The sequence below is a fragment of the Gymnogyps californianus genome, chromosome 3 (assembly GCF_018139145.2).
Source record: "Gymnogyps californianus isolate 813 chromosome 3, ASM1813914v2, whole genome shotgun sequence".
Classification (NCBI taxonomy): domain Eukaryota; kingdom Metazoa; phylum Chordata; class Aves; order Accipitriformes; family Cathartidae; genus Gymnogyps; species Gymnogyps californianus.
The window spans coordinates 47,621,190-47,868,526 of record NC_059473.1 but is presented as its reverse complement, the minus strand read 5'-3'; the positions used below and the strand labels follow the sequence as shown (position 1 = coordinate 47,868,526).

At 39.4% G+C, this 247,337-nt stretch overlaps 1 protein-coding gene across 1 annotated transcript; it reads right to left on the bottom strand.

Moving 5' to 3' along the window:
• Positions 1 to 45,514: 45,514 nt before the first annotated feature.
• WDR27 (WD repeat domain 27) lies at positions 45,515 to 243,774 on the bottom strand. The gene is made up of 24 exons (XM_050893222.1): positions 243,592 to 243,774; positions 242,549 to 242,690; positions 239,965 to 240,089; positions 239,372 to 239,485; positions 237,290 to 237,341; positions 236,074 to 236,147; positions 235,067 to 235,181; positions 233,615 to 233,747; positions 230,454 to 230,557; positions 229,950 to 230,017; positions 228,870 to 229,003; positions 227,395 to 227,471; positions 225,709 to 225,787; positions 225,103 to 225,174; positions 223,782 to 223,885; positions 220,946 to 221,035; positions 216,405 to 216,526; positions 215,678 to 215,811; positions 208,107 to 208,204; positions 207,680 to 207,801; positions 198,140 to 198,237; positions 185,907 to 186,009; positions 171,372 to 171,470; positions 45,515 to 45,694 (listed from the first exon to the last, which is right to left on the bottom strand). The coding sequence occupies exons 1-24, from the start codon at positions 243,772 to 243,774 to the stop codon at positions 45,515 to 45,517; spliced, it is 2,622 nt and encodes an 873-aa protein (XP_050749179.1).
• Positions 243,775 to 247,337: the final 3,563 nt, after the last annotated feature.

Here is a 247,337-nt window from a genome sequence, read left to right as displayed (position 1 = left end):
CTCCACCAAATAATCCTTGTTTTTGCCTAGGAGTTTATCACTGACATTCTGACTTAGCTTAGCTTGGGGCAAGACTTGAACTCTCCTACATTAGAAGAAATCGCACTAAAGAAGTGGAATATGCTATACATACTAGAAATTTTTTTTGGACTACTTTTCTGATAAAATTGAAGCTACTGTGGCATGATGCCAGACGAAAAATTCCATGAGTTTTGCTGGGTGAAATCCTGATCGACTTTTTTTTTTTTCTTTTCCCACAAAAGCATCACCACTAATTGAAATGGATCTAATTGTACAAATATGATGAGGAGTCCTTCAGGTCTTATCCTGCAGTCCTGGATGTTCACCTGATGCTGATAAACATTCTTTCTGAAATGCTGTCCCACAGGCATGAAGAATTTTTCAGTTTTTTCTTCCTGTGGTGAGGTTTGATTTTCATAATTCGCTATATCGGGTTTCCAAAACTGAAACAGATCACTTCAGATTAGCATGTGACTCAGCCATTCAGTTCTCTGAATGACCTTGTAGTGATAGGGAGAGAGACCCGGGTGGTTCCTCAGACAACATGTTATAAGTATTCCAGCTAAATGCAGATTTTGAATACTGGAATAGATTACACAAGGGACAGTGAATTCATCTATGATGAGGGAGAAAGTTGTTTTTGACAAAGCTTTATGTATGCTTTAGTTTAAGTTCTGGTGCATAAGTAGTCAGAAAAAATGGGCATCATAATCAGATACTTAGTTTTCCCTTCTTTGATTCAGAGGGAGAAGTGTTTTATTTCCAACCTTCCTTAAATAATTTCCAGGTATAAAATGTATCCAGATACAAATGCTGACACATTCTGTCAGAACAAATGGCCGTGGGCTGTACAAGTACCAGCTGGTATACTTTTACAATAATCTTGTCAAAGAGGGAATCTTGCTACCACCCATTTACAAACTTCGTCTTTACTCAACAAAGTGCTTATACACAAAAGCTTGTTCAGTGATGTTGGCAGGAGGACTTTGGGTTTAAAGCTAAGCACATGTTTAAGTGTTTTGCTAAATTGGTTCCTACATGATTTAACTGGTGTCATACAATAACTTACGGAAAGAGCCGTAAGTGGAGCCCTAGGCTTCTAACTCATGGTCGGAAACTTTAATCTGGAAACTGTTTTTTCCCTGTCCTTATAGTACATATGACAAAACAAATATCCATCTACGAACAGTTAAATATGTCCTTAACCATTTTACAGAATTTTTGTATTCTTTCCCCACATGTGAGCTGCTGAACATGTTAGGGCTGCCAAATATTTTCAGCCTCCAAAAAGGAACATTCCCCTACCAAGTGCAATGCAAATGAGCACTGAAAATGCTCAGTAAATCCCACGTCGTTGCTCTGGGTTCCAAAAAACCCCTTTTACTAGATCCAGAACAGATTTATTACCCGAAGATCTGCTTTTATTACAACTTTGTTACATAGTTTCACATTCTATCACAAAAGTATTGATATTTTCACTTATAACAGGGAAAGAATACATCACTACAGCACTGACTTTTAAACAGCTAAGACTATCCTTATTATCCAGGCTGTAATATTATAATTTTTATTTTATTTGCAGTACTGTGCTTTCTGTACGTCAAATGGAATTCGTTCTGTTGTATTTACATATGTTCAAAGACAGCCCAAATCTCAAAGCTTTTAGATGGTTTGGATTCAATCCTTATTTAGAAGTAAAACATACTGAAGTTGATAGTAGTTTTAGCTGAGGAGCAAGTGAATAGAACTAAAAATGATAACTTCAGTGGTCCAGCTGGATTATAAAAGTTGTTCGGGGGACCAGATGCCATTCATTTCAGGAGGAGGTAGAGCCAAACTGCCTTTGAAGGCTCGGGCCTAGCTTCTTTTCACTTATTTAGGTGAAATAAAATACCAAACGCATACTGAGGTCTTAACAAGTTATAGCAAATGTTTGAATGATCTCAGTCTAAAAAGTATTTTTTATTGCAATGAGACCCAGGTTTGTGTTTCACCAGAATCATGCCGGGTCCTTGCCTTACCCACACAACTGCTCCATGAAATGTGGATTATTCCCACTGCTGCATGTCTTGACTGGTGGGGAGGCCCATGCTGAGGGGACTTTGGGTGCAAACACAGGACAGGAGCCCCTCGCCTGGGCAGACATGCAGCCCCATGCCCGAGGGTGCTGCCTCTGCCGTGCTTTCTCCCTCCTCCCTGCAAGGGCCTGGGCATCTGCACCCTCCCTCTTGCCCTCCATTTTTCTATGGGTACGGCAGGGTGGCTGGCCAACAGCAAAGTATGGTCTCATCAGGTACAGTGCGTCCCTGAAACACGGGATTCACAGAATCTGAAGAGATCAAGAGGCACAACTGGGAAGAGAAACCAAATGGAGGAAAGCCCCAACAGGGCAAGCAAAAAACATACTCAAAAGAATTGAAATTGATTGCAAAAAATTTGAAAGGCCACAGAGAACAGTCTGGGGGTTTGATATCTCTCCATATGTTCAAAACTCCCACAGATGGAGTCATGGGTCCCACAGGATGAAGTGAAGGGATGAAAGAAAGCAATTCATGAAACTACTACAGCTGGCTGTGGGTCTCTAACTGGGAGAAAGAGCGTCATTCAGCTGTGGCCTGATAATGATTATGATGATTAAAGCTGAACAAATAATTCCCATATTTTATTTTTTTTTTACTCTAATATGTGTTTTGCCTCTTTTTCCCCTCATAAGAACATCTATGCACAGACCACAGGTTCCCCGAGCACATTAATTACTTGGGTGTGCTCATATAGCCGTTACTTGCATTGTTGATGAATATTTAAAATCCAAATCATCTTGCTTAGCTGTGAATGGTCAGAGGAGTCAGATGGCAGCGTTTCAGCTCCCCAGTCAGCACACCATCACTTCCCGAACAAATGCTTGGGCATACGTATTAGAAGTGGGACCTTTTATAGTACTTGTGCTTAGAAGCATCCATTTTGCTCTGAAATGGCTCTGAAAGCCGTCATCCACATAGAATTAAATAATTTCAAAAACCCCTCTGAAATAGTTCAAAGGTGAAGAAAATCGGTTTTGCTGTTATGTTCCTTGTTCCACTGTGGCTGTCTCTGGTACTCTTGAAAAGTGAATGGGGAAAAATTTCCTCTGATGATAACCGTAGATTACTCAATTTGCTATAGTCATATAATGAAATGCTGGGGAAACTCGAGCAATGGGAAAAATATCTATTACAGCATACACCAGAAACAAAACAATGTATCTCCACACACATTTGTTGCAGACTTGCCAGTTCTTGCAAGTTATTATTTATTTATTTATTTATTTATTTGTAATTAGTTCTATGTTTCACTCTATTCAAGAACTAATTGGCTTCACATCAGTCAAAAGACTATAAGGAAACTGCAATTTGTTCCCCTTCCTACAAAACATACTCTTCCTAATTCTATCCTTGTTCTCTGGCAATAAAAATTATAAGATAATCAACAGTGATGTAATTCAACCTATGCATGGTTTACTGATATTAATATTCTTCCTTGTTTACTTACCTTACAGCAATTAACTGCATTTCTCCCCAGTGATATTATTTTCTTAACATTGCTTCATTTTCCTTTCAATGAATGCTCACAAGGATGTCCTGGAAATAAGGGCACAGGAATAGACTGATATTCGTCAAATGAAGAGGGACATTAATAGTTATCTTGTCTTGCATTTATTTACTTATTTATTTTATGTTTTGAGAATATTCACTTCTAGGAAACCACACAAGAACAAAGCTGGTTCTACTTCAAGAAAAGCTCTGCTGACCAGAAACTGTCTCATTCTTCTCTCAGCTAACCACATAATGCATCTTAAATTTGCATGGTAATTTGCATGGTTCACAACATTAAGGAAAAGAGAAGAAGTAAATTTGATGGTTGTGGCATTTTTGCAATCGGGTGAATGTTTTTGCAGCAGTAGGGATGGGCCCGTGTTCATGTCAGTGGTGGTGGATGCCTACATGTTGGTGAGGTTTGCATGGTGTTCTATTAATGCATTTGTGTAAGCATAAGTGTGTGACTGTTCAAAGATGTGTCCTTCACTACGGTATCCCTGGAAGCTACCTGTGTTGTGCTAGATTAAAGATGCTGAAGTTCAGACCCAGCTTGGGTAAAAATGTGTAGCTTTACTTCTATTTGTTTTAGTTAATCATATAGTACATGTTAATCCTGTCATCAGACACCCCTTGTTCAAAAACAGCAGAATGCCTTTCATTTGTCTTTTCATTTGGATTTAATACGTTTTTCTCAAAACTAGAAAAGCAAACAATTCTTCACTTAATTTGAATTGTGCTTACTGTTATTCCTCATTCTTCTGCCCCCAAATCTTTAATGAAGGTGACATTTAACAGTTGCTAAAAAAATACAGAAAATCTGGATTCAAGCCTCAATCCACTTACAGGTCTAATCCCTTGCATATTTATCAAACTCCATCCAGAAACCATCTAGAAACCAGCTCAATAACAACCTTCAGACAATGTCATGTCCAAGGCAGCTTGCTAGCTACTTATCTGCCAACCTGGATGGCTCTTCATTCAAAAGTCCAGCTTTTGCAGCACTCTGTTTCCTGCAGTTAAACTAATAATTCTCCATTTGCCTCTGGGCTTAATGTTTTGCTAACAACTACAGAATTAGATATTTTGCGTTTTCCTTCTCTACAAGGTCTATTTTAGCATAAAAGGTACCATGAGCTTCCTTTGATAAACCCGTCTTGCTTTTATCCAGTTTTTCTCCCTGTCTTCACTTATTCTTTGTTTCAGTATTTACTCTAAATTCTTTGTGCGTTACTGAGATCTGATTTGCTCTCTCTTCTCCTTTATGAAATATATTTATATTAATTTTCCCCATTTCCTGTGAGACTGTCCCAGGTGAGACAGGTTCACTGAAATTACTTGCTACTGGGTCTGGAACCTCCCGTGCCTGTTCCTTCAGAGTCCTGGTACAGAGATTATTTGGTGATATAATTTTGAGCATGTCTGAGTCTGGGAGTCTGGGCTTTTGTTCCACCTCAGATGGTATCATTCTTTTTCAATACCCTTTATTCCTTTTTCCTTTTCCTTCTCTTTTATTTTCTTCTTTTTTTTCTTTTCTTTTTTTTTCCTTGTATTCAAAATCAATGTATATTTTTGAAATACGAACACCCGAAATGGCTATAGCTTTCCAGTCAAATGAGCGATAAAAATATCTTCCCTGTTCTACTTGGTATTTGCCTATATATGTATGTCCAAGGTTTACATGCTTTTTCATAATCCTAACATAGTGTTGGATGCGTTGTTCAATTAGTTATCGCATCATGACCCTTTACAAATCTTTATTAGAGTCACTACTTCCCATGTTCTCACATTTCATTGAATTGAAATATGTGTTCTTAAGGGAGACCACCTCAAGTTTTTGTGTAATCTGAAAACCTCAGCAGTTTTAGTATATTGTTTCAGGTACATACAACTACTGAACATAGCTGCATCGAGAAGAACCCCTTGTAGGGCCTCTCTGCATCACTAATTCTTCAGCCACCCACAATGAAGATCTTTCACTTACAACTATTGCTACAACTACAACAATTACTATGCTCTATTTACAACTGCTTTGTGTCTATGATGGATCTATGTTGAAAAGATTCTAGGGAAAATAACTGACAAACACTTAATATACATGATAGCAGAAGAGTTTAAATTTTGCTCAGAAAAACATTTCATTATTTTCTTCATCTTGCTGTCAAGAAAAATTAAGTTTCTGTCCTTGAGCTAATGAAAAAATTCTAAAACATACAACATTGCTGAATTTGTGTATTATAATCTGAAAGAAAGTTAGGAAAAAACAAAACCCTTTTTTGTTAAAAATCTTCCTAGTGTTTGGCAAGATCTACTCCTTTCTACCATGTCTGTAATATTTCTTACTTCCCTCATGGAACTATTTATTTCATGGATTAGTCATGCCTGAGGGTGTTTTTATATTTTGAGGTGGAAGATGCCCTGAAAATCTAAATCATTTAAAATATGTACTGTTACGCCTGTTACAGTTATGAAGAGGAGATGTCGATGCCTCTGTGTACACATAGATATTCTTGTCTCTGACTGAAATGGAGCTTGCTGTATAAGTAAGGCTATGGGCTTGAATAAGAAATGCCCATATAGAAAATAAGAAGAGAACGTGTTTTCGTACTAGCTTTCCTACTAAATTTCTTACTAAGTGCTCTCTTCGTACTGAGACAGAAAAAGTCAACCGTATTTTTCTTCCAAAGTAAATAGTGTAACTTTGATAAATACCTTTGTTAAATTATACAAATGCTCTCTTAGATTAGCTGTCGTTCAGCTTCTTCCTTCATTTGGGCCCCAGAATTACTGTGGCGGTTTGATGTACTTAAGGACGGCAGAGGGAGGTACCCAACTACCACCCTGTGCATCCCAGCAGAATTGAAGTCCTTTTTACATAAAGCTGGCTATATATCTTTATTTATTCTTTCAGATGTCCAAAATTATACTAAAATGCCGTTGGCTCCTGCATTCAAAAGCAGCTAGTAATTGGGCCTCTGTTTTTTAATCAACTTGACACACCTTTAGAGTGACTAGTTCCTAGAAAATAAGTCTATGGAGATATAATTCTATAATTCATTAGAAATAGGCTTCTATGTGGGGCTATTTTTCAACTTCTTTGTAGAACTTGGGAGGGAAAGTGATATTCCTGCCACTGAATTTTGGATACTAGGTGAAAAATAAGATGGCTGTTCAGAGCAGCTCCTTTTAAAGGCTTTTAGACTTAGTTTAAAATTTGAGTTTTCCATATGGCTTGCATAGTATTACTGTGATAAGAAGATGTTAATAGATAGTCTATAGCCCTGTTCAGGTTTGATCTTGAAGAAATATTCTTGATCAGCTGTAATGCATTTCTCTTCAGACAGAAGGTAGACAGTAAGGCATATTCCCTGCGTCAACCTCTTTGACTAAGAACTATAGCTGTAACTTTCAATAATTTATACCCATGTGAGTCCCCTTGAGGCCACATTCTTACGTGTAATGATAAGCCTTTTTCAATATAATAAGCAAAGTTTGTGTTTTCAAATTCAGTGAAAGGTTATTAGATATTTAAAAGTCGTTTATTTTTCATACCATCACAGATAGTTAACTAAGTCCTGATTTGTGTCCTTTATTAAATTCCTCAGTGCTCTCTTGTTATGATTTTCTCAGATTCATTTCCAGTATATGTAAATTAGTGCAATATTTGGAGCACGAATAGTTGCGTGTACATTCTGCATGCCAAAATTAGATTGAGGTTCTTTGTTGGAAATCAAGTTTTTAGTAATTAATAAAAACCTAACTGCCTGACCTTTGTTTAGAATTACTATTATTTCAGCCTCTTGGATTGTAAAGTAAAGCTAGACACCACCTATAAAAGAGTGGATTTCACTCTGTAAATGGAAATGGTGGAATCTCTTTAGCCAACCTGGGGTTCCTTGTAGGGATATATGGACTACAGAATAGGATATGTTCAGCCAAATACTGCTTCCAGTCTCTTAAACCACCTTCTGAAGGGAGCTGATGAGTGGCACATAACTAGAGGATGAGGTTATTTGCACCACGTGGCCTAAGTGGCTCTTACAGAGTTGCTTTTTGATGCTGAAGCGTAAGCTTGCCTTTTCACCCTGCTTTCTCCTCAGAGGTGTGCATCAGCCCAGTGTGAACAGGATGTAAATTCGGGTTATGTCTCTCTCTTGTTGTGTGTCACTTAAAAGACTGCTATGAGGTGATCAGCAGATTGACAGCTTTAACACATCACAGAGAAACAGGAACAATTAAGCTTACAGAGGTTGTAGTTCAAACAAGCTTGAAAGACATCTGGCTAATGATGTCAGTGGTGTAGCCATAGGTATACAAGTTGTTGATTGACCATTGCTACTATCTCAGTTAAAAGGGTGTCTATCATCTTTCTTTTAAACATACAATAGTGACTTCTGCTCCTGGTAGGACACAGTCTGACCTTTTAATATAAATCTGCAGTGATTAGTTCTGCCAGGAAAATCAGTAGCTTCCAACTGCCTTAGACATATGGCCTCCAAAAGTCAGATCTATGGAAGAATGGCTGTGGTGCCGCAAAATTATCTCAGATTATTGTTGGAAAAAAAACAATGAAAGCTCTTTTCTGAGGTTTGGCCTGGTTAGAATGCTGATTTTCTTAGAAATTCAGTCCCAGATATAATTAAAAAGTCATCAGACTTCTGCATCATAGAAGTCTGTGTAAGGTTGAATACACAGCCAAAAGGAAATGTGTTTAAGAGCTTTTATAACACAAGGCCAGCCCAAGATCTTATTTGATCTTTACTGGATTGCTTTATAGACAACCTATTTCACAACTGCATTTAGTCATCTGCCTTCATGATAGAAAGCAGATTTGGTGTATGCCTGTGCATTGTAAAAGTGGTAAGCAGGTCATGGCACAGGATCATGGAACAGTGTCGTCTTATGGACATTCCCTATTTAGGTCCATTCTGCAACTTCATGACAACTTACAAAGACGTTAAAGAGCATCCTTTCCCAGGTAAATAAAAAAAAAGTTTGGGGTTTTTTTTTTTCATGTTTCTATGAGGAAAAGGAGAAGGTCCATAAGGAGAATTTTAAAACTAATGGGATTATGCTTGCTAAGGAAAAAAAAAAGTCAAGTAGGAAAGTGAGATTTTGGAAAATTCCAATTGTGATGGGTCGAGAGCTGCCCTATCTATAAAAATATATGTTTTTCTCACTTAACTCAGAAGCTGGTTATACAAGTCTTAGCTAGTCTTAGACTGACTCTTTCTGTGGTCAACACAGAGACACAGGCATTTCCAGAGGATGACTCCTCCCCTCCTAAGGCAAGTCTAAAATGAACAAGATCCAGAGGTGCTTACTAAAGACCAAAATGAACAAAACATGCCTTTAAAGATTACAGTGACAGTAAATGACTGAGATGTCAGATTTCACACATTGTTCTGATAAGCCTGAACAGATTTTCTTTCCTTAAGTGTTACCATCTATCTAACTTTTCCAAGGTCCCTTTGGCCTTTCCTGCTTAAAGTCTCTATGAGTTCATAATTTGTTCTTTGACTAGCAAGTTGTTACCTGGCCTCACAATTCAACGTGTAGCCAAAAAAATGAATGTGGAAAATGCAGATACTGAAAAATAACAGTGAAGACAAAGAAGAACGAGTACTTAAAATCCCAGAGTGAATGAATGAGGACATTGAGCCCATCACACAGAAGCAGGGGAAGGTAGAATGTGCTAAATTCAGGTATAGATCTGGATGTTTAAGTCAATGCTGGACTCATAAAAAACAGATTCTGGAGGGGAGTTAATTTCTCATTGACCTTCCAAGCTCTATAACAGCAAGACAAACTCATGAGACAGTCAGGCTAGTAGGGTAGAAAGAACAAATTATTCCAGCTCTGGTACCACGCCTCATTATTTAGAGGTTCACAAAGTGATATAAGACCCATTGAAAACACCCAGAAGTTCCTTCATGTCAAACGACATTTACCCACAGGTTGGATCATTAGTACAGACTTCGGCCAGACACGGCAGAGACGGTGGGAAAAGCAGTGGCTGAGTAATGACTCAGGCTTTGGACAAGGATGGTCCTACACTTTCCTACAGGTTTCACACATACCTCTTGGGAGCCACGGACTTGGACATTTAAAAGTTCAATTCTGCAGTGAGGGTGCTAAAACTGTCTATCAGTATTCTCTACCAAGCCAGCTTCTCTCTTGGACATCACTTCTTCTTCTCTTGCTATTCTACTCCTCTGTCTTTCTCCTATCTAACCCTCTCCCCTTATCTGTCCCCTATATGTGACAGAAATCACAAGATGTCCTTCCTGCCTTCATCTCTCTTGTCTAGTCCCCAGATCTGCTGTCTTTCTGCTATCTCCTGACCAACACTACTTTCCCACACTCCTGACTCCCTGATCTGCTCTTCAAAGTAACTCTCAAACTGCATTCTTCACATTTCCAAGTCAGGCTACTTCTTCTTTTAATTGAATTTTGAAATATTATTCAAAAAATGAGGACACAAAGCTCCCTCTAAACGACTTTTATGTATGAGTTGGGGATATCAGATGTAAGATGGGCTCATTCCAACCTCAGAAACAATCTTCTCAACTATTTTTTCTGAAAGTTCCTAAAAAATGAGCTCTGAGACAGCCTCAAAACCAGAAAATCTTAGTTTAGAGTATTAGCATGGGAAAAACTGAAAAGCTACTAAAAAGAGAATCAGATAGCCTTAACATAGAGATGTTATCTGCACTGCCTGTAACATTCCTATCACATATATAGCAGTTGTTACTGGATGCCTTGGGATAATCCAAAAGTATCATATTAATTACACTACCAAATATTAAGCAAACAGAAGAGATTTATGTCACTAGGAAATAGAAGTTGACCCTCACTGTGTAGGAATGTTCTTAGGAAGGGAGGATCAAGGAATTCTTCCTAGTCAGACCATGATCTGTTGAGTGATTATTCTAATAAGAACTTTCTAAATGTCTGCCTAGTCCAAAGGATTGAAGTTAAGTACAGTTGAACAAAGAAAAAAAATCCTTTAATTCTGTACTCATTAAAAAATTAGTTTCAACTTACTTTATGAACAGACAGAAATTGAAATGGCATCAGTACAGTTTTCTGAAGCTTAAAGCACGAAAGAAAAACCTTACCAAATATACAGGTCATGTTTCAAGCAGGCAACATGAAGATAAAATGTGATGCTCATTGTATAAACCTCTGGAAGTAGAAAGGAGACTTGCAGGAAAACTTAGATCTTCCAGAGAAGTGGCGTGCATAATAAAAAAACTTCTCACGAAGTGTAGCTGATCCTTTATATTTTTCAGGAAAATTTTGCATGTCTGATGTATTTTCAAGTCAGTTCTATGTATCCAATTTCTGTAACAATGCTCAGCTAAGAGTAAAATCTATTGGGGAAATGCCTGATGCTTCTTGCACCACAAACATGTAAGATTTTTTTGTTACTTCTTTCACCCATGAGACTTGAGGAATCTCAAATGACAACTGCTAAATTGTATCCTAGAGACAGGCATGAAGAGAACTCCTCAACTTAAACGGATGCCCATAAGTAACTCCACATTACAGCTGTGTTTAGAAGGGAGTGTGAAGAGGTTGCTAAACTATACATCAAACTGGGAAGTCCTGCCAGAAAAACATGCATTTCTGGAGTTGATATGGCAGCATGCAGTGTCTCAGCATTATAGCATATGGAACAAATTCTGATGTCCATACTCAGTTTTTAATCATTCTTTACTCAAAAATGTCACAGAATTAAATGAGAACAGTGCCAGAATAAAGACTGAGTTATAGTTGGGATTGACAGTGGTTTACTGTTTCAAAGATGACTATTCCAAGTAATCCAAAATTCACATATAAACCTGACCGTTTGGAAAATTTGTTGGTTTCCTGAGGCTGCAAGGCAGGGTTAGTGTCCCAGGTTCAAGGTTATTTAAGCAATTGATTCCAAAGTGTCCCCCTCCCATACCCGTGGAGCAGCACGCAAAGCCACTTGATCCTTCATTTTATATGTACAACTAAGGCTCAAACCTTGGCTCAACCTTTCCCAAAATGAACCAAGACCTTTTGCATATGTCTCAAGCATATAACAGCCATGGCTTCTTAGGCAAACAGGTAGTGGGAAGGGCTTCACGTAGAAAATTTCTCAAGGCTTAAGTTAGAAGCTCAAAGCCAGCCAGGAAAATGAGCCGAAAGAAGCATTACATGAATGTTGAGGCTTAGTGTCTGTTGAGGAGCAAAGGAGCTCCACACATGTGCTGACTCAGTGCCTGGGAGGCTCAAAGACACATGCTGCTCCCAGTAAAGCTAAGCTAAACGTCATGTTTGGGCCTCTGGAGAACCTGTGGTATTCCTGCCTCCTGCCTAATGGGGATCCTCTGGGAAGTTTCACGTGGGCATGTACAACTGCACAGAAAGTGTGTATATCAGTGTCCCGAGCCATGGGTCATCCAGACTGGGTGATGACTGAAATGTGTTACGCCTACTTTCTGGCCTGCAAGCTGGATTTCTCTTCTAAGGAAATGAGAAAATGAGAATACAGGAGGTCATAGGGAAGAGCCTAGAATTTGCATGGATTTCATCCTGATGCTGTGTTGAGACATGAATTGTAAGTGCATTCAGAGCTGAAAGCTTGGAGCATACAAAGATCTCATAGTGTAGCTATAATCCAATATATGTAACATCAATATTTTTGCATGCAAAAGACTATTTCAAGGTGCTTGAAAATCTATATACAGATCCCAGTTTTATTTTAGGAATACTTTCCAAGGAAATTAATGCTGATGTAGTAGCTACGATTATACTGGCATACTTCCTGACCAACAGAGCTGAGTATAAACAAAGCACAGCAAGTCACTAGGTTGTGTGGACAAGGGATGCCTCATACAGATTCTGTAGAATAAGCTCTTCATAATGCTTCCAGATGCTTCTCAAATGCTTTCTTGGGTCAGAGTGAATATATAGTGGACATCAGTACAAGGAGAGAGCAGGGGGCTCGGGAGCAGGGACAGAGAAGGTGTACAGTGCAAGAGGGTGCTCCAGAGGCAGAAGAGATGAGGACGGGTAGATTAAATGCATTTCCTTGTTTTCAGAAGATGAACTTTGTATTACACTGAGTAGTAGCTTTTGTGTTCTCCTAAGCTCTGTATTAACAAAGTTCAGAGAAGTTTCGTGAAAATGTAGTTAAGACCATGAAAATTTAACACTATCTGCTCCAAGGTTTTTTAGAAGTCTCTTGGAAGAAGTTTGATATTCTGACACTTCAAGAAAGTGTATCATTTGTTTCTGAGTTCTAACCAGTCACACAGTCACTGAAGAACTCCCATGGCTGTTTCAAGTCCATCTAGTTTAAAAATTGCAAACAATGGAAAGTTAAAAGTCTGCAAATAGTGAGAATACAGCAGTCCCCTGGGAGTTATGTAATGCATAGTTTAATTGGGAAAAAAGTGGTATTGATATTTATCATAACTGTATGTTTATATATTGTGGTTAGCCAACTGTGAAAAATATCTCCATCAGCTATTTCCTTTCTCTGTCATGGTTTGTAAAAAGCCTTCTGGAATATTTTAGATGAGAAATATGAAACTACTTTTTTACATATTCCATTAGAACTGTTTCCCCGGTCCAAGAAAGTGGTGGAGAATAAGTTGAATGGGGAGTAGGCTTAGCTAGTCGAACATTGGTTGGCTTGTGTCAGATATCTTGGACAAAATCTTGACAACTTTGCAGAAAAAAAATACATATATGAAAAAATAGACTGGTGGAGGAATTAAAGATGTGAAGACTCTTAAGTTACTCTTAAATTAAAGCAATCAAATAAAAATTACTTTTAAAGACTCTATCAGGGAGTGTAGTGATAGGACGAGAGGTAATGGCTTTAAACTGAAAAAGGGTAGATTTAGATTAGATATTAGGAAGAAGTTCTTCACTGTGAGGGTGGTGAGACACTGGAACAGGTTGCCCAGAGAAGTTGTGGGTGCCCCCTCCTTGGAAGTGTTCAAGGCCAGGTTGGATGGGGCTTTGAGCAACCTGGTCTAGTGAAAGGTGTCCCTGCCCATGGCAGGACGCTTGGAACCAGATGATCTTTAAAGTCCCTTCCAACCCAAACCATTCTATGATTCTGTGATTCTAAGCATTCTCCATAGTATATAGGAGTTCTGCTACCAGTGGTGCAGCCATCTTTGGCTGATGAAGCAGAAAGTGCATAGTGCAAGCAGATTTTTTTCATTGACTAGCTTTTTGGATTTGGCACAAAGAACCGTCTTTACTGACATGCAGTGATTGATACTGTACATGACAGCAATAAAACTGCCTTCATTTTGTCCTCTCTCTGTGCATGAGTGATGACTGTAATGACTCTGTCTTTGTACTTTTGTTCACTCCTTGAATTGCTACTTGCAGTTGCCAAGTTGCTTTGCACCTGATTTGTCAAAAGAAAATCTTCTCTACCACTGAAACCTAGCAAAGGAAATTATCTGAGGTTGGTTCAGTGGTTTCCAGAGGAACAGAGTCCTCATCGGTTGTGTGTTATTTCCTTGTCCTCTTCCCTTACCTGTTATATTTTTCTGATTGCTCCTGATTCCTTTTCCTCTCTCAGTTCTTCATGTCATGGTGGTGGATCTAATTAAATGTTTGGAATGAGAAGGGTGTGCCTGCCATGAAATAAAATAATGCTTTTGGACCTGCACATCTGCAACATAGCATTTATTTTACTTCTTTTTAAACATGTCAGAGTCTGTAAAGTGAATTGTTTGACTTTGAGAGGACTCCCCTGCTGGGAAAATGACGATATGCAGAAATGACACTTGCAGCTTCTCAGCTCTCCCCAGATGAGATCCTTCTCACAGTAACATGAGAGGCAGGGTTTCCAGATGTCACTGTCTCCAAAGGAAATAAGAGCTTCCGCTTTACATGACCTATACAATGTGTTTCACTTCAATGCACACTACTATGCCAGGAGTGCAGTATCACATCAGTACTGTATCCCACAGCCTTAGGGATGACAAAATAGAGGACTATAAAGAAAATCTGTAGTGGGTGAAGTACAGTTCAGTGGTTCAATTCACGTTACGTTGAATCTCAACATTTGAAATCAATTAAGGAGTGACTGATTGTATCTAAACCCTGAATACCCTTTCCAAGAGAAAACAGAATAGTTCATTAAAAAAAACCACCTGTGCTCTCTGAAGCTGGCAAATGAAGAAATGTTCCCTGCTGTAGCAAATGCAAGATATGTAACTGCCATCTCCTAGATGACCTGAAGAGTGTACAGAAAAAGCACAATTTGTGCTCAGGATGAGCTCAGCTAAAACTGTCCACACTAACTTACACGTCAAATGGGGCATTTGCACATTCAAGTGCTATATTTGGTTGTAAAATTACAGTAAATACATGCACGCATTTTTTGTTCAAGTCACTGAATTTGCAAATGGCTAGGACAAGGTGAATCTTCCTGTCTCAAGCCTTCAGTACAACTTCATTTGGCTTTTCTCTAGTGACTGTGTCAAGGCTGTGTTGGTTTACTGCAACTGAGGAATGGACCTGATGTGAATTCCAGAAAATAGTACAGATTTATTTCCTACAAAGCAGTACACAGTTTCAATTAAGGCACCATTGTATCTCCATATTCCACTTAGAATGATCTAAATATTTACTCAGCACATCCCTCTGAGCCCAGTTCGAGAGTTAGCCCACAAGCATGGTCTTCAGAGGGCAGATTTTCTCCATTCCCTGCCCAGATTCAAGGGTAGTTTGGTCACTTAACAAAAGGTTTCCTGGCTTTTGAAAAGGCTGAAGGTTTAGATGTGTCCAAAACTCATTTTGTTCTCCTTTTGGGTGAGACACTGAAATGAGATTGAACCCATGATGTTGACATGCACTTGCATAGTGAATATTGAGACCCCTATGGGTCTTGAACAGGAACCAACAGTTATTGATATATAAACCAGCATGCTGTAGGTGCAGGGCCTAGAGTAACTATAGTAGCCTTCTCTGATACTGGATACAGTTACCTCTGTATTTCCAGCTGTTTACTCTGTCCAAGTTTTGTGCATAGAATAATTTTAAAGGATATACAGAGCTGTGGAAAGTACATTAAGAAAGCAGCAGCTCCTTAAGTACCTCCCCTGCCTATGCACTAGTGAAAAGACCATTGCAATAGTTTCCTCCATTTTCCTTCCTTCATTTGCTCTTGGTTTTTCTATCTGTAGTTACCACATTGCCCTGCATGTGATTTACACCCAAATCCTATCTTTTCCAAACATAACAAAGGAAAACATTATGGGTTGGGGCTGTTATTTGAGGAGGAATTAAAGAAACAAGCTGAGAATTGGAACAGTTTTCAGAAGCTTGCAAAGGGAGAGGAATACGCAGGAGAGAAGGAAGGATCAAAGTAACGAGAAAGCTATATAGGCGAGAAAAGTACAGGGACAAAAGAGGAACTGTTTTCACAAACAGGACAAAATATGTCATTCTTCACTAGCAACAGAAATTTCCCTGTTGCTTTCCTGAAGAAGCTGTTCTGGTTGCTGCAGTCCTGAGATTCAGCTGGTTGTGACCTAGGAGTTTCCTTCCCAGCCATCCAGAAAGGCTGGGACTGGGATTCCTCAGTAGTGATGATGGTGACTGAAAGGGAAGGTGAGTTATAGAAACTTCTCTCTTTATATAACTGTAAGATTTGCAGCACAAAAATCATCAGGCGCTCTGTGCAGATTCAATTCAGCACAAACAGCATGTGATGTTTCCTTAAAGTGATGGTCTACACCAGAAATCCAAAAAGATGGGCAGAAAAGGAAAGGTTGAGGAGCTGGAGAAAGAAAAATGTAGAGAGGAGAGAAAAAGTAAGCCACTAGAGGTGGAAAAAAACATTAATAAAATAAGTGCTATAAAGAGATTTCTTTTGCCGTGCATTACTCAAGAAACATATTTCTCTGGCCTACTGGAAAAGCAATGTCATTTTTGGATGGTGGTAATGTTCTACCTGAGTCAACCTGATATGTACTATAACCCAATATTCTGAGAAATGCCATGTGAGGAAGTGAAGACTTCATTTATGTAGATTTGGAAAGGAAGTCATAAAAAACATTCTTTCCACTCAGATTTTTGTTGAATGGAAAAAGACTCCCTGTCTCTTACTGGCTCAGGCAGATAAGCATTCAGCTGAAATCATGTTATTTCACAGACCTGACTCAACAGAAGCCAATCTCCTCATGGGCCATTTGCCATACTGTCTGACCGTATAATCCAAATAAGCCACAAGCACCAAACAGTGAAAAAGTAGAGAAAGAGGATTGAATGGAAGACAGTGAAATAAGTAACTGTATCCTATTTGAGGAATTATCAGCAGAGAAGAGTTTCTCAGTATGGTGCTAGGGTCATTACTATGCTACAGAAGATACTTTCTACCAGGTGAAGAGCCTAGCCTGGTATTTTAGTAATTACATGGTAGCAGCGCTTTTTATAAATTTCAGTGGAAAGGACAGAGGAAAAACATGGATCCATTTTTTTACTTATATGTAGAAGGGTGGACCTACAGAGGTCCTCTGGTTCTAGGTATGACAGACCAAAGACACAGTCTTTACTGTTGTAATAGGACATGCCTCTAGAACCAAAAGAATCTTTCAAGCAAAAGAAATAGTCATTATATGCCAACTTAAATTTCCCCACAGATGTCTGTAACTTACTAGTTTGGTTTTTTCTCTGCTGTATTAAGAGATCCAGTTCCTGGGGCTTTGGGAAGAGAGGAGAGAGATTCTTATTTCTTCTTTTCCTACTGTTTCTCTTCTTTAACAGTTCATGAGGGAATAGAAAATAGCTACTTCAGTGGGAAGCAGGGGGCAGCAGCTCTTTCTGAGAATGTTTCTGTGTTTTATACGAATCAATAAAGGAAACAACTCAATAGAATAAATAAACACGCTTAAAAGGGATGCAGGACTCTCCCCCACAACTATGCTATATTATACTGAGTGGCAGTTGTGCAGAGGGTAAGTGCATGTCTTTATAAAGGTGTTAGTCTTTTATAAAATATTTTTCTTAAAAAAGTTAGCCTAGCCTGAAAATGAAGCAGAGTGGGAGGGAGAGAGGTTTTATTTATGTATGCATGTATATATAATAAAAGATAAAATAAATACAAATGAATTGAGGCCTACTTGTGGAATTTGTTATAATTTAAAAAAAAATAAAAATAAAGTTCTTATGCTTGAGGGAAAAAAGTAATTAAATGCAGCTTTTCACAGCAATAGCCACACAGATCAAATACCCATATAGATCAGGGCTTCTACACATTGCTAGAATGGTCAAGTCAACAGTACAGTGCCTCTGGCTTCCCTCATGTGTCTACCAAGAAATAGGGGGAACATGAATGGTGTCATAAAGTGAGTAAAGTGAAGAAATAAAAAGCAAGTATTTCCACTTTTGAGAACTAAATTTTGGAGAGACAAAATAAAGATTTCTTGCACAACTGTAATATGTCTTGGGGAAAAAATCCTCTTGAAACCACAGGTTTTTTCCCCTCAGAAACCTTTTACTAAAAATAAAAAAAAAAAAGAACATTCCTAAGTCTGGAAAAAAACATTTATCCTTTCTAAACATAAATCATCATCTCCCCCCACCTCGTTCCTCCGGCACAGAGCACCTGCTTTTGCTTTGTCCGGCTCTGGCTGCATATTAAAGCTACTGAGTTTTCCTAGAGAAGGAATGTGTCTTCTCTGCAAACTGCCCTGCAGTCGCACTGGGTTTGGAAGAGAAACCTAATCTCTGAGGATCTCCAGAGGGCAAACCGATTTCCTAAATCACATAGGTCTAAGTAGTGGAATTGTTTTAAAATCCAAGTTGGTTTTTGTGTTTGGTTTGGTTGGGTTTTTTTACTCTACTGTAAGTTGCACTGAGGAACCTCCTCACCCCCTCACCGTGAGTTTGCAGAAGGGACGCACCACTGGAAGTGGAGCACCAATGGCGGGGCCAGTGGAGTGAGCAGTGCTGTGATAAAATTTCACACTGCCACGTAGCTACCTCTCTTCCCATCTAAGCCAAGCACAGTGACAGGCGAGAAAGGCAAAGGTACAAAACAGAGAAGCATCTCAGAGCAGTGACTGAAAACTGCGCGTTCCTCTCTCAAAGCATTGAAACTTCAGGTGCAGCCTGCATCCACAGCAGTCCTCTCCCAGCCCTGCTTTTAAATAAACTGTAAAATGGAAGCATGCTGCCATCACCAATGGCACGTTTCTGCTACCTATAGGACCAGAGGGGAGCTTGATGCATTTTGTTGTTCCTATAGCTCTATGCTGTCTATAAAATCTGTCTGCATCCAGGCTAAAGGTGCTTTTTTGTGTAACTATTCCAGAATAGCTATGGTGCTTGAACGTCACAGATTTTCTCATCCCCCATACCCTACAGACAAGCCTGAGAGCCCACACCTTTCCAGTCCATCTGTCTTCCAGAGAGGAAGATATGGCAACAAACACAGAGCCCAGGAAGTAGAGTTTGCTCTTTTCTTTCTTGCTGTTTATGAAGATCTGGTCATAAATTTCTCCAGTACTTTTTATTTTGTAGTATTTAATTACAGAAAGGAGAAACACCAGCTGTTTTTCACTCTGTGTATACTGTGTGCCCTTGTGTACACACAATTTTTTTATTCAAAGCCAGAGCAGAGCTCTGGAGCACAGCGCTCTCCATCCTCCTTCAGATTTGTAATGCACCATTTTTTTTTCTCTTCACTTCCTAAGCCACTGTTCTTTAATATGACTGTCATGCTCCACCCCAGAGTTGCACGCTAGCAATACATGGAGTGCAGATGCCCCAATATAATCAATATTTCATGCTCTTGGCTATGAAGTTCGTATTTGAAGTGACATGATAGACTACAGTAACTTTGAGCGATGAATTTCTGTTAGTTTAGTTACACTAGATCTCCATTTTTTTTTTTTTCTTTTTTTTTCTCCCACCTTATATTCCACTTCAGGAAAGCACATAAGCCAATAAATAACAACCTGACTAGATCTATTGTTTTCAACAGGGCTACACGTGTGCATGAAATTTAACATATGCCCAAGCATTTAGCTAAAGCAGCTTTAACAGCAAAATCATAATAGCTGTCAAAACCCTGTGTTTCACTTAGAAGTGTGTATTTTTAACTGTGATTCTTTTACTTGAGGGTTGGCATTTTCTAGGGGAAAGGACAAATATCTATGTAATTTCTAAACACATTTCATGTCTGCCCACCAACAAAAAACTGAGTTTGATTGAGAAAATTCTTTTAAGTAGGTATTTGCTCACCGCCAACCTCTCAAATTGCTGCTGTACAAGGTAGGCAGAGACCTGCCAGCTCAGCACATTCATGCATCCACCTTTGTCCACTGCTTTGTAGTATCAAGATATGTTGTCCCATCAGGTGTGCACCTGCTGAGTCAGATACAGCACCCCAATGCCAACTGATACTGTGATCAAGGAAAGGTCTACAAAAAATGCAGATTGACGAAAAATACTAAAAACATATAGTGACAGATACCTCTGAGCAGGTACAGGAGCACACACCCCTGTAGGCCACTACTGTTTACTTAAAAGAAAAGTTAAAGTTCTAAGAAAAAACCTTGTTCTACGTGTCTTTTTCTTTGTGACACTATTCAACGTGTTGGTGCTCAAGTTTCCTTATATGTATAAAATAAATACAAAAGAGAGGAGAAACTGGCCCAGCTGAAGTTTATAAGAGAACTGCCAAACTGCCATGCATTTTAGTACAGCGAGGAATGCAAGCAATGTTGATAATATGAATGCAAAATAATATCCAAAGTTGATCGTGCCATTCTACTGTTATAAGTTAAAAGGCATAAGCTACATCATGGGTTCTTCACTGCTTTTAAGCAATAGTGTTAAAAAAGAGAATTGCTAAAACCAAAAAGAAGATTAAAGGCATCTGACTGAACTTTTCTGTTGTTTGCTTTCATTAATGCATATGCTTTATCAAGCCTCAGGGTCAAGTGTGTTCATTTATACTATACTGTGTATTACATTTACGCTACCTGAACTTTAGTTGTCATATTCTGCAAGCTAATAGCAATGATGTCATTACACATTTCCCTTGTGCTTTTATGCACAGATTGCAAAGAAAGTTCTGCTATATTCTTCTGTTTCGGTCAGTGACATAATTATCTCATCCCATAGTCTCTTTATATACTTAGTAATTGAAATAGCAGATTAAGATTTCTCATACTGTAAGGTCTTCTGAGTCTTATTTACCATGAGCATTTTCAAGAAGAGAAAGAAAGGGAAAACAAACTCTTGTTTGATCTTTTCCCCAGACGTATTTTTTCCCAACCAGACTCCAAAAGTTTTATGGCTATTGTGTCAGCCCATCACTTTGCTTTGTGGGTAATTAAGTCATTACAATAACACGTTATGTTACTGTACACCAGGGCACAAATGCCTGCCTTCTATCATGAAACTGTAAAAGGCCAGATGTTTCTAAGAGTTCAAGGAGAATCACAGAGCTATCGCTAATCACTGGGTTTGTTTGTGTAGGAGAAAGTGAACCCATGAAGTCAATGTGAAACTTCCTATATAGTTAATCCAACTCCATAAATTAAACTGCAGTTTATCTTTCAAACCTAAAGTGACAGTTTTCTGAAAAAAAAAAAAAAAAAAGAAAAAAAAAGGGCAAAAAAAAAAAAGCTAGGCAGAGATCGGAAGTATCTGTGGCTTTCAAGTCACTCACATCAGATCTGTGTACTGCCAGATCACTGAGACATATATATTCAATGAAAAATAAATCCTGGGCACACAATCAATTGTATTTCAGCCTAAGTACTCAGGACACAGGATATAGATTGCATGCCAGCTTTATGCTTTTAAGCCAACAGTGTGCCAGCTGTGGGAGACAGAAGATATTTGTTTTGGCATAGAACTTGAATGATTTAGACAGGCAACAGTTGGTTCAACGTTAAACTTGGAAGGACAAAGTTAACTGACTGAAAGTTTTTTGATTCATTTGAATCAGAAAAATGAACCCATACCAGGTTATTACTTTGCATCCTGTGGTCTCAGCATGTATTAATTAGAAACCCTAGAGGCAGCTTATCACTCGCCAGAAAGCTCGTGAATTCTAAAGCGAACAAGGAGTGAAACAACTGAGCTTTGGAGCACTGGTTGCTTATCTCCTAGGAGGTAGAACTCAGCAAGGCTTTTTGGAAACTCATAAGAAATGAGCTCTCACTCATTTCCACTGTAGTTTAGGATCAATATTGCAACACAGACTCCAACATTGAACTACCATTTGTGTTCCTATTTAATTAATTTATCTTTTAAATGATACATTATAATGTTGGGCAAAGAACATCAAGGATTTAGTAGCATGAATTCTAAGTATCATAGTGAAATATCACAAAAAGAATTGGTTTCCACATTGTTGTTAACAGATATGTGTGTTTACACTAGGGAAACAATTTACTCTAGATCCTCAAGCACTTTGGATTAAGTTCTGCAGAACTTAGAAAGCAAACTAACAGCTACATGGTGATAAGTAAATATCTTAAATAGACACATTTATCAGGAGAAGAGAAGAAAGGGGAAGGGATGCTCTGAAAGCAGCTGCTTCTCAAAAAGGTGCAAGATAGTTCCCAAGCCAGTCGCTTGGTTCCAAAATAGTCACTTAGAAGCCATTTCTCTTCATACATGTGTATCTGGTTACTAATGCACAGTATTTTCCTATGACTAAAAAATATTTATTACTTCAGTTTATTTTATGCAGTAAATAATTCCATGTGGACCAAAATATTAGATTTCCAAACATACAGTTGAGTCAATCTACTGTAATTAATTCAAGAATACAGGATGTTAAAGTTATGAACTGTCTCATTTTTCCAAAATGTGTTTTTTGTTGATTAGTGAAAGGAAGATATGTTTTGCTTTCACTCAGATAACGTGAAAATGACAGTGACACCTGGATTGCAGTAGCTCCTCTGATTTCAGGTAGAAAAGTGTTTTTCAGTCTATCAGTTGCTGCTCTCCTCAATCACAAAGTAAGTTTTGATGATAAGCAAGAGCTCTTGAATAACAGCTGCTTTTGGGTATGAATGTAGCAGAAACTGGTAGTCACTGCTACCCATGGGAAAAATGTCTTTTCCCTAGCAGCTGGATTGCTGTTTCTGATTTCTGACCAAATCAAAGACTCATGTAATCTAGTAGTAGGTGCCATTGGGGAGCTCAGATTTTGTCTTTTTGTGTGGTAGGACATCCTGGCTTCAAAGACATTAGACTGGAGCAAGAGCTGTGAATTCTGAGCCCAGTTCCTGGTGAGCTCAGAAGCATACCTTCACTTTTTTCCTTTCTCATGTTATACACTGGATGCAACAGTACCATTAGTGGAACCGTAATGCTCAAGCAAGGCAGTGGGTTTTGCTTTGTATGCAGATGATTTCATTGGTGAGGTGTCCCTCTTGTTCCTACTTCACCTATGTTGTCATCTTCCCCTTAATACCTGAAACCTTGTCCAAATGGGTCGCCGATGCTGCAATGCAGTTAGCAATGGCTGGAGTAGGAAGCTAAGGACCAAGCAGCAGTGAGGTCCTGCAGTTCACAGGGGCCAGAAGCCTTGGGCAGCACTTAGGGAGAAAACTGAAAAGCACATGGGGGATGTTACCTCCAGCCTCCTCTGTCCATCAGAATGAGATGTTCCCAGGTTTTCCTGCATGCCCACATCCCTGGCTCTCCAGCTAGCGTCTTAAGAGTAGGAAGACAGAGTACATCAGCAAATCGGTATCAGATTCAGATGAGCCAATGGCACAGGAACTTCCTGAGTATTGACCTTAAATGGCCAGTGGCCTTTTCCTTTCCATGCTTATTTGGTGGCTACTGCGGTGTGGTGCTACTTGGCTGTGCCTTGCGGACGGAGCTTGACCACAGACCACGGCTTAAGGAGCCCTGCCCATAGCATTCAGATATGAAAAACCGCCTGCCTTGCACATCATACCTAAATTTATCTCACTCTTTGCTAATGAAATGCCTCACATACCTAAGGCATTGTAGAAGCAGTAATACTATATATGTTCCTGTTGATAGAAACATTGCTATTTGCTGCTCGAGGAGTCCTTGTTGGGACTTGTCCTGCGCACACCCCTACCAGGGGCTCCGCCAGCGGCAGGTAGGGCAGGCTCACCCACAGCAGGAGCTGCTACAAGGGAAGAGCTGGAAAACGCCCCAGCCAGGGCTGGACCTCCTTCCTTTGGGGGCTGCCACAGCTGAGGCTCCCACCCTCAGCCTTACTGGGTCTTCCTGCAGCCATGTCCGGTCCTGGTTCCCCTTACCAGGCCCATGGCCTGGCCTGGCCTCAGCCCAGCCCCTTCCCCAGGGAGGTGCCCGATGCCTGGGGCTGGGGCTGCCCCGGCGCCCCCGGCTGCTCTGCTCCTGGCTGGGGGGTGGGATGGGCCCTGGCTGCCAGGCCCTGCCCCAACAGACCCCCATGGGGAGCTCCCGTTGCCCCCGGGGAGCCCCGGGGCCCGGCAGGGCCTTGACTGTCCTCTCTCACTCAGCTGCGCTTCTGCTTCGGCTCTGGCTGTTGCCTAGTCCCTTACTGGCAATTTCAGGCCATTTTTTACTGGTATCTGCTATAATTCTGCCAGGCGGTATTAAATAGCACATACTTGCCCCACTGTCCCAAAGGAAACAATAGCATTATATATTCATCTTTATATAGAGATATCTTTAGGGAAAGAAACACAAAAACAAAAATGATCACAAGTGAAATACTTGGCAGTGACAGAGATAACTCTTCACTTATCAGAGAGTACTTTCAAGATGTGATTTACAAAGCAGAGACAGCCAGAAGAAATCAGGACAGGGAATGCCATGTTTCTCAGCAGATAAATGACGAGTGGACCTGGACCGGGCTCAGAAAACGAGAAGTGTTGACTGACTACAAAGCACGCTTCGTTCGCTGTGACTGATTGCACAGTGTCATCATTTGGATTAGGTGAGCAGGAATGCAAGACTGGCCTAAAAGCTTTTTTGTCATGTTGGAAAAAATGCACATAACCATGAATATTAACCACACATCTCTGGAAACTTTTTTCAGCGTCCTCAGATTACTTGAATTGCAGGCTTTTGAGCAACTTGTGGTCCTCCCATGATTCTTCTAAAACATTCCAGGCAATACTTGTGTTTATAATTTATTGTTAGATAAAAAGGCAGCTACAGATTCAGATCAACTGTCTTGAAATCCTGTAACAGTAGGGAAGAAGGACTTAAGAAAGCAGAATCGGTGTCACAAGTCTCATTAAACACCAGCAGTATCCACACTTATTCTGAGTTCCACTGTTGTTCAAGGACTTTGTGGGCCTAAAATGGGACATAAATTCAAAACTGTGATCCCGAAAACCTCTGCTCCAGCTGCTACCCAACCTTGTAGGCAGGCAAACTACAGAAGCTGACTCTAAAACTCCCTAGGTATCTCTGATGTCCCCGAGGAAGAGCGGAAGAGTGTCGGGCTACCTCAGTGCCTGGCTCACTGTGATCAGAACAAAAATAGTAGGTGTTTCTTTGTTTAAAAAGCTTAAGAACCTTAATGGCTCAACTCTGTTAGTTTGCTAAAGCATGCATCAGACATACCTAGAGGCTCCTTAAAATACGCAACAGCAGCTGCTACTTTCTTTTAAAACCAATCTCTTTTATATAATGCCCTGGGTATTTAAACAAAACAAAACACACTATGATGTGGAAGATCTGGTTTTAGTGTCTTCCACTACATCTAAAGATTGAAATCCTACAGCGAGGATCCTAACCACTGACCGAGGACAGTAGGTGTGCAAGAGGTGGAGTGCAGTGGCTGTGAAGGGGAGAGGAATCCTCACATCACCATTCCACCCTTTCCTTCAGAACCTCTTGACCCAACATTCTGAATCTTCATGCCAAAAACAAAGGATACAAAAGGGACATAGTTCTGCACCCCAGTGAATGGGGAACTGATCAATGGAAAAGGACCTGTGGTCTGGTTCTCATTGCAATAACTGTTTATTAGGCATTTGAGATGACAATTATTGGATGACATGAACAAATAAATGGCTCTCAGCACAGAGGAACAAAGCACTTCAGGGTCTAAAAGAAGGCTGTGGACTCCACTGTTGGACAGTGTGACATTTTGTCACTCAACTTCTGGGTGAGAGTCCCTCTTTAAGGCTGGTTAGAGATCTACCTTTTAAGTAAGGGCTGCTGTAATGTTCCAGGCAAAAGAATATAAAAGTTTCTATAAATGTAACAAATACCCAGGACTTCAACCCATCTCCTGGTACAGTAGCATTGGCACAGTAGGAGCTGAGAGGATACCGCACTGACTTGTTCTTGGGATGATACCGAGTAATGAAATGCTGAAGATCTATGAGGGATAAAAGTGAGCCTGTTTCATCTATTTTCATTGCCCAAACTATTACAATTCCACAGAATGAACAACTAGCATTAATGGAGCAATTATAAGTGATAAATGGAACAATAAGGCTGACATCAATGCTCTTACCACAGTTCATATATTCAACTTCATAAGCAATGTTGTGGTACTGTTCTTTTCTGGTGTGAAAAATAATAATAATAAGAAGAATAAACATTTGAAAATAAAATGAAATAGCAGAAAGCAGAGAGAAACAAGCAAGGGAACATTATGTCCTTTCTCACAGAGCATGCCAACATGACAGGTGTAATGTGTCATGCAGCACCTAACAGAGAGTTGTATTTTAGAGTTCAAGAAAAAAGGGGTAATGGTTTCCTTAGAACAAGATTCTTGCAGAGAATATACATGAATAAGAAAATTATAAAACTGAATCCTTAGCATACTTGTTCAACTTGTCTGAAGTTATTGTGCAAACTCTTTCTAATGAAGTTTGTGGCTTGCTGAGTAATTTCCCAACATTGCTTTTTATTGCTGTTGCTGAACTATCCACAAAGGAAAAGTTAAAAACATTGTATTTTCTCTGTGATTGTAACAAATCCTTAACAGATACTGACAAGCACACAAATCTTTCCCTTAAGGAAAGATGAGTGTTATAAGGTCTGTTAATGTAGACTAAGAGAGTGGAATTTATGTCCTGACTTAACTGTCTAAAAGTGAATGCTTAGACTCTGCCTATAAGCAGGAGATAAACAGTGACACCTCCAAAGAATAACTGATCTCACTTATCTTAGACATCAAACTCAGGACAGATTGAATCATCCTCCAGAGATATTTGTCTGTTGCACTGACAGTATGGAGAGACTATACAAGTAGTTTGGGCCAGATGTTTAATTTTTAAATGGCTAAAGTTATATTCAACAATCCCATCCAGAATGTCTATCAATTGTATTTGGCATCAGATTAGGGTCATGCTAGTGTATCTGTCAAAAGAGTATCCACATAATGTTCCAATATATCTAGCACCGAAAAATCTTTACTTTATCAAAACTGAAGTGAAATACTTCTCAAAGTGATTTAAGCACTTCCAATCACACCTCTTTTTTTGCTATCCCTACCATGACTTCCACTATGAACCAAACTCAAAGAACACAAGTCAGGAGAGGTCTCTGTTGATTTCAAAACAATTTCAGTGAAAGGTCACCTCAAGTTTTCAATGCTGTTCTGATTTTTTTTCCCTTGAAACATTTTTCTCTTGACTTCCTCTGCCCTATCTGAGTACGTTCATTTCATATGTTCCATACTCTGTGCTGTCCTCTCTTGTTGAATCATAGTTGAATATTCTACCCCATCTTCAGCTTTTCCGTTCTTCAAGGATCATAAATCACAGTTAAAGTCAGTGCAGTAGCTTCTTACTCAACAGCTCTGATCCCTATGTGTGTCCCAAATTATATTTGCTTACTTTACCAAAAAATACATGTTTTACCACTCTGAGAAAGATTACTTAAAGATGTTATAGGTCTATAAGAGTAGTGAACCAATTTTCCAGTAGTAATCCATGGAGTTGCTATAAAAGGTAGTATGAAAGGAGTTCTTTTAAGATTTTTTTTTCCCCAGAAACTATGGAACAGAAATGAAGAGAAGCCAAAGAGGAATAAAGAGCTGTAAAGTAGCAATTTGAAATGCAATTTTTCTCTCAGGAACAGCAAAGGAAAAAGACCAAACAAGGGTTCTTCAACATTGTTCATACGTTTTGTCTTATTTGGACCTCAGTGCAAGTTTGCATGTCTTTAAGAACCTACAGACCCTCCTTGAGGTCAATAAAGCTACTCATGTTCCTGCATGTAAATACATACTGTGAAGTGGATGCTTTTGTTCTGTGTTTTTATTAATGCCCAGCACAAGTTGCTCTGATGTCTTCAAGGATTGCCATGTGATAAGATAATGAATGTATCATTCACAAATATTTTTTGGTTAGAAGGGAAAGAAATTTTGCTCCACAATAACTGGTTGATAGATTAGATTTGCATATTTGACTTGTGGTGGTTATCATTTTGGGAAACATCACAGACATACGAAGGCTTTTGGTAGTAGCTACATACTTGGAAAGCTAGATGCACAAGCCAGCTAGTGTCACAAAGAAGTGAAGAGGCATTTCGAATGGTACCAGTCACAGATAACCAAATTTGTTTCTTGTAACTTTTCAATTCACTAATCCATGAGAGATGTCAGCTACACTGCTTAATTTTGCTGTCAGCCAAGATAAATATTTTTGGGATGAGCTTCGCAGAACAGAGGAACAGAAAATTGTTTGGAAATATTATGAAACTAGAAAATAAAAGATGATTAAACAAATCTCGGGCCTTTGTAATGTGTTCAAGAATAAGATCCAAAAAAAAAGTATGTAAGCACACAAATTATCATTGATGTTATTAACTCCAAGATAAAGAAACAAAAACCCTCTCTAGCTTCCTGAGGTGCCTAAAGGCCACAGACACCTACGTTTTTTTTCCCAGACCTTCCTTAAGTACCTCAAGTGGTGCTGCTCTCCCACTGTAGGGACTACGGCACACTGGCAAAGTGTCCTACCACCTACCTCCCCAGAGCTACCTCATCCAATACACAATAACAGAACCAAATCCAGAGAAACGCATGGGAGATGGGGGTGTAGCCATGGGCGTTTTGACTATAAAACATGGCTGGAAGAGGAGAGGATGAATATTCTTATGGTTAGGATACTTCTCAAGGTATGGGGAGGCCCGGCCTAAGTTCCCTCCCCAGGGATTCAGATTAACATCTCCTGCTGCTAAAGGGAATGCTCTAACTAGCTAGGCACACAGTCCTTTTGATGTTTGAGAGGACACTTCCCAGAGCTGCTGTCAAAACCTGTGAGCACGAGAGTTACGGGACAAGAAGGAGAGCAATCAGAAGGGAACCCTACCCCAAAGCCTAGCATGGCCAGAGTACCCGGGGTGGAAATGTGTTTGTGAGGTTTGAAAGAGGGGGCAGGGATGACAAACAAAATTCTACCTTCAGCTTGATTGTTGTAAAGACAGATTGTTACTGGCATGTCTGAGGGTTTTTTTTTTCCAGTGCACTTAGTCCAGACGATCATTTTCAAGAACACATATAAGTAAAATTAATGTAATCATAAAGTAACATCACATGATTGCCGGTGAAAAATGGGAGGAAGCTGATAGTGTGTGGATCTACATTTAACGTGTGCAGTGACGCAGAACAAATACTTAGTTGACATGTTACAAATATTGAATGCATTTTGCGTTACTGGTCTAGCTTTGAAGAATTTTTCCTGAATATATTTGGTCTCAGAGTATCAGCTGATATACCATCTATTTTCTTTGGCTCTCTAATGATGCTGTCGATTACATCATGGTGGAACTTGGACTATATTATGCTTATGAAGTTGAATGTTACAGCACTCGGGTGCATTGGCTTAGTATTTGATCTGCCTAAACATACAACTGCTCTTTGGGGGAACGATTATGAGGCATGACTGAAGTGCCAGCAGTAAATAAAAATAATGGTGACTTATCTGGCTCCTTTAGTGATAAGGAACACGGGAAAAGAAAACCATACAGTTGAAATGAGGGCTTACTCATACCTGTATAAAACTATTACTCTGTTTTGATTATTAGTTCTTCGTATTTCTCCTGCTTCCATCCTATAAGATCTGGCACAGTCTGCACTTGCAAATGCAAATCATTTAAATCATAGTCTCACAAACCTTCCATTTCAAGCCTGCAAAGCTGATATTTCTGGGTACCTTCTCAGCATTGAAATTTCTCAGTTCCCATTTGAAACCAAACTTCTAAGGCTTGGAGAACTGCTGATAAATTCCTATGTGGAAAAGAGAATGTGTGTGTTTCAGTATTTCATTCATTTTGTTTTATAATTTCCTTGCTTATTTCTGTCTATTTTTGAAATGATAAAGAGTCTTGATCATAGCCAGTTAACCAGAAACAGAACAAGAAAAATCCTGTGCCAAAGAAAGATATGTAATATTTAATATTGCAATGAAAGATACGATAGATGTAGGAGGCCTTAAGAGAATAACAGGATGATATTAATCACCCTGTTGGCTGAAGAGGTGTCAAGTTTTCTGCAGGTATTATCGCAAAGGAGAATCCCAAGAAGACACTTAAAGGAAAGCAATGATTTGGGTTTTAGGGAGGTCCTCCCAAGGAAAAGCACTAGCATGAAAAAAGGAAGAATTAACATCTTGTTTGAAATAAAACTAACAGGTGATGATGCCAGGGCTCATTAGAAGCAGGAATAGGACTTTCCAGCAATGAAGGAAAAATGACAATGGGAATGAAGGTTGGTCATGAAGGGCCCGAAAAAGGAAGATATGTAGGCTACATTTGATAGAATACGGAAACAGAAGCCAGTAAAGGGATGCAAAGAGAGAGATAACTTACAGTGGTCTAAGAAAACAGGAATTTGCAATAGTTGTCCTGGAGCAGTATTAATAAGGAAAAATTCCATTTGCCTAGGTTGGAAGAAAAGGATAATGTATTAATTTATGTGGGAAATGAAGTTTTAATTTGAGGGGAGGGGAGCTTATAAAAGAGCCATATCTTAGAAAAGATAAGCAGAAACAAACTGCAAGGCTTAGATGTAATCCGGGTACAAGGAACCGATATGCAGTCTGAATAATGATAATGTGCTGGCTGCATACCCCAGTAACCAGCAGCGCCGTGGTGGACTACAGAAGAGGCGGAGGGAGAGGACAGAGTGCACGACTGACTCCTTGGTCTTGCAGCAGTTTTATTCTGTCATTCCATCCATTCTTCTGTTATAAGAACTAGATAGACTTTAGTAGATTAAAATCTGATGTTTGGGAGACAGCAAGAAATGTGTAGCTTTTAGACGAAGTGTTCCAGTTAAATGGCTCCATTTCTGTTTTCTGAAAACTCACAGGTATGTGTTTAACAGAAGTTAGAAAATATATTGTCCTGGAAATACGTTTCTACTAAAACAATAAATGGCAAGAGGATATTTTATAGCCATATTAATCAAAATAAAATATTGCATAATTTTGGTTTATAGTCTGATCATTCCAAACCTATTAATCTCCTGTTGTGTTGTTAAATACAGTTATTATCTGAAGAGAAGTAATTTGAACAAAATGTTCTGACAGATGTCTACTAATCATCTCCAGAAATCTCACAATGTTCCAGAAAGGTGTTTTCCATAACGCTAGTGAAATTGTCATGTGTTCTTCAATGTTCTTATAATTTTGTTTCACAGAATCACCTTCTCTGACGTGGCCTGCAGGAGAATTCTTTTGTGCCTGATCTCACCTGCAGTTCTGTACAGGTGTTTTTGAACCTAGTAAGCACATTGCCAATGTTTGGATCATGAACATAAAATGCTATACTTAAACCTTAAACTTTGTCTTGTGCTACAGGGCATTTCAGAACATGTGTTTAGCCTAATTATAAACCCAAATATCCAAACTCCCCCAAAGTCTTTTGAGATCTATTCCAATATTTTGCCTCACTTTCTAAATCAGTGCAAGGAAAACATTGCACATTTTTGCTTTCCTCTTTCAGTAGTATCTCTTCAATAAGATATTGAGATAAAACATAATAGACTGATTTATTTGTCAGCCTTTGTACTGGTGTGCTCAGGTGAAAATGCATTATTTTCCCCAAAGCTGCTTCAGAGTGCCAGATAGCTACAATCTTGAAGCTGCATCCTAGCCCCAAGTGTTGCCCACGAGGAAGAAATGTTCACCTCCTGAATTAGCCTAAGCCTGAAACAAACTTATGCCAGGACAATCAACATAATATGCGCTACAATGCTCAGACTCACTGCTTTGTATACTACCTGCCACATTTCTCACATTAAAAAAAACCAAAACACCAAAGCCAAAAATGGCACCTCAGGGCAACCCTGTAATCCACGTATTGAATATTCAAGGGCATTCATGTAACTTTTATGTCCAGCCAAACTAAAACTTAAAAAAGCAACAGTTGTTTCTTATACTGAATTGTGAATTTATATGTGAACAAACTATTCTTGGATTACTATTACTTTAGAAGGAATCTGGCAAAAATGTATACAGTTTGTACTCATTAAGTGTGATACTGAATAACAGATTCTAAACCAAAGGATAAAAACTAAGTGATAGAGTTACTTTTAAGTTAAATATGTATTAGGTACCTTTGACTTAAATATGTATTACATACTACAGAATTTTGGGGGTATATATATCCCTAAATATAAAAGTTTAAAATGGATTTACATTTTGAATTAGCCAAGAGATAATTAATCCAAAGACTAACAAATATTTCAGTGCTGGTGCCAGTCATTAGAAAAATGTCATTTTGCCAGGAAGGGCTAAAAATCAAGGATTCCTTACTCTTGGTCTAAAATAATGTAAGAATAACAGCTTTGCTTCAAACCAAGGGTAGTTCAGCCCACAATCCTGTCTCCAACAGTGGTCATCAGCAAGCAAGCAAGAGTAAGAGCAAGGCAAGCATATATGACAGTTCCCCCTAATACTTTCCAGGTCTGCAAAGAGGGTCAGATCATTGATTTCTTTAACCAAATGTAATTAAGCATGTTTAGTAACTTTCAGTGGATGTATCTCTCAAATATGTGTTCTGTGTCTCCCTAAGCTAAGGTAAATGCTTAACATTCACAGCGTAATTTAGCAAAGAGTTCTACAGGTCTGTTATCTGCTCCATGAAGAACTGTCTCCTGTGCATTTTAAAGATGGCTCCTGCACACTTCAACTAAAATCGCTCCTGTTAGAGTGGAAAAGACAGTGAAACTGTTGACCCTCCATGCATCCTCTATAAGCTATTCATGAATTTTAGACTCTAATGGTATCTCACAAAGTTGTCTCTTTTATAAGTTGAAGAGACTAAATTTACCTTGTTGGTCCCCATATGGATGCTATTCCTTACCTTTCATCACAGAATAATTAAAGTTGCAGGGGGCCTTTAGATGTCTTAGGGTCCAACCTCCTGCTCAATGCAGGGCCACCTTCAATGTTAGATCCAGTTGACATTTGAGTATCTATCTATCTCCAACAGTGGAGTTTCCACAGCTTCTCTGTGCAACCTTGTTACCCTTTTTCAACCTTCCCCATTCTAACATATCCACTTTGATGAGGGCACCAGAACCTCACACCATGTTCAGGATGCAAATGAACTGTAAATTTACAGAGTGGCATGACAACGTTCTCTACTTTTTTTCTCTTTTCCACTCCTGAGTACTCACAACATCTGATGTGCTTCTCTGTTTCTACTACTACAGAGTGCTGATTTGATGTTTCCATGGGAATATCTGTCATAAGCCCAAGACCATATTCCTGAGAAGCAAGTTCAGGTCTGTCAGAGCCCATCTATGCCTGATCCAAGGTGCAGGTTCTGACCTGATACCTAACTGGTGGGATTGGTCTAAACAGTGGTGTCTGCCCAAAAATGTGGTGACTTGTCAGATAGTGCTGAAGCATTACCCTGTAGTCAGGAGAGAGATCAGCACCTCAGGAAATGATTTATCCTACATCATTGAGAGATCTTGTCACATGTGCTGAATTGCCCTCTGTGCCTCCCTGTTGATTTCTGGGAGGACCCTCGTCACACAATTTTTCAAAAGAAAGTATCAGGTGAAAAAAATCCCAACAAAAATCCTCAACTAGGAACACCTACTTAGTTGGGGATAAATCGAAGGCAGTGTACAACTACTGAAAAATCCACAGCAATCTCCTCTTCAGAAATTTTATTTCCACCATGTTTAGTGTGAACCCACTGCCAAAGATGTACATGCACTTTGAAAGGATGCTGTGAAAAAAATTGTATAATGATGTGATATGTCTAGCATGAGGTAGGGAAAAATATGGCATAGGAAAATTGTAGAAGCCAGGGTCTTCAAGTATCTGGCCAGTTTGCTATTCTGCATTCTCTGAGAATGAGCTGAGTATTTTCCATTTTTAAAATGTTAAGTCTACAAGTTAATTGAGTAGGTAACTTTCAAGTACTATAAAACAAAATTAATAATTCCACCTTCATGTTCCAACTCCCAGTAGAGATCGGGTTGTTAAGTATCCATGTAAGCTGAAAGTGTCATTCAGCTACTAAAAGTTTCAACCAGCTTGCTTCCACTTACTTCAGAAAAATTTACAGTTACTAATAACAACATGTTACGTAGATTTATGATGTGATAATTTATCTAGATCTCAACTCCTAAATAATTAGCATATATCGTAACCTGTGCACAAAGGAAAATTCGCCATTCAAATATTTTTAGTGTAATTCGACAGACTGAATCATCTATTTTACAACCACAGCTCTCTATAGCTGCAAAATCTGTTCTACAATCATCTTTTCTTCATTATTCAGTTGGTTAAAATGCTGAATCTTATATCATTGGGTGTCCACTCAGTTATATGTGTGTGCCTAGTGGGAAAATAGTGAGTAGTTCTGAATTTGATCTCAGTCTTGCCTCATTAATTATAGCTTGTTCAGGCCTTAACTATCTTTTTGCTCACATTGCACACACAAGCTGAATCTGTCAGACCAAGTCTTTGGACAACAGCATTTTTTATCTGGAATGCTTTTAGAAGCTTCACCAACCAAACAGAGCATATCTTGCAACCCCCACTCTGGGCATTTATTAAAGGATTAACTTAATTCACTATTAATTTTCTGCTATAAAGCTACTTGGTGTTTGCCGTAATGACTGTTTCAACAAACTGCTGTTTTAGCAGAGCAGTGACAGAATTCAAAGGTCCAAGTTTCTGTGTTAACAGTAGGAAAAAAGAGGAATTGACAAATTTTACTGAAAACACCAAGCTGGAGGCTCTGGGAAGGAATGCTGGAAGTGTGTTTACTTTGCTGCATTAATTCTTGACAATTCTGTATGTAGAATTGCTAGCCTTGCTTAGAAATTGGTTATTTCTCATTTGCAAAGCCTTTGGGATGCCATTTTTCAGATGATGCCTTCATTAAATGGCTATAGACTCCATGGTATTTTTTCTGGGTTTGGTTTTGTTTTGGAGATTTTTTGTGAATAGTTACTTAACTTCTTGTGGTACAGCTGATAAACATTGGTGAGTTGGAGTAGTGTCACCCATAGAAAATCAGGAAAATGTCAGAAGAAGGCTATAGTGACTAACCTGAGGCACATCCATTCAAGGCTGTGGTACTCTAGTCACCTTTTTGGGAGGCAGTACTTAGATTTGTGCAAGGAAAAAGAAAATAAAGGCCTTCTCTCTTCCAGGCAAAAAAAAAAAAAGTGGGTGGGGGTAGAGTCTAAAGACTCAAAGCTAGGTGCAGGGCAAGAACTAATAATGCTCTTAAGCAGTTGAGATGTGAAAAAAACCAAACCACTCAGTCTGTATTATGTACGGGCTATGTTTTTGAGAGTGATACCTGGATCCTCTCTCTGAGCCTCAGTGACTAGATTGGCTGGATCTGTGCATGAGTCAGCTAGAGAGCTGTGAATTCTACACAAGTTTCCTACATCACTCCAAAGAAAAACACCTTCCTCTAGAATTGTTTTTTATTTTGACCAGGGTTTCAGTTAATTACTGAACATTATGAAAAACATTCCTTTAGCAAGCTGACAGAATGAAGAGTGCACACGTGCTGCAAATCGGTGGTGTCAGGTTATATGCCCATGAGGCCTAGGAGAAGTCAAACGCACAGAAATGAGCATGAGCTCTCATAACATTAAGATCTGGCATGCTCAGTCTGCTTTTGTTTTTAAAGACAGAGCTCAACTAATAAACCCCATGGGAAGCTGTTTTCTTTACAGCCACTAACTACATATTGGGGACTGAGTTTCATCTTGCAGAGAAGACATCATTGCTTTGAAAAAATAAGAAGGAACACCTAATCCTTAGTGGTCTAGACAACAGTATCTTTATACATATGCTGTGCTTTATTTGCAGCATTCCCTGGTATTCTTCCAAGAAATGTAATTTCATGAAGATTCATCTCAGAAGACTGGCTACTCCCTCCTCCCCATGCATTCCATATGGTGTTTTCTGGGCTGCCTGGGATATGTTACTGCTTAAATACCAAAACAAAACACAAATATAAAACTCTGTGTGGCCTCCACTAGAATTTTTTTGACTGTTGGTTGAAACTGCTGATAGGTACAGCTAATTGACCTAATTGTCTCACAAGATGTGCTTTTACTCTGGTGGAATGACAGTGAAATTGCTGTATAAGTTAATTAATTCAGCTTGCAATTTAGAAGCTTTTCAAAAGAAAGTAGGTAAAATCTGTGCAGATTCAAATACAGTCATAAAAAGAAGGTTGGAAGGGACCTCTGGAGGTCATCTTGTCCAACCCTCCCTGCTCAAGCAGGGACACCTAGACCCAGTTGCCCAGGACCATGTCCGGACGACTTTTGAATATCTCCAGGGATGAAGACTCCACAACCTCTCTGGGCAACCTTTGCTGGCGCTCAGTCACCCTCACAGTGAAAAAGTCTTTCCTGATGTTCTCCTTTTTCTTATTCTCCTTTTTCTTCTTCTTTTTTAAAAGGAGACTTTTAATTACACTTAGCTAACTTGTGTGGGCAAAAAACCCTGGAGAATCAAAGTTTTTCCAATAGGTTGAATATAAAAGTGCTCATGAATTTCTAACAGAACTGTGAACAATAAATGTGACAAGTTAAATATATCCGCTGGGTCTTGGACATATATTACCTCTGACAGGGCAATTAATCATTTTTCCTTTACAGTATTACTGCACTGAAGTAGGATCTATTGCTTCATTTGCATAAATGGTGGAGAAAACCAACAAACAACGTGACTGAAAGCAGTAACAGAGGAGCCCTTCCTGGATCCCCAGGTGAAGTTAAGAAACAGTCTTCGTATTGCATTTTGGTGCATTTGAATTTATGTGAAGTAAGTAAAATATGCTAGCAATTTTTCTAACCTCAATAAATTTATCTCCAAATAGAATGTGAATTTTGTGGCATTGATAGGTGAGCTAGAGATACAGAGTCCTAGAAACACATGGAAGTCAAGGCAGAAGAAAAAGCCACACAGTATACTGTACTCCTTCAAGAAGGTTTTTACTTGAGAAGACATTTCTTTATTAATAAAATGTGTTTGATGTGTGGACCTTGAACAGATGTACACTTTTCAAAACTTAATAAATCATATAGACTGTGGTTTTCCAAAAATGCTGTTCCACCCACTCTCCTGTTCAGAGAAGATTGCAACAAATGACAGACCTTTCCTTTAAGGTTCCCTGATTCATGGTCTGTCAAAACAACGGGTAAAAAAAATCCACGACTGAGGATCTTCCTTTGAGACTGCTCAGGTCTCTCTGGTTTTCCTTGAGAAGACTCAGACATAGTAACGCAGGAAGAAAGAGGTGCACATTCAGCAAGGAGTAGGTTTTATAGGCCAACATCAACTAGAACTGGGCACAGAAATGAATGAAAGGTCATACAGCTAGTAAGGCAATTGACTAAAAATTATCTAGAAGTTTGTTGGAAGCTCTTTTTCTTTATAGAAGCTGAAAGTGTTGAATGTTTTCCTCATCAACTGAAAAGATGATGCCTTTGCTTTAGTGAATGTGCTATTTGTAGACATGAAATTATGAGTGTGTATAGGAACTATGGCATAGGCACGTGGTATAAAAGATCCTCTAGGACTATTCATACACATATTCAGGACCACGCACAATTAGTGTAATTAATTTTAACACAATATTAATAAAAAACTAGTTAACATATGACTATAATGCAGTGCAGTACAGTACATAAGAAACAAATGTTTCACCACAGCTTTCAGCATCTTAGACTGAAAAAGACCGAAAGACTAGAGAAGGATTTACCTGAGGGCCAAAGAGGGCTATGCTATAAGACTTCAAAGCCAATGGCTTCAGTTTATGATGCATGTGTCTGTATCACTTGGTGGGGAAAATACTGCTGCTGCCTGTCCTGAGCAGCACTCCAACTATATGCTACCCTGACTCATTTTTGGGTCTTTGTTCCAGCCTTTCTAGATGTATTAGCAGAAAATGCTATTGGTGCTGGGGATGAACCCCACATTCTGCAGGACCTCTGCTTCACAGTCATTCATGAATGCTAACTGGCAAGCAAGGAAAAAATCAGTGTTAAAGGTCAAGAAAGGCATTTGGGAAAGTATGCTATTATGTGGCGTTCTAAAATGATTTGCGTTAGCTTTCTTATTTTTGCCATGAAGTATTTTTACTAGTACTGCTGCTAACAACAGCAACAAAGCCTTAGTCTTTTAAATCTGCTCTTCCTCCATAGCGTTTTTTTCTTTGTGGAACAGAATCTCCCTCAGCTTTAATGAACCATCCTGATATGCAGAGCAATTATGCCATTTTGGATTGATATCAATGTAATTCACACCAGAATGTGGCACATAACATAAATACTTAACCCATCCCAAACCAAGACCCCTCTAAACAGTCCTGCTGGCCTTGCATATAAATACTAAAAAAAAGTAAGTTTTCAGAGAAAAACTCAGTTCAAAACTCATTTCGAATGTCATTCCTTGCAGAAAATATTACTGGGAGAGAGCAAGGCCACAAGATCTCTGCACAATGCACGGTCCTGAGCTGTCCTAATGTAAGCACGGAGAGCATGCTGGGTCACACTCCCTGCAGTAATCCCAAAAGCAAGTGTCCTTTGAACAGTCAGTCACTCAGCCTTATTATGAAGGACGAGTGTTCACAGGTCTTGCTACCTGAACTTGTTTAAAACAGAAGAGCCTAGTAAAGCAGATAATGAATGAGAGACTAGTGCAGGAGCAGGTAAGAGCTGTTATCACAGGGAATTAGAGAGTCCCTTGGAAGCGATGGGCCAGCAAGAAGAATATTGCTTGAATCCAAAGTTCAACAGAGGACCTGGTTCAAGTACCGAAAGTTCTCAGTATGCAGGACTTGTTGGTAGGATCAGGGTCTCTGTACTATTCCAATTTGGCTGCCTCAACACTGTCTTTAATTTCTTCTCAGAAAGGCAGTTTCCCTCCAAACATTTTTCTCTCCAGCTGTAAGCTGAGGCTGCTGATTTAATTTTTCCAGAGGTGTCATATCTTCTTAGTCACTCATATGAACTGCTATTTCAGCAGACATTTTTGGGGACAAAATGCACCCTGTACTGCTTTTCTGTAGGAAAATATCAAAAGGCATGGAAAAATTAAAATAAAATCATAGAGCTTATAAAAACACAGTCCAAAGAATCATACTGATGGGGGGGACAGGTGGTGAATCCACAGAATTTTTGGGTCTGCTCAGCTACAAAAGCAGAAAACATGAAAAGGAGCTTTATCATGCTGCGCAACATGGATACTTCTTGAAGCTGTGTAAGATGAGAACAAAGGTAGCAGCAGCTTCATGGCCTGACACTTCAGGCAGAAATGCAAGGAAGTTTGGCAGGAAACTGAGGCACTTTCCACTTAATGCCTAACAGAAGCAATCTCTGGCTACTTCCAGAAAGTCTTCAGCTTCTGAGGGACTCTCCTTTCAGGGGCTTCATGAAATGCATCAACAGCTTTCCATGTTGGACTGCATTGCAAGTCCAATTTATTTTTAGCTAGCGCTTATTTTCTTTGCCTTACATTCCTTTTATAAAGAAAGTTATATGGAGGTACAGTCATTGGCGTCCTTTAGAGTGTTAAAGTAAAAGTTACTAAGAAAAGCAGGCTCTATATTTCTAATCACACCACTGCTTTCCATTAAAAGGATGTGTATTAGGGACTACTTGGCATTTTTAAACATCAGACTTCCATAACATCTAAAAGAATTTCATTTTATGGTGACTAACAAAATAAGAGACCAGGATAAAAAACTTCCTTGATTTAATGTTTTCTTTTTATTCTTATTATAAGAATGAAACCTGAAAAAAACTAAATTGCACCACATGCAAATATAATTGTGTGCAGACTTGATCTAGATGTATTAAAGTACAGGCAGGTATAGACAGAACTGTGCACTTTCGTGTCTATAAACATCTGCTTTGCAAACATGTGCAATTGCTAATGTACATATAAGCAAGTGACTGCATATTTCTCTGTGTCCCAGCAAAATGAGTTTCTGCTAATTGAACATGCTGTGCTAGCTTCACAACCTCTATACAACTTTTATTTCCCTCACTTACACACAGTACACATAATTACATATTGTGTCAACACATGCAGATTTTTCAAGTATATATTATGTGTCCACCTGCAATTTCTCAGAAGGAAAATTTTCCTAAAAATGTCTTGATTCTAAAAGCAAAACAGAAGAAAAGCTGGATGCAAAAAAATAAAGTGTTGCTGTTAAATCAGCAAATTTGAGCCAGTAATCTTTTCAAAAATAAGAATAATCCTGTAATACCAAAATGGCATATGCCTAATCTGTTAGGCACTGATGGAGACTGCTGACACAATACTTAAAATATGGTTATGGACATTTTCTTTTTTCTTTCCTGTAGACTACACCATTATGGAGATATTAAGTTTCAAAAATATTTGCTGTCATGAGAATGCCTCTCTCCCACTGTTCTTTTGGCAAACTAGAAGGGGCAGAAAGAAAATAGCTTGCTGGCAGTGTAAGTGCAGTCTTCATTTATAGAAGAATAATTCGGAACATTTGTCACATGTAAAAATCTGTAAGAGGCAACACTTGAAGGCAAATTGATGATGAGCTGAATTATGTTCTCAATTGCACTGATGTAACTCAGGAGAATTTCTGTTTGCTGTAATGAAGTTACTCCCTCTTTACACCGGTATAGTCGATTGCTGAAGTGGGTATTTACGTTGCAAAGTGTAGGTAGAGTGGCAGCCAGCGGTCTCTGCCATCAGCCTGTCATTTCTATTTGGGCTATGGCACATGCAAAGCTGGCCAGTTTTGATTATAAGGCTTCATTTACCTAAGTCATGGCAAAGGATTACAACATGGCTGAACTGCCTGGCATCAGCAAAAAAAAAAAAAAAGAGAAATCATGCAAAAATAGAGAGTAGTTAGTCCCAGTTTTTAGTTTCTAGTGCAAGGCTCTTAGCCTCTGCAATTGGCTCATAAGCAGCCCTCTGTGCTGTCAGAAAATCTGAATAAGTAACTGAGAGCAGCAGATTTTATCAGTTTCTACCATTTTAATAAAGATATGTTATAAAAAAAATCTAATTAAAAAGCCTCCAGAAGATAAATTGATCCAAATCTTAATTTTAACTGGTTATAGTCAGGAAACTGCTGAAATCTAGATAAATAATGACAGAACAGATAATTCCACTGCAGTAAATTGTTCTGATTCAAAAAGAATTTTGCTTGTATTTTATTTATTCAGAAAAGTCTCCATTTGAAAATTTATATCCCTCCTTCTCCCTTCCTTTCACTCCACTCACTGCATGTGGCCAATCTCGTATTCCTCGGAGAATCCAGCAGATTGCAAGAGTGCTAACGCTGTGCCAGTATTTGCGGAGGGGCAAGAAAAATTGTCAGCTAGTGTGACAACAATCTTAGACACAAAAAAAGGAAGACGCTTATAAAACACATCTGAAAAGGCCCTCAGGTGGTCTATTCCCCTGCCTTGAGGCAAGATGAACATTAGCAACAAGGCCACTTAGACAGTTAGTACCAACTTTCATGCACCAGGCTGAATACATCAAAAGCGTGTGCAAAGATCTGGGTTTCTGCTGGCATTTTTCTCAAGTCTAGGGCTAGGAACCCAGGTGAGCAGTTTTAAAAAAGGTGTTTTCTTCCTAATACAATCCATCTTAAAATGCAGGTCATAGGTGTAGAAAGCTGATACCCTGAGTTTCCAGAAGACTTGGTGACAGTACAATCCAAAAAGAGCCGAAGTACAGGAATTGAATCAATAATGCGGTCAGTACTGAGAAGAGGCAGTTCAGGTAAAGGTCACAAAAAAAGGTTAAGGGATAGAAAAAGTGTTTTATTATGAGAGATGAGAAACATTTCATAAATTTGTCTTGCAAAAAGAAACTTGACAGGTGCCTTGTTTGTAGTGGGTATAAAATCTGTATGAGGAGAAAATGCAAAGTACAAGAATATAACATAGGAGAGAAAGCAATGACAGAAAAACAATGTCTGATGACTGAGGTCAGCCAAGTGCAATTGAGAAAGAAGCCGTAGCTCTGGTTTTAGCGACTGGAATAAAGCACCAAGGAATTCTCGACTCTTCATGCTTCCAGCTTCAAACTTTCCATCTCTCTAAAAGCTACTTTCACCAAACAGAAGTTATTAGACTTAGTTCAAGGCCAGCAGAAAGTGATACAATGAAGTTTGATATACCATGATCTTACGCTTAAACCTAATTGCTCAGCTTCCATTAAATTCTGTGGCTCTCAAACATAACATAAGGAATGGATAGCATTTAGATTGAATGCCTCCAAAGGAAACCAGATGCCATAGACAATATTGCTGGTAATCCTTTCTGGTGCTAAAACAACTCCTACTGCACACCCTGCTCTCCTGGGATGTGCTATCCTTAAGACTGGAATTTTATAAAATAGAACTTTGATCTATGTTGTATCTGACATTATTCCAATTATCTTGCCAAATTCCAAGTGTGAGTAAACACAGTCTTCGCCTTTACCCTCACAGCTTCTGCTGGAAAAGATTTCCTCACTTCTTGTCCTATGCAGCGTTCTATGAGGAAATGCATATGTAAAACAGTGCAAAATACAGTAGAAACAATAAGTTTTATATATAGCGTAGATCTATTCTGAGCAGGAGAGATATTGTCCTGACCTTGAACTATTTTTCAAATACAAATATGCCCTCTAAATAGAGAGTCAAATGTTGAATTAAAAACAGTGGAAAGATTTCCATTAACTTCCCTGAGCACAGGATCAAACTTAAATACATGCCAGGTAGCCAATGAAGTGCTGTACATGCTGTGTACCCACAGGCAGATATTTAGATTTTAGCTTTCTATTCAACTATTAACATTATCTGGAGATTTCCTTCACAACTGACTCATACGGATAAAAAGCTGTCTACTGGATTTAAGGGCAGTCATCAATTGCTGTTTATGCACACTGCTTTAACCCTAAGTGGACTTTGTATGGATTACAGAAATATAAATAACACCTGATTAAACAAATTCAAAGAATATGCAGTGTCAATGGATAATGACAAAGTTGCAATCATATACAACCTCAGCTGAGAAGGGGTATGACAGTAAGGATCAGAAACACAGTGACTGCAACATGTCTAGGGTGAGGATCAACTTTGAAACCACTTGGAAATACACTTCTTTTCCACATTACACCAGTGAAATATTCCCCAGGGGGATGGAGGGGAGGAGGAGGGAAGGGAGAAGCTAATACGTCAGCATTTTGGTTCATTCAGTTTCAAACACCCCCACCCCCACCTCCATGCTACAGTCCAAAATCAGAGTGATTGTTGCTACTCTGTACTAGTAAACTACTGAGAGAAATGGGAGACCAGCAGTGTGAAATTCATCGCAACTCCTAGGTCTCACACAGTGGTTTTGATTGTTGATAACCCCCTTTACCAACTTCCAACTCCCTCGTCCTACCCTACCACCACCGTCGTTATGAACACATTAAGGCAGCTGTATGGAAATAGGAAAGGTTAAAGCTGGAGGTGCAGGCAGGTGAGAGTAGCCAGTGACATGTGCCTTTGGCGAAAGCAGTGGAATCGATGTGACTTTTGGTTGCTTAAAAGTTTCAAGCACTGTAATGCTGATTGCATGATAACAAGATGTGCTAACTCGCTACTCACCTACAGCTGTTAATACACTGGAGACATTTTTCTTCACGCTGAAACCACTGAGAGCTATGCTGGGCACGAGGCTCCAGAGCCAGGAACAATTCTCGTCGCTGATGTAGTTACAGCCAGGTGCCACAGACCTGCCCCCAGCAAGATGCTAACTGGGTTTGAATTTTTGGGATTCTTATTCGTTAGTACACATGCAGTCTGCTACCCTGGGCCTCATCCCAGAGAGGAAATGATTGGCATACTCTTGCCAATGGTAGCTGATTTACAAAAACATGAGTGAAGGAGAGAAAGTGTTTTTAAACTGTCTTCATTCATGATGCTTGATCCAGTTGCTACTGTTCAAAGAACTGTAAAAAGCATAATATAAGATGCTCCAGAATTTTCCCAGGCTAGACATTGCAATAAAAGGCAGTTCCATGGGTAATAGAAATCTCAACCAGGGAATTTCAGAGCTGTAGTACACAGGTTCCCTTCCCTTTCTGTTTAGCTGCATAGAATACACTTTTTTTCTCTTGAAACTCAGGGTTAAAGTATGAAAATGTTTATAACCACTGGTAACATTGGTTTACAGAGCTGCTTACATTTTTAAAAAAAGGAAGCAAGTGATTCAGCAAACCCCTTGGGACAGCCTTGAATATTGTCTTCTGAAGATCTCAGAGCTGATTGAACTGATGAGCTATTCTTTTCTGTCTTCAAACACTGCTAGTGAAACTCTCTGCCCAAGGAGGGGGAAAAAGTTTTCACTTATTTTTACAGTAGGGATTTAGAGGTATGCCTGATGTGATGAAACTGCTAATTTTAGACAGAAGTGTCCTAAATCTGGCAAGAGTCATGCAAAATTTCTCTGCATGCAGCAGAGCCCTAACACCTCTCTCCTGACCTCTACAACACCCCTCTGAACCTGTTCCCGAGGCGTTCCTGAGGAGACAGCCAACCATGATGTATTACGTGCGTTTGCAAAGGACCAGATTGATGTGACCACCAAAGGAATGTTTCCTTTGCTGGAAGAACTGTCTTTCACAAGAGATTTTCTGTTCCTTTTCAAGTTGCTTTTCAAGCATTATTATTATCATTAGCATTTAACGAATGTTCTACATGTTCAAATATGCACCATATTTATTACTTTCTGGCTGAGGTTATCTTGAATTCTTTGAATTTCCTGTTACGTTTCATCTGTTCATTATAAAAAGGCAGATGCAGGTTTCTCATGTCTAGTATGCACAGGAAAATCCTGAAGTTATTTCCGCAGAGCAAAGGATTCTTCATTCATGGGATAAAACACAGGTAGAAAAGTGTAACTTTTTGTTCAGTCTGTCTCAAAAAATTGTAAAATTAAGTCACCAGAAACTGTATTATCCTTATATTAAGATATAAGCCATTACAATTACTCTGGAGAGGCTGAGTCATGAGACCTACACTGTTCCATCCCTCCACATAAACATCCAAATATAGGGGCATAAGTCATTAAAAATATTTCAAATGAATATTTAAACAAAAGTTTTCAAGGTTTCTTCATACAAAACAAAGTACCAAAAAAGAACACAAACTCAGTTTTCATCTGTGTGTACATTAAAGATTAGCCCACAGTATACACCACCCTCATCTGGCTCACACAAGAGTCCCGTTATTAGTCAATCCCTTGATTCTGAGTTTACATTAGATGTAGCTAAAACCCAAGGTGGGGCTGCAAATCTGGCCCTAGACATATAGATCTTTCTTCTTCTTGTGTTTTCCCTACTTTGAAAATTAAGCAACTGTATATCTTTTTCCTTTAATTTTAAATATATTTAAATTTGTGCTTAAATGAACAAAAGGGGTTTGTGCAATTAAGGTGTGTTTGAGGGGAGCTTGATATGTCATCAATACCAAAGATCAGGCTCATAAATCATGGCAAAGATGGCATCCTCCAGCCAATTAGTAAGTCGTTGCAGCTGGTTTGATTTAGAGTCATCCAGCGAAAGAGATCCTGGCTCCTTGTAAAAGGGAATGTGAACAAAGTGAAGGAACTGGAATCCACTGACCTCCACGAATACCCATTTCTATGCAACAACAAAAAAAGAAATTATGAGAGTCATTCTTTGAAGCTACCAGCTGAGCATTAAAAATAATTAATTCCTGACTTTATTTTTCTACAAAGAAACTGCAGGTCTCAAAGAGGAAGGGAAATGCACAAGTATGAAAAGGAGGTGTCAGCAGAGCAACCTTTCCAAAATTCCCCATCACTGGAGAAAAGAATTGCAAACTTAAAAGTTTAGCTAGAAAGAAAAAGAATAAAGGAAATTCTGAAGTAAATATCAGGAGCTTGGATTTCCATCCACTTAAAATTATTCATAACATTTTTTTTAATTCTCTGTGCCTACAGTGCAGTCTGTCAGGTTGAGCATATGCCTGTTAGCATTATACTTTCATGCGCTCCCTAAGATTTCTAGATGCCATATAGACAAATAACAGGCACATATCCTTTCACTTTCCTCTGTCGCAGCTTTTTCCCCTACTTAACCAGAGGAGTGACTAGCACCAGGTCATAAATAGAAAGTGATGGAGTACGAATGTTTCGCAGAAAGCTGATTGGAAAAGGATGATTTCCTTCTAACAATATTCATACCTCTGGGTAATTTGGAACAACACTTTTTTTTTTGGCATACCACATTAGACATTTTGGGTTTTATTATATTTTTCACTGAAACTAGAAACAGCTGCTGTCTGATGTCGGCTGGTATATGTGGTAGTAGTGTGGGTGGAGGAAGAGATTTTTTTTCCCTCACAAGAAAGACGCAACTATGGAAAGTATGAGGTTACGGAAAAGTGTTAGCAGGTGATATAAAACATTTCTATGGTTTACATAGGTTAGAGAACATAGATCCAAATTGCCTGTGAATGATTGCAGTTGTCGCATCTTTAAAGTACAAAGGTTTGATAATCACAACAGCGATTAGCAGAGCAAAAGGATCTATTTTCTTTGAAATTATAAGCCCCAGGGGAGGATGCCTGGCAAACATTTTTTTGGGCTACAACAACCAACACTTGCCCCTCTGACATATTCCAAAGCCACCGTGTAGACTAGGAGAATAAAAGCAGCAAGGGCCTAGCTGTCCATCACTCCCTTGTAATTATACCTCTGGCTTTTTAATTTCTCTTCTCAAAGCAGGAATATTTTTGGAAGTGCCACTTAGTTATTTTGAAGTATTTTTGAGCACTGTACCACAACACAAGCTTTCCCTGAGTTAGTTAATCCTATATAATGTTCCTTCAGAAGCTCCCTGAAAATCATAAATGGAAGGAAGTTTACCAATCTAAGCGGAAACAGGCGACGTGCCTTCCAAACACCTACTCGTCAGTTCCTCTGTCCACATACTCAAGCGCACAGCCCCAGCGATTCAGGCTGAGACTTCACAGTACCTGCGCAGTCGTGCAGCTACACCCCGGCCAGCTGCAGGGACACGTGCCACAGCGGTCGGTAAAGCCATGGCACGGAGCGGTGAGCAGGGAGCAACTGCTCACTCTTTCTCCCACTACAAGAAACTCAAAGTAACAGGTCCAGTAAAACCAAAGAAAGGTGGGGTTTTTTTCCACACAATGTGTAATTGTACTGTGGAACTGTTGGTTGTTGTAAAGTTTACATGAGTTCAAAGTTGACCAAATTAATGAAAGAAAAAGCTATCAAGGGTCATCGAATACAAAGACTCCCATCTACAACTGAGGAAGTTTGTAACCCACAAGCTACTGGGGGCTAGAAAAGCATTTAGGGGAAGTATGGCTACATTTATTTTTTATACTCTTCACTGTACATCTGCTTTCAGCTACTGTCAGAGACAGGATACAGGATATTGATGAGCCTTTGCTTGGACCCAGTACATACATCCTTATGGTCTTATGTCATTTAATGTAGACACAGGACCCGGAAAGGTCTTTGTAGACCAACATAGGAATGGGCCACTGGGACAGCTGTCCTAACAAGGTCTAAGACCTTAAATTTTGAAACGTCTCTTAAAGAAGGAAGGATGTTTGGGATGAGAGAGCTGGTGGATACTCTCTCTTTCTTTCTTTGCCTTTGGAGGGATAGGCTGCCTGTGTCATTCTCTCCTTGCCACTTCTCCATGTGCCTTGGCAGGCAGACCTCAGTCTTCTTTTGCAAGTCAGCCTTGCAGGACAGACTAGACTGCAGCCTTTTTATGCTAATTAGAGCCAAATGTTACAAGCATGGAGGCATAGGAAATTTAGAGATCTTCTGTGGAAGTGTCAGCATTGGTTTTCTTGAAGTTTCTTGTCTTTTGCTGAGTCTTTGCCCAAGTGTGCAGGCAGCCTAGGTCTAACTCCCAGTCTCAGAGTACCTGGTTTCAGAGCATTGCAAGTAGGTCAAAACAGGTTCCCTTCAGTATGACTCCTGGATGTTTTACAAGGCGCCACAGACACGGGAGTGCTGCTCTCTGGGTTGAATATGAGGACCTGTTCTTTCTGTGTGTAGGTAAAGAAAGCAAATTACTGTTTCTCTGTCTTGAACAACAGTAGAAGTCTGACTCCTGCTGGGACTGGAGTTGTGCGTTGCAGGCTGTTATACATCCTGTATGATCTCATTAATTCCCCTTAGGGACTTAGCCTTTAGGGACTTCTGCTATGGTCCCTCTCCACAGACATCCACAAAAGCCTTGAAATGGGCTGGCATTATGGCCCCTGGGTGCAGCTGAGTTTAACCAGGATCATGCCAGGCTTGTGACCTCTCTCTAAAAGAGGGGCCCCTGCTTCAGTGCCAGGAGATAATGTAAGGAGACCAGGGACACGCTGCTCTGTGCGAGCCTCCGGGCAGGCATGCACCACCAGGTGGGCTGTGAAATACAGGTTTTAGCCCAGATATTGGCCTTGGGGAAACAGCATGGAGGACTGCAGAAACCCAGCCCCTGGCCAGCCCTCCCTCCTGCATTTTGCCAAGAGTTGTGGAAAGCACAAGGCAGGCCGTTCACTTTGTGTAGAGCTACACAACGTGGCTGTGAGGTCTGTGGGAAGTAAGCAAACAGCATCTCCATGAGCCCTTTAGAAAACCTGGGTGATTGTACAACCTCAGTTCAACAGACATATATCTCACAAATATTTGTATATTTATTCTAGTTAGTTTTCCCTTAAGGAAAAGTAATATCTTCCTTTAATGTGTACCCTAGGATTTCTCATGTCAAGTTCTCCTGAAGTGAACATACAACTGTATGCCAGTGACTAAAGACTAAGTAGAAACTAATTTCAGGGTTTGGCCCATGGTGATTTTAAGAAGTCACACCTGGGCTGGGACTTTGGGTGCCAAGATTTTATCCTGGAGCAAATTTTTACAGCCAAGTTTGAAACCCCTGAAAATGAGAAGAGAGGGAATGTTATAATGGAAAGGCTGGCATAACTTCAACTACTGTGGAGCAGCCCAAGAAGTTGATGAGGCTGAGAGTTAGAAGCAAATCTGCCAACTTTCACTCTGTTCAAATAAGGTAAGTAAGTCATGCTAAAATATTTGACTGCTTTAAAAAAATAAAATAAAGTTGCCTTCACCTCTTCAGAAAGCTACTAGTTATAAAAAAAAAGTAAAAAATAATGCAAATACGCTTTCAATCAAACTCTGCTTTGTTTTCTTTGTGCCACGTGATTTTTCTGCTCTGTAAAATGGGATGTGGGAAAGTACCTTTAAAATGAATTTGACTATTCCTGGCTTGAAATTCAGGCTCTACCTATCCAGAAAAAGGCAGTATAGTCTGGGCCATTCCCCAACAATAGAGTGGCGGCAGGCTAAATATAACCACACTTACCGTCCCAGAACTGGCATCTAACACCAGGGGCTTACAATAACACTGGAGCTGCTGCTGCTCCAGCAACAGCCGAGGCAAGGGGAGGGAAAGCTCTGTTTGTTTTTCAGCTGGGACCTCATTCTTCACTCAGCTGTTTGCTATTAGGGCTGGAGCAGTAGCAGTGAGAAATTCATTGCTGCTTGCTCTCTGAATCCTGACACAGTAACAGCACAGGTCCAACTAGCCAAATCCACAAAGGATCAAGGGAAGGGGAAAAAGAGCAACAAACTTCTGAGTGCTTGCCGTCTTGCTTTTATAGCACCTTTCATCCCCAAGGAACCTATTTACTGAGGGTCAGACTCTGCCCCGTTCCTGCAGAGGTGCGTATTAGTGAGTGCTGGAAGCAGTACAAGGAATTTCCTCTCACCCTGATCCTCCACCCTGCCAGTGCAACCTGTGTGATTGGGAGGTATTCCCATCAGCACGAGGGCTGCAGTGTCCCTCCAGCTGTCACCTGCACTGCACCTCGTGCCAGATCCCCTCCCCTGCCTGGCTGGGAGGAGAGATGAGGCACAAAGTGGAGTGAAATGGCGGGGAAAACAGGAGTGTTCCTGGCGTGGAGTTGCAGCTCTTTGCCCCTTAGAAGGGCACAAAATCAAGCACTAACTCGGTTAAACTCATCCTGATGCTCTGACAGCTATTGGACCCAATTCTGCTCGCACTGACACAGGTGTAAATTGAGGTGAATTACACTGTAAATATTTTTTGATATCTTCTTTTGGAGGAAAAAAAGGAGAATTGGACTCATCTTACCAGCACATCTCTATTTAGGTCAGTGGAGTCACTAACATGCCCCAGTACTCGGGGCGAGGACTCAGCCCCACTGACGTTTAGTGGAGAATACAGACTCCATAAGGGTGACACAGGCTGGGTAAAAAGCAGAGACTCATTTCCAGGACAACTGCTCCAGAGCATTTGCTGCTTGGGAAAACTAAAATTGCTATCATCTAGGACTCTGCTTTTGAGCAGAAGGTAAGTGCTACCAAAGCAAATTGCTGCATTTCAGAGCAGGCTTCCCTGCTGCTGCGGAGAGCAGAGCTTTCAGCTTCTCACAGAGGAGAGCTCTGGAGGAGGAGCCTTGGCTTGGGGTCCCTGGGTACAAAGGGTGATTTCTGCTAGTCCTGCTCTAAAGCACTGCAGCTGAATGACGGCTGCTGGATGCAGACAGCATGGGTGAGAGTTCGTGCATAGAAGCTGGTCACAGCAGTGGAGCTGATTTGCTTTCATTCTTCTGCAGCCTATTTATGTTTGAAAATAAAAATGGTATGTAAGAACACAGGGGCTTTTCTACCAGTATAGCTGCTTCCCCTTCTGGGGACTCCGTGCTGTCTGGTTTGTGAGCTAAGCGATAAGATTCCCAGGACTGGGAATTTTGTTTTGCATTTCATTGCCTCCTCGTCCTGTTGACATAATGATCTCATATGCAAAAACAAATCACCCCCTGACCTCAGCATAACAAATTGAATGCGATACTTGACACACAGGCTCTGAGACTGTCTGCCTGCTTTCGCCTGCTGCCCTAGAGTAAAAGGGTCTGTTTCCTGCTATCTGCAGCCTGCAAACTCCAGTACAGTTGGGACTATTGCCAGCTGTCACCTGTGAGCCTATCCCTCCCAGCCATGCTTTCTGATTTCAGTGAATGGGTCAAGTACGTCCCCATAGGCTGACACACTAGACACGAAGGAATTCTTGAGCACATTCAAAAAAAATCAGGCAGCAAATGATTGCCTTTATACAGAGAAAATCTGTATTACTCACTAAGAAGCAAATCCATCACTAGATCTGTGCCAGTATACATAACCAAGGCTGACTGTAAAGGGCACATGTGCAGTGTAAGCAGTATGAACAGAAACATCTTGATATTCAACACACTTGGAAGAGAACCCCATGTGCTCTGCCCCACCACCTTAGATCAGGTCTTGTGCTTACACCGAAACCCAAACTCCCTGCTAAGTCAAACTGTGCATGCTATGTGTTGCTTTGCATCCTAGCCCAGATCTGGATGGATCTAGCTGGCTTAGCTGGTGAGGAAAATCAGGTGGGGACCAGCTTCAGCTTGAGCCTTTCCTTCACAGGCAGGAGGACCAGTGCCTCTTTCAGTGATACGAAAGAGGCAGCAAAAAAAGAAAGATTCACAGCTGTGGAAGCATCAGTCAGTCACCCCACAGGAGCGGCTCCCCTTTGTTTCTAACCCACGGCACACCGTGTTTACTTCTTCTTTGTAAGTATCTGCTAAGCATGTAGCTGTTCAGGGCTGGCTGTTCTCAGAAGCATACCCAGTACATACAGGATAACTAGTACATCCCACTGCACCAGTTGAAACCATGAGGTTTTGATTTGATTTTTGATGATGTCTGCAGACCATTTGCAGTGGGTACATGAAAAGTAATTAAGAAATGCATGGCTGTTCACAAGCTTACACTACATTGCATTGGCAGACAGGGACTCCACTTATACCAGAAAACTTCAGTAGCACATCTGCTGAAGAACCAAGAGCCACTGCTGTACAGGGCTGCACTCCCAACCTGTAGATGTGCAAGTCTTGAGCTGTGCCTAATCCCTGTAGCTACTTAATTGAACAGACTAGTGTCAGCCTGGATTGTGACACCCTTATTCACTTTAAAGAAAGAAGCAACTTGACCAGTGAGAAAGGGGAACAGAAGAGAGCCCACACCCTGTGTCACACCCTATATATAGCATTACTACAATAATAATGAATAAGAGCCATAGCTAATCAGTTATTCCATCACTATCAGAAGCAGTTACATTTGAATCTCTGTTAACAAGCCCAGTGTGCATCTGCCAGTTATGTGGAGTTCAGATCATCTGACACTCTTTTAATGTTAACACCTGTCCCAAGTCCTGTGTGACTTTTTGGCATGAAACCATGAAAACTCCCAACAATGGATGGTGGTCAGCTGACCCAGGGCTTTCATCTTGCAGAGTTACTCACCTTTATTTTGCCCTGGACACCTGAATTGCTCAGTACTGAATTAGCCTTTCAATAGACTTCTATTCCAACAGTTAAAGTATCCATTTCACCCCTGAGAAATAACTGGAGCTTACTGTGCTAAGGCACATCTGGTATGAACCTCATTAATCTTGAAGCAGTATGGTATATGCCCAGCACAAATCTGGCACTGTGAAAGGAGGAAATAAGAATGTTCCTTCAGAAGCTGTGAACACCTGGCATTCTACATAGGTTGCTATAGAAAGCATAGCCCACCTTAGCAGTACACTTACAGAGAGAGCATCGTAGCAGCCATCTTGACTTATTTTGCAGGGAAAAAAAAGAAAAGATTTCTCCATCTGCTGGCTAACGTGTCTTCACTGGCCCTCAGTTGGTTCTGCATGGTATCTACAAGTCTACTATCTTCCATGAAGGCTCTGCCTGGGTTACACATTACTTATCAGCTGCAAACACTGAAGAAGGATTCATTTCAAATATACAAAGACTTCACAGGACCTCTGAGGACATGTTCATTGAATTTTCTTTCAGCAGCTTCTGTAATTAACACAACCATATGCCAGCATTCTTCATTTGCTCACTCCATGACGAAAATCAGATCTTGTCTTCATCCTTCCACTACTCTATTTGGTGTGGTAAAAAGTAGCTGCCACCTTGCTATAATACGAAAACCAGAGAAAGGAAATGCTTTTGTAAACATTTGGAACTATCACTGTCTTCACTAGAGAGAGAGCAAAATCTGTGCGTTTAAAAACACCACTTGAATCTTTGAATTTCTTCAAAAACATTAATTAATTAATTCCTCTGCAGGTCTTTATGCTGGTAGTCATCACCTCTAGTTTATACCTGAGCAACAGAAAACTAGAGAGTCACATCTGAGCTGGTCACCTCAGCTTTTAGCCTGTTTCCTCCTTTCATTCCCTATTTGACTATGTATGAGTTGAATACAACCCTAAATCATAGTCACAGTGTCTTTCTTCAATGTTTTGGAGGCAGGCAACCATCAGGGTTCAGCTGTGCCATCTAACTGTATCTTACAACCTAAGAGTGCCATTTAAACTTACAGTACTATGTGTGAGTAAAGATAGCACAGTGTGATTCAAAGTTTAGGTTAAGAAACATGCTAAATTCTTGAACTCCAAGCATGTGGTTATATGAAATAGTCCCTTACTCTTTGGTCTTAATGGGATGTGTCAAGGATAAAGGTACTATGAGTAAAGTTGTCAGACAAAAATCCGGTCACATGTAACTAAATTTTAAAGAAGAGATTACCTACTATTCTGATGATGTTATCTATGGTGTTGCTGCACATGCTTATAGGTTCTTAGCACTCAGCTGCTGTTCAGTATTTGGGCAAATACTGCATTGTTAGTTTTGCAATGCAATTTATTCCTCCAGTGACCATATGCATATATGTGAAGCAGCAATATTTTCGATCAGACAGCTGTGCTTTGGGAATCAGGCAGTAGTGTTCTAGCTCAGGTGCCTGAGCTAGGGAGGTTTATCTGTTTGCTGTTTGATTGCTTCTCTTCAAGAACAGGAGCACACAATACAAATACTACTAGTTACGTCAGTTAAAATAAAAGTGCTGCTACACTGGTTTAGCCCTCAAGGGGAAATAAAGCTGCAATCCCTCCAAAATGTGCTATTATTTTGTAGGGACAACATTACATCAAATAATGTTAGAAAATTTGTGACCCATGGGGAAATAAAAAGTAAAGCTGATAAGTTAACCTATATTTTGGATTATGTTAATGAGTTTCAACAACAACAAAAAGAAACAGCTCCAGAGCAGCCCTATGCGCATCACTCTGAGGCTCTCTTTCAACTGTTCCTTGCCTCAGGCACCTACTCTCTGGCCACAATAGACTGGGTCAGCAATGTTTTTGCTCCCACAACAAACCAGCTGGTGTAGCCATAACATGTAGCCATGTCTTAGCATGCTCCAAGCCACGTAAGCTTCCCAGTAACGTGGCACACATTACGTGGGGAAAGTCTTGACTAGTGTAATGTGTTCGTTCACAGCATTACTAAGCCTAAAGGCCACATGAAGTCTCTAGTTCCTGGTGAGAACTTTAGTGAGACTAGAATTGAAGGGAAACGATCTTATTTACCACATGGTAAATCGGGTGTCCTTTCCTTTCTGAGAAAAAGCTGCTGTTAGCTTTACTGTAGCAATAGGCAAAGTTAATTTACTGTCTTCCTTCCTCCAGGGCACTGTCTGCTAGAGAGCACATCTGAGAGGGTCCCTAAGCAGAGCTGCTATGTGAGGAATCCTGACTAGCAGAAAAAAACAGGACACACAAAGTACTTTATTCCAGGGCAACACTCATCTGGTTCCTTTTGCTGGTGAAACCACCTCCTCTGCCTGAAACCAGCCAGGCTTACAGGCCGTGTTGATGCAGGTCACTTCATGTGTTGTTAGGCCACGACGTAAACTCTCCCAGATCACCGTTAAATATGGGTTGCTTTATGTAGTCCTGTGTGTGTTTGTGACTGAAAACGGCAGCAGGTTCACAGCCATGGAGCCAAAATATGACCCTGCCCATGGGAGCAGGAGGTATTATGGAAATGCAGTTTGTGTAGCAGCTTTGCAGCATGCTGACAGATGTGCAAGATGATCAGGTCACCAAGGAGGGAGCTGATGTTCGTTCCTTGGTCTGTGAGAAGGATCAGTAGGAAAAAAAAAAAAAGAGCTCTCTTCACTGTCTCCCCTGTTCCCCCACTTGGATCCTGCGGGGCCTCAAAGGTTTTCTCACCTGTTCAGGACCCAACCAGATGCTGCAAACCCAGCTCCCTCGGTTGTGTGTTTGGAGGGGGAAGTACTTGGTGCTTCCTTTTAGTCCCAGGGGACAGATCTTTCCTATTTGATGGCTCCATTTCAGTCTACACATATATAATCTCTCCATCTCTCACTCTTCCAAGGTGAATTCATGCTCAGCTGCACGATGAAAATCTGGGAGAAGTCCTTGGCCCCCTGGCCATTCACCAGGAAAAGAGAATGGGGAATTATGAAGCGTCTAATAAGGGCTTGTAAGAGCCCATACTGCAGTATTTCCTGTAGCCAGAACGCAGAGATTATTATCAGGATGCTCAGCACCTTTCTTTCCTGGCCCCAAACACTCTCTGATGCTTCAGTTTGTCCTTTTTCAGGATTGTCAGATCCCAAAGTTGGAAAACTTTTGGAAATTTCTCTTTCAAATTTCAGTTAGGGATGATAGAAACCCACTCCCTGCTCCCAGACACATCTCCATCTGTGCAGAGAAAATGTTTAAGCTGCTCAGACTTCACCCAGACCCTTTCGTGGATTAAGCAGGATGCTGCCCCATCACACACAAAGCCTCCCGTGATCTTTCTCCCTGTCAAAGCACCCGCAAACCGCTGCCAAACTGTTCTGCAGTGCCATCTAGTGAGACAGACACATTTTCACAGAGCTTCTCACTGAGCCTGGGCACATCAATCATTCCTACAATGCTTTTTATTTTTTCACTAAAGCTTCTCTCTCCTCAAATAAACCCCTCCCGCGTCTTTTGGTGTTCAGAGTCCAGCCAGACCACCTCTTTCCTCCTAATATGAGGCCAAAGTCTTGACGCCAGAGCAGTTTACCAGCCTACCAAGAGTAACACTGCTGAAAGTGGATGGCAGCTTCGCAGTCTGCAACAGATTAGATGGGTGTAGATGGTATCTCCTGCCCTTCAGGAAAACCTGGAAATGTGGAGTTAGGATATGTGTGAGTGTAGTCTTCCATGCTGGGGATGGTGTGCAGTTGGGAAGGAGACAGACATCGGGTGGACGAGGAGAATGACCAGCTAGGTAAGGGACTTGGGCAGGGAAGTGGGAAGAGGGCAAGGGATCAGCTGGGGAAGGGAAACCTGAGGCTGCAAAGAGGATGGAGCTGAGGAGCAAGAGAACCAGAGGTGTGGCAGAAGAGGACATGGAGACACAGCAAAGCAAGGTGCGAGGACCATGTTATGGGTGCCTGCTCAGGGAGGCAGGATGAAGAGGAAGGAATGAAATTAGCAGAAGAGCCGTATGAAGGAGAGTAAGACTGGAAACAGGAGGGATAGACAATATAGTGAGACAATGGGAGACAAAAGCAGTGGAGACACAGAAATCCACTGTGGCTCACCTGGGAAGTTGTGACAGAAAATGGGAATGGACAGGTCTGAGCAGCAGCACTGAGAAGCTGGGAGCAACTAGGATCAGGCTGGGATGGGTGTTCATGGGGATTTGCTGAGGATGGGACCTGTGGCAAGTGTCAAAGGTAAGGGCCAAATGATGACTATGCACAGTGTCAATATTCTGGTTTTCAGTCTGATTATTTAAAGACTTAAGAAATTGAATGTATACATGCAAAGTGCATGCGTGCACAAACCTTACATTACATTATTAATATATAATATAAATTAATATATAATATAAATCCTATCTTATACTGCAGGATTAAAGCTCCAGCACTGAGCTCTCCAAAACTAATAACTGTTGAATAGGGTTGCCTATACTTCCTTATTCACCACATGCCTTTAAATGAATAGATGTTCTCCCTAGAGAGAAGTCAAGAGGGTGCAGTAAGAGACTTGTCTGTAGGGGACTGTGCCTGCCTTTTTGTAGGCAGGAGATTAGGGGAGAGGATGAGCTCATGGCTAAGGCAGCTGAATGATGCCACAGAGCCAGACTCTATCATCTCTTCCCTTCCCCCAGCGTGCCCAGGGGACACATCTAGTCTTTTAAGCCAGACTTTTCTCAGGTGGTGCTCAATGTGTGCTCTTTGCTTTGGGGGTGCCAGACTGGAGATCTATGAATGTGGTTTGCAGAAAGGCAGAGACATAAAGCCATAAATAACGTCATGAAGAATTCCCACACTGAATCACTGCTCAAGACTATACCATAAAACCAACCTGGCTGGAGGGCACATGTACGCCAAGAAAACCATCAGCTTGCACAATGGCAGTTTCTGGCTTTCTCATGTGTTGCCAGTTTCCACACGCCCAAGCACAACTCTACTTTTTCAGAAGGTAGATGTCCCTGTGGTCTGATCTGCCATGATTTTTCATGTAGTTTTATGGGGCTAGCAGTCAAGGTACTAATAAAGGTAACAGCATGTAAACTGATCTTTTAATAAAACTGCAGTTATTGGGGGGAAAAAATCTTTGTCAGATTTCAGAATAGTCTATGTTGCATTTTCCATTTTGCTTGGACAGAAATGTGAAGTGGTGGCTGCACGGAGGAAGAAGAAAGCAGCCTCTTACAGCCCTTAACTATATCTCCAAACACCTGAAAGAATACCACAATCACTCCCTGTTTTCAGTTCAGTAAGGTTAGGAACTTGGTGCACTTCTAAGTACCAAAAGGGAAAAAAATATGAAAGGGAGAAAAGCCACAATAAACTCATGGGGTATTTTCCATCCTGCAGGGCTGACTTCTCAGTATTTACATTACATAATATACAGCTACTAGAATTACTGTGTCCTATTCCAGAGAAGCTTCCGGAAACCAAATTATTTAGTGGCTAGGCATGAATGCTAACCCCATCATTTGAAACACAAGCTAATAATATAGAAGTTTATTCTGCCCAAGGGTATGTGTATCCATCATACTTGAGACACGTTCTTCTGTATGATAGATTCAGCTTGATGGGCATGTTTACAAAGGCTTTCTTCCTAGGATAATTGGACGATTTTGGTTTGGGGGAATAGAGACATTTGAAAAGTATTCTAGCATAGTGTAAAACACTCCAGAGATCCGGCTACAAAGAGTTGAGGAAATGAGCAAAACTCAGAAAGGAGAAATGAAATCATCAGTCTCAAATGGCCAAGAGGCCTGCTTGGGTAGGCTGTGGTTGTCACTAAAAGAGCCATGGTCGACATAGCTAACCCTTCCTGCCTACACCATACAAGGCTCAAGACCACCGGTCATTTGCAATGCATGAGCTCACCAGGCTTCCCTCTGATTTTGTCAAGAAACCCTTCCCATGGAGCAATAAAGACCTGTCAGTGAGATCCCTAGGGCTTCCAAAGTCTTTACAGCTGACGTGGCATCCAACGGCCTGAAGCGCAGCATGAAACCCATGGAGAGTAGACTTTGCTATTGCAATATAACATTTAACTCCTCAGTTCCAAAACATAATTCACCACCAATATATGAGGTCAAGCGTGACAGCTAGGTTTACACAACAGTGGCGACTCACTGCTTCCTGTGTGTTCCTCTCTCCCTACTGCCCTTAATGACAGTTCAAGTCGGTATCTTTAGCAGTTCCCAAATACCCCACTGATTTGTCCTGTAAAAGGTTTCTTCCCACAATTTAAAACTATGAAAAGATGCATTCATTTACCATATTTGCCCATGCAATGTCTGTATTTTTTTCTCGGAAATATGCTGAGGGCTTCTATTCACAAACTACCAGTAATCTGTTACTCATAACTAGCCAAAAACAGAGACATTACGTGTGCTAGTTTTACCAGAAAGTCAGGGGTCAGGTAGGACTGGGTCACCAGGCTGCTACTTCTTTGCAGCTGCCAGACTGAGCCCTTTTACAAATAAAAGAATAATAATAATTTAAAAAACCCCAGCTGTCTAATATCCATTTTCAGAAGTGGAGAGGAGTCCCAGCTTGCAAGAGCTTCCTTTTATGCTATGTCTGGTTCAGACTGACTCTTCACGACAGCACAGAGAGTGTTGGAGTGCCCTAGCTACATCTCTCGCCTGAGAAGCTCAGCCTGTCTATAAGGGGTTTGGCCCCCAAACCTCAGCACACCTGAGGAATCTAGGTCAACATGTTTCATATCCAAACTTCTTATAAGGAAGTCCCTTTTTTATGTAATCATAAACCTGAGAGAAAGGGAAACAGTGATCAGAGCCAAGTTACAAGCAACAGAAGCATCATTACAGTGGGAGAAGACAGGGAGGAATCAGGGGAAGGCAATGGGCAGCACAGGGGGGACTGTAAGGAGTGGCCACTTGGTTTGGAGGAATAATGCAGGAAGGAAGCTGGAGGGGGTATTAGATCTCTTTCTTTCTGTGCCAAAGTGGCAGGTCTCCTTTCCATGTGAGGCTCTGGAATAATGATGCTTCCCAGATATTAACGTGTTATGGCTTTGGGGCTCTGAAACCAAAAAGCATTTTTTCCTTGGTATCAAACACATCAGTGTCCCTCTGCTTTTTCCTGGATAGTTCAGGGTAAAATTCATGTTTGCAAAATTTAAAATACACAGTCTTTACCCACACATCTGTTTCTACTTAGGAGAAAATGACGGGGGAAGGATACTTTCCTTGCATTTCCTTTAAATCTTACCCCCATTCCTCCTACCCCAAAGCCCATGTTTGCTGATTTCATCCTTGCAAAGAGATTTCCTGTAGCCCTGACTGTCATAGGAGCAGGCAGCTACTACAGAACTACTGGCAAAGTGTGTAACCAGTGTAAGAGTGTTTACCCTGGTTAGGAACAAGTTTAGGGGTTTCACGTTCATGGTGCCAGCACTCCAAAATATCTCTGAGGCAAGGTCATCTAGTAATATGCCCAGGTAATGTCTTTCTTGAGGGCTTTGCCTGTTTACCAGGAAAAAATGTGAGCTGGCCACTGATTTAGCTTCCAAGAGCATCAAAGTTATGTTCAGAGGCCAGCAGGATTGCAAGAGGGTGGCAGTCAAAACCTTTATCCACCACAAACTGCCCACAAACAAAATTAGAAGCCATCAAGTGTCAAAACCTACAGCTGAAGAGCAACTTAATTGTCTACTACCAGGAACAGGCTATGGTCCTCAGGGTTGACTAACCACAAACAGAAACAACGATGTGAGGATTTACAAAAGCGTGAAGCTGTTAAAAAGATGGGGAGCAGTAACCAGTCACATAGCTTAAACTGCATGGTATGGGTCTATAAATACCCAATAAACCTTAACAGGTGCTGTACTCTCATTTGGAGCACCCCAAAATCAGTCATTTAACACCAGGGAGATTTTTAAAGAGTTTCTTCCAAGTGGGCAATAGTGCTAGACTAACAGTTACTAACTCCAGCAGGAGCACAGGTCTAGTTCTCCCAGGCCAAGCATATCCCCCAACTTCACAAGCATGTAGATGCAGATATCCACTCTGAAAGAAGCTATGGGTAAAATTGTCAAAGAGGAAACTGGACCTGATGGACCACCAGTGAAAACACCCTTGGAGCACTGCAGAGACGCATTCCTGATGAGGCTCCAGTGCTGCTACTTCAAGGGCAAGAATCCTCATGGAATCAAAGATTCCCAAAAACATTGTTTGGCACTAAGAAGACAAGTAGCATTTTTGCAAATGCAGAACACCTGTAAAGGCTTGCTTTGCAGGGGAAAGTGTGCTGTACCAGCAGAGAGGGAAAGAGGGGAGGCAAGCCTGCTGCAAAACCTCATCGTGCATCTCGTCATATTCTGAAATGTAGATTTTCAAATAAAACAAAGCAGCTGATCACAGAGTGTGAGTTTAGCAAGTGACTCTCATATCAGTAAAAAGCTTTTTGGTAAGATCACCTGTCACACAAGGACTCAAATGCCTCAAAGTCTGAGAAAGACAAGGTTAGCAGACAAACACGCTATCAGTGCTAGAATTTCATCAGCTATATTGAAAAGAAAACAATTCCAGACAGACAGTAGTTTTATTAAGTTATGAGTTGTCTCTTAGCATCATATTACTATCTTCTGGATGATTTATGTTGTCCTAGGAAAACTCTGGTGTGCAAAATGTTCAATCAAAAGACATGAGTTCAGTCATTTCTCTAAGCCTGGCATAAACAAAGGTGTTTTATGCCAAGTGGACATAACCAGGCAAGCTCTTTGACATTCCTACTGCAACAAGTAATTGTTATTATTGCAGCTTTAGATATGACAATAGCTTTCTTGTCTCCTTACATAAGAAAGAGCCATCATTTGCTTTGTTAGGCCTGGAAGGGAGCGCTTTGTACCTCAGAGAAGAACAACTTAATAGAATTGATTTTAGCACATATGCTTCAGAGTTTGGTCAGCACAACAGTGTGTTCACTTTATTTAATGATGTGAATGAATCCTCAATGCAATAAACTTGTTTTAAAGCAAAACTTTCAACCTGTTGAAGCCTCATATTGGTCTTTGTTGCAGTTATTAATAGCTTTTTTGTTATGGCAAAAGCCAGATGTTACAAGTGACCCCAGCCCGTGTTAGATACACAAATAAACAAGGCAATTGAGAAAAGTGGCAGAGAAGACCTTCACACTCATAAGAAGAGAGAAACAGCAGCCTGGAACAATAGTGTCACTTGTCCAAAATCATTTGACAGGTTTCATATATGTTGTTGTATCACCACAGCAGAGCCCATTAAAGGCCCATTTCAGTGCATGGGGAATGAATCCTTGACTGAACAGCCTCCATTACACACATCCTTGTAACCTTTCTTCAGAGATGCACTAGCAATTGCATTGCCTAGAGCAGCTCTCTGAAATGCAGCAGGTTTGTCTTTAACTTAATTTTGCCTTTAATGTAATTTGTGGTGGATTTTTCACATCCATGAGAAGGAAAGAAATATTAAGAGAGAAGGGACTTTTTTACTCTTTAAAGATATTGGTTGTCTCAAGCTGGACTGCTGGAACAAGGCCGCAGAAGAAGGACTAACAGGCTTGGTGCTGCAGAGGTAATCACAGATCTGCAGTCTATCACACAGCCAGACCTGTTCTTGTACGATTTTTTAGAACATGCTTTCTTGGGGAAGCAACATTTACATGTTTCTTCCATCTAAATTTACATTTTCAGGACAGTTCTAGCTGTGAGCATCCAGAATTTCCTGTAGTAGCTAATCCTACTCTCAGGGAAGTAAGGGCGGATTCACCCTAACATCTTTGGGAGCAGGAAAGCTATATTCCTGTCCAAGAACCTCTATATGTTTTCTGGTGACAGAAAAATTTACCAGAGTTCAGATTTTGTCTGATCTCCAATCAGACATTCAAACGAGTTACAAGGATTAATTAAAATTACCACCACAAAAAAGGTAAAAGTTAAAACAAATGCTTTAGGTTTTAGCCAGCCTTGAACTGCTGTGGATGACTAACCTCCACCTGCCTTCTACAAGGCTATTTCTGCCTTTGGAGCATCTGGTGCTGGCCATGGACTGAAACTGTACATAGGGTCACGTTTGGGATGTAGTTCAACTCAGCGACTTCCATGTTTCATTTAGATATATCAGTAGTTCCTTCAGCTGTGCAGGTATTTGTTAATGAAAGAGGGGAGACTGCCCCCTGAAAGAACTACAGCAATCCCCATTTTCTTAGACCCATTTTTAACACTCCCCAGTTTTGAAAGCAGAGCATCCCAACACTGGTGCTTTGCACCTGGGCTCTCCCTGCTATTAAAAGAAGAAACATCAGGACACCAAGTTATCTGATAACCAGAGGCACTGAGAACTGTTCCCCAGAGAGCACCTTTGCTGCCAGACTCTGCCTATGAGAGTAGCTGGTGCTCTGGTCATCAGAGCCCCAGATGCAAAAGGCATCCACTGACAACAGCAGATCTTCGGCTTTAATGTATCCCATCTTTATGCAATGCAAAGGTTTGACCATCAGCAAAGTAAAAACACTCTAGTCTACCGAAAAGTACCTCTCTCAATTATGAGAAATAGATAATACCTCTTAGGAAGAAAATGTTTCCTTTCAACAGATCTGGGCATAACTGTCCAAGCATGTTGTATTGGGTCTAGCTGAGATGGAGTTAATTTTCCCCACAGCAGCCCTCGTAGTGCTGTGCTCTGTATCGGTAGCTAGAACAGTGTTGATAACACACCAGTGTTTTGGCTACTGCTGAGCAGCGCTCCCACAGCATCAAGGCTGTCTCTCCAACATTGCCCCCCCCACCAGTAGGCTGGGGGTGGGCAAGATCTTGGGAGGGGACATAGCCAGGACAGCTGACCCAAACTGACCAAAGGGATATTCCATACCATATGACGTCTGCTCAGTATAAAAGCTAGGGGGAGGAGGAGGAAGTGGGGGGCATTCGTTTGTTTACGTTTGTCTTCCGGAGCAACCACTACGCGTACTGAAGCCCTGCTTCCCAGGAAGTGGCCAAACATCGCCTGCTGATGGGAAGTAGAGAATAAAATCTTTTGTTTTCCTTTGCTTTCGCGCGCGACCTTTGCTTCTGCTTTATTAAACTGCCCTTATCTCGACCTACGAGCCTTTCATTTTATTTTCTCCCCCTGTCCAGTTGAGGAGGGGGAGTGATAGAGCGGCTTTGGTGGGCACCTGGCATCTGGCCAGGGTCAACCCACTACAGTCCTTTTTGGCGCCCAACGTGGGGCAAGACAACGGCAGTTTTGTATTAAGCGTGCTATAGCTATAGTAGTTATTAAGTGGCAAGCTCCTGTGCGGGTCATGGAGTTTGTTGGCTGCACTGCTTATCTCTTTATTTTGCTGCGCTTGGGAACATGTTAATAGAAATAATGGCTCTGTGCTTTGCCCTGGCATTGATGGCCTTGCTGTGCTGGGGGAGCTATTTTGTGGGAAGGATGAAGGAACTTGGGAACTTGCTGGTACAAACAATGGCTATGTGCTTTGTCCTGGCATTGATGGCCTTGCTGTGCTGCGGGAGCTATCTTGTGGAGAAAATGAGGGAATACATCTCCCTGTCCCTACCCGGGATTGATGTGGATGGTTTTATTATGCAAGCTCCTGAGGTCCTTGCTCACCCTTATGTGAGCTGCTTAATACTATTAATTAATACTATTGGCGTATTATGGGTTTTGTGGAATATGGTCTCGTCCTGGTGTAAGAGAAGAAAAATTTTGGGTGAGGCAATACTGAAAAGTGCCCTGAGGCGGCCGGTCCCTGGGTGGCAGGGTGTTTGGAAGGATTTGGGCAGATTCCTAGGACGGTTATCACCTCCCATAACCTGGGACTTTACACCTGAACAGGTAAGCAACCCTGGCAAACTGACGCACCACTTGATAGAGGGGTGCCTTGCCTATCCCAATGAAAACCAACAGCTTCTAGCACTGTACTGGGGCCTGGCCTGTGCCTATCGAGCCACAGTTCAGTATTCTCAGAGGATTACGGTTGAGGCAGGGACCCAAACTGCATCTGAGAACACCACGGTTGAGATAGGCACCCAAACAACAACAACTACAGTAATTGCCCCAGTAGTGAAAAAGAAACAGTGGACAAGGAGAACAACAGGTCCATACCCTCGATTAGTAAGGGAGGAGGAAGAAGAGGAAAGGTTTGTTCAAGAAGCCGGTCCTTCGACAAAGAAATGGGAGGAAGGAATGAGAGAACTTAGCCAGGAAGCAGAAACTACCCGGTCTCTGACCTCATCAGAGCTTCGAGACATGCGGAAAGATTACAGCCGCCAGCCAGGTGAGCGGATTGCTGCCTGGCTGCTCCGATGCTGGGATAGCGGGGCTGACAGTCAGCAGCTGGAAGGTAAGGAAGCCCAACAGTTGGGATCTCTTGCTAGAAACCGGGGGATTGAGAGAGGAATTGGAAAAGAGGCAGCAATTTGCAGTCTCTGGAGACGACTCCTCTCAAGTGTGAGGGCAAGATATCCATTCAAGGAAGATCTTGTCAGCTCCCCAGGAAAGTGGACTACTGCAGATGAAGGCATCCAATACCTGAGAGAATTAGCAGTGCTAGAAGTAATCTACAGTGATCTAGATGATGATGAGGTCTCCAAAGATCCAGAGGATGTCCTGTGCACACGGGCCATGTGGAGGAAGGTGATTCAAAGTGCTCCAGCATCCTATTCTAACAGCTTGGCAGCGATGTATTGCCCAGATATGGATACACCAACTGTGGAGAAAGTGTCTTCTTGGCTCCAAAACTTTGAAGAAAATCTCTGTACATCCTCATCCCTACAGAACAGCGCCTTGGCTGTTAGGGGCGCCCCAAGAAGTCAGTCCCCTCCTGCCCCGGTCGGAAGGAAAGGGAGCCCCAGGCGCATGCCGCGTGGTGCACTCTGGTTCTTCCTGCGTGACCAGGGGGAAGACATGAGGAAGTGGGATGGTGAACCCACCTTTAAGCTGGAAGCCCGAGTACGTGAACTGAGAGGGAAGACTGCTGTTAAGAAGGGGTCACCCAAGAAGTCTGTCAGCGTAGTTGCTGTAGAGACACAAGAAGGCAATCAGCGATCTCCCAGACATAGAAGAACTGAAATCACCTCCCTTGATTCTGGTGAAGGGACTTCTGGTCTGGCACTGAAAGGGTCAGACAGTGAATACTCTGACCAGGAACAAGAATAGAGGGTCCCTGCCTTCGGCCAGGAGGAGGAAAGGGATAACCGGGTATACTGGACTGTGTGGATCCGATGGCCTGGCACATCAGACCCACAGAAGTATAAGGCTTTGGTAGACACCGGGGCACAGTGTACGCTGGTGCCATCAGGATATAGGGGCACAGAACCCATCTGGATCTCTGGAGTGACAGGGGGATGCCAAGAATTGTCTGTATTGGAGGCTGAGGTGAGCTTAACAGGGGACAAGTGGGAAAAGCACCCCATTGTGACCGGCCCAGAAGCCCCTTGTATCCTTGGCATAGACTATCTCAGGAGAGGGTACTTCAAGGACCCAAAAGGGTACCGATGGGTTTTTGGTGTAGCTACTGTGAACACAGAGAAGATCAAACAGCTATCTACCCTGCCTGGCCTCTCAGAAGATCCCTTCGTTGTGGGATTGCTGCAAGTTGAAGAACAGCAGGTGCCAATTGCGACCAGGACAGTGCACCGGCGACAATATCGCACAAACCGAGACTCCCTAGCTCCCATCCATGAGCTGATTCATCAACTGGAGAGCCAGGGAGTCATCAGCAAGACTCACTCACCTTTCAATAGTCCCATATGGCCAGTGCAAAAGTCTGACGGAGCATGGAGGTTAACAGTAGACTATCGTGGTCTGAACGAAGTGACACCACCACTGAGTGCTGCTGTACCAGACATGTTAGAGCTCCAATATGAACTGCAGTCGAAGGCGGCCAAGTGGTATGCTACAATTGACATTGCCAATGCGTTTTTTTTCAATTCCTTTGGCAGCAGAGTGCAGGCCACAGTTTGCTTTCACGTGGAGAGGTGTTCAATACACCTGGAATCGATTGCCCCAGGGGTGGAAGCACAGCCCTACTATTTGTCATGGACTAATCCAAACTGCACTGGAACAGGGTGATGCCCCTGAACATCTACAATACATTGATGACATCATCGTGTGGGGCAACAAGGCAGAAGAAGTGTTTGAGAAGGGAAAAAGAGTAATTCAGATTCTTCTGAAAGCTGGTTTTGCCATAAAGAAAAGCAAGGTCAAGGGACCTGCACAGGAGATTCAGTTCTTGGGAATAAAATGGCAGGATGGATGCCGTCATGTGCCTATGGACGTGGTCAACAAGATAGCAACTATGTCTCCACCAGCTAACAAGAAGGAAACACAAGCTTTCCTAGGCCTTGTGGGGTTCTGGAGAATGCATATTCCAGGTTATAGTCAGCTTGTGAGCCCTCTCTATCGAGTAACCCGAAAGAAGAACTATTTTGAGTGGGGCCTTGAGCAACAACAAGCCTTTGAGCATATCAAACAGGAAATAGCTCGTGCAGTAGCTCTTGGGCCTGTCCAGACAGGACCAGCTGTGCAAAATGTACTCTACACTGCAGCTGGGGAGCATGGTCTCACCTGGAGCCTCTGGCAGAAAACATCAGGAGAAACCCGAGGTTGACCATTAGGGTTTTGGAGCCGGGGGTATCGAGGATCAGAAGCCCACTACACCCCAACTGAAAAAGAGATACTAGCAGCATATGAGGGGGTTCGAGCCGCTTCAGAAGTTGTTGGTACAGAAGCATATCTCGTCTTGGCACCACGATTGCCTGTGCTACACTGGATGTTCAAAGGAAACATCCCCTCTACACACCACGCAACCAGCGCTACGTGGAGTAAGTGGGTAGCGTTGATCACACAACGAGCTCGACTGGGGAAGCCCAACCACCCAGGAATCCTGGAAGAGATCATGGACTGGCCAGAAGGCAGAGATTTTGGAGCACTGCCTGAAGATGTGGCTCGTGCTCAAGAGGCACCACCATATAATGAGTTATCAGAAGACGAAAGGCATTATGCTTTGTTTACTGATGGATCCTGTCGTGTGGTAGGAAACCATCGGAAATGGAAAGCTGCTGTGTGGAGCCCCACACGACAAGTTGTTGAGGCCACTGAAGGAGAAGGTGAGTCAAGTCAGTTTGCCGAAGTGAAAGCCATCCAGCTAGCCCTAGAGATTGCTGAACGAGAAAAGTGGCCAGTACTCTATCTCTATACTGACTCCTGGATGGTGGCTAATGCCCTATCGGGGTGGCTGCAGCAGTGGAAGAAGACCAATTGGCAGCGCAGGGTAAACCCATCTGGGCTGCTACATTATGGCAGGACATTGCTGCCCGGGTAGAAAACATGGCTCTAAAGGTACGTCATGTAGATGCTCACATGCCCAAAAGCCGTGCCACTGAAGAACATCAAAACAATGAACAGGTAGACAAGGCTGCCAAAATTGAAGTGTCTCAGGTGGACCTGGACTGGGAGCGTAAGGGTGAGCTATTTGTAGCTCGATGGGCCCACGAAACATCAGGACATCTAGGGAGAGATGCAACATACAGATGGGCTCGTGATCGAGGGGTGGACCTGACCATGGAGGCCATCACACAGGTCACTCACGAATGTGAAACATGTGCTGCAATCAAGCGAGCCACACGAGTAAAATCTCCCTGGAACAGAGGGCGGTGGCTGGGTTTTCAATATGGCGAGGCCTGGCAAATTGACTATATTGGACCACTGCCACGAACACGCCAAGGCAAGCGCTACATACTCACCATGGTGGAAGCAACCACTGGCTGGCTAGAAACATACCCTGTAAACCATGCCACTGCCCGAAACACCATCTTAGGCCTCGAAAGGCAAATTTTGTGGCGACATGGTACTCCAGAAAGAATTGAATCAGATAATGGGACTCATTTCCGGAATAACCTCATAAACTCCTGGGCAAAGAAACACGGCATTGAGTGGGTGTATCACATCCCCTATCACCCACAAGCCTCTGGAAAGATTGAGAGATATAATGGACTGTTAAAGACTATGTTGAGAGCATTGGGCAATGGGGCATGGAAGCACTGGGATACAAATTTAGCAGAAGCCACTTGGCTAGTTAACACCAGGGGATCTGCTAACCGTCCTGGTCCTGCCCAAACAAAACCGTTAGATACTGTGGGAGGAGATAAGGTCCCCGTAGTGCACATGGGGAAGTGGCTGGGGAAGGCGGTATGGATTGCTCCTCCCATGGGAAAAGGCAAACCCATTCGTGGGATTGTCTTTGCTCAAGGACCTGGGTGTACTTGGTGGGTAATGCGGAAGGATGGGGAGACCCGGTGTGTGCCTCAAGGGGATTTAACCTTGGGGGAAAAATAATCTGTGATGTGAGTTGTATGTTGTAGGAAGTAATGCAGCAGGAATGACCTGAACTAACGAAGAGTGAGTTTCACAAGGAACAAGACGAGTGCAATGATGACTGAAACCAAGCCAGTGTTGGTGCTCAACAATCAAACATACTGCTTCTCCTGTCCTGAACGCCCATCTTGACAGATGGGACCCAAGTCATAGCCTGTTTGTGAACATCTGGAGGAGTGCAAGAAGCCCATGGAATGGGAGAGTAATATCTCTCTGTTAAAGGACAGAAGATAGTAGTTAATGAGAATGTGTAAATCTGTATGTTGGGTATAAAGATGGTTTAAGTCTGTAGTTTAAGTCGTAAGTGTTGGTAAGAAGGGATTTCAGTAATGGGAATTAAATACGATGGGATGGTTAGAAGATATATGTATATGTATGTGTGTATTAAATTATGTGGGACCTGAGCATGACGCAAATGGTATGGAATAAGGGGTGGAGATTGTATTGGGTCTAGCTGAGATGGAGTTAATTTTCCCCACAGCAGCCCTCGTAGTGCTGTGCTCTGTATCGGTAGCTAGAACAGTGTTGATAACACACCAGTGTTTTGGCTACTGCTGAGCAGCGCTCCCACAGCATCAAGGCTGTCTCTCCAACATTGCCCCCCCCACCAGTAGGCTGGGGGTGGGCAAGATCTTGGGAGGGGACATAGCCAGGACAGCTGACCCAAACTGACCAAAGGGATATTCCATACCATATGACGTCTGCTCAGTATAAAAGCTAGGGGGAGGAGGAGGAAGTGGGGGGCATTCGTTTGTTTACGTTTGTCTTCCGGAGCAACCACTACGCGTACTGAAGCCCTGCTTCCCAGGAAGTGGCCAAACATCGCCTGCTGATGGGAAGTAGAGAATAAAATCTTTTGTTTTCCTTTGCTTTTGCGCGCGACCTTTGCTTCTGCTTTATTAAACTGCCCTTATCTCGACCTACGAGCCTTTCGTTTTATTTTCTCCCCCTGTCCGGTTGAGGAGGGGGAGTGATAGAGCGGCTTTGGTGGGCACCTGGCATCTGGCCAGGGTCAACCCACTACACATGTTTTACCTGGAAGGCACATTTTTCTTTTTTTTTTTTTTTTTTTTTACCATTTCTGTCAGAACAATACATTTAGTTTCTTTGGCCTCTTCTTTTAAGAAAATTCCATGTCTGTGGAAAGCGTCTCAACAAGCTGGAAAGATAGAGTTGGCTTCAGACCAAGGGCACAGTAAGGAGGTCTGCAGTTTGCCTAACAAAAGACTTCTCATTAGAAACAAACCATCTTCACCCTCCAAATGCTGAATCTGTCACATGTCTTGCAAATTCACACTGGTCTTTCTTTTCTCCTTTCAGGAAAAAAAAGCAAAACCAGAATCCCAGACCCAACAACAAAAATATGTCTAAAAGTAGCAGCAATGTGTATAATTGAGAAGATCACCCTCTTCCAAGTGAGGCATGAGCACATGCTGCTGTGACTGCTTTGACAGCTCACCTGCAAGGCTCATCAGTGTTCCTTTTCTTTCCCAGCTGCTGGTGCGTGACCTGGGCCCAGCATCTCTCCCAAGAAGAATAGCTGAGGAGATGTGCAGAAGGGGAGAGGTTGCTCCTTTGTTGACAGGGCAGAGAGGCTTGTCTGACAGCACTGGAGCCCAGCAGACTCAGTGGGCCTGCAGGAAGCTCCCACAAGTAGCCCGTGGTCTTGTATGTCCAGGGAGGTGCAGGAAAGCCTGTGTCCTCCTGCTATGCAGAGGGGCAACCGTCTTCTATTTTACAGATCCTGCTATTGCTATGAAGACAGGGTCTGCTTCTTAAGTGCAGATTTATTCTTGGCTGGTAAAGTTGCATGACATGATTACAATTTCTATACTAGCTATGTATTTAAATATTTTCCTATTACCATGTTAAAACTATCATGCTGGAGGATCTTCTTCACTTTTCTCTGCCCCACAAGTGTGATCACTTGTCACAAGCGATCCTAGGCAAAACTGCAAATGTGTCAGAGGCACTTGTGAGCTAATAAACAGCATGGAGAAGAAAAGCAAAACCAGAACATTTTGCATCCATCCTCATCTTCCTCTAGCAAAGCACAAAGCCGAGCGAATGCAGAGAGACACTTCCAGCAGCAACAAGTCCCTCTATACTTAGTCCTGCACTGTTACACGCCAAAAAACCCCACACTTCAGTGGGTGCTTTGCAAATGTCACTCAGGAAGGGAACATCACAAGACAGCCTGCAGAAGGATATATGAGCTATTTGGTACTTATCTCCTTACAACATACTATACTGTGCAAGTCTGCGTGAGGTTTAGACCCATACAGCTCCTCTGAGTTTCCCCGGTAAGGACCAAGTTTGATGTCACTTGTGCAGAGATGTGGTGCGTAAAGGAGCCACTGCAGGTTGCCTGGTATTAATTTTTCATGAGATCATAATCTGACCCCATACAGCCTTTGTGTGTGTGTGTGTTTATTTCTGTTTGAATCCTTTCAACAGGCGTTTCTAGCTACACCCGCAAGGGATGACTGCAAACATTCTTCTCACATGACTGGTGCATTGTAATTTCTGCAGCTCTCTGGTGCAGTATTTTTTTTTAGGACTGTAGCCCTTCCCCATCCTTTTACGTCCCATTACAAAGGAGAGTAAAGGTTCACTGGCTGGATTTCCAAACGGGCGGACAAATTTATTACCACTAATAATATTTTCAGCTACAAAATTAAATCAGCTGAGCAGCCAAAGCTTCTGACTGAGGTAGGAGGATCCCACATTTGGGACTATTCTCTTGCTCTGTGTAACACATCAGCAGTCCCTGGTCAGAGCTCAGTCTCCTCTGGCCACGAACTTGAGAGGGGGAGCATGCTGATGGCTCAGCAGGCTGGCTCCTTGCAGGTGCTTAGGGCTCCCCTGCCACCTGAGAGCCTAGAAGGACAGGGGGACAAGGAGAGCAAGGCAAGGGGGAAAGAACAGTGTGGGAGAAACAAATCTCAGTTCCCTGGACACCATAAGCAATTGCTCGGGGAGGATGGAGGGGCACTTGGGCCATCTGGAAGGACAACCAGCTGTGTTGGCTCAGGGTGCAAACTGGCTGATACTTGGGGCAGAAATTATTTCCAGGGCGACATGTGTCTGTGGTGTCACAGCATGCTGTTGCCCTGTTTTGTTCGGCATGTCTTTGCTTCCTCTGCAGCATTGAGTACTGGCAACTGCTGACAGATGAGGAAGGTTTCCTGCAACAGCAAAAATGGCTTACGTTCCCATTCCCTGCTCCCTCATCCATCACTCACACCTGTCCCTAGGCTGCAGCTCACCAACCCTCAAGCCTCTCCCCTCCCCATGTCCTCCCCAAACAGTTTCTTTTTGGTTGGGGGCATGTGAGTGGTCACAGCCGGAAGGACATCCCGCAGATAGCTCGAGCAGCACACCTGAAGGGCTGGCGAGCTGTGGCACAAGAGCGGGAATGAACCTCCTGTGATGGGGTAGAGTCAAGGGATCATCTTATGTTGTCTTCATACCAGAGGAAAATTTAACATGTAACAACACCTGAGATAGGAAATTCTGGTCTTCTCTACCACACTGTCAGCACAGGATCCATCCACCAGCTTCAGAAATGTCCTCCTTATGTGCATCTTCCACCAAAAGCCATTTCTGGTAAAGCATGCCTTGCCTTGCCACACCACTGGCTCTGGCAGGATTTTAACCTTATGGAAAATGCTTTCATAAATGTCATTCATTGTTTTTTTTCTCCCCTCTCCGTTTCACTACATTTGATATTACATTTAAATATTTTTAAAATTGTGCTTACTGTATAAGTACATAAGAGTTTTAAACAAAACTTTTGCGATGTTATGCAGCATCTGATTGGCCCATTAGAGGATATGGGGTATTATTAATATCTGCTAATTAAATGTACCCAGTGATGGTTCATCACTTAAGTAAAAATAAGCTTTAAGCCAAAGAACTTTCACTGTGAGATTCAGGATTGTTTTCCTTTCCTTCTTCCCAGAGTGTGAAAGTATTTAAAACCAGCTACAGATCAAGTTTATAATGGGAACATTATAGTTTTATTGTGCTCCTGGAAGGAGAAAGGAGTCAGGCTAAATTCAGAGTATATCAGTAGCAATTTTGGATTACTTCCAACTTGTGCACATCTTGAGAGTCTATCTGTTAGAGATGGGTAAAGTTCATAGCTTAATTGTAGACATTTGCTATTAATATTAATCTGTTTCTGCTTATGACTCAGAGTGCTTTTCTGCCAGAACACACCGAAAAACCCCAAAAGGCAGTGACAATGAGTGCATTCATTACGTTAGCCCAGAAGGCTAGGAAGGGGGGGGAATGGTAAACTCATTTTACAAATTGAAGTTATGGCTATTTATTATGAGTCATTTTATTGTTTGTCTCACCGCATTACCTCGCTGGAATCTCCACTGAGCTTCATGCTGAGAGATAGCTCGTGCCCTCGGGAGCCTTCCCAGCCCAGCCAGGCACCGAGCGCCTCCAGGGGAGACACACAAACCCTCAGAGGGACTGCTCCCGTGGGGCTCAGACAGGGCAGCGGGGTCTAAGCAGGAGCCCCAGCTCAGCCTAGGAGCTCGCAGACAGCGCTCACGTGTCCCACAGGCTGCTTCAAAGGGGTAGGTGGCCCCAGCAGAGGAGCAGGAGCTGCTCCCACCCAGGCTGGTACCCCTCAGAACCAAAAGAAGGGAAAAAGGATGGAGCCTCCTACTCCACCTATAAGCTTCGTCATCCTCCCTAGAGGACCTCTCCCTCATTTACTTGTTAGAGACAATTCTAGATCTGTCTCTGCAGTGAGCATGAAGGAAAAATGAAAATAAAACTGTTGGACATCAGCAAGTAATGTCTCCTTCATTTCTGGCCACACCTCGTTTGAAGGAGCAGGATCTCTCGAGCAAGCTGCAAAAACATTACAGACATCAGGAGAAGCAAAGGAAGCTCATTTCTACCTTTTAGCGGCAGAGTGGATTGCCTGAGACTCCGTTTCCCATTCTTCTGAGGCAGGATTTGTTTTATTCACCCCAAGGGCCAGGGCACAGCGTGGCCACGTGCAGGAAGAGAGCTATCAGATGTCAAGCTCTAACAGGATTTCTACGGTGGGTCTGTTTTCCCCATCCCAAACAGCCATTTCTTCCTGCATGTCCTGAAATAAAAAATCTGCCCCCAGGCCTATACAACAAAAGCTGCCCTCTGTGCCTTCTTTCTTATTTACTTTCCACACTGGCCTTTATAGACTTGGCACCTTGATCCCTCCTTCAAGCCTTCTGCAGTGCCAGGTAGTGCCTCACGGGAATTTCCTCAGCTCAGCCAATTTTCAGAACTGCTAAGATTAAAAATATATATGTAAGAAACTAAAACAAAGAGGTCCAAACAAATGCCAAAATACAGCACAGAATCCTGCAGATATTAACTGAAATATAAGCAAATAAAGCAAATAAATGTGTCCAATTGACCGGAGTGGCTGGTTGGTTACACAACCTTCAAAACAAGGACTGGACTGAGGATTTCAATGTGTTTGTTTCTCTGAGTCATAAGTGTATCAGGCTCCCTGGGAAAGGCCAGCCAAAGGAGATCGCTCTCTGTCTTCCCTTCTGCTTCATTCCATTGACCATAAACAATTCCCGTACATGTTCTTAAATGGTACAAAATAACAGGAATTGGATCTGGTTCACAGGGAGCGCACCAGTGTCCCATAATCCTCATTGCTGCCTCCCTCCTGTCAAGTTCATTATCTCAGCATGGCTGTTCTGCTGTGTTCTGTTTCTATTTATATGACTTTTTTCCCCCTAAATCACTCGTTGCATTATTCCAGATATTTGGTAAATAGAAATGAGAGGCCTCAGACACAGAAATAAACACAAAACAAATTATGGATATTTTATTGTTTCTGCAGATTATTTAAAGAAAAAAAAAAAAAAGAGTCCTCTTCAAGATAGCATGAAATTTGCAAATGCCTCCTGTGCCCATCTTTTAGCTGACTGATTAGGGTCCCCAGAGGGTGCCAGGAAAGGCAAGGCTGGGTACTGGAAGTCTGTCATGCTTGGAGTTAGGCTTTGCACGTGTCAGATCCTTATGGCTGCTGGGAGAGAGAGCACCTAGTTCCCAAACTGTAGCTCATGGATCACCTTGCCTTCACCACAAACTTGCTGAAAAGGATTTGATCACAAAGATCAGCTGAACCTCTCTTTAGTTCCAACTTCTAGGTGTCACTGAGAGAAACTAGAAATACCATTATTTATTAAATGCCTAAATAATATTGATCTTCTATAATAGCTATACTTGTGGGTTTTAATAACAAAGAGACTAAAAACATTCACATTGCAATCTGCCTGCAGTTAAAAATTTAGGCATGAAAGTGTATGCTGGAAACATGTGAGTGTGGGACGTGTATGTGTGCATGTATAGGTGAAAAACTAAAGGCTGACAGACAAGCAGAGAGATAAACAGCTGAGAACATACTTTACACATGTTTTTAACTAGATCTGACACCAGTTCTTAGGCTGTAAATTACTTTATGCTACAAAACGCACACGTACGTAAGTTATTTGCTTAGTGATCAGCCTTTTTATCAAATGGGAAATGTACAATATGAGATTAGAGTGGCTAAAAAGATCTCGTAGCAATTTTTGTGAAAATCTGACTTTCCTGATTAAAAACGTTGCCTATTGAAACTTTTCTCACTGGTCTTAGCCACTGATCAAGCTTGGTCTGAACTCTCTGCCTGATGTGCCTTAAATGTTGGAAGAGGCTAAAAAGAAGCCAATAGAGCTGCTTTCTCCATTTCTGCTCTGAAAAAATAAGCAGCATGTAGTCTCATTACAGTGCTTACACTGTATGAGGCCAACAAAATGCCTCCCTGGTTAGCCCCTCTCCGAAAAGCACAGCCAGCCTCCTTTTGTGCATATGCTACCATCAACAGCAGAATGTGCCTGGTTGTGCCCGTGCCTCCTGCAAGGCTCACAGCGAGGCTCTCCTTTCGTTTCCATCTTCTCACATGCTGGAACTCACACCTGGGCAGCAGGTTTCCTGCAGAAAACGAAATACGTATTTCCCAGACACTGTTGCAAAGCCAACAAGGATAAGACTCAGCTCTCAGTCTGGCCTTGGGAACGCAACTCCATTCGTTCGCAGCCCCAGTGCCTGGTTAAGGTAGGAGGTGACACTCTTGACTATATTCCCCAATCTAAAATAGATGCCACCTCCCACTTTTAGGATCAGTGCTCCTTCATGACATGAAGTTGGAACTGCGAGGGCAATTGCATCCGTTTCACGCCTTCGTTGTGGGCATTGCATGGCTGAGGTGTCTGTGGCTCTTGCAATTCAGTGGAATAATTCCTTAAGCCAGTGTTGAGAGTGGAGGTTGTTCACTGTATTTCTATACAGCAAGTAATGCAGCCTGTCAACAAGTAGCAGCACTGTTCAGTGTCCTAATAATTTCTTTACACTACTCAGTTTGTATCAACTCTCCTTGAGCTGCAGCAGCAGCAGCATCTGCTGCACTTACAACATACTCTTTCACTTCCTACCGTAAATCTTAAAAAAAATCTGCAGGGGCAGAAATCACACCACAAGGACACACACATCCATCTGCCCCATATAAATAATTCCCAAATTCAGATGAAACTCCTGACTGCAGGGATCTTTGCTCCCTGAGTTCAGCTCTATTTCCACTTCCACAGAGCATTTCCTGGTGGAGGAAAGTTATCACCCCAGACCCACTGGATTTATTTTTATTACAGCTTATGCAGAGCCACTGATCTGTCAGGCATCCCTCTTCTGAGGAGAGGAGAGAATAGGGATGGCACATAGTCGTAGTTCTTACAGCAACAGACCCTAAGCAGCAAAATCTGGACTAGAAATAGCTCTTGCTTTCTAGCAAGAGTCTCAGGGACAGACATGCAAGCTGGATGATGGGTTCCATTTTTCTTGCTGTCTCCACAGCAAAAAGAAAAGTAGAAACCTTCATCACATATGTATGCAATGAGAGCAGAGGTCAGCACTGGCACTTGACATGGTTTCAAAACTGCAGAAGCAGTCCCTCAAGGTGCATTTTACTTGGCAGGCAATATTTTTTTTCCTGCATGAAATAAAAACAGATACAAACCTGGGACTTCTAGTTGCTGCAAAGGAGAAACAGTGTACCACATGGTTCATTATTTGGGGTCGATCAAGATCCACCCACCTGGAGTTCTGACTAACGTTCAGATGGGTTTCCCCCCCATACTGACTGGAAAAAAGAAACATCATAAATCTCTCCTAAAATGGTCTTCTCACAAGATTTCCAATCCACTTGTGCAAACTGTAGTAGTTTGGATGGTTGAAATAAAGGTCAGCTGAGCATTAAACTTTGTACCTTCCAAATCGTGGGGTCTTGCCCCACCACACTATCATCCAGCATTGACCATTCTATGATCATATCAAATTACCTACACTACAATGGAGGTATTTGCAGGTGGAGCTGTAAAAATCAGGTTTCAATGGGAAACAATAGGAACTTTTCACTCCAAGCAATATGCAAATAAAAATTGACTGTTTTGCACAAATTTTCTTGAAGGATTTACGACTGGTTTGAATTCTTTTCAACTCTTTATTTCAGAAAATATTTCTCCTATTTATAAAGAAGAAAATTTTTTTAATTCATTTTCCAGTAAACTCTAGTTTCAAGTATGTTATTAGGATGGAATTAGGTAGTACAAAAGAAATCTAGTACTGTGCCCACTTTGGAAATGCAAAAAGATTAAAAAATGTAATGTTTTTTAATATGGGGTATTTGGATGATTAGCAAAAAGGGACCACTATGTCACCGCAGTTGACAGAAGACACTAAACTTCTGTGCAGCTTCTAGGTCTTCAAATACTTTCTTTAGTTCCAGAACAGTCTCAGAATACGGATTAAAAACATTCATCCCAAATTAACTAAGAAGGCAAATACGAACAACATAGTCCTCTTCAGCCTGCCCCAACATGTTCAGCAATATGTAACACAGAAAGAACCCCTTGCAGATCTTAGAGTCTTTGGCACGTTCCCTAGTAGCTGTCTGCACCAGGTGCTCTCACATCGCCCAAAGTAGAAGAGTTTCAAGAGGCAGAAACGTCCAGCTTTGCTAATTTCCTGGAAAACACAAACTTCTATTTGCACTTTTACCAAAGATGAACAAACAAAAGAAATTGCATCCCACATTGAACTGAAAACAATCCATGGCTTCTGCCTGAATCTCTTTAGCCGCATCTGCTTTGCGTCTTGCTAATCTTATGAAGTCTTTTTGATTCTGAGTGTGTGGTGGATGTCCAGGATGCCTTTCATCCCGGAACCTGTGGTTGTATGCTCTGAAGGATCAGCCAACGGCAATAGCAATATTGCCTCACTCTTCAAGGAACAGCACAAACATCCTCCTCTAGGATTCTCCTTGCAGAAGTTGCAGCTGGACATTCCTGGTGCATATGATTTGTCAGGGAGACGGAGGTATCTAGGGAAATAAGCCAAAGTCTGGATATTTCACAAATATTTAAAAAAAAAAAAAACACAATTAAATTTTGAATGCAAAGGGAAAGATAGCTCCTTCCTGACTTCTCCTTAGCCACAGGTCACAGACAACAAGAAGATTCTCTCTTTTGATATTGTATTGGCAGTTTTCATTCTGGTCTGCAAATAGGAGATTCGAGGTTGGGGAAAAGGAGGGTCTGTCCCCCAACCCTACCAGAACGGAAGTTGAAATTCGCCTTTTGTTCATCCAGCTCTTACAAAATCAAAGAAAACAGACGTAGGTAGGGCTCTGTGACCCAACAAGGATTGAGATGTAAACATCCACAGATTCTGAACTGTGAAATATATTCTAGCTTGTTCATGGCCTGGAAAATAAACACATTCAGCAGCTGGTTGTTGGATTAGAGCTGGACAGCTGGAAGCCTACAGTTAAAAACGCGTTATCTAGAACACAGTGGTAAACAGAAGAGTTTGTTATAAATGTCTGAGTAGCCGCAAGGTCAAGAAGGAAATACAGGAACAATGGGAGAGAATAAAAATGTTAACTCAGTTATTTACTCTGCTAAGTCAGATAGGAAAGTTTGAACTAGACATTTGGGTTATTCCTTGCTATAGAGCACATCCAAAGTGAATGAAGGAGTGCTCAGCTTTAGTAGTACAATGTTTAGGAGAAAAGTACTTTCTTAGATGCTGAGAAAAAGTAATACTTTTCTATAGAGAGTTCCTCCTGAGGAATCCTCCAGAATTGGTGGCAATGTCCAGTGCATCTGTCTCCGCTTAGGGTTGGGTTCATCACACCTAGCTTTGGGTCTCAAAAACATAGACATCCAACCTAAGTTAGTTATCTATACATCTTCCACAGACAATGGAGAGTGCTAGACATCTTCCCAGAATAGTTCATTTCACTGGTCTTAGCCATCTATCTCTGTCCAAAAAACTCACAAGATGATTTTGAAAGCCATCAGTATAATCAGGTGCTCAACATCAATTTGAGGGCATGGGAATGTTAAGTATTCCCTAGGCCATGCCTGGACTCCCAGCACACTCCCTTTGAGCAGGCTGGAGGGAAATAGCAGAAGGCTTGCTGCAGAGTGAGCATGAAGTCTAAGAAAACAACTATGATATGCCATCAGGGCTGTATATCTGTTTGCAGTGTTTTTTCTGTAAGCCTAAATAGCATTCCTTGTACAAAGTAATCTCATGGCATTCTACACAAACTGATCATGCTGCCAGTGTTCTCCCCAAAAGGGAGCTAAAAGCACTAACCACCTCTCTCTTCCAGTGCAGTACACATATGAGTGATACCAGACTAGAAGAGGCTGGTGGTAAAGTTAGAGTAATTTCAGAGACCTGCCTTACCAACAACAGCAGATATAACAGGGATAAGGGATTCCTTCTCCCATTAAGGCAGGAAGGAAAAAAAAAAAAAAAAAAGAGGAACTTCTAGTTGCTGAATTTGGGGAGCCTGTTATTTTTATGTAAATTCTGTAAAAAGTTTTTTTGAAATGTAAACACAGGCAATCAAAGCAAGTCAACATATGCCCTGATCTCTAAATATGCTCCAATCAACCAGTAAGGACAGAACACAGGTGCCGGGAGCTAATGAGGTTATGGTCAAAGGCACCAAATGGCCAAGGTGAAAGACTGAGGAATCTTCTAGAGACTGCCCAGTGGATTTTGCTAGTATCTTACAATATCATAAATGGGTGAAATGATTCTGTTTGTTAGTTTGCAAACTAAGAAAATTACTGGGCTGTTGTCAATAAGCAAAGGTTTGAATAATAAATCATTTCACTGAGGACTTCCAACTCATTTTCCTGTGTACTGGGGAGGCAAGGGCTCTCACAGTATTGGATAAAAGCTCTTAATAACGGGTAAATTTTCTTACCAGGAGGTACGCTATACAAATCTTCCCCAAATTTAAAAGGAGATGAAATAGAAAGGAGTTGAACAAAGTGGGAGGAAAAAGAAAGGAGGAGACAAACCAGAAGAAGCATAGATTTTTTTTTTTCCTTTGATTTGCTGATTTGTTTGGCTTTTTCAAATGAATGAAAAGATCATGAAAATGTACTACAAGAAAACTGTACCAGCACATGCACATAAATCTCACGGAAATAAATAAAAGTGAAGGCACATTGTAGTAACTGCAACCTTTTAAAGACTCTCTCTATATTTGAAAAGCTCATTCAGAGTTATTTCAGTAGGTAAACTGCAGAAGCATCCAGTACACTATATTCAGCTTTATTCACTTATGGAAAAATCCTTTGGAATGTAATAAGAGTGAAGCTCAAATGATCCAATAGGAATTACTTTATCCAACATTTGTATCCCTCCTATACAATTCTATAAATTGATTTTTAAATTCTGTAGGAAGACTATCACTCTATTAAAATCTATCATATTTTTTCCATAAGGGCTACGTGCAAAAGTGCTTATAGCAAATATTCCTGTGTTCTCCTACAGCAAAAAATCTCCAGCAAAACCTGTGACCTTCTATATATCCATTCGTTAATACTCAATTGATTGATACTAGAGAAGAGAGAACTTTCCTTTTCTTTGGACTTAATGGTATTTGGAAAGAGACCCCCTGCAATCCATCCAACAGGGCTCAGTGATGTGAGAAAGGAGACCACTAACATATCAGTGCTCTGTAATATTGGAAGGGAGACCCCCTTTTGCACTGAATTAGTGCCTGGAAAATCTGCTCCCCTTATGCTTTTTCCATGTGATTTGCTGGAGCTCACTCTTGCTCCATTGCTGGGAAGGCCAGGACATATCCCCTGGCAGTTTTTAAAACTTTTATAAACTGGAAAGTATTTTGCTGGCTTGAACTTTGCTTGCCTAGAATCTATGAAAGATGCTGCTGTTATTGTTGGGGTGTTAGTTGAGTTAAATCATGTTATTCATTCCCGTTCAATGGGGTGGTTTGATTTATTTTTAAAGCTTTGTTATTTACCTCAGGATGTCAATTAATTAAATTCCCAATTGCTTATTTGTGCTTCGTCCCTTTGGTTCATTCCGGTATGTGCAGGAACTTAGTGGGGGGAAAGGGGAAAAAAATGTATTGTTCCAGCTTGGTTTCCAATTTGTTATTTTAGTCTAGGTGAGAAGGCCAATCTGCAGTGATTCAAATACCTGCAAGGTGAGAGAGAGATGGGTATTCTGGTGCCAAGAAAGCAAGCCCTTTTGCTGAGAAGAGTCTAGTTTGTCTTAATAACAGCTGTGTTTTCAGCATCCTTGAAATCTGAGGAAGCCATGTATGGGGATCCTCAATGTTTCAGGTGAAAAAAAACCCTGTGGGTTTGTGATAAGAATTTGTACATATTAAATGCTAGTACCGTGACACATTATGGTATTTTTTTCTAACGTGATGAGCTGGGCCTCCTTGAACTTTCATGGGCTGAAACATTGACTTGAAATCTTGGAAATGCATGTGTGTGTGTGTGTACACAGAGAGGATGGGGGAAGAGGCATTCTTAAGTATCCTTCCAGTTTACATAAAAATCATGTAAAGATCTGAAAATGGGTATAAAGTTGAGATCTTAAAGTCATTTACCATTCAGTGCACTTAAAAATTTGCCAACAATTCATTCACTTACTTACTTGGCTCCTTGCCTACAAAATTCACTGTGGAAGGATTTAAACAAAAAGAGTTTCATGGAAATGGGAGACCAAGTCAAGACTATATTCCTGTGCTGCTGAGGAAATATGTCTTGAGTAAAGTGAACATAATATTTAGTGTGCCTGGAATGGACATTTAAGCTATAGTTTTAAGCTGGTGATTTGTGTACTTTGAACTTTATACTGGAAATAATACCAACCACTGGTTTGGGTAAGACTAAATCTTGGGATGGCTTTTGTCTCAATGGTTCAGTCTTCTATTAAAGAGAAAGTTATCGCGTCTGAAAACAATCACACTGGAAAACCATTTGGGGAGTACAAGTAAGTCTCCTTAAATCAAACCCAAATTTTCCTGAAAGCCATAAAGTACTAGGAAAACATCAATTTGGATGTTTCTGTTTATCTGCCTATTTATATTGCTATTATAAATGCACCACTTTAGCTGCAGATACACAGAATCTGCAGAACTAATACTAGTTCCTACCATCAGCATTAATAAAGACTTGAAGGTAGAAAAAAGCAAACAAACATGTAACACACACATTTATCTGTACTGGTAATTAACTTGTGAATCAGCTAAGGAAGAGTCACTGGGACCTCACCAGATCATTACACAGAAGAGCAAACCGGTGGGTGTAATCCTAATCCCAGGGCACCCCTGGTCCACGTCAGATTGGAAGTACCAGTCTGCTCGTGAACAACTCCAATCTGCTTGTCAACTACCCCGTGGTCTTCTGCTGCCTCTTCAAAGCATCCAGCAAGTTGTTCCCAAGGCTCCACATTGATGAAGCACTCTCCTGCGATGCTCCATCAGCTGTTGTCCAACACAAGGGCACAATATGTGCTCAGTATCGGTGGTAGCAAAGTACTTTGGGAATGACACATGTAAGAAGAACTTTTGGAAAGGTCATTTTAAACTGTGTCAAAATAGAGTGCTTGAAAGAGCCATGGCTTAGACAAAAAGAGATTTCAACTATATTCTTCGAATATGGCATTTCTAAGAGGCCTGGACCTGAGTTATAGGATTCTGATCTTTGGGCTCACAAAAACATAGAAAAGGTAGAGTGAATCATGGTGAAATATTTTCTGGCCTGGTCTGAAATAGCCCAGATGAGTGCCCATGTAGCTGGAATGGATCTCGACAGTTTTGTTTTTCCTCATCAAAATAAGCATATGTGCTCAGCTCTGTATACAGCACATGGACGGCAAACCCACAGGGCATGGGCAGATGGGCAAGAACATTGGGATGTCTGTGCAAAGAGAAGGGACTCATTGAATTAGCTGAATTTCTGTAGATGTAAACAGACCCTGCTAAGCAACATAAAATAACTAATGAGCCATAGTTCAGTGAGATTCATTGGCAAAATGGCATTACCTTTGGCTTCGTTTTTTGTTATGAAATTATAGTAAGTAAATGAATTTGCGAACTTTAATTTCAGTACCTTTGCTCTGGGCAGAAATTAAGTCTTCCTCTTCTGTATGGGATTTGCTCCCTCCTGATACCACAATGCTCCTTCATTTTTTGTCCAGTCTAAAACCAACATTACCTAACACAGTGCTCCTGCACAACTTTCTCACCAGGTTGAAAGGAGAGCAGAAATTTGGGTGAACGGGGAGAACAGAGTTCAGTATTGCCCCCAAAATGTGTTGTAGAGTGTAGAGTTGTTTATTATCGTTTTTTGACAGACAGTGAGGAATAGAAAGCTAGTCTTGAACTGTTCCTTTCCTCAGGAATGATGCTCTGAATTGCAGGTACAGCATACTGCATTACAATGGTGCATGCATGATTATTGACGGTAAAATGACCCATGTTTCAAAATAAGCCTACTTATTTTTGCATGGGAAACTGCACAATGTGCAGCATTCTCTGACATTGGCGCATGGGCTCTGGCAGACCACCCACACGCTCTCTGTTATATGTCATCCACAGGACCGAAGAAAAGCCCTGCTGAGATCTGAAGTTATTGATCCACTTCTCAGACAGACATCATTTTGTGGAGAATGACTGGAGTCTCAGCCAAAAAACGGGTAAATCATGTCTTCACTAGCATAATTCTGAGTAACAGAACAAATTCCTCAAGGATAAGTTTCATTTTTCACAGAAACAACTAAAACCGGCAGCATGTACCTACTATTTAACAATTTCTTAAAATAACCCTATCATTAGGAGGTGGCAGATACAGACTGGTTCTCAGTGTTTATTCCCAATTCTGACCAAAAATGTCCCTGTGGGTGTGCTGCACAGAGACCAAAACCCATGAAGTGCCTGTAAAATGGTTACAACTGGAGAAAAAGTGCCAGCTAACACTAAGCAAAGCTTTTAAAATAACAGCACTTCATGAAAATATATTGTAAGTGACTTTAAAAACTCTGATCTTTTTCTTTTGTCAAGAAAGCTGTAAAAATGGAATTTACTTTTCAGATACCCAACATAAGAAAAGAATAAAGCAGATGGCATTAGTGTCTCACCTGTGCTAGAAAAAAAGAATAGACACTGTGAGCACAGGTCTGGTATCCCACAGCAACCCAATTAAATCCCAGTATGAGGGCTATTAAAAACTTACCATCCTGCTATGAAGGGCACTGCTCAACAGAGGACCCCAAAGTAGATATGATATCAGCATATACTATACCCATGACATCATGGATTGCAATATCCAGTTTGGAAACTGAATTTCCTCAACACAAGAGGAATATGTTTCTCAGTAACTCCAAAACACACACTTGAAAATTCAAGAGTGCTTTGCACTAAGACAAAACTAACCCAGGCCCAAGGCTTCACAGCAAGTATGTAGCCTCCCAGGCTCTCAGCATGCTCACCTTCAAATCTATGCACTGCCTCCTCTGAAGGGCTTGAAACACTGGCCATGCCAAATATGTATTTTTCCTAACTTCCCCTAAGGTTCTGCATCCCTTTCTTCTGACTTCACCCTTCCACATAACCACAACCTCAGGGGTGAGAACGGACTCCTATTAGCATTGTTTCTTTCAGTATCACCTCCCAAATATAATTAACATGGCTTGCCCAGGTGAAAACCCCAGACCTACAATTTCCCCATGAGTCTAAATGAGCTGTCAGGCACAACTTTGGCATCTGATTCTCTGTTTAAAAGAAACTGCATAACATTGATTCAGCAATTACCCAACACTCAATAAATCCTCTACTGCTTGATTTACCTTTAATAACAACTTGGGTCTAGTCATGACTTATGAGGCAATTGACTGCCAGCTGCAAAATACCCATCCCAAGGGCACCTCCTGGATTTGAAACACTAGCTAGGCCTCTGCTTGATTCAAGCAAACTTTCTGGATGTCTCTGAGCTTCTACTGACTCCCATAACTCTGTTACTTTAAGATATTACCACCTCTATACCTAAATCAGCCTTTTCAGACCCACCAGCCTAGACAGGAATGGTGGACGGGAGCAGGGAAGGACCTCTGGGGTTTTTACTGGTCTTCTGCAGAGTTGCAGAAGATGCCAATGGCCTTGTAACTTCTCTTGAATGACAAAAAGGTTAAAATGGATGGAGGTGGCTCACAACTCCATTGTCTGTCTTATCTACTGTGCTGGATAATTCCCCAAACATGGAGTTCGGTGTTGGTGACAAACGTTACCAGCATCCAGATCCTTGTCTTCTCAAATATAACTGCATGCTGTCAATGAAAACCAACAGCTGGGGAGCCAAGGACATGGGAGCAGACATAAGGCTTCTTGCCTGAAACTTTGCTCCTAATCTACCACTTTTACTATATTTACAGAAGAATGAAGAACAAGTCGGAGATCATTGTTTTAAGGTTTTTCTGGAGTTCACTAACTGCCTCCTAGGAAGGATCTGAGTGGAGCAGTACAGCCAAGCAGCTTCCCCACAGCCACAGGGCTATGTTGGATTTAAAGGCAGTCTGGGAGGTGAGTAATTCAGGTCCCATGGCTCTGTTGTGGAGGAGGTCCTTGTCCCCCACTCCTGTCACTTGACTCACCCCCAATTCTGACAAAGGCACCCCAGCTTGGTGACTTCATGAGATGAAGAACCCACCACTTCCCTTGATAGATTTCCTCATGCATTGTTAAAAATATATGGCCACAGATTCTTGTTATCTTTTCTTGTATGGATTAAATAAAAATTTAGTACTTGCTTTACCCCAGACATGAAGGTATTCAAATAGAGCAATGTTGTGGTTTAACCCCGCTCATTCACTCCTCCCTGGTGGGATGGGGGAGAGAATCAGAAGAGTAAAAGTGAGAAAACTCGTGGGCTGAGATAAAGACAGTTTAATAGGTAAAGCAAAAGCCATGCACACAAGCAAAGCAAAACAAGGAATCCATTCACCACTTCCCATCGGCAGGCAGGTGTTCAGCCATCTCCAGGAAAGCAGGGCTCCATCACGCATAACGGTTACTTGGGAAGAGAAATGCCATCACTCTGAATGTCGCCCCCTTCCTCCTTCTTCCGCCAGCTTTTTATTGCTGAGCATGACATCATATGGTATGGAATATCCCTTTGGTCAGCTGGGGTCAGCTGTCCCAGCTGTGTCCCCTCCCAACTTCTTGTGCACCCCCAGCCTACTCGCTGGTGGGGTGGTGTGAGGAGCAGCAAAGGCCTTGACTCTGAGTAAGCACTGCTCAGCAATAATGAAAATAGCTCTGCATTATCAACACTGTTGTCAGCACAAATCCAAAACAGAGCCCCATCCTAGCTGCTATGAAGAAAATTAACTCTATCCCAGCCAAAACCAGCACAAGCCACCAAGCCCCATCTTCTTTTTGATAATCTAAACAGTTGAAGCAGTTTTAATGCCACAATATGAATCATTTCTCCACCTCTTTAATTGTTTCTGGTGTTCTTTTTTACATTCTCTCATTTTTTCATTTTTCTTGATGACTGGTTGACAGCAGCATTGAATCTTTAATGTCTGACATGTTCAAAGGAAAATCACTCTGCTACTCTTCTAGGTCTCGTCAGCTGTGCTCCAGCTTCCTATTGCAAGTTAATCATCAGTTGTAAGTCCACTGTGACCCCTTTTCCAGCTGCCGTGTTCTCATTTTTGTATGTAACTGCTAGTTTTGCTCCACTGGCAAATTTTACCTATTTTATTTTTCCTCCTCCATGTTATGGATAAATTGAAGATAGCCAGCTCAACAATGGCTCATTGGAGAGCACCCTTTGAAATAATTGATTTAATAATGATTCTCCAGTGACAATTACTTTTTCTTTGTGTTTTGTGAGATTCATCTCACACACAATCCTTAATCCATTTAAAATGTGCTGCTACTGTGCAGTGCGAATTTCAAATACCATGCCATAGTAAGCAAATTGCTTTACAAAGTCTAAATACACTCCATTATGCAGCTCTTTTGCACTAGTCATTAGAAACCTCATCAGAGATTTATATAATTTTTGTTGAACAATAATTTTTCATGCATTATGCTGTCATAATTTATAGCCCCATTTTTTAACCATCATTTGATATCTGTATCAATTTGTCTGTTATTTTATCCAAGACCTAATTCAGATCAAGTATTTTTAATCTGAACACAGTGTAGTACTTTTCTTAAATATTGGCAGAACATTAGCATACTTAAATTTTCTGAAATGTCCTCAGTTTTCAAAGACTTATTTAAAATTAGTATCAGGAGGCCAAAGATATTCTCAGCTTTAGAATTTCTGGACAGAAGTTATCTGTGCCTGATGGCATAAGAATGTAATAAAAATATATTGACTTCTGTCTATTTTCTCCTCTTACAATTACTGCTTATTATATTTTTTCTTTTTAATTGGTGCCGTGAGTTTGCCACTGTACCATGGTTTTAGACCAGAGACATCCTTTTTTTCTGATGGCAGAAGTAAGCCTTGTAGTCATTTCAAACCTCTTTAGGGACTACAAGCATCTCATTTCTAAAACTACCCTCCTGCTCAGCAACACTCAGTTCATCCCATAGGGGAGCTGTGTATAGGACGCAATGACCTCAGAGAGCATGTTTGATTGTTTTCATGATGTTAAGGGTATGTTTGCCTGTTCAAAGTTAAGGGCTTTAGGATGGAAAAGTTTCATTTTTACTTCTTGCGCTGTTAACATTGAAGCTTTTTGTACGAGTATTAGTGCAAGTTGTCATCATTGCCCAGTTGATATTTATGTATTAAATGAGTCATGCACCCACTGCAGCTCTTGAATTTGCCTGGCTGAACAGTTTTTGTTGACGACTTTATAGAAAGGAGGATCAGTTCTTTCTAGCTCTGAAATTCTTAGGTAGTCTAACGTTGATAGGAAGCAAAGGCTCTGAGGATCAGGGCCCCAGTCAACTTATTTTATTTACTTTCTCCTTTATTATTTTTAAATATAACATAAGATTTTAAATAACATTTGTCTGGCTCTTGAGCCTAATCTGCTATTGTTTTATATCGTATGGCTCATCCAAGAGCATCCATTAAATAGAACTTGATTCATAATTCAGAGTTCTAATTCCATAATTTTTATCAGTATTATTTTGTCTACTTGAAAGATGCCGCTCCATACAGGACTCAGCTTGTGAGATCAGCATATGCCTTCAATCACAGAAGGAAAACAATAAAAACCAACCTCCTTGTGAAGGCAAACATGCATTTTCAACTGACTGTCAACATGGGGAGAAACTCAGCAAAGATGCCTCAGAATGGAAAGAAAATTTCCAAAGAGAAGGCAATCATCTCAAATGTGCATTATAGAGAAATCCACTAACCGACAGCAACTGTGGCACTGTAAGGAAACAGCTAGCGGCTCCAAGGGAATACAACAGCATGTATGCTGAGGGTGCTGAGCTTCAAGGTTGTCTGGAAGCCCTTAAAAAAATGTGAGAAGGAAACCAACAGGACAAAATAATGATAATGATGAAAAAGTGATAAATAATGGGGAAAATTTATTCACACTGTAACTGCTATATTTCAGAACATCCTTTGCAAAGCAGAATGGTGAGGGTGGTGATTACCACAGTAAAGGAGATATGTCGTACCAAAGTGGTCCCTGAAGCCCTTTCCCTTGAGTGTCTCCATTTGACCCTGGAATGGTCCCACTCAGCCATGAAGAAAACTGGTGCCATCTTCTTCTAGCCCCAAAACTAGTTGTCCTCAATGCATATGCATGTCTTTACAGCTAACATGGGCTTGACCAATGGCTTGCAAAAGTCAGCCTCTATATTAAGTAACCAGTCTGTGCAGCTCTGCTTAGTTTAATATATTGGCCAAACGTAAGCCTGGCATGCTTTCAAAATGTGGCTTCATAACTTCTATTTAGCACCCTTGTAAGTCATAGGGCCTCACAGGCCCTTCTCCATGCACGGCTGCCCGCTCTACGCTTTGCAAAACACCAACGTTTCTCTGCCTTCCTTGACACTTTTGTCCCTCTTTGGGTCCCCTTGGATTCGTGGTCTCAACTCCCACTCCTGTTCTTGCATCCCTCAAGAAGAATTGGCCTTTTCTCTAAGAAATCGGCACCTGGAGACCGGTGTGGATAACACCATCACCCCCTCCATCACTTCTGGTACGACTGCATGCCTGTGGCCCATTCCTTTCGCTGAGGCTTGCCCTGGCTCTGAGCCTGTGCCAGGAGTGTGGCTCTGGGAAGGACCTGGCAGCCACACAGACCTGAGCAGCTTGACAGGGCAAAGTCACCTTTAGCTTTTGGCTGCAGATGCCATGCTCTGCATGAACAAAGACAGAGTTTCTTTGTTTCAGGAGCTAAGGACTTGGCAGACAAGATAAAACGTCTCAGATAAAGAACTTATGTCAGTCTCCACTTGGCTGTTTCTGAGATTTCTGAATGTTTTGGCAAACTTCAGCCCTCTCCTCAGGACCTGGAAAGCAACTCCTTTACTTTGTAGTACAACCTGCTTTGTTTCCACAGGTTGCCAGTGACCTAATCACGGTGCAGGCTAGTATAAATCTCTGACCTGGCTAGCACGTTACTGCAGCCTGCCAATTAGATGTCTGCACTTCATACATGACTTTATGTCTTAGCAGTTGAACATTTTACACTGAAATAGGGACCTCCAGACTTTACCCAGTGAACTGGAAAGTTCTGGGCAGACTGATCTGCTGCCTCACCTGCAGCCTTGATTTTACTGTCAGAGTCAAAATACAGAGCTGGGTTTCTGTCCATCTGATAGCTTTAAATTCAGACCAGACCCCAGAAGACAGACTGCAAGGCTCCTGTGGGTCAGCATTGCTGATTGCAACTGAGAGCGAAGCAGACCTTTCAGTCCTTTTTAGACAATCAAATGTTTACAGTTACTCAGTTTGATTAACAGCTGCAGCCACGCTCAGCCCAGCTCAGCTTAGAAAAATTACACAACGTGTCCTGTTTACAGCTTTAGCTGAATGGAGGCAGGAAAGATAAAAGATTTGCTTTATAAACTACCAATATGTTGCCTAAATCTGGCTCAGGAAGCAAAATATCAACAGCTGTGGAGCATGGGATTTTTAATTCCTGGACAAACTATCACGGTTATTTTCCCAATGACATGGCCAATTCACAGCCCTGCAGCCGAGATACCACTGAAGCAAGGCAGCTTGTGAATCAGCTGGAGGGAGAATAATGAATCAGAGAATCTCCCCCAGCCTCTGCTACAGATTTGCTGTGTAAATGAAATAGCTCTGTGCCTCCGTTTACACCTCTGTGGAGGAACTAGACTGCCACAGTGAGGGCGAATAAAGGACTTCATTGATTCTCCAGAGCATTTTTAAGGCAGGTAACTGAAGGCATCAGAGCAAGCAGATTCACAGGAACATAATTAGAGAATATGATTTGCAAATTATAATATCATAATCAGAAACTGTTGAGTAGTACAAAAATATTTTTGTAAACTTCAGGATTTTTATTTTGTAACACCCATGTTTCTTCTTGGTCAGTCAGCAACAGACTACCACAGAAGCAGGTCTTCATCTAGTACTTATTTATTCCTGCTAAAATCCATATGTGAATCAGATAGGGAGACTTCTAAGTCAGAACAAGTATTCACTATTTGTCTTGGAGGATATAAAATTCACAGAAATTTAATTTTTCATCCAATCTAAGGACTGAAATAGCTGCAAATGACTCAGTTTATCAGTCACGTGCTATCCACATACTCAAACATATTGTTTATGTACACACACAAGTAATGCAAAAAAAAAAAAAAAGCCTTTACAATGCCTATATTTAGTTAAAGACACTTCAGAATGAATAATTAACAAAGCAAGGACAAGATCTTGTGTACAAACTATTGTGTAAATCCTGCTAACCCAACTTTCATTTGAAAACACACAGCAATGCTTCCACACTGTGCTTCGGGCATTAAATGTGCCTGGGGAGGTGACAATCTGCTGTGGAAAGGAGAAAGGAGAGTCTGGGTTGTGGGCACAGGCAGATGCAGAGCAGTGCTCTGCAGCCAGGACTCTTGTGTAGCCATCCAGGCAGTTACTCCCACCTCGGAGAAGGAAGTTTGACACACTGCTCCCTCCTGGTAGGAGGTTTCAGTAGCTTTGTGCACTTACTAATAGCATGTTTGTCAGACCCTGGCTGCCATTGCTCCCATCCAGGAGAGGTATTCCCTCCTTCCCTACCCCCTGCTTGTCCCCAGGCACCTCAGAGGACCTGCCTGGACCCCTGTACCAATCATGTCACTCCTGCCTCCGAGCATCTCCACTCCGGTGGAAAGCAGCAGAGCCCACGCTCTTCCAGGTCCAGATCTGTAAAGAGCTGCCTAGGCAGAGAAAGCAGGCAAAGAAAACTGTTGGGGACCCCTGCCACCATCCATCCCTAGCTGAGCAAATAAAACGTTTGCTAGATGCCAAGCAGGGCTAACAGGAATTATAAGGAAAAGAGGCACAAGATGAAAGGAAGTTGGCAAGAAAAGAGCAGGGTCCAAGCAAAGGGGAATAAAGAAATTCCTCAAGAAGCAGCCAAAATGGTAAGAGGATGCAGGCTTGAAAAGTCTGTGGCTGACACCAAAGTCTGTGGCTAAACACCAACAGTATTTCTGAGGATTTGTACAAACCAAAGCAAGCTATTCTTGCCCCATCCTTTATTTATTATCTCACAAAGGAATAATGAATCAGAAGAAAAGCATCTAAAACAGAACGAAAAAAAGAAAACATTTTCAAAGTTGCTTCGAGATGTGAAGATCCTGTACTTCAATCCAGCTTCTTAGGTCATGGATGCAACCTGGAGTTCAATGTTACCAATATATTTATGTGTATTTTTGCTAATAAAGATCCTAAACACTGCTGTCAGTAATGCATTAAGCTGAAGGAAAAAAAAATCCCATTAGGGTCCTCATATTTGTGTATGTGTGTCTCTGTTCTTGAAGAGACGTTGCCAGAGAACACAACCGGGGAATCATGAGTCAACAATCTTTTATATTCACATAATGTCCTTTGGGATTGTGTATGTTCTAGCACAAAGCCATATGTTATGTGATCATGGAGGATAAGCATTTAATCGTTACTATTATATATGGCCATGATTTTGTTTTGATGGATCAACTGAGCATTGTTTGCATAGCAAGCACCATAGAGTCTACATTTCAAGCCAAGTGACTAAACAAAGCAGTACCGTTTCCCATATGTTATGTGAACTTCATTATCACCCTTCACATTTGGAACTGGAGGTGACATTCTTTTTTTGCATGCATTGCTTTTTGGCATTTCGTATTTAAATCTTCAAAAAGAATGTCATAGCAAAAAAATTTAGGAGGGTCTCTTCTCATCAGCCTTTGAGGACAGAGTCTCAAGAAACAGGATATTCTCCCAAGTGGACAGAGCAGAGCTCCACTATTCCAGTAAGGAGCAACACAAGAATATCCAGACGGCAACACTGATCCGTTGCGCTTTGTCTGTACTTTGGGGCAAATCGTAGGTGACGTATCAGCTCCGACTGTGCTGTGCAGCATGATGCCTTTGAGTTCAGACACAGTGTACCCAGCCAGCCTGACCACTCAGTGTTAGGCTGATTTTCAGTACCAAAGTTCAAACAAAATCTTTGAATCATTTTGCTGTCTGGAGCTCAGACACAGTGGAGGATGAGAGGGAGGGGAACAGCAGATGGTGGGAGAAATGAGAGCCAGGATGTCCCAGTGTTATCCTAATCCATGCATATACTTTGTTCCCTTCTGGTCTTTTGCAGTGGTTTATACCACAGCAGTCCTGAATCTTGCATCAACTGAGTGTACCTATGCTGAATTTCATGTAGGGGAGTTATGAACATGACTGGTTTTTTCACTGAGACTATCCCAAAGCATGCAAGGTGCCTCGAAGAAACACCTACAAGCCTGGTCCTGCTGTATAGAAGAATCAAAGTGAATGCAGAAGAGCTGGCTGGGCTTGGAGGAAAAGCTGGTGCCTGTTAATACTGTTTGATTCCTCAGTAAGACACACACACACTTCTGGGTCATTCACTTAAATACATTTCTCCTCTGTGAGACACAGAGGTGGGTCTCAGTGACTTCTGTCTTAAGGCAACCTCAGTGAAGTGAAGTGAGGTGGCTGGACAATCCTGAAGCTTCCTGGCACACAGATACATTTCTGCAAGTTCCCTCTGCCCATCAAAAATCTATTCAGTCTGGACAAAAGGAATTTAAAGTAGTTAAAACTTTCCAGGAGAGAAATTTCAAACAATTTAAAATAGAACCTGAGAGTTCTATTATGAACTCTCATATATATAAAACTCTCATTATACCCAGCATGCCGAGTTCAACACATGCAATACGTACAGTACCAGCAAGTACTAGTCTCTAGTTAACATTCTGGTTGCCTTGAGGCCAGTGAGTTCAGCAGACCCAAGAATTTTAACTCTTTTCATCTCTACATTTGTACCAGTATAAAAATTCACATCACGTGAGTATCTCTGTGCTACAAATGTCCCTTCCTTGAAAATGATTGAGAACCCCAAACCTCAGACTTACATGTACTCATCCTATAGATAAGATTGGAAATAGAAAATCTGTGCAGTAAGAAACTTAAAATGCTATCAAGAAGAATATTATTTCATATTTCAGACTGCATTGGAAAGTCATGTCAGTAGAGACCTACTGCTTCTATTTTCCTAATAAAATAATATTGAATTTTTTACCTCTTAATTTGGATTTTCAAAGGTCCTCCAGTGCTAGAAAGAGTCCAAATGAAAGTGGTATAAGGCTGTAGGCTAGAAGGACTTGAAATATGGTTTTTCCTTCCTATTTAAAGACATGGCCAAGGCTATGAATAAATCACTCCTGGATTTGATTGTTAGTTACTAACAAAATTGGCTTTTTATCTGAGAAGCACACACATGCCACAAAAACAATCAAACCCAAAATATTAATATTCAAACCTAACTTACTTCTCATTTCTGGGATAGAAACAAATTCCTCTCAGCCACCCACTGAGTTACCCAGAAGAAGAAATGGCACTGGAATTTCTTTATTGCACTTGCAGGAAACATGAGCTGCTTTTCTGTGTACTGCATGTGTGTCACTACTGCCACAACTCTACTCAGGCGGCAGAAGTTGTCAAACCTGATGTCGTGGTTTAACCCCAGCCAGCAGCTAAGCAGCACACAACTGCTCGCTCACTCCCCCGCAGTGGGATGGGGGAGAGAATCGGAAGGGTAAAAGTGAGAAAACTTGTGGGTTGAGATAAAGAAAGTTTCAGCAGGTAAAGCAAAAGCCATGCACACAAGCAAAGCAAAACAAGGAATCCATTCACCACTTCCCATCGGCAGGCAGGTGTTCAGCCATCTCCAGGAAAGCAGGGCTCCATCACACGTAACGGTGACTTGGGAAGACAAACGCCATCACTGCGAATGTCCTCCCTGTCCTGGTTTTGGCTGGGATAGAGTTAATTTTCTTCTTAGTATCTGGGACAGTGCTGTGGTTTGGATTTAGTGTGAGAATAATGTTGATAACACGCTGATGTTTTAGTTGTTGCTAAGTAGTGCTTATCCTAAGTCAAGGGTTGTTCAGTTTCCCATGCTCTGCCAGCAAGCAGGTGCACAAGAAGCTGGGAGGGAGCATAGCCGGGGCAGCTGACCCGAACTAGCCAAAGGGATATTCCATACCATAGAATGTTACGCCCAGTATATAAACTGGGGGGAGTTGGTCGGGAGGGGTGGATCGCTGCTCAGGCATCGGTCGGAGGGTCATGAGCAATTGCATTGTGCATCACTTGTCTTTTCTTGGTGTTAAACCATGACAACCCCCTTCTTTCTTCTTCCCCCAGCTTTATATGCTGAGCATAACATCATATGGTATGGAATATCCCTTTGCTCAGTTGGGGTCAGCTGTCCTGGCTGTGTCCCCTCCCAACTTCTTGTGCACCCCCAGCCTACTCGCTGGTGGGGTGGTGTGAGAAGCAGCAAAGGCCTTGACTCTGAGTAAGCACTGCTCAGCAGTAACTAAAACATCCCTGTGTTATCAACACTGTTGTCAGCACAAATCCAAAACAGAGCCCCATCCTAGCTACTATGAAGAAAATTAACTCTATCCCAGCCAAAACCAGCACATCCGACTAATATGAGTAATTTTGAATGTAGCCCTTCAACTTAGCTGACAAAACAATTAGGTAGCATTTAGGCCAGGGCAACTAAGTCAAGCTGGAGTCAGAAATGCTTTCATCCTTCCAAAAGGCTGTTTAGTCCTCTTAGCTTAGCATTAAAAGCATTTTCCAGCCTCCCTGTAACTAGTTAATCACGGCAATGCAGTGGTATTTCATGCCTACCTAGCTCATCACAGAATCACAGTATGCTTGAGGTTGGAAGGGACCTCTGGAAATCATCTAGTACAACTCCCCTGCTCAAGCAGGGTCCCCTAAAGCAGGTTGCCCAGGATCTTGACCCATAAGCTCTTGACGGGCTCCTGACTCATCCCAAGGCAGAGCTCCATGCATTCCAAGTGCCCTCTCATCTGTAAAGCAGGACAAATTTCAGACCCCAATGTCTGAATTTTGTTTTTCAGCCCAGAGAAAGAGCCTTTGTTTTTGCACAGGAGAGACTTCTGAGTTGGATCTGGGAGGATGTCCACAGGGCTAGGTCTCCTACCGTATTGCCTGGAAACTATGTCTGGGTAGAATCAGAGCACTTGGGACATCTAGCAGCCATCCCACAGATCTGTCATAGCCTTATCCTGACTAACATTGCAGGCAGAGACCCTGTGCTCGCACAGACCATCAAGACAACGTGTCAGTGCTATGGCTGATGTTTCCCAACACGCTGGCTCTCTGGTGCATGAAGTGTGGCGATGGGCTGAGCAAGCTCTGCAAATCCCCTGTGGTCTGCAATCTCCTGGTAGAAACACAGGAGCCCTTTATGAGCAGATCCTGGAATAACATAAGTGACAGGTCTTGATGGCAAGCAATTGACTTTAAAACTGCAGTTGGACTCAAGGAAAGCCTCTCCCACTTCCTGCTTTGTTCAGCAAAACAAAGTCAATACAATTTGAAGCTGTGGTTCTGCTATTAAATTTAGGCCACTCGAACACAAAGTGATCTACCAGGTCTGGCAGTGGTCCAGGGGGTTGCACTGAGCCAATGTAGTTCTCGTAGTCTGACTGTGCCTGGAGATCCCATGTGGTTGCTGTGCATAAGGACGCAATCTGAATCTACTACTTTCACTGGGATTTTGCCAGTTAGTCTAGTCATAACCTCATCTTCTGATTGAAACCTACATTAAAATGAAAAATGGTTTAACAGACAAAGATTTATGGGACAAAAATGTGAAAAATGCAATCTTTTGTTCTCCTGCAAAATACAACATGGAAGTGAGAATGGGCTGATGAGTGTAGGCTATTCCCAGCCTGGAAATTCAGGATTTCAGGCCATCTAAGAGAACATTAGTGGAAAGGAAGGCAATTAACTTATTAAAATAGCATATGGACCAGCAGGGTTTTTTTCTCTGAAAGGGCAGAGTGGCAGGACTTTTTTCTAGGCTGGATTTGCAGACACGTCCTGTCAGAGCAAATGGGCATTCTAGTTCCTAGCCCCTTGAAATCCTGTACATTTCTGGATTTTGCCGGTACAGGACAGGTAACTAGATCTGATGGAAGTTTTTCCATGGAGGCAGTTTTCCATGGGAAAAGGCTGATACTGTGGCAATTTCAGAAAGAAACTTGGCACATTTCCGGCAGAGGACTGGCTGCCTATTTGTCAATTCAGCCCACCTATGCTTTGGACTCCTGGTTTCTCTGTACACATCCTGGTGGGCTAGCTGTTTGAGGTCTTCACCTCTCTACTTTTGCTCATCCAAGAAGATGCCAGGGATCTGCAGGCCTTTGGTTTTCCAGATGTCAGAGGCTACTCCAAGCTGAGTAAGCAGCTCACCAGTTCCCCAAGCTTTTTTGCCTTACCATGTGGGCCAGCCCAGCAGTCAAGCAGTGGACTCCATGGCGAGCTCCCTGCCCATCCAGCAATTTGGATTCTCAGCCTCCCAGGGTCTGCTGTTCCCTGCACTGCTTGGGAACAAGAGTAGCTGTTCACTGGCTCCTAGAGCTCATCTGGGACTTTGGGGGTCTGCTTCCCAGGTATCTGACTTGTCAACTAACCATCTTCCCATGATCCCTCCTATCTTGAAAAGCAAGACAATGTGGAGGCAGGCAGCCTGTCTGCCTACAAATCAGGCAGGAGTAGCAAGGGGAGCAGAACATTTCATTTTTTGTCTCATGAAGTAGAATTTCCTGGAAATCCCCCCCGTGTTGGGAAATAAACCCCAAAGTCTGCCCTTTGACATTTTGTCCTTGTTCAAAACAAAGCTCTTTTTACAATACAGCAACATTTCCCAGGAAGCGATTCTCATTTTGCCAGCACCACGGAGGGGGCTATTTGTTAATTTCATTTCAGATGGAGCCAGATACACATTCCCTCTGTCTCTGAAGTGTGCACACAAAGGAAGGGCAAGGGAAGCAGAGCTAAATGTGACTGCAACTTTGAATTTCTGCAGAGCTCTATTCCTTAAGGAAAAAATGCCAAGGATGAGTTCTGGAGTCTCAGGCATTTCATTTGAGCCTTTCTTTGCTCAAAATAAAGGCTAGAAGAGTCCTTTTTGCAGTGAATGGCAAATTGCAAAAGCAGAGGAGGACAAGCATCTAGAAGAAAGGTTAAGAGACCAAGGAAAGCTCAGAATGTCTTTTTCTGACATTACTTTTGAATCCAGACTTTTATGTTAGGAAGTTTTTCTAACTGAATATTGGTGAAGGGATTAGGATTGGAAAGGAAGTGGCTGTAGCAACTAATTTCATTTTATTTATCCTTTTTATAGAAACATCTCTTTTCTGTCACACAGAAGGCCAGTTTTATGGGGAAGACTCTTCAGTGGGTTACTTGATGTTAGGGACCCATGAGCCTGGAGTCAGTACCTTTACCAAAAAATCCTTTCTGATTTCGCTATAGCTTTTGCTATTATATATGGCTTTGGTAACACCAATTAGACCAAAACAAATACCTAAAATTAGTCACTTAACCAGGCTCATTTTCTGGATATCATTTCCTCTGCTCCATTTAGAGAAAATACAGGGAGTATATGTTCCTAGTGAACCTTAAAGAAGGCTGGGACTTGAAGATCTTATATCTTTCACATAATTTGGCAACCTACTGGAAAGGAATTTGGGAAAAGCACTACAAGAGGAAACCTCACCCTTCTTACAGGTTTCCCCCTGGGAGAAAGCTATTTCCCTTCCTAATTACATTTTTTATAGGTGTCTTCTTAAGTAATGTATTAACTACATACAATAAATATGAAACGCATAGTGATGTTGCTGGGTGTTAGTTCCAGTTGTCATTTATTAACTTTAAAATGTTTTTCCAGTCTGTCTGCCAAAGGACTATGTAGGATGATGATGGTGTGTGTATACTATGACATATATAAAGGGTGTGCAACTTCATTACCCTTAGTGAATGTCCACACTTTGAAGAAAAATGCCTTAAATCTCCAGTCTCCTCCACCCAAACTATATTTGTTTTTACATCATCCTTATAGTCTTTATTTTAATCATTGTATATTAGATTATTCCGACAGTTCTCAGCATGCAGATCATTTTAGAAGATGCTTAAAAGTGAGATAATAAAGAAGATTATTTGTATTAAGGTACCAACTAGCAATCTGGACAGTGCAAAAGCATAAAGTATTTCTAAAGAAGAAAAATAAAAGCACATTGGTATGTCTCTTGAATTAAACCTGAAATGATATTTTTACAACTATCTTATTACACAACTTTGTTTTCCTAAGCAATTTCAGTATAGCTCACTATCATGAAATCAAAAAACTGCAGTGGATGAAAAACCCTTTGGATGAGTGAACGAAAAAAGCATACTACTTTGTTAGGACAGAAGAAGGTAATTTGCATTTACTGGATCCCACAGCTCCACATCATGCTTCACTTGAATATATTCTCTGTTATGATTTCATGGGTGGGAGCAAAGAGGAAGAATGGGTAAAAGGGAACATACCACCATGTCAGACCACTGATCACAGTGTTTTCAACTAGAGGAGGGGAAAAAAGCTCCTTCCAAGTGTATTTTTCATAGCCCAGGATCACACATGGTGGAAGGCATTTCATTCATTTTTTAAGCTTCTGTTTCCTTTCCTCAAGATGTCTTTTTATCTACAATTGTGGAGAGTGTGTTTTATATTCATTAGGCCAAGCTCGCCCCTGGTGTAACCCTAGCCTAGTGTGTGGAGTTGGGCCAGGAACACTTTCAGCCTCTGGTCTCCTTCTTTCTGGGATCGTTACCACCTGAAACCGACATCCTCCCCTGAGGCATGGCTTTCAGGTCTGCTAGTCAGCGTGCACAGACGTGAGGCAAGGCTTTCTGCCCAGGGATCGGTAGCTGCCTGTGAGTCCTGTCTACAAATTGGTAAAACAAGATACCTCTGGGCATTGTGGGAGAGTAAACTATATACAGGCGTTTCTCGCTTCCAAAATGAGAGCTTAAATGGCAAGTTTAGGGGCAGGTGCTGCCCTGGGAAAGCAAAAAGTGCTTAAACCAGGCATTTTGGCAGATCTCTGAGTCACAGCATGGAAGCAGAACCACAGCTACATTACTACGTGCTGTTACTTTTCACAGCTCATGTTGGAAGTCAGCTCTAGGAGGAGTTTGCCGTTACAGACTCCACAAACAAATGGGAAGTACTCAACCAGTATTCGAGTGAACCCTGAACTTGGGCCTGTATTTAAGCTGTAGCTGCATTTTCTTATTTACTGTCTCACTGTGGCTTAAAATAATGGAATGTGCCACGAAGATTTGGCAGTGCGTAAGCTTACTCCCTGTAGGAGCAGAGTGCAACCCAACTGTCCACATCACAGTCCCCAAGCAGAAAGACGCTGGGTGATGCTTGCAGATGATTAGAAGTCTTCTTTCACGTAGAGACTAAAAAAATCTTGGATTAACAGGGCTTTAAGACTAATAAGGCTCAGAACTTTGAAATCCTGTCTTGTTTTAAAATTAAAACAAGGCACAGCAAAATCAGGTTAACTTTTATCCTTTGCTTTTATTGCTATTAATTGCCACATGAAGAGCCTGAAACAATGGGGAAAATGTTAACTTCAGATAGTCTGCATTTTTCCTCTGGCCTTAAGAAAATTGTATAATTCTTTTCTTCTGTTAATTCAACTGCTCAGAGAAATATTATGCAATACTATCCAAGCTCCCTGTACTTGACACAGCTAATGAGAGAAACAGCAGCCGGGAGCCTCCAGTAGGTCTCCCAGAATGGCCAGTCCTGCAGTGGGACACTGTAGCCTTTACATGAAAGCTGCATAAAAAATCAGAAAATGCTATCTTGAAGAACAGAGTAGTAACCCTTTTTTTTTCCTGTCCCTTTCCAAAAGATGTGAATTCCCTGAGTCTGAATCAACACAGCCAAACTGCAGTATTTGGTGCTACTTTAATACAAGGCCTTTGGAGGGAAGAAAAGTCAGAGATTTAACTCATCTTAATTCTATCAGTGCAAATGAGGAATGGCTCTTTGAAAATGAATGCAGAGATTAGGTGACAAACAAACATGAAGTCATTGTGGCTAACATGCCGAGGGTCAATTGCCTTTCTCATGGCAGGAACCTCCTTGAACCTAACAGGAGAGTCAGGCCAACAAATTGTTTCAAAGCCCATGCTTTCAGATAAAACTAAAACGTGTGCATATAAGTATGTGCATGATTGTTTGTTTTTTACAGCAGGGAACTAATGAATCTACACCAAGTCCTGATAAGTGAAGGAACAAGAAATTTGCACTGTGACATAGTAAAGTAATGATGACACTGACATGTTGTTGACCTCAACAACATCAGTAAAAGCTGAAGTGCCCTGCCTTCACTGGATTGCTAGAATAAGGCAGTAATTTCAGCTAATTATCTCACTGAATGTCTTCTCCCCCCACCCCCATCTAGAGTAAGTGAAATAAAAAGAACAGCTTCCTTGGCAGTGAATATATAACCTAGGAGCCAAGTTAGCAGGCAATTGACTTCCTCCACCCTCCGGAATCATTACTTACCCAATTTACAGACAATAATAAATTAGGAGGGGCTGGAGGCACTTGGGATCGCAGGATCAGAATTCAGTGTGATGTTGGCCACTTGGAAAAATGAACTGAAATTATGCAGAATCCAGCAAACCCAGGAAGCGAACGAGTCAGTAATGCCACATAGCTGTAGACAAACTCAACACCACAGTGGAATGTCAAATTACGAGTGCCATATTTAAGATGCACGAAGCCATGCCTTCAGCCTACACAGCACTGACATAGCATGTAGTCGTGTAAGTTTCTGAGAGCAGTGCAGACTTCCAGAAAGAGGAACATCGGACTGGAGAAAGTACAGAAAACAACAAAAATTAACAGAGGTCTAGAAAACATGACCTATGAAGGCAGATTGAAAAACCTGGCTTTGTTTGGACTAGAAAAGAGCAGTCTGAGGGGAGACATGATAACAATTGCCAAGTACGTAGAAGGTTGCTACAAAGAGAAGGTAATTAATTATCCCCTGTGCCTAATGCATTAAGACAGAGAGTAATGGGTTTAAATTGCACCAAGGGGATTTCCTCCTCCACTTGAGGAGGCTGTGGAATCTCTGTCAGCAGAGGTTTTGAAGAACAGTTTGGACAAACATCTGTCAAGAATTATTTAGAAGTAAATGCTTTGGGCTAGTGGGCTGGTCTTTGGAGGTGACTTCTCAAGGGTTCGTCTTTCTTCTGTGACTGGATGACAGGATCAACCTAATTGCCGCATTATCTTACAATACTTTTCTGCTCAGAACAGATTTTTGTCCAGTAACAAACAAAGCAAAACAAAACCCAGCAAATCACAAACTCTCTCTTGTTTGAATGGAAGGGAAGGCATGAGTTCATTTGTTTACATTAACTAAGACAGTGCAAATGTTCCATTGTGGTTCATTTAACTTTGGCCACAACATAAAATTAATCCGGAAGCTCTTAATCTGGGAATGGAATGTATATCACTTTATGTTAAATCAAATTCATCATAGCTATAATTCTGCTCATTCATGCCACATCATTTATTCTGTGTTTGGTCCAGTACCTTCCTTTTAACAACATTTGGCTTTCATGAAAATATATACAAGAAAGGCCTTCAGCTAAACACTACCCTTTGGATTAAGATATTTTTTCAGGTAAAGATACTGTATTCACATCAAACATAAAGATTTAACATAAAACAGTTAACATAGAACTTGCTTGCCAACAGTAACTTCTGTAGGCCTCCACAGGTGTATCCAGCTTTCACTGTTACGTCACCAAAAATTTGTTATTAATAGTATACTGTTCTCCCTTGAAAGTTATTAAAATGCCTGAGACAGAGCCCACTCCCAGCAGCACCATGTTCACAAAAGTAAGCAGAATTACTCTTGCTTTACTGAAGTGCAGAATTCTGAAGAGCAGAATTTGGCTTAAGTGATCATGGGAATACTGGTGGGTAAAGGTTCAATTTAGACAATAAGATAAAAAGTAGTATCTCCCAGAGCAACATCTTACTGTCCTTAAATAAGATGACTCTTTTAAACCTGCAAGGATTTCAAGGAAGGTACTATTTTAGTCTTCCATTTCTGTTGGTATGTATTTTAGAACTGCCACTCATGCACTGAAGCAAGGCATCCTAAATTATATTAATAGCTATTTCATACCACATCACTTCATTTTTATTTATCAGGCACACCCTAACATTTTTTTTGAAATTGCTTTATACAATTTTTATTGATATTTTGTCTTCCTCCAATAAAATACCAGAAGACAAACAGATCTGTTCATTGTTTAAAAGGGAAAATACGATTCACAAAGCAATTTTGAAAAGACAATTGGGTATGATTAAATGACGGAATAATGGAAAGAAGAAAAGAATAAGTGCCACTGACTACCTCCAGATATTCCAGGAGTATTTAACTGCGTATTTAAATGCAATCATCATGTATAATGGAATGCAATATAGTCTTGAAGAATACATCCAAAGCGCACTTCTTTCATGGCAAATTAAGGAAATGGAAAAGGCCAAGGGAAAGCAGAGTTCGTTCATGGGCCAGCTCTTCCCCTCCTCCTGACAGTGCAACCCAAACTTGTCCATCTCTCCTTTCATTCTACACAGAAAAATGGGTAGTACCTGATATTTTGCAAACCACTTAATCCCAAAGAGTTTTTAACAGGATCAACTTCAGAACAGCGCTGGCTGCCCCCCTGTGCTTTCTGACCATTAGAGCACCAGACCAAAGTGCTGTGTAAATCCATTTTAAGAATTCTGTGACATTTGGTAGAAGACGTTCAGCTGGGAAAGGCCCCACATAACAGTATACAGAAAGTCACAAAAGTACCACTCCTCTCCCCAACATATAGGACATTCAAAGACAGATGCTACATAATGACACAGCAAATATTTAATGAAACTAGACTGTTCTTCTGCCAACTGTTTTCCTCACACATTGCTACATATTCCTTCAAAGCCAGACTTCTAATTTTCATAAGATATTTGGGAGATGTACTATAGTCACTTTTTTCCAAAAGCAGTCTGCAAGCATACTCAAAATTCCTCACAATGACCTATTAAATATTCACACTTACAGTTGTCTCTGTCAATTTTTTATAGCTGAGATATCCTACCCGCCTTAGCTAACGAGGAACTTTTCCTATCTGCTTTTAGGACTGTCTCATTTCAAATAGTCTTGTCTTTATGCCAGAAACTGAAAATATAAACTGTCAGGTTTGCCTGTTTAAAACCAAAGGTATAGTGCTTCTGTGGATACAGCATTATGTTGAAGAGTAATCTTTTATGACTGTAACTCTTCAGTAATTAAGTATAGTCCCCTGTGTCCTTCTATCAAACAGATCTCAAAAGGAAAACTTAGTGATTATGAAAATTTTAAATGTAATATTATAAGATGGTAGCACCATCCACAACTGTTTTTCCCTCCTATTTGCCATTAGAAAACCTGCTCTCAAGCATTTAACTTTGCCAGACTTAAAGTGTGTCAGCTAAAATTTTCCATTCTCAAAACCACAAGCATTCAAGCATTTCTGAGGAACCCAGGGGGAAAAAAATCTTTTTTTTTTTGAACATATGAAAAAATTGTAGTGAATTTCCATTTGAAAAGTTCTAGTGCCTGTGTGGTAGAGCAAATTCTCTCTCACTCCCTGAGGGAAAAAGGGGTTAACAAATCCTTGGGCTACCGAAGAGCTGCACATCTTCAGGTCCTGAACAGATGAAATCCTCTATTCAGCATGGATTGACGATGCTGTGGTCATGGCCAAAATGCCCCAAAGGGCTTTTCTGTCCAGCAAAAGTCCTTGATGAAAGTAACTAGAAAGCACCAGACAGCTAAGTCTAACTTTAAGCAAAGAGAGATAATACATTAGATTTGAAAGAAGAGCTCCTCCTGCAGAGATCAAATTAGCCCAAGATTAAGAGGGGTTTTGGGGATATGCACTGGCTGACTGGGGACTGACAACAGTTAGTCCTAGAAGGTAGGAGACCTAGCAAATGGAAGCCTTTCCCTTTTACTTCAGTCTCATGGGGATTGTGACAACCTCCACGCTTGCAGCAAGGATTCAGAGTTTTTCTGAGTGGGTCCTCTGCCTTGAGCCTTGAGAATGTCATTCTGTTTAAAAAATGTTGCACTTTTAAAAAAAAAATAATAGTAATAATTACAGTTCGCACCTCCTCAGCAGATATTTCAAACTCTCCGAAGAGTCGGTCATTACTAAGCAAGTTGCAACCCAGGGCTCAGGAACACTCTCCTTGCAAATACAGCTATGGGCCATGCTATTTTTCTGTATTTGAATAGCGACTCTTGGTGTGGAGTCCCGAGCATGCAGATGAGAAAGTTAGCTAAATGAAGTCTGAAGAAGATCATCCTGAGGATCCCTGTGGTGGAGATAAAAATTCCAATCTTGCTGATAATTCATGAGTGTAGTGTACCAATGTGCAGCCACAGCATAGAAGGTGATCTCCTGGTTAATGTGATTTTGAACTGAAAAAGTATTCAGGTGGGTTATGCCACATTTGCTTTGATCGTACCAGGCCCAGTTCTGATATTCAGACTCCTGCTGAGTATGATCTACCTGCACTACACTCCTATAGTTATCGATGAGACCATTGTGTTGTGGAGAATATCTGAATATGATACATAGTGACAGTATATGATTTTGCTTAGCAGAAAACAGCTAAAGCCTTTTCAAAAGAACATTTGTTATGGAAATTAAACAACTTATAGAAATACCTTGATTTACTGATTCTAAATATTATATGTATAAATTGGGGATGCCTATTAAATACAACATTCTTTACAGTACTGAAAGTGATCCGGCCATACTGACTGATGTTAAAGTGGTAGTGGGAATTCCATTTTTTCCATTAATTTTTTTTAAAGTAATCTGATTAATAAAGTTTAGTGATTCTGTTCTGGCAAATTTAACTGAAACGGCCTCACAATTTTGCAAGGAAAAGAAAAAATCTGTCGCCTTCCACCAGTCATATACATGCTCTCTACTCTTAGCTAGAGTCAATGAACACTTAGAATGCCTAGTTTTAAAAAGCAGTTGTCTAACAGATCTTTTCTAAGATCAAAACCAGTAAACTAGGAAGAGTACAAGAAATGAACATTTTTTTCCCATAACTTTATTTTCATATTGCTTAAATTTTTTTGAAAATATTTAAACAGTTATTAAAAGACAGAAATAGTTTCTTTACATTTAAAGCTGTTTTAATAGTATCAGACTGTAGCAACAAGGTAATATTTTAAAGAGAAGATCCTTCTCACATATTCCCTAAGAAATTTACAGAATGCAGTATGAAGAGTAAACCAGTAAAATTCTGCCTTTGAACAACATCCATGCTGATTCCAGTAACCCCAAAGGAGTATAACAGAAGGACTGTCACGGCAATTCAGAAAGACATACAATTCTTCTCTCTTTCAGATTAATTTAAATATTTGGTCACAGGCAGACCTAGCTTCAAAAATGGAACAGTTGTTATTTTAACTGCATTTTCAATCTAGAGTAAAGTGGTCCCAGTCTAGCAAAGCACGACAGAATACACCTGACTATAAGCACCCAAGAAGTCCTCTGAAAGCCACTTCCGTGGTGATTTGCTAGAATGCAGTCAGAATGAGTAGTCTCTTTCTTTTCTTGATCTTTTGCCTTTATTTTTGCAATAAAGGTAACATTGTACAATAGAAAAACTTTGAGAACAGCTTGAGGAACTTGCAGAAAACAAAGTCAGAAGAAAACTGTAGTTTAAAAGGGAAAATTATGCTGCTTGCCTATGGCCGGTTACCAGTCTCCTTTCTCTCAGCAAGTCGTTATTCTCAGAGTACCAGGGCCAAAGCTCCACAGGCTGGCAAATATCAGGGTAGAAACAATTGGAGTTTGCCATCCAAGGTGGCTGTGGTAAGCTGCAGTTCAAAAGAAAAGAACATATGGCTTTAATAAAGATCTTTCCAGTGAGTGAAGTTTGCTTTAGGGCAACAAACTGAATGAAGATCATTAAGAAGATATTTAAATTACTTCTACCTTAAGAGGTCCAGGATTCATTTCAAAAAAGGAACAACTTAACCTATAGACTCTTCTCAACCAAGCTAATCTGAAAATTCCATTTTACTTAGATTTTTCTTTTCCAGCTATTTTCAAATTTGTGTCAACATCCGCTAACACATCAACAGTCTGTAAAACCGAAGCATATGTTTAAACCACATAGAAAGTCAAACAGACTTCACTGTGTATGACTCAAGAAGGGAGTGTGGAAGAAATAAGAAAGAGCTGGAATAAATGAAGATGGAAAATACTATGAATTAAATCAGGCATACCGACAAATGCAGTTTTCTGGTTTTTATTGGTGTTAAATGTAGTATAAGAATTTCCTTTGTAAGAACTTATGTTGAAAAAGGCCACAAACCTTTATGAAGAGGCAAGTCTCGAAGACATGCATAAAGAGGCTTCAACTGCATTAGCTTTCTTTTATCAGTCTGTGCTGGTTTTGGCTGCGGTAGAGTTAATTTACTTCATAGTAGCTGGTATGGGGCTCTGTTTTGGATTTGTGCTGACAACAGTGTTGATAACACAGGGATGTTTTAGTTACTGCTGAGCAGTGCTTACTCAGAGTCAAGGCCTTTGCTGCTTCTCACACCACCCCACCAGCGAGGAGGCTGGGGGTGCACAAGAAGCTGGGAGGGGACACAGCCGGGACAGCTGACCCCAACTGACCAAAGGGATATTCTATACCATATGATGTCATGCTCAGCAGTAAAACTAGGGGGAAGGTTGGCAGGGGGGCCACTGCTCGGGGACTGGCTGGGCATCGATTGGTTGGTGGTGATCAATTGTTTTTATTTGCATCACTTGTCTTTCTTGGATTTTATTTCTCTGTTTGTTATTTTCCTTTTCATTACAATTTATTATTATTATGATTATATTTTATTTCAATTATTAAACTGTTCTTATCTCAGCCCATGAGTTTTCTCACTTTTACCCTTCCAATTTTCTTCCTCCCATCCCGCTGGGGGGGGGGGGGGGGAGGCGGTGAGCAAGCGACTGTGTGGTGCTTAGTTGCCAGCTGGGGTTAAACCACAACAGAGTCTCACAAAATCTTAAGTATAAAATAAGAGCAAATACTGTTTTCTGCAATTACTTCTACAAACAAGCACTTGAAAACCTGCTGTAGCTCAGAAAGTGACGATCTACAAATGGCACCTTTTATGCAAGATGTTTACTCCTTGCATATTAGGATTTACCAGTGACAAAAATCTGAAGAGCTGGAACCAAAAATGTATCTCATGCTCTAACCGGTTCATCTGGATAACTTTTCTCATCCTCATTTTTCTTGATCTGTTCTTTGTTTGATGTTTCTCATCTGTTTTCTTCCTTTGGATAAAGTGGCTCTGTGGTCAATAAATTATCTTCTTGGCTTTGTATTCGCTCCTTCAACATCTCCAATGACGAATTCTTTTAATCTCTCACAACTATTATCTCCCAAGACAGTGACTTTTGTTCTCTTATTTTGTTCTTTCTCACTCTCACTTACGTAATCTTAAAGTATAGACTACCCAGAACTGTCCAATCTAATTCCTCCAACTGTATTTTTTACAGCTATCCAAGACTATTACATCTTTCCAAAGACTTCCATTAGCTCCTTATCTACTTATCTCCTCTGTAACTTATTATTGGAAAGATGATATATCTATAAAATATCTAAGTAATGTATCCTTTCTAAGTTTCTGTACCCATTGTGGGAAAAAAGAAAATGTTTTTATTATTATTTCATCTTATCACAAAAGAACTGACCTAACCTGAGAAATCACAGATGGATTCTATTTTAACTGAAGATTCATTATTATGGGAGATAATATAGAAATGTTGTTTAGTTTTCAACTGAAAATAAAATAATTGTAAAGAAACTGAATTTTCACAAGACCCAACTGAAAACATTAGAAGAGCTTAGCTATGGCTTTGTCTGGATAAATCTTGAAAAACTGCAAGGAAATTGCACAACTTGTTCCAGTGTTGCACTGCCCTCCCTGTGCCTTTTTTTTTCCTCATGTCCAACCTGTACCTCAGAAACTGCAATGTGTGGTCAATCCCTCTTGTCATATCCTCTCACAGTACTGAAACACTGCTTGGCTTCCACCTGCTAAATGTAAATGTATTCCTTACATTACTATTACATTCTTCTTCCAGAGTCCTCCTGTTTTTATTATCCATTAAAAATGATCTTTCTGCTCCATCTAACCACCTTCCACACTTTTGACAATATCAAACCATAGAATCACTGAAATGCTGGCTGAACTAAATATGCCCACCTTCTGGTTTTCAGATATCTCCTTGTTGGTCATGTGCTCTAAACCACTGATTGCCTCACAAGTCCTCCTCCTTCCCTCTCCCTTTCTCCTGCTTTTTCAACCTGCTTTCCCTGGCAGTAGATAAAAGAGGCTGCCCTGTGATTGCATCATGCTCCTGAGAAGTGTTACACTCAGTATCTTGCCATGGACAAAAGGAATATACCCTACACACAGAGCCACCAATTTTTTTTTTTTGTCCAACCAATGTTTTAAAAGCCTAATCAAAATAAAATAATTAGATAGTTAAAATGACACTCATAATCCAAAAATTGCCTAATTATTACAGAAAAGTTTCATCAAAAATAGAGTTTTTGATGGGGTGAGTCACTAGCATCCTGAGTTCTTCCCTGGGAGATCCTGAGTTCTTCCCTGGGAGGAGTACAATGTTGATGGTGGGGATTTACTTCCTCCTCAGACTGGGGTTCCCTTGGGTTATTTTTAGACATTACATGGGTCAATGTAGACTAGCTCTACTCTGGTCCCAGTCTGTTAGCACACTGAGTGCATCCCTGGAGTTCATCTTTTGGTTTTACTTGATCAGAGACAAATCCAATTCACGTCCTCAGTGAGTGTACAGCAATGAGAAGCAAAGTTGGATAAGTAGGGACAACTGGGAGATTCACTTCAAAAGAGCATTTCTGATCCAAACTAAATTGCTAATACATACTCACAGGGAGTCCAGTTTAGCCTTCAGATTTTAGAATAAATTTCTATGCCTGATTGCTAAAAAGCATTTTCACTTGTAAAAGTGGCATACTTGTTTCAGCAGTGACTGAAGATAAAAGCAGAGCACCCATAACAACATTTTTACAGTGTGTAACATTTCAGACAATACAGAAATTTTAGTTAATAGTACAATAGTCATACAATAACAGTACAAAGTTAATTGCAAACTGTATCAACATAGATCAAAAGATCTACTAAAAATCTAACCTGTAGGACCCTTGAAATTTCTGAATTATTACACTTAAGAGCTATCAAAATTGATTAATAATGTGCTCAGCTATTTTTAGAATCCATAGAAAGTTGAATAAGATTTTAAAGAAAAAAATGTTTAACTTATGCCAATATTACATTTCCAAAAAGTGCAAGCATGTTACTTCATTCAAACCCCTCAGCTCCCAAACATGCTACTCCAAAATAGTGTTTTAAATTATATTTGAAATCTCTGTAGTAGCTAAGTCAATATACTATTTAAAATTAAAAAAAAAATAATTCTGTCTCACTATTACATATTCAAATTTTGGCATCAGTTCTGTGAATAATTTGAAACCTATGTAAAGGTTTCCTATGGGACAAACACTAGAACATTATGGAATATTAGAGGGCGTGTGAGAGCACGGACTATTTTTCATATCGATGGATATATGAGTAGTGAAGAAAAGACCTTCAAGTAGGGCAGAGAAGAAGGTGTGGGTTTTGTGCATTTTAGAGCTTTTAACAGAAGCTTCAAGGTTTAGAAAGCATCTACGGCATCTGGTGCCAGAACAGGGGGAGAAGTTGTTCTTGAACACAGTCCTCCTCTATTTGATGGGCTGCAGAAGATACAAAAGTTTACTGCAATAAAGTTAAAACAGTGACATGCAGTGTTGGAAGGCTGTCAGTTAACTAACAGAATGAATTTCAAGACATTGCCTACTGAATTTCCTTTTATAATAACACAGTATATTTTTTTTTAGAATTATCTTTGGAGGGTGGGAAATATGCTTCTGCAGTGATGCCACATAAAAAAAGGTGCTGTAAATTAGGGACTTGGAGTTTTTTAAGCCACAAGCACAAACAGTTGGCTTTGTATAGAAATGCATAAAACAAATACTTTGGTTTAATATTTCACACAACATGCTTATGTATATACAGTGTAAGCTTCAAGACATATTGTACTTCAGGAAATAATAAGAATCAAAGCAATTCCAGCTAGTTTCACATTACAGGCACATAATATGATTTTGCTTTCTTTTAGTTAGTATAAATACATAAATATGCATAATATTTAAATAGAGTTAAAAATCTTGAAAAGGTCCAGTAGCTGCACAGCAAAAAGTATCATCTTGCCAAAATCCAGTATCTCAGCAGACCACATGGGAATATAGTTTTTAAGGGTTTACTATTTTTAGCTTGCATTATTCAAACTATTCTTTGAAAATAAGAGGTCACATGTAGAACCAAAACTGCCAGAAGCAGATGATGTGGACCAATATGTCTCTGGAAAGTCATCCCTCCAGCTTCAAAAAGATAAAGAATTCTTCAGGTCAAGCTGTTGTATACAATTTTATAGGAATAGCTGCCTCAAATTGTGTTCTCAAAGTAGCAATCACTGTTCAGGGAAGCATCTATTTATGGTTTGGCCAGTCAGTTAATCTTATTGTTCCCCTCATTTTCTTATGTGGCATATATTGATATGATAGAAAAAAGTGATCAAAGCAGAAATGAAAGTAAAACATACTGAGTTGTTATTTAGTAATACTTGCATATGAGACTGGAATATTGAAATATGAATTATTTACATATAAATAACCTAAATGTTGTTGAAGCACCAATTGCAACTCCAACTTTTGCACAAGAGCCTGTGACTGCTGACTGACCACTATGGAAGTTTACAGCCTTTCTGCATTCCACCATGTACTTGAGAGGTAAAATAAACATACCAAGTTAGATGAATACACACATTTTCTAATTTAACTTACACATTTTACATCTGCTTTTGAATGTCCTAGTGGGACTTTTACATTATAGACTTTAGTTCAAGAACATCTTTCTAACATTGTCTGGACTCCTATTCCACTTGTTACAGAGGCTTGCCATTGCCTGTGCTTCAATACGCCAAAACCTAACTTAACAAGAAATACATGCTTTTCAAAGGAAATGCTAATTCATTACACAGCTATCAAACAGCATATGCAGTTAAGTTCAGGGTTTAAACTAATCTTCCATAGCCTTCTGGTCTATTAAATTAGCATGTTTTGAAACTGGTCATATGGAACTGCTTCCCAACCACCACAGTTATTGTGCTATGCAGTAATAAACAGTAAACAATGGTCAAATAAAAAAAAAAAAAAAAGTACCTATGATTTTTTCCCTCAAGTGATTTTGTATAAATAACTTACATACCAAAATCAATATCTATAAAAGCTATTCAAAACCAGAATCATAGATTTTTCATAGAACCAAGAAGAGCTATGCCAGAGCCCATCACATACTGAATTGTTCTGATTACAAGCTAACCATTTCTGTCCTTCTAAAAGAAAGATTAAAAAACCCGCTCACCAAATTGATCTGCAATTGCAACTTTTCAGTTGACCCTCACAGAAACACTGAGCCTGCAGCTGGATGGTGGGATTCCATCCTGCAGCACAGTGTCCCATTCACCCCACAGACTGGCACAGCTGGTCCTGCGGCACCACGTTTGGAAGCATCGGGCACAGGAGGTGCACCAGCAAGTGGTACTGGTGGCACTGGCAGGAGCCCCTGCAGGAGGAAGTGGCAGGGACTTCCTCATGTAGGGACTGGGGATGGATGAGTATCATCAGTCAGAGCAGCAGAGACAGGTCTAAAGAGCTAATGCTAAAAGAGAAAGCTGTTTTTCATGAATTTTAAACCTAAAAAATACCTGGTTTGTTTATATGTATATATAAATAATGTTCATTTATATGTATTTATAACATATAGTCAAATTGCAGTCACATTGATATAGTAAGTTTTGGAGTTTCTTTGGAGAATCTTTAAGCAAATTTAATTCATTCTCTCAATTTTTTTCACTTAATCTCAGAAAGCAGAGATTAAACTAAAGACTTCAACTTTCTGTACGCTATTCAGAGTGTCACAGACTTCTGTTACCCATGTCTTTTACACTTGGGATAACCAAACACAAGACAACCTCTCAATGTGGCTTCAAGTGTAACCTACACAGAAGTCAGAACAATCAAATATCATTTTAGCAAGTATTTATTTTGAAAATGAACTTTAAATGAGTCACACAGATAAAATATAGATAGAACTCGTATCTCTGTATTGCCACGCAGCAGGATCTTTAGTTTCATGATTTTCAGCAAATTATGAGAATTGGAAAAGAGGCACTGCTCAATGGGTTTGAAGTGTGGTACACAAGAACACCATCTTTTATTCCACATATTACAGTAGATAAACATTACTCACCAATACAATAAATCTAAATTTCAGACCATTGGCAACAAGCCACATTCCAAATCAGTGCTGTAAATCCCATAGGAGCTTGACCACTGGTTTTATTTTTAAAATCATAAATTTTAAATGCTAATAGAAATCTTTACGTGCCAAGACTTTAAAAACTTACCAATTTGAATTAAATCAGAACTAAACTTATATCAGAAATAAAATTGTTGTAACTGTAATGATTTTTAACATCAATTAAGTATATATTTGCATTTATTTTTATATGACATACCTATAAATCCTTATACAATATTATAAAACTCCAGGTTCTTAATCAATACCGGTCATACCTGGACTGATACTCATTTTAGGAAACAACTCAGATGTCTCTTCAATGGATACAGTCCACGTCTATTACTACAGATTTTCGTTTTTATCACCTTTGAATGGATAGATATAATCTCTGAATTTGCAAGTGGCACACTCATAGCTGCAATATAAAACTGTCACAAAGCAAATGATGTGGCTGAAATGAAATTGATAGGAATACTACTAAACACTAGTGTTTATCAATGAAAACACAACCACTAATACTGTAGTACTTATTGTTGCTTTTAAATTTTGCATTGGTTTGACAGCTAGCAACAATCAAGAGCAACAGGAAAAGGAGACATTATGGAACTGACTTTTATTATATTTTTCTTTTTCTGAAAGTGGTGTCTAAAGCAATGTAGCGTTCACCACCTTTATCCTTGATGAGCTACAGTACATGAAGGCTTTACCAACTCTGGTTTTGTGGTTTAACCCAGAAACAGAAGACATGTAAGTAGCACTTTGAAAAGATTTGTTTTCTTGAAAGATGATTGTTTAATTTGACAGCTACACTCTAAGCATTCAGTCAGTTAGATCAAAGCCACAAGTTTTTTTGCAGACACAAGACAGAAGTTTTTATTGTTAAGATAGCTGTCCTAGTGCAGAAATTAGAACTGAGGACAAAATATAAAAAAAAGGTCAGCAGCTTTTAACCATAATTCCTTGAGGTGTAGCATACACACACATAATCATATAGGGGGTAAGTACATGTAGTGTCATTCAAGAGCTGAGGACTTTTCTGTCTTCATAGTACCCATAGCTGATAAGCTCACATTTTTCCTCCCATTATGCTCAGTGCATGGATAGGGTAGATTGAGTACATTGCTCTATTTCTGTTTCCCTCAAACACAGAATCCACATCTCTGATTTCCAGACAAAAATCTGAGAAGACTGCCAGAAAGTGCATCCAAGCATGTCTAAAAAAAATTCCACGTGGCTTAGATCACAACAGTTGACACTTCAGGTGGAATTCATCTCACCTAACTTTTAGTGTCTCTAATATCTATATTTGATATGTCTTGCATATCAGAGATGGCCTGCATATCTAGGGGCACCCAAGTTCAGAGGCCACCATGAATAAGACATTAAAACAGTTGTTAAAAGAGTCACTGATGATGTATATATAGAGATGTTCTAGGTAGGGTTTGCACCTTAAAAAGAAGAAAGTCTTTTCTAGAATTGGTAGGAAGGATAATTGTAAAGAAAGCCAAATTATTCAATAGATTGAATTTATAGCAGGCAAACAACGCCTCACAGTTGGCAAGCTGGAGCTATAGAGAGGCAAAAGAATAAAGACATTTTTCCAGACCACCTATATGTGCGGAACCCCGTCAGAAAACTTATGAATAATGTAACAGATCCACTGTATACAGTATTTTCACTAGTCACTCAAGAAAGTCAACCAGATACATTTAAAGAAAAGGATAACTGAATGCAGCCTAGAGAGGTCATCTAACTCAGCTTCCTACTGAATCTTCATAGCAAAACCTTATTTTTAAAACCTTGTATTTTTATTTGTAATTTTCTCTCCAAATAACATATTCAAGAAACACAGATCTGAAAGAAACAGATCTTAATTTTATGGCCTCACCTGGGCTTCTTGTCATTTAAAGTTCTTTAAATTGTTACAACAAATAGATACTTTGGCAAAGTCAAACCATGTGAGCATATTTATTTGAAATTTCTGTCCAGACTTCTCAGTGTGTTTATTCAAGTGCTTTTATTTGGAGCAGAAGAACAGATATACTAGAGCAAAGATTCACCTAGTTAGATTCTATCTTGGAGTCTTCTCCAAGAGTGCTATAAATGAATACCTAGGAAAGAGTGAGACACTCTTGCAGCTTGAATGTAGGTGCACCTACATTCAATGTTAGGGAACTTAACATGAGGACCTAACCTAGTGTTAGGTTAACAGTTGGACTTGATGGTCTTAAGGGTCTTTTCCAACCTAAATGATTCCATGATTCTATGACTTCCTGAGCCAGATACAATTTCTACATATTTGGTAACATAGTCAAGGGTTGACTCTGGTGGTCTTCCTCACCATGAAACAGTCATTCTTAGCATCTAAAATCTGATCTCTGCATACATCCTGATATGGCAGGGTAATGGACCTTCCTGCCCTCACTGATCTGTCATTACACAGACAGTGTTGCCATCCTGGTCTTGTTATTAGGATATAAGTCAAATACTCTGTTGTTCCTATACAGGCCTGGAATTTCAGCCTGTCCAGGACTCCTTATTACTTGTTGAGGTTTATTAATTTGTGTCTGTTCTAAGCTGTCTTTAACATAAAGCATACCTCCACTGCCAGCAAGGTTAGTCTATGTTCCCCACACATTTTGTAACCTTATACTGGAGTGTCTCACTGATTATCCTTCTTCCAACAAATCTGTGATAAGCCTAACATATCACCCAGGGCTGCATTCACCCAGAGCTGACCATTCCATTTTCCCATCTTATTTCTTAGTATTTATGCAAATGTATCACTAGTTCAGTTTTTGGCAGCCTAACTTCTATTTTCTACCTGACTATTTCTACCCTCTGACATATCTGTGAGAATACAGAATTTCTGCATCTTGATGTTTCATAGAAGTGTCATCCCAAACCCAAATTAAGTTTTAAAACCTTAGTTCCCTTATGACTCAGGTTAAGTTCATCTCTTCTGGACAGATGGTCCTGGAACCTCCTAAGGTACCATATTTTTAAATGTATTATCCATTTCAGCACCTGCATCTCTTTGCTACCAGTTTTTAGTAAGTATTATTTATGTGCTCAAAAAAAGCAAAATTCTCATCTATATTTAACATGACATTTTTATAGGCAAGTAAAACCAGTAATTCCCAATAAGTCTTTCTGATGTGTGAAATTTACTTGACCAAAATATATGTGAAGCAATCTTAAATCTATCTTCTTGCTTCTATACTAACATTCAGAAATCTTTTTAATTTAAATCTGATATCGATGAAGGAAACCTGAAGGAATAAGCTACCCCAAATAACTACAGACTCCTGTAATGGATCTAATTTGTTTGACTCTACCTTCTCAAACATAGATAAGAATCTGTGTAAGTATATAAAAATTCCCAGTCAGCAAGATAATAAAAACCAAATTAAATACCCTCATCTAAAAGACCATAATCCACTTCATATTTTTCTGCCTCTAGAGCTAATGAAGAAACAAATACATGACAGAAGGTAGTTATAAATGCTTATACCACTACTAAAAGATAGGTTAACAACACAGCAATGCAAATGCTCTGAGGATAGATGTGATGCAGAATAGGATTTTATGGAAAGCCCTGCACATTTTCCAGCTTTAACATATAAGCCAATGCTTGTTAAATCCAGCGAGAGAGTTTGCTCTAACTTCAAGGGGCATTGAATCAGATCTTAATGTAAAAAAGCCAATAACTACAACAACACATTAATTTAGAGTTACTCTTTACAACTCAGAGTGATCAAAAAATCTAGTTTCACTGCTTGCTACTATACTATTAATGACAACTTACATAGGCCCCCAAATGCTGTTTTTCTTTTAATAGGCCATATTAAATATTTCCATTCCAGGAAGCATGCCATTTTGGCAGTAGACCCTCATGTGTGCAGAGCACTAGGACAAAGTAGCGGTAAATGTTCCTTACACAACTAAATACATATCAGTACATCAAATCCCAGCTGCTAGAATGCAAATGAAAGGAGACAACTTAAAAAATAACTGAAAATAAAGATAAGTCAGACTTAGTAAAAGGATGGGGTGAGCAGCGGCGACATTGGAGAATGTTTCAATAAACATAACATTCATGTTTTAAGCACTCTCATATATGAAGTGTTGTTTGACAGGAGAACTACTGGGAGAGTGTCTCATACAAAATTTGTATCATGAACCTAAATAAATTATTTATTCCTTTCTTTAGGGTGAGCTTTGCTCACTACAGATGTTGTCTTTCTCCAAACGTTTTATTTTTTAATGAAATCATTATATTGGCTTGGGCTTTACGACATCATACCTGTTTTTATGTCAAAAACTATTATTATTTTTGTTATTGATTTCACAGCAAGCAGAAAGCTGAAGTGTTAAAGAATAGTTACTTTAAAACCCCCCAAACATCTTAGCATTAAAAAGTAAACTTAGGAAAGGACATTAAGTACAATGTTTTTTTCATACAATCTTTTATTTATTAAATTTGGTTCCAGCATAAAGTTCTGTCTCAACAGACACTCCATCCTGGTGGTCTAACACCTTGGGGGAGTGCTTGCAGAATGCATGGAACTTGACACTTTGAAGCAGCTAATTCCATTTCAGGTTACTATTTAACACACACAGTATACTACTTACTTGGAAATGGAGGGGGGGTGGGGGGGTGCTCACTCTGATAATGGGAATGTGTTTGTACTGTGTAAAGAAAAATCATAAATGGCAATACTAAGGAAACAGGTGTGAGATTAGAGGATGAACTACACTTTTCTCTGCCAGAAATTATACACCCAGGACAGGGTCAAGGTATTGAAGCACAGCAACGAAGAAAAGTGCAATTCGTTACTCTGTTTTGTGATTAAAAGGGAAAGTTCTCTGCAGACCACATCTCTTGTACCAAGATGTCGCCATTTAGGCCCAGCCAGCAACAAAGCACCAAGCAGCCACTCGCTCACTCCTCCCCCCTCGGTGGGATGGGGAGGAGAGAATACAACGAAAGACTCCTGAGTCGGGACAAGGACAGGGAGGGATCACTCACCAATTATGGACACAGGCAAAACAGACTTGACTTGGGGAAAAAAAAAAGAAAAGTCAATTTAATTTGTTACCAATCAAATCAGAGTTGGATAATGAGAAATAGAACCATATCTTAAAAACATACCTTCCCCCCACCCCTCCCTTCTTCCTGGGCTCAGCTTTGCTCCCCATTCCTCTACCTCCTCCCAGCCAGTGGTGCAGGGCGCAGGAATGGGGGTTGCAGTCAGTTAATCCCACATTGTCTCTGCCGCTCCTTCCATAGGGGGAGGACTCCTCACACTCTTCCCCTGCTCCAGCATGGGGTCCCTCTCACGGGGGTCAGCCCCCCATGAGTTTCTCCAACTCAAGTCCTTTCCACGCACTGCAGTCCTCTGCAAACTGCTCCAGCGTGGGCTGTCCCACAGAGTCATGGCCTACTTCAGGCCCAGCCACCTGCTCCGGCGTGGGGTCCTCCACGGGCTGCAGGGGAATCTCTGCTCCACCGTGAACCTCCATGGGCTGCAGGGGGACAGCCTGCCATCTCACCACGGGCTGCAGGGGAATCTCTGCTCCGGCGCACCTCCTCCCTCGCCTTCTTCACTGACCTCGGTGTGTGCATGGCTGTTTCTCTCACACCCTACTCCTCTCCTCACTGGAGCCCCTCTTCTTCTTCTTCTTCTTCCTCTCCTTCTCTTTTTTTTACTGTAGCTCTTCTTCTTCCTCTTCTTCTTCTTCCTCCTCCATCTTACTCTCCCCCTTTTTACTCTGCCCCTCAGCAGTCTTTTTTTTTTTTTCCCCCTTTTTAAATACACTGTCACAGAGGCACTACCACCATTGCTGATGGGCTCGGCCTTGGCCAGAGGCGGGTCTGACTTGGAGCCAGGGAAGCTTCTAGTAGCTTCTTCCCATTGCTGATTGGCTCAGCCTCGGCCAGAGGCGGGTCTGACTTGGAGCCGGGGAAGCTTCTAGCAGCTTCTCACAGGAGCCACCCCTGTAGCCCCTCCCCCGCCACACAAACCCCCGCCACACAAACCCAACACACAAGAGAACACCACACTTCACCTCCCTTACCACAGAGGTATTTAAGTTTTACATATTATCATTTTAGAGATGTAGCTTAGTCCCTTGCTTTAGAATCACAGATATCATTGTTAAACAATTTTCAGTATAAAATAAACATTTTTGATTTGTCATTGGTGTGATTAGAAGGCAACAGCAATGGAAGAAGGTAAATACACTATATATAAATTCTTAAAGTAGCCTTCCATCAGAATTATCCGGTCCTTTCAAATGCCCATGTCAGCTTTTTCACTTTTAATTGAAATCATATATTGATGTATCACTCAGTTTATCTACAAGCAAGAAAAAAAAACTTTTCTGGTAAATTTTCTCCAAATTATTTTGATCCAGAAGAAAATAATAGGGAGGAAATCTAGAGTGGATAGGGATTGGTAGAAGAAAAAAAAGAAAACCAACAGTATTTCCAGTTTTGTGAATATAATTTGAAATGGATCTTACATAAAAATAATGAAGAGTCCGAGAAAAAAACAATAGTTTTAGTTACCTGCTGAACATTTGTTCGAAAGGCAATCATGGTAAATGTCTTACTGTGTATGTCAGGTCTCAAATTAAGAAACTACAGACAAGTAGTTCAACAAGGAAGAACTGGAAGGAACAAAACCCAGAAAAGTAGAAGAACTTGTTAAATATTTTCCTGGGTTAAGGGACAGAGAAGAAGAATAAAACACAATAAATATCAGTGAAAGTATTCAAGATAAAAAAAAGAGAAGAAATTTCAAAACAAGAGTGAGCCATTTATGTCTAATCCATGCTCACATCTGAGGTTCAGGCAAACCATTGCTGCTTTCCAATGCATTCAGCCTTATTTAAATTTCTAAACAGGCCTCAATATCTAAGGCAGGGATTTTATCCCTTAGTATAATAAAGGCAAAACTCCAGTTGACTTCCTGGGCACCAGGACTGTAATTAAGATCTTTAATTTACAGTACATATATGTAAGCCACTTCATCAGTTCTTCTGACTTCCTTTGCAAGACTACAGATGTACAGAAAGCCAACAGTAACCTCAGAGGACTTAACTATATAAATATACTTCCACTAGACTAATTAGCAAGTTTCCTATCAAATTAAGAGTTTGAAGTATTTTGACTTGTTTGAAAAACAGAGCTGAGGTAGCTTCAGAAGACAAAGGGGAAACACATTTCAGACAATAAAATCTTATAGCAAGGACATTTCTAACTTCTGCAGACTGCAAGGTTTCAATCCAGCTTGGCCAGCATTCCATACAGTCCCTGCATCCCTGGGGACTCGATGGGATGGCCCATTTTATGGTGTGCCCAGCCCCAAATTACATGATAGTCCACACTGATTCTTATAGTAGAGACAAATGTGCCACCTGGTTTCTGTCCACTTGTCTGACTGTAGCACAGCAACACAGCAATCCTTCCTGGTCTGGGAATCCATACACGGTGCAGCTAATTCATGCACAAGGCACTCACTGACAAACTTAGCCTAGAGCAAGGGCTTCTGGAGGGACACAGAGAAAGCAGCAGAGTACTACCAATGCTTGAGACACAGTTGCTGAAGATAGCATAAGAAGCAAAATTGTTTCCCTCATCGTGTGAGAATTGACAGGAGTGATTTTGTGGTTTTACTCTCGTCAGTGATGCACTTTGTGACATATTATTCTACACACTTTGTTTCTCAAATTGACAAATATGGTTCCTGGCCTCCTTATACACAGAAGTTTGGCCCTCCTCGGCAAAGGCTAGCTTGTGCTTGCATCAAGCCTCTTGGAGTCAAAGAAGAGACACCATTTCTTGAGGCCAGTAAAGCATTTCTTGAAATGCAATGCCCAAAACTGGCTACAGTGCCCCACGTGATGACTTAGTAGCACTTATGTAGATTGGACAAACCATAAAAATTGTTTGATGTCTCACATTAATATGATGCCATCCCTCATTTGATGCACTTAGTACAAAACCTGGCAACTGGAGGCATGACTTCATGTGCCAATTATGCCCGTATTTTAAGAAGAGGTTTTCTAATTTGCCTTAATTAGAAGTATCATGCTAGTCACCTTAAGCTATTTCAATTTTATTTCCACCACAGATAAAATAATTTCTATTTCTATGCCTCATTACCACTACTAATTCTTCTTTGGCTCCCATTTTCTTTCCATTGCATCAACATCAATAAGAAATGAAGAACAGAATTCTTTTAGACTTTTCGGTCACACTACATTATCTTAATCTTGTTGTTATCCTCACAACATAACAGCTCACTTATGCTCTTGCTTCTTTTCATATTTATAGCTAAACATAATTTTATTTTTTGCAATATTGGGATTTTTTTCAAGATCTAGTTTACCTGGACTTTTCATGTTTGTCATTTAAATCCTCTACATGTTGCTAATGTCTTACGGATAAGTATGTGCAGCAGATATTGGTCATTCAGGAAAGATAAGAATCATTAGTTTGCCTTAGGGGGAGGAGGTCATCGGAGATCTTTGCTGGTCAAAAAGGCAATATTAGCTAATAATAATAACAGCTAGCTAAGCTGCTCATAAAGACAGGTTGCACAAACTGAGTAAGCTTTCAAAGGCTCCTCTCTAAACTAAGAAGTCCTATAGAAGGATAATGGGTCTTGTTCTGAACAGATTTCCTTAGGCAATTTTACCTCTGGTTTATCGCTTCATTTTGTGGTTGACTTCTGAACTGCAGGTGTTGCCGTCAGTCATGAAGGACATAGTGAGCAGTTTTGGTTTTCTTCCACTATCAGCCTGCCTCCCCAGACATGAAATGAAGCTCATGGTATAGAGTTTAAAAACATTAGGTTGTTACTCCTGCTTTTTTGGGCATGCTTCTTCATTGATCTCAATTATAGGAGTCTCTAAGATAGTCAAAGCAGAGCATGTGCCCATCACCAGCCAATATAAAGCCAGAAGAGGAAAAGTAAATCTTTAACACCAAAAGCTTTGGCAGTGCCATCTTGCTTTGGCAGTGCCATCTTGCTCAGTATGATATAATGTTCCCAAGAGAACTGCCTTCGAGAAGAAAGCAAAAAGGAGAGAACCGTCTCTCAACAGAGTAACCACTGCGCACACAGTTTACAAACAAAAATGGTAAGAGAAAAAAGAAAGAGAAAAGAGTGCCAAGAAGTGCAGGAAAGAATGATACTAGAAGCTATAGTTCAGAACCATTTTGTACTAAGAAACAAGAGAAAATGTAGTAATCACAATGCACAGGAAGAAAAGAAAAACAAAAAGAAGTAAAACAAGAAAACATTTGTTTCTCTGCAAGTACACAAATGAACTGACAAAAACTCTAAGCGTAAAAACCAATATATAGCAGACATATAAACCATGCCCCTGTCCCAAGGAGTGGGATATATGTGCGCTTTCTTGAAACGACCTAGGTTACAAAGTCTTTGCCTTCAAGTGCTAGTGGAACACCCACCCACTTTCTGAATGTATGTATGTGCTCCCATTGGGAAAAAAGGCAACATACCGTGAATATTTCCTCTTCTACTATAACCTTGCTTTACCCCCCCATTGGTAAAATCATGCCATACGTTAACAATGCATGTTTATATGGGCATATATGCATGAGTTCATATCCTTGCACATATATAAAGTTTATTTTTACTTTCTTCAAACTGCAGAAGCTGGTTATGTGCTGGTTGTGTTTCAGATAAAGAACACCTCAGAGCCTTTCTTACTAAACACACAAAGGTTCAGAAAGCTGCATTTAAACAAGAGTGCTATGTTAGTATCACCATGTCTTTATAAATACACATCAATTAACATAAAAACACACAACACAATGTAAAATACAGCTGGTTTGCCTCAGGATATTATACTGAGGGAATTAAAAATGTCTTGCTTTGCTGGTTTATGTACATAAAAGCAGTAGAATGATTACATCTTGCCATTTTTAGAATAACACAACCTAAACCTATACTATTTGTTCAGAATTTACAGTATCTAAACAGCCTGTGAGCATTTATATCTGAGATTTCCTTTGAGAGTTCATACTCAGAGTCAGTGCTTCTTTTCTTTCTGATAAAAAGCTGAAGAATGTCCGTGTTCCTGGATGAAGCCCTGTTCCCATTGGAATCGAAAGGAAAGTCACCAGCAACAAAAAAAAGCTGGAACTAATCTCTAGAGCTTAGTGGTTTATACCACCTACAAAGATTACCACTTCTGCTTTAGATATTCATATCGACTGCTACATCTGTTTTGTAGTCACAAAAAAAGACTCACAGAGCATTATCTTTGCTTAAAAATCTTGAGGAGTTGAAATGTGGGACAGGAATGCCACAAAAATATTTTCAATTGTAAGAACAATGAGAGTCTTTGGAACAGATTCTCATTTCTGACCAGATTTAAACTGGATAATTCTACTGGTTTCCATATTGTAACTCCAAATTTTCATTGTTTTGACTGACATCATAATCAGTTACGTCTCAGTTGCAAACGATCCTTCTACCACAAAATTTGACCATGCAATTAATTCAAGATGGTCACCTCAGCTCTCCATAAAATGGCATAAGAAAAGGTATGCACCTCAGAACAGAATCCGTAAGAGCAGCATGCTGAGTAGGGAGCTGTTTGCCAAGAAAGCCAATAGAGAAATGATGAAATCAAGGATATACGTTAACTTCCGTCCTTTCCAGGTTTCAGTGCCTTACCATGGACTAGGCAGTGGGAAGCTCACTTCACTCAGGATTCATGGTCTAGAACACTTTCCTGAAAATATTTGTTTAAGGGCTGCATTGCTCTAACTGTTGGCTGACTACTGTGATCCATGAGGGATTTTTTTTCTAGCTTCTGAATGTTTTATTCAATATTCACTTCATATATATATAATTCAAACAGCAAGCTCTTCTAGACAAGGACTACCATGGTTTTGGGTACTAGCAAAGAACTGATACTGCATAAGAGAAACTGATGCTAGGAAGAGAATCTCCAGTGTATTTTATGGCATGTGGCTGCAGTTATGTGCACAGGAGTTGTTTCAGTGTCATCATATTTCCAGATGAACCAAATAATAACCTGCACTAACATTTCCCCACAAAGAGGGTATAGGACATGAAATAAAAATAATATTCTAGATCAAGAAATGTTGATCTGTTTCATATATTATCAAGATCCATTCTGTAATTAAAAGGTTTTCTGTCCCTACACCTCCAATTAGAAGTCTGTTCCAGGTCCCCACTCATTTGATTATTGGGCAGGAAACTAGGAAAGAGTTTTTAAGTTTTTCCATGATTGCTGTTTCTAAGGAATCCTTTTTGAAAGTTTCATGGCTGGACTAAGAATTCTACTAAGAATTCCACATATTCCACATTCCACAATATGTTGCAATTCCGTACAATTCTCCTTTCCTTGTAGTTCCCTAGCTCAAGTTCTGTGCAGCAGACACAAATTTGCACAAATCAGAGGACAGCTGCTAATCTGGTTGCTAATTTTTTTCAGCCACATATCCACATGTATCTCTTACCTGTTCCACTTTAAATGTGGGGCACTGTAATAAAGGGTTTGTCATAATTACAGTACATTGAAGGCAATCTTGAAGCAAGCAGATTGCTGTCAGGTTGCCCAGAGAGATTGTGGAGTCTCCATCCTTGGCGATATTCAAAAGCTGACTGGGCATGGTCCTGAGCAACCTGCTGCAGGTGGCCCTGCTTGAGCAGGAGGGTTGGACTAGATGACATCCAGATGTCTCTTCCAACCTCAACCATTCTGTGATTCTGTGATATCAGAATGGTGAAGCAGGGATCTGAAGATACTGCATGATGAATAACAACGAAGAGTGTAATGAAGCAGAGCACGTTATTGGCCTCAATCATTATTATATGAGAAAGAAGGATGCCAAGGTTAGTCAAACTCTTGGGTACATTAAAACAAAATTCAGTTAAATTCAAAAGAATGAAAATATATAATTAGCAGTATGAAAATGTCTAATAAACCATTTCTTATTGTAGAAAACACTTTTACTATATTCTTACAATAGCAATTTATGAAAGTCTGCAAAATACACTTAGAACTCACATGGCTGGACAAATGATCAGGAATGGTTTCCAGATCATTTTCTTTAACGATGGGTTTGAAACAACTTAAATGTAATCTTAGACATTCTTCAAAAGACTGCCTTAATCTCTGTGGCTGCTAATGTTTGTATGACATCATTGTCATTACAATCCTGTCTCTTCACTCAGTAACGAGAAAAACTGAGGGAAACATGAAAAAGAGTTTTTACTAGCGTCCTACTCAGGTGTATAATTTCAAATTCCACTTCAAAATCTGGACATTAGCTCACAGCAAAACACACTAAAAACCCAAAATTCTTTCATGCAAACCTAGCCACACAAGAGTAGTCAGGCAGTCCCCTTCAAAGTAGTTGTTTTACACCCCTAATTATCCTTGATACACCAGAGGAATGGATTTTTCCTCCTTAAACTGAAGCTTGTATAAAAACTTAACAGGCTTACATTTCTTCTTTTATTACTCCACATTCAAGTGACTGAACATGTTTACTTCGAGTATATTGCTTTTTTCTTTTTTTTCTCAAAACCCTGACATTCTCGTACAACTTCCGCATTTAAAATAGTCACTCCATCGTGAAATAATGCAGCACAAGAGAAAGACAACTATCAAAAGAGTAAACCTTCTGAAAAACTTCTATGACTTCTTGCATTCAACATTTTCAAAACAAAATGCAAGTGTAAAGGGAAATTCTCAATATGATTCATCTTGGGTAGTGTTGTTGCTATCCCCATATGGTATTTACAAAATTTCTCCAACTGGCATAAAGTTCATGTGTTACAAAAGCTGCGAGAAAGAGTAACATTTTTTTAAAAAGTAGGTGTTAACTACTGATCACATAGGCACAAAGCAGCATAATGAAGTCATTTGTGCCTGGCAGATCTAGACCCAATTGAAAGTAACTGCAAGTGGATGTATTTCTTCAGGGTACCTACATACACCGTTCAAATTGTCACCATAGTTTAAAAGATTTTAAGAGATACAAAGACCTCTTATTCATAGAAAATCAATATTTTCTCAGATCAGTTGTCTAAAAGAAAGGGGTATAAAAGCAGACATATCACTAAACATTTAGCAGTTACCACAGTGACAGGAGGCATCCTAAATTTTGTCAGGTTTTAGTTTCCTTCTGGGTTAACAATTTAAATAAAGAAAATAAAGAGTGATTAGTTAGTAATCTTATATGCTCATACCAAAAAATTTGCTGAGATGTAGTAAGTCTATTTAAATACATAATTTATACTAAAAATAACACCAATGTAATTTTTGAAGAACATTAAATTAACGGAAATGCTAAACAACCTCAGTTCTGCACTGCCCCTACAAAATATAGTGTGATCTTTTTATGTAAGTTAAATTTACTAAAGCCTCTTAATATTTACTAATGACTTTTAGGCACACTGAGTAATAGACAAGTATTCCAAAATTTATAAAGTGAAAGTACAGTGATTAAATAAAAAAATTCCAGATGTCTATTCCTCTGGCCTAAAATGGTAGAAAAGAAGGAAAAGTATATTTGCGTCTTCCATAAACATATGTATGCAACAAAGTTTAACCTGAGATTAAAATGTAACTTTATACATGAACTGCAGAATTGTACCTTTCTTATTGAAGTCATGGAAATGTAATTTCATAAAAAATCATTGCACTGGTATTATATTATCACTTTCCCAAAGAAAAAAACAGAAGGCCCATGGAGATTCCACTGTGTCAAAAATACTTCTGGAAGCAACTACTGAATGTAATTCTTAAAATGAACCTTGAAGAAAAGGAGAAGCCAAATGTGTTTTCCATGTATAATGAAGTAGTTGTTGGCAGTCAAAAAACATAAAACATAATGAGACTTCACCACATGAAAAACGTATCTTCCCACTGTACTTACTGACACATTGCAACAGTTTGTACATGAAAGAGTCCAGGTAGCTCATTAACAGCAATGTGAATGTGCCTTTATAGTCTCCACAGACTATATTCTCAGAGCCATGGGCTATTGTCACTTGGAATCTAACACACTAAAAAGCACGGATGAGCCCTAAATCTGAGTGCTTTCCTGCCTTTAAAATGGGCAAGACCATTTGTCAAAGAATGGAAGATGATTTTTTACAGTGCAGGCAGCTACAAGGCAGCTACAGGACTCTACGGCAGGATCAGCCATGTGGCATGAATTTTCCATTCATGATCACTACAGTATGTGTAACCACCTTGAGGAGAGGGAACATTCATTGCACTTTCGCCATTCCACAGATGATTAGAAGACTTTCCTACCACCTGCTGTGAAGGCAGGTAGAGTGAAAAAACTGGTATACCATTCAAGATACCACAAGCAAGAAAGAGGGAGAATTTACATCTGTTATATAGATCAAGATGTCCTTAAAACTATTTTTTTCTTGAACTTATAAATATATTCCTAGTTACATGATATAGAATATGAAAAAATCTTTAGTCCTGTGTTTTGATGAAACTTAATTTTAAAAAGATGATTGCAATCTTGTGCAGATTCACCTTTAAATCTTTTAAATCTACACTGTAAGTCTTAGTGATACTTAAATATAAATGTCTCTTCAATAGTCTCGTATTCCTGAGCAAAATATGAGATGAGGGTATACATGTTTTTTTCTTTGTAACCTTGCACTGTTACTAAGAGTGGGTCATCACATCTGGAATACTCTTCACTTCTTCCCCCACCAAAGAAAGCAGGAATAGAAGGAAAGCATGAACTGATTTTGCTTTTCACTTTACATTTTAACTTTGTTAAATTAGGAAGGTTAATGTTTCTGGTAGCTGAAATAAACCCATCAAAGGTGCAATTTCCAGATTCCTCACCATTGTAATTTGACTATGAAACAGTAGGCTCTACATGTGGAATTACTTATTTCATAATATGAAGATTATTTATAAACAAATTATTTAATGTTGTTTGCTGCCATTTGGGAAATAAGGACTACATTTTAAGTTCCTACACTTTGCTGTTTGTCAGTTCCTCATTAACCTGACACCTTTTGGACAGCATATATAATATAAATATATCACACTGGAAAATTGCAATGAATGTATCTGAAGTCATGCACTTTGAAAAGGGATTATATGTATGGGGAAGAGGGAAGAGGGGCATGATGAGAAGGCATACTACATACTGAGTTTATAAACTGCCCAGAAATAAAATTCTCAGAACAGAAGATTGCTACTCAATTGACACATTCCTCAGACGTGACTTCAGTGCACTCAGTGCTGGAGATCCCAGTACTCAGCACATGAAGAACTGAGTGACTTGCCAGACTATTAGGAACAAACAGCTTTCACTAGCCAGATACTAGATCAACAATCATAAAGAATAATCTGAACCAACTTCCATGGCCAAAGCCCAGGGACTTCAAATACAAGCATTTACAGAAGTATGACTAAGACAAAGACTCATGTATCAAATTTGTTATCTTACAAGAGAAAATAAAATACATTTTGTAGGGCATATTTCATTTCTGAAAGAAAATCTTGCTGGTATACTATACTTGGTGTCGTGGTTTGACCCCAGTCAGCAACTAAGCACCACGCAGCCGCTCACTCCTCACCCTGCCCAGTGGGATGGGGAGGAGGATCAGCGGGGAAAAAAAAAAGTAAAACTTGTGGGTTGAGATAAGGACGGTTTAACAACTAAAATAAAATAAAATATAATACTAACTAATAATAATAAAAATATAATAACAATAAGTGTAATGAAAAGGAATATAGAAAAAAAAAGAGAAACAAAACCCAAGAAAAGACACATGATGCACAATGCAATTGCTTACCACCCGCTGACCGATGCCCGAGCCGCGATCCACCCCTCCTGGCCAACTCTCCCCAGTTTATATACTGGGCATGATGTTCTATGGTATGGAATACCCCTTTGGCTAGTTCGGGTCAGCTGCCCCGGCTGTGCTCCCTCCCAGCTTCTTGCACACCTGCTTGCTGGCAGAGCATGGGAAACTGAAAAATCCTTGGCTTAAGATAAGCGCTACTTAGCAACAACTAAAACATCAGTGTGTTATCAACATTATTCTCACACTAAATCCAAACCACAGCACTGTACCAGCTACTAAGAAGAAAATTACCTCTATCCCAGCCAAAACCAGGGCAGCTGGGAAAATCCATTATTTAACACAGGAAGCTAAAATCTTACCATATATAATCCCTCTAAAGTAAAAGAAGTTATATAAATGATCAGTTTGATTTTCTATATGCATTATTAATTCTTTGTGTTTTCTTTCTTTTCAAACTAAGATGTTACAGACTCACTGAATTATATTTGTCTTTTCTACTTTAATGTAATTTCTATTAATAATGAATTGTTTATCCTGTAGTAATGAGGAAAATACAACATTATGTGAAGATCATGTAAAATATCTTTGTGTAAAAATGCAAAATAAAATTTAAAAAATCATATTTTGATTTATATTATCTATCATTTCATTGGCAAGTATACAGATTCCTACATATGCTTTTGACTATAATCCTATAAAACATGAAAACCCCTAAATATGCACCATGGTAAACATTCTCTATAGCTAGCAAGTGACATGGTGAACACACAATATTAATAATATTTTAATTTTCAGAGCACTGAATATTTACCAATTTCTGTTAACTTTTCAAAATTGTAAATATGCAGAAATATTCTGCAGGAAAAAATGCAATGGCACATTGCAATTTGGAACAAAAAAATTGCTAAAATAATATACACTCACAAAATACTCAGAACACTAACAGAAGACTAACCAGAGTTAGTTTCCTGGAATTTCTTAGCTCACAAAAGAAAAACAGAAGAGAAATTAGATTAATAGCTTTCTTAAAATGTGTTTTTCCTAAGTGCACGATTTGTACAGCCAAATGAGAAGTTTAAATGTAGCATGTCAAGTAACAAGCTCATTCAGTGTACTGTACCTCAAATATACATATAAAAACATTTGCATTAAGTAACTCGGGGGGGACGGTTAGAATGTACACATTAAATTTAAACTCAAGTCTTAAAACAACTGTAAGTCTTATAAGGAGAAGACTGCTATTTATATTATAATAGAAACAAAAACAAGGAACTTCAAGGCATGAAAATTAGGGCATGCCTATACTGTGAAATGGACCATGGTGCTGTTATCCTTGAGTCAACAAAGAATCAAGGCAATATGTCCATATGGTTTAGTACAGCACTATGCAGTCTTGTGCGAGTTCACAGGCACTGTAGCCATGTTAGTTTGGTATCACTTTCCAGTGAGTTAGTAAGGCTGACAAGAGTTATTAGCTCATCTACAGTGCTGGAATAAAACAGTTAAGCTGTCCCAGGCCACTAACTGGCTTGCCAGTACTCCACTGATGAGTTTAAGTCTGGTGTGAATAAAGCAAGGCTGGATTCTTCATGCACACATACATAAATATGTCCTTACTGCTACCAGGACTTTAGTCTTTACTGATAAAGGGAGGCCATTTAACAGTAACTCTAAAGTGGAGTAGTCTACACAGACATTCGCAGTCTGTGTACGCATGTGCAGTCAAGCATCTTAGACTAGAGATATCTGTAAGGTTTACACTCCCCTGTTCCCTGTCCCTCTGCCTGAACATGAGATAAAAGCCATACAGAGTGCCCCACCTTTTTGGTTACAAACCCAACCTCTCCCTTTGAAAAAGGACCTCAAACCAAAGGGAAGGAATGCAGCTGTGACTAGGTGCAACACTTTCCTAAGAATCCCCCCCATTTTTTAAGGAAACTATCTTTTCCTTCAGGTGACTATCCCTGCATACTCATGCTCTGGGTGACCCCAAGCAGTATCATCCCTAGCCTAACTGATTAGACAAACTCAGAGATACTAGAAAGACATATTCACTTTAGCAGTGGCATAATTTGTAATAAAAGCAGGGGTCAATCTTCAGGTGGCAAGTATACACACCACTAGCTTATAAACATTTCCAGAATTTTCTTGGGAGTCCCTTTGGCTTGAGCTGACATCTTGCTGCTGATAATTCTCTCCAGGACCTTAACAGCAGATACGCACAAAGCTGGTACTACTTTAGAGAGAAACTTAGTGAAAGCCTTAAGAATAATCATATCAGGAAAACAAAATAATATGCAGTAGTTCTTTTAAAAAAGCCTGAATCTATGTATTTTTCCAGGGAAGGCAATGGTTATCTAAAGGTCATTTTCATTAAAAGATGAAGATACTAGGCTACAGACATAAAGGTTCACAGCAAGTTGATATCCCTTTCTGTGATATGGTCTCTAGAGGGAGAAAATGTCAATTGCTTAAAGAAGTTAAGGATGTCAGCATATGAAAAAACTAAATATTCTTCCACAAAAGTACTGAGCAGAGACTGATGCCAAGTGCATCTTCACTCAGTTCACAGAATCCCTCATGCTAAAGGGGGAAGAAATGGATCTTCTGGGATTGAAAGGGATCTGATTACATTCAACATTAGAATGCCAGTCCCCTTGACTACATATTTGCAGGTTCCTTTCCGTTCTTAATTATGTGCCAAGTGAACTTGCTTTAACCCTCAGAGTCATACAATATTCCTGTAGTCTGGAGCAGATTTATAAAGTTTGTGTGGAAGCTTCATTCCAAGTCATTAGACAAGTCTGTCACCAAAGTTAAAGACTGCACTCGTAAGTGGAGTAGGTCCTGAAATCTAGAGTTATCGCTACCATGCATGTGAAGTAATTTTCTTGGAAACATGCTGCCTTGCTTTCCTCTGTATTTACAGTTGTTGTGGTTTAACCCCAGCCAGCAGCTAAGCACCACACAGCCACTCGCTCACTCCCCCCCGCGTTGGGATGGGGGAGAGAATCGGAAGAGTAAAAGTGAGAAAACTCGTGGGTTGACATAAAGACAGTTTAATAGGTAAAGCAAAAGCCGCGCACGCAAGCAAAGCAAAACAAGGAATCCATTCACCACTTCCCATCGGCAGGCAGGTGTTCGGCCATCTCCAGGAAAGCAGGGCTCTATCACATGTAACCGTTACTTGGGAAGACAAATGCCATCACTCTGAACATTCCCCCCCTTCCTTCTTCCCCCAGCTTTATATGCTGAGCATGACATCATATGGTATGGAATATCCCTTTGCTCAGTTGGGGTCAGCTGTCCCGGCTGTGTCCCCTCCCAACTTCTTGTGCACCCCCAGCCTACTCGCTGGTGGGGTGGTGTGAGGAGCAGCAAAGGCCTTGACTCTGTGTAAGCACTGCTCAGCAATAATTAAAACATCCCTGTGTTATCAACACTGTTTTCAGCACAAATCCAAAACAGAGCCCCATACCAGCTACTATGAAGAAAATTAACTCTACCCCAGCCAAAACCAGCACAACAGTACTAGAGGAAAACAGTTTGAAAAAGCAGAAACAAAAGGACATGTGTTAAAGCCTCAGATAAAGACAACAGATAGATCCAACAGGGATCCCTAGACTGGTCCTGGAGCAGAAAAGCTGGCATCTTCCTATAGGCGGTCCTATTGGCAGAAGAGCTAGCAATAGAGGGAAACTGGGAAAAGGTCGATTATGGGGCCAAGCCCTGGCTGGCAGCAGAAGCTCCTGGCATCAAGCCAATAGCACAGCCTGAGGGCACTGCGAACACTGGCTGTTTCAGGGGAAGCAGAGCTCTGTGCTTTTTCTTTCCTTTATACTCCCCTGAATGGTTCACATGTAACATACAGAAGCACCGGGTTTTGATCCAAGTTATTATGAGCTTCCTGAGCTCCTTCTGTAGTACACCAGCCACACAGAAGGTGAGAATGCCTTTCTTTACAAAGCCCGGACTGACAAAAATCCTTGAAATCAAGAACCAAATTCTCTACTGAAAACACCCAAATTTTTCTCAGTAACTAAATAAGAATCCAAAAGTAAACATCCATGAGTTCCTGATGAGACAAACAGCAGAGAGAATGTCAGAGTTTTTCCTGATACTTCTGCCTAATTCAGGGTTTGGATACCCAAACACTCGGCTGTATGTGTTCTTCCTTTAAAAACAAAGAGTGGAACTGGGCCCCCAAAATGGAGGCAAAGGTGAATCTCAATCGGTTCATCTAGGAGACAATACAGAGGCCAACAATGGAAGAAAAGTACAAAATTAACACTAAAATGTCAGCACAGGCAACATAAACCAAAAACCAGTAACTAATGTAGAAGATGATGAACATGCAGAATATAAATAAAGCACTATAGCAGAAGAGCTTTACCTCCGCTGGATGGTTAAGAAGAGAGGTGGTATATTCTCTGAGAGTTTCAAACAGTAAACAATGGAAGATTAGGAGCATGTCCTGTGGTACTGCAGAGGCTATAAAAGTCTGGAGTCTTGTTTGCTGCCAAGGTTTGCAGGTCAGGTTTTAATTTTATCCTTACACATCTAATTCTGTCAAGCTAATTAGCAGATACCTAGATGTGCATGAAAACTTATGGAAATCAGTCCCACTGCACCTGTGTGGAATACTTACACAGAAAATAATTACAAGAATCTTTCTTCACACTTTCAAGATTTTAACATTTTCTTGAATAAGTTCTGAAAAGAACTATTCTATATGCACCTTTCCACAAAGAACTGTGTTATTTTGTGTATTTGGGTTCCCCATTTGTTATGTTGTATAACTTCATGACTGTGGCTCTAGGTACTACTCTAGTAGGCTTTGCTACTATTTATTATAATTTCATGACAGCCTCTGGACACAATATTGCTCCAAATGAAACAGATGGCTGTTTCCACTAATGTCAATCAGAACAAGGTCTATAGCTTCGATCCTGTACTTTGAGCACACAAAACATGAAAGCACTCTTGCTTATATTTTGAAATCACTGTAAAATTAAGTACAACTATAATGATTAACCTTTAAACAAAGATCTGTATTTAGAAAGAGATCCTGTCTCCAAATATCAAGATTTTTCACCATACATATTGTATAATGTCCTATTTAGGCCAATCAAACCCCAGGCTCTTGGCCTGAAAAGCGGACTCCACAGCCAAATAAAATAGCACTGTGGATCTGTTATAAACATTTGATGGAAATTTGTCAAATCCAGCGTTTTCAATCTTGTGAGTATATTTTGTATTCTAAAGGACTGAAATTCCTTGTATAATTAATTAAGCTATTTCCCAGTTTTTCTCTAGATTTTAACATATATTAGAAAGTGGCTCTGGTGTAAATTAATAGTATGTTATTTCTTTTTAAATTAGAGTACTTACTAAAACAATTTCCTTCCCAGAACTCTGGGATTTAGAACTATATTTTTCAAGTTATAATTCTGGAAAATTGGATCTACTCACAAAAGTATGTTTGACACTACTACTACTATTAGTCCATCCTTATGCATAGTGATCCAGATAATCCTTTGCATTATACATGTAAACAATAACATGAGAATCCACTGGTCCATAACACAAACTTTCTCCCATATGGCTATCAGAGCAAAATTCAATTTGTGTTTAATTATTACTATTCTTGGTGAAAAGTATTTCATTTCTAATGTCATTGTCTTGCAAATACAAGGCATATCTTTTTTTCACTCACCTCATATTTACTGTTCTTTTTTTTTATTTTTTCATCACGTTTTCTTGTTTTAAGAACTTTTCACCTTATAAATATCAGTTCTACCCTTTCCTGCACTTTAAAGCTTTGCACTAAAATTGTGTGTGAATACACAATTGGTCTTTGTTTCTTTCTTTCCTTCCAGATTCTGTTCTACTGCTGTTTCTTTTCTGTTACATTTGGTGAGTTTACCTGTATGCAATTATTTTACATAATGTTTTAGTACTCTGATGTGCTAAATTGCTAATACTTCTTTTGAAGAATAATTTTAAGTCAAATCACTGGTTAAATATATTCCAATATATTCCAAAGAACAAACCTGTGATCTAGATACATTTTTCTCTGTAGTTTTGCCTGACTGAGGTTTCTCCCTTTGGTCACAGACAGACCAGAAACAGGGAGAAATCTTATTACATATTTACCTAGTAGATGTATTTCCTTCAGGAACAAAAGATTTTGCAAATGGAAACAAATAATCTTTTCTTCTTTTTTTTTTTTAAAGTGCCAGTACAAACTCAAGAACATTAAACTGTCAAGGTCTGAAAGGTATGCACAGTGCTAATGCCTCACCTTTCAAAGGTACCTTTTGAATAAACACAAGCAACCAGATTAATAATATGTTCCATATATAAGTGTAGAGTAGGATGGTACAATTAGCCTTCTGGGTATCTAGTATTTCATATGGGAGAACATAAAGTATAACTATTTTGACATGTAATTATCCAAACATTTATTAATGGCATAAGCTAACACTAGTAAGAATCGTATCCATAAAGCAAATCCTTTCCCTTGGTTCTTATTTCATTTGAAAAAGTCAAAACTTAAAGAAGTTGTAAGACTGATGGATCACTTTGGAACAGCATATCCTAGAGTTGCCATCATTCCTATAAAGTTTAATCCATAAGGAATATTATATTGCCCTACATAGCTAATAAAGAAAGTTTTTTTAAGAAGCTTAAACTGACTTATGTTAAAATTGAGAGGAAAGCATTCTAGAGACTTTTAAAGATGACTCTACTCCATCCTCTTCCCCAAAAGCATAAGTTTCACAGCACTTTGCATAATGATACATAATACCAAAAAAGATTAAACAAAGAACATTTGTAAAGATCTCTGCATATTCCATGAAGGGTTATCTCTTCTACCTTTATGAGGACAGATCTCAAAGACAAGTTCTACTGAAGATAAAATATGGGTTATCAAGAATCGCAATAGAAAAACCCAACAAACTCCTGCCCTAATGACAGATAAAGTTTGTTTAGTATGTATATGGATCCAGGAGCATCAATCTAACCCAGACCTGGCTAATTGTGCTGCTTCAGTTGAGCAGATGAGCAGAACAGCTTTAACTGTAGGAACCGTCAACAAGTGTTTCAATTAAGATTCTGAGAATTTTCTTTCTCTGCTTTTGGTGTGGTTACTACCTTGGCTAAATACTGCTCCTTTTCTAGCATGAAATTTCATGTCTGTAATCCCCATTGCTTCTTTGCTAACCATCTTTATTTCTCCACAGTATTTCCCAACTTTTGTCTTCCTTTTCTTTTCCCCTACTGCAATGCTTGCTTCCTTGTCAGTTGAGAAATTTCTCTTCTGTTCTCCTTCCCTTGCCTCAGAGGCTCAGTCTCACACATTAACTTATTTCCTTTATTCTCTCCATTACTTATTAACATATCAATGTCATCTGGCTCTTCCTCCTTCCAATGTAAACATTCCTTAGTTTCTGTGTCCTTAAAAGGCCTGCTGTTGTCCACACTTGTTTCTCCAGTTACAGATCATCTCTCATTTACTTAATAACAAAGAATGTGCTGTTTGCAGTCAGATTTGGTGGGGTTTTTTTCCAGTCTTCTTCTCTAATGTACCTTTTGCCCTTGAATTTCATTGAAGTGATTCCTGACAATCCTTCTAATGATCTGTTCCTAGCCATAACTGAGAATAAATGTGTCATCCTTATTTCCTTCTGTCTATCAAGCTGCCTTCACTACAGCTGACAATGTTTTTCCTGGAGTCTAGATCTCTCTTGGCTTCCTTGATTCTTCTCTGTCCTGCTTATCTTGCTGCTTCATAAACTGGTCCTTCAGAAGAGCATTCTCATTTCCCAGTCAATTCCCTACAACATCTCACAGAAGTCTCCCCTTACTTTTCTCTTTCCCCTCCCTCTCTTTACATCTTAACTTCAGATGTCAAACTACTATTTCTCTAAGCATGACTCACAGTTAAACCTCTATTCCAGACCTATCTCCACACCTGTCTAATGATTCACCATTATTTCAAGTCCAACAAGATTAGAACAAGGATCCTCATTTCTCTTTCACTGCAATTTTTGCCCAAGCCTTCTCCATCATTGTAGACAGCAACTTGTCACTGGGACAGATAAATTGGAGATTATCTGCAACTTCAATTTCCTTCTACTTCATCACCTCTAGGTTATGTGTTAGTCCTACAAATTCTTTCTGCTAAGATCTCGAGGATATGGTCTTCCACATTTATTTAAACAGCTAAAATATTTATCTAAGTCTAGGTCTCATTGCAACAATGTCCTTTTTCCTCAGCTTGCTAATTGTTTTCATCCTTCCTTTTCTTCACTATTGTCACCCCTTGATTCAAAACAAAAATCAGAAGTCCATCACTTTGACCATGCCACCACCTTCCCTTCTTTTTTTCATTGCATCAGACCTAAGCTAGTTGTTTTCACTACCACATTTGCAAAGTTTGTTTCTGCATCAAGCTTTGAGCATCTTGCTTACGCAGGAGCACAACTCATCTGCATCAGGCGTCTTTGCAATGAATAATTCATTAGCCTGCTCTTCTACTTAAAAGAACAAAACAGCTATTGTAGAATGCTGCAAAGTGTTTATTAGTGCTACACTGATCTATTTTGACATTCACGGATAGAAATTAATCTAATTGATTCAAAACTAAATTAATAGCTAAAATGGGAAAATCAAAAAGATGATGTTTGAATGCCAAAGAAAATTACTCCTGAAAAGATTATAAACATAATTGTAATAATCTTTGAGGTTTACTGTTACGGTAGTATTAAGTAAGAGAAAACATGCATGTAAGGTATACTGTTAGTCTTCCAGAGTATTAATTCTTGCAGGTTATTAATAGAAAATGTCAATGTTGGATAAAGTTCTTTCACAGAATGAGCAAAGACTCCATACAGACTTACAGACAGACAGCTCTGGAGAAATTCTTATATGTTTACTCTGAACAGCATAATGAGGACTCACAGGCAAGTGGAAAAAAATGACTGTGATTTAAAAATGCAAAGAGGCAGACAGCTATTATTCTTTAATATCACAATTCTTTAACTTGAAAAGATTTACTAGTTTCAAAACATTTGATCTATAGCTATACTATTATTCTTTATATAACCTTTCAGTTAAAAAAAAAAAAAAAGAGCATATTACATCAGCTATAATAATATGCCTTACATGTCTCCAAAAATAGCCCAAAATGGGCATTCAACACAAATTGCTAATGTCAAACACAGATTAAGTTTCTTTGGAACTTGGAATATTTAGCTTTGGGGATGCTGAATGCGGGTCTGATGTGAAATTCCAATACTCACAGTTGCCCACACATTGACCATAGAATCCCTCTATAGCACAAAGACAATCTATAACGAGGCAGAGTAAGCAATCTCTGAATTTTCTTTAACCACGTGTTGTGGCAAGAAACTTTCTGAATCAAGCAGACACATAATGGATGCTCATGAAGTCAGTTCTTTAAAAATATATATGTTCTTACCTTGTTGCAAACTCTCTGGCTCATCTGTTGGAGGTTTAGAAAATTCCCTAGTGCTGGTCCCAAAGAAATACGACCTTAATAAATGTCTGGAATTCAGTCAAAATGGGTAATTCTGTCCACTTTTTCCTTGTGGCTCCCTTTGTTTTCTTTCCCTTGCTACTCCTTCTTTACCTACATTTAATTTACTCCCATCGACCTACTTCCTTCCCACTTCTCTCCAGCTCTACTGCTGACTCAGCACCCATGCAGTTTCCAAAGGGCGCGGTTTCCTTGCAGCTCAAATGCTACGCAGAAGCCTAGATTGTGAGTATATTTCTGGCAGTCATCTCACTGCCCTGTCAAAGCTTTTGACAAGCATGCAACTCTTGACATATAAGAATTTCTTGAGACATGGCAACTCATCAGTTTTCCATTATTATAATTTTTCCATAGAAAGTAATTAAAAACAAACCAGCAAAGATGGAGGTAACAGTTCAGTTATGTTGCAAATACTTTTATGATTGATCTTGTTCTGTCACTTGATATAAGGTAAAGAACAAATGTACAGACTGTTGATAACATCAGGCTACCATTCATTATTCATCCTCAGCATCCACGGTCCATTAATATGAAATAGAGACACATGAGCCATTCTGCAGATGCTTCACTTTCTGAAAAATTTGTTAGCATAGTATCTTTTAAAAATCCACTAGTGAACTGGTAAGAGATTTCGTGAACAGTCTTTGAAACACTTGGAATGTTGCACCTCAATATCACAGGCAAGATTAATACTAAGCTGATTTTCAATAGGGACAGTTATGATCAGGAGCTGTATTAGTAACTAAGCCAATATATACTTTCTTTTCAAACTGTATTTGACAGCATTTGCAATGACTTACAAAAGTAAGCCAAAAATGGCATATCATCAATGCTGAATTTCCAAAGCAAAGTAGTGTTCAAGCCATGCTTATGCATTGTCCAGCAGAGCCACCAACAAATCAGAGACTATTTGAAATGACGATGGAGCAGCTCGGATAAGGACGCATGGAAATCAAAAAGTGCTGCCAACAGTTCTGCAAGATTTAATTATCCCAGGCCTGTTCACCTCAGTATGGTATCAGATCATATATGGGATCTAGCTCTGTAGAAATATTTTTTCAGCTGTACTGACAGGAAAAGATTGCTGCCTAAATTAACTTCCCATTTAGAAATGTTCAAATACATGTAAAAGCACAAATAGATCATTAATTTGCTTTCATTTTCTGCAATCCCATGAGAGATTTCTTTGCTGTTACCCATCAGAAAAAAGGTTTATAAGCAATTATAAGCAGGCTGTAATGGCAGCCACAAATGGTTAAAGGTACACAAGTACACGTGGTAAACTACAACTTTCCTAATGTGCTTAAATCTATGAGGCTGATTTCACCATAGATCAGGCCAACACTTTCAGGATCTGGGATGGAACTGGACAATTAATAAGCTATATAACAGCTTTGTTTCCTCTATACTAGTAATATGCCTCCTACAAAGAATGTTAGTTTACAAGACTGCATTCCCACCTCCCCTTCACCATGTTCAGTCAGAGACATGTATTTTTGCTGAACAGAAACATTCAAATGCCATGTAAGAACTCTGAACATCTGTAGTTTGGCAATATTAGTTAGACCTGAAGCTTTCTTCAGAATAAGACGGTAAATTCTAGATTTTCCGTTGATCTCTACGAGCGTGTATACATACAGAACGTCTTACTTATTCATGTACCAAACAACAGCGATGTGAATTCAAACATCAAAAAGGGATAGCTTACTCTTTTATAAACACTAATATACAGAGGAGTGACCATACCATCCAAGAAATCAACTGTGAAATCAATCTGTTGTGAGGCAATAGTTTGTTTCAGAGTCACATTAGGGATTTTGGAAACAAAAGAAACGAAGAGACAATTTTTCTGGATTCTTCATCAGGCAAACTTGCAGTAAATTCAAACATACTGTCAAATTTGCACTTCCAAAATCAATGATCAATGTCGATCTTGGAACAAACTTTCATTTTTGTAGCCTAATTAACTATGGATTTCTAAACAGCAAATGACAAAAGAAAAGAACGCTAATTACAGCTAAAAGAAAGACTTAACTAGTCTGTTTCTATTCTCATATTATCAGAGAAGTAGGGGGATAAGAACAAATGGAGACATGTTACAGATTTCAATAACTAAACGGACTGGCTTATATGCTTGCATAACTAACCATAAAATTACCAATAGCTCATTCCTAACTGACCTTAAGGCCACTTTGTGTGCCAGAATTAGCTAATACCAATGCAGTGTAGTTTATTGTTTCTTTCTTTCTGATCCTTTTTTCCCACAAAATTAAGCAGTATGAAGACTCATGTCAGGTTTGTTGCATATATGCAACGTGATGCAGTAGAAAACTGCAACTGTCTCTTCTCATAAACCAATGAAAGATACTTCATGAAAATACTAGATCCTTGCTATGATTTTAGCATCTATTTCATGCTGCTGAAGTATTCACATTTTTCAAGACAGACAAGAACAAGCATACAAAAAGTGCAAATAATAAGTCTTTTTGCTCACTTCAAAAATATCGAAACTTTTTTCTTGAGAGCTGAGAAGAAAAACATGTGTTAATAATTTGTCCAAAGAGCAAAAAATGTCAGAAATTAATAAACAACTGACATGCTAAAATGAAAACATTCACAAAACTCTAGTATGATTCAACCTTAATAGCTGTTTATAGCAACATGCTTTTTCTGTTTTTTCTTCATTTTGTTTCACTTAACATAATTGTTTTTGCTGTTGCAGGATTGGCATTTTATAAAAAGACACACATAAGACTACATTTAATGCAGAATAAACATATATTACCCAGACTACTGGAAAGGAAAAAAATGGCTACTTTGCTGATTTGTCATGGCTAAATTTCACAGTTTACCATCTCTGACATAAATATGTTAATATAAACCACTAAGAATGGACAAATGCACTGACATATGGGGAATACATGGAAGGCATTGAAACCATTAGCAATAGCACCACTGATATTTTAAACAAAAGGAGCTATACTATTGGAGGTAGTGTCATTCTTAAGAAACTGTCAACAAAAAGAAACTCTGCTCTAATAACAAGGTAATTGAAGTTATTCACTCCCATACTAAGCAAATAGAATTCAAATCAACGTTTCCCTACAGCAGTTTGGCACACAAATGCCCTTCAGCTTCAAGGTCTGGAAAAATTCTGTGGTTTGGCAAGAGAGCAGCACAAGGTTGCAACTGTATACAGTATTACAAAGCAAAACTGTATTCTTTCAGAAGAACGCGACTATACTAATTAATGTAAAGAGTTTATCTATTTTTAAAGATATTACAAGATGTGTAATCATATGTTCTGATCTTTCACTACCTTACCACAATCCAGTAACTATACCTGCCTCTGTAGTTATAAATTTAGAGTTGTAAACTCTGATTTTCTTCACTGAAAAATAAAAAGCCAGTTAACCAAAGTATGCCTTAAAATGAGACTGTGACCTATGAGACCATTTCATATGGAGTTACTATGTATGCAGAATCTTCTTTTTCTATAATGTCTCTCTCCTTCCCAGTGTCACAAGGTTAGCCATGCTTAGCAGAATTAAACGGAGAATACATCTATAAACAGAGAGCACTACTCCCATTCTAGCCACAGTGTCTTCCTGAAACTGTCCCCCCCAGGAAACTCTTGGACCACCCATGATACATGCTATTTAAGAGCTATTTGTTATTGATGGACTCTCCCAGGCTGCCAACATATTATGACCACCCATTGTGGGTTTGCTTGAGGAATGCGACTCAAGCCATTCAACAAAAACTGTAAGAGCCTCCATGGGTTGAGCTAAAGGACTAAAAGCTCAAACACTGAATAAAAGATCTAAAAAATGAATAAATGATAACTAAATAACTGACTTAAGAGTAGGTTCCAATCCCATCTTCAAAAAGGATCTGTAAGCTCTCAGAAGCCTAAATCACTTAAGTGGTTTTATATCCTGCTACTTAGTCTATAAGCCAACATCTGTAGCAGATGCCTTACACTCTTACGTATGAAACCCTGGAAAAGTACAAAAACCTCTGATACATTAATATGGGTTGCATGTCCTTGCAATCTACTTAGATTTCCAGACTCCAATATTACTATTAATAAAGTGCCACTGTTTTCTTGTGAGCATCTTTGTCATGAATATTGCTGTATGACCTGCTCTCTATCTACACTCCAGAATTCCGTTTCCTACAGAATATTGTCCTTACCATCTCTGTATAAATCTCAGTCACTTTGATGTTCTCTTAGTTTTAACTGTAGCAGTATTTATTTTTACTTTTAAATCGTTCCAATTTTTAAAGTCTAGAAATTTGTAACCTAGAAGCATAGTGGAAATGAAAATGAAACAAGAGGATGCACAGTGGATATAGCTTGAATATCGTCCATTAATGACCTGTAACTTAAGTTTAGCTCTTAGGAAGCCCTTCATTCTAGGTCTTGAATATAACTCTGATGGACCCTCTCATTTGTTCTCCTTTTGAACTGTGAGGCCATACTCTGTGCCTATCAGGCACAAAAGGGCAAACATTTAATAAATAATGTCAGAAAAAAAGGTATACATAGCTAAGCTGAAGGCACTTTGCCATCTAATATATAATATTCTACTGAATTAAACTAAGTGATTTTCAATACTGCTTTTTATACTCTACTCATTGGCACCACTTCTTTGGAACCACTGCACATTAAAACTCCGAAAATAACTCAATGGAACAGGAAATGTTTACAGAAGTGGGAGCTTAAAAACTATGACTGTTTTTCACTTCAGCCATAAGCACTATGACAGGCTGGCCAGCTGTAGTGATGTCAGTCAAATGGATTCCAGACCTGATATCATATAGTTTATTTACAAAATTATTTAATGAAATAAATAAAAAACTCTTGCTTCTTTACAATTTCCCATGTAGTGCAATAGGTTAAAGAAAAGCCTCTCTCTTTTCTAGTACAAGTCTTAATTATGTAATTAAACAAATATATTAACATTTATTTTCTTTAACTTGCTCCTGGAGAACCAAAGAACAGCCTCTTTTCCTCCAGACTCCATCATGGTCTCTTTCGTTGGCATTTCCTTTTTGAAGAGGCCAGAAATGCTAGCTTTAGTCCAGGGAATTCTATTAGCTTCCCTTGCATGCAAACAGGAGGTAATATGGCTCATTTCACTGTATAAAACTCCCTCGCATTGGTAATTTTTTATTGATTATATAATAATCATATTTTCATGAAAGGTTAATAGTGATTTGCCTTTTAAAATAACCTATCTGAAAGAAGTATTTCTGCCATTCTAACACATGCTGCAGTTCCTTAATATGCAACCTCATCATTCCATCTGAATGACTTACTTTTAGATAACAATTGGTTTTATTAATTCAGTATTGCTTCCTTTTTTTAAAGGTTTTGTTTTCCTCTGGATGGTCCTCATCCTCTGTGACTGAGAGATTTAGAAAGTGTATATGCACCTGGATGATATAGCCTGGGACTCAAAATATATTTTATTTCTGAATTATTTCTCCCCATATCTATTTACCCACAGAAAGAAAGTTCATTTTGTTGTTGGGTAATCTACCTTTTCCTCAGGAAAATATTTTGCAGATCGTAGCAAATTCAAAAGCCAAACCATAGTTTTAAATGACATATTGCATATTTAAGGATTTTCAAGAGAAAAGGATATTCTGTTTAAAAATAATAAAGGCATATAACTCACACTTAAAGAAAGTGGAATCATATTTATTCCATACAGACCTTTGTATCACTTACAGGAATCTTGAAATAATGCACTTACTTAACTTTCATGAAGGTCCTTATTATTTACAAGATGTTTTAAAACTCTGTGTTTCCGTATCCAAAGTAAAAGTAACAGGAGCTGTTCAAGTCACGGGATAGCAATACTTGCATAACACTTGGTAAGTCAGTGGGAAAACCAGCTAAACCTGCCAGACTAGCAGCTTCCCAATGGAGAGTGTATCATATTCTGCAGTGCAAACAAAACATTTTGAAGTTGAGTCATTCATAGACAGAATTTGTTCCAACATTCAAATATAGAGTAAACGTGAAACTTGGAAAGAAAATGCACTTACAAGTGAAAAACACTTCACTCAATAAGTATCATAATATAACTGCGTACATACGTTATTGATGGGATAATCTCAAAAGTTTCATTTCAGAGCAGATGCCAACATTTCAGGTGCTAGCTGGAATCTATTCAAAACTTTCAGATCAAGTATAGATTACAAGGAAAACAAAATGGTAGTCCATGTTCATACTTCACAACAAAAATACAGTATTCTGCAAGGCAGAGAAGGAATTTTGGAAATGCTTATGAATTCTGTAAATCCTTATGAATTTTGTAACGAATCACAGCTTGGGTGTCCCTCATCAGCTATTTTTTTAACCTTAAGATAAGTCCTAATAGATATTTAACTAAAACAGCCCACTGAAACAGTGATTTTTCCCAAACAGCACCTTTTTGTAATTATTATTACTTGACAAAAGTACAATACAAATGACAGGCATTTATAGGCATCTATTGTTATCATTAATGTATTCCTCTAGACTTTTGGACTGCTTCTTAAGCAAAACCAAAAAAGGTATTTCTTAATTTTGTATCGGACTTCATATTAAAACAGCCCTGAAAATAAAATGGAAGGAATGCAACTTCTAGTTAGAATCACAGGAGAAAATGTTATGTGCTCCAGATACAATAAAATGCTGCCAGACGTAGTGTGATATTTGGTTTACAGTACAATTTCTTGGAAGTTCTCAAGATTCATCTGCTGGTTCTATATCTAGTACTCTTAAGAAATTCTAACACAAATATGTACACTTGAAAGAGTAACCTTTATGTCATACTCTCCATAAATTTGTATGAACTGTAATCTTACTTTATGCCTTTTCTTAGAATGATAGCTCTGTGATTTCTGTTTTCCTTTTTATTATGACATTATTTATTATATTTGGCATTATATATTTATTTTTAAAAATCTTTAGTATAGGAAAGTTAACTAAAATCTGATAATTGGAATCAGATGTTGCTTTTCACTACTGCAGGCTTCTCACCCCCAGTGTTCTGTCCAAATTCAAATTCGGCAATTAAATTCTTATTATTCTGTTCTACAAAGGCTCCTATACTACACTCATCATCACATCTCAAACCTAGAATTTTAATTGTAAAAAACATAATCTCATTCTACAATGGCACATGTTACATTTTAGTGTAAACTATTTTAAACCAGTGAAGACCAGCTGGTGACTTTGCAGGGCTACTGCTGAGAAAGAGCTAGTAAAGGCTAATGGATGCAAGTTGCTTACATATGATCAGTATCTGAACCAGAATCCCTTGCCTATAATAAAACTGTCCATATTATATATAATTTTTCATTGCCTGCAGTATGCCAGACCTTATAGAACTAGGGGAAAAAAATGGTGTGGAAAGGCTGGCTTTCAAAACTTTTGAACTGCAGTAGACATACGGTGACAATTCTCTCTGCGGAGTCCATCACTTATCCTGGGTAATATGCTATCAGCATATGAATAATTTTACTTTTAACATTTTTACTAGTGAAGGACATTTTTATATTGATAGTAGATCTACTAATTTTCACCTTCCCCATGAAGTTTCTGAATGCTAAAATATCTCCAGCAAATTTCAAGGTTCTGAAAGGTCCCTCTTAATTTTTTTCAAATGCTTAAAAGGAGAGAAAAACCAAAACACAAACCAACAAAAAAATCAAAGGTAAGTGAAAACAGAACTGCATGATGGAAGACAGAGGAGAAGGAGCTTCCTTAAATCCTTAGATGATCCACATAGTTTATGCCTGCAAATGCCATTCTTCACAGACTTGTGCTGCAACTCAGGAAACTTCCTATCATGTAATTACAATACAAGGTCTATTCCTAACAAATACTGTTGAATTTATGGTCATGAGTTCTGGGTACATACTGTGAGACCATGGATGATTCTGTCTTGACTCTAAGCAAGAAAAAAATACATCTATTTCTGCTGAATATACACATTTATAATTTGAGATTTAAAACTATGATTACTTTATCTCTTTTTGGATACACTAATAAAAAGCCTTTACCTGAAATTTATCTGAGCATAATAGTGAGAAAAAAGATTCATATTTCACTAGCCAGTTTTTAAAAGTTGTGTTAGTAAAAGATGTGCAACAAAGTAATTATATTTCTCATTTTTTTCAAGAATTCGTATTTTATTAGATTGACAAATTTAAAAGCAAAGAACATAACATATTTTAAGCATATGAATAAAACTGTTCTGTCTAATCAAGGTCGAATTTCTTTAGAAGTAAAAAAGCCAACTGATTTTTTTTTAAGTTTTTCTGGCACTAACAATTCAATGCAGAATTTCACACCTTTCACTGCTTAACAGAAAAGTGCTTCTTTCATTAGTTTTAAATGCATTGTTGATATGTCTAGTTATAACGGATATGGTGCACATAGATGATAAATATATACACCCATTCAGACAAACATGGATACAGAACAATTCCAGATATTCCTTCAGGATTTACCTATCCTTGTCATTTCTCAAAGTCTCTGCATCACAGCAATTGTACTTCACTTGAGTAAGTTAAGTAATTTTCAGAATGGAAGCTTGAGTTTCAGTCTTGTTAAGAATAAGCAAAAAACTTCACTTTGTCCCAAAAATTCTAGATAAAAAACATAGCCCTTTTTTCCTTAATCATTTTTAATGCAAAAATAATTCCTCCATTTCAGCAAGACACAAGATACAGGCTTCAGGAGAGCAAGGTCTATGGAGTCATGTCAACAGAAATATTGGCTCTTTCAGCTTGTAAAATAATTTTTATCTTAAATTAAGTTGTACTAAGTAATTCATCATAAGGAAGAAATAGATTTTAACACATTATTTGGATTCAGAAAAGACCAATAAATATAAAGATTTGATGTGTCTGCATTAGCTCTAAGAATAATGGAATAATCTGAAGATTATGAGGCTATTTAAGAAATCTAAGCAACAGAAACATGCATAAGAAAATATGGAAATCTCTCTCCTTTTAGTTATTAGGTTCATTGGGTGGACACCTAGAAGGCACCTAGCCTAGTAGGCATCTTGGGTTTCAGTGAACGGTTAATGGAATTAAAGATATTTTTTTCAGAATATGACTGAAGCATTTGTGTGAAGTACATTGAAATAGCAGAAATATTTTCTTGCTCTTTTTTCAGTACTTATTGAAGGAATCATGAACTCAGGATCCTCTGTGTATAGTTCTAGGGCTAAGCAAGCAAAAATAAGAAGCTTTCCCAAATATCTTTATATGTAAATATCTAATTAATATAAGGTTTAGTAGATTCTTAAGATTTATTGTATAGAACATCTGGTTGTGGTGATGACAGCCGACTTTAAAAATAATGAAATCTAGTGAATTTTCTCCAAAAATTTTGTATGAAACCCACAGGGAGGTTTTTTTGTGTCAGTGTGATAAAACAGACTAAAATCTTATCAAAGGGGAGTTTCTGAGACATTAAAAACATACTGTACACTCATAACAAGATGAACAAAGACTCCAAGATTTCTGCTTCCAAAAATGAGAACAGAGCAATGATTCAAAATTCCACTCTATGCAGAGATACTTGCACTTGCACTCTATGCACACACAGATTAGTTTCAAATCATACTTTAAGATCGCAAGAACTAGTGGACTTCAGTTGTTTTTTCTCCACGTTTTGCCTTAAAAACTCTCAAATGTCTTAAAATTGTGACAGTATTGCAGAGGTCTGTAGTTCTTGTTGTTACAAGTAGGTCAGCTAGTCCTAACACTAAGGTTGTAAAACAAGGTAGTCCAAATAGTAATGTATAGAGTTCTTTACTCCCTAAATTTTCTAGTATTGCTGTTACTGAGAGCATTTCTCCTGTGACATAAATAATGGGATGACATCTGAATCAACCTGAGTACTCAAAAAAATAAAGGAAAAAAGCCTGAGGTGCAGAATTAACAACATTACTGTACCACAAAGATGACAGTGCTCTTAAGAGGATTAGTTAGATGCTGCCCATATTACCCACTGTTATGACCCAAAATAAGTAAGACAAACTTTGAAATTAAATGGCCCTGTTTCTTACCAGCATCATAACACAGTACTTCACCTTTGCTCCAATAGATGGTGGAGAATATTCATTGTGGAAAACTATAAAGAGTTAACATTTTTGGAGAAGTGGAGCAGAGCCTAATTCTTAGGGAGGCTAGGGAGGAAGGAAGGAAGTGGAAAGCAGAAAAAAGAGGGACTCTGGCAATTTTTTATAAAGAGCTCAGGCATGACAGTAACTAGAATAATGAAATTGTCAGCTATATGTGTTGGCTAAACATAGGATATAGAAATTTTTCAATGAGATAACCATATATATGAGGTTTCAGTTGTTTTCTTTATGACATAATCAAAGATCTAATATAACTTTATTCAGATCACCAGCAAAATATTTATTTAATGTGTAACTGTAAAATAAAAACTAAGCTATTAAATTCAAATATAAAGGTGACTCTGCCTTTGGGCTGGGGAAAATACGTGAAGTCCTTAATCCAGTCTTGTCAGTTTATGGAACTTCTACATCTCATATCGAAAGATCACAGAGATTTTCACTGCTTATGGATTCTACAAATGACTATACTGGGTCAGACTAGCCCACTACCCTGCCTCTGACAGTGGTCCAAATTGGACATCCAGGAAATGAGAATGTAGGAAAGAATGAACTTTTAAGAATATTAAGATATAAGAATAGACTAAGCATATCATCCTTAACATTCTGCTTGTAGAACTTGAAATTCAGGTACCTTTTGCAGAAAAAGGAATCTCTATGTATTTTAATTTACCTTTAACAGATTTCTCGGCCCTGAATCTGTCTAGTTGTCCCTTAAAACAATATAGACTTTCAGCATTCACAGCATCCCATGCTAAGGTATTCCAAAGCTTAATTACATGTTATGGAAAATCACCTTCTTTCATTTGTTTTGAACCTATGACAGGTTATCTTAGAATCATAGAATCACAGAATCATTTAGGTTGGAAAGGACCTTTAAGATCATTGAGTCCAACTGTAAACCTAACACTGCCAAGTTCACCACTAAACCATGCCCCTAAGCACCACATCTACACATCTTTTAAATACCTCCAGGGATGGTGACTCAGCCACTTCCCTGGGCAGCCTGTTCCAATGCTTGATAACCCTTTCGGTGAAAAAATTTTTCCTAATATCCAATCTAAACCTCTCCTGGCGCAACTTGAGGCCATTTCCTCTCATCCTATTGCTTGTTACTTGGGAGAAGAAACCGACGCCCACCTTGCTACAACCTCCTTTCAGGTAGTTGTAGAGAGCGATAAGGTCTCCCCTGAGCCTCCTTCTCTCCAGGCTAAACAACCCCAGTTCCCTCAGCCCCTCCTCATAAGACTTGTGCTCTAGACCCTTCACCAGCTTTGTTGCCCTTCTTTGGACACGCTCCAGCACCTCAATGTCTTTCTTGGAGTGAGGGGCCCAAAACTGACCACAGTATTTGAGGTGCAGCCTCACCAGTGCCGAGTACAGGGGGACAATCACTTCCCTACTCCTGCTGGCCACACAATTTCTGATACAAGCCAGGATGCTATTGGCCTTCTTGGCCACCTGGGCACACTGCTGGCTCTTATTCAGCCAGCTGTCGACCAGCACCCCCAGGTCCTTTTCTGCTGGGCAGCTTTCCAGCCACTCTTCCCCAAGCCTGTAGCATTGCATGGGGTTGTTGTGACCCAGGTGCAGGACCTGGCACTTAGCCTTGTTGAACCTCATACAAATGGCCTCGGCCCATCGATCCAGCCTGTCCAGATGCCTCTGTAGAACCTTCCTACCCTCAAGCAGATCAACGCTCTCACCCAACTTGGTGTCCTCTGCAAACTTACTGAGGGTGCACTTGATCCCCTCATCCAGATCATTGATAAAGATATTAAACAGAACTGGCCCCAATACTGAGCCCTGGGGAACACCACTTGTGACCAGCCGCCAACTGGATTTAACTCCATTCACCACCACTCTTTGGGCTTGGCCGTCCAGTCAGTTTTTTACCCAGTGAAGCGTATGCCCATCCATGCCCTGAACAGCCAGTTTCTCCTGGACAATGCTGTGGGAAACAGTGTCAAAGGCTTTACTAAAGTCTAGGTAGACAACATCCACAGCCTTTCCCTCATCCACCAAGCAAGTCACCTTGTCATAGAAGGAGATCAGGTTAGTCAAGCAGGACCTGCCACTCATAAACCCATGCTGACTAGGACTGATCACCTGGTTGTCCTATACATGCTGTGTGATGGCACTCAAGATGATCTGCTCCATAACCTTCCCCAGCACCGAGGTCAGGCTGACAGGCCTGTAGTTCCCTGGATCTTCCTTCTGGCCCTTCTTGTAGATGGGTGTCACATTTGCTAACCTCCAGTCAACTGGGACCTTCTCAGTTAGCCAGGACTGCAGATAAATGATTGAAAGCGGCTTGGTGAGCATTTCTGACAGCTCCCTCAGTACCCTTGGGTAGATCCCATCCAGTCCCATAGACTTGTGTGTGTCTAAGTGGTGTAGCAGGTCGCTAACCATTTCCCCTTGGATTATGGGAGCTTCATTCTGCTCCCCATCCCTGTCTTCCAGCTCAGGGGGCTGGGTACCCCGAGAACAACTGGTCTTACTGTTAAAGACTGAGGCAAAGAAGGCATTAAGTACCTCAGCCTTTTCCTCATCCTTTGTCACTATGTTTCTCCCCGCATCCAATAAAGGATGGAGATTCTCTTTAGCCCTCCTTTTGTTGCTAATGTATTTATAGAAACATTTTTTATTGTCTTTTATGGCAGTGGCCAGATTAACTTCTAGTTGGGCTTTGGCCCTTCTAATTTTCTCCCTGCATAACCTCACAACATCCTTGTAGTCCTCCTGAGTTGCCTGCCCCTTCTTCCAAAGGTCATAAACTCTCTTTTTTTCCCCGAGTTCCAGCCAAAGCTCTCTGTTCAGTCAGGCCAGTCTTCTTCCCTGCTGGCTCGTCTTTTGGCACGTGGGGACGGCCCGCTCCTGCACCTTTAAGATTTCCTTCTTGAAGAATGTCCAGCCTTCCTGGACTCCTTTGCCCTTCAGGACTGCCTCCCAAGGGACTCTGTCAACAAGGCTCCTAAACAGGCCAAAGTCTGCCCTCCGGAAGTCTAAGGTAGCAGTTCTGCTAGCCGTCCTCCTTACTCCTCCAAGAATCAAAAATTCTATCATTTCATGATCTTCATATGACATCCATTAATTCTGTATTGGAAGATAAACAACCATTCCTTATTCATCCTCTACAGGCTACAAAATTTACTGATGATTTTCTTAGACATCTCGTATAACACCTCAGAGTTGCTTCTTTTCTGGGCTGAAGGATCTTTAGTTAGTCGTTTCCTCTGTCGAAGCTATTCCATGTCTTTGATCAACTTGATGAGTCTTTTCTGAATCTTTTCTAATTCTATTAGAAGTTTTTTGAGATTGACAAATCAGACTTTGCACACAGACTGTCATGTATTTATACAATGACATGATGATGTCTCTGTTCTGCTTTCCATTTAATTCTTAATAATTCCTAACATTTTTTAGTTTATTCACTGCTACTGAACATTAAACTGATGCTTACATGCATCTATTGAACCCCGAGATCTTGTTCTAGATCAGTAGTGGCTGGCTTTAAGCCCATCAGTTTATAAAGTCAGGATTTTTCTTTCCTTACCATGTATATCATTTTTCTAAAATAGAATATTAGTGAAATCAGTGTTCATTTTTTGTCCCAGACTCTAGTAATACTTACTGTCTAGTTAGAATTGTGAAATGTCTGTTGCATCTGTTCTTATTCAGAATATTTACTATCTTCTTTTATTATCTGTCCCAGCTACTTGTAGGTGAAAGATTTATACTAATTTTAAACAAATAATTTGAATGGTGTATATTTCAGAACTTGGCTAATTACTTGAAACTGTAGTTCCCCAGACATCTGTAGTGCCAATATCCAATATAACTATCGCCATCTTCCTCCTCTCACCTTAAATGTTTGCTCTTATCCCCATGTCTCATGTCATCATAAAGACTTGGCTGCAAGGTGAATTGGATCAAGGCATTGATTGAGATGGAGAAACAAAAAATTGCCAAAGGATTTGTTTTATGCTGACAGGGCCTTTTCTATATTCTACACGCTACATATTTTAATCTCAGGAATAAAATATGAGAACATGCTCTGATATTTATTGCCATTGCTTTAGGCTAAATATTTTTTCTAAATTGTTTAAAATATTCACACACAAATCTTTGACAATCAGGTTTTTTTAAATGGCAGCAGTTCTTCAAGTGACAACATTTATTTTAATATAAAGTAATTCTTTTCCCTTTGATTCTTTCAATCCTTCTTAGTTCTTGTGGAATGAATGAATGAATCAATCAATCAATATTTCCTGACAATAACACCTAACATATCTCTTTGCTTCTATGTCTCTTTACTGAAGCATTATCTGGAAACATTCCTTTTAGTGTTCCATGATCACGATGTTGTTTTCCAGACAACTTGCTGAGGACTTGTCTCCAAAATATAATTGCACTAACCTCTGAAATAAATGGAGCACTCACAAAATACTTAATCAGTGATTTTTAATGTTGAAGAGAAGAGAAGAGAAGAGAAGAGAAGAGAAGAGAAGAGAAGAGAAGAGAAGAGAAGAGAGGAGAGGAGAGGAGAGGAGAGGAGAGGAGAGGAGAGGAGAGGAGAGGAGAGGAGAGGAGAGGAGAGGAGAGGAGAGGAGAGGAGAGAGGAGAGGAGAGGAGAGGGAGGGAGGGAGGAGGGAGGGGGGAGAGGGAGAGGGAGGGAGGGGAGAGGAGAGGAGAGGAGAGGAGAGGAGAGGAGAGGAGAGGAGAGGAGAGGAGAGGAGAGGAGAGAGAGGAGAGGAGAGGAAAGAGAAGAGAAGAGAAGAGAAGAGAAGAGAAGAGAAGAGAAGAAAGAAAGAGAAGAGAAGAAGAAAAGAGAAAGAAGAGAAGAGAAGAGAAGAGAAGAGAAGAGAGAGAAGAGAAGAGAGAGAAGAGAAGAGAAGAGAAGAGAAGAGAAGAGAAGAGAAGAGAAGAGAAGAGAAGAGAAGAGGAGAAGATTTTCTATTGGAAGGGACCTACAATAATCGTGTAGTCCAACTGCTTGACTACTTCAGGGCTGACCAAAAGTTAAAGCATATTCTTAAGGGCACTGTTCAAACGCCTCTTAAAAACTGACAGGCATGAGGCATCGACCACCTCTCTAGGAAGCCTGTTGCAGTGTTTGACCACTCTCTCCCTAAAGAAATGTTTCCTAATGTCAAGCCTGAACCTCCCCTGACACAGCTTGGAACCATCCTCACACATCCTGGTTTCTGCCACGGCCTGAGAGAAGAGTAACAGCACTAGTTTGTCCTTGGGAGCCGAGTGGCAGAGGACATGTCAGGGACATCCAGCAGCTGCGCCCAGTGCATGGCCACCAAGGGCAGGGACAGTCCCCTGGGCCTCTTGCATGCAGGGACTGCCTCAAGGCCAGCACCCCAAAGGCCTTCCTCCAAAGGATGCTGGGCGGAGGGGTGGAGGGCGGGGCTGCGGGGGGCCTCATCACCCCCATGACGCAGTGCCACCACCCGGCAACGCAACAGTCACAATGCCCTGGGGCAGGACGAAGGGGGCATCCTCCTGTGTCCCACTGCCAGCCTGCTCAGCTTCGCCCTCAGGACAGAGCTGGCCTGGGGGGAGCCCGAAGACATCCAAGAGGAAGTCCTTGAGGAACCGGTGGAATTACTTGGAGGGGGCTGAGGGAGGAAGACTGGAGGCTGGACAAGGCTGCTGGAGATTCTCCACTGCAAGGCCAGCTCCCGGGGGGCCACTTTCAAAGCTAATCTGATGGATGGAAATCCTTTTCAGCTGGATAGCAGTGACAAGACCAAGGGAATGCCTTCTTGAGGAGCACTGCAGAGCTCGCCATCCTCCTCCCCTGCAGAGCCAGCGGCAACACACTTAAGATATGGGATGCACAGATGTTGCTAGGGGTCCCAGTGTTTTGGAGCACCCACTAGTGTCCTGCCAGGCACAGGAAGGATTCTTGCCCCCAAGGTCAATCAGGCTGGGGGCATTTGGCCACTCTCGGAAGCCCCTGAGATGGCTCCAGGTTGAGGGAGAATAGGGATTGGGTATCTTCTGGGAGGCATGACCAGCCTGTGGGATGAGGAGGCAGGTCTTGCTCACATGCTCAGGGAAGAGCCAATCGCCAGTGCTGGGGTCAGGAAGGAATTTTCCCCTGGGGCAGATTGGCACTGCTCCCTGGCGGTTTTTTGCCTTCCTCTGCAGCACTGAGCATGACCACTTGTCAGGGCTTCCTCTGGTCCATTTTGGCTAGGTTACTGCCTGCTGCTCATGCACCATGAAGACAGCCTCTCATGTCCTGCAGCTGGGGGGAGGAAGGCTTTTTTTCCACCAGTGTGGGCTGGCAAAGGCCCACGGGGGTTTTTTGCCTTCCTCTGCAACACTGAGCATGGCCCCTTGCCAGGGCTCCTTTGGGCCACTTTGGCTAGGTGCCTGCTGTTCATGCTCCACAAAGGTAGCCCTCGTGCCCGCATCTGGGGGGAGGAAACTTTCTTTGCCCCCAAGGGTGGCCCCCCGAGGTTGCTTCTTTTCCTCTGTAGCATTGAGCACAGCCCCTTGTCAGGGCTCCTGTGGGCCATTTTGGCTAGGTTCTTGCCTATTGCTCTTGCACCTCCAATGCACCACTGGTGCCCTGGCTCTCTCTGTCTCTCTTTCCCATTGCAAGTTTGTAGCGGGAGTGAGCTCTGCTCCTCCCTTGGCTCCATTTCCCCAGGTGTTCTTGCTTGTGCAAAACAGCCTGTGCTTGGAAGGGCTCCAGGCTTGCTGCACCATCAGGAGCTGCCACTTCTCAGCTCTCCCTGCATGCAATACAAGTGCAGGGCAGGCACGAGCGCTTTTCACGCATCACTGGCCAAGAAGCACAGTGGAGCAAGTTTTTGAAGGCAAAAAGTATGCTTGTCATCGATACATGTCATACTTTTGAAAATACTCCACGGTACCACACCTCTTCTTTTTTTATGTGTGGTCGGTCCTGATCCTCATTCTTCAAGTTCTCACTCCTCAGGAAACAGGGACTGCTTGGCCTGTATTCCTGCTGCTACTTTCTGTAGCTCTGTGACTTGCCTTTGCCAGACTGCAAGGGATGTTTTTTGCAAGCTAAACTGAAGAATGTATCAGCCTGCTTCTGGCTACACATGTGCATTGTATTAATGCTTGTGAGCATTGGCTCTGAAACAGATTCAGAAAGATAAAATAAAAATAAAATAAAATAAAATCCTAGTAATTCCTAAAATTCCACTAGTAACCTTTGTGACATGTGTCCTTGAAAGTGGTTTTGGAGCTGAAAAACCCCTGGCATTTCAGGCAAATAGCAGTCTCATCGTTATTTGACTCATGGTGAGCACAGAGAATAGGATAGGACAGAATAGAATAGAATAGAATAGTTATGCTATGTTATGCCTAGAGTTATGCATTACAAGCTATGACCTAGGCCTGAGGGGTCTATCCGGGAGAGCAGCTCTCTGCAGTGCAGGTCCCAGGCCCATCCAGGAGAGAGGAGCAGAGATGGGCACACCTACAACATTGGTCAGGCAGGGACTGAAGGCCAGAGGCTGAGCTGAGACATGTCCCCTGGGCCCTTGGCAAGAGACAGTGAGGGTGGGGGTCCCAGGGGAGGCCGGTCCCAGCCATTGAGGCCTATGAGCACTCCCAGGACCCTGACAGAAGTAGACTTGCACTGCTCATATGGTGTCCTTTAGACATTTATGGTTGGCCACTTTGGAGACGGAGTGTTGGGCCAAATGGATCTTCACTCTGATGGAGTACTGTTGTTCTCAGGCTCTTTTGTTTTAGCATGTTTTTCCAAGGCAAACAGCTCAGGTATTTCTAAAAATGAGTACAAGGAGAAAAAAAATGAACAGGTATTGCTCACCTCAAAAAGATTTGCACCCACTTAGTTCAGGAGCACTTCCTGCTTCAGACTGAGGGCTTGATCTTTGAGCCTTGTTAGTCTCAGAGGTGTGGGGTTTTGCCATCCTGTGGAAACCCAGCTAAACTGGATGAACACAGAAGACTTTCAAAAACCGCACTTCACACATGCTTTTTGCAAATTTGTTCAGATGGTCAAATTATCGCAAGACGATCCACAGCTCTCACCCCCATTAGAAGGTATGTGCCTCCTTCCCACAAAGTGATAGAGCCAGTGCCTAGGCTGGGATATGATTACCCATTCAGTCCCTTCTGCTAGTGCAGGGCTGGGAAGAAATGTCATCAGAGATTTCCTCAGCATGTACTGCTAGGGAAAAGAGAAGATAGGAAGAAGAATAGAATAGAATAGAATAGAATAGAATAGAATAGAATTCAGCTGGAAGGGACCTACAATGATCATCTAATCCAACTGCTTGACTACTTCAGGGCTGACCAAAAGGTAAAGCATATTCTTAAGAGCATTGTCCAAATGGCTCTTAAATACTGACAGGCATGGGGCATTGACCACCTCTCCAGGAAGCCTGTTCCAGTGTTTGACCACCTTCTCGGTAAAGAAATGCTTCCTCATGTCAAGTCCAAATCTCCCCTGATGGACGCAGCTTTGCCGTTCCCACGCGTCCTGTCACTGATACCAGCGAGAAGAGATCAGCACCTCCCTCTCCATGTCCCCTCCTCAGGAAGCTGCAGAGAGCAATGAGGTCACCCTTCAGCCTCTTTTCTCCAAGCTAGACAAGCCCAAAGTCCTTAGCCGCTCCTCATAGGACATTCCTTCCAGCCCTTTCACCAGCTTTGTTGCCCTCCTCTGGACGCATTTAAGGACCTTCACATCCTTCTTAAATTGTGGTGCCCAGAACTGCACACAGTACTCGAGGTGAGGCTGCACCAGGGCTAAATACAGCAGGATAATGACCAGTTTTGACCGGCTGGTTATGGTGTGTTTAATGCACCCCAGGATGTGGTTTGCCCTCTTGGCTGCCAGGGCACACTGCTGACTCCCATTGAGCCTGCTGCCAACCAGCACCCCCAGATCCCTTTCTGCAGGGCTGCTCTCCAGCCACTCCTCTCCCAATTTATACTTGTGCCTGGCATTACTCCGTCCCAGGTGCAGAATCCAGCACTCGGACTTGTTAAATTTCATCCCATTAATCATAGCCCAATGCTCCAATCTATCTAGATCCCTCTACAAGGCATCTTGTCCCTCAAGAGAGTCAACAGCACCTCCCAGTTTGGTATCATCAGCAACCTTGCTAATGGTGCATTCAACTCCTGCATCCAGATCATTGAGAAATTTATTGAACAGAACTGGCCCTGGAATTGAGCCCTGAGGAACATCACTGGTGACCGGTTGCCAGCCAGATGCAGCCCCATTCATTAGAACCCTCTGAGCCCTGCTGTTCAGCCAGTTCTTCACCCAGCGCACTGTGAACACACTCATCCCACAGCTGGACAACTTGTCCAGAAGGATGCTGTGAGGGACAGTATCAAAAGGCTTACTAAAATCCAAAAAAACTACATCGACCACCTTCCCTTCATCCACTAGGCGGGTGGCCTTATCACAGAAGGATATCAAATTAGTTAAACAGGACTTTCCCTTTGTGAACCTGTGCTGTGTGTGCCTGATGATTACATTGTTCTTTAAATGCCTTTCATTAGTACCCAGTATGATCTTGTCCACAATTTTCCAGGAACTGATGTTAGGTTTTAATTAAAAACATACAAAAAATAATCTTCTATGAAAATCTATTAAAATAATGCATACATCATAACCAACGGTAAAAGGCTTGCGATCACTTCCAAGGTCTTTTAAACTGCAAACATTGCACGAAGTGTTCATGTATGAGTTTTGCTATTCTGCCTGACCACTCTCAACACAGAAACTAGTGGAATTAGAAAAAAGTTCAAATCTATGACACACGTAGACTTACTAAGATGTAATATGACTATAGGTTTCAGGTTGAACATCTACAGAAAATATTTTCTGATATCTTTGAGAGATCATCTGGAACATGTGGAAGGTAGCTCCCCTCCAAAGATATATAATCAAAAAGTGAAAAGCACACTACCAGCTAAGTGGGTAAGAGAAGACCTGGTTACAACAGTAATTTCACTGATCTTAGTGACACCATTCATGTAAATAACTACACGTAACTGGAGGAGGAAACAATGTAAATAAAACCAGATGTCATACAGAAAGCTAGTATTAACATAAATTAAAAGTGAAGAGCCAGATTCTTCCCTGAGTCTGAAGACCTCAAGTCAGTGTTGGAAAACACAGGAAGAATTCAGGTACTCAACACACTGTTATTCTGTTTTGATTTACATTAACTTCAACCCCATTTTGTGTGTGAGTAAATATAAATCAGAATTGCACCTTCTCTCTTGAGTACTTGATCTTTGTGAGATTTTATACAGGAAAGTGGCAGTGTAGCAGAGCAAATGGCCTGCCAGACCACCTCCTCAGCATTCTCCATATGTATTGGTTTCACCTAACACACACTTTTCTGTCACAGTCGCAGAATAATTTATACAGGGTTTGGTTTCCCTACCTTTGCATGAACAGTGTAAGGATAAAGATGTAAGGATATAAAATATCCAACTTTACATCCTATACTTTTTAAAACACAGACCATATTGTTAGTGTTTTTCTCCTTCTGTTAATTAAATGTTCCGTAATATGACAGAGGGCAATTAATAAACAAGGAGTAGGAACTCCAGGACATTGCAAGAGAACACTAATCAGCTATAAGGAGCAGCTCTTGAAGAACTGAGCCCCAGTTTCTTTTACAACACGTTTTTTACTTTAAGTTCACATCTTAGATTATTGCATGGCAGGTGTCAACTAAGCAGAAACATTTCATATTTTATTATGGTATATGACAGGATAAAATGAGAACCTTATAATAAGATAAATGATGGACACTTTCCTGAGACCTTAATAAAATTAACTAAAACATTATCTAATTTAATATCAATCTGCCTTAGAAAGAATCCTAAATGTATATTTTGTCTCAAGTAATTCCCTCATAATTGTTTCTTCCACTCTCTCCCTGCTTCCGGTAATAACAGGCGATGAACCAGTGTTCTGTTTCGCTTCTCTGGGAAAACAGAAGTAAAATTACTAAAGCCACTGATGGGCATTCTGTTGGGCTAGAATTTCATGCTACTGCCATCATCCTCTGCTGATCCTTCTTCAGAGTCCTTATCTGAGTTAAAAAGTGGTTCACTCGCATTCAGGTTAAAGAATGACACACATACTGAGGTGACATTTTAAAAGATAATCTGCAGCTTTGTCATTTGTGTTTCTCCAGACCTAACTTCTCTCTTCAATCACAGTATAGGTCACTCACTACGTGGTCAGAGACAAAAAAGACAGTGGCAGAGTCAGTGTGACTCTCTCCAGATGTTCTTAGCAGAGGTCATAAATGTTGGAATAAGTCCCAGATGTGGGTTTGTGGTATGGTATGGTATGGTATGGTATGGTATGGTATGGTATGGTATGGTATGGTATGGTACGTCAGTGGTAAAATGATCTATTTCTTTCAAGAAAGATTCTTAAATGAGTACGCAACTAGCTAGACAGAATACAGCTACAGTTCTGTAAAAAAAAATGTCACAGGGTGTCTCAGCTACTATGATATTCCAGACAAAGTAGATACCTTGTGACTGAATTATGAAAAAACATAGATGAACCAACCCTCTCAGATTACAATGCCAGCATTTTAGTGCATGAATTACCATAATTGTTAAACATCTCAAATACCACTCTTCAGAAACACAGCGGATAGGAACAACGGTGATTCCAGCTGTTGGATATTTCTATGGGATAAGAAAAAGGGTCACACGATCCCCTTATCAGCATCTACTCTTCCCTGCCTACTCCAGCACACACTGCAGGCCTGAAAGGAAGAAGGCAAAGCAGAAGTCCCCCCAGCTGCCAAATCAGCTCACAGGGAAAACTTGTTAGGGAGTGCAGAATCGAGCACTTCTGAGCCTGCTGTACTTTATGCAGTGGACTGGAAGAAAAGAGGCACAAAAGGCAGCTTTAAAGAATTTCTGCTTCCTGCCTTCCCCACACTGTGCTGTACACAGTTCAGATACAGCCAGGAGCTGGGCCAAAATGTTTGGTGTGGCTATATCATACTCCATCGAACAGCTGGAATCATTTTATGTTGCTATTTTAATTTGAGACAGAAGTTGTGTCTGTTTTTTTCTTTTCATATTTAATCTGTTAGCTAAGACTTAGCTTTCCCTTTTCCCAAAGCTCATTTAGAATGCAGTTTATTCCATACTTCATTTTCCTTGTATTTCATCTAATTGTATTTTTAATGGCTGAACTCTGCTTTGTTATACATCCTCTATGCATTTATATCATACTTGCCAATTGATTTGGCCCTAAGTTTCTTAAAGACCATGTAAGAGGGGAGAATCTTCTCGGAATGCAAATGCTTGAATTTTAATCGAAGAAGTGGAGGAAGAAGCTTTGTACCTGTTCTACATGAGAGCCCAGGAATTTTAGAACTGAAACCTCCCCCAGAATCGTTTCTAGTATCAGCAAATCTTGAACTGTATTCTATGAATATTATTTGTTGAGCAAGAGAAATGCATGATAGCAACACTTTCCAAGATGGCAAGAAAAAGAAATGAGATACCTTAAGGACAGCTTCCTAGAGGGTTATGTAAGATAATTAAATTCTAATTCCTACTTCTATATAAGAAACATAGCTGAACAAACTCCTAATGATTAGTCCTTTAGTTCTTCCTGTTTGGCAAAGCTTCCTCACTTCAGCTTCTCAAGACAGAGGAGACTGTATTCAAAGTACAAAGTACACCTCACAAAATATTTTTCTACATGCTCCTTCATGGACCATGAAAAGTAGATGCTTACTTGCTTATCCCTTTCAATATTGTATTATTGGCTTCTGGAAGACAGTTGTGTAGTGTGTGAAGGGAGCAAGAGAGGTTTATTTTATCTGGCAGCTTCTGTTCATGTCCTTTGAAAAGCAGTTTTTTCTGAGGCATTGAGCACACTGATTTTCAGAACTGTTAAGAGCAACCTCTGGTTCTCAACAACTCTGAAAACCAGGCCATGGGCATCTCACTTTTGCTATCTTTTTCAGAAAAAAAGGCTTAACTAGAAGTGCAGAAACTATAGTTCTTAACCTTGCAGCTATCTTCTCTTACTTCTCTCTGCGGGGCTTTCATTCCCTCCCTTTAGGCACTCTCTTCATCTCCCCAATATCATCACTTCTCTCCACACATATGTTCTGTCCTTCCAGTTCTTACAGTTAGTCTCCACCATTCCCTCTTCACTCTCATTTTCTATCTGATGGTTTCCAAGAAGCTGTCTGTTCTCCAAATTATCCCTATGACTACAGTTAGTGCCTTTCCTTCCTACTCCCAGCCAATCCTGTCTTTTCCCAGTCCACAAGGGACCCCCGCCCTCCCTGTCTAGATACGTGGTAAACAGCATACACATTGAACAGCTGAGTAACCAATTGTTTAGTACCACCCCTTTCAACCTAGTAGTGCCATTCAATAAAATATCTACACTTGTAAGAAATACAGTAAAGATTTTATGACAAATGTGCTATGAATTGAGAAGCTTGCCACTGCAAGCATATTTATCTAAAATCATGTGGTGTACAGCTGTTGTTTGCTGGCAACACACTTAGAATGGCTGGAGCATCCCATGATTAAATTGAATTATATTGTCCTTTCTAGCTTACAGAAGGCTTTTTCTTTCTTCTTTAAAATCTGCCATACATCTTCAGAGTTGTCATATGTACTTACAAGATTTTCTTTGGTATAAACAAATTTTTCCACTAAACAACATCAACTCCTATATTAATTGGCACACAGCATTACTGGGTTTCGTTAGAAACTGCAAAAGAAATGGTCTTCCTGCTATAGGCAGAGACATACATGTGCAATGAGGAACTCTGATTCTGAATTCTCAGGGACTGGAATAAACTCAGCAGGACTATCTGCTGTGTCATGCTAATAGGTTCTCCGGCAGGCTTGTAGCAGGAGTGTGGTGCAACCCAAAGCTCTACATTCTTTTCCCTCAAAGCAGTTTTTAAAAAGACAAGGGCCAAGATTTGCAAATGTAACCAGTGACTTAAAGGCAGCAGCCAAACTAGGCACTGTAAGAAACCAAGTCCTCTTTGAGAATCTCCCAAAGGTGGGTAAAGCTGAAGCCCCTCTTTTCCCCCAAGCCACTTCAACTAGTGGGGGAGAAACAAAAACATAGGATGCTACTTAGTTAACGAGGCACAACCTTGAGAAGAGAAACAAGATGACCCCATAAGTCAGTCGGGTAAAGAAATACCAAGATAAGCACAAGGGCAACCAAAGAGCTACTTGAACTTTGAGTGAATTATCCTAATTAACATAATAGAAAACCCACCCTTAGGTAGGGAGAACCCCCTACCAACAGAAACCCCTTCCTCACAGAACATGCGCAGTAAAAAAGGAGGATGCTGCAACTTTAAGTGGAGATGAGGCTTGCAAGAACCAATAGGAACAAAGGTAACTCAGCGAAACTGTAAAAGTACTGATAACTGTTGTTCGAAATGTATAAAATGCTTTACCGTGTGTTAACCAAGTGTGCTAGCTTTGTGGAGTTACCACATAGCACCCATCTCTGCGCAGACATGAAATAAACAAATATCTTGATTCTGTGTGTTAATCGGCTTTTTTGCACACCAGGTGAAAGAATCCTGATTTTTGGGACAACACTAGGACTAAATTTAGGATAAAAGACAAGCTGTACTTCTGTGCTTTGGCTGAATTTCTAAATCCATTTAACTGTTGAAAGTTGAATAGTTATGCAATTCTCTAAATTTGAAGAGTATCTCATAGATTATTAACAAGTTATGGGCTTGTAAACTACGCAGCTGCACCAATGACTGCTAACAATTTTTTTAAAAAGCACTGTCTTACGGAAAAAACTCCAAAGGTCTCACTCGCTGTCACAATGATTCATTTGCTCAAGAGCACTCAGGGTGCTGTTACCTTTTGCAGAGATCTTTTTACCCCAGTGTTTGGCCCAGTGAATCCAACTTCTCCCTCTCATAAGTCTTAGAGTCTTATAAGGATAAGAAAGGGCACATACAGCTGCCTTGGACTACTTTACATGAATGTCTTGGTACCATTTACAAGTTGATCAAACTGGAACAGCCCATGAGAATTAAGAGAAATTGTATTAACTGCCATCCCAATTTTTTTTTACAATTAATACCATGATAATAAATTTGTACATTTAAGGATAAAAAAAGAGGGATATCGAACATGATGGTGAATGAAAATAAAATGTTAATAAAATTTAGCCAGACTGCTATTTCAGTAAATTGGATAGAAAAATTAAACTGATATGTTCATTAAATTTAAGAGATCTCCACTCCAAATCGTCATTCAATTCACTGAGATTACACAAATGAGAGTACACAGATTTGGCTAACAGTTCAAGGAGAAAACAAGGAAAGAAATACATTCAACCTCAGAAAGCATGTATTTGAGGTCAGCAGCAGGCTTTTTTTTCTAATGCAGCTGTCTTCTTTGGCTGGATGAGGGTGAAGGAAATAACTTCTCACCAGACACAAACTACAGTACAGTCTTTGGCAAAGACAGTCATCGTACAAAGTCTGCATTACTGCACACTACTGCTCATAAAGAAAACTGATGAAATTTTTTCCTCAGCAGCTTAAAGTAGTATGTAGAAAGAGAAAAGGTTTGTGAAATGAGTGAAGAGTTGAAGACTTGATATTAAGACACACGAGGACATGCTGAAAAAACATTAAATAGTCTCTCTCTTTCACAGTCTTCTCTAATTTGTCACCCAATTTTAATCACACTCTGCATCGGAAGGTTCGCAGCCAAGCCAGTTGACTGACTGCATATATAGCCCCAGCTCATCAAAAGAATAAGTAAAATATGCTAGCTTAAACCACTGCAGTTGCAAACATGTTTTGTTTAACATCTACAATGGCATACGAGTACAAACTTTAAGATAGCAGCACAGCACAGCGGACGCTTGAAGGCCTCTACAGTAGAAAGGCCTATGGTGAAAAAGACCTCCACAGTAGAACAAGTGGGTTTGGGAATTCTTGTATTCAAGAATAATTAACAATTCAGTAGTCCATTTCTGATCAAAAAAAGCATCTCTCTTCTTCTAGTTTACCAATCATTCCTAAGCAGGACATTACTGCATTTAGAGAATTCCATTTTATAAGCAAATTAACTGTAATTGTTTAACATGCATAGTAGAGGCATATTCAGTTCAGCTCAGGACAATCTGCGAATTTCCTAAAATTCCAGGAAAGTGCCTCTTCTGAGATGAATAGTAACCTATCTGCAAAAGTCTAATCCTTCTGAAGCTAATTAAAATCCAAAAGAAAATAATCAGTCTTCAGATTTTTACCAGGTGTCCTTTTCCACAAATATGCTTACATCCCTAGTCTCAATGTCTAGCTTTCTGAGGCTTCAGTAAACCAATTCTAGCCTTTATAGATTTGGATGTTTTTATTATCTCAGATAGTACAAGAGGATCTCTGTCCATTGGCTGCTACTGAGTTGCCAGATTTTAATTTAAGTGAGGTATCCACTCTGAAAATAAATGTCCTGATTGCTTTCCTCAGACCTCCTTCTCAAGCCTTTTCATTGCTGCTTCCCCGCTGCTTTCCTGTTCATTATGAGAGCACTCACACTCCCGGATACACTCCCTCTGAAGTTTTTCTGACAGGACTACAGCTTCCCCTTAGATGTCCAAGCTAGCTTACTTTCTATCTTCTGCTTCTACTTTTTTCATGAGTATAAAGGTTATTCCATTCAAGGGCCATAAATAAGACAAAGGATTCTACCAAATAATATTTCAACAAATGGCTGTAGAAAACTTTTTGAAACCTGATTTTTGAAAGTTATTCTAGTCTTCCAGCAGAATTCAAAATTTTAAAATACATTTCAGAAAAGCAGAAGAAAAACTAGAATTTTTAGAATTTGATGGCATTTTCTAGCCTTTGAGTTTGATCTCGTGGAATGGAAGATCAGAAAAGCTGACAGCTGGCTGCTTATTCCTCTCAGAGATAAAATTACAGGAGAAAGAAAAACAAAAATTACCAAATCCCATTTACATCTAGTTCTGATGTATTTGTGGATTATGAGAGGGAGTAACCGGGATTGACTGGGCCAAACAGTAGGGTCAGAAGAACCATGTGAAAGAGCTTTCCTGACTTCAGTGAGATCATATTAGAGGTCAAGCTGGTCACAGGTTTTAAATCCACATGATTTAGTCTGTGACAAGATAGTCCTGAGTCCTAAGGAAGAATATTGTACTGGAAAAAATGTGTCCTACACAGGAATGAGACAAGACTAATTCAATACTAAAGCCAAAACTCAGCAAATTAAAGTCTGAAAATGAATTTTCCATATAACTACAAAAGCTACCTCCATTGTGGAAAATTTTATGATTAAGTGAACCATCAATGGTGAACCAAAATCGCAAAAGAATGGAGTTTTCATACAAGTTGTTCTAAAGTGAAATCTCCAGATGTGACCACCAGGAAAAGTATACTTTGTTAGTAGCTAGTAAAAGATGATAACTCATATTTCCAGACATATCCAAAATCACCTGTAGCCAATTCTGACTAAAGTGATGGGTTTAGTGCTAAATTGTATTACTATCTGAGAGACCCACAAGCAAACGTCCTTACTGGGAACATTAAATATGTCTCCCTTCAAGCAGGTCAGCAGAAAATCAATATGAAATTTTCAGTGGCTCCCATGTAAATCTAGCTGTGAAAGAGATTTCCAGATCTCTACTATTCATTTAACTTTCTCCAGCTGCCAAGTAATACACTTATGGTCAGTTATTATCTAACCTAAATGTGCCACAATATAATAATACATGAAACTAATGTTATTTGAAATATAGCTGCACTTCTAAACATAAAATCACTTATAAATTAATGCAAAAAAATATATATTCTATTGAGTAAAAATTTGAATTAATACCTTCCACACATGTAAATTAGATATTTTACTGATAAACAAGCCACAGGTAGAACTTATCTGGTAATCAAAAGGTGTTAATGTTTTCTACATGGAAATTTTAAATTGCCGTGCCTTCAGTGACAAGAGATTTCTGGACCATGTGCACTGTCACAAAATCAGAGAATAATTCAATTTGCAGGGACTTCAGGAAATCTTATCAACCAACCTACTCAAAGTAAGGTCAACACTGAACTCAGACCAGGTTGCTGAGAACTTTTCCATTATAGTCTAGTTTTGGTTTGTGATTTTTTTCTCTTGAAGTTATCTCTCAGTATATCAGTTGGGTGGTCACATCAAACTGTCATATATTTACTTCCTTTAAATCTATAGACAAAGAGAATGGAACAGATTTGCCGTATTTCATCCAATGCAGATTATATTTTTGATTATTTTTCATCAAATGCCTTACATTGACTTATTGAGCATATGTTTAAATATCTGTATATTTCAGACAGGTAGCCTTCTGAGGACTTCAGGAAATCATCTCATCCAACCTTCTTACTCAAAATAAGGTCAATGCTGAACTCAGATCAGGTTGCTCAGCACTGTTCTACTAAAGTGTAGTTTGGGGGTGGGTTTTTTTTCTCTCTCTCAAAGCTACCTCTCAGTGTATCAGTAGGGTAGTAGCAATGCATACTGATTTCAAAGTCGTGATTCTGTCATGAAAAAATAACTTCCAGCATGGTATATTGGCTCTGAGCTTGGAGCTTCTTTTCTTCTTCTCTGCTTTTTTTTTTTTTTTAAAGCAACTACCGATGAGGACAACAATATGCTAGAGTGTACTTGGATGGTTTTGCCACACAGTGTTCACTCAGCTTGTGCAAAGATGAAACCAACACTCAACTACACAAAAGCCACCAAAACCAGCAGGTGACAATAATGTCCCCATTTGCTTTTATTCTGCTTCAAAAACACTTCAAAGAGAGATTATTTATTGTTCCCATATTTGGAAGATAAGACTCTCATCCTATTTTAACTTAGACAATTGACTCAAATGTGTTATAGTTAATAGTTATAGTTATTATAGTTGAACACTATCATATACCTTAATGTACATTCCCTAAAATAGACTGAAATTCAATTAATATTTTTGGTAAGATAAACACTTTTCCCTACATAAGTTTTGAACAATGAGTGAAAACCAGGAAGTGACAATGAGAAGCTAAAACTGAGAAATCATCTTGAAAATAAATCTAAGATAAATGCAAAACTTCTATCTTATTCTTCTTCTCCAGCTTTCACAGCAACCATTTTATAAATCATTCCAGAGTACCATATGATGAAAGCAACAATGCCCCCCATCCGCAAAAAAATCACTATTATAACCATCCAGGGTTTTTCCCTCTTTTCTGGAAGAATATTTATGCAAGTGAGAGTTATAATAATGGTTGGAACAAACTACCTTATGGACAGGTGCTGGGCAAGCAACCACTGAACTGGAGTGCTGCCAGTACACCTCACTGTTGGCTGGATCTTTCCACAGCAGAAAGCTTAGCCATAATGTTTGAATTTCACTCATCAGCCACTTCCCTTTTTTCACCCCTTATTCCTTCCCATGCCACTGTTTCCCTCTGAATGCAATGGGGCTTTGTGAAGAGGTTGTTCAGAACCCAATGTAATTCTTAATTGTATTCATTCAAACTTTGGATGAAACAAGAATAGTGTTGTCCTGGTTTCAGCTGGGATAGAGTTAATTTTCTTCCTAGTAGCTGGTATAGTGTTATGTTTTGGATTTAGTATGAGAATGTTGATAACACACTGATGTTTTTAGCTGTTGCTAAGTAGTGTTTATACTAAAAGTCAAGGATTTTTCAGCTTCTCATGCCCAACCAGCAAGAAGGCTGGAGGAGCACAAGAAGCTGGGAGGGGACACAGCCAGGACAGCTGACCCAAACTGGCCAAAGGGATATTCCATACCGTATGACATCATGCCCAGTATATAAACTGGGGGGAGTTGGCCGGGAGGGGTGGATTGCTGCTCAGGAACTAACTGGGCATTGGTCGGCGAGTGGTGAGCAATTGCATTGTGCATCACTTGTTTTGTATATTCTAATTCTGTTTTTATTATTATTGTCATTTTATTGTTATTATTGTTATCATTATCATTATTTACCTTCCTTTCTGTTCTATTAAACTGTCTTTATCTCAACCCATGAGTTTGGGGGTTTTTTCCTATTCTCTCCCCCATCCCACTGGGTGAGGGGAGTGAGCAAGCAGCTGCGTGGTGCTTAGTTGCTGGCTGGGGTTAAACCATGACAAGTGTCAATTTTAAATCCCTAACTAGTGGTAGCAGTAGGTATAAAAATCTTCCAGTGTTGGAAACTCTGTCTGCCTAATACAAAGCCTTTCTTTCAAGGCATGGGATTATTCTTTTCTGATTAATTTGTGGTTTTCCTCTTTTCCACTCTACAAGCTTACCATTGCATTTCTTAGCTGCTTCTCCCAGCGCCTTCTCCTAGTGCCTTTGCATGTAACTTCATGCTAAATCCTATATTGGAAAGCCCAGGTGATTTTTTTTTTTTTGGTTCTGCAACTCCCCCAAAAATACTTATTTAGAAAGCATTTTGGAGTGCTTATTATACAAAACGACTTGGTTAACAGAATTTACATTTCAGCTGTAATCCTTCAAAGGAGCAGTTTCTGCACATGCCTTGCTTTTTAGTAAAGTGTTCCTGATGATAACATCAGCTTCAAAATCTTCCCCTAGAACCATATCTATGGGGAAATTTCTCAACTGGTTCAAATCCACAGCTCTTGCTTCTCAGTAAAGAGCTCTTCAAGAAAAGGGTTTCTGGTCCTTGAACTTCAGATTTGGCTCTTAACCATAAGACTAAATTGACTGTGTGATGTTTCATAAAGTTCAGTATTAAAGGCTTTGTGTCCCAAGGCACACTTTCAGAGTTAGACCAGTCTGGTTTGGATCCACAGCCAATGTTTATTTCACATCATTTACAGATTCTGCCCCCCTGGTCAACAACTGATTTGCCTGAACTTAGTTACTTCAAAGTCTTGATTCATAGTATTATTGCAACTGAGCCCCTAGAATTTTAACCGTTGAATTCTAATAAGATCTTTTCCACCAAAATGCATTCCAACAGCTGGACCACAGATCAGGACGCTGCAAGACTACAGTCAGCTCTATTCTTCAGTATATAACATCTTTTTTGCAGAACTGTGTTCAGTGCTAAACCTGAAACTAGTCTTAATCTGGGTGCAAAATTTAATAAACTATACCATTTGGTTGAATATAGCATTGCTGAATCCAAAGAGCAGAAATACATAATGTTCACCACAATATAGCAATTAACAATTTCTCAGTTCAAACAACATATACACAAGGAATAAAACTTCCAGAAATTCTAAAAACACAGAAGTGCTAGCATCTTTATTTACAAATGGAAGGAGATATGTAAGTGTGACAATACTCCCACATGTAAAGAAATTATACTTACTCCATAAATATTTTTTAATAGTAGCAAGTACAGCCACATGGTGAGGAGGTAGTGAAGTAAAGAGGAGCTACTGTGCACTCTTTTATATATATAGTGACTATTGTTGTCTCTTTAAAGTAAGGACAAGTGTAGAAAGTAGAGAGCTTCAACGCAGTTTCAATACATGAAAACAAAGAAGGTAAGTCTATAGGATTCAAAACAGTATACAAAGAATTCACATGATAAACTAGCTGTAGGGAAGCTCTGCTTTCAAGATAAAACTTAGAAAACAGACTCCTGTGTATATATTGCTGCACTATAATTAAACCATTACATTGAAATATAATGTTGTTAACACAGCATAGTATTAATGATAGTAAAAAAATAGGAACTGTCATTGCCTAATGCCTAACTTCTTTGGAGTACTTTTTACCTATAGATATCTGAAAGGCTCAAAACACAACGGTAATAGTTTTTCAAAACATTGTGATAAAGCTATTTCACTATTTATTCTGACACAGCACATTTACGATAACATAGCTTTTTAAATCTTTCAGGCCTTTGAGTAATTACGGCAGGCCTGAGTCCCTTGCCATTTCCCTGCCCCTAATTATTTCTCTCTTAAATTCTCTGAATTAGTAGTCTACTCAGGTAATTCGAGGTGGATGTACATTTTCCCAACATTCAACAAGTACAGGTTCACAATAGTTCCCATGCCAGAAGTCGTCTTTGTAGGCAGTTAGTCAGAGCGTTTGTCTCTCTAGCGTGCAGCATTTTGCATGAGTTTATAATTGACACAATAACCACACTATAGTTGGAAGTAGATGAACAGCCTTACAGCTGCACAGCATATTGGCAGGTAAATAAAAGAGTAGTAAAACGCAAGCTTACAGTGAAGATTTTACATGTTTTTTAATTATAAAGAGGAAAAAAAGCAATGACTTACCTGTGGAGATGAGGGACTAAAAGTCACATTGATGACAGGTTCTGTGTGTCCCCCCAGTTTATGTGAAAAAGTGCTTGAACGCATTTCATATATGTAAGCCTAAAAACCAATGAGATTATATTTTCAATTTAAAGAAATATATCACATTCTAGAAGCATTCAGTTATAGTATAGGAAGACTAAAGATTCAGCCTACAGAGAAGTCAGAAAATTTTCATAATAGCTAAACAGGTATAAAAGTCACCAACATCTTAGAACTGATTTCTGTAATTCAGGATAATTTAGCAAATGTTTAAGTTAACTCAAATAAAAAAAAAAAAGATTCAGAAAGAGTAATGCAATCTTTTCCCCTTAAATAACTAAACATTAGCAATATTTCAAGTAGGCAGATAAAAAATGACCCTTTTAAAACTTATTTTTAAGGGTGTTCTTCAGAACTTAAAACTTGTTTTTTAAGTAGAAATATGTAGAATCCAAAACCTTTGTTTCTAAATTTGAAAACTCTTATGTTTGTCACTACATTAAATAAAATTTTTCAGTTTCTACACAGGCCTTTGCAGTTTTTAATGAACAGCATAGAATTCAATAACAAATCAGTAATATTATGACTGATGCGGGTATCATCAATGAGAAAAAGCATCCTGCCTGCCTTTGCTTCTCAAAAGAAAAAGGGAAAAGTGCTTTCCAAGGAGCAAATTAAATTTAGTAGCAAAATAATTATATTCTTATTGGTACAGCCTCAAATAATGAAAAAGTGCCAATGCAAAACTGCATTAAGAAACCAATCCAAAATTCAGTGAAAGTCATAGACATACTGATACTATTAAAACGGTTGGATTGTGATATTAAATTAGCATTATCTTACACAAACAAAACAGAAAATGTTTTAAAATAAATCCTGTAGTATAGGTCCTCCACATAAGAAACACTTGTGAGAGTCACGTGCAGGCACATGAGATTGTTTTAGACTATGCCTTATCTAGTAAAAATAACAATTGTTTGCAGGATACAGTCAGACAGTATGCATACACAAGGCATATCAAAAAAGACATATAACATATGTAGAAAATATGCAGATTTATTTGGTACATTATAAATAAAATGTATATCTCAAAAGAAAGAGTAAATTGTAAAGCATGCAAAAAATAGTCAAAGCTGATAATCTAAACTTTACAGTTTCAATAAAAAATTAAAATGTTCCATTGTTTTTACTGGATCTCTACAGTTAAGACTATGAACATGGAATTCAGAGCACAGCCTAACATAAACTAAACCAAACTGCATAGACACTATTACAACAATGTATTACTCTGTGACTTGTCTTAAGTTTTTTGTTGATAGTACCCTAAAATGAGTTTAATCATTCAGACCCAAGGCAGCTGAGCTTCCCCTAGCAGACGGCAAACTGCTACAAGATGTATGTCCCAAAAACTTGTGGACTCAACTGACAGTCTTCCCAATTTATTAAAATATTCATGGACCAATGCAGGTCCTGAAAAATACTTAATGCCTCACTCAGAAAACAAATCTTATCAGCCAACACCAAAGATTCTCTAGTCCAAACCACCACTGAAGAAACACTGGATAGTCCTCAGTGTCAAATATTCCATTCATGACCATATTCCCTGAGAGGCAAACCAAGAGGCCAACTGGAAATCTACTTAATTGCATCCAGTTTATATACCTCACATATTCTGGATTCAGTCCAGGATATGGAATTAAAACCATCTACTGGCATAAATGAAGTACCTAAAAACAGACAGAAATGTAGGTATCCATTTTTAACCTCTGGATCTTTTGTAGCATTCCACACAGATATTGCCATACTAACTGGTAAAGTAGCAGAGTCCCCAGTAACGTGTTAAAATCATTGCGTCCTTCCTAAAAGGACACAGCAAATGCTTGTTAATTGGAAATTCTGCCTTAAAAAGTAAGACCCTCCTCCCTACTTTTTAAGCATCTCAGGAAACTGGTCATAATAATGAGCATTTGATTGCTAGTAATATAAAAGCAGCATTTTTTTGTTTGTTTTAAAACGTATGGCTATACCATAGCTACTGTGACTTATACCACTTGAGACATGATCAGTTCACAAGGGAACAGATAGGTAAGAGAAACCCAAACAAGATAAAAGTGATATAATGACACAAAGGAAAGCATTCTGATGTGTCTGTAGACATGAAATTATTTTCTCTGATGGAAAGTACAAGACCATGTATTAGTAAATTCAGTCTGTACACAGGACTACCTAAGTTCTTTCTGTTTCCGTACAGAAACGCCACAATTGCTGTTTGTAAATACCTCCAGTTAGACATAAGATTCCTCTTTATTGACATAAAAATATTAAGAGGTAGTGTTGGTTATTTACTTCACATCCTAAACAGATTACAATATTGCCAAGTAATTAGGCTTAAACAGAGAAGGTTTCAGAGTTCTAACATAATAGTACCCTTCAAAATTTCCCTTGTTTTATAGGGCCACATCCATCCATTCTCCTCCTTCCATACAGGCTTTCCATTCTTCACTCTGATGATACTATACTCTGGTGGGTTGACCCTGGCTGGATGCCAGGTCCCCACTAAAGCCGCTCTATCACTCTCCCTCCTCCACTGGACAGGGGAGAGAAAATAAAACGAATGGCTCATGGGTTGAGATAAGGGCAGTTTAATAAAGCAAAAGGAAAGGTCGCGTGCGAAAGCGAAGAAAAACAAAAGATTTTATTCTCTACTTCCCATCAGCAGGCGATGTCCGGCCACTTCCTGGGAAGCAGGGCTTCAGTACGCGTAGCAGTTGCTCCAGAAGACAAACATAAATAACGAATACCCCCCCTTCCTCCTCCTCCTCTTAGCTTTTATTGCTGAGCAGACGTCATATGGTGTGGAATATCCCTTTGGTCAGTTTGGGTCAGCTGTCCTGGCTATGTCCCCTCCCAAGATCTCGCCCACCCCCAGCCTACTGGTGAGGGGGAGAATGTTGGAGAGACAGCCTTGATGCTGTGCCAGCACTGCTCAGCAGTAGCCAAAAGACTGGTGTGTTATCAACACCTTTCTAGCTACCAATACAGAGCACAGCACTATGAGGGCTGCTATAGGGAAAATTAACTCCATCTCAGCCAGACCCAATACATGTACCATGACTCAACTGGTATCAAAATTATCAGATGCTGACACCTCTGTGTTATCTCAGTACCTGTAACATTGTGCTCTCTTCTTCATAGTCAAGGTTTGTCACACTGTGTATCACCTGGCCCTACTGTCCAGACTTCCCACAGGACTTCCTTCCAAGAACAGACTGCTAGCAATGACCTTTTTACTCCAGCAAGGATGAGGTGTAGAGACTGCAGTCAGGTTGCACTTCACCACCACCAGAGTGCCAGAGCAGACTACAGTGGTCACACTCACATAATTAATGGGAATCTGCAAGTCTCAAGAAAATAAGAGATGAGATGGTGTAGAAGTCCATATTCCAGGGAGACTCCAGAAAGGAAAAGAGTACACTGAGTGAGAGGAGGGCAGGAAGCATTACAAGCTGCACTGCAGTCTCCAGAATAGGATGCTCCTCCGCATCTAACTAACTGAAGAAAGAGAGTATTTGTGACAACAGGGAGAAATCATTCTTACCAAACAGCCCCCCAAAATCCTGTGGACCCCTTGTCAAAATGGTTCAACAGTATCACAATACTCAGTAATGCCATGACACTTTTTAGGTGTTTGTATCATGAAAGATGCAAATCCTGTTCCTCATAGCTATTGTACACATGTCCATCCCCTTTGGAACTGTGGGAACGACCAAAACAGGACAAATACATCATGTTTCTTAACACACTACAGAACTTTGTTAGATATAAGAACTTAAACAGAATAGAACTGAATGAGGAAAATACTGGAGAGAATAAAATCAACTCTCAAATTCAGGTGTTTGGTATGTAGCATAAGTCCTCTGGACTCCGCACAACTGACATATGGGGAGCTAGTAAAACAGATTTACGAAACTCCTATTGCAAGCAATTATTTTCCTTCACAAGCTAATTACTCTGCAATTGCAAGTTTTTGGAATGCCTGCATCAGTTCTTCTGCATATACTAAGACCAGTCTTTGGCAGAGAGGTACAGGCAGCAGACAGGACTAGGCTTTCTATCACTCACCATCTTTTCTCTTTCTGGCTCCAAATTGCCTTACTGTCACTTTTCTTTTCCTCTTCAAGCCTACTCTCCTCCCTCCCTTTCATGGAAGTAGGCACAAAGAAGAGGCAAAGTCAAGGACAACAAGAGTCAAGAGCACAAAATGCTCTGAATCACAGATCTGCAATGCCTTCCAACAATTTCTGAGCCAAGAAGAAACATGGCTCCATGTTTTAACCAAGAGAACATATCACAGAGAGACATGGTTAGTGAAGCTGAAAATTTTCCATCATAATCTAGTGGCTTACAGAACTTTGCCAAACTTATCCAATAAAAATTAATTTTCCATTCCAGGTTCTCAGTTTAATTTGGGGAGGAGCACATTCATTTTTGGCTTAATCTCTATGGCCCCATTCCTCTCCATAAAATAGATGTGATACTATTTCACTGGTTTTTTGAAAATAAATCCAACATTTGTGAAACCCAGGTATTCTAGTAATTTATGCTCTTCCACACAGTTCCTAAATCAACCATTTGGCTCATACCTTTCTTTCAAAAAATGCTATGAAGCAGTTGTGCAACTTCAGTAGAATCTAGCAAGTGTGTATTCCGTTGTCTAAAAAGAGGTGTTAGCTAATCACACTTCTCAACCTAAAAAGCATTCAAACTCCTGCCTCCCACCTTTGAAGAAATGATTCTAAGCCCTGAGCTAGAGGTTAGGCTAGGATGCAGCGCTGTTCTGAATCATCACATTGTGTAACAAGATTCATGGTCAGAGAAAAGTAATGACAAGCAACTACAGATAGAAGCCCACCTGTAGCTAACCACTGAAGCATTCATCAGCATGGAAAGACCTTTACTGTGATCTTTACTACAGAGACTACTTTCATATTGAACAGCTGCTAGACAAAACACACAGAACAAGGCTAGGAACACAACTTTCCTGCTGTACTTCATTCCTACAATTCTAGCCTAGCAGACCTAGTGTTAAGCTTCTTTCTGGTACTGTATTTCTAGCCCTATAGATCTTAAATATTTAGGTGTGGTGGTTCAGCTTCAACAGAAAAAGTGGCAGAGTTCCTGATTACATCCCAGAATAGTTTATTATGTTGCGGCAGTTATCATCTTCTCTTCCAATAACTGTGCTTTTAAGGAAAGTAATAGCAAATCTTTTAAATCAGAGTAATTTTGACATGTAGCACAATAAAATGTGATTAAAAGAAAAACATCACCATAAAAAAGTGTATAAAACCAGCTTATGTTTAAGTAACTAGTCACAGAAATTTAAGCTAGCCAGTGATAATCTAAATTCTGAGAATAAAAGTTAACTTGGTGCAAGATTGAAAATAAACTGTTCAGTAAATTTATTTTTAACTTCAATAGTTTAAAAAAAAAATAAAGGAAAAAAACCAACCCAAAGGAAATTGTATTTTAACAGAAATGACATTCAGGTATTCATAAGAAGCAGAATAACTCCCGTATAAACATTCTCCTACTATAGTCTGCCATCATTCTAGTTTTACTACATTTCTGATGTCATTCAAATTGTTTTTCTATTCTATACTTACTAGATTTTTTAGCATATTCTTCTCTACATAAAAAAAAACAGTAAGTGAATTATAAATGATACCATAACACTAGCCACAGAAGAGAAAAAAAATTTGAAAATATGAATTAATGACAGAGGAAGAACAGATTTTCAGCAAACCAAATGTAATATAAAAGAAAGCAAAACAGTCTAGGAAGTACTGAGCAATACCCAAAATGCATATGTGCATATAATCTGTTATAGACTTTAGCCAAAGTCAATCCCTTTTTTTTATATTAAGACCAATTTCTTGTAATAAAAATACTGATTCAGTAGATATTGGTATTTCCTTTCCATTTCTGTCCAAGGGTCAGCCAAAAGTAAAAATCATTTACCTGTACCAATAGCTTCCAAACAAGTTTCCTGCACCCATAACCACATACTTACTTGTGTTTCCTTTCACTTGAAGTTTGAAGAAAATTTGAAGTAGTCAGTTTTCATTAACCCACAGTGTGAGAGTATATTTAGCACCTTATATGCATATACAAGCTTGTGCTTTCTTCTTTAAATTTGTAGCAAGAGACAGGGAAGAAGGGTGAAGGTCCCTCCTTGAGGGGAAGAATTTGTATCCAAATGGAAAACTACTTAGTTCTACTGCATTAGTAGAGAGAGTGTGCTAAATAAATTGACTCTTTATCTGCAGAGGTTCACTATAAATTCTTTCCTCTGTTTTCTTATACTCTGTCTTCAAAGCAAACTTGTCTCCATCTGTTCCCACTGCCTCCTAGTCCAATCCATGGCCATATGCATTTGAGTCAAACTACTTACACTCCTACTCACTCCTGGGAAGGGAAAGAGGGGGAAGCAAATCAGGAAGAGAAACACTGAAAGTATAACAGAAGAATTCTCCTTGTTATCAGCTCTTGCACAGGGACCAGAAAAGCAACACCAGTTTCAAGAAAAACCCTTTGTAACTGCTGTGGCTTTAAACTGGAGCACATATTCTACAAACAGATCACTGGAGGTGGGGGCGGGGGGGGGGGGGAGACAAAGAAAAAAGACAAAAAAAAAAAAAGACACTGGTATCTAAGATACCTAATTTGACCTTACACAAACAGGTTTTTTTTCTTCAGAAGTTTTGCATGGATTGGCCAAAGTCATCCCTTTCCTGCGACTATTTTTTCTAATATTTTAAATGAGCTACAGAAGATGGAAGTGTTAAAGCCTCTTGATAGAAAAATAAATAAATAATCTTACTTACACTTTTATGAAAGACATCTGGATTTATTAATAAGGCATTAGTCTCCATTTGCCTCCATTAGTGCCATCAAATCTGTTGCACACTCCCACACTACATGATATAATTGTTTGGCTTGCACTCCACCATCCCCTGTTTACACTGGGGCACATCTCCCACTGAACCATGTATTTTTCCTCAATCTCAAGCTGAAAAAGCACCTGAACTACTTATACTAAAATGAAGAATAACCATCAGCCTGAAGCAGACACCCAACATGGAAAGTTTCAGCCCAAAATGTTCTCAATTATAAGCAACTGAAAACAGAATTACAGTGGAAAGTGTTAGGCTACCTTAACTATAGGCATCAGTGCCAAATCCACACATAATAAAACAGATTTCACAAGTATCCTAAGCACTGACTAACGCTCTTCAGTCCCAAGATATCTTGTACGCTTGCCACATGGTAGCATGGAAAGTCTGTTCAAGCCTGTCACCAAAACATTGAGCACAGTATGCCCTCTCAGAGTCCCTTCCCCTTCTAATGCCGCTTATGGAGGCCATCTTTCTGGTAGTCACGGGAAATTGCCCACTACAGTAAGATCCCAGTTTCCATCTGAGTTCCTTCGACGTAACTACAAGAGGAGTAACAGTGAAAATTAATAAAGCTCTTTATTATTAAAACAGTTAATATTATCAAGATCAGTCATCTTTCAAGATGCAGGGGATACTTTTCAAATGTACCAGCTGAAACCAGAACAGCTTTACAAAGGATTACTCCGTCTTAATAAATCTGCAAGCACAGTGCAATCAACTGGTAGGTTTATAGGCATATGTAACAATGATACACAAAATTCAACTGCTGTCAGAGTTGTAGACTAAGAGGTATACATATAGAAAACGCAAGCCCTGTGGGTATAAATCTATACATATCCACTCACTGCTGCATGCATTCCAAAAGGAACCTTGGGTATTCATATCTACTTTGACTTCCTGTTTTGCCTACATTTGAATAGAGGGTATTTTCTATAATATTATTTTTCTTTAGCAAAAAGGCTAATTTCTCATACTTCCACTCAGCTCTAAAAAGTATGACCAAACTTAAAGGTTAACACAGTAACACACTGTGGCCTCATAAAGTTCAGTTTGACAGGCCGCTAGAAAAAAGGTGTTCTGTAGTAGTTAAATAAGCACACGTCTACAGCCAGCAGAAAATCCTTCACTACTCTCAACTGCCAATCTGGTTTTATGGTGGTCAGGTCTGAGGTGCAGAGGCATAGATAAACCAATAGTCTGAGCTGACCAAGAAGCAAACAAGAGCAGCTAATGTGCTCATGCTCACATAATTCCACGGTTCATAAAAATATCTACCAAGGCTAAGATTTTCAATCATCTTCAAAGATATACCCAAACAGACAGCAAAGTAACAGCACACTGTAAAGTCATGACTATATTTATAAGAAAGCAATATTTATCTTTTCCCTCCTAGGATAATAGGCCTAAAAGCCAACCGCCCTACCAAAGAATCCAAGAAACTGAGATTCAAGAGTAACACAAAATTGTGTTCTTCTTTGGAAAGGGATAGATTTTCTCCAGCAATAGCTGGCACAGAGGTAGTTGCAGTCTCTGTCATTCATTCTCTGCCATGGATTTCCTTCTGCCAAGCAACATCAGTTCTGGTTTTTCCACAGTAAACATTACTAATGTTATTTTCTCCAGATGTTTTCTCTTAAAGCCTCTCTTAGTTGAACAATATGGACTTATAAAATAAAACTTGAGCAATATATAATTGGGATACCAATGACACTGAAAACCAGAATGCCCCAGATAGTCCCTACCACTGCTTCATATAATACATTCTGTTCTGCAGGCCCTCTGGTACGAAGTGTAGACCAAGTGTCATGGTTTAACCCCAACCAGCAACTAAGCACCATGCAGCCGCTTGCTCACTCCTCCCCGCTCCCAGTGGGATGGGGAGGAGAATCAGGGAAAAAAATGTAAAACTCGTGGGTTGAGATAAGAACGGTTTAACAACTAAAATAAAATAAAATATAATAATAACAATAATACAAATATAATAACAATAATAATAATTGTAATGAAAAGGAATATAACAAAAAGAGATAAATTAGACCCAAGAAAAGACAAGTGATGCACAATGCAATTGCTTACCACCCGCTGACCGATGCCCGAGCAGCAATCCGCCCCTCCCGACCAACTCCCCCCTGTTTATATACTGGGCATGACGTTCTATGGTATGGAATATCCCTTTGCTAGTTCAGGTCAGCTGCCCCGGCTGTGCTCCCTCCCAGCTTCTTGCACACCTGCTTGCTGGCAGAGCATGGGAAACTGAAAAATCCTTGACTTAAGATAAGCGCTACTTAGCAACAACTAAAACATCAGTGTGTTATCAACATTATTCTCACACTAAATCCAAACCACAGCACTGTACCAGCTACTAAGAAGAAAATTAACTCTATCGCAGCCGAAACCAGGACACCAGGACACCAAGACAATAAATACTAGACAACACCACTATCAGACATTTCTAAAAGTAATTTTCCAATAAAGAAAATATCCTCCTATTTTTCCAAAGCCAGTATTAAAGTCAACACTACAGCATACTCTATGGTATCAAAGATACCTAATTTAAACATCAGTGATATCTCCAAGATACACTTCCAAGAGATAATGAACTAAACATTCTGATTAGCAAGTCCTATCTATCTCCTCCATTTGCATACAACCATACCAGAATATTTTTCTCAACCCCCTGCCTCTTCCCTCATCTGTAGTCTTTTATCTTCCATTCATTAGGACCTAAAAAGTTCTAGTGAAATTGTGGTCTCAAAGGGAGAACAACCAAGCACATAATTTTATCATAATTCGCATTTTGGGGTTCTTGGGGCATTTTTCTCTTTGCTATCTAGACCTTTTTATGCAATTTTTGACCTAATCAGATGCAGTTTTAAGCTTATCACACAACAGACACAAAAGAATGGAAGGATTTCATATAAATAAGATCAGAGTAACTGACCACAGCAGTAACAAATTGAGATAGGCCCCATCTAAATTCTTCTTTTAAAGAGAAAAGAACAGACGAATGATACCATTGCTAATCTCCATTTTATAAATCAGAACTGAGCCACAGAAAGACTAATATGTCTAATAATATATTTATGGGAGTCAAGAAACAGATCATAAACTCCTATGGCAATGATTACATTAGGAAGTAGTGAAGCGCAAGAGGAGCAGATATATAGAACAAAACACTGCTGGATACCCAACCTCCAAATGTATTTTGGTGCTTTACTTTTTGGGCTATCTTATCTCTGATTCTGTGAACTGAACACCATTAGCATATAGAGAGCATTCAGTTTGCTCAAGGAGTTGCTCTTCCACTTCAGCCCCACCTGAAAGGAATTGATCTGCATGATCCAAGATGACTCTGTGGTACAAATCAAAGCACAGTAAATGTGTTTTGGAGGAGAACTGGGAGACATGATTCAAGAAGGGGTGTGCACACTCCTTATCCAAACTAAAAAGCAGATGCCCACTCTGCACCAGTGCATTGCAATTCATACACTAGAGAAAATAAGGGGGAAAACTTTAAAAATTTAAACTACTTCAAATTATAGAGCTCCTTTCACTATGGCTTCTCAAAGCAAAAATATATGTGGCCAAGTAAAGTAGATGACAAGTTTAACAGATAGCAGCATTGCATTTTGAATGCATTTATGAGTGACAAAATAAGAAATAATATTTTTAAAGCTACCCATTTTGATGTAAGAATAGATAAAAATAAAAGTAAGAGCTCTGTTATAGAATATGTATTTTTCTTGTCCTTATTGAAGAAGTTATTAGTCTAATCCAATAGGGAAAGTCATAAAGTTATTATGCAATTTGAGACAGTGAATTTTACAACTCAATAAATATCTGGTAGCAAAACATTAAAGTATATTGCTCAGTAGGACTGACATTCTATTTGGAATATCAACCTCCGTAACTATTTAAAACTAAGGTGTCAACTATAAACAAATTCTACAGTTTGTGTTATGCCAGATGCAGAATCTTGTATCTGAAAACAACTGAGTCTGCAAGCACTATCAGGTCAAGGTTTGCATCCAGCCACCACTCACAGGTTTGCAGAATTCTTTGGATATGCCCCCTGACCAGTGTGTTTCCAGTATCACTTGCATAATGGGCATTTACTCTAAAACCAATTTTGCACAAATGTTAACCTTCAGGGATTAACAAGTGGTTAGTACACTGGTGTTATGGACAAGCATCAAATTGCCTTATCCAGTCTCCTGTTACTCCTTTTAGTGCTGATGCCCTCTGGAGAAGAAGAAACAATCTTCCTACTCTCTCTAGCTTTGGTGCCTTCACAGTTGGAAGGCATAAATTTAATCCTGGATTTAGAATGTGTTTCAAAGACAATGTTGTAGGCAAAATCCTATGCTCTGATGAAAAGTGTAAATAAAATGGAAGACAACTTCACACATTACCCATGTATTTTTGATACTGATGTAGCAACCTGTTATGCTGAAAAACTTCCGGGTTTGCAATATGGGTCGGTCAGTGTGAAGTGTGAGTCCAGGCTTTGAGATTTGACATGGATACAGAGTTTTATGTTAGCAAATTCCATTTCAGCACTAGGGTCAAAATGTGCCCCTTAAAGTCTACAGTTCAAAGAGAGCTAGCCAGAATGAATCTGAAAACAATTAAAGAGCCAAATCTTTATTTCTGCATTCCCTACTTCATTTCTGGAAACTTGGAATTTATTCAGAGAGCCCTAAGGTCTTCAAAGACAAAAATGAAGAACCTAATTAGACATGAAGTAAAACAGCTAACTAGAACTACATGGAGCACAGGAGAAGATCATCTATTTCTATGTTAAAAAGTAGCATTTCACACTCTCCAGATATTTTTGTCCTTTTAGACTAAGATTTCTTTGGTCAATAAATGTTTAGGTAAACATTTTTATACAGAGCCCAGGAAACTGGAAATCTAAATCCAATTAGAGTATTTGTCCAACATGCTTAATACTATTGTCTGATAGTCAGAAATCTCAAACTGTCCACTTGTAAAATGGTTAGAAATTAAAATATTATGTATATTCAGTTAAGAAAAAGTCAACCCATGTCACTTGTAACCTTAGGCTATTTAAGATGAAGAGAAGATCTGATATTAGAGATGTTGACTTTCTACATTTTCTAATCACAATGAATTATAGAAAGGATAATCACAGTTCAAAACCAGGATACTGTGGGTACCTGCTTTGATCAGACTGTCAGGTCCTACACAGGTCTTGACAAAGTTTCTCTTAAAGAAGTCGAAGTAATCAGTTAGGGGAACACTTTCAACCCATGATTTACAGTATGTACAAATCTCATACTAACACACACAAAAGCAGTTCAAATAAAAACAAGTGGCTACTTCAGCCACACAGATGATATACCAAGCTGTTCTCATTAAAGTAGGTCATATACTTTGTCAATAGAGAAAAAGGCAGACAGAATTTGCATCTCTTTGTTTACAATAACATATTTTCGTTTTCTGATTCTATGCCCTGTAGGAATATGGTTTTGATTTTGCTATTAATCAATGCAGCCAACATGTTCCTCTCTGTCAAACACTTCAGATATTGTGAAATATAAAAGGCAGTTTAAGATTAATGTCTCTCCATTATATTCCAATTCTGCCTCTTTTGGCTTTAAAATCAATCATATTTGTTAACCACAGGGTGCAAGCATTGCACTTGATAAAATAAACTCCAAGATGATTGAAGATGCAGTTCTGGTCAGTGGAAAGTTACATGACTTATTTCCAGAATGCATTATTTCAAGATAACACTTTGTATCCACACTGCTGAATTTTTATGCAGCTTTTTGAATTCCAACGGACATTTGCTTATAGAATACAATCTGCAAAAATATGTGGCTTCTTGATACTCTTAAAACTGTTCCAGTTGCACATCAGTCCATCTGTCAGGATGTTATTAGTTTAATAATATGAATGGACTATTCAGTGCCATGTTCAATTTTCTTTTTCAAAAGGAAACACAAAAGTATATCCAGTCTCAACATTTCAAAGAGAAGCCTCCTAAAAATGCCCCAGAACTGTATTTTGTCCTAACAGTACAGTTGTAGCAAGAGTCCGAAACTCGACTCAGTTTTCCTGAGGGGACAACAACAAGAACAATGAAAGTTCTCTACAGACATACGATGCAAATTATGCAAAATTCCAACCCAGGAGCCACACTAAAAAGTACTGACTGGCACTGTGCCCACCAGGGACCACATGCCAACTGGAGCAGGATGCAGTCCAGCTATTCAGCTTTCTATGACGAGCAACCATGTGCCAAGAATTTGGAGTAAGGGCAAAATCATGCTCTATGCCTTTCTTTTCTTGTATCAGCACTAATTCCAAACAATAGCCTTAATGCAAAAGAGAATACAAAAGGTCTTGTGACTGCACCTCTTTTTATACTATTCAAAATCAACCTTAATCAGTAATCTTCACTAAATATATCATATATGTCATGAGCTGAGATCAATATTAGATGCATTTTGTTTCACAGACAAAGCAAAAGGCCTTTCTTTTGTATTGCAAACTACATTTTGAAATGCAAATTACCAGAAACTTGAAAAATATATTTTATCATGGAAATGTCAAGAACACATTAGCTATTGCCAAACCTCCAGCAATCTGCCAATAAAATCTCTAACCTTCGCACTTGATTGGAGCCAGTATTTCAAAACTAGCCACAACAGTAAATTCCTCTTGTTCTGAATTTGAAGTTGACCAGAAACCCTGTGTCATAGTCCTGATGAGTCACCTAGAAAGACCTAGAGGAAAGTTAAACATCTTTCCTACCCAGCTGTTTTGAAAGGATGTGTTTACAATGAACCCAACCCCAGACCAGTTTCAAAGGCCTATACTACAAGCTAGCAATCATCAATCTTTTAGCAAACACCAAGAAAAACATTGTGCCAACAACACAGGACTTACTGAATTAAAATTAGGTGCATACTCAAAAAGGTAGTAATACACTTTTACTCAGGACTCTTTGCTAAGTGTAATAATTTAAATACAGTTGACATTGAATGAGAAGAGAACCTGTCTGGGGAGGAAACACACACACAATCAAAGTTACACCATGAATTATGAAAAGTTCTAATTACAGTTGAATGACATTTCATTTTGTATTCAGCTGACTGGTTCATAAGAAATAGATTCATCACCCTGTATTTGGGAGCTTAAGTAAATTAATGTGTAGTTGCTACATAGTTCCTAGTGGTCAGATATGTACACACTACATAAAGCTGTGCTGCAGGGGATTCTTCTCATCTTTGATGGCACATGACAATTCAGAGTCAAGCACCATGAAAACTTTTAGAAATAAGCTTTTAACAATTAGTTTGAGCACTAAGATTTAGTTGTTCAGGGATATTTCAGGCAAAACAAAGAACATACAGATCAGGAATCATATGCAACTGCTACATATAAATGAAGTATATGAAAGTATAATAGACCTCAGTTTTGCACATTAAGCTGAATCATAGAAACATGCATAAAAAGACTACTTTGTGTACAACATGAGTAGCTCCTATAGTTTAGGAGGAAAATAAGCAAAAACATCACTTACACATTTGTCATCTGATCCACTGGCTATAAACCGTCCACATGGAGATACTGCAATTCCACATGGATAGCAGCGGCTACTGTGCCCTTCAAAACGACGTTCACACCTTCAGAGAAATTTCAGTCTTATTAACACCAACTACAAACTAGCTCTTTTACTGCCATTTTCATGAAATCCTGCTGCAGTCTCATCCGTTTTTCTTAGTCTACAAATTTACTGAGGCAAATCCACAAATTAAGTTTTAAGTATCTCCACAGTAGGATTTTGACAAAACTGAAAGACATTAAAGAATATTAATGACTAAAAATAAAATGAACACACAAAACTACCCCAGGACAATGCCCAAAACCATGCTTTGGCCTTGTTCAGTTTACAAAGATAGAAATATCATTAGTGTTTAGAAATGAGGAGCTGTGATGCCTACCATTAAGCTACCCCTAGTTAGCCGTCTCAGCAGGGAAAGCCAAACTCCCCTGCATTAAGGGGAGGGTGTTGTGAAAACCAGTCTGCTCTGTGAAGCTTTAGAAATCTCCCTCAAGTAATTTATATCAAATGAAGATCCATTATGTGGAATCATAACATAAATAATTATTGCTTACTTTTCTTATACCCAAATCTGGATATTTAATCTCTGTTGCTCTATTTACATTCCTACTCCATGCACTAATTTATTCAAGAAAGGCAATATCCAAATGACATTCCAAACTGATAAATCTAGCTATCTATCTATCCTACAACTGTAGATAGCTTCTTACCTATCTGTGTTAATACAATCTAAAGGAAGCAATGCATTTAAATTTAATGCAAGGGATTAATTTCCTACTTTTCATGCTAATATTGCAAGGTAGCATTGTGGAGTAATTTTTTGATAGCTGAGCACACTTGGCCCATTTAAAAATAATAATGTTTTTAATGAGATTAAAATTAATATCCATCTAAAAAAAATCCATGGTTGTAAAGAACTGTGATAGCTTTGTAGTCACTACAAAACTAAGGAAAAAAGTAGTATTTAGAGTTGCTTCAATGTTAAAAGACATTTTAATACAGGTTTCAACTCCATTCAGAATTATCATTTACATATGTATACCTCATTTCAGAGCTTTATTTTTACACCCACTAGGTATCATTTCAAAACAGACTTATAATAATCTGGATTCTTCTTTTGCTTTTATTATGAATGCTATCAACCTGCCCTTCTCCTTGCAAAACAAATTCATATACTTCGCCATAATACAGCTGTCACACGTTCTTTTTTTTTTATGTATGCTAGGTCCAGGAACAAATTTGGAAGAGTAACATCTCCTGCCAACACCTGTGATATACACTTTTTCCTGGCCAGTGAAATCACAGATGCTATGTTAATTCGATTGACTGAACCCATGTGCAGAAATCTCTAAATTTTTATACTATGTTGTTCTGTTTTAGACACGCATGTATGTGTAAGAATGCACTGAATGCCAAGTTGATTTCGTTCACCCAGGTGAAACAGGCATACTTAAACAAAAACATTGCTTTGTGACTGATCCAAAGGCTATCACTATAAAAAAGACACTTTTGAAGGCATGAAAATACATCATTTTACAGAGCCTACCTGAACTTTCACAGATAGTATATATTTGGCTGAATTCCTGTATAATGAAACTACTGATATCAATGGACATTTTTGAGTATACAGTCACCAGACTTTTCACCTCACACTAGTTCTACCCTAAAACTGTTGTAAATAACCCAATTTAAGAGAACACTACAGTTTAAAGAGAAGTAACTTATAAAGACAGTCAATTACTGTGACTAAGATGCAAAAACATTCTTCAACTTCAGTTTGCACATAGCTCTTGCATGAATATTCAGAGACTTTCAATAACCGATGGCCACATTTGGGCCATTGAATAACCTGCCTCTATTCGAGCTTCCTATTGACAGTAAAGGAGAATAATGGCTACCTCAGTCTCTTCTCAAATGCAACATTCTAACATATATGACTCCAAAGGTTAGGCAATGGAGGACAAGTCACAGAATATATATTTGATTTATACATTCAAAGAACTTTACTTTTTGAAAGGTAACTTAAAAGAAAACATAAAGGGTACAACACGCTTCCCATACCACAGCTTTCACAGAATCATATAATGACTGAGGCTGGAAGGCACCTCTGGAGGTCATCTTGTCCAACTTCCCTGCTCACCTAGAGTCAGTTGCTGAGGGCCGTGTCCGAACGGGTTTTGTGTGTGTCCAAGGTGTGAAACTCGACAACCTTACTGGGCAACCTGTGCCAGTGCTCAGTCACTGGAAATGGCTTCCAGAATTAGTTGTTCCACCGCCTTCCCAGGGATCAAGGTGAGGCTGACCAGTCCATAGTTCCCTGGGATCTCCTTCTTGCCCTTTTTGAAGATCAGAGTGACTTTTACTTTCCTTCAGTCCTCAGACACCTCTCCTGATCACCATGATCTTTCGAAGACAACTGAGAGTGGCCTTGCAATGACATCAGCCATCAATGAGCTGAAGGCAGGCTTTAAAGAAGACAGAGCTAGGCTCTTTTCAGTGGTGCCCACTGACAGGACAAGAGGCAACGAGCAAAAATTGAAATACAGGAGGCTCTGTCTGAACATCAGGAAACATTTTTTTACTGTGAGGGTGACTGAGCACCGGCACAGGTTGCCCAGAGAGGTTGTAGAATCTCCCTCCTTGGAGATAGTCAAAAGCCATCTGGACATGGTCGTGGACAACCAGCTGTAGGTGACCCTGCTTGAGCAGGGAAGTTAGACAAGATGACCTCCGAAGGTGCCTTCCAGCTGCAATCATTATGTGATTCTGTGATTAAGCAGCAAAGGCATTATTGTAACTTTGGGCAAGTCTTTCTTTCAAATATCTTAGACAGAAATAAGAATGAAGCATGATGTGTTTCATCTGTCTGCTGTTCCCCTTCATGGTCAGATGTGGCATTGCAAGATTGTGCCCTCAGTTAGGCTCCTACCAAACATTATTCATTGTGTAGAGTAGATCTCTCCCACAACTCAGCCTCAATCTTGTTCTTTCTTGTCTCTGCCAGAGTCCCAGTGGCACTGTTTGTGAATTTCAGAGTCCCCCCCAAAAATACAGCCCTTCTCAGTGCCTTTTCTCATTGTCACATATAGACAATGTTCATAGAAATGTTTGAAGACAAAGTTTCTTTTTAATCTTATACTTGTAAGATACAACAGCATCCCGTGAAAGAAATTTCCTCGTGAGAAAAATAAACAAAATTCATATATCCTCTGTCTCTCCTAAATATGCCTTCAGGATCACCATTCTTCCTTAAGTAGAGCACTGGCCATCAGGACTAGTTCTCAGTGTTTAAGACCTCATTCTCAGGGCCTGTAAAAGCCAACTTCCTTAATGAGGTGTTTCTTCTTCACAGAAGAGTCTCCTAATAAATCACTGCAAACAACTTCCTTTCAAAAGAGTTTGACTCCTCTGCATCTGTGACCAATAACTCAATTACTCCACCTATAAATGGATGCATAAGAACTAAGGATTCCCAGGCTTTCACTGATCTTTTCTCTCCTATACCACAGCAATATAAAGCAATGTCTGAGTCATAGGACAGTGCCACTTTTCCTTGTGCTAGTATGGCCACAGTAATAACTAACATCTTGGATTCTATTTTCTTAATTGTTTTCCTGTTCAACTTTTCCGTTATAATCAGGATGTATGTTCTATTACAAATACAGCTACTTCCCCACCCCCTCAAAATCCTACTCTAAAAAGAAATTTTAAAAAACTGATTCCAATTAAACTTTCTGCAGAATCCAATAGAAACTTGGTTATGCAATCTATTAACTCCGGATATCTCCAGGTATCACAGCAATGGAAAAAAGTCAATAAAAAATCCTAGAATAAATAGATAGATATTATGTGTACAATTTTAGCTTATTCTAGGAGTTCTCTTATTTCAGGCTTTTTTTTTTCCCTCCTGTTTTTTTTTAAGTAGCAACAGGTGGTGATCAAACTTATTTTGGATATTGCAAGCTTTACGTGGCCAGCTGGCATGCTGTCCAGCCTCCTAAGAATGCTTTTCTGGTCAGAGCTTTTCAGGGGTTACCATGACAAACATCTGGTAATTGCATGGGACACAAAACAGCCAAGTTTTCCCTATGATGTTCTCCATTGTACAGCTTTTAGTCTACATTCCAAAATATGTATCTTTTTATGTCGCAAACAACTTGCGGAATATTAGAAAAAAATGTAACATATTTTCTGTGTTTGTAAGAGAAAGATACCAAAATGGTGCATGTCTTTATAAATCAGGGAATACTCTTACAAATAAGTCTATTTCATTCTACTTGCTGCATTAAAAAAATACCTTGACTGCAAACCAAAGTTTTCTTTTTTTTAACCACTTTTCCTTGTATTCTATTACTTTGTCCCAGTGCTCTGGTATTTGTTCAGAGACCCTTCAGTACCAGCAGATCCATTGAGGCTCTACGAAACCAGAGTATAACTTGACAGTAGTAGTAGGTACCTTAGATGTTCTGTACACATGGGTTTCATTTTAAACACATACTGAACCCTTCACATAGGAACTCAGCATGTTTTCACCAACAACATCCAGCAGGGACAACATGTTCTGCATCCTGTATACTTTCATGCATCCCCAGTCCCAAACTTGGAGGAACTCCAGCCACTGCTTTATCCCTTTTTCCCTCAGAATCCGGATAACAAGACTCAAAGCTCCAGGGAAAAAAAGATGGCAAATCATGGGATTCTCATGTTCAGAAGAGACCAAGAAGTAAACAAATTCTGAGTATACGTATATGTGTATCTATCTTGCTCAGGATGATGTCAAGCAGTTAGTTCACAGTGGAGAAGCAAACTGAAAACTATCTGAAAATTGAAGGGCCATTCATTCAAACTGCATGTCTGACCCTAAGGCTCTCAAAGTGTAACTGTTAGAAAATGTATGAGATAAGTTCCATGTGGCTGCAGGAATTCTACTAAAATATGTTGCCAGAGGAGCTTATGATCTAGTTGCACAGGATCATAATACTAGTTGGAGATTTTACCTTAATGTCTAAAACTATCTTTATACAATTGGCAAATCTTTTCAGAGGCTGAAAGAGGATGAAACTGATTTTCCCTGGGATCATGCATCAAAGCATTATCATGCATCTGAGTATTCTGCAGAAGAAATTTAGTATGTCCAAGTAGTCCAATATTCTTCAAATATCTTCACTGTGGTCCAATAAGCACCCACTGCCTTTTTTCCAGAAAGAGATGAGGAATGGCTATTTCAGCAGCAAACAGCAGTAGAGCTGCTGAACTTCTATTCCTCAGCTGTTCAGAGTGTGAGTCAGAGGCAGGCTGCTGCTGCCACCAAAGGTGTTAGTGTGGTGGTGGCTGGGAGCTCCTCCCAACACCTTGCCTCTGCCAATCTCATTATCTGCAACAGTAACCTAGCAGCTGTCACATCTACCTCCCCACGCCTACCATAGCAGCAGCCCAGACCTCTAAATTGGACAGTAATAACTTTTCCCTGCTCTCCCCACTTCTGGGTAGATAACGAGCACATCTGACAGCATAGCACAGCTGTCCCATTCCTTCCTTCTAAATTAATTCCCAATTTCAGCTGTTACTGTTCATCCTGCTCTCTTACTCAACATTACATCAGTTCCCCCAACAAGTTTCCCATCTCTATATTTCCATGGCAACTAAAGAAGAGCAAATGCTAATTTCATAGAATCACAGAGTCACGTCATGGTTGAGGTCAACAGGCAGCTCTGGAGGATGTCTTATCCAACTTCCCTGCTCACATAGAGCCAGTGTGGCTTCACCAATGCTAAACAGAGGGGAAGCATCACCTCCCTCAACCTGCTGGCAACACTTCTCCCAATGCAGCCCACGACCTCATTAGCCTTCTTTGACACAAGGGCACATTTCTGGCTCATGTTCATCATGGTGTCTACCAGGACCCCCAGGTCCTTTTCTGCAAAGCTGCTTTCCAGCTAGTCGCCCCACCAGCATATATTGGTGCCTGGTGGTTGCACTTGGTGCCAAGGGGACTTTGCACTTCCCCTTGTTGAACTTCATGAGGCTCCTGTCAGCCCATTTCTCCAGACTGCTGAGGTCCTTCTGGATGGCAGCACAGCCCTCCAGTGTATCAGACACTCCTCCCAGTTTTGTGTCACCAGCAAGCTTGCTACACTCTGCCCCATCATCCAGATAGTTAATGAAGATGTTGAACAGGATTGGAACCAGTACTGATCCCTGGGGTACACTGCTAATTGCTGACCTCCAACTAGACTTCATGCCACTGATCACCACCCTCTGAGGTTCCCATTCAGACAGTTTTCAACCATCCGCACTGTCTGCTCATCCAGCCCATGCTTCATCAGCTTCTCTATGAGGATGTTATGGAAGACAGTGTGGAAAGCTTTACTGAAGTCACAGTAGACAATATCCACTGCTCTCCCCTCATCTACCAAGCCAGTCATTTTATCATAGATGTTTATCAAATTGGTCAAGTATGACTTCCCCTTGGTGAATCCATGCCGACTACTCCCAATTAATTCCTTGTCATTTATGTGCCTGGAAATAGTTTCCAGGATTAAATGCTCCATCACCTTCCCAAGGATTGAGGTGAGGCTGACCAGCCTGTAGTTCCCTGGGTCCTCCTTCTTGCCCTTTCTGAAGGGCCTTTTCCTCAGAAATTTATAGAAACTATGTCTTCTTGGTCAGCTAGAGATAGGAACAATTACTGAATAGATATTGTAAGGCAACATATAAAAAACACCCAAGCTGCAGCTACAAAGACAACTTGTGCCTTGTTTCACCTCATATTCTGCCAAACACTAAGTGTCTTAGATTAAGAAGTCTGCCGTTGATGCAGGTGTTCTTCCTTCAAAGGGAAGGCAATGGCTGATAAGAGCAGAGACAGAGTATTTTTTCATGTCTTGGAACATGAAAAGACCTGAGCAGCTCTTCACTCACCCAAAAATGTTTCTACGGGATAACTTCTGCAAAATCAGTAAATCTTTCTTCAATTATTCACCTAGCTTGAATGATCAGCATATTCATAGGCTGATTGTGCTCACAATCTAGCAAATTCATCATTGCATGGCTTCCCTGCACAGAGGTATTGACCTTGCATTACCTTAATCTGTTTATATAATACATTACAGAGCTGTGTATATACTACCTATGTTACTATCCCTTCCAGAAGTGGAAGGAATTACTTTCAAGTTAGGAGCATTGCTTAGAACATTAAGCAGCTTTTGGGTTCTAATTAACTACATGGATCACATGCTTGATAATTATCAGGACCAACTTATCAGCACTTTTTTTTGGAGCAGAAATAAAGGCATTCCTTAGTGTGCATTTTGCAGACCTATGCACCTTATGTGAGAACTAAATATAATGGTGAATATGCATATCAGAGTGCAGCAAAAGCAGGGCTGCTACAAAAGGGAAAATGAGTGAGAAGCCAATGGTGGTCATGGCACACTGTCATCACCGACCAGGGCACCATCCCACCATATCTGAACAGGGTGGGCAGAGTAGTGTGCTGATAACAAGGTCCATTACCAGTCCCAGAAAAAGTGAGGTGATGAACCAGGTCCAGGGTCCATCCCGGGAGTCCAGCCAGGAGCAGCAGGAGATGGAGGCAGATACAGGGCTGGAGGCAAGACTGCAACATGGGTCCGCTGGAGACAGAACTCAAGGCAAACTACCTACAAGGTAGGTCAAGGTCCATGCCAAAAACAAGGCCAGAGGCAGGACTTGAGACAGCTACAGTGACAACATAGTTCAGGCAAGGACTAAATGTCCAGGCCTGAGCTTAAATGGAGTGCCTGAAGCAAGGAGCAGAGAGTGTATGGGTGGGGGTCCAAGGCTGGTCAGGGCAATTAAGGCTCAGTGGTGCACTCAGGGCCCTTACACTGCAGTCGGTAACTTGAGTAAAGATACATCTGAAAATCTGAGACCAAGCCAGGCCATAAAATTAGTGTCACAAAGAAGGATGAAGCTTTACTGCACCATGACTTCAGCCACATTTTACTGATGAGCAAGGAAGGTCCACATCAGTGCCTAAAAGCTTTGCAGAAGATCTGAAATCCGCCTTGGGGAAGAAAAGCTTACTCTACTTCACATTCTAGAACCTCTCTTAGGAAAGTGACTCTTTGGAATGAATCATGCAAGGGAAACAGCAAACTGCTGCAGAAATCTGGACAGCTGATTTTTCTCAATATCAGCCAGTCATGAAGATGAGGGTATTCATGTAACTTTGCCAGTGAATGTGAGCTGGTGCTACAACTAAGTGTTTAGTCAATATTCTAAATGCATTTAATAAAGTGAAGAGGACAACACTTTGAATTGATAGTTTCCTCCTAAGATAATGAATGAAAGAAACTTCCTTTCTTCTGGATGTTTTAATGCATAGAATTATCTAATCTACAAGTGGGAGGAAATGAGAAATTGAAAGGATCCAGACTGGTAAAACAGAATTAAAAACTGTCATGTGAAATTTAAGTGACACATGAACATATTAAAGCAGCTGGTATTTAGTCTAGTCTGCCATTTTGGGTTGTTATGGGTTTACTGTGTAAGGAAACGGAATTTTCCTTAATTCCTAAGTTTCTACACTCTTTCTATGCATTGGTTTTACAGCACTGGGATGCCGAAATACATCTGTCTCTCACTGCCGTGTATGTTCATGAACATAGTCACTAAAAACAGGCAGGACTTGCAGATAAGGAAGCTTAGTGTATTGGATTTTTCTGATATATCTGGCTTGGGCGATCCATAGGACTTACCAACTTGTGTCATTCCAATCCAGACTTTCCCAAAAGATTCAAATTAAATGGTGGAGACAACAGGTACAGATCCCTATGAATCATTGCTAGATTCCTGACTTCAGAAGGAGTTGTGATGCCTCTAAAATGCATTCACTAGAGAGACAGCAGGAGGAGGTAGAATGGTAAAGTTTCTTGTGTCTTATGGACAACCAAGAATCTATAATGTTTCATCATAAAGAACACTTAAACTCCTTCAAAAAATGTAAGCATGCATCAACCTTTTGTACCTCCTGATTATTAAATGTTTGTCTGACTCTTTCTTGGTAATCCTGAAGCTGGTAACTGTAATGTTCTTCTCATTCAGATTCCCATTGCACCTCAGTCTAACTCCTGTGTTCACTGCTTCCACCTTGGACCCAAGAAAAAGTATTTTTACTTGTTCTCCAAGTAGCCATTCTTTTAGACAAGATAGACTTAAATTGCTCTTCACAATGTCTTGGAAGTTGGTCAAAGGTCATTATCTTACCCTAATGCATGTATTCATAAAGCCTCATAGTTCATTATCCTAACCTGGAAGAAGAGTAACCAGAGGTGGTTCTTCTTCCAAAAAGATCTGTTCTCCTTGGTTCTTCATTTGTAAGTCTGCTTTGTAGATTGTCTGCAGCTTTTCTTAGCTACAGTTATAAATGAGGAGAATGCAGGAGAAGTATAAAAATATTCAAAATCTTCAGATGAAACTTTACAAATCCATGCATCTCAAAGCACATGGAGCAGGAGTCTGAGTAAATCCAAAAGTCACTAACAGTGTCCAAGATTCCCTCATTTATTGGCAAGATGACCTGGCTGTGTGAGGTTGGCTGACAACATCAGAAAGTTAAAATGCCTTTTCTTGTACCACCTTCAGAGGAACCCATAAGACTTTCTGGCACTCTCTGAAGCAATCTTGGAATGCCTCCAGATCATCAATAGTGAAAGAGACAGATTCACAGCTTTATCCAGTAAGGATGATGAAAATGGAAGTTGCAAAACACTCTCACCAACTTCAAGAACAAAAGAAAAGATAAGTTAAATGAATTTTCACTGGAAAAAAATGTAGTTTGATAATACAGACTGAATGGAAAAATTCTTGTGGAACTCAGAGCAAAAAAATCAATATATTGAAAGCCTATAAAGCTGCAGGCCAGGATAACATGTCTGAAGATTTACTCTAAGCAAAGATCAAAAAAGAACCTGAGCATCCTGCTATGATTCCTCAGTCCATTATGAGAAAAGGAATGCATGTCAGAAGAATAAAAAAAGGAACCATCATCAAAGAAATTGAATAAAGAAACAACTAAGAGTCCCAGGGAAATTGTGCAGAGTTACTCTGAAAATTATTTCCCATGCTTTCAACTGCAGCTTTCAAGAGCACCATACTGGAGGTTTTTTTCCCTATTTAATCAGAATTTCATACTTTAGAGTATTATTAAATAAAGTAACAATGGATAGAACTCATTAAGGGCAACAAGCAGATTAAACAAAAGCAAAACAGTTTTCACTGTGAATGTCTAGGGCAAATATTTAGAACAAAATCAACAAACAATAAAGTTGACGTCTTGCAGTTAGTGTTGCTATCCACAACACTGCAAACAGTATAAATGAGAAGGTGGAGCTACCTTTGCTATATTTCAAGAACACTGGACAAAGATTTCACTAAACAAACCCTATTCTGGCAAACCCAAAGCAGAAACAAAGAGAGGTCATTCCAGAGGGACCATTCAAAACACAGTAATGGCTGATGCACCAACTTTACAAATCAACAACTTCAAGAGATTAAAGGTACTGGCCCACAATAAGATTGTTTAGGAACTAATCTCTCCTGTAAGCACCCAACAGTGCAAGGGATGAACTGGATTTGTATAGTAGACCTAACACTTCAGTGGAGACTTGTTCCAAGTTCAGATAGAGCTTTCCAAACTCAGCCATTTCACATTTATTTATGTGAAAAACACCTGGTGAACACATTAGGAAAAAGTGAACAGTTTTCTTCCTTATGAGAACTCAAGAATAGATTTTAAAATACAGAAGACTCAATCTCTGGTCTGAGCAATGAGAGAAAATTTCATTTTTTAAAATTGGGGTTTTTTTCCCCTGAAAGTTACTAGCAAGCGAAAAATAATGATTTATTTTCTCTGTTTCTTCTCCACAACAGTTACTACCATTGATCACTGTGTAATGTGTAACAAACACACACATATACATAATACCTAATAAGCACCCTTAAAATATGTGTCATTAAGGACTTGAATTACTTTTTTGAAGTTTGGCTAGTAGAACTCAGTGGACACTAGAATACATCAAGTTTGCCAAATTAAATATAGAGCAAGAACATACATAAATTATTCCCCTCTTCCCAGGACATATTCATTTAATTGATTGCCCAGATTTTACACTTTAACTATTTTACCATTCACCTGCTCTACTTATATTAGTATTTAGAAACAAAGAGACAGATAAGTGATCTGTGAAAACCTTTCTACTTTTTCATTACTCTTCAGCAACACAGTTTGAGCAGCTTATTAGAAAAACATAAGAAGGTAACAGATTCCAACCCCAGCAGTCTCTAGTTTCATTACTTTCTGACATTCAGTGCAGGTAATACAGCAATGCTTTTGGCAAGAATATATATGCCCCCTATAGATTTAATGTATTCTTACCACAGAAAGATGGAAATAAATGAAAGGCTCATTAAGCATTTCCTAAATAGAAAATTCAGTACTAGAAAAATTATATTACATCTTCCAATAAATATGTTTACATACACACAAAGCAAATATGAAATTATTCTTTAAAACTTAAACAACCTCCTGTCCAAACCCCTTTTCTTTTAAGCATAATTCTTTTAGCCTGCACAATAGAGATTCCCCAAGTATTTCCTTTCCTGAGCAATGTTCCCTCCCTGCCACTCTCTCCCTTTGTCCCACAGCTTTCCCAAGTACAACACTGAAAGGTTTTTAGAAAAAGTGTAGCATTTTATTCTGAGTTTATGATAATGTATTATGCAAATTTGTAGCACTACATACATGACTTGTAATAATGTTGTTACAATTACATTTGTATTTTAAAAGCTGGATCATACATTTTACCTCCTTTAGCAGTAATGACATGCTGTTTTGGAAATACCATTAGCATTCAGTTCAATATACTATTTTATATATACAATTAGATCTACAAAGGTAGGTGAACATGGGTCATAAATCTTGACCATTTAATGGCTTCCACATAACTACCAACAACTGAGGAACCACCATTGTGTTTGGCCTCTTAAAATCAGTAAATTCCAATTAGCCTTTAACTTTCTTTTTTAAAGGCCTGACTGTAGATCTGATTCCACATCCAAATTTCTACTGGTATATCACAGCAAGTATGACAATTCTGAATAAAGATAAAGCATGGCTTTTTATTCTGAGGTACCTAATTCAGCCTTACCTTAGGGTTCTTAAATCCCACAGTTTGATGCCATCACCTGCAGCTGTTGTCATGAAAAGATTGTAAGCTTCAGGTTGCTGAGTGCTGAAGGATGACCCCTGTAAAATATTAAATCCATTTCAGATAACTATTCTCATGGCGCTAAATATTTATAGAATCATAGAATCATAGAATATCTCAAGTTGGAAGGGACCCATAGGGATCATTGAGTCCAACTCCCTCATCCTCGCAGGACTACCTAAAACTAAACCATATGACTAAGAGCATCATCCAGACGCTCCTTGACTCTGACAGGCTGTATTGGGTTTGTGTGGCAAGGTTTTGGTAGCGGAGGGGCTACAGGGGTGGCTTCTGTGAGAACCTGCTAGAAGCTTCCCCTGTGTCCAATGGAGCCAATGCCAGCCAGCCCCAAGATGGACCCGCCACTGGCCAAGGCCAAGCCCATCAGCGACGGTGGTAGCGCCTCTGGGATAACATATTTAAGGGAAAAAAGTTACTGCGCAGCGGCAATTGCAGCCGGAGAGAGGAGTGAGAATATGTGAGAGAAACAACTCCGCAGACACCAAGGTCAGTGAAGAAGGAGGGGGAGGAGGTGCTCCAGGCGCCAGAGCAGAGATTCCCCTGCAGCCCATGGTGAAGACCATGGTGAGGCAGGCTGTCCCCCTGCAGCCCATGGAGGTCCACGGTGGAGCAGATATCCACCTGCAGCCCATGGAGGACCCCACGCCAGAGCAGGTAGAAGCCCAAAGGAGGCTGTGACCCCATGGGAAGCCTGCGCTGGAGCAGGCTCCTGGCAGGACCTGCGGACCCATGGAGAGAGAGGAGCCCACGCTGGAGCAGGTTTGCTGGCAGGACTTGTGACCCCACAGGGGACCCACGCTGGAGCAGTCTGTTCCTGAAGGACTGCACCCAGTGGCAGGGACCCACGCTGGAGCAGTTTGTGAAGAACTGCAGCCCATGGGAAGGACTCACATTGGAGAAGTTCATGGAGGACTGTCTCCCATGGGAGGGACCCCACACTGGAGCAGGGGAAGAGTGTGAGGAGTCCTCCCCCTGAGGAGGAAGGAGCAGCAGAAACAACGTGTGATGAACTGACTGCAACCCCCATTCCCTGTCCCCCTGCGCCACTGGCGGGGAGCAGGTAGAGAATTTGTGAGTAAAGTTAAGCCCTGGAAGAAGGGAGGGGTGCGGGGAAGGTGTTTTTAAGATTTGGTTTTATTTCTCATTATCGTACTCTGATTTGACTGGTAATAAATTAAATTAATTTTTTTCCCCAAGTCGAGTCTGTTTTGCCCGTGACAGTAATAGGTGAGTGATCTCCCTGTCCTTATCTTGACCCATGAGCCTTTCGTTTTTATTTCCTCCCCTGTCCAGCTGAGGAGGGGAGTGATAGAGCGGCTTTGGTGGGCACCTGGCATCCAGCCAGGGTCAACCCACCACACAGGCTTGGTGCTATGACCGCTTCCCTGGGGAATCTGTTCCAGTGACTGACCACCCTCTCAGTGAAGAATTTAGTTCATTTAGAAAATAAACAATAAAAGTTTGTTAGGTTATGTGATAAAAAGCTTGTCTGCACGCACACAAAGGAGCGCAGGGGAAAGTTGGCATGTGGAGGAACCTCGATAACCCAGTCAGAGAAATGGAGCATTGCCTCGACTCCTCTCAGTGTTGTCCCAGGACAGCCATGAGCCCTTTCGTCCAGGGGTGCCACACACCATGATGAGTCAATAGGATAGGCTCTCTAGGTCATCTCACAGACTGATGGGGATTACTACCTATCAGGGTATGGGATCCATTATGGGATGTAGGTGAAAATAATTTTGTGATTGCACAAGACATTATGGGATGTTTAGGGGAGGGATCAAAGAGTAGTCCAACATTTAATTATAAGCCCTGTTTAGCCCTGGCATAAGTGGGCACACTTTCCATTGACTTCAGTAGCAATTGCTTTCATTTATAACAGGACTGGTTGTGGCTTCGTATCTTTAAATAATTAAATCCAGTCTATCTTTAAACCTCTGATTTTTTAACATCCACATTGGCAAATCTTGGCCTTTTTGCTGGCTACAAATGTCTTTCTCCAGGGAACTAAATATAAACAGTTAAAACTCCTTCGTTCCTTTCCCCGCCATTCACATTCTTGATTTGGCTGAACACATCACAGAAACCTCAAGGCCATTTCCCGCAATCGGTGCTTGACTGCCAGGAATCTTCTATTCATTATGAAAACTGGTGTATAGCTGGAAAATGCTCCAGTATTTAGTCAACAGAATTCACCAAACGGCAAGACAAAGTGGGGCACTCGACATTAAAAAGACTATAGGAGCTTTCACTTACTTTGCTTTAAGCAGGTTTCCTTCCTAAACTAAGGATTACCACAGCCTGCTCTAACAGATGAACTAAAATGCACTGTGCAACAGATTTCCCAACGAAGTCTACACATTCTCACATTAGCTGTGTATAACTATAAAAAAAGAGTAATTGTAAAAGAGAAAGACAGTAGTTGCCCAAAGGATAGTATTCATTAAAAGTTACAGAGCACCCTTTCTTTTTGTGTTTTTGAAACTCTTACTCGCCATCCCTTTCTTCAGTCAGCAATGATCACAGAGTCCAATACAAAAAGTTCTACAGACACATACACATTTACTTAATGCACTACTCCTTTACTTTGGAATACACTAACTGTAAAGTGTAATCCCTTTGTTCCTTCCCTGCCCTGACATTTTGTCAGTAATACACTTTACAAATATAAAGCTATACTTGTATCTTCAAACTACATTTGCTACTGAATATTGCTGTAGAAGGCAAGAAAATATATACTAGGTGGGATAATATGCAAGCTGAATTTTGTTTCTCCCTTTGTGTTTTTATAGTCCATTAATTTATGATAATCTATGATTTATGAGAATCTAATGCAAAAAGTAGCATATTCCAACACATCCTTCAAGCTATATTCTTTCATTCTGACAGATAAATCACTTGCCTATGCCCCATCAGCTTCCTCATCCACCACTGTAATCCCTTCTCAGCTTCTCTCTAGACTAACTACATTGCAACTTCCACATAAAATTTGGCCCCAAGAAGGACATGGTACAACAGAATCCCTATCTCATTCACTAATTCCATATGAACACCATTGATATCATCCAAATAGTGCAGTTGGCTTATGCTAAAGGCATTGATCAATAGATGTCTCAGAAAACACTCCACATCTTCCAGGCAAGCACATACCTTCAGACAGGTTTGTCACTATGGCTAGGAAAAAGTTAACTGACGGAAACTGCTGAGTTGCTTATTACATTTTTCAGCCTTCACATCATGTACATTTCCTAATCAATGGACCAATGAAACGGAAGGGCCTGGGCAGAAAACTAGAAACTTTGTTGTTTCTCTGAAAGTGAATGTAGTCTATAACTGTGTTTGCTAGCAGAACATAATACCATCCAAATATTTGTGGTTGATACTGATAGATTGCTGTTCAAAGAATATGTTTTGCAGCACTACGAATGTATTACTAACACTAAAGCTCTGAATCTTTGTGGTCTGATCTCAAATTGCCATCTATTTCTGTATCTCAGAAGTTCCTAAACTCTAAGACAGGAACACAATTTTGATATTTCAATCAATCCATTTTACTACATTTCTTAAAAGTTAGTATGCAAAGCAATGGAACCATGAAAAGTCACATAATACTTTGGTAATCATTGATAATCAATTTTCATTACGTGATCTTATGTATCAAACCAAAATCATGAAGTTGGAAATCACTGGTTGAATAAAACAACTTAGAGCAGTGTAAATCCATTGTTACCAGCTTAGGATATTTGCCTTGTCAGGCTTGGTATAAGATGGCTAAGGACTACTTATCAGAGTGAGGTGAAGTTACTACAGCCAGAAGAGCAACATTTGCTCATTGCCTGAGAAGGAGCTTAATGACATCACTTGGGTCTAGTAACACCCTATGCTAAAATATCATAAGCAGTTCTGAGAGTAGGGTCTGGAAACCAGGCACAGGTTCAGGGAAAAGAATGGAGGGTCCCTCAACACCAGCCTATCACTGAAAAGTGGGAGATTTCCACCAGTTTCCTCAGGCTGAGGAGAACAATGAACCTCTTTCCCCCAGCTCCTAAGCAAACACTCTGAAAAGTAAGCTATTACATGAACCTGCAGCAGTATCACCACCACATCTCCACAGGACCATGTATTTAGCACAGTTTCCTGATGAAATGATGCTTATGCAACTGTACTGTCTGCTGATTCCCATTCAGAAATTTTTTAACCTGCTTCACTATTTAAATCCAATCTGACAGAGAGATAAAGGTCTTATGATAATTACGTTTCCACAAGATATATGTAAATGAGTAATGAGCAGACAAATTCAAACCAGCACAGCCATTAAGGAAAGTGGTTTTGTTTGACAAGCCATTAACCAGCCAACACAAGAGTAATTTAGAACAGGCGTGCAGTATGGTATGCCTCTCAGCCAACTAGTAATAAGGACATGACAAGAAGATAAGGTTGTGATAGGGGAGGAGTGTTTAGGGAACATAGGGAACAAAACTGAAAGTGCATGTGGTGGGGATGTGAAGGTTATAAAGAACACAATAGTCAAATCAGAGATTTTGTGGTGGATTTGGAAGGCAATATTTAAGGACACAGGCTTAAAATCCTTTAGAAAGGATGCTTAATTAGTTTTGTTACTGCTGGAAGAACCTGTATACAAAGAAAGACAAGCTTTGTATTGTCATTATATGGTATGCCCCGAGCACTTCAGGGCAAATTTGATGCCAAAATGCTTTTTAAGGAAACAAAAATACACTGAGATTTGGAATGATAAACATTAATATGCTCAATTAAATCAAGATTATAGAGGTTCTAAGCAAGCAGTATAAGGCCTAAAGTTCTGCAAGCAATTTAATTGTGGAAGCTTTAATCATATACGGAGCTTCAAGAGCTAGGCATGTCTTTTGTGGTTTCCTCTCCTGGACTTCAGTAAGCTAAGTTGCACTATTTTAGATCCAGGTTTAAGGGTTCTTTATATATCAAAACCCAAATAACTGTACTAACCTAAAGTAGACTACAAATGGGAAGTAATGTGTCGCAAGTAATAGAAATATATAAACAAAAATCTGGTAGTAAGCACACTACCCAGAATAACTTCTTCCCTAAGTGAGGGGTTTTTTGTTACGATTTTGCCTAGCTTCCTCTTTTCCTTCTACTGTTTTTCTTCATCCAATACTTTAAATTTGTCACAGCCCCAAAAGTGTAGCTCTAAACCAGCCTTTTTATAAGTTTCAGAATATCTATCTCCCATCTGAGAGATGCTTGCTACATTCTTGCTCTGATTTCCCTTCCCTGATGTTGACAAAATAACAAAAATTCACAACACAAAATACTGTTCTGTAGAATATAAGGAAAGACCTGAAGAAAACACAATCAAGTCACTGAAATACTATAGATGGAAAGGTATAGTGTGAAAATATTTATATATCTGTTGGCATACATATATATACAGTGTGTATATATAGACCTATGTTACTTTCAACCACTGTTGCAATTTAAGGTTTTCAAATCAAACAGGGTAGTATTAAGACATTTGGCTATTCCTACAGTCAACAGAGATAAAGAAGGGAAGATTAAGTACAGCAATATATACTTTCCATCATGATGCGATGCTAGTGTGCAGATATATTTTCACCGTATTCATTATTCTTCATCTCACTATAAACATATAACAACACAGGGCAGCTTCTTACCTTGTGCAAATATGGAAACTACTGTCTTTAAAGATTTACCAGCCAAGGGTTTTTTCTTACATTCCTCGCTGCTCTGAGTTACAGTAACAACTGTCCGATCCCCAGCTTCCATGCAATTTTTATAATTTTTCTTCAGCATTATACTATTGAATTTTTCATTTCTGAAGTAATCCTTTGCATTAAAAGCTGAGTTCAAAATGGGAAGACTTTCTAACTGTGCTGCTGCATTTAATTTAAAGACATTTAGAATTATTCTTTGTACTAAGGCAGAAGTCCCAACCTTCTGGGAGTGAGCTTTACTGATGCTGCTCACTTCCCTGCATTCTTCTCCTCCCTTGTGGCCACTACCTCCCCAAACCTAGTTTCTTCCAGTCCTTGCATCTGTCTCCTCTGGACCCTTGCAAGACACTAAGGTTCAAGGAGGTGAGAAGGGAAGACATAATCAGGGTAAAGGAGCTCTGGGAACAACAGTAACCTATATGGTTGTGGATGACTGGAACTGTATGGGGGGGGCGCGGGGAAGGATTCTACTAGAGTGAGGGAATTAAGTATGAAAAGGAGGAGAAAGGAAAGAGGTTGTAGGAGGTAGAGAAGTGAAGACTCATAGCTGCAGAGGCAGAGCACCTGTAATGATACAGAGAGATACAGCCTAGCTTCAACTGGTGAAATAGGTTTGGAGATGTAAACTGGCCAAGTGGCACAGGATCAGAGGCGCAGGCTTCAGCCATAGGCTTGTTATTCTGGAGCTCCAGCAAACTGTCAGGAAGCTTGAGGCAGTACAGTCATCACAGGGGTTGCCGGTGAGAAAGGGAGAAGAGCGACAAGATAGACAGAAGACAAGTTGGAAGCCCCATCTGGTTGCTGCCACTGTTCTTGTCTCCAGGGAAGAGGGAGAAGAGTCAGTAAGAATGGGCAGAACCACCACCAGATTCACACCTCACCTGAAAAGAAGGACTACTGCAGCAATTTGCTAGCCTACAATAGCAAACATTCCATGTACTTATTCTATATATGTACACTGTATGACTACGTACTCTACATTCATCTGCAATATTTCACAAAGTGTTAACCAGAACAGATACCTTGCATAATTCAAGCTTCAGATGAGGGACAAGTTTTCATCAACTGTACTTACATCTGTACAGAGGCTGCAGATTGAATATCTCAGGCAAGGATACAGTCTGATTTTACAACCTAATTACAGTCGGAAGATTCAAAACATTGCTGCTAAAGAAAGATAAGCTGTGGCAAGTAATGATTCAGTAGGGTGGTTTATCATCTTCAGCATACAATTACTGGATCAAGGCTTCATCGCACTGATAACTGCCACTGCAACAAGGAATGTGCTACACTCTACTAAACGTAAAGTGATGGTTCTGACCACCTACAGTCATTAGAGAATTTGGGGGGGGGTGGGTGAACTCAATGCTTTTAGCCAGTATATTTTGGGCAGATTTCAAGAGGAGCAACTATAAAGAATTCTACTCTGGCTTCATTGCAATTACTGTAGATTTTGATAAGCAAAACAAGGGTTTCTGGATTCTTGAGAGACAGAAGACTTTTACATTAATTTTATTTAACAGGCCACAGAGAGAGATTTTCAAAATTAGACAAGAGAGTAAGGCAACCAATTCTTAGATTCAGCTGATATTTAAATGTTTGAATGTTCCTCTGAACATTTCCCTATAGAGCATTCTAAATTTCCGTAGTGTCATGCAGATAATCTCTATCTTTACAGAAACGCTGATTTAGCAGCAGCTTAATGCACATACAAGTAATATGACAAGTTTAATTTTTACTCCCAGTCTATGCTTCTTGATTAATAAGTCATACAGACATAGCAATACTTAATCTTCTAAAGATATTTTCACTTTTAGAGTACTAAAATTCTGCAAGGAAACAGGAATTACAGACACCCACTAAAATGTGTGTCCCACCCCATCATCTTCTAAGAGTTATACTTTATAACAGTCAGTGCAGCCAAATCTTTTATATGAATATACATATATATATTTGCAATATTTCCTGCTAAACTGTTCTGGAGGAAGATTCAGAATACTGTTCTCTTATACATCAGACAATGTCTGCTGTGAAAAGAACATATTCCAAATTATTTAATAAGGTTAATCAAGTACACTGCAGGCTGAGTTGAATTTCACATATTGCCAATTCTTGCAAATAATCTCTAGAACAGACCAAAAGAACAATTTAAAATCAAAGTCATTACATTGCAAATTGTATATACTTGCTTACAGCTGCTGCTGTCCAAAACCAGAAATAACAGAATGTCATGCTGTTCACCTACTTTTCTAGAATATTCTATGTATTTAATAATTTGCTAACAGGTTTCTCCCACACTTAATTGGAACATATCTTCCTTAGTGTTTTACAAGACCTTCTAAATAGTTTTTCTTTTTTTATTTATTTAAAGAATAAATCTCCTGATCGTCCCCACTTACTACTGTCCAGGTAGCATCACAAAGCAGTCTTGGAACACGGAAACTGATCTGCATGAATCTAAACCAGAAAATGCACTTCAAGAATATATATATTGCAATCACTAATGAGCATTCAGTCCACAAGATGAGACTAGGGCTAGTCCAAAGGAAAGCCTTCGTAGATTTTGTTGTGTAGGAACTGGATCTTCATCATCAACTGTTTCACTCCACAGATTTGCTTCTATTGCACCACCCCTCATCACTAGCTAACCTTAGATTCCAAAGTGTTTCACACTTCAAACAGGATGCAATTTACACACAGGATTCTGCATATTTTTATAAGAAGATAAAATATTTTAGCATATTATCTTAATGTAAATGCACTGAGTTATATTTATTCTAACAGCTTTAAACTATACAACTGTAAAAAAATAGTTGATGTGTAATTTTCCTATTGACTTATCTAAAGTATTAATTTTATATAACTGAAAAAATAGAGAACCTTGATCTATAATTTTCCAAAAAAATGGTCCATTTTCTTGCTATACCGCATACATCTAGGTTTTTTCCCAAGTGAGTAGTTGCCCACAGCTTTAAAGTTTTTCTTGATTAAATAACCTGAAGCCACTAAGCTGACCAAGCAAAAAGAAAAGCCAGAACTTTAAGCCTATATGTGTTACAAATAGTATTGAAATAGTTAGCACGATTTTAAGTGTTTTACCAGATCACATCTCTCAAGAAAAGCCACAAAGAGTTCTACAGCAGTAGTAATAAGGAACTGTTTTAAACCCACAGAAGCAAGGACTTTCCAACTGGGAATGAAGAACCATACTCAACCAAACCTAACGCAGTAGGCATTCCAGCATGTATGGTACCATAAGACCTCCAAACATTCAAATAAATCTTCAAGTAAAAAAAAGAGCAAGGATGAAGGGTTTTAAGTCATCTATTCTATTGCTGTACTGAGCAATTTTTTTTTTTTTGGTTGCTATTTCTGAAGTTTCAGAATAAATCAGACAACTTCAGATTCAACTTTAGAGGAGAAGAGTCACATAGGGAAAAGTTCCTGCTGAACTACAGTATTACAGTCTGGTGCAAATAAGGCAAAGGGTAATATACACTTCCCTAATAGCAAGCTTGTTCAGTCATTCTCGCTGCTCCCTGCTTTCCACTAGAGAACAAGTGAGATCTGGGTGCCTTTATCACACAGGCTTATGACCTTGCCCATCCTCCCCAACATATCAAAAACTCTATTGATTACTACCAATTATATTTTTAGCCTCCAATTTCTTCTTTGATGGAGTTGTAGTGGTACTACAAATAAAATTCAATAAAGTAGTATATACCTTATTTTGGCAGATCTGATGGACTGATCTAGTATGAACTTCTGGAATCACTGCTGTGCTGCAGCCTGCATTGAGGTCAAAAACTTCCAATGCTCGGTTGCTGCCAGCTGTAAGTACAATATCTGTACAGTTCTCTGTGTTAAAGTTAAACTGATCTAAAAGAAAAAAGCATATAGATAGACAAAAAGACAGATAAATAGATATCAAGACTCTGTTGTATTTAGTGCTCTATGAGCAGCACCAAAAATCTTACAGTACTAAAAAATTTATGTCCCAGGCTGAAGTTCAATACCACAAAAAAATACAGTATTTTTACTCTAATAGAAAAAGAGTAGTAAAGAATCAAATGCTAATTATTTTAACTGAAGTTATTTCCATGTCATTAAGTTCAAAGAACTATAAAGAAAATAAGAAATACAAAGGATACAAGAGTAGAAATCATTTACTGCTGAAAGGCTGGTAATCTCCATCGTTGAAGCCATGGGAAATTTCTGTACCAATTTGCAAACACTTCTCTGTTTATATCTGCAAAAAATATCAAATGAATGCTAGTGTTAATGAAATAACTTATGATTTGTGGCCACCAGTAAACTCCCACTGGAATCACAAAACAAATCAAAATGCCTTCTTTCATTATTAAAAATTAAAGTCACAGACCTTTTGACTCGTTGCTGAACTCTGTTAAAAAACTTGGTAACAAAACTCATTTGGATGAAAAGAAACATGATATTCATATATATAAGATAGATCTTCCATCAACATGAAACACTAAAATAATCTTGTATGTATATTGAAAATGTTGAAGAGAAGAAAAATCTGTCAAGTATCTATGATCAAAAAGGAGAAATACCACTAGTTTCAGTATAGCATTTAATGTGCTGGTCATAAGGGCAGTAAGAAAGAAAATGAGGAGAAAACAGTGAGGAAAGAATAATTTCCACTTAGATGGGAACAGAACAAGGAGCTGATCACACACTACCAAAAAAATTTGGCTTCCCAACATACACTGGACTCTTCAAGGTCCTGTGGGATATCTGCCAGCTCCATGCAGATGTTGCAGACATGCCAAGCCCTCTAAAATGGCTTCAGACTTATTTATATCACACAACGCAGAACTGTGTTATGATTCAATCTGATTAGATCTTTCTGTTTATTGAAATATATCAGCACAGACAACATGGATCTGATCTTAAATCCACCAAAGTCAACAGAAAACATTCCTCCATGGATATGGATATGCATATGGATATGTTGGGCAAGAAGAGTGTGATTTCCACAGAAGTCACCTAAGGAATATAAACAGAGTTGTTAATAACCGTACTGGGTCTGGTTGAGGTAGAGTTAATCTTCATAGTAGCTTGTATGGTGCTGTGTTTTACATTTGTGACCAAAACAGTGTTGATAACACACCAGGGTTTTAGCTATTGCTGAACAGTGTCTGCACAGCGTTAAGATATTCCGTGTTTCTCACTGTGCCCCCAGAGTGAGTAGGCTGGGGGAGTGCAAGAGGTCAGATGAGGACATAGCCACGACCACTTACCTGAATTATCCAAAGAGATATTCCATAACGTATAATGCCAAGCTCAGCAATAAAACTAGGGGAGGAGTTTTTTGAAAACAGCTATTGCTCAGAGACTGGCTGGGCATTGGTCTGCTGGTGGAGCTAGTGAATGATTACTTTTGCATCACTTGGGGTTTTTTTCTTTTTTCTTCACTTATTAAATGGTCTTTATCTCACCCCATGAGTTTTCCTTACTTTTGCCCTTCCAATTCTCACCCCCATCCCACTGGGGGATTCCACTGGGGGAGAGTGAGTGAGCAATTGGGTGGGGGCTTAGCTGCCAGTGGAGGTCAACACACCACAATAACTCAAAATTTCTACATTATATTCTGAATGCAGACACTTCTATGCAGTAAAATAATTCCAGTGTAACTGCATTATACTTCCATTTTAGCATGTCTGTCTAATGACAATACAAAAGTCCACGCATGACACACTTGTAGGAATAATTACTGTTTCTTTCCAACAATGCTAAAAGTTTGCAAAACTGAGATCGTTTGACAAAAGCAATACGTTTATCAGCCAGATCAGTTCAAAAGAAAAATGGTTAATGATTTGCTTTTGCCTTTCTTTGTCATTCTCAATGATCTGCTGAGCTTTTCCAGGTAGACATTAGAGCTACTTCAGCACTGATGGTGAAGCAGAAGGTAAAGTACAGTGTTCTGCAATTTAATCCAAGAACCTTTTGTGGTTTCCAGAAGTATTTTATTCAAGTAAACTACAAAAATAAACTGTTCTAGACTTCAGGAACAACTGATTTATCTCCATTTTTGGGTAAAGATATCCAAGCTAACTTTAAAGAAGCTGACTGAGATAATAGGAAAAATCTAATGAAGGCAGCATGAAGCTTCCCCTGGTCTAATTTACCCTGCTGAAAGAGGCTTACTGAAACAGTTAGATTGCTCCCAAATGCAAGAACAATTGGTTTGAGTTAGCTGAAGTATCTCTCTTCTACAGTGCAGTCTGCTACATAGATAAACACCTCACAGGGTGTTTCCCAGATAGAATTTCACCTAGAAAGCAGATCTTCAACCAGCACAGTAAAATGAGATTCATCAAATACAAGTTAGGACAAAAGTGAACCAAAGTAACAGAGGAAAAAAACAGAACAAGAGTAAAGGTCAGAAGGTGTTGTAATGTTTATCAAGATAAAGGTGTGAAGAGCACACAAATGAAAAGCTTTTTAGATTGCTGAAAGATATTACAACTTATCAGTAAGAAGGCACATTTAACAAAATAACTGTGCTTTTGTCTGCAGAAAACCAACAGATTTCTGTCAATATAACAAGGGTTACTTTGTAAGTAAAAAAAGACGGTAATAACAAATAAGATAAGAAATCTTCAAAAGGAAAGAAAAAAGATTTTTGTTTTCCCATCAGAAGCGAATTCTGAAAATAAAATTATATACAACTAGGTTACGAATTCCATCTCATGTCTGGCCACTTTCCATAGATAAATTTGACAGTCTGCCATTAGCAAAGCTAATTCCTTTGTTGCAGGGTTTCCAATATGAATGCACTGTCACAAACAGTTGTGAAGTTGTTTTCAGCTATTACAAAACACTACAAGCCCTAGAAAATGCTGCACAGATGAAGGCCAGGAGTGTGAAGTGAATATAGGCAAAATTCCATCTCACAAGTCAACTGGAGAGGTTATTGTAGCACAAACGTGCCCTAAAAATTGTCTAAATTAGACCAACACCTCCTCAAGCCACACAAAAGCTTGTGATGGAGGAAAAAAAAATGGAATAACACTATCTTCTTACTACATTTTTTCCAGGTCTCCAATTCTATGCACAGCACATAATCTCAGCTGACAATCCTATAGATCAGGTATCCAAATAAAATCACATTTGTGTTGATATACTCAAAACTACAATTCTGTCCTCCTTTAATGCCTTCAATCATTAGAATTCTGACAACAGTGTAAATATCTAATCTCTGTAATCTCTTATATCCCGCATACTTTGGGGATGTAATCATTTTGGGGGAATACATTTACAGTATATAGTTATTTTCAGGAGACTGGTATATCTTCAGAAATAAAATATAAAAACAGATTCTAAGATACAAACACTTCTTGCAATGATTGCAGAGACTGATGTGTCTACTTTCCAGCAGATTTGAAGTCCTTTCCTGAAAGAATTTTTCAGGAGACCCAGATAAAGTAGAAACATTTTGATGACAGACAAAAAACTTCAATGTATGGAAGTATGTTACTGTGCTAAAACCAGAAGACAAATAGGCACTTAAAAAAAACTCCCCAAAAAACAGCTTGATGCAGATCTGACATGTAAAATTTTAAGGAAAATGGCTGCACATGACAAAGTCAAAACTAACTGGCAGACCACAAACATCATCAGTATAACAGATCATAAGGTTTCAGGCTATTAAAAACATTTTTAGATGCACTGTAAAAATTAATCTTCAAACAGTAGTCCCATTATGCATTTCCAGACACAGCCTCGAGTTCAGTAATATAAGAAAATCAGTTACATGAAAAGGAAAAGAATCACTTCATCTTCTGGAACGCTTAGAATTTATCATAACTCAAAAATATTCTCTCTTGCACTACAGAGGAGGGTGGATGCCATTCACTGACCCTATGTAATGCATCTTAGACATAAGAAAAGATAAGCATGGGAAAATGTAAAGCATTCAGAGATGGTTGCTGTTAGAATGTTGTTAGAATTCATCTTATGACTTATGTACTTCTCGTCTAGTTTCCATTCTGTTTCTGATACAAAACAAAAAGTGTTTAAGTTCTTTGATTCAATGGCTAAAGCTCAAAGGAACCAAGCTTAGAACATTCTTATCATCACACTGCAGAATCAGGTCCATTTACTTAAGAAGTTTAAACTGGCTTAAAGTGGTTTGCATGAAAATAATTATCCTGTTAAACATTAACTTCCCAGAAGTACCTGAAATGAACAATCTCCTATGTATCATTAGCATGCTAAATTTTAAACCCACTTAGCAGGGCCTTCACTCTATCCATCTATAACATGTTCTGGTATAGTTTCCCATTTCATTAGAGTAGATATTTTATCATTACTTCCCTTACTGTATGTGTGATTACTACAACCAGTTGCTAAATATAGTGGCTTTAAAAGGCACTGTTTCTGTTAATGGAACACAATTTTCTCCTTTTTAAACTCCTTTCAAATTGCTCATGCTGATCGTTAAAACAACACATAAAACTATAAAAATGAGATAACAACCCATAGATGTTTTGTTCTACTCAAATTCTTATGTGAATTAAAAGTAATTAAAAATAAAAAAAAAAAAAAAAAAAAAACTGAAAAGCCCATAGTTACACTTCATATCAGCATGCACAACTGCTGATGAGAGTGGAAATTCAATAGTTAGTAATTCTGGAGAATGTAAAGAAAATTGTTTAGGTTGTGAATCATTTTGAGATTAATCATAGAAGCAGAAGTCAGGAGATCTGTATCCTATTCCCAGAACTGCAATAAATCTCCTCTATGACATTTGTAAATAAGGATATATTTAAATAAGCCAATAAGGAATAGAACATTCTTTTTTCTTATTTCCACTTCTCAGTTTCACCTTTAAAACTGAACCAATATTTAACTATTTAATTAAGTTGTTGTGATGCTTAGTTCATTAATACTTATGGGGAGTTCTTTGAAAACTCTGCGCAGAGGAACGGCAATATGATTTGTCATTGTACTGTCTTCACCTCTGAAATACCGTAGCAATCTATTCGTTAGCCAGACTGCATTGCCATGCCCTTCTAATTAAGGGTATAAAGCATGCTTTGGGGTTAGATCTAGCGTCTTCTTGAATCAGTTCCATTCAAGCATTCTTCCAAACTTGACTCAGAAGGCAGAATGAAAGAGTTGTGAGGAACAAAAGGAATGATGCAGCGTTCCATAAAAGAAAGAAATACTGGGAAATGAACTGGAGGGAATCCAGAAGAAAATGTCAAAGCAAATTAACCTTTAATACCTTTTTTTATAGATACATATAAACAGGCCTCAGACTGGTTTGTGGATTTGTTGTAATGTCTACAATTGTGTGTTTGGTATTTTGGCATTACATTAGTATCCCAGAGAGTCTAATTGCATATTTTTGAGTTAGTGTTAATGCATCAACAAATACCGAGAGCATGGCAATAACAAAATTCTGCTATGAGCGCAACCCTACATACATACTTTAACAGCTTTAAACCAGGATATTATATGCTTCTAACAAAGCAATTGGAACAACACAGAACACAGTAGAGGTTCACTGCCCAAGTCCCTGCAAAGCTGCTTGAGTGGATTCTACAATTACATCAAGTTCTACACTACCTTTACTTTCTGAACTAACTAGCTTAAAGGTAGTTCAGACGAGTCTTCTACAACAGTAACTGCAGTATGAATTTTCTTCAGGTTACTGGATACTTTCCTCTGGGAGGCATGGGTATTTGTTAAAAAAAAAAAAAAAAAAAAAAAAAGGAGATATCTAGAGCCAGCACATTATGTACTACAATAAAAGTTCTTTATTAAAGCCTAAGCCCCCACAAATAGAAGGAAAAAATATTAAGTAAATCTTAAAACTAAAAAATAATCAGAAGAGGGAAGGATGTAAAAGATCAGAATATTGTTTTCCATCTTCTTTTTCTAAGTTCCTCCACAACTGCCTGTATAAATTTTAAGAGTTAAGAATGGTATGAAAGAAGCAGTTTCCAAATATTACTTGTTTACACTATGAATAGATTTCAAGCAAAACTGGGAACAGGAATCACTTTTCCTGCTTTCCAGGTTCCTCCTGTACTATTACACTTTGCTACAGGGTAAGCACTTGAGAACATGAGATCTTTGTAGAACCAGTTATGAGAAAAGAAAGTCAAGGGGGAAAAAAAAATCCTTTCAAAACAACTTGTGTCTATATTTCAGTATTTTCTTTTCATTTTATTGTATTAGTTTTACCCTCCTAATGTAATATATGTACTATAAAATCAAAGCAGGAAATTCTGTATTTCTTTGTATTTAGTTTTCTAGTCTAGTTGCTATATTCCCATTCCAAATAGAGTATATGACTAAAATAATAAGAGCCACAACAACACCCTTCATTAAGGGTTTTGACAAGAAATGGAAGGTAAAGAGTCACAAGTGACAGTGGATTAACTGTAAAACCAAGCAGGTGACTGAAAACCACAATTAATTAACCATTTTGAAGAATTTTAAAACAGAATTTAGATCATAATCTATTAGCTACTTTTTCAAATAAGAAGGAATTTCTGTTCTTAAAAAAGTGTATTTTAAAGGAGTGATATAATTTGGCATTTTTTCTCCTTTAGTTTTCTGTACGACCATTTAAAGTTTCAGTGAAGTTCCACCTACCAGGTTCATGCCTCAATCCAGGAAAGCACTCCTATTCAAAAACGTATTTAAGCCTGTGCTTAGTATGTTTTTCTGTGCAGTGGCAAAACTACCAAGGAAATAGGCCAATTTTTCCCTACATCTAAGGATGCAGCCCAATACTATTTAATATCACGAACAGACAGAACACACCATTCACAATATCAGCTAATAGACTTGAGTGTTGTAACCTTAATGCTGTTTGTCCTTCCACTCAAAATCTAAAGTCGTAATATCAGACAAAGAAAAATGTCTCTTCAAGGTGTTTTTAAATGCTATTGTGTCTAAACTTATACATATATACATGCATATATGTATATATATTTGAATGTAATAAAGTCTCATATACATAAATACTGCTGAAAACTGGCAAGAGCAAATAAAGAGCAGAGAAACTTAGTAAAAGGATACAAGGACAGTTTTAGCTCCAATTATAAACTAAAAGAACAGAAAAGGTATATCAGACATTTAATAAAAGAACTGATTCCAAGTCAGAAAGAAGGAGCCACATAATGATAAACAGAATAGTATTAGTAAAAAGTGCATGAAGGATGCCTAACAATGAAGAAACACAGTGACAAAATAGGATAATAAGAAAAGTAAGTAGATACAATATAACAGTTGGAAAGTCAGTGAAAATTATGAAAGTGCTCTACTTCCATTTGACAGAGAAGGAAGAAAACAGTCACAGCATGTTGGAGTCTCTGAAAGAAAAAGTATATAGAATATTCCCACAAGAGAAACATTTGCAATAGCTACTCAAACATAACTTATGACATTAATGCACACTGAGATGTAAACAGGCAGAAGGTAAAGCTCAGAAGGTCCCAAATGGTAACAGTAATAGTAAAACAGTATTTGCAGCAGTTAAGGTATGCACTATAAAAAATTATTTGACATTTCAATTTTTTTCCTATTATGTCAGAATAAAGATATTTTTACAATTAGCTTTTACTATTTGTTCAATTTTTTTCATCTGTAATATTCTTGCCCACCTCACCGCCCACAAAATCCCAGATCAAACAGTACAAGTACTTTCACTGGTCTATTAATGAGAAATTGTACTCACCGTTTGAGGTCATCCTTGGTTGTGTCTAGATGGAAACTTAATAGATGAAATTCAGCTCCACAACACAGCAATATAAATGCATCTATAAAATAAAACTGTGCAAAGCGTATAGTCTTATGGAACTTTTCTTTGCCCTGAAATGCAAAGAAAATTATTAAGAATGGATTCTAAGATAATGAATATTTTTTGTCTGCAATTCCTGGTGTTAAGGCGTAGTCTCCCTGTTATCCTGATCACATGCCAGGAGGTTAACCTACTGGCCCTTCCTATTTTTGACATCTATTAATCTCAAAATAAAGTTTTCATTCTACTTAACTTAGTTGGCAGTAAAGTTAATAGTCTCTGTAGTCAATTGAATCGAATACAATCTAGCTTCATACTCTAAACTTCCATTTGAGTTGGGGAGTAGACTGTAAAGTCAAGCGGAGCTGAGCCAATGAAAATAGAATAAATACACAGAGCAGACAATAAAACCAAAACTTCCAGACATGCCCACTAGTTTTGTCTACCAAGGTTGGTTTTTTTTTTTTTCATAAATTATCATGATAAAAGCCTAATTTGAAGTCAATGGAGACCACCCAGATCATAGTATCAGTTGGAGTAACCACCACTCAGTAGCTCTGAAAATCAGGCTGTATGTTCCTTCTACAGAGCTGTTAAAATGGAAGTAGATGAAAGTGCAAAACAGTGTCCTCTGTGAACCACACTGACAGAAGTTTCTAATTACCAGAATTCGGGCAGGTTCATTATTGCAGACTGACCAGACCCTTAAGGTTCTGTCTTCTGATGCAGAAACTAACCACTTCTTGTCATGACTCCAGCCAACAGAGTTAACTGCACCATCATGACCTAATAAAAATAATAATGGAAATATCATAAAGCTCATTTCTTGCATTTATGCATTTCTCCAGAGTTAATTGTATTGTTTTAATATAATTATACACAATATTAAAATACATTTTAAATACAGGTTTCAAATGGTTGGATTAAAACTGGTAACAGTAAACCAGTTATTCACCTTTTCTTCTACCAAAAAACATGGAAAAATGTCTCTCATTAATAATCAGACAATGATAATTCTGACTCTAATTTTTCAAAGTTATTGGAAGAGCATTTTCAAGAAACATCCTTGAAATTCAGTTTAAGCAAAGATACAGTATTACTTAAAAAGAGAATCTAAGTATTATATTATAATGAAATTTTTTTATTAAACATGATCTGGAAACCACTTACGACATTGCAAATAGTTCCAATAGTTATTTTGCTCATTAGGCTTTTATTACTGAGCTAGCTGTTTTTGTAAAAACACAATGAAAGTGCCACTACAGCTTCTGCAGGACTGTCTCATTAGATAAAAAAAATGTAACTGCCTGTTTAAAAATCATAGTTTAAAGTATTATAATCTCCAGTTAATAGCAAAAAGCTTCTACAAGAAATAGACTTTTCCAGTTTGGTGTCACACAGTTAAAAACAAGATTAGAAACTTACAAAGAAAGAACTTCAAAAGCCAGAAACATCATACAGAAGCTAAAATTATTAATTTGATCTAAAATTATATTGATGCTGATCAAAAAGGTCAAAAAAGAAGAAAATATGACAAACAAATTTAACAAACTTTGGCCCATATTATTCTAATTTGTCCAGATGAAGTCTGATGAATTTCCTCTAGCCTTAAAACATTCAAAATTCTTATGCTGCCCTCTTGTGCACATTTTCTCTTTAGTCAACTGAAGTTTTATATAAAAACTATTGATTGCTTTAAATTAAAGGAAGGCTAATAATTTATCTCAGCAATCAAGATCTTCTATGATAACATATATGTATAAAAAGGCTTATAAACATGATATTTTAATTTCCAGTTACCAAAGACCTGTAGAATTTTCACCAGAAAACTGCATAGGTACTGGATAAATACATATATAAGTACTATACTTATTTTATTCTCAACACAAAAATTTATTTGGAGGCTTTAGTTTTGTAGAACCATTTGGAAGCCTTGAATTATCTGCATTAAAGAAGAAAAAAAACCAAACCAAACCAAACCAAACAAAAAAACCACAACAAACCACCAAACCTTACCAGAATATACAAAACAGCTTTCCAAAGTGGTAAGGAACATGAGAAACTTTAGGAAAATTTGAGGTTTGGAAAATTGGAAAAGCCATGCAAAAAGCTTAAGAATCTCTGCACTCCAGGTCCCCCAATCCCAAAGCACAGTGAAGGAGATGACAGCTAGCTTGCAAGAGGCCAGTAAGTAACCCAGTTACTCAGGGTTTGCCAGTCCTGAAGCACATTAAGAAGGACAGCAGCTGGTTTTGTAAAGACTTCTTCAAAAAGGCCATGCTGGCTGTAACTCTTTTAAAGCTGGTCAACATTTCACTATAGGACACAGACACCTGAAGAGCCAACACTGAAGAGGAATGCAGAACTACTTAAAACTGTAACTGAGCACTTCAGGGAACAAAACTGAATAAATTAGGCTTATAGCAAAATTGGTGTTGTTATACCACTCCTCTCTGATGGTGCATTATAAAAATATGATTTTCAATAATAATCTATATTCAGATGCTAATGCTGCCTTGAAATTGAAATTTTTTAACAGAGTAGATATCATTGCCATTTCTTGAAAAAGGAAAGTTTTACATTACCATTGGTTGCAGCTCTGAATAAGAGTAATGCATCATGGTTTTTAAGAAAAGAAAATACATTTATTATGACACTTCAAAACCAAAGGCATCTAAAGTAGAAAATAAATAGGTGATTTCATGATAATCTGAACTGTAAAGAAGAACTACATGAATGAAATAAGCACGTAACTGATTGTTTGTGGTTCCTACTCCCCTACAGTACGGTATCTGACAGTTTCACATTTATATTGCTTTTGAAAAGAACTACATGCACAGGTTGCATTCTTATGCTACCTAAGGAGCCTGAAGTAGAATGTGGTTTACACTTCTTCTCAGACTGTGCATCATAAAAAAAAGACATAGAATAAAGAAAGAAAGGTATCAATGAAATAAATTAGATAGTAGTGCAAAACCTAAGAAAACTAATAGAACAAAGCCAACTGTCAGAAGAACAATTTAGTAATAAATCAAATTTTTTTTAAAGCAAGACAAAGAACTAGTACTTGACACTTTAACTACTGGCACCAGAAAAAGCTTCTCTGTAGTAGCATGAAATTTGATGCAGGTCACTTTACTCTTCTCATCATAATAAATTAGCCTGCATTTGCAGAGTACTGCAGTATTTTAGGGAGCTCTGAATGTTGAAACATCTTATAAAATCATAATATTTAATTTTACTTCATAGAAAGACAAAGCCTTTTGTTAATAATGTCAAAATCTAAGTACTGTTTCCTTCATGATTTATAGAGTAACAAATTCAGCAATCTCTAAATTCTAATCTTTTTTTTCCTGCTTTCAAATATGTCTACTTAGATGAATATTTTTTCTTATTAAAGTCTATGTTTTCTGTTATTGCCAGTATCAAGCCATTTCTTAGATATTACTTAGTACGTAGCAAGTATATGGAGGTATAGATGCAACAAAGTCAATTAAATTAGTATCTTCCCCTGAGATGAAACAGAGATAAACCCCAGCTATTACCAGTTCAAAATCAATGAAGCCTGCATAAAAACAAACTCCAGTGAAAAAAACATCCAAAAAAGAGTATTTCACAGAATTGAAATGCCACTTTCTGCAGCACATAATCTCTATACACATTCAAGTAAAACCAGCCCATCTAACTTCTTGATAGTGGTTCACATAAATAGAAGCTGGATCTGTGATACAAAAGACAAGCTGCAAAGACCAGCTACAGAACACATACTGTACAATGATAATTTATAGCCTCATGGAATAATTTTGCAACATTTATGTTCTACTTCATGTTCAGAGTAGCCCTGCTACCAAAAAAAAGACTTTAAAGTTCTTGAAAATCATTTACATCTTAGCTTCTTCAGATTACTTAAGAAAGTTGTGTTAATAATCTGAAGAAACACTGAATGCTTTGGGCACAACTTTGTTAAGCTGCTGTGTACCAAATACTGTAGCAGTACTGTATCATTATTTTTATAGATGCTTGTAACAAGGGAAGGAAATATGGAATTTTGATCTCTCTTGGTTAACTGCATTTTTTAGAAATCCTGATCTTCTAAAACAATGTTAAATATATTCCAGATATATGGGGTTCCTTTGGACAAAATTACTGCTTTTGTTCCAGTACTACCTAAATAACAAAATTATGTCGATAAAACCTCAGAACACTATTCCTGCCTGCAGTTTATATGACTTGCACTATGAATTTGCTCAAATTAGTCGGTGATACATGAAGAAAAATATTTTTTAAAGTTTATGAACTTGCTATTGTGGAAAAAAAAGACCTTACTACCCTGCCCGCAAGGCATATTTTCATCAATTTCCTCACACAGAGAGGAAAACATTAGTAATGTTGCCTCCATTAGTTGTCACAATGCCACAGCTTATTCCACTAAAAATAATGAAAATTACTCAAAAAAACTCAGTTTTCAGAGTTACTTAGAAATAATTTTCTAAAATAACTTAAAATAGTCTACTTTTACACTTATTAAGGTACACTTATTAAGGTCTGCTAGTAAATTACAGTCATCTTCCATTATGAACTTCCACAGAAAATTCATTTAGCAGGACTGATTTAAAGTCATAACATTTACTGTTATTAAAAATCTAACAGATAGTTCTTGTAGAAATTTAGAATTCTTTTTTTTTAAGGCTCATTTACAATGTTAAGTAATGCACATGTATTTGCACGTGCATACATTTTTGCAGATAGGGATTTCTCCATAGGAATAGTCCCTTTTTAAAATAGTTGTTCTTTAGAAGTCTGGAGCTGCAAACCAAACACATTTTTTGCGAAGTCATTGCAGTCAATTTTTTGGCTAATAATATATTACAATATACTACTGCATGCATTATTATTACAATATATTGTCTTCATTGTTTCTATTTAATTACTGTAATATATATACACAATGCAGATTGCAATATATATCATGATAGATTACTATTTACCTCTCAAAAAATTGAGAAATGGGAACACCTGGTACGCAGTTTAATTGTAGAACAAAATTAATCAATCGGAGAAATAACTTCTACATCTTGAATCAGCAGTATCCCCTCTCCCTCATTCTTCTCAAGGTGATGTAAGTGGAATCTTTTAATTACTATGCCATTTTAGGTTAAGCTCAATCATACACTATTTCTTTAATAATGTAATTCATAAATTTACCTGAAAAAACATTATATGTATCGGTGAGTTTGGAATTGAATACCAGCACAGTTTTGTCAGCCAGGCCACAAGCCAGCATCTCTCCATCCCCTATAAAGAAGAGTGTCTAATGATTTATATTTGAAAGCAACAAGAACCTAATATCCTGTTTCTTTTAATCATAAAAATCACATATGTCACTACAACAAAACACAAACCAGATAGTCATTTCATATGTTTAACACATATTTTGTATGACCATTACAAACTCATATTGCAGAATTTGGTAGGAATTTGTACGCAACTCATTTCTTGTGCTGACATATTCTCAAAACAGTTATTCCTCACAAGGCAGAAATTCACTTCTCACAAAAAAAGTGCTACGAAATTTAAGTGCAGAAATTTTTAGCAGTTATTTAAATCTATTTCCTTACACTCATTTTTTTATATCTTCTTATTAATGTTATATCACCTTGTCTTATATATTAGAACAAAAAGCACATATTAGTCATTCTGGATCGCTTCTTAAAGATGATAAATTTCCTTCATAAGGTAATCCTGAAAACTATCCAAGTACAGTCAGATTATTCATTTATATCAGTAATCAGCGGGGGCACACAATGACAGGATAGACTCCCTTAATGTCTACATAATGGCAGTGATTTGTGGAATTTAACTGTTCGCTCAAAAGCTTTTCCTGAAAAAATTAAAATAATAAAGAGCAGTTAAATGAACCAATGGGAAAAAATAAGGGAGGGTGGAGCAAGAGAAGATAGCAATGAGACAAAGTAAGGAAATGAAGCACAGAATTCAATTCAATGCTACTAGGTTCAATACTGTCAAAAGTATTTTTAAAGAGGTACCACCTGAACATCACCTTCATAGATCTCCTGAGCATCTTTACAAAGGGAGAGGGAATAAAAGTCATGCTTGATTTCACCAACATTACGCACTGCTATCCACTGTCCAAGTACCATCCACATTGCAGGTTCAGAATACTATATTCCACAACACATTTTTTTCCCACATTATGTCAATATAAACAGATAAGAGATCCATATTTCTAATCTCTGAAAGTCATCTACTAAAAGTGAATTTTAAGTGAGACACAAAATGGGATAGACATATACACTAAGAAGAGGCATTCCAGAATGTTTTTTTCTGTTATCAGTTATTAAATGCACCAGTATACTAAACCAGCAAAGAACTACTTTATAAAAATATTTTTTCATTTTATCTGACAAGCAATATTTCCGTTGACTTTTTCTCCAAGTACTAGTAATTGCATATACTAAATAATGCTGTTAAATATAAGATAAGTAGTCCTGGACAAAATATTCCAAAAAACGCATTCCCCACAAACTCAAAGGTATGAAGTCTTTGAGGTAAAGGGTGGTGCTCTTCTGCAGATTTCCCCCACTTTTCCTAAAGTTTTGACAGTATGTATTTTCAGCATGAGAGCTGATTGGTAAGTATATCAGGTAAGTGATATAAGGTAAATCACACACACAGAATTAACAATATGTAAACATTCTTGTGCATACAGAATGAAAGAAAATAATTTTGCATAGAATTTTGGAGGCTTGTTTAATGGAATATCATCTCAAATCCTGAATAAAACTGTTTTCTAACAGAGCAACAAGTTATAACTCGTAACACCTCAATACTACAAAAGGATGTTTAATAAATCTAAGAAGGTTTGCATTAACTCATTAATGAAACTTTACAACCTCTTGTTTTACTTAAGTTTTCTATTTAATTTTCTTTCTGCTATGTTTAAAGATGCACATAAATATTAATTATTGTGATTCATACTTTACAAAGATCACTTGAAAGATTGTTCCAAGCTGCAATTCCAAGTTGCAAATTTGCAAAAGAAAATATATTGTAAAGCTAGGAAGCATCTGGTCAACACAGACTACAACAATAACAGAACACCTCTTTACAAACTTAGAATAATATGATTTTTTTACTCCAAGAAAAAAACTCTGCGATTTTTGCTAAACCTTGTTTTGCTGAACTGTGGTTGTTTAAGCCTGTGTGTGCATGTGTGTGTGAGAGACAAAGACAGAGGCAGAGAAAGATGTTCCTTCCTCAGAGTAAGCAAAAGAGGATTTATACTTAAAATGTATTATCAAAACTATAGCGATGCTTTTCTTTGCTAAAAAGAACTTCTAGTTTTAAGCGCACATAACATTCCTAGAAGTAAGCTCTCTGCAACCAATTTCTTTCAGGAGCCATAAAAATGATTTCTTCCCATTCTCTAAGGAACAGAAAGATGGCTGGAATATATTTTAGAAAAGTTACTGATTGCATCTAATTGCTTTTATTTCTTGAAGATGAAAGTTGCTCTTGTCCTCAAAATATTTTAAAGATATACACTTTTAAATACTTTGAAAATATTGTGGTTTGCAGAGCGTATATTGACATAATTATATACTTGGTAATACATTTGATTGCTAGTCTAAGAAGTGGTTTCTGTATAATCCTATTTATATGGATTGGAAATGACTAAACCTATTACAAGACTCACTTCTCCAAAGCAGTTAAGAAAAATACCCTTCTTTGGATTATATGGAATAATTCTTTTTTTATATTTTCATGTATCAAAACACAGAATAAGTCCAAAAGGAAACAAGATGTAAAATCAGAGAATTAGAATCCTTTTGCGTACATGTTAGCAGCTTGCATGGTTTTGCAAGTTAAAAAATGATGATCAAACAGTATATGGTATTGCCAGAAAGTTTTCTAGGAATTTACCTAGTAAATCCATGGTCTTAATAAACCATGTCACACAAATTTTGTTTTTCTTTCTGCACACTGACACAACTGTACATTTTATAAAGCCTGTACATACCGGAATACTGAATGCAACAAATTGGGGTTGGTTTACAAGTAACAGATATCTCTTTCTCATATTTGATTGGAGGATAACTTTCCAGTGGATATTCTTTATTTTTACTTCAAAGAAGGAAAAAAGAGAAAGAGAGGAAAAATATTAAGATATCTAAATCCAGTACATTTTCATTTCAATTATGAAATAAATATGCCTTGGGAGCTATTCTAAACATCTTTATATAAATATTTCCTGGAAAACTTATGTTAAATCCAAGATAAGAGGCAGAATGAATTTTAAATTGTCATACTTAAATTAGTCCTATCACCAACTGTTATGAATTCATGAGATCAAGAATTAACATGGACTTGTACATAAAATCGAATTTCTTACATTGCATACCTATCTAAAAGTATTTAAAGAATGCAAACTCTACCTTGTTGTGACAATAAGCAATATGAAAAAATCTCCATATGTAAAATAAGAATTTTGATCTGATCATCTATTTAACAAGATACTAAAAAAAAACCCACACAAAACTTAAAGTGCTAAGTAGCTTAACCTATCATAAAATAGCGCAAACCAATCTTGAAATTATCTGAAGTGCTCATCTAAAGACTTGCCTATGTGTGCAAGGATTAGAAAAACTTAGTTTTGAGCTATTAAGTGGTTTTTTAACACTTTAACAGTTTTTTTTAAAAAGAGAAAAATGATGGCATTAATCATTCTTTTATGTTTGTACCACATAGAACAAAGACTTTATATAATACTAAAGAGAAAAAATGTGTGTAATATCCCCATTTAATACGCCACACCAATTAACATGAAAGTGCCAGCTCTAAAAAAAATTTTGTTCTTTGTGTCCACGGTGATGATGAATCCACTGGTCAAATTGTACCATTATGTATACTCTGTTTAAATCCATTAGAGTAAGCTTGCATTAGCTTAAGATAACATGATTTTAGGGGTGAATGAGGCACATGATCTGAAATCACTAAGTCTCACTGTGCCACATTCAGTTATTTTTCTGACTAGAATTGCAGCTTAAGAACATGTTGGGACTATGCTTCCAACCATATTTAGCACCTGTTCTTCTTTCTAGCAACAAAAATCTAAGAAAATAGATATGTATATTTTCTTTTATATGCAAGACTTACTCAAATTTAATTCATAGTCTGATAATCTGAATCACTTGCTGCAGTCATTTTATAGCAAATTTACAAAGCTTTTTTGTTCCAGTGATACCTCTAACTAAAAAGTTCCAATGAGAGAAGCAGCTGCAAACCGTATTTATGGTCATTTTAATTTGTTCCTCCTCTAATGGAGTTGCTAGATTACCTACCATTTACAACTGGTCTTCCACTTTGATACCTCATTTTTCTTCAGGTTATTTTTTGGAGAAAACATGGTCATTCTACAAGAAAGAACACAGAGTCTTCTATATGAAACATTAAATGTTGCATGAGAGAAATAGTTTATTTCAAACAAAAAACAATCCTACTTCCTTCTTACTATTTATGTCTACTAGCAATGTCAGTAGGTAAGATAATGTACACACTGATGACACGATAACTTTATAATGATCGAACGCTCGAGTTTGCACCTAAGTTTTGCTTTCTGTGAGTTATTTATTGGATAATGCATTCTAAAGGTCAAAATCCATTCATATAAAGTTCTCAGACATTTCTTTCTGCAAGCTGAAGAAACAAGAGTTCAATCACATGAAAGAGACAGAATGTCTAACATAGCTTTTGAAAGGAAGTTGAACACCGACCAGATGATGTGAAAATTTTGTTTTACAACATATTTTTAAAATTATTCTGTTTGATAACATCATATCTGTTTTTCACAGGTGATTAATTTCACAGTCATGAGACTACATGGCTCTATTATGTGACAAAATATCACACACCAATAAAACAGACAAAATAGTAATGTATCTACTCACCGTGGTGCTGCTGTATAACCTGATGACTTAATTTTATTATGGAAAACCAATGGCTGATCTTTCACCGTGTTTTTCATTCCTATAGTAAAATAATATAATTTACATTCAAATGGGTTTTTTAACATCATATTTTTACAGTTAAGATAGATATTTATGCTAGCACAGTAGAAATATTTGATGTCTCCTTATGTTACAAAACACATTTATGACCAATCACTCTAAAATAATGATTACTGAGAAAAGGAAAGAAATATCAACTGTTACGTTGCATAACATGCCTCCTCCAATAATATCAATGAGTAGGAACTTCTTTAAACTTTGAATTAACAAGAATATTGTTCTGTGGAACTTTTTTCATCATTCATTCACAAGTGTGTTTTCTAGTTGCCTATTTTATGCTTAGACTTTATATGCACTAGCTATAATGTATTCACACCTTATATTTGGAATATGGAATGCATCTAAAGGTCATTAACAAACTGGCTGGTGGGTACACAGAAATGTTTGGGGTTTTACATGGCTTAAGTCATTAATAATGTCTGCATTCAGACTGCTGTACTAAGAAGCCTGAAGGGCAGCCTCCAGCCCAAAACTAAATATGAGCACTTCATATCGACAGAAACAAAATAATAAAATAAATGTTGTAAAGGGGGAAATCTTGTTGATATTCCCAGGGAAAAACTTCAGGTGCATTGGGAGTGATGTCATGGACACATGTACCTATGGATACCTCTACCTGAGGATAGAAGCTCCTTCAACTCCCACCAGCTATCCTTTCTCTTTATGTAGTGACAAGGCAGAAAACGGTCCTCCCTGGGAAGCTCCCAGTACCACTTGCCATAAGAGACCATGGGATTTCCTTACAGCACCTAATCTATCTGAGTGTGAGGTGTCAACAAGGGTAGTACAGGTATCAGTGTTAGGTGTCCGAAGCAGCCTGGAATTCTAGCTAAAACACTGTAGATGCATTCTTTGAATATCATACAACACTAAAGATAGAACCTTTGACATTCTAATAGGTCCAACAAGTACAATCAATATAGTAAAAATAGATTGTTTCTACATGTCTACAGCTACCAGTATTTTTACATCTTTTCTAAAGAAAAGGTGATGACGAAAAAATTATTTTATAAGTATTTTTTGGACTTTGCTTTATTGTTGCTAAGCAAAAAAGCTCCAAGTGCTTCAATAGCAGCTGGAAGTCAGATCATTGTTTTTTTAAACAGTAGGACATTGAGGCAAAAATTAACTTCCTAAACCTGCAGGTATTGACAAAAGACTATTCAGGACAATAAAATTAACCAAAACAAGTAATCAAAGTTAAGAAAGAAATGACAAATTATACAGAAAAATATATTGCATGTTATGGAAAATGAAGGACTTACGAAAAATGTAAACATTCTACACTCTTTAACTCTTTTAAAATCCACAGAAAGTTCTCAGAGGATTGTTTTTGAAAGAAAAAAAATACCTTATTACCATCATTTTCACTACAAATATATATGTAGGATATGAAATACTACTAGAAGTATAAAATTCTTCCAACTAAAATAAAAATATAATGCAATATATATTTAAAACAGAAATCAATATATTGATTGTATTAGGCACCAGCCAGTTGTGAGTCAGTTACTGTTAATAAAAATACAACTTTACTAATTCATTTCAAGATTGGTTTATACTTACTAAGTGTTTTACTAGAAGGTTTTTTCATGTTTTTCTTCAAAGCTTTACACAATGGAGAATTTGTCAATAACGAACACCTAAGTTATAAAACGAAGCACAAAAATCGATCAATGCAATGGACAAAAGCATCAGATTAGGAAAAGCTGTCAAAACTTCTTTTTAGCTATTTGTGTGCATGTGTGTATGTATATGTGTGATACCAGTGAGATTTTCATAAATACAAATAAGGCATAGTGGATTAGTTATCAGCTCAGATACCCAGCAGCACAGACAAGCCTTGGCCCTGACTAGATTTATAGACCATTGCATTTACATGTTAAATTCCTTTTCTGTGAATATTAACTGCTGATTTTATTATAAGCACTGAAATCTGCACTTCAGTGTATATTGTAGGGTTTTTATTGTCTTCAAGATGTCAGTATTTTCCTAGAAATCATTTGCCGGGACATGAAGGACAAGAAAGTAGTAGTCAGCATTGATTCACCAAGGGGAAGTCATACTTGACCAATTTGATAAACTTCTATGATAAAATGACTGGCTTGGTAGACGGGGGGAGAGCAGTGGATATTGCCTACTTTGACTTCAGTAAGGCTTTCCACACTGTCTCCCATAAGATCCTCATAGAGAAGCTGATGAAGTATGGGCTAGATGAGCACACAGTGAGGTGGATTGGAAACCATCTGAACAGCCAGGCCCAGACAGCGATCAGTGGCACAAAGTCTAGTTGGAGGCCAGTAACTAGTGGAGTACCCCAGGCATCAATACTGGGTCCAATTCCGTTCAACATCTGCATTAATAATCTGGATGAAGGAGCAGAGTGTACCTTCACCATGTTTGCTGATGACACAAAACTGGGAGGAGTGTCAGATACACCAGAAGGTTGTCCTGCCATCCAGAGAGACATCCACAGGCTGGAGAAATGGGCTGACAGCAACCTCATGAAGTTCAACAAGGGGAAGTGCAAAGTCCTGCACCGGGGGAGGACCAACCCCATGCACCAGTATATGGCTGTAAGGAAGACTCTAGAGCCAGGTTCTGTGCTCAGTGCCCAGTGAAAGGACAAGAGGCAATGGGCAAAAACTGAAATACAGGATGTTCTGTCTGAACACCAGGAAACACTTTTTCGCTGTGAGGGTGACTGAGCACTGGCACAGGTTGCCCAGAGAGGTTGTGGTGTCTCCCTCCTTGGAGATATTCAAAAGCCGTTTGGACATGGTGCTGGGCAACTGACTCTAGGTGGCCCTGCTTGAGCAGGGTGGTTGGAAAAGGCGACCTGCAGAGGTGCCTTACAACCTCAACCATCCTCTGATTCTGTGATTTCTCCCACTCAATACAACTAAAGCATGACAGGAAAACAAGTAAAATAAAACCATGTCAACAAATAGCACTGTACAAAACCACCTGATGCACTTCAGTGTTCAGAAAACAAATGCATAATCCAACTCAGAGGAAAAAAACATTTTGGTATTCTGTACCTGGCAATAACCGATAGACTGTTCTCGTTTCCATGTAGAAGAAAATCACTCTGCTGAGTTCTTACCAATGCAGCAAGGTTAACTTCCAACACAGCAATCATATCTTCAAACATTGAGGTGATCAAGCATAAAACCTGAAGCAATTATACCATAAAATAACACTCCATTTACTTCATAATTTAAGCTCCAACATTGAAGCACTTATAATGGAAAAAAATCACTTTCTGTCGTTTATGAAAATTAGTCAAAAATATCCATGGCTTTAGTCTTGCAGAGCATTAAACAGTAAAAAGTGATTAATGCTGTCCTTCAAAAATATGCTTATGTTGCTTAAATATGTCTTAACAGACTTGCATACCTCACAGTCACAGAAATTCCAATACCTTCTACAATAGAGATATTTCTGCAGTAAGAGTCGTGAGAAAAGAAGCACACAGGGAAGAAAGATTGGTTTCAGAGACATGCTGAGAACATCCTAAGAGCTGAATTTAAAACAAAATCCTTCTTTAAAACAAAACACTATGTTGAATATGTAGAAAGGCCTAGATTGAGCTCAGTTCTGTAGGAAAACTGTAACATCAAAAATGGAGTACACAGACAAGAATGCCTTTCATTTCCTTAAAAGGACTTTTAGTAACTTTCCACACAAATTTTCTCACAACTCAGATAGTTTTCACAGATTTCTTGGATTCAAAAGCAGTTCATCCTAACATTTGTTTGAGAAACAAGGTGTAACAATGTTTATATCTTTTTTCCCCTAAAAGATTGCCTCTGCTCCCCCAATGGTCGTTCTTGACATTCAAGGTACACACCAAACACTACAAAAAACAATTCATCTTTTTCTTATTAATCACTTTGGACAGTATACAAACTGTGAGAGCTTTAACGCTAACCCAACTGTTTAAACTTCCACAAAATTCCATAAAGAATCATCAATCCTCTCCAGAGAACCTACTGTGTAATTCCCATCAAGCAAAACAAATGTGTACATTAATCTGTAAATGAAATGCATAACTAATATTTATTGAAAATAACTGGAAATGTAAACATTCTTTAAATCAATGTTTACTGTATACTCACCTTTCCATTAACTGCCTTCCTTGTTAATGCACACGATCCAGCAAACCAAATGGTGAGGTCACTGTAATCTTTACCATAAAGAACATAGTGCTATAAAATTGTATTTGCATTTCAAAAGAAAAAACTATCATCAGGAAAAAAAAAATTACTCATACTAATTTGACACCACCATAATCCACTGTCTTCAGTGGATACCCTTCTAGCTGACCCCCACATTGTAAAGTAGGAGTGGAATAACATTCCTTGTATTTAACATTCATAAACTGCAAAATCGAATAAAAATTCATTGCCAGCCACTAAAGAAATCTAGTGCCGGCACATCTTCTGAGACAAGTCAGCAGTGCCAGAAAAACATACAAAAATGAATTAGAAAAAACATTTTTAAAAAAACACTTAGTTTCTACTGTATTCTGCTATTTCACAAACTAATTCTTATACTATTTATATCAGATAACAAAGGAAAGCAATCACATTATGGTGTGGTGAGATATCTTATAATCATACCTTTGTAAGATAAAAAAGCTTCTAATTCAAAGTTTGCCAAATTAAGTATTAACAAGCCAGTAGAGCTTCCTATCCAAAAATAGCTAGTATTCAGGGTAGAATATCTATTAAAAAAAGGAGAAAAAATTACGAGAGTATGATAAAGAAGCTTTTGTTATTACCATACAAGACACAGCAATTGGGTTTTTTTAATACTTGTTACCCAGTCCCAGTACAACAACAATAATAAACCACACCAAAAAAAGATTTTAAATTTACAGCATTTTTTTAAAATCTGTATCTCAAAGGAAAAAGTTTCAATCAAAATTGATGAAGTTTTGAAAACTAGAACAGAACACAATCCTTGATTTTATGTAAGTGCTCATGGCAAGTCTAAAACAGCATAGGAAATACTTTTCTTCAAAAATTACTGTGGTTTTTAACAGTTGGGAGATGCTGTAAAAGCACGGTATACACAAAGAGTAAATTCAAACAAAGAGGTAAATCCACATATATCCTTACTTTTACCACCTGTAATACGAACACACAAAAAGCAGTGAAATTTAAGGTGTGTTTGTACATAGTTAAAGTACAAGAGAAAAAATAGCACAAACTAAGGGGAAAAAAAACCAGGCAAGCCTGGAATGTCTGTCTCAGTCTGTGCTTAGTGGCAGTAGTATTGCAGTTAGGTAATGAAATCCAGCCTTTGCAAACACCACAGAGTAGACCAACTGGTTACAATTTCAGTCAACACCCTCACAGAAGAAAAATGTTATCAAGCATAAGATGATTATGACAAAATAAGAGTTGTCATTCTCAAAAACTAAAAATGTTTTGATGCCACAGTAAACAAAAATTGACATCAACATTTTAATAAATTTTCCAAATAAGAGTGAGCAGACTTATTGGTTTGATTTGTAAAGTCAGACCACAAGAGTTGAAGTAAGGGTATGGAAAAATATAAAGCTGAAACGTGGCATAAAAAGACTCACCACAGTGGCTTAATACTTTTTTTATATATTAAAAAAAAAACAACCCAGAAACAGTCAAATACTTTAAAAAGCAGACTGGGAAAGACAGTTTCAATTCTGGTTTGTGATACTTTTATGTGCTCTATATAGTTTTATTTGTGGTTTGTACTACTTTCATACACGGCAGTAACAGACTGATTTAATTTGTGAATTCTTTGAATTATTTATAAAGAAGTGGCACTATCAAGTTATTATGAACAATGATATCAAGTGATATATACAGGAAGTTGATCTCATGCCCACTTTACAATAATAAAATGCCACCCACTGTGATGAAATTGTTCAATGACAAAAAGCTTAGGGAAGTATGAGATCCGTAGTTTTTTGGACATCAGTGTTGCAAAAATATTTCATTGTTGCATTTCATTGCAGGCAGGAAAAGTGGTAAATCAGGGATTGCTCAGTTGTTCAGATAAATTCAAACCAGCTGCTAAAACCAACACATGGTAATTTAAAAATTAAACAGAAAAATAGTTCTAAATACAAAACTCTAAACACAAACAATAATGGAACTAGATTAATAGTAAGAATTTAATGGTCATGGTTGTTTATAAGCAGAACAAAACTTCCAACTGTGATGTGATAGCTGAAAGGGTAAAGAGTCCTTAGATGGCAGTATCAGGTGGGTATTGGAAAGCGATGTTATCTCAGTTCAGAAAATTATTTCAATTAACCTACTACTGTGGGTCCATTTCAGGCAACCATGTCCAAAAAGGGCATTGAAAAAGAAATGAGATTGAATTTCAGAAGAAGTTCAAAAGCAAATGTTAAAAAAGTTACAGAAAACATGCCTTATACAAGGTGCAAACTATTTTATCCAGAAGTGCAGAGATAACTTGTTAATGAGCTATAATTTGCTATGCAAGGAGGGAACTTGATAGTAGCTGGCTCTAGACTATCAGAATAAAAAACATACTAAGAGCCAATAACTGTACATGAAAAGAGGGTAATTCAGATTAGAAGTAAAATGGAATGAGTCAGCTGCTGGAACAGCTTAACTAGGAACATGGTAGATTCTTCATCACTGGAAAACCAGCCAGCTTTAAAGATGTTCTGTAGTTCAAATCAAACCTACAGTTTTGATGAAGACAAAGTTTTGATGATTTGAGAGTGGTATTATACAAGTAATAAGACTAACTGACTGTCATAATTCATATTCTGGCCTTAGAGTTAAGACATTCCAGTAAAGTATGTCTGAGATGTACATCTTAAAAATCACCATTTCCTTCCTCTCAATGGTAGTCCTTCTGAAAACGTAGGCATCATGAAAATAACTGTTTGTTAATAATTACTTCCATTTGACATAAAGACAAACAAAATAATCCAGGACTGCTGGCTATTTTTCTTCTCTGTTTATCAAAAATTGTTTATATATCTAACCAGAGGATTAATGAATTATACCTGTACAACCCACCTTAGGGCAAAGGGTGGAACAAGAGTTTCCTAAAACATGACGTGGCTGAGAAATTTATCCAAATGACAATTACAAATAACAACAAAAATAAGTTGTTCTATGAGACAGTTCTTGTGGCAGTATCTGGAACAGATCCCCAGGTGCCTGCTAATACGGTTAAACTTCTCTTCAGGAAAGAAATGCAATATAAGGATTAATTTAGGTATCTCTCCTCTACCTGGCCAACCATTTCCATGGGAAGGAGTAAAAACATCATGCTTTGAAATGTTTGTGTCTCTGATAGAAGTTTGGCTAGAACAGGTTATGTAGTTCAAAAGTTATTTTAAATTTGGAAGGCAAACTGACACAGGCACACAGTGACTGCATCAGACTTACTTCCTTAGGAAAGCAAACTAAAAATAAATTTGGCTTTTTAATTCTAATTGTCTTCTTAATTACTTTTTTAACTGATCTTCCCTGACCAACTGGTATCAATAGGTGCTAAAATGGGTATTCCCAATGCCATTTTTATAAAATTGTTTTTCAGACTAGAAACCAGTTTTAACTTTGTATCAGTTTGTGTATATTATCTGCCTAAGAGTAGGCCACCAAAACTTGCAGATCACTAAATACATTCTTTGATTTTCCTATTGCATTTTAAAAAAAAAAGTAAGTTGCAGTGAAATAATCCAAGAACCAACAGGAACTCCGAGGAATAGCTTCCAGACGAATACTTGGTGGTATTTTAAAGGACTTACATGTTTTCTTCATTATGGAAACATACTAAATAGTCACAGTGTTCAATTAAGAGGATAGGCAATGATGTTTCCACTGATCCTTCTGGTCTCATGTTGTTTGTTTTGCAAAGCTTGGAAGTATTTTGCCCTTCACCTAAGAAAGACAATCAACAATACTAGCTATCAAAAAACAATGAAATAAGGGAAACAGATAGGATTTAAGACAGAATTGGAAGTAGTAAAGTAACATGAACTAAGACCACACTCAAGAAGTTTCTATTTCAAATGATGGATATATCCTAAGAGCCAGTCCTCTTGAAATATCTTTCTTCATTATTATGTTATTTTTAGTACCATCTTCTTTCAAATACCTAGAGATAAAATCCAAAGAGCCTACTTACAGACTCAAAAGGAGTTGGCAGAATTTAGGTGTGTTCATCTCAAAAAGTGACTCTGAAAGCCATATTCCAACAACCCTTAAATACGCTGGGTACCTTTCCACTTAGCCCGAAAATTCCCTTGACACTAAAGTTACAACATAATCCAAAAACAAGATGGAAAGCCACCTCGGTTTCATCTTCCCAAGGAGTCTCCAATCCATTATGCATGTGCAGTTCACACCTAGGAACTACTAGCACCAAATTCAGCGTTAGGCATAGACACTACCTCACTCTCTTTCAAACATCCAAAGATCAAAGTGACATCCATATATTTTAAATAATAACAAGAAATGTAGCAGTCTTTCTCATTAGGTTAGGACCTTAGGATTATTGAAGGTGGACCACTAGGCAGCTAAGAATACAACAGTCATTGGAGCCAGAAAAGAGCAAGCAGGGGAAACCAGTTCTCCTTTTCCCTAAAGAAAGCTCCCTCTTGCTTGCCTTTAGGAGGACCTCAACTCACTTCAGCTAGTGTGCAGGTAGTCTGAATGCCTCATTTAGGAACATGGAATCACCTTGCTGAGGTTACCAGTGCAGTCTTTAAAGACTTATAAGTACTCTATGTTATACCACTAGAAATACCACAGCCAGAGAAATATATCATGGAAGCACCGGGGGGGGGCCATGGAGAAGAGATTCCTAGAAGCTTCAAAGGTGACTGAGAAATGGTACTCCACTTAGACAATGGATGAATTTTTAGGCACTGATTCTGTTCTCACTGAAGACTTCGTCAATGAATTCAATAAAAAATGAAACTTAATAGTTCACATCATACAATGTTTTATAAGCAGATGCATTGGACAAGATTTTATTACAGCCATACATGCATAATTCTTTCCAGATACGTCAAATAATTCTTTCCAGATACGCCAATACCCAACTTCATATCAGCTTCAGTAAGAATACCATGCCACAGTCTGAGACTCATAACTCTATCACTTATAGTAAATTCTCATGGTATAAAAAGCACACAATCAGTAGTGAATAACAACTAGAATATACCATAAACAGCATTCTAGAAGCACTGTGCTACCTATTTCTTTTCCAGATTTCCACACTTTACTACAGAATTTCTCTTGCTTTTTCTTTAAGTTGATATGTGCTACGCAACGGTAATCATGATCACTGATTAAACTGAAGATCCAAAGCTGTAAGAAAAAGAAAAAGCAATTGCAATAACCTTTTGACACTAAACATAAAGCTTACATGAATACAGACTAAAGGTCCAATATTTAAAACTGCTGATGTAACTAATTTTTGTATCTGGAAAATCTCACCTTGGATGAGAAGTTCAATTATATACATTTCTAAGTTTATCAAAGGATATATTCAATATTAGCAAAAGCAGCCATTATAAATTTGAACTGCACATTTAATTCCCACATGTTTATGTCTCTGAAAAAAACTCCTCATAGACTATTTCCCACCATTAAAAGTCACAGGTAACCTACATGTAATTGCTCTCTGAGTCATGTACATGAATTTCATTTATACCTTTCTCTTTTTAGGCACCACTATAGTTAAATCTTTAATTTTCTTCACAATTCACTGAACGGTAACACTGAAGGAAAACAGCTGGAAAATCTCATGTAAATATATTCTTAACATTAAATTAAAGAGGAGGTGAAACACATATTCACATTTATCACATTTTGATTAGAATTCTAACACGCTGAAATCATAGTCTCTTCCATTTATTGGCATGTGTTTCATTCCTTGGCCAAAATAGGAGAATCCTATTTTTTGCCTTTTTTCTTTTAAAACAGATAAATTTATAGCCTCTCAGTGTACTCTTCTTATATAATCACTGATTGTGCTCTTAAAAACTTTCCTGCTTTTCAGGAAAAAGTTTCTATTTTTTAATAGGGATCTTATATACCATATATGGTTTCTGCTCAAAACATTGAATTATGCTTACTAAAATAACTGTTGTAAGAGTTCAAAACATGTATGCAGATCGTGAAGCTTTTTTATAGGCAGATACATTAATAATAGTTGACTGTTTTGACATAGAGACTAAGTTTAATGGGTAATTCTTACCTGTCCCTCAGCACATCCAGCAATAATCTGTTTATTTTCTTCATCAATTAGCAGACTTAGCAATGGAAATGCTGCTTCAAAAAAGATAAAATTATTCACAGAGTAGACAAAAATCAGATATTTAATTAAAATACATGATTCAAAATGGAATCCTCCTACTCGTAAAGACAGGTGAAAAAAACCCTTACTGCAATTCTTACAGTTGCACAATGCTTTGTGTCCCTTAGCCTTTGTGTTGCTAAGGGCTTTCCATTTGCAGGTCTGTGGCCTGCCTTTCACCCAAGCTGCCATGGCAGTGGTTTTCTGCAGCCTTTCACCCAAGCTGCTGTGGCATGGTTTTCAGAGCCCCTGTGGCAGTAGTTTTTCCTTGTTGTTCCCATGCTGTTATTCTCATGGACTTGCACCTGCAAACCCTGATATTGCGGTTAAGGCAGGTTTTCAAGGGAAGCAATTGCCACGGGCAACCAGAGGGGAATCACCCCTTCTTCCTCTCCTTTCCTACCATGTGGTTTTAGCTTTTAGTTTACATGAGGTCATCCAATAATGTGTATGCACAAAGCTTAACAACTGATCTCCATGCAGCTCGTGCCCCCGAAGTGTGCTCCAATCACCACTAACAGTACCACAAGCAGGAACAACCAAAGGGGAGTTTAAGCAGGTCCTGTTGAAAACTATATGGTTCCTGTAGGAAAAGTGCTATTGGAGGAGGGGTCCCTGCTGCACTGGAGACAATGCTTGCCTTCCTCCTCTTCTCTCCTTTTGCTCTTGTCTTTCCACAAAAGTAGCTTTCACCTTTAAAGTCAATATACGCCATCAGCTGCAGACCCTGCTAATAAATCTACATATGGTATAGTATTTCCTTCCATGTCATATACAAAGCTTGAAAGAAAACAAGCACATAGTACTCAGACAGTGGAACTGCACCTACAAAACAAGAGCGCTCCATTTGCATATCTCTCTAAATGGCAACAGTTCTTGTACATCCTGTACAAAAAGAGCTGTTCATGAAAGTACACTAAAACTATCTACCCAGAAGTACACTTTAAAGGAAAATATATTTACTACTGGCTTTAAAGGATAATATGTTTACTACTACCTAGTCTACTAGAATTATTTTCACTAAATCAACTAAATACTTCTATAGTAATTTTATATTATTGTTTAGAGAGAGGATTTTTTTGCTATGAAAAAGTATGTATAAAAAAAGAAAACTTACCCGTTAATACTCCTGACTGATGTATTAACTGGCTGGTAGAATAGTCCCACACCTTTAGGAAAAAAAAAAGTAAAGATAGGCACCTACTTAGATCTTTAAGGAAAACACAAACTTCAACGGCCATCATGTGGTGAAAACAGAGAAATGCAGCCATTGAAAGTGATGCAATATGGTAAGGATTTTTTTCAGCATTTTTTTAATAACTACGTAGAGCTTTGTTTAATTCTAAGTATCGATAGTGAAAAAGGTGCAACTCACCTGGTATGGATACACAAAATAATTAGAAGTACTTATTATCATCTTTGCTTAGGTTGATCTCTTAGTGACTTAAGCTAAATTAATGAAAAGACATACTTGAACTGGTTCTAGATTTCACAGAGGGAGCTTGTATAATTTCACAAATTTCATATTGGGCTCTGGGATAACAGGTCATTAGTAATAATAATGATACATATTATGATCTATAGACCCACATATAAGTCAACTTTCACTATTAACATGACTGTTTCTAAGTAAGTGATGCATTCTATGCTTAATAGTTGATTAAGAAAGCTAAATAAAACCAAATTTTTCCTCTCATGTTGTTACTTCTATGGGCCTTCTTCTCCACAAGTACTTCCACTACATTTATCATAGCTATGACAGCTGGGATTGAAAAAATCACAGCCAGACAGTCCCTGCTTTCTGAACACGGCTGTGAGCCTTTGTTTAGCTCCCAAGCTTTTCTCTTTGTTCATGTTTCATTTCTCTCCGAATGTAAACATCATTCTTCTGAAAAGCTGTTTCCTAAGATCTCGTTTCACAAATTTATCTGAAGAATTCTCATCTGTTTCACTTCTTCAGCCAAGTAAAAGGGCCAGGGGAGCATAAAGTTTTGGATGCTGCGAGTCCTGCAATCATAGGAGCCAACTATCATAGACTTCAGTGTGGCTGCTTTCAGAGAATTACCCCTGATCTGCAGAATCAGGCAAAGAAAATAAAACTTGAAGACTGACTTACTAAATTATCTGAGAGACTTCCAAAATATTTTCATTTAATTGTCATTTTAGTCCCAACATTTATCGAGGTTAAAAAAAAAAAAAACAAACTGTATTCACTAGGATTTTGTATAATTTATCAAGTCTTCATTAAATTAATATGAAGCATATAAATCTTTTCCTTCAGTCATTTTTACCTCGATTTAATTTCTTAGATCAACATAAAATAAATAAGAAACAATCAATCAGAAAGTCAGAATTAGTAATATTTCCTAAAATTCCAATTCAATCTTTGCATTTTTTTTGTCCAAGACCAGGACAAAAATCAAAATCACATTTTCTCCAGAACAGAGAGTTACATAAAAAATAAATTTAGGAAAAAACCAAACCAAACCAAACCAAACCAACCTTTGGTATAGCAAACTTTAATTTCACTTTAGCTTGTAGAACCAAATGTTGGGCTATGTTTAGAGTCATATAGAGGACAAGCAGTAGTAGAATAAACTGTATCTAATCAAGGTACCCACCCCAGTATCTCCTGGAAGATACACCTGGGTTCACTCAGGCTCCTTGTTTCCCCTTATTGTCTAAGTTGTCTTCAGTTGTCATCATGTACACCAGCAGCAATCCATGGTGTCATCATATAAAATGTTGTCTGGCAAAAAATCCTACCAGTATGCAATAACCCCGCCATTGCATGCAATGACCCAAACCAATATTCCCGAAAGAGAAAATTCCAATCAATGTCAGCAGACTCAAAGTGAAATGCTTTCATTCAGTTCAGCATACCTGAAACATTTCAGTTACAGCCAAACTGATCAAAATATTTTATTTTATTTCCATTTGCCAGATGATAATAATGACCAAAGTTAACACTTCACTGTAGAAAGTTTTGAATATACAAAACCTGCATTGTTCTTTTAAAAAAGAGTAATCAGTTTTTACAATAATTTCCCAAGCAACTCTAAGAACAATGTCCTGATCTCTATAAAGTCAAAGACATTTTTTGCTTAATCTTCAGAAAATATTTAAAGGGAAAAAAAGATTACTTCACATATTCACTAAATTATATTTTTTTTAAAGTGCAGCTCTACAATTTCCTTGCCTTAAAGGTTCTGTCTTCTGACACTGATATAAGCATATTTTTCTCCCATGTGCAAAACTCAGCAGCAGTCACTGGAGCCAGGTGGCCATCCAATTCACCTAGCATAGCTTCGTTCTGTGATTAGTCAAGTCAAGATAAAAACAGATTAGATTTCAAACTAAAAAAGACAATTAGTTAAATGTTTTAATAATCAATAACTGTTGCTAAAAATTGTCAGATTTGGATTAAAAATATTAATTCAATATGATTTTTCTTATTGAAACTGCAGCCCTCTATATCATCCTGCTGGCGAAACCACTACACATTACATTTGATTCTTCAGAATGAATGATATAGTAGCAATTTTTCAGATGTCCTCAGAATGTTTTCTTCTTCTAAGTTATTGAGACAGTGTTTCCTTTCAACTTTTTTAATCTAGTCTTCTAGCTGGTATATGATGCATTATCAAGCATTAGTTCATACTTATTTTCATCTATATGAGAAAAATGAATGCTTTTGCTTAATTATACTGACATTTCTGTATCATGATTTTATTTGAAAGTGAATAAGTTAAAGAAATACCAGCACCATGGCTACAAAGAATGGTATCTCACCTTTGCACTTAATATGTAGATCTGATTTCCAGCACATACTGCCACTTGTTGATCATCCGGACTAAATCTTACATGAAGCACCATTCCCAAAAGAGTTCCTATAACAATTCCTCGAGGTGTTAACCCTGCAGCAATTTTATTGTTAATGAGACTCAATGAAATATAAAACTCTGGTGCAGTGAGATTCTTAGAAACTTTGCATAGCAGTTATCTAACCACAGAGCTATCCTGGTTTCTGTCAGGAAGATGTACAGAACAACCCACAGTTTAATTATACCAGGCTATTGGAAAGCAAAGCACAGAACTGTGCACCAGCAGGATTCCTCCATCTGCCTTGTTGCCTAGACATGATCTGGTACTCTTTGAGATGCTAATAATAAGTGTGCCCATCAAATCATACTTCCATCGAAGACTGGCAGGGACAGGATGGTGATGTGCCAAGGAACCCAGTAGTGCCACGTTCATTTTGGAGGCAAGAAATCCTGACTGAAACCCAGCAAAACAGGGGTTTGAAAAATGCTTCTTCTAGGAGAATATCCCAGCCACTCAGCCATCAAGCAAGGGGGACTTTCCTTCTCTTGGTTTTAATTCTTCTGTGGGAAAGGGCTGAAAGAGGAAGTACGCCACTAAATATCATTACAGAGCAGCATGATAAGACTAGCTCTGAGAACAGGCTCATGTTTCATCCCTCTCTTCATGACTTCATTGTGGCCACCTCACTGGTTCAAGCAGGCCGGTTTCTGCAGATCCCTGTTTTATGATGCTACCATTAACTATGTGAGGAGATTTTGGACATCTTATTAAATTTTAGGATTTCATAGGCAACAGATTAACTAGGATACAGGCACAACAACTATACGTGTCCTTTTCTAGGTTTTATCCTAGATGCTGTGGAGTGTTTCTACAATTGATTAACGTGTCAAGATCTACCAGGATGGAGAGGTGGATCACACAAAGAACTCCTTAACTACCTTGATACAGTTGATAAGAATATGGTCAGAGAAAACATGCCAAGACTGTGCAGAGCACAGTCTGGGGAAAGAAAGACTATACAGCATCTGCGGAAGAGCCTGTAGATAGAGAGAAAAAGAGAAAGAAAAAATCCAGCAGCATAGAATCTGGCTCTCAAATGTCTTTGTATTAAAACTACGCATACTCTTTATCTGTCTGCTACTGTCTATTCCTAACTTCCATTTTTGTTTCCTCCAAATTCATAGTCCCATTTTATGCCCATTCCCTGAAGCATTCTTTGATTCTCTATGTTACTCTTACATGGATTAAAATGTAATAATGACATTTATTATAAAAGCACTTAAATTGTTCACTTTTCTTTACAACGTTATTTTTCATAATATGTCGATTTGCAAATTCAACATGGAGTAGCGTACAAGAGATAACTCCCACAAATTAAATCAGAGTCAAATCTCTAAGTACAGGTAACAAGGAGGAAACTTTTAATAGAGTTGGACAATGCCATGCAACTCTCAATATTGACACCAAAGGGGGACTGTAATACCTCTCATTATCATGCCATAACAATATATTTTGGACAGACTGTCATTGGGACTCCAGTGAGTAGTGACTTGGGGGGTCTTGCTCCTTTTCTTTCTCTTTCATTATTCCTCTACTTTCCAATCAATTTAAGCTTGAAGAGGGGTTAGCACTGCTCCCTAGAATCTAACTCCATTGGTTGAGGCTCCAAACCAAGATGGTGGTCAGGATACTAGAACTTCTGCTTTCTTTGTGTTATGTCATCATAACTCTCTTTCACTCATGCACTCTGCTCCCAAATCAGATACTTGCATTGCTCCCACACCCACATGACAACAGTGTACCAGACAGAGGCAGAGAGGCAGGACCAGACAACGCAGGACGTAAAACACTAGTTCTACAGATATTCCAGAAAAGGTAGCATTTAGTTATTTTGGCATGGCATGTTTAGTTATGCAGTGCTGCTTTGATTAAAAATTTTCCTGCCCATTTAATTCCACAGTGGTGGAACCTAACTGCCTTTGCACTGCTTCTCCGCGTTTCCCCTGAGGTTGCTAGGACTCGCCTATTCCCGCAGAGCACCTTGGCCAGCTCCCGGGGCCGCCCCGGCGGGGCCCCCCCCCGGCGGGGCCACTGCCACCCGCCCGCCTGCCTCTGGCACCCCCGGCCCAGCACGGCATCCGCCGCGGGGGCTGCACCCGCCCCGGGCGTGCGGCTCGGTGGGCGCCGGGGAGCGCGGCAGTTGTAAATGCGGGGTCTTCTGAGACGGTATGATGGCCAGACTGGCTGGACTACTGGCCTGGTTCAGCTCGGCTTTGCCGAAGAAGAGCAACAGAGAAATAAAGCACTGCTTATCGCTGTTAGGGCTGCTGAATCTGAGCGGCTAACACATGCTACTCAGAAATAACAATCTTTTTATAGAAGTAGTAGTGGAAGAAAAGGAGGTGTTGGGGGGTTCTCTTCTAAGGTGGCCATTGCTTGGAGACTGGCTGGGCATTGGTCTGCTTGTAGGAGGTGGTGAGTGAGTGAGTGCCTTTGCATCACTTCTTTTTTATATATATAATAGGTACATGCTATATAAATAATACTCTACCTTCTTGCACCTCCTGCGTGCATTCATCAAGATTCCACACTATCACACGTTCACGAGAAGCAGAGCAGACAAGAAGTGGATTGATTTTACTTCCAAATGACACCGCAGAAATTGAGTAAAGATGTCCTGACAAACATAATGGCTGACAAATGTAGATAAAGAAGAGTTAAATGAGTCACTTCAAACTAAGATTATGAACAATACAAAATTACAAATGGATCATGTACATGCAATTAACAAAACAATAACTAATTTTTCTTTATTGTTTCAAAATCACTTAACTACAATGTAGCTGTACTGGGTTTAGTTCGGATGGAGTTAACTTTCTTCACAGCAGCTTGCATGGTGCAGTGCTTTGGATTTTGTAACGAAAACAGTGTTGATAACACACCAATGTTTTGGCTGTTGCCAAACACTGTTTGCACAGCATCAAGGCCTTCTCTTTTTCCCACTCTGTCCTGGCCCCCCGCCGCCCAGCAAATAGGCTGGGGGTGCACAAGAGACTGGGAGGGGACGCAGCTGGAACAGCTGACCTGAACTGGCAAAGGGATATTCCGTACCATATGATGGAATTTTATCAGCAATAAAACTGGGGTATTGGATGAAGAAGCTGTTGGGGGGCTAGCGGGTTGTCTTCTAAGGTGGCCGTTGCTCGAAGCCTGTATGGGGATTGGTCTGCTTGTAGGAGGTGGTGAGCAATTGCCTTTGTATCACTTCTTTTTTACTCTTTCTTTCACTGGTTAAACTATCTTTATCTCGACCCGTGACTTCTCACTTTTGCCCGTCCGACTGTCTCCCCCATCCCGCTGGGAAGCAGTGAGCAGGAGACTGGGTGGTGGTTTAGCTGCCAGCCAGGGTCAACCCACCACAACAGTTTATATTATTCTCATCGTAGTAACAAAGCTCATAACAAATGCTAGTATCTTCCCAGCATTAAAGTGAAACCTGACACTCCGTCGCTACCTTCAAATATTTTGTTTATATCTTCCTTTTAAGTTTTCTTCTGAAACAGCAGCCTAAGAAGGGATATATTCTGTTTTTACCTGAGTGGTTGCAGTATTCCAGATGCATAACTCATTTCGATTCAAAGGGAAAGCACAGTGATGGTGACTACATGCCAGCTGAACAAGGGACTCTGACAGTTTGGATTTAAACAAGTGTTTTTCGCAGACGACGTCAGGATTGCAGCTTCCTCCAGAAGAACAACGGTCCCCGTCACTTTCCATCCTACGGCTGAAAGAGGCCCCGCGGCGGAGCACCACAGGGGGCCGCCTTCGCCTCACCGGCTGCGTCCTTGTCGCCTGACAGCCCGGGGGTCCCAGGGCCACACAGCCTGCCGCGGGGGCACCCTTACGCGGGGAGGCGGAGGAGCCCGCCCGGCTCCGCGCCCCCAGGACGGGACAACGCGGCCCCCGCCCCACCCGGCCCCACAGCCCGACCCCGCCGCCCCCCTCCGCCGCCCAACGGCCGGCCCGTAACCAGGGCAGCGGCGCTGCCGACGGGTCGCCGAGCGGGACGACCGTCCCTCGCCCGCGGAGCGCGGCGGGCCCGGGGCGGCCGTCTCCCTCGGGGCCCCGCGCGGTCCGGCCGCCCTCCCGCCCTCAGGAGCGGGCGTCCCCTCGCCTGGGCAACGGCCGAGCGCGAGCCTAACGGCTCCGCCGCGCCCTCTGCGGGCGCCCAGCGCGGCGCAGGCCCCAGCCATCGGCAACAGCCGCTTGGGGCGGTTTTCTCCTTCTCCAAAACATGGCGACGGCGTCACGGGGCGTTCGGCCTCCACAGCCGTACCCTGGGCTGCATGGAAGGCAGCGCGGCCAGCAGGTCGAGGGAGGCGATTCTGCCCCTCAGCTCCGCTCTCGTGGGACCCCACCTGGAGCATTGCGTCCAGCTCCGGGGACCCCAGCACAAGACAGACATGGACCTGCTGGAGTCGGTCCAGAGGAGGGCCACGAACACCTCTCCTGTGAAGAAAGGCTGAGAGAGTTGGGGTTGTTCAGCCTGGAGAAGACGAGGTACCAGGCAGACCTTATTGCAGCCTCTGAATATATAAAGGGGGCTTATAAGAAAGATGGAGATGATACCAGCTGTTTTAATTGTATGTAAATAGACCTTAGTAGTTATCTTCTAGTTGTTGCTATCTTGTAACTGCTAGAAGTTATGTGAAGCATTTGCAAGGACGGATAGAGGTTTTTTTTAACAAGAACTTATCTTAAAGTAACAACCACAAGGACATGCTCAGTCAACGAGGGATAGAATGCTTACTTGACAAAAATAACAACTTAATGTGAACTTTGTCTCGGAGTGAGTAGGGGGCACCTCCCCAACGACCACCGATGACCACTCGGGACCCCCGCGCGTGCGTAGTATAGTTCTGCAACGTTAGCAATATGTAAATGCAGTAAATAGGAGGGATAAGTGTGACGTGTATGTAACGAAACAAGGATGTATGAAATGGGATGTATAAATAGGCTAAGTTTAATGTTTGATTTTGCACTCGATTTGGGGAACTTCCCCCAACTGTCTGATTCTGCGCATTATCGAATAAAGCAACGTCTCCTTCCTGAACGTGGCCTTTCTGTCTGCGTTTCGGAAGTAAGGAAAAAGAAACAATCACAGAGAGAGACTTTTTACCAAGGCCTGTACTGACAGGACAATGGGCAATGGTGTTAAACTGAGAGAGGGTTGATGTAATCGGACATAAGGAGGAAATTTTTTACAATGAGGGTGGTGAGACACTGGAACAGGTTGCCCAGAGAAGTTGCGGATGCCCCAACCCTGGAAGTGTTCAAGGCCAGGTTGGATGGGGCTTTGAGCAACCTGATCTAGTGGAAGGTGTCCCTGCCCATGGCAGGGGGGTTGGACTAGATGATTGTTAAAGGTCCTTTCCAACCCAAACCATTCGGTGGTTCTATGATGCAGCAGGCACAGCACAGAGCAGCCCATGACAGCACGTGGAGCAGCATCACCGAGAAGAAAAACAGACCTCTTCCTCTCACCAAGTTTGTGGACAATGACAAATCGGGGGGAGCAGTCACCACAGTGGCGGGCAGGGCTGTCAGTCAGGAGGGCGTGTCAGGCAGGAGAAACAAGCTGACAAGAATCTTGTGGAGTCCAACAAGAGTAAGTGCTGAGTCCTGCATCTGTCACAGAGTAAGCCCATGCAAGAGGACAGGCTGGAGGATGGCTGTCTGGGAAGCAGCTCTGCAGAAGAGGATCTGGAGATCCTGCTGGACAAGCTGAATATGAGCCGCCACTGCACCCTTGCAGCAGAGGCAGCCAACTGCATCCTGCGCTGTATTAGTAACAGAGAGTAGCCAGCAGGTCCCGCGAGTGATCCTTCCCCTCTGTTTGGCACTTGTAACACCACATCTGCAGTACTGTGTCCAGTTTGGGGGTTATTGGTCCAAGAAGGACATTGACATACGGGAGCGAGTCCAGTAGAGGGCAACTAAGACGGAGAAGGTGATGTACAGAGAGGGGCTGAGAGAACTGGGCCTCTTCAGCCTGGAGAAGAGACAGCTGAGACCTTATCGTTGCCTACAGCTACATAATCAGAGGATACAGGGAAGACGGAGCTAGACTCTTCTCAGAGGCGCTCAGTGATAAGACAAGCTGGAACCTGGGAAAATCCAATTAGATGTCAGGATTTATTTATTTTTTAAAATACCATGGGGGTGGTCGAATATTAGAACAAGTTTCTGAAGAGAGGCTGTGGTTCTCTATCCCTGGAGTTGTCCAAGAGTCAAATGGACATGGCCTTGAACAACCGGATTTAATTAGACCTGTTTTGAACAGGAAGTTGGACTGGAGGAGTCTGGAGGTCCCTTTCAACCCGAGTTATGATTCTGTGATCAGGTTTTTGATCTGCACCAGCTTAAACCATTTTGATGCAGCTCAATCTGCACACTCAATATCTACCTCAACTGCATTTCAAACAGATACTTTCTACAGGAATGTCTTTCTTGTGTCTGTCTAATTAACACTACAAGCATTTTTGCCCTATATGAGCATCTAACATATATTATCATTGACAACACAATCTCCTTGTGTTAGTTTTGCCTGGAGGAAGTACCAGTTCAAATTCTCTTTCATGTGTCCTTGTGAATTTGGATAAAGCTACTGTGTTGAGCACCAGCTGCATAGAGGTAACTCCATGACACTTAGTATTTCTTTTCTAAACTGCGACTCATGGCTGAGAATACGGAAGAAAAATTTTATTGTAATATGCTGATGACAATTTTCATGAGTGATACAGTCATGAATGTGTCACAACAGTTTAGTCATCAGTAAATAAAGGTAAATGCTGATACAGAAAAAAGGTGCTGTTCAGACAGGCACACAACCCCTAGGAGTAAAGGACTTGCTCTGAAACATGTGTCTTTGTCTGTAACTGTTTCTAGGCAGTTTAGTACACTTTTTCCCAATTCTTTTCACTGTAGTTTATTTTCATCTTTCAATGTTTGCAGCCACAATACTTTCAACAACCTACTGTCCGTAACAACTAGGGAACTAGTAGAAATCCAAGGAAGTATTGGAGATCTTGGACTGATTTCTTGACTGTTCAAACAGGAGTCAGAACACCAACTCCGTTCCTGCAGCTGGACCCTGAGCCAGTAAAGTCAGCCTGATGGAGACCAGTTCAGACCAGGTGTGGACCACCGCTGCTTTTTGCCCATCCAATGGGTGCTGTTGCTTCTCAGTGGCCGAGACGCCACTCATCCAGCAACGTGACAAGAAGGAGATTTCTGCCCTGTTGGGACAAGGTGGCAGTTGCATGGGAACACTGGTGACA

What these genes read in the sequence shown, in the direction of transcription:
- WDR27 (XM_050893222.1), bottom strand. Translation starts at nt 243,774, where the DNA reads ATGGAAAGTGACGGGGACCGTTGTTCTTCTGGAGGAAGCTGCAATCCT. An exon ending in CTGGATGTGCTGAGGGACAG is followed by an intron (nt 235,182 to 236,073) that starts GTAAGAATTACC and finishes TTTTTCTTACAG; the next exon opens with CTTTGGATCTTCAGTTTAAT. An exon ending in ACCTTCTAGTAAAACACTTA is followed by an intron (nt 225,788 to 227,394) that starts GTAAGTATAAAC and finishes ATTTTACTATAG; the next exon opens with GAATGAAAAACACGGTGAAA.